A 288,358-nucleotide genomic window follows, 5' to 3' on the forward strand; every position below is an offset into this window, starting at 1 on the left:
CATAATCAGTGACAGACATGTTTCCTTGCTTCAGCTCAAGGAACTCAATTTCCTTCTTACCACGGACATCTTCCGGATAATACTTTCTCAGAAATTCCCTACGGAATACATCCCAAGTAATGTCTTCACCTGCCACGGTCAACCTCTCGTGAGTCTCTAGCCACCAGTCATCAGCTTCGACTGCTAGCATGTGAGTACCATACCGAACCTTCTGAGCTGGAGTGCAATCCATAACACGGAAGATTCTCTCAATCTCTTTCAACCATCCCAAGGCTGCATCTGGATCATGCTTCCCTTTAAACACCGGCGGATTCTCTCTCTGAAAAGTCGCCAAGCTACGTGATCCAGCATCTCCACCAGCGTTTGGCAAGTTCTGCACAGCTTGTGCCATCGCTTGCATTGCGGCAGCCATCGCAGCGTCATTCCTTCCAGCCATTTCAACTTATCAATACAACACAACTTAACGTTAGATTAATAACAATTACACAATTGTTAGACAGTAACGACACGACAACTGGCCGGACAGACCAACCTGCTCTGATACCACTAATGTAACACCCTTCTAAAATACCCCAAATATTTAATTAAAACAACAGCATATAAATCAATATCAGAGTAATCATGCACCAAGGGTGTCACATAATACTTCACATAATTCACCGTAAAAATCAGTCATGCTCATTATTTAATTCAACATAAACACTTCTTTAAAAATTCGCAGCGGATAGAAACATTCAACATCTGTAATATCTTAAAATTAACATTTATTCAACAAATAAAACATCCCGTCCCGATGTTACATCTATCAGAGCATGACCCACTAAAACCACTCTAGACTTCAAGCACTAGCTTCTACTCAACTCACTGCTCGTTACCTGAAAAATATAACTGTAAGGGTGAGTTTCTCAATCGATATAACAAATATTATAAATCATCATGTTATGTTAAGTAACTTTACACGTTAATCACCCACATCATATCATGCATTCGGTAGCAGCATATTCAACTCAACATCATATTCAAACACAACGTAAATGCAACTCAAATGAGACTCGACTCTTCATGCATGTGGTACCATTTGGAGTAAAACTCCCAACTTAAAATCATTGCCAGTTTAGTGGGCATCAAGGCATAAGCCTTCAACTTTCAACTTAGAATTTTTGCCAATCCAGGCCAACGTGGTGTGAGCAAAAGCCCCATAATTTTGCCAATCCAGGCCAACGTGGTGTGAGCAAAAGCCCCATAATTTTGCCAATCCAGGCCAACGTGGTGTGAGCAAAAGCCCCGACTTAATGCATATGAATGTATATGGCATGTACGACTTGAAAGTTCAACAACATAATAACAACGACAACATAACAGCTTTTTCAGCAACAACAACTTAAAAATCAACTTTGGCTCATCAGCCTACAACTCAGCATTTTCAACAAAACAACTTGTATTCAACTTTGGCTCATCAGCCTACAACTTAATATTTTCCACAAAAACAACTTATCAACATATTTGCATCAACATTTCACAACATAGACTCCACGAATTTATTTATCACAATTGGATACAATAGGCCAATCACCAATTACACTTACATCATAAAAATCAACCATTTTTACCTACTGCAACAGTGTTAACCGGTTAACGCTATAGGTTAACCGGTTAACGCAGGAAATTTACACTTCCAGGCAAAACGCAACAGTGTTAACCGGTTAACGCTATAGGTTAACCGGTTAACGCAGGCAAAACTCAACATTTTTCACACTTTATAACAGTGTTAACCGGTTAACACCCTGGGTTAACCGGTTAACGCAGGCGAAACAGCAGTTCCTGCGCTAACACAAGGCAGAATGCAGAGTTTCCGCATTTTCCGCCGTTGGAGGACTTCCGGACCTCCGATTCAACTTCCGTAAAAAGCTATACGCTCAGAAATTCACAATACACTCAAACACAAATTCAATTTCAGTTTTAATACAACTTATTCAACATAATTTCTCAGCATTCTAAATCCCAATTAGGGTCAATCGACGGCTTATCACTACCCATTACATGTTAATCGATAATACCCATTAAACGACGATAAACCCCCCTTACCTTAACAATCCGGCAACTCTTCGAGCTTCAAGCTTTTCCGTTCTCCAACCTTTGCTCTACAGCTCTTTGCCCTTTTCCTCTTCTCTGCAGCTTCTCAGTTTTCACGTAAAAACCTTTTCCAAAAAATGAAAACCTTTTCTCTTATTCCACTTATATATTTTCCAATAATAATTATTATTCCAAATTAATAATAATAATCCAACAATTCAATTTATTTAATTAAATTATTAAATATATTATTAACTTAATTAAATAATTCTTTTACTTTATTTGGGGTGTTACAACTACCCCTTTCATCATCAGATTCAGCCTAACGGACGGCTCATTCTGCTCAAATACGGTATAATGTACGACCCAGTTAGACCTTCAAGTCCTCAGATGCTACCTAGCGTACGGTACATTTCTGAAGTGTAGTCTAGCGTACGACTACCCCTTTCATCATCAGATTCAGCCTAACGGACGGCCCTTTCTGCTACTCAGATACGATCTAGCGTACGATCGGTCTGACCTTTACTTCTCCGGATGCAGCCCAATGGACAACCCATTCTGCTACTCAGATACGATCTAGTGTATGATCCATTTTGATCTTTCCTCCCCAGCGAAGTCATCCGCCTAATGAACACATCACTCTGCTATTCAGATATGGTCTAGCGTATGATCTATTCTGATCCTTTATCCCCAGCAGTGTATGACACACTCTGACTCCCCAGCGAAGTCGACAGCCTAATGGATGACTCACTATACGGTCTAGCGTATAACCCGGTATGACACCCATGTCTTCAGATATCGTCTAACGTACGACACAATCTGAAGCTCTCATCATCAAACTTCCTGGATGGCATCTTTAAGCCCATCTCCATCAAGACTAATTGACAAGTGCAAATTTTTGGGGCATTCTAGTGTTCAATAATCTTCCACCTCCAGACCACGAATGGCGTATACACCATTCTAACTCTTTCGATCCAAGAATATTGAACAGGGGCAGCTGTCATACCCCAAAATTTGCCCGACATTTTTAAGGCACTCCAACTCATTACTCAAGGCATTGACCTTAAAGGAACAAAGACCCAGCTCACAGAGGGCCAAATCTAGAAAATGGCCCAAACTGGCATGCTCGCTAGGCGAGCAAATCCTTCGCCTAGCGAACCCCTCGCTATGCCACTCGCCTAGCGAAGCTTGCGAATATCAGAAAATTCTGGGCTTCATTCTGAGCCCATTAGGTCACCACAATCACTATAAATACCGACACTTAAGTCACGGAAAACAGACGAAGACGGACAGAAACCCTGGCATAGAAACCCTGGAGACCAACTCAGAGAATTCGGAGTGAAGAAACCCTGAAGGCCGCTCATCCGCACCGAAGTTACCTCCGCCCAACTCCATCTGATACCAAGAGTGGTCAGTCCCTTCAACATCGCAGCTCAATTGCAAACAGGTTTGCGCATCACTACTGTTTTATGCTTTTAATCGGTAATCTCTACATACATAAGGCATCATGATTAAATTTTCGGATATGTAATTTGATTTCACATGTGAATTTAAGTATGCCTGAATATCCTGAATGTTTGTCCATGCTATTCCTGTAATTAAATGCCATAAAGTTCAGGGTTTCGGAGATCATGCTGCTATCAAACTCAAAACCCGTAGCCGCTCGCTAGCACATCGCTAAGCGAGCCTGTAGCGAGCACTCGCTAAGCCTTCGCTAGGCGAAGCAGGAGCGAACGGGACAGTGGCTGTTTTGTTTCTTTTCTGTTCTGCCTTATGTTTATCTAATCAAGATTTATTATAATTCTGCATTATTTGGCCTGACTTTATGACTGTTGTGTTTATTTTGTGGTGCAATTTTCAATTGTACTTTATCTCGATGTTCTAACCCGTGTGCTGAATTGTGTAAAGGCTTACACATTCCCGAAGAAACGGCCGGCTAAGTATTCCACTTTATTTGTGGGATACCCTTATGGAGATGGATTCTGAATTACTTAATTTTAATGTGGAGATACATCCTAAATTATCTAGCTGATTTTAATGTATTGATTTCATCGATTTTAATGTGGACCTAATTACTTAATCGATTACGGCTATCTAATTAATTGTAAAACTTTGCCTTTAAATATGCGATCTTGGACCTCTCTTTGTTATCCTACGATATTACGGTATTACGGTCATGTCCCGCGAATGTGGGGATACCCTTAGCCAAGACCCTTCGATTAAATCATCATGTCCCTCTAAAATAAATCATGGCCCCTCGGGTGTTGCCTTCGAATATATGATTTTGTCCCTCGATGACCCTTCGGTGTAGCCTACGGTTAAATGATGATAGTCCCTTCGAATGCTAAGGTATCCTTACAACCGTTGCTTTCAATGACCAATCGATGACCCTACGATGACCCTTTTACATCCAAAGGATAAAACTACTTATTTCTCAATAATAAGGACAGTTTTACCCTCATAAGGATAGGAAATGTCCATAAAGGCCTTGGGTAGGTATGACCCTTAATTGCTGATTCACAACCTAAAATATTTTTCACACCCCACACCTTTCACCACTTGGTATACATTCATACTAGAATCATTACCGAGTTATATTTTTCTAAACAACTTTCAAAACTAAACGAGATAACCACTTTGTATACATTCATACAAGAATCATTACAAAGTTAAATTCTCTTTTCAAAACATTTTCTAAACAATTCACAAACACTTTTTTTAGACAAACATAAGTGATCCAGCAATTAAGAGCCCATGGATAACCATGGATACAAAGGGTGCTAACACCTTCCCTTTGTATAATGTACCTCCCGAACCCAAAATCTAACTAAGGTCTTTCCTGTTCTTTTCCATCTTTCCTTATTGGATAAAAGAAAAGTCGGTGGCGACTCTTGCTAACCGCGACATTTGCTTTCCAAAGCAAAACACATAAAGTCAGTTCACCGTATGACATATGGGCATTAGAGGTATGCATGATTGACTCTAGTGCTAGTAGGAGATTGTTGGTGTAAGCCCTATAGGCCAATACTTTTGGCACTTGTATCGAATTATTTATTAATAATAAAAGGCTTTTTCTTTATTATGTTTGTTTAATAAAGTCCCTAGAATAGCTAGTCCGTTTAATGTATCAAGTGTGACTTAATCATGAGATCACATTAAACATAAGGATGTTATTCTTAAAGTATCTGTAGTCGAGCTTTATTGTGAAGTGAGATAACATCAAAGCATTAAGACTATTATGTATATAGACTGATGATCACATCTCATGGATCATGGATAAGGAGTTATCAAATCTTAAACATAGGTATGAATATTAAGAGTAATATTTATACTGGATTGACCCGCTATGAGAATACTATATAGAATGTTTTGCAAAGTGTCATAAGTTATTCTCATGGTGATAATGGTGTATACCACCCTTCGACCTGAAACCACTATGGACCCTAAATGTAGAGTCGAGTGTCTTATTGTTGATCAAACATTGTCCGTAACTGGATGACCATAAAGACAGTTGATGGGTACTCCATGAAGCATGTTGAGGGACATGAGTGACCTAGATGGAATTTGCTCGTCCTTCGTAATAGGATAAATGTCTATGGGCCTAATATTGAATTGGACAAGGATGACACAGTCTATGCCTTGTGTTCAATATAGACATAGGGGCAAAAGGGTAATTGTACACATAAGTATTGTCACAAAAGGATTTTTCAGATCACATGACATTTTCATGTCTTGGGTAGTAATGATGTGTTGCTAGATACCGCTCACTGTTTATTATGTTAAATACGTGATTTAATATAATTGTCAATGCCGCGAAAACCTACAAGGTCACACAGAAAAGGATGGATTGATGAGAGATAGATTAACTAAGGAACATAGTAAGGTACAGTATACATAAGTGAATTGTAGAACATCGTAAGGTACAACGTACTTAAGTAGAATACGAAATATGGTAAGGTACCACACGCTTAAGTGATTTTGGCATAATATAAGATATGGGCCACATACACTTAAGTGGGATTTTTAGCTTGCAGCCCACGCAAGTGGTTCTATAAATAGAACCCTTGTGCATAAGCATTTGTGCAATTGCAATTTTGTTTCTCTCTCTCTCTCTCTCTCTCTCTCTCTCTCTCTCTCTCTCTCATTCAAAGCCTTCATTCGTAGCAGCTAGCACTGAGATTGAAGGAATCCGTTCGTGTGGACTGAGTAAAGGCGTTGTCACCGTTCAACGTTCGTGATCGCTCCGTAGATCTTCATCAAAGGTTTCAATCGCCACTAGAGGTAACGATTCTATCACTGGTCATGCCCATTCGTAAGGATCACTAAAGGAGATTTTTTTTTATTTCGCTGTGTTTTGGATCGCCCTTCTCCTTCACAATGCAATATATGCATACACCCAATCAAACTACACATAATTATTTTTTGAATGGGTGCCATATAAATTAGGATTGAGAACATCCAATTAGGTTTATTATATCGATAATATTAGATTGAGATCTTTGTGGGATTCAAATCAGAAAATCAAGGTGGGTTTTTCCTTCAAGATCTTTAGGGTTTGAAGGTTTTGGACAAGATTGTGCAATTCGGATTCGATCGAGTAAAAGCCTTGGGACTAGGTGTGTCGTGCAAGGGAGTAGCATGAAACAGTGGATTGTGTTGACAAATCTTGGGTTCAACAAGTGCGCACTTGGGATTAAGTAGCAATAACAGGTGAATTGAAGTGGCATTGTTGGTGTCTTGATCAAGGTTTTTGGAGGTGTTAGAGTCAAGAGTAAACTTAGGGTTTATGGGATTTCATCTCTCATCTCTTGTATACTTACATTTGCAAAGTAAGATTTATTACAATAATATTTCAATTCAAATTCGAATTAAGGGCAGACGTACCCATAGCGAGGTCGATTGTGGAACTGCCTAAACAAATCCTTATGTACTCTCTCTTTTATTTTTTGATTCGCAAATTGTTGATTGCTTTGATTACTGGATCATCATAGTTTGGATCATAATATTGATTAAATTTTAAATCTTGTGTTTGTTGTATTGATCACTAACCATCTAGCTGTGATTGGATTTCTTAGAACAACAAACACCATATAAAATTCCAAACTTTATTTTTCGCACATCAAGTGTTCGACGAATTATTTGACTTAGTTTTTTGTGTGTAGATATCATTGGAGATAGACTTTTACTATTATAGAGTATTCAGTTAGTTATGCTTAATTATTGTTGATTGGCTTGTGATTATTATCATAACATTGACACCTTTACACATATCCGGGCTATTCAATAGTAGGTTCAGTTAAACGATTTTTGATCTGGGAAATATTTGAAACTTGCTTCTCTGCCATAAATTTTTAACTTGCGATCTACTCACCCCCCTCTAAATCTAGGCCTATTGTCTAACAAGTGGTATCACGAGCTCCGCTTGTTTCTGGTCTTTATATTTTCTTATTAGATAATGGCTACCGAACCTAAAGGGGTGTATGATATAACACGTACTCTTACCGACGAAAATTATGGCTATTAGAAAGCTCATATGTGTATCCACGTCAACTCCGTTGACAGAGGTATATGGGATGCAATCATTAATGGTCCAAATGAAATTACAGTTACCAATGATGAAGGTGTCACCATACCAAAACCGAAAAGTTAATGGAATGATAATGATAAGAGGGTATGGTCACATGATTGGAAAGCACAAAGTATTCTCATATCCGCTTTAGGTGTTGATGAGTATTATCGTGTTTCTCATTGTGGTACCGCCAAAGCTATGTGGGACGCATTAGAAGTTCCCCATGAGGGAACTAATGAGTTCAAACAAGCTAGAATAAATACATTAAACAAATAGTTTAAACTCTTTCGTATGAAGCATGGTGAAACCATTGCCGACATGTAAAAGAGATTACACATCTTATTAATAGATTGAATGCTCTTGGTAATCCTATCTCCAATGCTATTTCTACTAACAAGGTTTTAAGATGTCTTAATAGGGAATGGCAACCCAAGGTCACCGCGATTAAAGAGGCGAATGATCTTAAAGCACTTGATTTCACTACCTTGTTGGGTAAATTGGAAGAACATGAGTAAGAACTCACTTGCTTGGAGAAACATGAAAAAGAGTATGAAAATAAGATGAAGAAAGAGAAAGTTAAAAGACAAGGAAGAGGTGAAGAAGTCCATTGCTCTAAATACTTCTAGTTTCAAGTCCTCAAAGAATGAGCCTAGTGAGTGTGAAGAAAGGGATGGCAAGAACTCTGATGATGATGATGTTGGTCTATTTGTCAAGAGACACCAAAGGTATATTCAGAATAATAGACTCAAGCACTCCGAAGGAAACTTAGCCAAATTTAGAAGGGAGTCCAAATCCTCAAAAGATGGTGAAAATATAAAAGATAAATTTAGAAGCTTTTGGTATAATTGTGGTGAAATGGGTCACTATAGACCGGAATGTCCCATGATTAATAAATACAAAGAAAATTGCATCACAAGAAGTCTAGTAAATCTAGAAGAGCTTATGTAGCTTATGAGAGTGCAAGTGATTCCTCAAGTGATGAAATCTCCACTTCAAGTGTAGAATCGACCCAAATTTTTCTTATGGCCAGTGGAAGAAATAAGAAATAAGTAAGTCCTTCTAAACTTGAGCTTACTAGTGGTTTATCTTATTATAAATTACAAGATTCCTTTAATCTTCATAGAGAAGCATTAAATGCTTTTAAGAAATTAGCTTCACATGAAAAGATATTTTTGCAATTGGAGGCTAAGGTCTTAGAGTTTGAAAGAAAGTTGGAAGCAATTAAGCTATCCATGCTAGATGTTCAAAAGGACAAGACTGAGGATGAAAAGTCTTCTAGAATAGGTTGTGAATCTTATCATTATTGGAAAGAATAAATAAATGCTCTTCGAGTCAAATTAGACAATACCTTACAACCTAAGAGTGCATTTGCTATTGATCCTTCTAAGTATGAAAGGTCTTTGAATCATTCATACAAAAAGCATAAAATCTCAAAAAGGATTCGAATGGTAAAAGCATATCTCATATTAATCTATCTTGTCATTATTGTTGCAAAAAGGGTCATACCATTGAAAAGTGTAAATTTAGGAAGACGTTAGTTCCTAAAGGAGTCTTTCAATGGTTGCCTAAATACAACCTTGATTTCACTCACTTCCAAAGATCCAATGAAAATTGGGTACCTATTTCCTTGTTTAAATATACAAGTTGAATGTCTTAAATCTACTAAAAAGATGTGGTATCTTGATAGCGGATGTTCAAGGCATATCACCGTTGACATATTGCTTTTCATTGACTTTGTGCAAAGAAAAATAGGTTCATCACTTATGGATATAACAACAAATAAGTTATTCTCGGAAAAGGTAGTGTAGGTAATCCCTCATTTACTATTATCTATGATGTAATGCTTGTTGATTATCTTAAACACAACCTTCTTAGCATTAGCCAACTTTGTGACAAAAGGTTTTAAAGTAACTTTCACTAATAATTTTTGTTTATTTGAGCTAAATGAGAAGATGGATTGTTATTTTAAGGGATTGAGAGTCAATAATACTTATATGCTAAATTTAGATGATGTATCCTTAGTTGGTACTAAGTGCCTTACTACCATGAGTGAAAACTCTTGGTTGTGGCATAGGCGTTTAGTTCATATTTATTTTGACTTATTAAACAAAGTAATCTCAAAGGATATAGTAATTGGTCTTCCTAAAATGAAGTTCACAAAAGACCACCTATGTGAAGCATGTCAAATAGGGAAGCAAGTGAAGGTCTCTTTTAAATCGAAAAATGTAGTTTCAACATCTAAACCTCTTGAACTTCTTCACATGGACCTTTTTGGTCCTTCTCGAACCAAAATCTTAGGTGGAAACTATTATGGCTTTGTTATAGTTAATGATTATTCTATATTTTGTTGGGTTATGTTTTTGTCTAGTAAGAATGAAACCTACTCGGCTTTCAAACAATTTGCTAGATTGCTCCAAAATATAATGAACTTAAAAATCGTTTCCATCCGAAGTGATCACGGAGGAGAGTTTGAAAATATACTATTTGAAAAGTATTGTGAAAAATATGGTATTGAGCATAACTTCTCGGCTCCTAGAACTCCACAACAAAATGGGGTTGTGGAACGTAAAAATCGAGTTTTATAGGAGTTAGCAAGGACAATGCTTAATGAAGGTAATTTACCAAAGTACTTTTGGGCCGATGCTATTAGCACGACGTGTTATGTTTTGAATATGATTTTTATACGTCCCATTCTAAACAAAACCCCCTATGAATTACTTAGAGGTAGAAAACCCAATGTCTCTCACCTTCATGTCTTTGGATGTAAATGCTTTATTTTGAACAATGGAAAGGACAATCTAGGTAAATTCGATACTAAAGCCTATGAGGGTATCTTCCTCGGATACTCACAATCTAGTAAGGCATATATGGTATGTAATAAGAGGCTACTTATTATTGAGGAGTTCGTTCATGTATCTTTTGATGAGTCTTTTCCGAAAAATGTTGGGAAAGGTATGTCTTTTCATGATATAGGTGTGTCTTAGCATGGCATTCTCAAGGAAGTCAATAAAGGGATTGATCAACCTCAAATGGATGAAAATGAGAAAGTAGAAGATGATGATCAAGAAGAGGAAAATGAGGAGAGTCCGACTGCAGTGGATAACCTTCCTTTGACTTAGAGAACATCCAAAGATCACCCTATTGATAATATTCTTGGAGATATCAAAGGAGGCGTGACAACACTCTCTAAGATAAGTAACTTTTGTTATCACTTCACTTTTGTGTCACAGGTTGAGCCTGAAAATGCTAAAGATGCATTACTTGATGAGCATTGGATCATGGCAATGCAAGACGAGCTACATCAATTTAAAAGGAATGATGTTTGGGACCTTGTCCCGCGTCCAAAACATCATCAAGTAATAGGCACAAGATGGGTTTTTAGGAACAAGCTTGAAGAAGATGGAGTGATAACCCGAAATAAGTCCCGGTTAGTCGCTCATGGGTACAACCAAGAGGAGGGTATTGACTATGAGGAGACTTATACTCCGGTCGCTCGACTTAAGGTCATACGCCTTCTTCTTGCCATTGCTTGATCTAAGAATTTCGAATTATTTCAAATGGACATGAAAAGTGCGTTTATAAATGGTTACATTAATGAAGAGGTATATGTTGCTCAACCTCCCGGCTTTGAAAATCACGATTATTGCAATCATGTTTTCAAATTAAAACGTGCTTTATATGGTCTCAAACAAGCACCCCGGGCTTGGTATGAGCGACTAAGCAATTTTTTGATTAATCAAGGGTACTTAAGGGGAAAGGTTGACACTAATCTTTTTATTTAGCGCCATGGAAATGCTACTCTTCTTGTTCAAGTATATGTTGATGACATTATTTTTGGATCTACTAATATGAAACTTGTCAAAGAGTTTTCTAAGCTTATGCAGAGAGAGTTTGAAATGAGCCTCATGGAAGAGTTAAATTACTTCATAGGTCTTCAAATTAAACAACTTAATGAAGGCATATTTGTTTGTCAAACCAAGTATTGCAAGGACTTTCTAAAGAGATTTGACATCGTTGATGCAAAGTCAATTGACACTCCGATTGCTATAAACGGTAACTTGGAAAGAAATGAAAAATTGTAAGGATGTGAAAGTAAAGAAATATAGAGGTATGATCAGTTCTCTTATATATCTCGCTGCATCTAGGCAAGATATTATGTTTAGTGTTTGTGTGTCTGCCCGATATCAATTGTCTCCTATGGAATCCCATCTCAAAGCCTTCAAACGTATTTTTAGGTTTCTTCATGGTACTTTAAATTATGGGCTCTGGTATTCCAAAGGAAGTGATTGTAGATTAGTTGGTTACACCGATTCCAATTTTTCCAGTTGCAAATCGGATAAGAAAAGTACTAGTGGAACTTGTCACATATTTTCAAATTCCTTATTTAGTTGGCATAGAAATAAATAAGTTCCAGTTGCATTGTCAACTGCCAAGGCGGAATACGTAGCGACCGATAGTTTTTATGCTCAAATTTTGTGGCTTAAACAACAATTACTTGATTTTGATATAAAACTAAGTTGTATTCCAATTATGTGCAATAAAACTAGTGCCATTAACCTAACTAAGAACCCGATGCTACATTCTCGTACTAAGCATATTGAGATTCGTCATCATTTCCAACGTGATCATGTTGAGAAATGCGACGTCGTTTTTGAGCATGTTGATAGTAAAAATCAACTTGCTGATATTTTTACAAAACCACTTGCGACTGAACCCTTCTTTAATATTTGACGGGAATTAAGGATTCTTGACATCTCAACACTTGCCTAAATGTTATGTTAATTCACTTTGAATATACCTTGCCCATCTAACCTTCCTTAAAAGGCATACTTCATAAGAGTGCATTCCTCATCATTTCACAAGCAAAGTACTATCGTTTCATTTTCCATTTTTTATGTAAGATTTTCCTTTTGCATGTTGTTTATGGTCCATATAATTGTGTTCTTGACGTATTAGATAACTCATGTATGTTCACTTCCAAAAATGTTCAATTGATGTATGTCAATTTATATGCTTATAGTGACTTTAAACTATCTTTATTTTTCGTGAAATAAAGTGATTGGTGTGTCGGTTTGTTATCTATTTCTCTCATGAATTGTGCTTAAATATGTTACATCATTATCAATATTATTGATTGTGTGTCATTGTCATCTTTTCATCCCTGTTTTTGGTTCGTGTGGTGGTACTTTGCTTATCGCCTTGCTTGAGCACATGCGTGTGTAGAATTTCGGGAGCACCAAAGGCATATGTCATGTAATCATGTCACTTTTGTAGCATGTCAAGTATTTTGTGTTCACTTTGTATCCTTCATTATTCATGCTTGTGTTTTGTTTATTTTTAAGCACTTGATGTAGCAATTATATTCTATTCTTGCCTTCTTTGCTTTTATTTATGTTTAGGCATTCTTATTCAATATGAAAACCATTCTCTGTGAGTGCCATCATATTGTTTCTCTTATCTTTACATTTCTCCTCTATGTGTTTTATATTCGTTTTATGCATGCTTTAACATTTTGTTTGTTTCTTTTTTATGTTTTTAAAGGGGGAGAAGAAGCAAGATGAAGTTTAGAAATACATATATTTAGGGGGAGAAGCTATTCATTACTTACACGTTGTCTCAAGTTTTGCCATCATAAAAAAGGGGGAGTATGTGAGTGCATCTTCCGCTAAATTCCGTTATGAGTGTTTTATATGATGTCGAAACTAGGATTATTTAGCGTTTATGTACATTGGACGATATTCTCCTATTCTCTATGTTCATGTCAGTATTAGAAAGCATACAAGTCTTTGTAAACATCTTTGAAAAGGTCTCGTGCATTAAACATGCATGAAAAATCAAGTTTCATAAAAATATTACAGGACATGTCGACACATTCCAAAACAGATTGACCTATAGTGAAAGTTTTCAGACTATAGGTCGACACGTCTGTGCCATAGGTCGACACGTATACTAAAGTATTAAAGCCTGTAGCTTATGCTTCATGTGCTGACTCCATATGTCGACACATAGGAGGCACATGACATTGATAGGTCGACACATGACCTTCAACAGGTCAACTTATGCCTCGTACAGGTTGACACATGACTTCAACAGGTCAACCTATACGATGATTTTTTTTGCATATTTTCAAATTTTCTCAAAGTTCATTGCATTCCTTTTTGCTCTCTTTTTTGCTCTCATTCACCCATTCATATATATATATATATATATATATATATATATATATATATATATATATATATATATATATACTTCATACATGCATCATTCTCTAGAAAAGTTTCTAGAATGAGTAAAACCTACATGAATCCAGGATTTCAAAGCATCTCATCATCTTCAATTCAATTTATGCATACACATCATCAAACTACACATAATCATTTTTGATTGGGTTCCATCTAGATTAGGATTGATAACGTCCAATTAGGTTTGTTGTACCAAGAATATTTGGTTGAGATATTTGAGGGATTCAACTCAGAAAACTGAGGTGGGTTTTTCCTTCAAGATCTTTAGGGTTTGAAGGTTTTGGAAAATATTATGCAATTCGGACCCGATCGAGTGAAATCCTTGAGACTAAGTGTGTCGTGCAAGGGAGTAACGTGAAACGTTGGATCGTGTTGACAAATCTTGGGTTCAACAAGTGTGCGCTTAGGATTAATTCAGCCGAGTGAAAACCTTGAGACAAGGAGGTCATGCAAGGAAGTAGCAACAACAAGTGAATTGAAGCGGCATTGTTGGTGTCTTGATCAATATTTTTTCAAGGTTTTTGGAGATGTTAGAGTCAAGAACAAACTTAGGGTTTGTGGAATTTGATTTGTCATCTCTTGTATAGATACATTTGAAAAATAAGATTTATTATAATAATATCTCAATTTGAATTGGGGACAGACGACCCATAGCGAGGTTGATTAGGGAATTGCCTAAACAAATCCTTTTGTACTCTCTCTCTCTTTTATTTTTTGATTCATAAATTATCAATTGCTTTGATCATCGAATCAACATAGTTTGGATCATAATTTTGAATACATTTTGAATCTCGTGTATGTTGTATTGATCACTAACCATTTGGTTGTGATTGGATTTCATAGAACAACAAGCACCGTATAAAACTCAAAACTTTGTTTTTCGCACATCAAGTGTTCGACAAATTGTTTGACTTAGTTTTTTGTGTGAGGATATCATTGGAGATAGACTTTTACTATTGTAGAGTATTCAATTAGTTGTGCTTAATTGTTGTTGATTCACTTGTGGATTATCATCATAACATTGACACCTTTACGCATATCTAGACTATTCAATAGTAGGTTCAGTTAGATGATTTTTTATTCGGGAAATATTTGAAACTAGCTTTCATGCCATAAATTTTTCTAAGTCAAATTTTCGAATAAATTTTTAACTTGGGATCTATTCACACACCCCCCTCTCTAGATCTAGGTCTATCGTCTAACAAGGGGGAGAAAGGGCTTCACTATGGGTGTATTGCATGATGGGATAGAGAAGATAAGTCATTTCTCTCATTAAGGTTGTATAATTCTGTCTTGGATGTGTTGTTGTTGTGTTCAAATCTGAATTGGTGATTGATTTTGTTGATTAATTGATTTGTTGCGATTGAATTCATGTTTGATTCATCATGTTTATGCATATGTATTTTTCTGCCATTGGTGAAGGTATGCAGCTTTGAACATGAGTATAAATGTTGGTCAAGATGATGATTAAGTTGTATGAAAAATTTCATATTAATTGATGTATATGTTATGGTAATAGTAAATAATTAGTTTATAAAGTTAGATTCTCGAAATAAGTTGTTTAGGTGTGTTATGGCATGTTTCGGTGGGGGTTTAAAAGTGATTAAAACTGCTGAAACGTGAAGAAAAAAACTGAGTTTCTGGAAAAGAATTTCTTAGACCAATCAATTGACCCTAGGGAGGAATCGATTGGATCCTCTTGAAAACACACAAAAAATGAACAACAACTTTGGAATAATTGATTGGTCCCTTTGAAATTTTGTTAAAAATGTTAGCAGGAAGTTAGGGACAAATGATTGGTCCCCTGTGTCAATCGATTGGTCCCCAATGTTAATTGATTGGTTAACTCGTTGTTTAGCTATAAGTTGAGATACGTGACTCCAATATAGGCACGATTTGAAGTATTGGAAAGCTAATGTGTAGAGCCACGTCATAGTAGTGTTTGGTGAGATAATTGATTTGTAGTCGTGTGTCCAATGTAGGAATGTATGAGATGACATGTTTGATTATTAATGAATCATTGTGTTTATTTATTAGTGAGTTGATGTTATAATGAATTAACATGATTAAATGCTATGTGATTATGCATTTGATGAGTGTTGATGTTTGGTGTTTTTTGCTAATTGTCATAACATTGATTACTATATTGTGTGTTAAGAATGATGTTGTGCATAATGGTAAAAAAATGCATGGTGATAATTTTGGAGATTCTTTTGGTGATAATGCATGTTGTTGAGAGTCATGCATCATGGTGTACAGACTTTAGTCCAGTCTTGGTGTGCTCTAGTTCTGTGATGGGGATTCAAGAGCGAGTAACTGGTTCCAAATGGGAATTGGTGAAGTGTTACTTTTAGTGATAATAATGATTTGGTGTGCTCTTGTCCTATGATGGGAATTTAGAAGCGGGATGAACATATGTTATTCATAATGGTACCACATGCATAAGTGTCACGTTGTGTCGTGAGTCGTATTTTGTATGTATATGTGCATGTTGTTATGAATGGGTGTGAGACTAAGGTGTTGTTGATTGTGTATTGAATGTGTGTTAGGTTGTATGTTCTGTATCTTAGAATTCTTTACACTATTCATTTTGAATGTTGTTTCTCACCCCTTTGCTTCATGTTATCCACCATGGACATCTTGCAGATACTCAGGAGTGAGCATTGATGTTGTGTGTAACATCCCTTTTTCTACCCCAAAATACTTAACATATAATCAGAGTAAATAAGCACGCATATAAACAAAAGCGTGTCACATCGACGTTTTCAAAAACTAAAAGCTTTCAAAAACCAAACATCACTCGTCATCAATACACAATACACCTGGTCATTTAAAATAACACATTTCAATTATCATGAATATTCAAGAATATGCGTTCGCAGCGGAAAATAATGAATACTCATGCATTTCATAACATGATCCATGTCCCATACCATGATCATCTCTCAATAATTTCCTCAAGATAAAATAAAACCATATCTAGGATATTTGGCACTATGGCCTCTCCAACAACAATTTCAAATAAACATGTTCACAAGTAATAACGTAATACATGTCCAAATAAGATATGAGTTCAATACTACCAATCTATCCCGTGTTACATGACCAGAGCATTGACTCATTACCTAGTCTTCAAACTAAAATACAGAAACTCTCCGGCTAATCTCGAGTGAGCTACCTTCCACTTACTCCAGCAATACTACTCTGGAGTATCTGCACGATGCCCATGTAAAGGCAACATTCAAACAGAAAGGGTGAGAATTCAAATCATTATGAAAAAGTATAATAAGGCACAATGATTAAATCAACAATTAACGGAATTCATCACACCTCGTATAACCATGTCAATAATATTAACTAACATTTATTTCACATGTTTCAACATCCATCAAAACTCAAGGAGTATAATATTAAGATCCCATACTATATTTCCAATTATACACATAACTACAATTATCACATAATCACATACTTTGCCAAGTTATGTATCCAAACATCACCAAATTCAATTACCATATCTCATACACACATCACAATCACAACACTGCATACACTCAATTATCACATAACTCTAATGTGACTCAATGCAAGACATGTGACTCTATGCATGTGGTACCGCAATGTGAACCCAAAGTTTCACCGCTTTCCGATTCAATATCTAGAATCCAAGCCACGCTTCCGATCCGGACAAGATCAAAGCCACTACGTTTATTTCCAATTAAGGATCAACGTCTGCTACGCCTATTTCCATTCAAGGATCAACGTCTATGTGAACCCACAGTTTCACCGCTTTCCGATTCAATATCTAGAATCCAAGCCACTACGTCTGTTTCCAATTAAGGATCAACGTCTGCTACGCCTATTTCCAATTAAGGATCAACGTCTATGTGAACCCACAGTTTCACCGCTTTCCGATTCAATATCTAGAATCCAAGCTACTACGTCTATTTCCAATTAAGGATCAACGTCTGCTATGCCTATTTCCATTCAAGGATCTACGTCTATTACCATGTGAACCCACATTTTCACCGCTTCCACCATGAAGTCGACCATGCCATAAATGAATGTACAAATACCAACACATATGCAATTAAGATCATCTCTACCATCTTAACATTCCACATATCACCATAATTCAACTCTATGAATTATCCACCAATGGTACATATACACATTCATAACAAATACACCATTCACATAATACACAATTAAAATCATCTCTACCATCTTAACCATTCCACATATAACCATAATTCAACTCTATGAATTATCCACCAATGGTACATATACACATTCATAACAATATATCATCCACAAATATAGGCTAATTATCAAATATGCGCACTTAGATTTCATTTCAAAATGCATACAACTTTTAAAATCTCAATTTTTTATTTTTCAATAGTGTTAACCGGTTAACGCTTTTGGTTAATTGGTTAACGCGAAACAGAATGCACTTCCTGGCAGATTTCAACAGTGTTAACCGGTTAACGCTTTTGGTTAATCGGTTAACACAAAACAGAACACAATTTCTAACAGGTCTTCAACAGTGTTAACCGGTTAACGCTTTTGGTTAACCGGTTAACACAAAACAGAATGCAATTCCTGCGTTAACACAAAACAGAATGCAAATTTTTTTGCATTTTTCATCGTTGGAGGACTTTCGGACCTCCGATTTCGATTCCGTAAAAAGCCAAACGCTCAGAAGATTATAACTCATACAATACTCTAATTATATAAGGTTAATGTACAGTTTTAACACAATTAAACCACCACAAATCAAGAATACTCATCAAAACCTAACAATTCCAAAACCACGAAATTTAGGGATTTCAACGTAAACATATTTCTACCCATTGACCCAATCATACTAACCCATAATAATAAGGATTCCCCCCTTACCTCTTCAATTTTCTGGAAACCCTAGCTTGTCTCTTGTTCTTCCCCTCTTCTCCTTACTTTTCCTCTTTTCTTTCTCCGTTGCCGTCAAATGATCAAAATAATCCTACTCCTCACTCTCCTCACCTCTTATATCCTAGTATTATATTTGGGCTTAAAGAATGATACCTCTAATTTAATTATTAGGCCCAATAATACCTAGTATTATAATATCTCTATTTAATTCAAATAAATTAAACCAACTCAATATTCACACCAAGTTAATTAATTCAATTATTCATTATATCTCATATCAACTAAATAATTAATTAACACAATAAATCAATTAATATAATCAATTGTTATACTACCTAACAACCAATTAATTAATTAACACTCCAAATAAATAAAATATAATATAATAATAATAATATAAGAAATAAATACTAACAATTTGGGTTGTTACAACTCTCCTCCACTTAAAAAGATTTTTGGCCTCGAAAATACCTCAAACGAACAACTCCGGATACGATTCCTTCATCTTATCCTCGAGTTCCCAAGTAATAGTGCCATTGGCGACTCTGCCCCATATCACTTTCACCAAAGCAATCTCCTTACCACAAAGCTTCTTCACTTCTCGATCTTCAATTCGCATAGGTGATGTATCAACCGTCAAATTAGCCCGCACTTGCACATCATCTAATGGAACAACATGTGATGGATCCGCAATGTACCTCCACAATTGAGACACATGGAACACATCATGAAGATTAGAAAGTGACGGTGGCAATGTAATCCGATATGCCACTTCACCTACCCTCTCGGAAATCTGATAAGGACCAATGAAACGCGGCGTCAACTTACGCGACTTCAAAGCTCTACCAACACCCGTTATTGGCGTAAATCGAAGAAACACATGCTCATCTTTCTCAAACTCAAGAGCTTTCCTCCTCTTATCATGATAACTCTTTTGACGACTCTAAGAAGCCTTCATCTTCTCTTGAATCATCTTAATCTTATCCGCAGTCTCTTGAATCAACTCGGGTCCAACCACAACAATCTCTCCCGATTCGTACCAACACAAAGGAGTTCTACACCTTCTACCATAAAGAGACTCAAAAGGTGTCATTCCAATACTTGAATGGAAACTGTTGTTATACGTAAACTCGATCAAAGGTAAGAAACTATCCCAATTTCCTCCTTGTTCTAAAACACAAGACCTCAAAAGATCTTCAAGTGACTGAATAGTCCTCTCCGTTTGACCATCAATTTGCGGATGATATGCCAAACTCAAACGCAACTTCGTACCCAAAGCACCTTGCAAACCTTCCCAAAATCTCGAAGTGAACCTCGGATCTCTATCCGAAACAATGCTCGACGGAATACCATGCAAACACACAATCCTTTCGATGTACAACTTAGCAAGTCTCTCCATCGAATAATCCATCCTCATCGGAATAAAATGAGCACATTTCGTCAACCTGTCCACAACGACCCAAATCTCCTCACAATTACTCAATGTCCTCGGCAAGCCCGAAATAAAATCCATAGAGATACTATCCCACTTCCACTCGGGAATAGATAATGGTTGCATCAAACCAGACGGCTTTTGATGTTCAATCTTTGACTTTTGACAAGTCAAACTTGAATACATAAATTCCGCTACATCCTTCTTCATACCTTGCCACCAAAACATCTTCCTCAAGTCTTGATACATTTTAGTAGCACCAGGATGAATACTCAAACCACTTCTATGCCCTTCCTCAAGAATCCTCTTTCTCAAATCCGTAACATCCGGAACACAAACTCGATCACGACACCTCATGATACCATTCTCATCAATCCGAAATTCACCACCTTTGCCTTGATTAATCAATGTCATAACATCGACTAATTTCAAATCTGACTTCTGACCTTCTCTAATCTCGTCAATAATGCCACACGCAAGCTTCAACATACCAAGCTTAACACACGAAGACGTCGCTTCACAAACTAAACTCAAATCTCTAAATTGCTCCAACAATTCAAACTCTCGAATCATCAACATAGACATGTGCAATGACTTCCTACTCAATGCATCGGCTACAACATTCGCCTTTCCAGGATGATAATTCAAACCAAAATCATAATCTTTCAAGAATTCCAACCATCTCCTTTGCCTCATATTCAATTCTTTCTGATCGAACAAGTACTTCAAACTCTTGTGATCACTAAACACATCAAATCTTGATCCAAACAAATAATATCTCCAAAGCTTCAACACAAATACAACGACGGCCAACTCTAAATCATGCGTCGGATAATTCCTCTCATGAACTTTAAGTTGCCTTGAAGCATAAGCTACTACTTGCCCTTTTTGCATCAAAACACCTCCCAAACCCAACAAAGAAGCATCACAATACACAACGAAAGGTTCTAACGGATCCAGTAAAATCAAAATAGGAGCCGTAGTCAATCTTCTCTTAAGCTCTTGAAAATTCGCTTCACACTACGAAGTCCAAATGAAAGCTTGACCTTTCCTAGTCAACTGCGTCAATGGTAACGATAACTTAGAAAATCCTTCAATGAACTTCCTATAATAACCAGCCAAACCAAGGAAACTTCTAATCTCAGCAACAGACTTAAGAGCTTCCCATTGAGATACAGCTTCAATCTTCGTAGGATCCATAGAAATACCACCACTCGAAATCACATGTCCAAGAAAACTTACTTCACTCAACCAAAACTCACATTTGGAGAGTTTAGCAAACAACTTCCTCTCTTTCAACACCGATAACACAATCTTCAAATGTTCGGCATGATCCTCTTCGCTCTTAGAATAAATCAATATATCATCGATGAACACAACAACAAACTTATCCAGATAATCATGAAAAATTCTATTCATATACTCCATAAATACACCAAGTGCATTAGTCACACCAAAAGGCATCACGGAGTACTCGTAGTGACCATACCTTGTCCGAAAAGCAGTCTTTTAAATATCCTCAGCCTTTACACGAATCTGATGATACCCAGACCTCAAATCAATTTTGCTAAACACACAAGCTCCAACCAGCTGATCCATCAGATCGTCAATCCTCGGAAGTGGATACTTGTTCTTAATCGTCACTTTATTCAGTTGTCTATAATCAACACATAATCTCATAAAACTTTCTTTCTTCTTGACCAACAAAATAGGTGCACCCCACGACGACACACTAGGACGAATAAACCTCTTCTCAAGCAAGTCTTCAAGTTGACTCTTCAACTCTTTCAACTCAGAAGTAGACATTCTATAAGGAGCCATCAATACAAGACTAGTTCCAGGAACTAAATCAATCGAAAACTCAACCTCACGTTCCGACGGTAAATCACTTATATCTTCAGGAAATACCTCCGCAAACTCACAAACTATTGGCAATTCTTCAATCGTCCTCTTCTCACGAATATCCAAGGTTGCCAACAACATAAACAACTCGGCACCACCTTGCAACGATTCATCAACTTGCTTAGCAGACCCAAACCAATCTTCCTTAGCATCAACCTCAGGAAAAAATAACCGTCTTCTCAAACCAGGTTAACTAGCCAACACTGCACTCTCGCATGCAACAACATAATGTCCAAGCTCGATACAATTGGAACATCCAAGAGAAGCAGACGCTTCTCCCCCACTTATTTCATTCCCAACCTGCCAATGGAAAATAAAACAAGCATCGACAGTGTTCTCACACACATGTCGCATACTAGGGAACAACATAATTAAACAATCTGGCCGGACGGACCGACCTGCTCTGATACCACTAATGTAACACCCCTTTTTCTACCCCAAAATACTTAACATATAATCAGAGTAAATAAGCACGCATATAAACAAAAGGGCGTCACATCGACGTTTTCAAAAACTAAAAGCTTTCAAAAACCAAACATCATTCGTCATCAATATACAATACACCTGGTCATTTAAAATAACACATTTCAATTATCATGAATATTCAAGAATATGCGTTCGCAGTGGAAAATAATGAATACTCATGCATTTCATAAAATGATCCATGTCCCATACCATGATCATCTCTCAATAATCTCCTCAAGATAAAATAAAACCATATCTAGGATATTTGGCACTATGGCCTCTCCAACAGCAATTTCAAATAAACATGTTCACAAGTAATAACGTAATACATATCCAAATAAGATATGAGTTTAATACTACCAATCTATCCCGTGTTACATGACCAGAGCATTGACTCATTACCTAGTCTTCAAACTAAAATACAAAAACTCTCCGGCTAATCTCGAGTGAGCTACCTTCCACTTACTGCAGCAATACTACTCTGGAGTATCTGCACGATGCCCATGTAAAGGCAACATTCAAACAGAAAGGGTGAGAATTCAAATTATTATGAAAAAGTATAATAAGGCACAATGATTAAATCAACAATTAACGGAATTCATCACACCTCGTATAACCATGTCAATAATATTAACTAACATTTATTTCACATGTTTTAACATCCATCAAAACTCAAGGAGTATAATATTAAGATCCCATACTATATTTCCAATTATACACATAACTAAAATTATCACATAATCACATACTTTGCCAAGTTATGTATCCAAACATCACCAAATTCAATTACCACATCTCATACACACATCACAATCACAACACTGCATACACTTAATTATCACATAACTCTAATGTGACTCAATGCAAGACATGTGACTCTATGCATGTGGTACCGCAATGTGAACCCAACGTTTCACCGCTTTCCGATTCAATATCTAGAATCCAAGCCATGCTTCCGATCCAGACAAGATCAAAGCCACTACGTCTATTTCCAATTAAGGATCAACGTCTGTTACGCCTATTTCCATTCAAGGATCAACGTCTATGTGAACCCACAGTTTCACCGCTTTCCGATTCAATATCTAGAATCCAAGCCACTACGTCTGTTTCCAATTAAGGATCAACGTCTGCTACGCCTATTTCCAATTAAGGATCAACGTCTATGTGAACCCACAGTTTCACCGTTTTCCGATTCAATATCTAGAATCCAAGCCACTACGTCTATTTTCAATTAAGGATCAACATCTGCTACGCCTATTTCTATTCAAGGATCAACGTCTATTACCATGTGAACCCACAGTTTCACCGCTTCCACCATGAAGTCGACCATGCCATGAATGAATGTACAAATACCAACACATATGCAATTAAGATCATCTCTACCATCTTAACATTCCACATATCACCATAATTCAACTCTATGAATTATCCACCAATGATACATATACAGATTCATAACAAATATACCATTCACATAATACGCAATTAAAATCATCTCTACCATCTTAATCATTCCACATATAACCATAATTCAACTCTATGAATTATCCATCAATGGTACATATACACATCCATAACAATATATCATCCACAAATATAGGCTAATTATCAAATATGTGCACTTAGATTTCATTTCAAAATGCATACAACTTTTAAAATCTCAAATTTTCATTTTTCAACAGTGTTAACCGGTTAACGCTTTTGGTTAATCGGTTAACACGAAACAGAATGCACTTCTTGGCAGATTTCAACAGTGTTAACCGGTTAACGCTTTTGGTTAATCGGTTAACGCAAAACAGAACACAATTTCTAACAGGTTTTCAACAGTGTTAACCAGTTAACACTTTTGGTTAACCGGTTAACGCAAAATAGAATGCAATTCCTGCGTTAACACAAAACAGAATGCAGAATTTTCTGCGTTTTTCAATGTTGGAGGACTTTCGGACCTCCGATTTCGATTCCGTAAAAAGCCAAACGCTCAGAAAATTATAACTCATATAATACTCTAATTATATAAGGTTAATGTACAGTTTTAACACAATTAAACCACCACAAATCAAGAATACTCATCAAAACCTAACAATTCCAAAACCACGAAATTTAGGGATTTCAACGTAAACATATTTCTACCCATTGACCCAATCATACTAATCCATAATAATAAGGATTCCCCCCTTACCTCTTCAATTTTCTGGAAACCCTAGCTTGTCTCTTGTTCTTCCCCTCTTCTCCTTACTTTTCCTCTTTTCTTTCTCCGTTGCCGTCAAATGATCAAAATAATCCTACTCCTCACTCTCCTCACCTCTTATATCCTAGTATTATATTTGGGCTTAAAGAATGATACCTCTAAAAATTTGCACTTGAGAATCGACAGTTGGTCTTGATGGAGATGGGCTTAAAGATGCCATCCGGGAGGTTTGATGACGAAAGCCTCAGATCGCGCCGTATATTAGGCCAATTTGAAGACATGGGTGCCACACTGGGTCCTACGTTAGACCGTATAATGAGTCATCCATTAGGCTGCCGACTTCGCTGGGGAGTCGGAGTGTGTCATATGCTGTTGGGGATAAAGGATCAGAATGGACCATACGCTAGATCGTATCTGAGTTGCAGAATGAGCCGTACGTTAGGCTGAATCTGATGACGAAAGGGGTAGTCGTACGTTAGACTACACTTCAGAAATGTATCGTATGTTAGGTAGCATCTGAGGGGATGGACATCCGAACGGGTCGTACGTTAGACCGTCGCAGAATGAGTCGTCTGTTAGGCCGCATCTGATGATGAAAGCGGTAGTCGTACGCCAGACTACACTTCAGAAATGTACCGTACGTTAGGTAGCATCTGAGGGTTGTAAGATCCAAACGGGTCGTACGTTAGACCGCGTTGGGGTTGTTTGAAGTTCAGAATGGATCGTACGTTAGATCGTATCCGAGTTGTAGAATGAGCCGTCCGTTAGGCTGCATCTGAAAAAGAAAGTAGTCGTACGCTAGACTACACCCCTGAATGTACCGTACGCTAGGCAGCATCTGAGGATTTGAAGGTCCAAATGGGTCGTACGTTAGACCGCATTGGAGTTGCTGAAGAAGTCATATGTTGGGCTGAATCAGAATGAACCGTACGTTAGGCTGTATCTGATAACCTGTATATGTTGTACTTGCAATAAATGTCTGGGATGGGCTTAGAGATGCCATCGTTAGGAGGATATCGAAGTGTTGTCAGAATGAATGTTCCCATGAACTGTATTTGAAATATGTATCTGAATCTTGAATGTGATTGATAAAGGTGTCTGTCTGAATGAACCTTCTACTTTGACTATATCAGGAGGATAATTAACCTGCCAAGAAAAGTTAGCTTCATGCTATGTCATGATGCATGAGATGTTTCGTGTTATGCTAAAATAAATGTGAATGTTGTATGCATGCGTATGCTGTGAAAGGATGTAATGAATGAGCTATGCGTATGAGAAGTTCTGCTTGGGGACTCTACTGGGGAAAATAAATCCCCATCTACTGATTTGAGACATTTGTGTCGATGACCCTTTCTCGGCTGGGGATGCTTGATTTCTGTCTGATGGTGGAAATATTCAGCAGAGTCGGCTGAGGATGGATGAGATGATCAGCCTGTCTGGCGATGCCGACCTCTGTTGGGGAATAGCTGGCTGTGCCGGGGAATACTGCCAATTTCTTCTGGGAAAAATAGGCTTGCTGGGGAAGAGAATTGGTAGCAGATTCATTGGAAGCATGATTAGACCTTTTCCTTGATCCTGAAGTCGGGTAGTAATTGCTATTGCTATTCTATGCATGTATTTTTGGTAAACATCAGTCATATTCAAATGCATATATTAATTCAAATTAAATCAATGGACGTTTACGCAAACAAAACAGAAAAGTAAAAACAAAAGCATCTTTTTTTTGAAAGAGGGTTGTATTGATTTTGAAAGGAGGCCTATAAACAGGCAATTTGTGTACAAGGAGACAGAAATCCTAGTAAGAGGAAATTGTCGAAAACAAAGAGAAAGCTATGTGGAAGAAGTCCTATTGATTTTAAGCCTACTACTGTCATTATGTCTTCGAGCATCTCATCCCTTGCTGTCGGATAGAAGTGATTGGCTTGGTCAGTCCCTCGAACTTGGATGAAAGTTGACTGAGAACGGGACATAGTCATACGCTTTAATCCCTAATTTTTGCCTGGACCGCCTTTTCAGGTTTTCAGTCCACCAGGATACCCTTTTTTGCCCAAGCCGCCTTTTCAGGTTTTCGACTTGCCGGGTGTACATTTTTTTTTTATATATCCCTAATTTTTGCCCGAACCCTTTTGGTTCGCCGGGATGCCCTTACTTTTGCCTAGATACGTCGATCTAGCGGGTCTCTTTTATGCGTAGTATTTTTTAACTATGTCCGCGTTCACGGGATGTGGGAAGTCTTCACCATCCATTGTAGCGAGTATCATGGCTCCACCTGAGAATACCTTCTTAACTACAAATGGCCCTTCGTATGTGGGAGTCCATTTGCCTCTGGGGTCAGTTTGTGGTAGGATGATGCGTTTGATTACCAAGTCGCCAATTTGATACACTTGTCTCTTGACCTTTTTGTTGAATGCCCTGGTCATGCGCTTCTGATATATCTGCCCATGACATACAGCCGCAAGTCTCTTCTCATCCATCAAATTTATCTGATCGAGTCGAGTCTGAATCCATTCGTCCTCGTCTAAGCCCGCCTCTTTCATGATCCTTAGAGAGGGAATCTGAACTTCCACTGGTAAAACGGCTTCCATTCCGTAGACTAAAGAGAAAGGAGTTGCCCCTGTCGAAGTTCGCACGGAAGTACGATAACCATGAAGAGCAAATGGTAACATCTCATGCCAGTCTTTGTATGTTACCGTCATCTTTTGTATAATCTTCTTGATACTCTTATTAGCAGCCTCCACGGCGCCGTTCATCTTTGGCCGGTACGGAGAAGAGTTATGGTGTTTTATTTTGAACTGCGTGCAGAGTTCAGTAATCAGCTTGTTGTTCAAATTAGTACCATTGTCAGTGATAACTCTTTCAGGAGACAGCGGGTTTCTCAAATAGATATTTGATAGAATCCATCTTAGAAGTCAATAAGGTGGTATGATTCAACATATACTGTCTTAGTCGGCGAGCAGCCCAGGCCAAAGCACAGCAAGCTTTCTCGGGCTGTGAGTATCTTGTTTCACAGTCGGTACCTTTTGCTAAGGCAGTATATGACATGCTCTTTTCGACCAGACTCGTCATGTTGCCCCAACACACCTCATTGAATTTTCTAACACGGTCAAATACGTAATTAAAGGTCTTCCTTCAACTGGTGGCATCGGAACTGGAGGTTCTTGGCGATATTTCCTGATTTTGTCATAAGCTTCTTGGCATTCATCATTCCATACCATCTCTTGATTTTGTCTCAGTAATTTGAAGATGGGTTTGCAGGTAGCAGTCAAGTGTGGAATGAATCGGGCAATGTAATTCGAGTGCCCCAAGAAACCTCTGACTTCTTTCTTGTTTATTTCAGTACCCAGATTTACAATTTCAATTGATTCCTCATGCGGCTGTATAGTCTTTTCTTCTCGCAGTAGTCGGGCAAGTTCTCCAGGGACTTCACAATCTTCCTCGCTTCCATCCTCGGCTTGGTAGATCGGATTTTCAAAGTCATAATGAACAGTAGCAGAGTCATTACCAACAGGATCCAGAGTGGATATGGATCGGCAAATTGTTACGTGAGTGTGTGCAAGAAACATAGCTTGTTTGAAAAATGACAGGAAAGATAAAGAGCGCAATATTTGAATGCAAAAAGTCCATTGATCTATTGAATATGAATATGCTTATGAAAATGACAAACCCCTAACAAATTAGCCATTGTGCCTCGGGCATAGACACAATGCTTTAAGAAGTTTGATTGTAAAAGAAAATTAAAATTTGCAATTCTAGAATAAACAATAACAATTACTCCTGACTAAAGGAAATCGGGATAATGTCTTCAGTCTTCCAATTGTTGAGTCCGTCACCAATTGTTGGGAAAATCCAGCTATCTAAGTCGCAATCACTATCAGCATCTTCCATAACATTAATCTGATTTTTGACTATCTTTCCAGAGTTAAACCCCAGGCCAGCTTTATCAGACTTGTACGGTACATTGATCAGTTGACCCCAACCAGCACGATCACCATTTTCAATCGCGGCTTGAGCATCTTTCAGAGAGATCATGACAGGGGGAGCACGAACAACCTTGGGCACAAGGGGAGTTGGCTTAAGGACAGGACTGGGTGGAGGAACCACTTCAAATGACTGAGAAGGAGTCTCAAAGAATTCACCATCCATCTCGACGTATTTGAAGGCTTGCACACTACTGACAATATACTCTTCTTCTCCACATACAGTGACAACCATGCCTGCTATTGGATACTTCAGCTTTTGATGAAGCGACGAAGCTACCGCACCTGCCCCATGGATCCAAGGGCGCCCCAACAAGCAGGAGTAGGCGGGACGAATGTCCATCACGTGAAAGGTAGTGTTGAAGACTTGAGGTCCTATCTTGATAGGGAGAACCACTTCACCATAGACAACACTCTTCGCACCATCGTAAGCACGCACCACAACATCACTAGGTTTCAGTTCAATGCCTTTGTAGTCAAATTTATCGAGTACAGCTTTCGGGAGCACATTCAAGGAAGAGCCGTTGTCGATCAACACGTGAGCCAGGGTGATCCCCTCACACTCGATGGAGATATGCAGAGCTTTATTGTGATTCTTTCCTGCTGGCGTCAGGTCAGCATCGGAAAAGCCTAGGCCATTGTCAACAGTCAAATTAGCAACATAATGTTCGAATTGATCGACGGATGTTTCTTGAGGCACATGAGCGGTCTTCAAGAATTTCATCAATGCATTGGCATGGGATTCAGAGGATAATAACAAGGACAACATTGAGATTTTAGACGGAGTATGCCCCAATTGTTCCACTACATCAAAATCGCTCTTACGGATGATTTTCAGCATCTCTTCCATTTCCTGTTTGGCAACATCTTCAGAAGTAACTTCGACCGATGTCTCTGACTGAGGAGGATTGACTGGTCTTTTTCCTCGAATTTCGGGAGCGGGAGGTGAGATTTCTGGGGAGTAGATCCTTCCACTTCGAGTAACTTTACTAGTCCCCACAATATCATTAGGATTAGCAGAACTACCAACCTGTTTTATGCCATGGATGTAAACGTCGCCTCCATAGTTCCACGGAATAGCTTTGCTGGAGGAATATGGCACGGGGCCAGGTGCGGTAATAATCAGGGGAGCCACTTTGGGCTCAGCGGTAATCTTCACAGGCACTCTAGTAGCGGTAATCTTCACTGGAGCTTTGGACCTAGCAATCACAGATACCTCTTCAATAGAGTTGTCCACCTTAGGAACCCTTTCAAATAGAATTGTACGATCATCCATCAGCCGTTGAATGCCGTTCTTCAACTTCAAACAATCATTGGGTCGGAGTACACAGAGATCGCAACCTTCAGCACAACCTGGAAATAAACCAGCTTGCAATAAATTCTTCTTAACGATCAGGAGAGGAGATGCTAAATCAGCAACGTCAGTAACGTGAGAATTGTCGTCCACAACATTAACATTCTGGTCATGATTAGGCATAGGTGCTGTGATGACATTGGGGGTCGCCGGAGGATCAAATTCAATTTCTCCAGCGTCGATCATATCCTGAATCTTGTTCTTCAACAACCAGCAATCATTCGTATCATGCCCGGGGCTATCGGAGTGATAGGCACACCTGGCGTTGGGATTATAACGAGGAGAAGTAGTGTTGGGATTTGCAGGAGGGCCTCTGAGGGTAATCAAATTGGCCTTTAACATACTCTGCAGTGCTTGGGTTAAAGTCATATTGATCTTGGTAAACTGTCTTCTCGACCTGTCTTGTCTGTGTTGGAAGTTCTGAGATGGCGGTGCGGCAATTGTAACTGCCCCAACAGTATGGTCACGATTCTTCTTGTTATGCTTCCTCTCACTGTACACAGCATTTGATTCATTCTTTCCCTGATAGGACTTTTTGGTGCTTGCAGAAGTAGCTGCCTGTATCTTTCCACTTCGAATGCCGCTTTCAACCCGTTCACCTGTCAAGATAAGTTCAGTGAAACCTGACGAGGAACTTCCCAGTAGATGGCTGTAGAATGGGCCAGTCAGTGTACCCATGAACATGTCCACTAACTCTCGATCAGTCATAGGGGGTTTGACTCTGCCAGCCAAATCTCTCCACTTTTGAGCATATTCTTTGAAACTTTCTTTAGAGCCCATAGTCATATTTTGTAGCTGTAGCCGAGTAGGCGCTAACTCAGAATTATACTGGTAGTGCTTGTAGAAAGCTGTTGCTAAATCAGTCCATGTGCGGATGTTAGAGCTCTCAAGCTGATAATACCACTCTAACTGTGTGCCAGACAGACTCTCTTGGAAGAAATGGATCCACAGTTTCTTATCAGTAGTGTGCGGCTGAATCTTTCTCACATAAGCCCTTAGATGCATCTGAGGACAAGAGGCACCATCATACTTAGTGAAAGTGGGAACCTTGAATTTGCGGGGAATGACCACATCAGAGACCAGACCCAAGTTTTCGAAATCCAGACCGGGCACTTTCTGCCCCTCCATAGCTAGCATACGTTCTTCCAGCAACTTGTACTTATCATCCTTCGGAGAGTACTGTTCATGTTCAGAATCTTCATCGTCGTCCTCAGAATTGACGAGATTAGGATTCTCATCTTCCGAATCATTCTCGGTCTCTTCTTCTGAATCCTTCGGAATTCTAATCTTGACTCCTGTAACCTGTCCCTTAAGCCTTCTCCCCGGGTTGATGTAACCCACAGGTTTCTGGTCCTTCTTCTTCTCCATCAAAAGAGCTTTCAGTTCTTCCTGCCCCTTAGATAAGCTCAGCATCATTTCCTGGAATTGAGCATTCTGGGCCTGGAGATCTTTGACAGTTTGTTCGAGAGCCATTGTTCAATCTGTTTGAATCTGCTGGAATCTGTTGGAATCTGTTTGATAGGAAAATCGTGAGAACACTGATCCTTTAGAATACCTGTTATGCGATGCAATGCAATGTATGAAATGTTTTCAAGGACTTTCGGGATTTAACTTTGCATAAACTAACAAAAAGAGCTTTTTTTTTCTTTTCTCTTTTGTTTTTGCTTTTGTTTTTGTTTTTTTTTAGCAGAGTTAAATCCCTAAATCCTTGAAATGGTTAGTACAATGCCATGATGTTATGATGTTATGATGTTATGTTGTTAGATAAATAACAAGCACAAGCAAGTCACACAACAATCATTCCTAGGTTTTAAGGCTTGCGTGAGTTCCATAGGTAAATACCCTCCCCACTGAAGTTTGGTTGGTTCAACCTGTCTTAGAATAGTAACCGGGTTCTAGAAGGATCTCAAATCATTGACCTTTCCTTAAGTCCACTTCAGTGCAACACCAAGTGGTTGACCGAAGCTTCCCTAAAGTCCAATCTCAAAGAGTGTAGTATCGAGTCTCAACCAACTCCAGTCGGAACCGAAGCCAGTTATCTCACTACTTTCTAATGGCCAGGATGAGTCAATTAGGGTTCTAAAGGTCTGGTTAATGCTTTTATGACACCACGCGAATGCCAAATATTTCCTCAACTAACATGAGGAACATCAGGACATCCAAAGTGCCACATTAACCGTAGCCATCATTTTGACCATTCCAGTATACGCCGGACAGTCGCGATGATCTCTTGCTACTTACCTAAGGTACACTAGATCCGGGTGTAGGATCTTTCACTCAAGCATAACATACCCAAGCAATCCCTTAAAAATAAATCAGACAAATTGAATAAGTGATCTTGTTTTTAAGGTAACCTCTCTTTTTAAATATTTAGGCTCCCCAGCAGAGTCGCCAGTTCTGTCATACGGTGAACTGGACTTTTTTGTGGTTTTAATCGCAATGTCGCGGTTAGCAAGAGTCGCCACCGACTTTTCTTTTATCCAATAAGGAAAGGTGGAAAAGAACAGGAAAAACCTTAATTTAGATTTTGGGTTCGGGAGGTACATTATACAAAGGGAAGGTGTTAGCACCCTTTGTATCCATGGTTATCCATGGGCTCTTAATTGCTCGATCACTTATATTATTTTTGTCTAAAAAAAAGTGTTTGTGAATTGTTTAGAAAAATTGTTTTGAAAAGAGAATTTAACTTTGTAATGATTCTTGTATGAATGTATACAAAGTGATTATCTCGTTTAGTTTTGAAAATTGTTTAGAAAAATATAACTCGGTAATGATTCTAGTATGAATGTATACCAAGTGGTGATTTTCTGAAGGTATTTTGAAAGGTGTGAGGTGTGAAAAAATGTTTTAGGTTGTGAGCCAGCAATTAAGAGTTATACCGACCCAAGGTCTTTATGAGTATTTCCTATCCTTATGAGGGTAAAACTGTCCTTATTATTGAGAAATAAGTAGTTTTATCCTTTGGATGTAAAAGGGTCATCGTAGGGTCATCGATTGGTCATTGAAGGCAACAGTTATGAGGATACCTTAGCATTCGAAGGGACTATCATCATTTAACCGTAGGCAACATCGGAGGGTCATCGAGGGACAAAGTTGTATATTCGAAGGCAACATCCGAGGGACTATAATTTATTTTATGATGATTTAACCGAAGGGTCTTTGCTAAGGGTATCCCCACGTTCGCGGGACATGACCGTAATATCGTAATCGTAAGGCAACAAAGAGAGGTCCAAGATCACTTATTCAAAGGCAAAGTTTTACAATTAATTATATAATTAGGATGAAACTCCACATTAAAATTATTAAAAATAATATATTAAAAAAAATTAATACATTAGAAATTAATACATTAAAAATTAATTTAGGGTGAAACTCCACAAGGGTATCCCACAACTAAAGTGGAATACCTAGCCAATAACCTTTTCCTGGGATATGCGAACCTGTTTGCCAATTCAAGGTTGAAGGGATTGACCACTTGTAGTATCGGAATAAGTTAGGCAGCGGGAATTGGACGGCGATGGCTTCGGTGCAGATGGGCTGCCTTCAGGGTTTCTTTACTCTGAATTCTCCGGGTAGGCAGGGTTCCTATGCCAAAACTTCTATTCGTTCTTCTCTGTTCTTCTCCTCTTTTTTTTTTCAGTGAATCTCCCAGTGTAACTCCAAGTCTAACTCCAAGTCTAACTCCCCTACTGAAACTTCAGTATTTATAGACTAATTTCGTGGGTAATGGGCTTGGAATGAGGGAGACCCAAGTCCAAAATAATTTGTTATATTTTATTTATTTATTTATTTTAATTATTTAATTAATTAATTAATTAAATTTTTTTTTCTCTTTTTTTTTTTTTTCTTTTTTTTTTTCGTTTTTTTTTTTCGTTTTTTTTTTTTTTTTTTTTTTTTTTTTAGGAAAAATGATGGGTAATTTTTGGGGTATGACAGGTATCAATTATAAAATTTTACACACTTTCATGCTTCTAATTTTTAAATGAGGCAATGAAAAATAACGTTATAGCAAACGTTTCATAACCTGGATAACCTGTTATAATTAATTAGTTAGTTAGATTTAATTACTTTGCATTTTTTTATGAATATAAAAGACTTAACTATAATTTTGATTCTTCAGATTATCTCAATTACAAAATTAATTTTCTTATTTTAAACTAAAATAATTGTTATCCCCTTCTCACAATTTTATCTTGAAAATTCATGAGGTGTCAATTTTTAATTGCGTATAATTTATATATTTTATTTTGCGAATTTTGCAAAGGTTTTTTGGTTGCTTTTTCAATTTATTTATTTTAAAAATCGATGAAGTGTCCATTTTTCATGGTGTATAGTTTATATTTTTTATCTTTAAAGTTTTACAAAAGTTTTTATACAATGATTTGATATGATTCACAAGTAGTTAACTATTTAAAAACAAACATCAATTTTAAGAAAAAAATTATAAGAAAAAAAATCAAAATTGTTTAAATTTGAAATAGAGATATTAATTTCATAAATTAAATAAAATAGGGGTTTTGAAATTAAGTTAATATAAAAATAACAATACTTATGATATAACATTATAGTTTAATATAAAAATTATAGACAAAACAACTATTTTTCTCTAAAAAGTTGATTAAAATTATACACAAGAAAATATCTATTACAAAAGAATCACTTAAAAAGAAAACAATTATAATTCACTAATCATGATAATTTTTACTATAATTTTACACGGGACAGCAGTTTGTTATTAATTAATTCATTAAATGTAATTTGATATATATCTTTTAAATAAAAATAAAAAATAATTATAATATATTAATTATAATTTATCAAAAAATATGGTATGCGACAAATTCTTATCACCAAATATTTACTTAAAATGAGTGTTTTTTAAAACCTATGGCATAAAAATATAATGGTTATATTATTCAAATTTTAATTATTTAACACACTATTATTTTCACCTTGTTTCTGGAAAAATAAATCATTTAAAAATATAGTGAAAGTTTACCGTTTATATATAAAACAACACAATTGTTATCATTAATTAATTAAATTTTATATTTAATATATTCTAAATAAAATGAGAGTAATTATAATATAATATTTAATAATTTATTATAAAAATTAAGCACGATATAAAGATTTGTTAGCGAAAAAATTACCTAATTGTTCATGCTAAGAAGAAATGGAATCTCAATACTACTTCAACTAGATCCATATAATACATAGGTTCCTCAAGTAGAAATTGATATTTTAATAGTGAGGGTACCAGGCACATGGCTAGAGATAAGACAGTTCAAGGAAATCGAGCAAAGGAAAGAATCAATGGCACAAGGAAAATAGTCACTTCAGGTCCAGAAGATTAAAGGTGGAATATGAACTTCAACAAGTCCAAACATTGTGTCAAAGGTAAAGAAGTTCTTGTGCAGAAGAAGGAAGACATCAAGGGTGTGCAAGACCTCAGAATTGATAAAGTTGTTATGCTTATAGAAGAAAGGTCCGCCAAGATGTCCAAACATATAGTTAGTCACTTGTCTCAAGAGTCTGAAGTATCTCATGAGGATTATGTCACAGAAGGGAAGACTAGTGGTGAGGTTGGAGGTCCTCCCAACTTTGAACAACCTACTGTAGGTCAGCTAAGGAGTGGTTATGATAGAAGTCATTTTCATATATCTGAAAGTATGACTAATCAACAACATGTCATGGTGCTTGATGATTTGGAAGTTGGTCTGCTGGAGTATGTATCAGACAAGTCTGATCTAGATGTTGGGGGAATTATGAATATGGTTCCACTCAGAATTGGGTCTATGAAAATGCTTCATGATAAAGATTCCCAAAATTATGGTTTGAGAAATCTTGATGATGATAATGATGTGTCAGATATCCTGTTAAACATGTCGGCTGAATATCAAGTGCATAAGGAAGTTGATAGTCATAACCATGAAAATGTTGAGGACGATGATGGTATAATTGAGAACAATGATGATAACCATGTCCAGGCTTTAGAAGATATGCAGACTCTGAGTAATGGAGTGATATGTAAGAATGAAAACATTTTTCTCGATTGTGTTACAAATAGAAAAAAGCTGAGAGTGATCTGAAAGAACATACAATCTATGGATGATATGCCACCTTAGAATGATGAAGATCAATCCTTAATTGGATGTAATGATAAACAAGTTGTGTCCCTAGTATCTACTAAAAAAATAAGATCAGTTCTTGGAATGCTACTTATGATTGTGTCATCATAAGAGACTGTGAGGATCTGATGGTAAGTAGGACAAAGCAGTCTATTTATCAAGGGAGGATTAAAATTGAGCAAATGAAGGATTACTCAAGTGATTCCCAAGGAAGAAGTTGCACTCAACTTTGGTGGAGTGAACCAATGCTTAAGGATGACTTCAAAGTTGGTAAGGAAGATGTTATCCAAGATGTGGCAGACATGTTGAAGACTGAGTTACAAAGGAAGGATGTATAATCTGAAGAAATTAGAATGATCAAATCAGAATCTGACACTGAATCAAATGTCTTAGTCAATAGGTCTAACATCTAGAGAAAGCTGAATGATAAAGAGATTCTCTCCCTCAAAGCAATTTTCTTAGCTGTAGGAAGTCTGTTGAAGAGTATGTGGTTGCATCGCAAAAGGATATGTCTTGAAAAGAATATGTCAAAAGTAGTTTTAGCATTCAAGGACATGTTACAACTGTTGAAGGAAGCCTATGTGATAGACAAGGAACTCAGCATGATAAGTCACAAGTGTAACAAAAATAGTACATTTAATAGATGCTCTCTTATTACCAACAACATCATAGCTTGGGATATCAAGAAACGAATTAATGTTATTGTACCTTTTGATGAAGCTAAATTCTCTACTGATGGGTGCAGTGGTAAGCAATTACTCTGGGAAAATAGATTTTGAAGAAGTGTAATGTGAGACAAGATGTCATGACATTTATCTTTAACATTCTTAAGTCATTAGATGTAGTCAACTTTGAAAAAGGAGTTTTCATTTGTGATATTCAATAGAAATCAATTCTAGGGAGTTATGCCAAGAGATAAAAAGTGTTTCTCTCTTCTAAGACCACTTTGGCACAGAATCTAAGACAAATTACTTTGGTATCTCAAGTGTGGTATAACTTGGCTATCCTTGCAAGCAAGAGAGACAAACGCCTTGATTTACCCTACTATCAGAATACATCTCTCTCTCTCTCTCTTTATTTCAAGATGAATCAACATTCTGATGATTCTTCTGGTGGGAGCATCCCTGTTAAAGAAATTGAGGTTCCCAAGGATGTTGTGGATAAGTTTGAATCCTAGTTAAATAAGGCCAAGGAATCTGGAGTTGTTAGAAACAACATCATCATTGTTGAACCTTCTAGTGGAACATCCGACCCTAAGAAGACATTGCTTTCAAATATGCATCCTGAGAAACTAAGTAGGATAGAGGTTGCAATTGCATAGCTAATGGAATCAAGTGACTCAAGTGATTCTGAGTCAGATGAAAACAACCTAAATTGAATTTTGATCTAAGGAGATGGAGTTTGGAGATCTCTTCCTATAGATTTCATGGTTCTAACTTTGTTGATTCGACCCTCATTTCTGGGCATGTTATTGTGTTTGTATTTGTAAAGGCTCTTTAGCCTATTTTAGCTTATGTACTATTAAAAAAATCTAATTCTTGTGCATCCTTTGATATTGTTCTAGTTGTTTTCTCACGTGTTTGGCTGCATATGTGCTAACATACTAACCTTTACATGACTAACATCTGGTGTGCTAACCCTTTGCAAAATTATGGAAAAAAGAGGGAGTAGTGGTGTTGATTAGGCAATAGTTTGTTTGGTACTAACCATATCTAGGAAAGTACTAATGTTGTGCTCCATCATGGAGCATCGGGCAAGACATCTGGTCCTGACCCTTATATCTATGAAAACAAATATATTTGTGTTTGTAGTATTCATTTATCTTCTGATATCAACTACTAACGGATATCGTGTGCATGACTAAGTATGTGAAAGATTGCATACTTATATATGTTAGTTAGTAGGACTATATGCTACTAACTATGTGATACTATTTATATTCATGCATGACAAAGTCTTTGAATCATTGAATGATTGTCTGTTTGGATGGAGAAATTGAATGGATTATTTGTAAGCATCTGAATGTTGATGCTTTTGACTTCTAGTGGTGCTGATGCTTACCTCTGATATATGGAAGTTACTGTTGCTGAAATGCTCTGAAGATCCAATACACCTATTGGCTATCACTTGGAAGAAGTTCTATTTATCTTGAAGAGTTGTTTTGCCATAATTTTCCAAAGGGGGAGATTATTGTTCCTAGTGAATTGGTCCTTTGGATTGCCCGCGTTTTTATCAAAACAATAACTTGGATAAGTGTCCAAGTATTCAAGATTGGTCTAGCTTGTTAAAGCTGTATAATGCTGCAAAAAGGACACATGATGGGTGTGATGCTCTAGCATGTTGGTACGACATCTAAGTCTTGTGCAACAAACACCAAATTGTTGCGTTTTAGAGTATCTTCTGCTGAATATTTGTGAAATATTTTATTGTTATTAATTTAACAAAATGATTAGGTGATTTATTTGACAGCTAAATGAAGATTAATTCGGATTTAAGTGAAGATTTAAATTAAAACAAAACATATCTTGTTGGAGATATTCAAGGAGCAAATCAAATATCCAACATATTCTACATTACTTCTGGACGAAATTAAAGATATTATCCAAGAATAAAAGTTTGGAATCATTATGTTATATAATGAGCTCAAACCTACATTGGAAAGCAATCATTCCTATTGAAGATCTTAGAGTGTTAGATTTTATGATGTGTATTCCACGTTAATGCCCTAATAGGGTTAACATAGAATCTTTATGCACATATCTATGTTTCAGTAGATTGGCGTAAAAGGTTTGTCTACTTGAGATGTAAATTCAACATTGTTATGTACACCTTATGTTTCAGTAACTTGTCATAGAAGATTTTTCTAGTTGAGTTGTAATATTCGACATTCTTTCATCTTGTTAAGATTGAAGTTAAGCATTAGGGTTTAGTGGTTGTTTGCCCCTGTGACTGATTTTGTGACAGAGAAGAAAGTGAGTGGGTTCTCAGGTTTAAGGGGAGGCTCTAAATAGAAAGTCATTGGATAGTATTAGAAAAAGGCATTGGACAACATAATGTTTATTGTTGCTTGTAAGACTAATTGTACTAAACTACTAATAAGTGATTTCTTTTCTTGGATTATGGACTCAACCCCATATCGTAGGTGCAGTTTCACGGAACTGTGTAAACAGTTGACTATGTTGTTTATTTCTTTTCTCCATCATCTAGTAATTGTTATTGTAGTGGTTCTGGTTTATCTTGTCAAACATGTTGTCGGAGCATCATGTTCGATATTTGTTCCCTGAGGAACAAAACTTCACTCCCTTTCACGAGATCAAATATATCATATTCGGTTCAACATATTTGTCCACATATGGATGACCCAAAAGATGCACATATGAATGCTCTCGAACACATTCTATGATACATTAATGGCACTGTTAACTATGGTTTACATCTCTAAAAACCTCCATGGTCTCACCTCTTGTACACACGCTGATTAAGGTGGGTGCCTTGACACTTGACGTTCCACCTTCAGATACTATGTCTTTCTTGGAAACAACTTAATCTTTGGGTCATCTAAGCATCAACAAACTCAATCTCAGTTTAGTGTTGAAGCAAACTATAAAAGGGTTGCCAATGTTGTCTCTGAATCCTATTGGATCCGCAATCTCCTCATAGATTTACATGATCCCATCCATAAGACTACTCTAATTTACTATGATAATATTAGTGCAATATATATATATATATATATATATATATATATATATATATATATATATATATATATATATATATATATATATATATATATATATATATATATATATATATATATATATATATATATATATATATATATATATATATATATATATATATATATATATATATATATATATATATATATATATATATATATATATATATATATATGACAATCATGCTCAACACCATCACACTTAACATATTAAAATGAATATCCACTTTGTTCGCGAAAAGGTTGTACGCGGACAAATTCTAATCCTATATGTTCCCTAAATATCAAATAACAAATATCACAAACATTCCAAACATCCTCTTTAAAAATCTTTAAGAAAATATCAGCGTCCGACAATCTATCACTTTGATTACGGGAATGTATAAGTAGAAATATTCCCATCATCATTATTAAAAATATTCTCATCATTACTCCTATTACTCCCACGTTTACGACGTAAATTAATATTAGACTATTATCAATTTTATTTAAATAATGACTAGTTTTATTGTAACCTAATATATCTATTGTACTGTGTTCATCAATATTAACAAATCAATCCGTTGTTGTAATTTCTTTTGAGCTAGCAATAAATGATATAAGTAGAGAACTCTTGGGAAAAAAAACCATGCTCTTGATACCACTTTTAAGAACGAAAAGAACAATATACAAAATTAAAACACAAATTATCTTTTGTATATAAAACAAGTAATTAATAAATTTTATGAAAGAACGAGTTCGAACAAACACGACTTCAAATTTTATATTTTACTTGGTCCGAACTCTCCAAATTACAAGTATCTATTTTGTAAGAAATCTGAATATTATTAACACAATAAGAATAAAATTTGAAATATAATAAAAAGAAGTGACTTGGAAGCATGGGTTTGTTGCATTTCATAATTAAATGCGACTTGGAAGTAGCAGTGGAGGTGGTAAGGGCATGGACCCCATACCCCGAGCAACCCCTCTAAGCACATGTTTCTGAACTTTCCCCGTCGAAGTCTTCGGCAGCTCCTCCTTAAACACAACCGTTTTAGGAACCATAAAATGCGGCAATCTCTCCCTACAAAACTCCTTAACCTCTCTCTCCGACGGCATTTCGTTTTCCTTCAATTCATCCTTCAAACTCACAAAAGCACACGGTGTCTCCCCCCAAAACTCATCCGGTCTAGCCACCACCGCCGCCTCTCTCACCGCCGGATGCATATACAAAACCGCCTCAACCTCCACACTACTCATATTCTCTCCACCACTTATAATCACATCTTTGGTTCGATCTTTAATCTCCAAATAACCGTTTTCATGTATAACCCCAACATCTCCGGTATAAAACCAACCATTATTTCTCATACATTGCCACGTGGCGTCCTTGTCTTTTAAATAACCAAGCATCACACATGGGCCTTTTAAAACTATCTCACCAACTGTTACCCCGTCGCGCTTCACGCTTTCTCCGGTGGTTCCTACAATGTCAAGCTCCGTTACTCCGATCCTCTTCACTCCTTGTCTCGCCTTCATTCTCGCCTTCTCCGCCGTCGGAAACTTATCCCATTCTCTCTTCCAAGCGCACGATACAATCACCCCGCATGTCTCTGTCATTCCATATCCATGACTAACGTCAAAACCTAAAGCCTCGGCGCGAATGAGAATTGTCGCTGGTGGCGATGAACCTCCGGTGAGTACGTGAACCGGTTTATTCAGCGGTTTGGATTTGTTGAAATTTGAAAGAATGTTAAGCACAACTGGTGCAGCGCACATGTGTGTTACTCCGTGAGATTCGATCAAACGGTAGATCGTTTGCGCGTCGACTCTACGCGCGCAGATGTTTGTTCCTCCCACGGCTGCCATCCCCCACGGGTAGCTCCATCCGTTAGAGTGGAACATCGGTAGCGTCCAGAGGAAAACCGGTTGTATAGGTACTGACCAATCTATGAGAGAGTCCAATGAAACGATGAACGTTGCTCTGTGGCAATGCACTACACCTTTTGGAGACGACGTCGTTCCAGATGTGTAGTTTAATGTAATCGGATCCCACTCGGATTCGGGTCTGATCCATTTGAAATTCGGATCACCTTTGGTGATGAGAGCCTCGTAGGTGTTTATAATGTTTGCATTTTTTGGTGGTGCAGGAATCTGGTGTGGTGCGAGAGTATCGTCGGTGATGAGGACTAGTTTAGGTGGTTGAATGTTTGTTGGGAATAAATCAAGAGCATTGAGAGTTAGAGTTAGGGAGAGAATGTCTACAAAGACGAGTTTTGATTCGCTGTGGATGAGGAGCACGGAGAGGGATTTATGGTCGAGTCGGAAGTTGAGGTTGTTGAGAATTGCACCGGACATTGGGACGGCGAAGTGGAGTTCGTACATGGCGGGAGTGTTGGGGGAAAGAACGGAAACGACATGGCCTTTTTTGATGCCGAGAGAGGATAATGAAGATGCGAGTTGAAGGCATCGACGGTTGGTTTGGGACCACGTGAATGAAGTGTTGTTGTAGATAATGGAAGTGGAGTCACCGTAGACAATGGCAGCTCTGTCTAAGAAGGTGAGTGGGGTAAGAGGTGTGGAGTTTGCTTGGTTTTTGGTTAAATGCTCCATTTAATATGAAGAGGTTCTTGTTCGAACGAGTACTCTGTGCAGCACTGGAGTTACTCATCACTATTTAAATGAGTAAAGTTTTGGGTTTTGGATTTTGCTCAAGTCAATTCATGCATTCAATTCATGCTAACAACATAAAGAATACGCGTATATTGGGTTATGTAGTGCAAAAAATTAGTTAGGTTGAGAAAATAAATTATTTTGAGTAATTGACTTTTAGAAAATTATTTTTTGTTAAAAGTAAATTGAATGTGTAGTGATTTATATTAAGATAATCTTTTATAAAATTGAATTGAAAAAAATATTTTAGTGTAAAAATCATGTTAAAATTAAAAAACTATAAACATTCTAAGATTGAATGTAATAGAAAAAAAATACAAAAAACTGAACGGGCTAAACTGATTTATCTTAACTATTCAATTCAATTGATGACAAAATTGGCTATAAGAAAAAAAATGTAACAGACCCCTAAAATTTGAATAGATGTTAAGCATTCTAAGTTTGTGAATTAGAGATGTGAAAGGACCAAGACGTAGATTCTTGGTGAACAAGTCAAAAAATGGTTTTATGTGTTTATTAATTTAAGATGGATTTTTGTAATTTATCACTGATAAAATGACATTCCATCTCAATGTGCTTCGTTTATTCCTGAAAAATTGGATTTGAGGCAATGAGGATGACAGTCTTATTGTCACATGATATTGTAATAATTTTTGGGTGTGAGATGTTGAAGTCTTGTAGTAGGTATGAAAGTTAGTGTGCTTCGCAAGAATTGTTAGCCAATGCTTTGTATTTTGTTTCAGATAAAGACTTGAAAACCATTATCTACGTTTTGCTTTTCCAATTGATGAGATTAATGTCGAGAAAGAAGTTAAATCTTGTGGTTAATCTACTAGTATTTGGATAAGTTCCCTAGTCTAAGTCAATGAATCTTGTGAAAATAACATTGGAATTCTACTTGAAGTAGAGGCTCGTGGCTGATGTATTCTTGTAAGACCCCAATTTTGACCCTAAGATCCCTCATGGTATCTCATCACGTGCATTAGCATTGGGATCGTACCTTGGCATTCTCCTCCCCCCCCCACCACAAATTTCATTGGGTTTGCATTGGGAGATATTATCAAGCACTTTTGATTGTATCATACTTTGTTTTTCATTATTTACTAACCAAAATACCAAAAATGTGTCAATGTATAGTTTGTTACTTTTGTAGGTAGTGTGTGTGTTCACCCATGCTCTATCAAGCTTATATCTAGGGTTTGAGATCCCCAATGCAAGGAGTTCAATCAAGAAATGATTCACATTGGATATAAGCATCATATATTGATCCCTATTGTAGCGGTATATTCGTTACCATTGGAGATATTGACTAAATCCAAGGTAAATCATACAAAGTCGAGTCGCCACCGCACTTCTATTTATCCAAAGGAATGGTTAGAAAGCGAACAAAAACCTAAAAGTTTTACAAACAAAACTAGTAAAAGAAACAGAGATCTGGGTAAGGGGGTTGGTTATGCAATGGGAAGGTGTTAGGCACCCAAAACATCCTAGGTACTCCTAGGGAGCCCTTTTCACACTTGTTGCAAAGGTTATTGTTTTTGTGAAAATTATTTGTGCAAACATGATTGAAGGGATGAGAAAAGAATATACAAGTTTATTTACATTTTGTGTTTGGATGGATAAACCCATTGCCTACGTACCCTCTTATAAAAAGATTAGGATCAAAACCTCGTAGTTCGGGTAAAAAATTTCAAAACAAATTGGTGGATTGATTGGTCCAAAAGCCTTAAGGTCTTTTGTTATCAACGGGAGAAAACTCAACCTGAAAAACCACAAGTCCACCATGTGAGGATAGCTTCAACATGCTAGTGAGGGGTTAACCCTATAATAAGTGTAACAACCCAATTTTTAGGAATTAATTATTATATTATATTTATATTATATTTAATTATTTGGAGTGTTAAGTAATTAAGCGGTTGTGAGGTAGTATAATAATGGATTAATTAATTTAATTAGTGTGATAGTTAATTATTTAGTGATATGAGATATAATTAAATAATTATTAATTCACCTAGTGTGCATAGTGAGTGGTTAATTATTTGAATTTAAATAGAGGTATTTAAATATTAGGTATTATTGGACCTAGTGATTAAATTAGATGATTTAAGCCCAACTAGAATACCATTATAAATAGTAAGAGTGAAGGGAGTGAGAATCATAATTCACTTGAGCACTGAAGGCAATAGAGAAAGAGGAGAGGGAACGTAAAGAGGAGTTAAGGTTTCCATAAGAGTTACAAGGTAAGGGGGGAAATCCTTACTATTATGGGTTAGTATGATTGGGTCAATGGGTAGGAACATGTTTTAGGTTGAAATCCTTAATTGGCATGAATTGGAATTATTAGGTTTTGATAAATACCCTTGAATTGTGATGAATAAATTATGTTAAAACTGTGAATGAATCTATATTTGGGTGAGTCGTAATTTTCTGAACGTGTAACTTTTACGGAATCGAAATCGGAGGTCTGGAAGTCCTCCAACGGCGAAAAATGCGGGTAATTTTGCATTCTGTTCGTTGTTAGCGCAGAAACAACTTTCTATTTTGCGTTAACCGGTTAACCCAAGACGTTAACCGGTTAACACTGTTATGATAATTAAAAAAATTTAATTTTTGTCTTGCGTTAATAGGTTAACCAAATGCGTTAACAGGTTAACACTGTTGAAATACTGTTAGAATTACATTCTGTCTTGCGTTAACAGGTTAACCCAGGGCGTTAACCGGTTAACACTGTTGAAAAACTGTTAAATTTGTATTCTGTCTTGCGTTAACAGGTTAACCCAGGACGTTAACCGGTTAACACTGTTGAAATACTGTCAAATTTGTATTCTGTCTTGCGTTAACAGGTTAACCAAATGCGTTAACAGGTTAACACTGTTTGAAAAGTGAAAAATTGATATTTAAATATTGTGTACGTTTTGGAATGGAATTATGTGTACATATTTGATGATTGGCCTATATTGGTGAATAATATATTGCATGAATGTGTATCTATGCCATTATTGAATTGTGAATGATTTATGATTATGAATGTGTATATGTACCAATTGTGAGTTATGGTGATATGTGGATGTTAAGACGGTATAAGAGGTCTTAATTGCATATGTGTTGGTAGGTGTGCATTCATTCATAGCATGGTCGACTTCATTGTGGAAGTAGTGAAACTGTGGGTTCACATGAGCAGACGTTGATTCTTGAATTGGAATCAGGCGTAGTTGACTTCCTTGTGGAAGTAGTGAAACTGTGGGTTCACATGAGCAGACGTTGATTCTTGAATTGGAATCAGGCGTAGTTGACTTCCTTGTGGAAGTAGTGAAACTGTGGGTTCACATGAGCAGACGTTGATTCTTGAATTGGAATCAGGCGTAGTTGACTTCCTTGTGGAAGTAGTGAAACTGTGGGTTCACATGAGCAGACGTTGATTCTTGAATTGGAATCAGGCGTAGTTTAAGCGGTGATCCTTCATTGGAAACAGACGTAGGCTTTGGTCTTGTCCGGATCTGAAGCGTGGCTTGGATTCTAGATATTGAATCGGAAAGCGGTGAAACTTTGAGTTCACATTACGGTACCACATGCATAGAGTCACATTGTCTTGCATAGAGTCGTCTATAGTTATGTGATCATTGAATTGTTGTGAGTGTGATGTACATTGAAATATGTGGAATAATTGTCTGTTAATATTATTGATGTGATTGTACCAAGTGTGATGAATTCTAAAATTGTGTTTTGATTCATTGTGCCTTATTATGCTATTTCATAATGATTTGGAATTCTCACCCTTTCTGTTTGAATGTTACCTTTACATGGGTATCGTGCAGATACTACAGAGTAGTATTGCTGGAGTAGGTGGACGGTAGCTCGCTCAAGATTAGCTGAAGAGTTTCCGTATTTAGTTTGAATTGGTAATGAGTCAATGCTCTGGTCATGTAACACTGGGTAGATTAGCGATGTTGAACTCGTATCTTATTTTGATATGCTTTATGTCATAAATCGTTTTATTTAATTTGAAGTAGTGACCATGGTATGGGACATGGATCATTTTATGAAATGCATGAGTATTCTTTATTTTCCGCTGCGAACGCATATGTTTGAATATTCATGATGATTGGAATGTGTTACTTTAATTGGCCAGTTGTATTGTTGGTTTTTGAAAGGTTTTAAGTTTCGAAAACGTCGATGTGACGCCCTTTTCTTTATATGCGTAATTATTTACTCTGATTATATGCTAATAATTTGGGGTAGAAAAAGGGGTGTTACAATAAGCATGGAAGACTCATTGTCCATCACTAAGGACATAGGTGAGTATTATATCTACCACAAAGATAACTCAAACCTAATAGCTAAAGGTTATGGAATTTTTTTGATTAAGAAGTGGACATTGGAACCACAAAAAGAAACACATTTGAATGGGTTATATTTACCAATTAGAAGTATATACAAAATGGTCAAAGTTGACTTAAAGATTCAATTCAAAATGAGTGTTATGAAAAGAAAGTTTGAAAATCAAAAGCATAAGGCTTAGGTTTCTAATGTTGAAAACAAGTGAAATGTTTGCACAAAAGATTTTTGGTTTGGGTTAGGGTGGAGAGATGGAGAAAAACAACAAGGTGATGGTTAAGAAATGAAACCACACTAGGAGTTCCTCTCTTGAGATCATAGAGATGATCCAAGTAGATCCCATCCTTTGAAATAAGCAAGCACAAAGCATAAGAAATCACACAAGTCTCAATAAGGGATCCCCACTAAAAGGAAACAGAATGCCAATACATGGACTTATATCCGACTCCTAACAACAAAAAGGAAACAAAATGCCAATACATGGACTTATATCCGACTCCCAACAACAAAAAGGAAACAGAATGCCAATACATGGACTTATATCCGACTCCCAACCATAACAAACAAACATCAAAAGCAAATACATCAAAAGCAATTAAGCCAACAATCATCACACACTATATACATACAAGAGGCTCAAACAAATGGGTGGGCTTTAGTCAAGAGGGGTCATATCAACCTCGACAAACAAGCCAAACTGAAATGGGTAATCTGGAGCTCTTAACCACTAACATTGAGAGTTAGGGTGAAGCTGACCAAGTAGGTAATGAGGATGAGACCTCATGCTCTTAACCCAGGCCTGGGTGAGCTCATGACAAAGAAAGCGTGGGGATCCAGAAAGTGAGATCCTATTCCACTTGACAGACACTGGACAAAGATCTTGGGTACATGTTCAGAAGCATCAGCACGTAGTGCGAGCATAAAGAACGACTCACTGAATAACGGGAGATTGGATACTAATCCCTTTTATTCGTCAATTGCCTCAACTATTGGAGGTCTTATCAAGTATCACACGCCTCATCTTGGAGGTCTTTGGCACAATTGTAAACAAACACAAATAGAGCCTCTGAAGGAGGACTTGCCAGCAAAATGCCTGCCAAAAAGGTGACAGGACTTCCAGACTACATGAAGTAAGAAGGTAACTACCTAAGTGGTGTATCAACCACAATCCAAAGCTTAAGCAAAAGCAAAAGCAAGCAAGCAACTAAGGTACCTGTACAAAGGCTAACCAGTTAGTACTTCAGACATAAAAATCAGAAAATAAACAGTGAAACCATCCAACTGTACACAACTCAATGAACAATGCTCAAGCACTCAAATGAGCTCAAGCCTATCACTTAGAACCCTACAAAACAAACAAAAGTTAGAATTCAAATCATTTGCATCTCACAAAGTGAGACCAAACCAACCATCAATGCTAAATGTCCAAACCTGAAAGACAAGTCAAGGTTAGTTCATGTACAAAACACTAGTACAAAGACTAGGTCCAAAACCAAACCAAATTATCAAAACAGAAGTCAATCTTTTGCACAAAGCTTATTCAAACACTGCATTCAATGTCCTCAAAAGGACCAACATCAATTCACAAAGCAAATGCCTCAAATGGCTCATGTAATGCAATGACCAAGAATAAGCACAAAAATGGACTTCCAACTTAGAAAATCCAAATCAAATCTGAAATGTATGCAAAGGCTTTGATATTTTTTATGCAAGTTTCTCATGTCATGGATAATCATCATGCAAAAAATCAAATCCAGAAAAGTTCAAATGATATGTGAACAAAAATGTAACAATTCAATGTCAAAAATGTGACACAAATTGTCACATTATATTTTCATGTGTCAAAAACAATGATAGCTTATGAGAAAAAATCCAAACCAGTGACCAAAAATTCACATCATGTATGAATACCAAGCATGTAAAAAATGGGATTAATTGGCTCAAAGATGAAGATTTCACAAAGCATTGAACACAACATATCAAATTAGCACAATGTTCATTAAAAAATTCACAAATCACAAACCAGACATCAACAATTCACAAAACTAATACCATAAAACACTAGAGATCAAAGCAAAACTAGGAAAAAAAATTGGAGTCAATTTGGATCATTTTTCTATTTTTAATGATTTTTCAAAGATGAGCAAAATAAATGGAAAACCAAAGGAAAATGGAGGGAAAACAAATATTTGAATCAATTCAGAAATATTCATAGCCACACGATGAGGCGCGAAAAGCAAATCAGACGGCTCACATTTAAACATCAAAATGCACACCTTCATTAATACAATCAGCATGCCACTCAGCAACTCAAGGCAAGCGTGGCACGGTCAAACAAATGGTATCCAATCAAACGACTACGCTAGCGCACACATGGAAGCCACGCAAGCAAAATGAAACGATGCGTTTCATTTAATGTGTTGGCATGCTTAACCATCATTCAAAGCTCGCGTGGCAACAGTAAAAGGAAATACAACCAATCAAATGGACACACAGCAAACACATCAGCACGCAGTCATCAAAACTCTAAGATGAACCAGACGCCAAAGCTACAGTCTCCGGTCGTCTTCTCAGGCGAACCAGGCGGCGGCGCCACCGTGAAAAAATGCAGAAATGAACAAAATCTATATCAATCGAATCATCTTTCAACCAGGATAACAAATATCATATCATCTCTTCCTAATTCTCCCTAAATTGCACGGATCGAAGCAAAACATTTTCATAATCAAAACTTGAAGTTCATCATACAGCCTCAATTCTAAGCCAAATCAAAATCTAAACACATCTACATGCTCCACAAAGCAAGATCTACACATCTATGACATGAAATTGGCAAAAAGAGAGATCGAATTTCAACTCACTTGGAAATGCAGGTTGCTGAATTCGCGTGATCAAGCTCTCAAAAGTTCCAGATCCAATCCTATGCTCTTGCCTTGAAGCTTTGTGCACAAAGAATCACTTGAAACCATCTGGATCTAGCTCAATTTTCAACTTCCATCAACATGTGGATGCTCATGAATCTGCACGAAATCTTGCTCAATTGATCCAAACAGATGATGATTCTTGATCAGTGAATGATGATGATCAAGAATATGCAATAATTTTTGGTGTTTGTGTGAAGAAATTCAAGATTCGAAGAGAGAGAAAAATGGAGGGAACTTTGAAATTCTAGATCTGAAATGGTGTTGTTATGGTTATTAGGATTAGGGTTTGGCTTTTATACTCCTTGTTAATGACCATGCTAATCACACTTTGCATTGATTAATCAAGATTAAGGAGTTATAAGGCAATATGCAAAAATGAAAATGAAGCTCATGTAGCCATACTCCACGTGTACAGTACCATGCAAGGCTTGGAATTCACTTAAAATCAACCAAGGATCAACATGGAATTGGTATTTTGCTTGTATCATAAGCCAAATTTGAATTATGGAAATTCCCTCCAAAATGATCACATGAGAAATGATGAGCATACACACTTTTCCCATGCATGGCAAAGGCTATTTTGAGATGTCTTGATCAAGAGAAACATTTTGCAACAAGAATGGACCAATTTGGAGCTTTGTATCAAAAGTTATGCCATTTTGAATTTCCATGCACTCTTGTGATCAAATGACCATAACTTCTCAACCATTCATCATATGAACATGAATTAGGACTTTTTGAAAAGGGGAGACAAAGATATTCAACTTTCATGTTCACCAAAAATCCATTTGAAACTTCTTTGACATTGAAAAGTCAAGTTGAATATGGATCAAAAACTTGCCAAATTTGGAAACTTTGAATTACAGGTCACTTTCCATTTTTAGTAACTTTTGCCATGACCTTTGAATCTTCAAGATGGATGTTTAGAATGATGAATAGGCCTCTTTTGAACATGATTGAGGTGTCTCAACTCATTTCCCCACCTCATAGCCCTCAGTTGACTGCACAATTGACTATTGGTCCTCAGATGACCTTGACATGCTTTGATGAATTTGAGCCTCTACCACTTGGGGAAATTGCTTCAAAATGGAACCCTAGCTCATGTAAGCTCCATACAATAATCATGTGATCCTCATCTCAAGAAAATACCTCATCTCTTGCACAAAAGATCCTCTTGAAGCTCTTGACCTGGTGATTGCTTCAGCTACAAACAAAAAGGTTAATGACATATTTTTGTGCTTTTGGTTAGTAAACAAAATGAGAAAAGCAATGATATACAATTCAAGCATGCTTGGTGATCTCAAACCACTCACAAGAAATCCCTACCCAAAGGGAAAGGGAGCCAAGATGCTCAAATGATCCTTGAGGCTATGCAATGCAATGCTATGATGCCATGAGGGATCTTAGGGACAAAATTGGGGTCTTACAGATGCCCCTATTTAAGGTCATTCTAGCCGGAGAAGTGAAGGTTAAAATCTTCGTCTCGACGAGGTAGAATGGGCTTAAATAATAACAAAGAGACAAATTTTGGTCCCTAAGAGACCTCATAATGCAAATGTATGTATGCAAAATCAAAACTCTGTGGGGATATGTGTCCACAAAGAAGAAAAGACAACCGGAGAAATGGACAATCCATAGGAGTAATACACTCACTAGGGAGACAGAGACTCTGCCGGAGACTCTTATGGGGATAAGAAAGAAAAAAATGCGTGAGCAAGTCACGACTCAAAGCTTGGGAGTAAAAGACTGAAACTGCGCGAGCAGGTCACGACTCAAAACTAGGGAAAAGAGTCCAAAGAGAATAAATCCGATGGAAAGACACGAGCTGACTCAAAGATGCATGTATTAGGGAAAACGCCAACACATCAAAACTATCCGCAAAGGATACTTCGGATAAATATCCGGACTCAGGCTGGGGAAAGATTTGAACAAAATATCCTTGTCGGGGAAAATGCATGTATTGGAGAACACGCCAACACAGCACAACTATCCGCAAAGGATACTTCGGATAAAAAAAATCCGAACAAGAACAATCCACTAAGGGACTTCGCTGGGAATGTCTTAAAGAAGACTCTCCTGGAGAAGCAGCAGGATGAGGTGTTACCGGTTACTGGGTAACAAGCTCAGGCAGAATGAATATCTAAGACCGGTATAAGGGTGAGAGATATCAATCAACCAAATCATCTGAGGAAGACCTAAAAAGGTATATTTCAACTCAGGAAAATCTGAATCCACAGGGGACCAAAGTCATAATAGGGAGCAGAAGGAAGGAACACCAGGGATACCGGTTACTGGGCATATAATAGGTGACCAACCAAAGCGTGAATTGGGGAATATTCCCAAAACACTCACCATCCGAAAGGAGGACTGAAAAAGCAAACTCGACTTACAGGATGGACATTCGATTCCACAACAGGGATACGAATCTTACTCGACTGGGAGAAGAACCAAAAGGCTTCGACCAAAGAGCGCATGATATATATTATCTATTACCGTCAGAACGTAGATAATATACTCGCATGGAAGATTATCCACAACCGGTTACTGGGTTAATAAAGGATAAATCGACCGAAAAGAAAGGACATCGGGATACCAAAACTAGGTATATAATGATGACCAATCAAAGGGAGAAACAATCATTATCAACACAGGATAAATGAGAGATGACTCACTGGGGATACATTGACAAAGGCAACGATCCAGGAGACATATCACCGGTTACTGGGAGATATGCTCAAAAAAGAGGGGAGTAACAAACATCACCGGGGCAAACGATAAATGAAAGAGGACCCGCTAGGGATAAAATTGCTTACTCAGAGCAATTATCCAAAAGAAGGAGGGAATATCAATACCGAATACTGGATAATGATAACCGTCAAAGAGGGGATTACATCTACCGAATGCTGGGTAGAAAACCACGAAAGAGTAACCGTCATCAACTAGGATGAACAACAAGGATTAACTCTGCGAAGGGAAAAAAACTCATACTCAACTGGGGAAGACAAAAGGCTTCGACCAGAGAATGCATGAGATATACTATCTATTACCGTCAGAACGTAGATAGTAAACTCTCATGGAATATTATCCACAACCGGTTACTGGGTTAATAAAGGATAAATCGACCGAAAGAGAAACAATCGTTACCAACAACAACAGGGTAGACGAAAGATGACTCGCTGGGGACAAATTGCGAGCACAAGGCAATTATCCAGGCAAAAGGATGGAATATCAACATCGAATACTGGATGAAGATAACCATCAAGGAGGGGATTACATCTACCGAATACTGGGTAGAAAACCACAAACTCCGTTGGGGAGGGAAAATAGGATTTACAACTACCGGATACTAGGTAGAAAACCACAAAAGAGTAACCGTCATCAACTAGGATGAACAACAAGGGTTAACTCCGCTAGGGGATGAAAGTAGGATTTACAACTACCAGATACTGGGTAGAAGACCACAAACTCTGCTGAGGATAAGGTGAATAATCATTGATTACTGAACAATTATTCAATTACCACAGGGAAACACCAGAGACAGTCACAAAAAGCCAATTTAGGATCAAACCAAAAAGGCAAACTGAATCAATACTCATCATAATGAGGATATAACTCAATAGGGAAACTCATCCCAATATATGTGTTGGGAGGAAGCAGAAACAACCGTCGTCCACGAGGATATAACTCAGTGGGGAAATGGCAGGAAAGATAAACACTTTCTGCTTAAAGGGCTGACTTTATATTGAGGGATCAGACACCGACATCTACTTGGGGAGATACATACCACCAAAAGCAGGAGACAACAAACAATGGATATATGGCAAACAAAATGCAACATGAATATCTGAATATTATAATTATGCATGTATATGCGTGGTTTATGTATGATGAATGCTGACAAACAGACATTCTAACACAAACAAGTCCAGGAATTAACCACCCGGTACTACATCTCAAGAGAGAAAGCCAGGATCACCGGAGAATATCCAATCTGCTGGAGGTCCGAGATGCTAGGAAGCAAAGACCTTGCCGGGGAATCAGAGATACCAGGAAATCATAAAATCTATGGGGATGAATCATCAATCAATCCGGATGGAGAAAAACATTCATTGCACAGGCAGAAACTGCCATAAAAGCAACTCTTCTGGGGAATCCATAGATACCAGGAACAACAATATCTCTGCAAGGGATAACATCATTACAGATAAAATCCAACAACTCTACTGGGGATCTATCTGAGGAAGAAGGAATACTGGGGATCAACCACCAAGTACCAAACTCACCAAGGAGGTCACACCTGCTGAGGAGAAAAGATTGCTCTTCTGCTGAAGGGGAGAGTGGTGAACATCTGAACAAATATACTACTCGGGGATGAACCATAAGTCTCAGCTGGGGAGAAGAGCTTAATGCACAAATAGAATCTGCCACACAAGCCACTCTACTTGGGAATGAGCCATCACAGACATAATCCACCACACCAACAACTCCGCTGGGGATCTATCTGAGGAAATGAACATCATCATAGATAAGATCCAACACACCAACAACTCCGCTGGGGATCTATCTGAGGAAGCTGAGGGAATTCTAGGGATCAACCACCAAATACCGAACCTTCCAAAGAGGACACATCTGCTGAGGAGGGAAGACCACTGCTCTGCTGAAGGGAAAAGGAGGTGAATAACCTCAACAAACACTCTGCTCGGGAGAAAACCGCAAAAGGAACCGGAGGAAGAGGATACAAGCAATTCCAGGGATATGAACAAATGTCTTACCCTGTTGGAAATCATACCACCCTTGGGAGAGCACTGAGGACCTCCTAAGTATCCTTTTATCATTGTGAATGTTCACTTTGTTTAAAAAACAATTTATGAAAAATTTGTTTATTCAAAATAATGATATTTTATCAATTAAAACATGCAAAACATTTGTTGAATAGAAACAAATAAGAGTGCAAATAATTGGATAAAAGCTCAAATTCATTTGATGGAATGGTAGCCTGCAAATGGCAAGACTCCATAGATCTTTACAAATTTGAAATTGGTGATATATATTGGAAAAGGGCTACATTGAACATAATGACCATTTCTCCACCAATTCTGGATTCGATGTATTCGAAGCTTCAGTTGATGACGAATGAACAAGAATCTCTGATGGATGACAGTGGTAGAACACAGTCTTGTCAGGATGCAGTTACTTGCCAAATCCCTAATTTTTGCCTAGATTGCCCCAGGATGAGGTACTCAATCTAGCGGGATGCAAATATTCATTTTTTCATGTCTCTAACTTTTGCCTGGATCGCCCTTTCGGGTTTTCAATCCACCGAGACGCTCATTTTTGCCTAAGCCGCCCTTTCGGGTTTTCAACTTAGCGAGCTATTCTGTTTTCATTTTAGGCGAAGTATTTCTTGACTGCATCTGAATTCACAGGACGAGTGAAATCCTCCCCATCCATAGTTGTAAGTATCAAAGCACCGCTTGAAAAGGCTCTCTTAACAACATATGGACCTTCATAGTTTGGAGTCCACTTGCCCCTGGAATCGGGCGCGAAAGACAAGACTTTCTTGAGCACAAGGTCACCTTCTCGGAACACACGAGACTTGACCTTCTTATCAAAAGCTTTCTTCATTCTCTGCTGATATAACTGACCATGGCACATGGCCGTCAATCTCTTCTCTTCAATCAAATTCAACTGGTCATAACGAATTTGAACCCATTCAGCATCAGTCAACTTGGCCTCCATCAAGACTCTCATTGATGGGATCTCCACCTCTACTGGGAGTACAGCCTCCATGCCATAAACAAGAGAGAAAGGGGTTGCCCTTGTTGAAGTGCGGACAAATGTACGATATCCATGCAAAGCAAATGGCAGCATCTCATGCCAATCTTTGTACGTAACAACCATCTTCTGGATAATCTTCTTGATATTCTTATTAGCAGCTTCAACAACCCCATTCATCTTGGGTCTGTAAGGAGAAGAATTATGGTGTGTAATCTTGAACTCACTACACAACTCTTTCATCATCTTGTTATTCAGATTAGATCCATTATCAGTAATGATCTTATCTGGCACACCATAACGGCATATGAGTTGATTCTTGATAAACTTCACGACCACCTGCCTGGTCACATTTGCATATGACATTGCTTCAACCCACTTCGTGAAGTAATCAATTGCTACGAGAATAAACTTGTGTCCATTGGACGCTTTCGGCTCAATCATGCCAATCATGCCAATTCCCCACATAGAGAAAGGCCATGGTGATGAAATCACATTCAGAAGTGTCGGAGGAATATGAATCTTATCCGCATAAATCTGACACTTATGGCATTTTTTCACATATTTGCAGTAGTCGGACTCCATTGTCAGCCAATAGTAGCCTGCTCTCAACATCTTTCTAGACATGGCATGTCCATTGGAATGAGTACCAAATGAACCCTCATGGACCTCAGTCATCAACAGGTCTGCTTCGTGTCTATCCACGCATCTGAGCAGAACCATGTCAAAATTTCTCTTATAAAGCACTTCGCCATTGAGGTAGAAACTACCTGACAATATTCTCAAAGTTTTCCTATCTTTCACAGATGCCCAAGGTGGATAAACCTGGTTCAGGAGGAAACACTTGATATCATAATACCAAGGCTTATCATCTTTCACTTCTTCAACTGCAAACACATGAGCTGGTCTATCCAAGCGCATCATAGTGATGTTGGGAACTTCATTCCAATACTTAACCACAATCATCGAAGCAAGCGTAGCAAGAGCATCTGCCATTCGATTATCATCTCGAGGAATATGATGGAAGTCAACCTCAGTAAAGAACGTTGAAATCCTCCTCGCATAATCTCTATAGGGAATAAGACCAGGTTGATTCGTTTCCCATTCACCCTTGATCTGATTAACAACGAGGGCCGAATCACCGTACACATCAAGATGCTTGATCCTTAGATCAATACATTCTTCCAATCCCATAATACAGGCCTCATACTCAGCCATATTATTCGTGCATTTGAAAGTTGGCCTTGCTGTAAAAGGAATATGCATGCCCTGAGGAGTGATAATCACTGCCCCAATACCATTTCCAAACTGATTTACAGCGCCATCAAACACCATACTCCATCTGGAACCAGGCTCTGGCCCTTCATCGAGTGTAGGCTCATCACAATATTTCATCTTCAAATACATAATCTCCTCATCTGGGAAGTCATACTGAACTGACTGATGATCCTCAATCGGCTTATGTGCCAAATGGTCAGCCAAGATACTACCTTTGATAGCTTTCTGAGCTCGATACTTAATATCATACTCAGATAATAACATCTGCCAACGGGCAATCCTCCCGGTTAAAGCAGGCTTCTCAAAAATATACTTGATTGGATCCATTCTGGATATCAACTAAGTTGTATGATTTATCATATACTGGCGCAAACGCTTAGCGGACCAAGCCAAAACACATCATGTTTTCTCAAGCATTGAGTATCGAGACTCACAATCAGTGAACTTCTTACTCAGGTAGTAAATGACATACTCTTTCTTCCTGAATTCGTCTTGCTGACCAAGGACACAACCCATCGAGTCTTCAAGAACTGTCAGATACATAATCAAAGGTCTTCCTTCCACAGGCGGAGACAGAATCAGAGGTTCAGACAGATATTCCTTGATACTATCGAAAGCTTTCTGGCAATCCTCGGCCCAATCATGAGACTGATCTTTCCGGAGGAGCTTGAATATCGGCGCACATGTGGCAGTCATGTGGGATATAAATTTGGAAATATAATTCAAGCGGCCAAGAAAACCTCGGACTTGCTTCTCAGTTTTGGGCGCAGGCATCTCTTGTATTGCTTTGGCCTTTGCATGATCAACCTCAATACCTCTTTCGCTGACAATAAAGCCCAATAACTTGCCAGAACGGACTCCAAATGTACACTTGTTGGGATTCAGACGAAGCTTGTACTTCCTCAAACGCTGAAAAAGCTTCAACAAATGCTCTACATGCTCAACTTCCGTTCTTGACTTAGCAATCATATCATTAACATATACCTCAATCTCCTTGTGCATCATATCATGGAACAAGGTAGTCATAGCTCGTTGATACGTGGCTCCGGCGTTCTTCAAACCGAAGGGCATCACTCGATAACAGAATGTTCCCCAAGGTGTGATGAATGTTGTCTTCTCCATATCCTCGGGTGCCATCTTGATCTGATTATATCCGGAAAATCCGTCCATAAATGAGAAGATATTGAATTTAGTTGTATTGTCTACCAACATATCAATATGTGGTAGAGGAAAATGATCTTTCGGACTAGCTTTATTCAAATCTCTATAATCCACACACATCCGGACTTTTCCGTCTTTCTTAGGCACGGGCACAATATTGGCCACCCATTGAGGATACATAGAAGTCACCAGAAACCCCGCATCAATTTGCTTATGAACTTCCTCTTTGCTCTTCACTGCCATATCAGGATGAGTTCTTCTGAGCTTCTGCTTCACAGGCACACACTCAGGCTTCAAGGGCAGGAAATGTTGCACAATATCTGCATCTAGACCTGGCATGTCTTCATACGACCAAGCAAAGATATCAACATATTCTCGTAGCAATTCGATCAACCCCTTCGTAACAGACTCTTCCAGGAGTGCCCCGATCTTCACTTCTCGCACACAATCATCAGACCCCAAGTTGACTGTTTCCAGATTCTCAAGATGCGGTTGAATGATCCTCTCTTCATGCTCAAGTAGACGGGTAATCTCATCAGGAATCTCTTCAACATCATCTTCCTCTACCTTAAATACAGGGATTCAAAATTGGGAGATGGCGTTGGATCATTATGTTCAATGGGTTTAGAAATCAACCTGCATAATGATTTTGGATATGAAAAGCTTTTAGAATTCAAACAAGGCAAATCATTATGCAGATGAAAAGATTGATTTTATTCTTTTTTAGGGTTTTATGTGATCACCAATTTCATGCAAAAAGAAAAAAGGGAAAATAATTGGAAAAACAAACATTTAACAAGAATTTATTGAATGAAAATATCATTGTATTTATGTTGCCAATAATGTCATCACTTCTCCTTTTGGCATGGGAGAAGAGTTTTTCAAACAAAGTGATCATTACGCTGACTTATGGACAACTGTAGGAACATCCACAGCGACCCAATTGTTGCAGATCCCTCCAGGGATACAAAATTGTCAGAATCCTCTGCATCCTCTTCCAAAACAGCAGCAACTTCCTCGTCCTGACCTGTGTGGATGAAACCTCCACTCTTGAACAGCCCTTTCTCATTGAAGACCCCAGAAGAAAAGCCAATGCCAGCCCGGGACTTATTGTCTTCCAGCTCGATCATTTTTCCTAGACCAGCAACTGCACCACATTCAATGGCCAATTTCGCATCTCTATAGGAAGCAAATGAAGGAGTTCTCTTCTCAACAGGCTCAGCTATAGATAAAGCTCGGAAATGAGTTCCAACTTCATCCTCAGCATCTATGTATGAGAAGGAAGACAAGTGGCTAACCAGGAGAGCCTTTTCTCCCCCTACCACTACTAGTTTCTTATTTTTCACAAATTTCAGCTTCTGGTGTAGGGCTGATGTCGTGGCGCCAGCCTCGTGAATCCATGGTCTGCCTAGGAGACAGCTATACGATGGGTGAATATCCATAACCTAGAAGGTAATCTGGAAATCACTTGGTCCAATCTTGATTGGGAGATCAACTTCCCCAATCACAGTCTTACGCGACCCATCGAAAGCTTTCACAACAACTCCACTCTGCCTCATGGGAGACCCTTGATAAGACAATCTGGAAAGAGTGGATTTTGGAAATACATTCAAGGATGACCCAGTGTCCACCAGCACATTGGACATGACGTCGTCTTTACAATTCATGGAAATGTGTAAAGCCAAGTTGTGGTCTCTTCCCTCCTCAGGGAGATCAGAGTCACAGAAGCTCAAATTGTTACAAGCAGTAATGTTTGCAACAATGCTATCAAACTGTTCTATTGTGACATCGTGATCCACATATGCCACATCCAAGACTTTCTGCAGAGCCTCTCTATGCGGTTCTGAATTCAGAAGCAATGATAACACGGATATCTTGGATGGCGTTTGTAGAAGCTGGTCTACAACACTGTACTCACTCTTCTTGATGAGCTTCAGCATCTCATCACAGTCTTCTTTCAAATTGCCACTAGGGCCAACAGAAGTAGGAGTTTTCAGTACAGAGGAGGGTTTAACAACAGGTGTCGGATTCGGAGAATTCACTGCGTTCCCAATCGGGCGTTCAACAGTATCAGCATTAGCCTGAGGCTTCGGTGGTGCAGAAAACACACGACCGCTGCGGGTCAAACCGCTTACATCAGCAATATTCACCACAGAGGAGGATGGCAAAGTCACTTCCTTCCCATCTTCTACCGCAACGGCATTGTATCGGAAGGGAATTGCCTTTTCAGAAGAATACGGCACAGGACCGGCAGGCTTAATGATCAGGGAAGGAGAAACCTTCTGCTTGCTACCATCATGTTTAATGATAACAGGCTCGGGGATCCGGAACACCGAGGAAATCACATTGACCTCAGGTTCATCTTCGTCAACATTCCTATTCTGAAGGATCTCAATGACTCCTTCATCCAGCATTTCCTGAAGATCTTTGCGCACCTGACGACAACCCAAACGATTAACAGGACAGATTCGGCATTTATCATGATCGTGCTCATAGTGGCTATACTCACACAGCAAACGATGCAACTCGACCAACGACTATCGAATATGGATGACATATTTGACCTTGTACTTGCCAGGGCAACCCTGGACCATGTTGACAGATTTCCCATGCTCGGGCAATGGGTTCTTCTTCACATTAGGACCTACGTCCTCAAAGCACAAAATTCCGCACCTCACAAGGTCTTGAACCTTGGTCTTCAACGGAAAGCAATTCTCCACGTCGTGGCCGGGAGCACCAGAGTGGTAGACACAATGCAAATCCGGCTTATACCACCACTGAGGGTTAGCAGGTATAGCTGGCGGGTCTCTCGGAGTAATCAACTTCCTCTCTATCAAGGAGGGATACAGTTCTACGTATGTCATCGGAATCGGATCAAAAATGATCTTCTTCCTCTCATAACTCGTGCTGGCTTGATTACTGTTGCGAGGTTAGGCCTGCGGTTGCGGACGGTGTTGTTGCTGTTGATATTGCTGAGATGATTGCTGATTATTGCGATGCTGCTGATAATATTGGTTGTCTCTGAAAACAGGTGCTATATGAGCCACCTGGTGCTGATTACTGGCGGGACGCACAGTCTTCCTCCTCACAGAGGGTCTTCTAGGTTTCACATGGGAGGTCACAGCATGTGCCTCTCCATCTTTCTTCTTTGCAAACGCCCCATATCGTTTGGCAGAAGAGCCTTCTTCTTTGGTCAGACATCCTTCTCTAACCCCTTCTTCTAACCGCATCCCCATATTCACCATCTCGGTGAAGTCAGAAGGTGCGCTAGCAATCATCCGCTCATAATAGAATGAACTCAAGGTCTTCAGAAAGATCTTGGTCATTTCTTTCTCTTCCAGCGAAGGCACAATCTGAGCTGCCAACTCTCGCCACCTCTGGGCGTACTCTTTGAACGTTTCTTTATCCTTCTGGGACATGGCCCTTAGCTGATCCCGATCGGGAGCCATATCCATATTATATTTGTACTGCTTGACGAAGGCTTCGCCAAGGTCATTGAAGGATCGGATGTTCGCACTGTCCAAACCCATATACCAACGCAGAGCTCCACCGGACAGACTGTCCTGAAAGTAATGGATGAGCAACTGGTCATTATTAGTTTGAGTTGACATCTTCTTGACATACATGACCAGGTGGATGAGAGGGCAAGTGTTCCCCTTGTATTTCTCAAAGTTCGGGACCTTGAATTTCACAGGAATCTTCACATTGGGAACCAAACACAACTCGGCAGCAGACTTGCCAAAGAGATCCTTTCCTCTAAGAGTTTTCAATTCCTTGCGAAGCTCAAGAAATTGATCATTCATAGCATCCATCTTCTCATGAAGATCTGGGCCCTCAGACGGCTCAGAATGATAGATGGTGTCGTCTACCCTAGGCACTGGATGCACGACAGGAGGAGGAACAGCAAGGACCGGGCTAGATGCCGGCATAGAAGCAAATGTTGGAGCAGGACCCTCAGGCATAAAGTTGGGAGGCATCCCCCACGGAAACCCGGTTGGCATGGCTGTAGCAAAATGTGCACTGGCAGCAAGCACAGTTGAGGAAACAATCTCAGAGATGACTGTCCTCTGGGGAGGAGTTGAAGGCGTTGGAGAAGACTGGCTCTGGGCAGCCAAGAACGATTTCATCAAAGCACTCAGTCTGGCGACTTCCTCTTTGAGCTCACGGTTCTCTTGCTCTAGATGATCCATCAGTCTGGAAGAGTTGGCTCTAGTGTAGTACCGGTGAGTCAACTTGTCTTCAAAATAAATGAAGAGCACAGAGTTAGACCACAAGACCAGAAGTCAAGAACAACACCTACTTATGCACATGATGCATGCAATGCTTGTGCAAATGATTTTTTTTTATCTCAAAGGAACTTTTAGGGTTTTATTTGCAAATTTTGGAAATATTAAGCATTTTACCGCATATGGAAATATCTCATCAAATAACATCATGGAAAAGAAGTACAACATTGTCAATCATTTACAAGAGAAAAGGAAAATAATCATCCTATGGATCCCTAGAAACAATCATCTAATGCTCGGGACACAGGAAGATAAGCTGCACGAAGCCTCTTCACCTCCCTCTCATAGGCTGCCTCCATATCTGCCTTCTCTTTGGCGAGTCGGTCGTACCTCCTTTTCCAGAACTTGGAAGACTGAGGAAGTAGAAAAGTCCATGCATCATCAGGATCATCAATGACCTGATGCTCGAGGAACTCAATCAAAGCATCTTTCTCCTTAATCTGCTGAAGCAACTCTTCCCTTTCACGGATCCAGGCACGTGAACGGTCTTCGTCTCTCAACTCCTTTACTCCTTGGTTAGGGAGGGTTGAAGGCCCAGCCACAACCAAAGGTGTAGGTCTCGGATAATCGTAAGGCATGAGATACTCAGATGATCTCTTCCTTACCCAAGCAGTGCAAGGCTCCAAAGTGATGCAATTCTTAGGACCCAACTCCTTCCTTCTTTTCTTATGAACCTTGTGCCAAGCGCGAACCATTATGTCCTTTAAGCCTTGGGGATCTTTACCCTCCTGAAAGAACACACCCTCTAACAGAATGTTATTAGGTTTATCCTTTAGGGGGAACCCAAGCTGACGACGTGCCAAAATAAGGTTGTAGCTAATCCCACCACATGTACCAAGAAGAGGTACATTGGAAAATTCACCACAAGAGTTAATAATCTGCACACCATCATATACACGGTTATACCAAGAGATATCATCATTAGTGAGAGACATAAGTCTCGTGGACCACCGTAGACATCCCTTGTTCTCCTTGAAGGCGAGCGTCTGAGGTAAGTGAGAAATAAACCACTTATACAACAGAGGCAAACATCACACAATAGCGCCCCCACCCTTTGCATTCCTCATATGCAAAGAGAAATAAGTATCACCCAACAGAGTAGGAACAGGATTAAGAGCGGAGAAGATCCTAATAGCGTTCACATCCACAAATTTGTCGATGTTGGGGAACAATACCAACCCATAGATGAGAAGTACAAATATGGCTTCAAAGGCATCCTCACTCATGGCCTTCCCATAAACAGTAGCTTGAGCAACGAGGAACTCAAAAGGGAGACCTTGAATTCCACCTTTGGTAGTCATATGAGCACCAACCAGAGATTCATCTATGTGCAACAGGTCAGCTATCTCTTGAGAAGTAGGAATACTCTCCAAGCCACTGAACGACACCTGATCCAGAATAGGTATACCCACAAGATAGGCATACTCCTCAAGGGTAGGCAACAGCTGAAAATCCGGAAAAGAGAAGCAACGGTACAGCGGATCATAAAACTGCACTAATACACTCATCATCCCTTCATCCACCTGAGTAGTTAGAAGAGGAAGAAGCTTCCCAAAACGAGCCTTGAAACCCAAGGGATCTAATACATAGGATGTTAGATTCCTTAACTCTTTCAAATCTGGCTGTTTGAAGCTGTACTTCTTTGTATTCCTTCTTTGTCTTTCCATGTCTGAAAATTTTGCAAATAAACCCCTTAAGTTCCTTGAAAATTTTCTTTTTTATTGATGATATGGATGCAAATGAGTGCATGAATGCAACAATCACACTCAAGGATCAAGCAAAGCACACCACACAAAGGTCATGGGATGGATAATATTATCCTTAATATCAATCATCCATTTTGGTAGATTATGGTTTACACCTTATCAACACCCAAGTTCCATTGATATTAAGGATGTATGAATGGATCAACCATGAATCACGGGTTTGTTGCAGGTCACGAGCATGGAGTCTCGGTTAAGAACCACCCAAAGGGAGTGTACTAGGGTTTAAACCTGCCAGACATGTTCTACCAGAGGTTCCCATAGTCATCATCCCATCTTTCGGATATTATCGGAGAAACGACTACTCGTATTCCAAAAATATTCTCAAGAGAGACTCTTATGAGTGTAGTATCGCGTAACAATCGTATCAAATCTTACATTTGAACGACCTCCGCACTACGTCCTAAAAATAGTCCAAGATGGGCTTGGTAAACTAAGGTCCTTGGCTTCTAAGGTCTATATTGGAAAGAGTAATGTCTAACCACAACTTACTTGTGTGACATTATTGATCCCAACATGACCTCCACCAAGTGAATGGACTTGCAAGTCAACTTGCTAAGGAATAACTCCACACAAGTCGACAAGACTATGCCGTTCTCCTATCCTAAGTGCACTCGAGTTCGGGTATAGAACTCATCTCACAAAGATCACCAAGCAAACAAGCAATTGATATATCAAGCAATTCAATCATTACAAACAATACAGTAATCCCAAATTGCACAACAATATGTCACAAACAATATAATACAACAAAGGTGAAAGGTTGGCAAAACCCACCAGGGAGATTCTCCCCAGCAGAGTCGCCACTTTTCTGTAGCGGTATATTCATTACCATTGGAGATATTGACTAAATCCAAGGTAAATCATACAAAGTCGAGTCGCCACCGCACTTCTATTTATCCAAAGGAATGGTTAGAAAGCGAACAAAAACCTAAAAGTTTTACAAACAAAATTAGTAAAAGAAACAGAGATCTGGGTAAGGGGGTTGGTTATGCAATGGGAAGGTGTTAGGCACCCAAAGCATCCTAGGTACTCCTAGGGTGCCCTTTTCACACTTGTTGCAAAGGTTATTGTTTTTGTGAAAATTATTTGTGCAAACATGATTGAAGGGATGAGAAAAGAATATACAAGTTTATTTACATTTTGTGTTTGGATGGATAAACCCATTGCCTACGTACCCTCTTATAAAAAGATTAGGATCAAAACCTCGTAGTTCGGGTAAAAAATTTCAAAACAAATTGGTGGATTGATTGGTCCAAAAGCCTTAAGGTCTTTTGTTATCAAAGGGAGAAAACTCAACCTGAAAAACCACAAGTCCACCATGTGAGGATAGCTTCAACATGCTAGTGAGGGGTTAACCCTATAATAAGCATGGAAGACTCATTGTCCATCACTAAGGACATAGGTGAGTATTATATCTACCACAAAGATAACTCAAACCTAATAGCTAAAGGTTATGGAAAAAGTTTGATTAAGAAGTGGACATTGGAACCACAAAAAGAAACATATTTGAATGGTTTATATTTACCAATTAGAAGTATATACAAAATGGTCAAAGTTGACTTAAAGATTCAATTCAAAATGAGTGTTATGAAAAGAAAGTTTGAAAATCAAAAGCATAAGGCTTAGGTTTCTAATGTTGAAAACAAGTGAAATGTTTGCACAAAATATTTTTGGTTTAGGTTAGGGTGGAGAGATGGAGAAAAACAACAAGGTGAGGGTTAAGAAATGAAACCACACTAGGAGTTCCTCTCTTAAGATCATAGAGATGATCCAAGTAGATCCCATCCTTTGGAATAAGCAAGCACAAAGCATAAGCAATCACACAAGTCTCAATAAGGGATCCCCACTAAAAGGAAACAGAATGCCAATACATGGACTTATATCCGACTCCTAACAACAAAAAGGAAACAAAATGCCAATACATGGACTTATATTCGACTCCCAACAACAAAAAGGAAACAGAATGCCAATACATGGACTTATATCCGACTCCCAACCATAACAAACAAACATCAAAAGCAAATACATCAAAAGCAATTAAGCCAACAATCATCACACACTATATACATACAAGAGGCTCAAACAAATGGGTGGGCTTTAGTCAAGAGGGGTCATATCAACCTCGACAAACAAGCCAAACTGAAATGGGTAATCTGGAGCTCTTAACCACTAACATTGAGAGTTAGGGTGAAGCTGATCAAGTAGGTAATGAGGATGAGACCTCATGCTCTTAACCCTGGCCTGGGTGAGCTCATGACAAAGAAAGCGTGGGGATCCAGAAAGTGAGATCCTATTCCACTTGACAGACACTGGACAAAGATCTTGGGTACATGTTCAGAAGCATCAGCACGTAGTGCGAGCATAAAGAACGACTCACTGAATAACGGGGGATTGGCTACTAATCCCTTTTATCCGTCAATTGCCTCAACTATTGGAGGTCTTATCAAGTATCACACGCCTCATCTTGGAGGTCTTTGGCACAATTGTAAACAAACACAAATAGAGCCTCTGAAGGAGGACTTGCCAGCAAAATGCCTGCCAAAAAGGTGACAGGACTTCCAGACTACATGAAGTAAGAAGGTAACTACCTAAGTGGTGTATCAACCATAATCCAAAGCTTAAGCAAAAACAAAAGCAAGCAAGCAACTAAGGTACCTGTACAAAGGCTAACCAGTTAGTACTTCAGACATAAAAATCAGAAAACAAACAGTGAAACCATCCAACTGTACACAACTCAATGAACAATGCTCAAGCACTCAAATGAGCTCAAGCCTATCACTTACAACCCTACAAAACAAACAAAAGTTAGAATTCAAATCATTTTCATCTCACAAAGTGAGACCAAACCAACCATCAATGCTAAATGTCCAAACCTGAAACACAAGTCAAGGTTAGTTCATGTACAAAACACTAGTACAAAGACTAGGTCCAAAACCAAACCAAATGATCAAAACAGAAGTCAATCTTTTGCACAAAGCTCATTCAAACACTGCATTCAATGTCCTCAAAAGGACCAACATCAATTCACAAAGCAAATGCCTCAAATGGCTCATGTAATGCAATGACCAAGAATAAGCACAAAAATGGACTTCCAACTTAGAAAATCCAAATCAAATCAGAAATGTATGCAAAGGCTTTGATGTTTTTTATGCAAGTTTCTCATGTCATGGATAATCATCATGCAAAAAATCAAATCCAGAAAAGTTCAAATGATATGTGAACAAAAATGTAACAATTCAATGTCAAAAATGTGACACAAATTGTCACATTATATCTTCATGTGTCAAAAACAATGATAGCATATGAGAAAAAATCCAAACCAGTGACCAAAAATTCACATCATGTATGAATATCCAGCATGTAAAAAATGGGATCAATTGGCTCAAAGATGAAGATTTTACAAAGCATTGAACACAACATATCAAATTAGCACAATGTTCATTCAAAAATTCACAAATCACAAACCAGACATCAACAATTCCCAAAATTAATACCATAAAAAACTAGAGATCAAAGCAAAACTAGGAAAAGAAATTGGAGTCAATTTGGATAATTTTTCTATTTTTAATGATTTTTCAAATATGAGCAAAATAAATGGAAAACCAAAGGAAAATGGAGGGAAAACAAATATTTGAATCAATTCAGAAATATTCATAGCCACACGATGAGGCGCGAAAATCAAATCAGACAGCTCACATTTAAACATCAAAACGCACACCTTCATTAATACAATCAGCATGCCACTCAGCAAGTCAAGGCAAGCGTGGCACGGTCAAACAAATGGTATCCAATCAAACTGCTACGCTAGCGCACACATGGAAGCCACGCAAGCAAAATGAAATGATGCGTTTCATTTAATGTGTTGGCATGCTTAACCATCATTCAAAGCTCGCGTGGCAACAGTCAAAGGAAATACAACCAATCAAATGGACACGCAGCAAACACATCAGCAGACAGTCATCAAAACCCTAAGATGAACCAGACGCCAAAACTACAGTCTCCGGTCGTCTTCTCAGGCGAACCAGGCGGCGGCGCCACCGTGAAAAAATGCAGAAATGAACAAAATCTATATCAATCGAATCATCTTTCAACCAGGATTCCAAATATCATATCATCTCTTCCTAATTCTCCCTAAATTGCACGGATCGAAGCAAAACATTTTCATAATCAAAACTTGAAGTTCATCATACAACCTCAATTCTAAGCCAAATCAAAATCTAAACACATCTACATGCTCCACAAAGCAAGATCTACACATCTATGACATGAAATTGGCAAAAAGAGAGATCGAATTTCAACTCACTTGGAAATGCAGGTTGTTGAATTCGCATGATCAAGCTCTCAAAAGTTCCAGATCCAATCCTATGCTCTTGCCTTGAAGCTTTGTGCATAAAGAATCACTTGAAACCATCTGGATCTAGCTCAATTTTCAACTTCCATCAACATGTGGATGCTCATGAATCTGCACGAAATCTTGCTCAATTGATCCAAACAGATGATGATTCTTGATCAGTGAATGATGATGATCAATAATATGCAATAATTTTTGGTGTTTGTGTGAAGAAATTCAAGATTCGAAGAGAGAGAGAAAAATGGAGGGAACTTTGAAATTCTAGATCTGAAATGGTGTTGTTATGGTTGTTAGGATTATGGTTTGGCTTTTATACTCCTTGTTAATGACCATGCTAATCACACTTTGCATTGATTAATCAAGATTAAGGAGTTATAAGGCAATATGCAAAAATGCAAATGAAGCTCATATAGCCATACTCCACGTGTACAGTACCATGCAAGGCTTGGAATTCACTTAAAATCAACCAAGGATCTACATGGAATTGGTATTTTGCTTGTATCATAAGCCAAATTTGAATTATGGAAATTCCCTCCAAAATAATCACATGAGAAATGATGAGCATAAACACTTTTCCCATGCATGGCAAAGGCTATTTTGAGATGTATTGATCAAGAGAAACATTTTGCAACAAGAATGGACCAATTTGGAGCTTTGTATCAAAAGTTATGCCATTTTGAATTTCCATGCACACCTTGTGATCAAATGACCATAACTTCTCAACCATTCATCATATGGACATGAATTAGGACTTTTTGAAAAGGGGAGAAAACGATATTCAACTTTCATGTTCACCACAAATCCATTTGAAACTTCTTTGACATTGAAAAGTCAAGTTGAATGTGGAACAGAAACTTGCCAAATTTGGAAACTTTGAATTACAAGTCACTTTCCATTTTTAGTAACTTTTGCCATGACCTTTGAATCTTCAAGATGGATGTTTAGAATGATGAATAGGCATCTTTTGAACATGATTGAGGTGTCTCAACTCATTTCCCCACCTCATAGCCCTCAGTTGACTGCACAGTTGACTATTGGTCCTCAGATGACCTTGACATGCTTTGATGAATTTAAGCCTCTACCACTTGGGGAAATTGCTTCAAAATGGAACCCTAGCTCATGTAAGCTCCATACAATAATCATGTGATCCTCATCTCAAGAAAATACCTTATCTCTTGCACAAAAGATCCTCTTGAAGCTCTTGACCTGGTGATTGCTTCAGCTACAAACAAAAAGGTTAATGACATATTTTTGTGCTTTTTGTTAGTAAACAAAATGAGAAAAGCAATGATATATAATTCAAGCATGCTTGGTGATCTCAAACCACTCACAAGAAATCCCTACCCAAAGGGAAAGGGAGCCAAGATGCTCAAATGATCCTTGAGGCTATGCAATGCAATGCTATGATGCCATGAGGGATCTTAGGGACAAAATTGGGGTCTTATACCTATGTTCTTCACATATCATTTTGATCAAGAAATCATCAAGAGTTTGAAGTTTGTTTGCCTTGGAAGCCCTAATTCATCTGGGTATCTTGTGTGACTTCTTCAACAAGTTTCTTCAATAATTGATCAAATGTTTCAAGGGACATTTCATACTATATTATCTTAGGCATATATGATCCTCCATGAGTCCCAAAAGTCAAGAGAATATCAAGCTAGCAAGTTGGTTCATGGTGGTTGACCAGAGAAAGTCAACTGGTCAAAACCGGGGTTCTCTAGACCCTATCTCCTACAATTTTTGTCATATGAAAATGATTCCAAGAGAAACGTTACTCAAAACAACACTAAAAACAACTTTAATGTTGAAGTAAAGAGCTAGTTTTACATGTAAAGTCATTTTTATGATGAAAGATTATAGGTCATTTTGTCGGAACCCTAGTTTGGAGGTCAACTTCCCAAGACCATAACTTGCTCAATTTTTATGATATGAAAGCCATACAAACTCAATAATAATATTTAAGATGTCTAATTCAACATTTATGTTTGGAGGAATTTCAAATTCAACTTTCAAATGCATGTGCCAAGAGGAAACATTATAGGTCACTTTGGACCAATGCCATTGAACAAGTGATTTTCCTCAACTTCTAAAATGAATAACTCCTTCATGCCAAATCCAAATTAGGTCAAATTTATGAACAAATTGAATAGGTTTTAAAGATATACAAATTTGATGGAGAAACTTTTCTCATTTGAAGTCCATAGAAAAAGGTATTCAAGAGGGAAGAAGTGAACATTTGACTTGGGACTTAGAAAATTTTCAAATATGTTTGATTTCCCAAACGTCCACCTCAAAATTCATCATGATCTAAGCTTAAAATGGAAAAGTGTTAAACATGAAAGTTGTTCCTCTTGATCTCACCTTTCCAAAAAGTCAAAGATCATCTCAGTTGGATCAAAATTAAGGGACTTGCGCATGGCTCCATTTTGTGAAGTGTTTTGGCAAAATTTGGATTCAAATTATCATTCTTCTTTGCATGCTTCCACATGATGATGTAAGTACACTTTGCACACGAATTGGAGTTGGATTACATCAATCCTTAGGCCCAAATCATTGCCCATGCACCCTTGCAAGGAGTTTTCTAAATTTGGTCAAATTTCAAGTGGTGCAAAAATCAAATTCATTGCCTATTTAAACAAGCTCAAGGCTTCAGAATCATCACCAACACCCTGCCCAAGCTTTGCTCGACTGATCCAAACCCTCACTGCCATAGAATTTCTGAAGATTTCTCTTGAAATAGAGATTGAACTTCATCTTCTATTTGGAAATTCAAACTCCAAAAGTTCACTTCCCTTTTCATCTCAATTGGTTTCTGCAAGCAAGAGGAAGAGAAAGCAAGCAAATCCAGATCAAGATCAAGTGGAATTGGATCAACTCGAAGGTGATTTTTCAGAAACTTCATCTCTTCGATTCTCTCTCAATTTTTCACCATTATTTGTGATTTTTGGTTGTCTGAAGTCCTATCAATGTAGGCAAGAAGATTGAGTTGCTTTGAGGTCAACTCGAAGCAACTCAGTTCATGATCCTCAAAATTCAAATCCATGTATCTTTTTATATACTTGGAATTGGAGAAAATTGAGGCCAGATTCGAGCTCTTGTGCATTTTTTCTTTGAATCCATGTCCTTGTTTTTCATTTTGGTGATGGTTGATGGTGGACCAGTCCGGTGAGGTCCACCGGAGAAGAAGACTGGTGCCCTAGCTCCGGTGGTGTGTTGTCACACCTCTCAGCCATAGGATCCATCTAATTTATTTTAATCTCAAGTGTCCATTATGATTACCAAGCTTGCAGCACATTGACTAAAGATCATTGTGGAATGCGCGCGCCTGACCATCAGATATGTCACCTCAATTAATGAGGGAGATCTGATGGCCCTTGTTTTATTTTTATTTTTTAATTTTATGTTTAATCCATTTATTTTAATTAATTCATATCAATTTCATTTTAATCCAAAAAATATGGGACTTTCACCAAAAATCTATAAATATTTTCCTCTTCCATTTTCTGAATTAAAATTATTTTTTGGATTAATTTTGATATTTTTCATGAATTAATTGTTTTGTGCATATTTTTAATTGTTTAAAAATAGTTCTGACTTTTCAAAAATTATGAATTTTTTTGTCTAAGGTCCTTTGACCTTGTTTAACCTAGGATAAATCTCTTGGCTGTTTATTTGGTATTTTGAATAGATGTTTGGTTTTGACCAAATTAAATTGAATTTTAATGCATTTTTAATTTGATTTTTAATTGATTAATTGGATAGAAATTATGTTGAGCCAGTTTTATTGACTTGTGATGATTGACTATGTGTTTGGGCCTTGGTCAAGGTTGATTTGACTTTAGTTAAGTTAAAATCATTGGATTTAGGGAATTGATGAAATATACATTTCATCTCCCAAAACGAATGAATGATTTTAATTTGATAAAATTCCTCCAATGACCAATTTATGTTTCTCTCCTCTCCCCTTCCTCTTCATCTTCAATCCCATTCTCTCCCATCCTTTTTATTGACCAATGAATTCTCAATATCCTAAGGCTAATTGGTTCATCAATAACCTTGTGTTAGATGAACCAATACAAGTATGGATGAGATAGGTCCATCCTTTTGATCTTTTCTTTTAGTGTGTGGTATGTTTTAGAAGTTTGGTTCATCATACCAAATCTCTAACATGCATTAGCACCTAAATTTTTATTGCCCGACCTCAGATAGTTGTGACTTCTAGATAAGTCCAATTACAATTGCTTAATATAGAGCTAAATTTTGACCCTAAAGGCATAACATTCTAGTAAGTGAGATTGTAAGTATCCTCCATTTCATGGTATTATGTGGAAACTTAGCCTTTTTTCCTTCCTTTGGAAGATGTCTAGGTTCAAGGATCCATGCTTGTGAATAGAGGGTTGAGTGTTCTCCAAAGAATGACTTTATCAATTGAAAAGCAAAACCTCACTAACATCTAACCAACTAACCTTTGACTAAATTGTATTAATATTTCTTTTATTCTTCAAGTCATTTACTTTAAGCAATTCAAATTTAAGTCATTTACCATTTCATTTGTCATTTTACATGTCATTTAACTTGTTTATGTTTATGCCATTTTCACTTTGCTCATTTGAGCCATATATTGTGATTGTATATATATGCTTGTGTACTTTGTTTGTGTTTGTGGTCTTAGGACAAAATATTTAATAAACAACAAAAACCCTAAAAAATTTAATAAACAACAAAAACCCTAAAAAATATTTGTGTAGATTGTTGGATTTGATCTGAACTTTTGGACTTAGAATTAGGCAACATTCCATGAGCAAAAGGACTTGGCCAATGTCAACATTTCTAAGATTAATTTATTGTGATTTGAGCTTTCATTTGATGCAAGTATTGGGATACCCTTGAATTCATCTGCTACATGGTCTTGATGCAATTGTTATTTTGATCTTGTGTCTAATATCTTCTTCTGAGTTGATCAAAGAGTATTTCATCTGGTACATGAGAAGACAAAGAAGACTTCTAGCTATGGGATTTGCTTGCCTAGATGTGGCTATCTTTATTTGATGCCTTGATCTCCGTGATGCTTGATATTGCTAATTGCTTGCTGATTATTGCTTGATTCAAAGTCCAAAGGAAAAATGAGTTTTCTATATGACATTCTTGTTTGTTGGATTGCATCCCTTTGGTCAGATCTTTTCAACTCTTAACTTTTAATTTTATACTTAGGATTAGTCTCTTCATCTCCTCCCATTTCTTAAATTTCAAATCTCTTCCCCCTTTCAAAAACTTTTTTTGCCTGTGATTTTAAAACTTAGACTTTATTGCAAATTAGAAACTTTGGCCTTATGCCATTGCATTTTAAAACTCTTTTGTTAAACAAACTTGAAAATAAATCGAATCATATTGACTTAAAATTTCAAAAGACAAATAAAACTAACAACTTCATTCAATTTTTTTGGCCTCTTGTGCCTTTCTTATTAACCTTTTGATTAAAAGCAATCCACTCATTTTAAAATTGATACCACGAACTACGAGGTTTTGATCCCTCAGTTTTATGTAGGTACGTAGGCACAAGTCCGAAGGTCTTGTCAAACACAAAAATATAATCAATGAATTATTTTCTCATCCCCACATTCTATTTTTTCTCAAATAGATTTTATACAAAAAAACACATACACACATAAAAAAACTGCTCCCTAGGAGTACCTAGGACACTTTGGGTGCTAACACCTTCCCTCTGTGTAACCAACCCCCTTACCTATAATCTCTGGCATTTTATTAGTTTTGATTTGAAAACTTCTTATTAATTGGGTTTTGTTCGTACTTTTCCATTTTCCTTTGGAAACAATAAAAGCACGGTGGCAACTCTGGTTTTATTGACTTTAAGTTTATCCATGGCTTAATGGTCATTAATTTACTGATACAAAAATTAAGTGGTGACTCTGCTGGGGAGTAGTCCTTAGTGGGTTTAGCCTACTTTTCGTGCTTGGTGATCTCAGAGTGGTGAAATAAGTTCTAACCCAAACTTGAGTGCAATTAAGATAGGAGGATGGTATAGTCATGCTCAACTTGTGTGGAGTAGTCCTTAACAAGTTGGCTTGAGACCCATCTACTCAGTGGAGAACCTTTTGGAGTTACTAATGTCACACAAGTTCTTTGTGGTTAGACATTAATTTCTCTAATTTGGGGGCCGAGAAGATGAGGATCGTAGAACATTTAACCAAACTTGGCCTATTTAGGACGTAGTGCGGAGACTACTCAGGTGTAGACTTGATAACAGTTGTTACGCAATACTACACTCAGACAAGTTTCTCTTGAGAATATTATGGGTTGATGAGTCGGTCATCCTAACCTATAATATCCGATAGATGGAATTAAGACTCTAGGAACTCTTTAGAACATGATGTACGGGTTTTTTATCCTTAGTACACTCCTTCGGGATGATTCTTAACCTGACTCCATGCTCGTGACTCATAACAAACTCTTTGATTCTTGGTTGATCCAATCAAGTATTTCCAATATCAATGGAACTTGAGTGTTGATAAGGTGAAAACTGTAACACCCCGATAAAAATAAAATAATTATTTAATTTAAGTTAATATTATATTTATTAATTTAATTAAATAATTGGAATTATTGGATTATTATTATTATTGGAATAATATTATTGGATTTTTATTATTGGAGTATATAAGTTGGAATAAGGAAAAGAGTTCCATTTTTTGGTAAAAAGGGTTTTACGTGAAAGCAGAGAAGCGGCTGAAAAGGGAGGAAGGGCAAAGAGGAAGAGCAAGAGAGCAAAGGTTGGAGAAGAGAAGAGCTTGAAGCTAAAGGCTGCCGGATTAATTCAGGTAAGGGGGGTTTATCGTCGTTTAATGGGTATTATAGATTAACATGTAATGGGTAGTGATAAACCGTTGAATTGACCCTAATTGGGATGATGAGTGCTGAAAATTTGTGATGAATAAACTGTGTTTAAGCTGTGATTGAATCGGTAATTGTGTGAGTCGTGATTCCCCGAGCGTATCGCTTTTTACGGAATTGGAATCGGAGGTCCGGAAGTCCTCCAACGGCGGAAAATGCGGAGAATTCTGCATTCTGCTTCGTGTTAGCGCAGGAACAGCTTTCTGTCTTGCGTTAACCGGTTAACCCAGGGCGTTAACCGGTTAACACTGTTGTGAGTTGTGGAAATATTGCTGTTCTGTCTGCGTTAACCGGTTAACCCAGGGCGTTAACCGGTTAACACTGTTGAGTTTTGCCAGAAAGCGTGTTCTGTCTGCGTTAACCGGTTAACCCAGGGCGTTAACCGGTTAACACTGTGGGAAAAGAGAAAAAATTGATAATTGAATCTTGTGTACGTTTTGGAATGGAATTATATAGTACTTAGTTGATGTCAAAGTTGATTATAAGTTGATTATGTTGAAAACATTGTTGTGTTGCATTTATTATCCTGTTGTCGGAATTTAAAGTCGTGTATGTCAAAGTTGATTATAAGTTGATTATGTTGAAGACATTGTTGTGTTGCTATTGTTATCATGTTGTCGGAATTCATACGCATTAAGTCGGAGCTTTGCTCACACCACGTTGGCCTGGATTGGCAAAAGTTGAAAGTTGAAGGCTTAAGCCTTGATGCCTCGTTAAATTGGCAAATTTTAAGTTGGGAGTTTTACTCCAAAATGGTACCACATGCATGACGAGTCGAGTCTCATTAGAGTTGCATTTTGTTGGTTTGTTGTATGAGTATTTAATTTAATTGAGCAGTGGTGCTTGTGTGGATATTGAGTATGACGTTTGAGTTGATGTGCCGTTACTGAATGTGTGATGTGATTAGGGTGATTAATGTGTCAAATTACTTAACATGACATGATATTTTATAATGCTTATCATATCGATTGAGGAACTCACCCTTACAACTATTTTTCAGGTAACGAGCAGTGATTGAGTAGAAGCTAGTGCTTGGGGTCTAGTGTAGTCTCCTTAGTGGGTCATGCTCTGATAGATGTAACATCGGGACGGGATGTTTCACCTTGCTGAATAATTCTCATGTAATGTGTTACATGTGTTGAATGATCAATTTGATCTCTATCCGCTGCGTATTTTGCAATGCTTTATGTTTTGATATAATAAAAGAGCATGACAGTTATTATGATGAATGGTGTGAAATGATTGTGTGACACCCTTAATTGCGTATTACTCTGATTGATATATTGTTATTCTAATTAAATATTTGGGGAATTTTAGAAGGGTGTTACATTAGTGGTTTCAGAGCAGGTCGGTCTGTCCGGCCAGTTGTCGTGTCGTTACTGTCTAACAATTGTGTATTGTTACTAATCTAACTTTTAAGTTGTGTTGTGGTGATAAGTTGAAATGGCTGGAAGGAATGACGCTGCAATGGCTGCCGCAATGCAAGCGATGGCACAAGCTGTGCAGAACTTGCCAAATGCTGGTGGAGATGCTGGATCACGTAGCTTGGCGACTTTTCAAAGAGAGAATCCGCCGGTGTTTAAAGGGAAGCATGATCCAGATGCGGCCTTGGGATGGTTGAAAGAGATCGAGAGAATCTTCCGTGTTATGGATTGCACTCCAGCTCAGAAGGTTCGGTATGGTACTCACATGCTAGCAGTCGAAGCTGATGACTGGTGGCTAGAGACTCACGAGGGGTTGACCGTGGCAGGTGAAGTCATTACTTGGGATGTATTCCGTAGGGAATTCATGAGAAAGTATTATCCGGAGGATGTCCGTGGTAAGAAAGAAATTGAGTTCCTTGAGCTGAAGCAAGGAAACTTGTCTGTCACTGATTATGCTGCAAAATTTATGGAGTTGTCCAAATTTTATCCTCATTACACTGGTGTTGGTGCTGAATTTTCAAAGTGCATCAAGTTTGAGAACGGACTGCTCTCTGAAATTAAGAAGGCTGTTGGGTATCAGAAGATACGCATTTTTACTGAATTGGTGGATAGCTGCAGGATATTTGAAGAAGACAATAATGCTCATTACAAGATTGTCAGTGACCACAGGGGCAAGCAACATCAAAATCGTGGCAAGCCGTATGATGCTCCAGTGGAAAAAGGGAAACAAGGAGCTGCTCCGGCTCAGAGGACTAGTAGGGGAGGTGCTCCTGCTGGTATAGTTTGCTTCAAATGTGGTCAGGCTGGTCATAAGAGTAATGTATGCACTGCTGAAGTAAAGAGGTGTTTTCGCTGTGGTAAGACTGGCCATGCAATAGCTGATTGCAAGCACAAGGAAATGATTTGTTTTAATTGTGGCGAAGAAGGGCATATTGGAAGTCAGTGTCAGAAGCCAAAGAAATCTCAAACTGGAAAGGTGTTCGCATTGACCGGAACTCAAACCTCCAGTGAGGACAGACTTATCCGAGGTACATGTTTCATAAATGGTACTCCTTTAATTACTATTATTGATACCGGTGCTACACACTGTTTTATTTCTGCTAACTGTGCTCGAAGACTGGGTTTAAAATTGTCCGCTTTGGATGGTGAATTGATTGTTGAGACCCCAGCTAAGGGATCAATAACTACTTCCTTGGTGTGTTTAAATTGTCCTTTGTCGATCTTCGATAAAGATTTCTATGTTGATTTAGTATGTTTGCCGTTGAGTGGGATGGATGTAATTCTTGGTATGAACTGGTTGGAGTATAATTATGTTCATATAAATTGTCATCATAAGTCGGTGAGGTTTTCCACTCCTGAAGAGGAAGGAGTTGACTTATTACCTTTCAGAGAATTGCGAAAATTGATGAAAGAGGGAGCTCAGATGTTTTCTTTGATGGCGACGTTGTCGGTTGAGAGTAAAGCTAAGATAGAGGAACTGTTAGTGGTGAAAGAATTCCCTGAAGTTTTTCCTGATGAAATTCCTAGTGTGCCGCCAGAGAGGGAAGTTAAATTTACTATTGATCTGGTGCCTAGTACTAGGCCTGTTTCGATGGCACCGTATAGAATGTCGGCATCTGAATTGTGTGAATTAAAGAAGCAATTGGAAGACTTACTTGAGAAGAAGTTTATAAGACCAAGTGTGTCACCGTGGGGAGCTCCAGTGTTGCTAGTAAAGAAGAAGGATGGTAGTATGAGGCTTTGTATCGATTATAGACAATTGAATAAAGTAACGATCAAGAATAAGTATCCACTACCGAGAATAGATGATTTGATGGATCAATTAGTGGGTGCTTGTGTGTTCAGTAAAATTGATTTGAGATCGGGCTATCATCAGATCAAAGTGAAAGATGAAGACATCCAGAAGACAGCGTTCAGAACTCGGTATGGACATTATGAGTATTCTGTGATGCCTTTCGGTGTGACTAATGCGCCGGGAGTATTTATGGAATACATGAATCGTATTTTCCATACTTATCTGGATCATTTTGTGGTAGTATTTATTGATGATATTTTGATTTACTCTAAGTCCGAAGAAGAGCACAAGGAACATTTGAGATTAGTGTTGGATGTTTTGAAAGATAAGAAATTGTATGCGAAGCTGTCCAAGTGTGAATTTTGGTTAAGAGAAGTCAGTTTTCTCGGCCATGTAATTTCAGGAAAAGGTATTGCTGTAGATCCTTCCAAGGTAGAAGCTGTATTGCAATGGGAGACTCCTAAGTCGGTTACCGAGATTAGAAGCTTTTTGGGGTTAGCTGGATATTATAGAAGGTTTATTGAAGGATTTTCTAAGTTAGCACTTCCGTTGACTAAATTAACTTGTAAGGGTAAATCTTTCGTGTGGGATGTTCAGTGTGAAGAGAGTTTTAATGAATTAAAAAGGAGATTGACGTCGACGCCGGTTTTGACTTTGCCAAATCCGGAGGAACCGTTTACAATCTACTGTGATGCTTCATTGATGGGCTTGGGAGGTGTGCTCATGCAAAATAATAAAGTAATTGCTTATGCGTCGCGACAGTTAAGAATTCATGAAAAGAACTATCCTACGCATGATCTTGAACTTGCTGCTGTGGTGTTTGTGCTAAAAAATCTGGAGGCATTACCTTTATGGTTCCAGATTTGAAGTTTTCAGCGATCATAAAAGTTTAAAGTATCTATTTGATCAGAAAGAGCTGAACATGAGACAACGTAGGTGGTTAGAATTGCTTAAGGATTATGATTTCGGTTTGAATTATTATCCAGGAAAAGCAAATGTTGTGGCCGATGCTTTAAGTAGAAAGACCTTGCATGTGTCGGCAATGATGATTAAGGAGTTGGAATTAATTGAGCAATTTCGTGATATGAGTTTGGTTTGCGAAGTAACCCCGCAGAGCGTAATGCTAGGAATGCTAAAGATTAATAATGATTTTATGGATAGTATCCGAGAGGCACAGAAATTGGATGTGAAATTAGTAGATATCCTTAATCGTTGTGGTCAATCAGAGAAGAGTGACTTTAAGATTGATGCGAGAGGTGTGCTAAAATTAGGGGAAAGAATTTGTATTCCTGATGACGCGATTTTGAAAAGAAGCATTCTAGAAGAGGGTCATAGAAGCAGTTTGAGTATTCATCCAGGAGCTACTAAAATGTATCAGGATTTGAAGAAAATATTTTGGTGGCCCGGAATGAAAGAAGATGTGGCTCGTTTTGTGTATGCATGCTTAACTTGTCAGAAGTCGAAGATTGAGCATCAGAAGCCTGCTGGGTTGATGCAACCGTTGGAAGTTCCAGAATGGAAATGGGATAGCATTTCTATGGACTTTGTAACGGGGCTGCCTGCTACTTTAAGAGGGCATGATTCGATTTGGGTGATCGTTGATAGGCTCACAAAGTCGGCTCACTTCATACCTATTAACATCACTTACCCAATTGCGAAGTTGGCAGAGATTTACATCCGAGTAATTGTAAAGTTGCATGGTGTTCCTCTGTGTATTGTGTCGGACAGAGATCCGAGGTTTACATCGGGATTTTGGAAAAGTCTGCAAGATTCGTTGGGCTCTAAGTTGAGGTTGAGTTCGGCATATCATCCTCAAACTGATGGCCAAACAGAGAGAACTATTCAGTCATTGGAGGATTTACTGAGAGCTTGTGTTCTTGAACGAGGAGGTTCGTGGGACACTTATCTTCCATTGATCGAGTTCACATATAATAATAGTTACCATTCTAGTGTCGGAATGGCGCCTTTTGAAGCATTGTATGGTCGTAGATGTAGAACTCCGTTGTGTTGGCACGAATCTGGTGAGGGTGTAGTACTTGGACCAGAGTTAGTTCGAGAAACTACCGAGAAAGTGAAGTTTATCCGAGAGAAGATGAAAGCTTCTCAGAGTAGGCAGAAGAGTTACCATGACAAGCGGAAGAAGGAATTAGAATTTCAAGCTGGTGACCATGTGTTTTTGAGAGTCACGCCTGTGACCGGTGTTGGGAGGGCTTTGAAGTCTAAAAAGCTCACTCCTCGCTTCATTGGTCCGTATCAAATCTTAGAACGGGTTGGAAAAGTTGCTTATCGGATGGCATTACCACCTAATCTTTCGAATTTGCATGATGTATTCCATGTGTCGCAGCTTCGGAAGTATGTCTCAGATCCGTCTCATGTGGTTAGTATAGATGATGTGCAAGTGCGGGATAATTTAACAATGGAGACAAAGCCTGTACGAGTTGAAGATCGTGAAACAAAGACTCTTCGAGGAAAAGAGATTGTGTTGGTTAAAGTCGTTTGGTTGGGAGCTGCGGACGAAAGCATGACATGGGAACTTGAGAGTCAGATGAAGGAGTCTCATCCGGAGCTATTCGCTTGAGGTATGTTTTCGAGGACGAAAACTCTTTTAGTGGGGGAGAGTTGTAACACCCCGATAAAAATAAAATAATTATTTAATTTAAGTTAATATTATATTTATTAATTTAATTAAATAATTGGAATTATTGGATTATTATTATTATTGGAATAATATTATTGGATTTTTATTATTGGAGTATATAAGTTGGAATAAGGAAAAGAGTTCCATTTTTTGGTAAAAAGGGTTTTACGTGAAAGCAGAGAAGCGGCTGAAAAGGGAGGAAGGGCAAAGAGGAAGAGCAAGAGAGCAAAGGTTGGAGAAGAGAAGAGCTTGAAGCTAAAGGCTGCCGGATTAATTCAGGTAAGGGGGGTTTATCGTCGTTTAATGGGTATTATAGATTAACATGTAATGGGTAGTGATAAACCGTTGAATTGACCCTAATTGGGATGATGAGTGCTGAAAATTTGTGATGAATAAACTGTGTTTAAGCTGTGATTGAATCGGTAATTGTGTGAGTCGTGATTCCCCGAGCGTATCGCTTTTTACGGAATTGGAATCGGAGGTCCGGAAGTCCTCCAACGGCGGAAAATGCGAAGAATTCTGCATTCTGCTTCGTGTTAGCGCAGGAACAGCTTTCTGTCTTGCGTTAACCGGTTAACCCAGGGCGTTAACCGGTTAACACTGTTGTGAGTTGTGGAAATATTGCTGTTCTGTCTGCGTTAACTGGTTAACCCAGGGCGTTAACCGGTTAACACTGTTGAGTTTTGCCAGAAAGCGTGTTCTGTCTGCGTTAACCGGTTAACCCAGGGCGTTAACCGGTTAACACTGTGGGAAAAGAGAAAAAATTGATAATTGAATCTTGTGTACGTTTTGGAATGGAATTATATAGTACTTAGTTGATGTCAAAGTTGATTATAAGTTGATTATGTTGAAAACATTGTTGTGTTGCATTTATTATCCTGTTGTCGGAATTTAAAGTCGTGTATGTCAAAGTTGATTATAAGTTGATTATGTTGAAGACATTGTTGTGTTGCTATTGTTATCATGTTGTCGGAATTCATACGCATTAAGTCGGAGCTTTGCTCACACCATGTTGGCCTGGATTGGCAAAAGTTGAAAGTTGAAGGCTTAAGCCTTGATGCCTCGTTAAATTGGCAAATTTTAAGTTGGGAGTTTTACTCCAAAATGGTACCACATGCATGACGAGTCGAGTCTCATTAGAGTTGCATTTTGTTAGTTTGTTGTATGAGTATTTAATTTAATTGAGCAGTGGTGCTTGTGTGGATATTGAGTATGACGTTTGAGTTGATGTGCCGTTACTGAATGTGTGATGTGATTAGGGTGATTAATGTGTCAAATTACTTAACATGACATGATATTTTATAATGCTTATCATATCGATTGAGGAACTCACCCTTACAACTATTTTTCAGGTAACGAGCAGTGATTGAGTAGAAGCTAGTGCTTGGGGTCTAGTGTAGTCTCCTTAGTGGGTCATGCTCTGATAGATGTAACATCGGGACGGGATGTTTCACCTTGTTGAATAATTCTCATGTAATGTGTTACATGTGTTGAATGATCGATTTGATCTCTATCCGCTGCGTATTTTGCAATGCTTTATGTTTTGATATAATAAAAGAGCATGACAGTTATTATGATGAATGGTGTGAAATGATTGTGTGACACCCTTAATTGCGTATTACTCTGATTGATATATTGTTATTCTAATTAAATATTTGGGGAATTTTAGAAGGGTGTTACAAAAACCATAATCTACCAAAATGGATGATTGATCTTGATAATGACTTGATTCATCCTTTGACCTTTGTCTGTTTGCCTTGTGTGTGATCCCTTATTTGTGATTGTTGCATTCATGCATTCATGCGCATCATGACATTCATCACACGAAAAATAACTTCAAGGAACTAAGGATTTATTGGAAAATATTTCCATACCATGGATTATGGACGAAGGAACACTAGGAAGTACAGTTTCAGATGTCCTGATTTGAAAGAGCTAAGGAAGTTGTCATCCTTTGTATTAGATCCCTTGGACTTCAAGCAACATCATGGGAAGTTTTTTTCTGTGTTATCTACTGATGTGGTTGAAGGATTCTTGAGTGTGTTGGTTCAGTTTTATGATCCTCTCTACCGTTGCTTCACTTTTCCCGATTATCAGCTCATGCCTACGTTAGAGGAGTATGCCCATATCTTGGGAATACCTGTTTCTGACAAGGTGCTTTTTAGTGGATTGGAGGAGATTCCCGGATCTCATCTTATAGCTGAAGCTCTTCATCTGAAGAAGTCTAAGATTAAGGCTCATTGGGTGAAGAAAGGAGGACTTTTTGGGTTGACTTCTGAGTTTCTCAAAGGGAAAGCTACTGTCTTTTCTCAAGCCGGTAGTGTGGACGCTTTTGAAGCCATCTTTGTGTTACTCATCTAAGGTTTAGATTTGTTCCCTAACATTGACAAGTTTGTTGATGTTAACGCCATTAGAATCTTCTTGATTTGGAATCCTCTGCTTACTCTGTTGGGTGATATGTATTTCTCTTTGCATTTGAGGAATTCTAAAGGTGGTGGGAATATTGTGTGCCGTGTTCCTATTATGTACAAGTGGTTTATTTCGCACTTGCCTCAGACGCCTGCTTTCGTGGAGAACAAGAAATGTCTACGGTGGTCTCAGAGACTTATGAATCTTACCAATGATGACATTGTTTGATATGATTTTGAATTGAGTAGTGTCTACATTGTTGATAGTTATGGTGAATTCTCTAATGTTCCCCTCATTGGTACACAAGGAGGAATCAACTACAACCCTGCTTTGGCTCATCGTCAACTTGGGTTCCCCTTGAGAGACAAGCCTAATAACACTCAGTTAGAAGGTCTTTTCTATCAAGAGGGTAAAGATCCCCAACATTTAAAGAGAAATATGGTGCATGCTTGGCATAATGTGCTTAGGAAAGGAAGATCTGAGCTTGGTCCATGCAACTGTGTAGCTTTGGAAGCTTACACTACTTGGGTGAAGAAGAGAGCTTTGGAATTGAAGATGTCGTATGCATGTGAGAGACCTATGTCTTTGGTTGTGGCTGAGTCATTAACTCTCCATAACCAAGATGTAGAGGAGTTGGAAGGCGCACTCGCCAAGATGAAGAAAGAGAGAGATATGTGGGAAGAGCGGTACCATGCTTTGAGCCGAAAGCAGGAAGACTTGCAGCTTGAGTCAAAGGACAAAGATGTGCTTATTAAACTTCTTGAAGATCGAGCAGTGAAGAGACAGAGAAAGCCAGAGAATCCCTCTTCCTCTCGTATGCCTCATCCTTCTAGTGCTTGGAAGAAGATTGTTGATTAGTTAGTTCTTGAGATGGCTCAGATGCATACATCTTTTGAGATCGAGATCCGACGTACCCGAAGGAAGTACGCACCAACAGTCAGATCATCTGACACTGTTGCTAGGGGATCCTTAGGATGATTAGTTTCCTTTTCTCTTGTATTTGTACTTTGGTTTCTGAAATTGTACTCAGTGTAATCCTTCCAAATTATATGAATAAAATAGATTTTTATGGTCAATAAAATTATTACTATTGTTATTATGTAAATATTTGCAAATAGAACTTTATATGATCCTTGAAATAAAAAAAACATTGCATTTCATGCATCATTTGCATAACAGGTTTTCTTCAGCCAAATGTCTTATCAGTTATTCTTTTGTGCTTCAGCCAAGCTGACTCATCGATACGACAATCGTGTCACTTAACCCAGAATTATGGAACATTTGGAACAAGAGAACAAAGAGCTGAAGAATGAAATTTCCCGACTGACTGCCATGATGGAGTCTGTTCTTGCTGCGCATAATCAGTCTTCACCAACTCCCGCAACTCCTCCCTAGAGGACTGTTATTTTCGAGGTTGCTACCTCGACCATGCCTGTTGCTGCTACTCAATCCGGTCCAACTATGCCTGCTGGATTCCCATGGGGGATGCCACCAAATTTCACGCCTGAAGGGTTTGCACCCACATTTGCTTCTATGCCGGCATCTAGCTCGGTCATGTCAGTGCCACCTCCAGTTGTTCATACCTTGCCTCGTGTTGAGGACCTCGTCTACCATTCTGAGACGTCTGAGGGCCCAGATGTTTACGAGAAAATGGATTAAATGAAGGATCAATTCCTTGAGCTGCGAAAGGAATTGAAGACTCTGAGAGGAAAACACCTGTTTGGTAAAAGTGTTGCTGAACTTTGCTTAGTACCGAATGTGAAAATCCCGATGAAGTTCAAAGTCCCCGACTTTGAAAAGTATAAGGAAAATACTTGTCCACTAAGCCACCTTGTTATGTACGCCAAAAAGATGTCAACTCAAACTGATAATGATAAGTTATTGATTCACTACTTTCAAGACAGTTTGACTGATGCTGCTTTGAGATGGTATATGGGGCCAGACAATGCAAGTGTTCGCACATTTAACAATTTGGGTGAAGCTTTTGTGAAGCAATATAAGTATAATATGGATATGGCGCCTGATAGAGACCAGCTAAGGTCTATGTCTCAGAAGGATAAGGAGACGTTTAAAGAATACACTCAAAGATGGAGGGAACTTGCTACTCAGATTAATCCTCCATTGGATGAAAAGGAGATGACGAAGGTTTTTTTGAAGACCCTGAGTTTGTTTTATTACGAGCACATGATTTCAAGTGCCCTTAGTGACTCTACCGAGATGGTAAACATGGGGATGATGTTAGAGAAAAAAGTCTGTGAGGACATCTGTCTAAGGAAGAGGTGTCGTCCAACAAGAAGTATGGGAGTGGTTTTTCCAGAAAGAAGGAAGGGGAAACCAATGCAGTGTCCGTAGGGAGGCAGAGGAGGCCTCATGTCAGAAGAAACCCTCAACCACGTCAGCATCAACATCAAGTTTCATCAGTAATCCCAGTATTTTCAAACAATTCCAACAATCAATCAGTGCCAATACAACAACAACGTCCATAACAACCGCAACAAAGAACCAACTACAACAACAACAAAACTTCGAGAGGAAGAAGGTCTCTTTTGACCCTATTCCTATGTCATATTCCGAACTCTATCTATCTTTAGTTCTCAAGAACCTACTTCAACCAATAAATCCACCTCAAATTCCCGAGCCACTTCCATGGTGGTATAAGCCTGAACTCTGTTGTACCTTTCATCAAGGAGATCCCAACCATGATATTGAGAACTGTTAGCCGTTGAAGTACGAGGTACAAAAACTTGTGAAGAGTGGGATGGTGTCCTTGGAGGACCGTGTGCCTAATGTGGAAGCTAATTTGTTGCCCGCCCATGGTAACGCTTCTGTCAACATGGTAGATGGTTGTCCTGGAGAATATAAGGTTTATGATGTTCGCCATATCAGACAATCTTTGGTTGCAATTCATAGAGATAATGTTCGGTCAGTGTGAACATGACCATGATGGTTGTATGGTATGTAGCGTGAACCCTCGAGGATGTGTCATTGTCAAGAGGGACATTTAGAGATTGATGGATGAAGGGCTTATCCAAGTTTGTCAGTCAAGGGAAATAGCTGATGTCAATGTAATTGTGCCAGTGTTTAAGACCCCTGAGCGGGTAGTAATTCAATTTGATAGTAGCAGCAGCAACAATGTCAATAGATCGGTATCGTTGTTAGTAATATGGTTAGCGGGTCCCATCCCGTATGCATCCGATAAAGCCGTTCCTTATCAGTATAATGCCACCATGGTGGAGAATGGTTAAAAGGTTCCATTGCCTACGATAAATTCTGTTGTAAATAGAGTTAATATTGCAAAGGTGACCCGTAGTGGTCGTGTGTTTGGCTCAGTCATTTCAAAGGAAGTAGAGGATGTTTCAGCCAGTAAGAAGGTGGATGTACCTGTGGTGAATCCGGTTAGCGCTCCAGTTTATTAGTCTAGTGAATCCAACAAACTAAAGCCTAATGATGATGATGATGAGGTACTACGATTAATCAAGAGGAGTGAGTTTAATGTGGTGGAACAACTGCTCCAAACTCCGTCGAAGATTTCAGTGTTATCTCTGTTGATGAATTCTGAAGCGCACAAAGAAGCATTGCAAAAAGTGTTGGAGTAAGCTTATGTCGAGCATGACGTTACTGTGGATCAATTTGACCATATTGTGGCTAACATTACTTCTTGTAACAATATGAGTTTTTGTGATGAAGAGCTTTCTGAGGAAGGCATAAATCACAATCTGGAATTACACATTTCAATGAACTGTAAGGAGGATGTGTTTTCCAATGTGTTGGTCGATATCGGTTCTTCTTTGAATGTACTTCCAAAATAAACTCTATCGAGACTTTCCTATCAAGGCGCCCCGATGAGGTATAGTGGCGTGATTGTTAAAGCGTTTGATGGTTCTCACAAAAATGTCATTGGAGAAGTGAACCTCCCAGTCAAGATAGGTCCGAGTGATTTCCAAATTACTTTTTAGGTAGTGGATATCCACCCGGCCTATAGCTGCTTATTGGGGAGGCCATGGATTCATGAAGCTGGAGCTGTGACGTTTAATCTACACCAGAAATTGAAATTTATGAAGAACGACAATCTTGTCGTTGTTAGTGGAGAGAAATCGCTCTCGGTGAGCCATTTGTCATCTTTTACATATGTTGAAGCCGAGGATGAGGTTGGAAATCTGTTCTAAGCCTTGTCTATTACTGAGGTAAAGAAAACCAGGGCACACATGTCTTCTTTCAAAGATGCTCAGAAAGCTATTGAGGCATGCAGTACAAACCAATGGGGTCGTATGATAGAAGTTGCCAAGAACAAGAATAAAGCCGGATTGGGTTTTCAACAAGGGTCGTTCAATGTCAAAACTGGAGAAGTACAACCAAGTTTCCATAGTGGAGGGTTCATTAATGGTAATGAGCAACACTCAGCTGTTGTGATTGAGGATGATGAAGACGAAGATTGTGTCAACTTTATGACGCATGGCAAGACTTGCAACAATTGGGTTGCTGTTGACGTTCCTGTTATTGTCCATCGCTCTAAGTAATTTGTTTTTCGTGTTTTAAGAAAAATCCTTCTTATATGCCTAAGGGAGAAGTGAACATTGTTAGGCATTTCTCAATTATCATTAATAAAATACAATTCTATTCATCCACATCCATGATGTTTTATTTTACTTTTTGCCTTTCTGAAAATGGTAATCACAAAAAACATAAATAATAATTGTCCATCTGCATAATATTTGGTCACAATTCACTTCTCTAAAATCAAAATATCAAATCATTATGCAGGTTGGTTCTCAAACCCATTGAATACAATGATCCTACTCCCTCTCCAAACTTTGATTTCCCCGTGTTTGAGGCTGAGGAAGAGACTGATGAAGAAGTATCTGGTGAATTATCTCGTCTACTTGAACACGAAGAAAAAGCCATTCAGTCGTTCGAAGAGCAGATTGAGTTGGTAAATTTGGGTTCCGAAGATGATGTGAAGGAAGTCAAGATTGGGTCTCAACTATGTCCAGAGGCTAAGAAGGGGTTGATTGATATTCTTAGAGAGTACTCCAATGTGTTTGCTTGGTCCTATCAAGACATGCCTGGTTTGGATTCTGAGATTGTGGAACATAGATTGCCATTGAAGCCAGAGTGCCCGCCCGTCAAGCAGAAGTTGAGGAGAACTCATCATGATATGGTAGTGAAGATCAAAGACGAAGTGCAGAAACAAATTGATGCTGGTTTCCTTGTTACCGCTGAGTATCCGCAGTGGGTGGCCAATATTGTGCATGTTCCAAAGAAAGATGGAAAAGTCCGTATGTGTGTTGATTATAGAGATTTGAATAAAGCTAGTCCAAAAGATGATTTCCCTCTGCTACACATTGATATGTTGGTATACAATACAATTAAATTCAAAGTCTTTTCGTTTATGGACGAATTTTCCGGTTATAATCAGATCAAAATGGCCCCCAAAGATATGGAGAAGACCACATTCATTACGCCCTAGGGAACATTCTGTTATAGAGTGATGCCTTTCAGTTTAAAGAATGTTGGTGCAACGTACCAGAGAGCTATGACACTCTTTTTCATGATATGATGCATAAAAAGATTGAAGTCTATGTTGATGATATGATTGCCAAATTGAGTGATGAAGAAGAGCATGTTGAGCATCTGTTGAAGTTATTCCAACGTTTGAGGAAGTACAAACTCCGCTTGAATCCCAATAAGTATACTTTTGGTGTTCATTCTGGTAAGTTGTTCGGCTTCATCGTCAGTGATAAGGGTATTGAATTTGATCCTGCCAAGGTCAAAGCAAAACATGAGATGCCTGCGCCCAAAGCTGAGAAGCAAGTTAGAGGTTTTCTCGGCCGCTTGAACTATATGTCAAGATTTATATCGCATATGACCTTCACATGTGCACCTATATTCAAGCTTCTTTGGAAAGACTAGTCTTGTGATTGGACCTAAGATTTCCAGGAAGCTTTTGACAAGTATCAAGGAGTATCTGCTTGAGCCTTCGATTCTGTCTCCACATGTTGAAGGAAGACCTTTGATCATGTATTTGACTGTGCTTGATGAAAGTATGGATTGTGTTCTTGGTCAGCAAGACGAAACTAGAAAGAAAGAATATGCAATCTACTACCTCAATAAGAAATTCACCGATTGTGAGACTCGATATTCTATGCTTGAAAAGACTTGTTACGCTGTTGAATCATACTACTTGGTTGATACCCAAAATGGATCCAATCAAGTATATTTTTGAGAAGCCTTCTTTAACTGGGAGGATTGCCCGTTGGCAGATGTTATTATCTGAGTATGATATAGAATACTGATCACAAAAATCTATCAAAGGTAGTGTCTTCGCTGACCATTTGGCTCACCAACCGATTGAAGATTATCAGTCAGTGTAGTACGATTTTCTTGATGAAGAGATCTTGTACCTGAAAATGAAAGATTGTGATAAACCATTGCTTGAGGAAGGGCCAGAACCTGGTTCCTGTTGCGGCATGGTATTTGATGGAGCTGTTAATCAATATGGTAATGACATCAGGGCAGTGATTATTACTCCTCAAGGCACTCATTTTCCATTTACAGCTAGATTGAATTTCAAATGTACGAACAATATGACTGAGTATGAAGCTTGCATTATGGGGCTTGAAGAGGCCATTGATCTCATAATCAAGTATCTTGACGTCTATGGAGATTCAACTTGGGTTGTGAATCAGATCAAAGGTGAATGGGAGACAAATCAACCCGGTTTGATACCATATAAAGATTATGCGAGGAGAATTTCAAATTTCTTTACAAAGGTTGAGTTTCACCATATCCCTCGAGATGAAAACCGAATGGAAGATGCTCTTGCAACGTTGGCTTCAATGATTATGGTGAAGTTCTGGAATGAAGTCCATAATCTAACAGTGATGCGTCTTGATAGGCCAACTCATGTGTTTGCTATTGAAGAAGTTAAAGATGAGAAGCTATGTTACTTTGATATCAAGTGTTTCCTCCAAAGTCATATTTACCCACCTGGGTCATCTTTGAAAGATAAGAAGAATTTGAGAAGATTAGCTGCCAACTTCTACCTGAATGGTGACGTTCTTTACAAAAGAAACTTCAATATGGTTTTGCTCAGATGCGTGGATAGACACGAAGCAGACCAGTTGATGACTGAAGTCCATGAAGGTTCCTTCGGTACTCATTCTAACAGACATGCTATGGCTAAGAAGATGTTGAGAGCAGGTTACTATTGGATGACAATGGAATCTGATTGTTGCAAGTTTGTGAAGAAATGCCACAAGTGTCAAATATATGCAGATAAGATTCATGTTCCTCCGACACTGTTGAATGTCATTTCCTCTCCACAACCCTTCTCCATGTGGGGAACTGATATGGTTGGCATGATTGAGCCTAAAGCTTCGAATGAACATCTCTTCATTTTGATGGCTATTGACTACTTCACGAAGTGGGTTGAAGCGAAATCATATGCGAATGTAACCAAGCAAGTTGTTGTGAGGTTTATCAAGAATCCGATTATATGCCGTTATGGTGTGCCGAGTAAGATCATTACTGATAATGGATCGAACTTGAATAATAATATGGTGGAAGCTCTTTGCAAAGACTTCAAGATTACACATCATAATTCTTCTCCTTACCGACCTAAGATGAATGGGGTTGTTGAAGCTGCGAACAAGAACACTAAGAAGATCATTCAAAAATGGTGGTAAACTACAAAGATTGGCATGAGATGCTCCCATTTTCTTTGCATGGGTACCGTACATCCATTCACACTTAAATAGGGGCAACCCCTTTCTCTCTTGTTTATGGTATGTAAGTTGTACTCCTAGTAGAGGTTGAGATCCCATCACTACAAGTCTTAATGGAAGCCAAGTTGACAGAAGTTGAATGGTGTCAAACCAGATATGACCCGCTGAATTTGATTGAAGAGAAGAGGTTGACTTCCATGTGGCATGGTCAGTTGTACCATAAGAGAATGAAGAAAGTGTTTGATAAGAAGGTAAGGCCTCGTGTGTTTAGAGAAGGTGACCTTGTGCTCAAGAAGATTTTATCTTTCAAATCGGACGCTAGGGGAAAATGGACTTCTAACTATGAAGGCCCATATATTGTAAAGAGAGCCTTTTCAGGCGGTGCTTTGATTCTTACAACTATGGATGGTGAAGAGTTTACCCGTCCTGTGAATGCTGCTGCAGTCAAGAAATACTTATCCTAAAAAGAAAAGAACATCTTGCTAATTCGAAAACCCGAAAGGGCGGCTTAGGCAAAAATGGGCATCTCGGTGGATTGAAAACCTGAAAGGGCGATCCAGGAAAAAATTAAAGACATAAAACAAAAACGTTTATCCCGATAGATTGAGTACCCCACCTTGGGGAAATTTATGCAAAAATTAGGGATTATGGAAAGTAACTGCACTCTGTTGATCTCCGGTCTTGAGCAGGTCAGCCAACTTAGATTCATCATTCTCAACCGAAGCCAAGAGCACAGTGGGTATTAAAGTAGGTAGAAGGAATAATGATCATTGTGTTCAATGTAGTCCTTTTCCATGTAAATTATCATTTTTCAACTTTTGTAAAGATCTATGGAGTCTTGTCATTTACAGACTACCATTCTATTAAATAAAGTTGGGCTTTTTATCCAATTAATCCTACTCTTATTTATCTTTCAGCTAAATAGAATTGAATTTTTATGATGATAATTTTGAAATATTTAAGTCAATAAAAATAAAAATCATTTTTTCTTAAAATAATAAAAGCAATTACTTTTTAAAAGCAATCGATTTCAGTAAGGAATATCATCAGCAGTCTGAGAATAGGCATGTCTTGAAAGGGTGGAACATTATTGGTCTTCCCCAAGCAGTTGGTTTGGCCACTTTTTCCTCCCCAACAACAATTCAGTTTCTTCAGCCGAGTTTCATTATCGCCTCCCCAGCTGAGTTGTAGGCGTATATTCTCAACGGTTTACATAAATCCAACACCAAATTTTGTTCCCCTCAGGTCGCCAGCGAAGTTCACTCCTGATCCCTGCCAGCACTGATTCTTGAGCAATATTTTTGGTCCTTTGACCTAAAATTCTCTGCAGAGTTGATGAATCAGATCCTCAGCAAATCTTTTCTCCTTCCTCAGCAGGATTTGAGATGTTCAGAGATGGATGATTTATGTTCATCCTTAACCTTTTCTCCTGTTGATGCCTTAATCTTGTCGAGATTAGCCGAGTGTTGTAGCGATGATTCAGATCAGTGACATTTGTATCCTTTGTGATTGTTTTGTCAGCATAATCATCAATCACATATACATATACATATACATATACATATACATTCATACATCAGATATTTCATTATGCATTATTATCGAATTTTTTGATTCCTTATTTTTCTGATCCTCTGCCATGGTGACATCATTCTTCCCCATGCAGATTTGGTGTGTCTGTCCTCCCTCAATTGTAGAGTGTCAGCCTCTTAAGAAGAAAGAATTTCACCTTTCTCATTCCCCAATAAGTTATTTCCTCGTGGATGACTATTATTTCAGATTCCTCCCTAGTTGATTATCTGGATGGAACCACGCCCCCTGAGTTATATCCTCACCGGGTTGAGTCTTTATTTGACTGTTTCTTTCTAGTTCTTACCTAGATAAATGCTTTGATTCCTCGAAAGTATATTATCCAGTAACTGGTAATATTATTCTCGATTTGCGAGTACCTTACTCTTACCCAATACCTGATAAAAGTAATCTACTTCCTCATTTTTTCCCAACGGATTCGTTTTACGTTTTCGAGAGAGTTAATCCATGATATGTTCATCCTAACTAATGACGGATTTTCTCCTCTTTGTGGTTTTCTACCCAGTAAAAAGTTAGTTGTAATCCCTATTTCATTTCCCAGAGAGTTAATCCTTGATATGTTCAACCTAACCGATGACAGATCTTCTTCTCTTTGCGGTCTTCTGCCCAGTCACCGGTAATTGTAAATCCTACTTTCCCTTCTGAGTCTATCCTTGATATGTTCATCCTAACCGATGACGGATATTCTATTTTCGGTATTCTATCCAGTAACTAATAGATATAATTCCTAATTTTCCTTGGCAGTTTATCCTTGATATGTTCATCCTAACTGATGACAGATATTCTTCCCTTTGAGTCTATCCTTGATATGTTCACTTTAACTAGTGACGGATATTCCCTTTCTCTGGTCTTCTGCACAGTAACCGGTAGTTGTAAATCCTATTTGATATTTTCCCTAACACGTTGTTCTTACCCAGTAGCCGGTGACGAACATACCTTATTTCCTCAACGAGTCATCCTTGATATGTTTACCCTAACCGATAACGGATGTCTCCTGTCAGATTATGTTATCCTCCGACCTAGTGACTGATAATGGATAATATACTTCTAGTACTCCTCTGTTGAAGTTCGTTCTTCCCCAATTGAGTTTAAGTGCGCATTTCGTCAATGAAGTCACCAATCCCCTGTTTGGTTCGAGTATTTTAGTTTTGTTCTGATTTACCCGCTTCCCCTGCAAAATTTTCCCTTTATCCCCGGCTGAGTCTTTCCATTGATTTATTTTCATGGAATTACCCTCGTGTCCCCAGCAGTTTCGAAGTCTTAGCCTGTCCTACACACAACTTTTTCCCCAGTGTCTCTGTTTCCATAGTGAGTTTTTCCTTATGGAATGCGTTATAGTCCTGTGAACTTTAAGTCTCTCCGGATTCTTTTCCTTTGTGGAAATATTTTCCCCACAGAGATTATTTTTAACATTCATATCATATGCATCATGAGGTCTCTTAGGGATTAAAGTTTGTTTCTATATGTTGTTATTTAAGTCCATTCTACTAAGTCGATACGAAGATTGTAACCGTCATCTCCTCAGCTAGAATATCCTTAAATAGGGGCAGCTGTAAGACCCCAATTTTGACCCTAAGATCCCTCATGCTATCTCATCATGTGCACTAGCATTGGGATCACACCTTGGAATTCTCCTCCCCCCCCCCATTTCATTAGGTTTGCATTGGGAGAGATCACCAAGCACTTTTGGTTGTATCATACTTTGTTTTTTATTATTTACTAACCAAAATACCAAAAATGTGTCATTGTATAGTTTTCTACTTTTGTAGGTAGTGTGTGTGTTCACCCATGCTCTATCAAACTTATATTTAGGGTTTGAGATCCTCAGTGCAAGGAGTTCAATCAAGAAATGGTTCATATTGGCTCTAAGCATCATATATGGATCCCTATTTGTCGCAACTGGTGTGAAAAAAACAACCAGAGAGGAAAAAGAAAACAGAAGAGTCGCCACCGTTCGTTATTTATCCCAAATGAGGGAAAGGAAACGATCAAAGAAAACCTGAAGAAAAAAGGAAAAGACAAGGTCTCGCAACCAAATCTTGGGTTCGGGAGTCGATTATGCGAAGGGAAGGTATTAGCACACCTACGCATCTGTAGTACTCTACGGGATCCATTCTTGTTGTTCTAGTCTAAAGGGTGTAGGTTTATCTAATGTATTATTTACTAAAAGAGGGTCAAAAGAAAATGACTCACAAGGATGTTGCATCCACTGCCTACGTATCTCATCTGAGTATGAGAATCAGAGTCTTCATAGCTCGGCTACCTATGGGTTAAAGATAAGTGTGCTCGCTAAGACATCGCGTCTTATGCCTACGTATCTCATCTGGAATGAGAATCAGAGCAAAACATAGTTCAGCTAACTACAGGAACAAAGGTCTCGATTGCAACTAGGGCAAGAGAAAGGGAAGGTCTCGATCGCAACGAGGGCGAGAGAAAAGAATCGCAACAAGGGCGAAAGCAAGCAAGGATTAGTTGTTAGTCGTCAGTCAAAAACTCGGCAAGACATCGTGTCTCGTGCCTACGTATCTCATCTGAACATGAGAATCAGAGTTGACGTAGTTCGGCTAACTAGGGGTTAAGGATTGCCATCTGAACATGGACTTGCAAAAGAGGACACCAGCTGTGTCAAAGGAAAGTGGGCAATGTGTTCACGTCCTAGCAGTAGGTGTCGCAGCTCGCTGAATCGAGTCTTAGGCAGTTACCTCTTTGCAATAGAACGGACTGACATGTCACAAGATCGGAGACGCACTAAAGGTCTAAAAGTGGGGAAGCTCTGCCCTAGAGTTGTCATGCAATATGGACCTATGTGTTAGGATTTACAAAGGGGACATCTACCTAATGTTAGCATGCAAAGAATAAGGGAATTCTACCTATGTTATCATACAAAGGGTTCTACCTAATGGGTGCTACCTAAACGAAACAAGAGTCGACGGATGAAGCAAGGAGAGGAGTCACGGAAAAGGGTAGATGGCGATGCCTGAGGCAATCGACTTACAAGTAGATGGTGATTCCTGAAGCAACCGACTTACAAAAGGATGGATGAATGCGTGCTGGTTCTGTTAAGTTTTGAAAATGATTACTCGACGTTGGATCGAGCTTTTGATCTTGTTTTGAAATGATTATCAGATGTTCGTTTTAATTCTTGTATTAAAGAATGAAAGAATAAATATTATACACTTCATGGGAGAGGGGTACATTTGTTGTGAATGGGGATTTTTCATGGTGTAAGACCCCAATTTTGTCCCTAAGATCCCTCATAGCATCATATCATACCATATCATTGCCTCAAGGATCTTTGTGCACCTTTGCTTCCCTCCTAGTGGGTGGGTTATCTTGTGAGTGTGATTCTTGATCACCAAGCATGTTTTGCATTTGTATATCATTGCTTTTCATTTGTTTACTAACCAAAAGTACAAAAATATTGTCATCTAACCATGTTACTTGCCGATGAAGCAATCAACAATCAACCAGTCAAAAAACAGCCATTGAGCAATAGATGGTGACCATTCTTGAAGAATTTGGGCACCATGATCATTCATTAAGAGTTCATATGAGTTGTGATATCATTTTGAATCAAGATCTCAAGTGGTAGGGGCTTGGAATTCATCAGAATATGGTTCAGTCAACCAAAACCCTAGCAAAGTCAACGGTGGTCAACTATGCATTTAATCAGGGATTTGATGGTAGGAATTGGTTTGAGAGGTCTCATTCATGTCCATATAAGCCTCATATAAGATGTCAAACATCCACAGTGAAGGATTTGAGGTCAGACAAAAAGTTTCCAAAAATAGTAAGTTGACCTGTAATTGGAAATTGCCAAAAATGGAAAGTTCTTCTCCTCAAATTTACTTCATCATAAAAGCTTCAAATGAATTTTTGTCCAACATGAAAGTTGAAGATCTTGTTCTCCCATTTCCAAAAAGTCCAAGAACACTCATTTCCCATGTGTGGTTGGAAAGTTATGATCAAATCATTCTCAAGAAATTTTGAACTTCAAAGTGGCATAACTTTCAAACCATTTGGCCAAATTGAGTGAGGTTTCTTGCTACAAGTCACATTTGACATGCTCTATCCAAATCCTTCATCACATTTCACCAAAAATCATCCAATCAAAATGGCCTTTTTCAAGTGCATTGAATTAAAAAAGGGAGAGGTGAAAAATTGACTTTCAAATTAAGCCTTGCCTACACTTTCTACCAATTGCAAATGATCAAAAACCATATTTGGAATATGTTTAGGCCCATTTTCGCACTGTAGCATGCCATGCACATGCAACATGAGTGATTTTTACTAATTGGCCAAAGTTTAGGCATTGTTAATCAGGAGTATATATTGCATATTTCAGACTGAAAACCCTAGCCACAATTTACAAAAACTCAGATCCAAATTTTTTCTCTCAAAAACTCTCAATTCTTCACTTGGTTTTTTCTGAAAAAATTGCCAAAGAACTCGTGCTCTTGTGCATTGGTCCATCATCTACTATCATTTTGGAAGCTTTTGCAAGCATGAATCCACAACTGTAGAGCAAAAACTAGCACTATTACATTGAGCATCCTCACATGGCAGTCGGATTTTTGAGCACTACCAAGCGTTGCTGAGCTAGGATCTTCACTCATTCACCTCCTGGAGCATCATTGAGCTGCTGTTTCTACTTTCCAAGGCCAAATAACCACGAATCAACACTGTTATTCAAATCAGGTAAATTTTCGAACCTTGCCAATGATGAAATCATGATATGCTTGTTATAGATCTTTCCATGCTGGTTGTAATGAGCTTTGAATCGTGAAATTTCATCAAGTATTGTGAAAGTTATGTTGACATGAAGTTTCATATGTGAATGTTATGTTGCTTGTTTCTTCCATGTTAGCTCGAATTAGGGTTAATGAATGTTGGATTATTGATGAGCATTAGGAGATGAACACAATGGTATATTGTTTTTTGATTTTGGTTACAAAGTGTTCTTGCTGGAAAATCTGGAAAAAATGAGGAAGAACACGTTCAAAACCCTAAATATTTTGCTCAAAACCCGTGTTAGATCTTCAATCCCGTGTTCTGCATGAGTTTTCCCGTTCGTGGGCCATGTACCAATCAGCGCCTGCCACACCCTTAAGTGAAACGCGGCGTTTCACTTAAGTGGCCAATTAATTAAAAGAATGCCATTATCATATTTAATTCATTTATTTCAATTTCCATTTTCAAATTTTTATTTCATTTGGCATGATGATCTTAGAAAATTCATAACTCTTCCAATACTTGTCCAAATAATATGGGATTTTTTGTGAAATGCTCCTCATGATCTCTAGTTTTTTATGGTGTTTTTTCCAGAAATTATGCACGTGTAGATTTTAAAAATGCCTAGGGTTTGTTCATATGTGTCCAATTTGTGTATGCCATGCCATTTTGCTTGTGAAATGAAGATACTTAATCGAATGCCTCTCAAAGTTTTTGTGCTTAAACTAGACATGTTCATGGTTATTTTGGTGTAGAGTTTGTGATTTTATCATTTTTGGTTGATGAGATATGATTTTTTGAATAGAGGTGTGACAATTTGTGTCACACCATTCATGTCCAACTTCATGATTTTAATTGCCATGCTTATTGAACTCAAAATGGTCTGGATTTTTGCATGAATATACTTATAGATGTTGGGAATACATGTGAAGTTTTCTGGAATTATTGATGGCATTTCCTATTTGATTGGAATTTTCTCCCCTGTTTGGTCATTTGTTGATCTTTTGTGATACATGTTTGTATTTGGTTTGTGAAATTTTGATTATTAATTGGATGGATGTGAAATTTGGCATGAGTAATGTAGACATCTTGATGTTCATCATGGCTTTGGTCCCATTCATTTATCATGTTTTGTTTCTGTTTTATGATTAATTGAAGTTGGTGCATGTTTTGATGCTTTGTATGAGTTTGCTTGAACTTGCTTTGACTTTCTGATTTTCATTGACCTACTTCCCTTGACCCAAATGAGATGAAAGTTGGTATGCTTATCATGTTATGGATGATATTTGATCATGAATTATTTGAGGATTTATTGAAATGTTTGTGATTGGATTTGAGTGGAGTCTTTCTGTTGACTTCTTTGAGGTTCTATTTGACATGCTTTGACCTAATTTGTTTGTGAAATGATAATGATGAATGATATGAATGTGAAACCACTTGGGTTTGTTTCTTAATTGTTTGAACTTGATTTTGGATAGCTTTCACTTACTGTTTTGGATTTTTTATCTCCTTTTTACCCTAGGCTTGTCCTAGTGGTCTTGTTGCTCATGTTTGAGTTTGGTTTTTCAGGTTAAGAAGCAAATGCTTTAAGGAGATTAATGCAAGTTGATTGAGTTTGGTTGATTGTCATGAACTAACTTGTTTGTTTTGTAGGATGCTTAGCTCATATGCTTTGAGCTTTGTGCTTTGCACATGGGATTGATTATGTTGACTGTTGACCCTTATCTTATATTGGTTTTGAATTTGAGTTGCATACTGATTATGTTTGACTGGTTTCAGGTACCATTAGTTGCTAATAGTTCTTTGAGAACTTGCATTGCTTTGCTTGATAGCATTTGCATTGAGGTATAGCACCTTCTTCTTCATGTAGTCTGGAAGACCTGGCCTGTTACTTGGCCAGGCAACTGTCTGAAGTCCTCCTTAAGAGGCAATGTTTGTGATTGTTTAACTTTGTCCCCAAGCAGGTAAAGACCTCATGTGAGGCAATTGGTAGACAAAAGAGGTATGTAGCCTATCTCCTACTATTCTGTGAGTCACTCACCTTGCTCACACCACATGTGTTGATGCATAGTGAGTAAAAACCCAAGATCTATCGAGTTTAACTTGTGGAGAGAGTTCCATCTTTCTGAACTCCCACACCTTCTGATATTCAATGCTCTCCCTGACCAGGGATAAGAGTGATGAGGCACACCCCTCATATCCTTTCATCGGCTTCACCTTGGCTCTCAATGTCAAGGTTAAGAGCACCATTAACCCTATTCCAGTTGGCTTCAATGCCTAACCCTTTGTATGAGCCTAATTGTTTGGTTATAGAGTGTGCTAAATGCCTTTGGTTGATTGATTACTTAGTTCATTTGTATATGTCTGCTTGCATGCTTTGTGCATTTATCATCATTAATTGCTCATTAGTGCATGATCATTTCATTTGTATTTGTGACATATCTTTGTTGTTTGCCCATTGAGGACAATTGTAAGACCATTCATTGGCCATTGTTCCTATGATATGGAAGTGAGTATAAGACCATTTCATTGGCAATTCATCTTATCTTTGCCTGATGCATTTGTTTGTTGTATGTGAGGATGCAATTGTAAGTCCATGTAATTTGGCATTTGTTTTCCTATGATCATATGTTGGAGGTTAGAGTAAGCCCAGATAGATTGGCATTTGACATCCAAGTGTTTGCTTTGTTATTGTTGGAGATTGGTATAAGTCCAGATAGATTGGCATCCGGTATCCACTTTTTATTTCTTTGTTGAGGAGATTGGTATAAGTCCATAAAGTGGCCTCTGATATCCAGTTTTGCTTTAGGAGATTGGTATAAGTCCAGTGATTGGCATCCGGTATCCGCTTTTGTTGACTTTCTTCTTTTGCTTTGCTTGTTTATTATTGCTCATTGCCGATTCCAAATGACACATTTGAGTCATCTTCTATATGATTTCAAGAGGTGAACCTTCTAGGAAGTTTTACACTCCATCTTCATCCATTTATCCATTTTGTCCTAAACCTTTGCACACATTGCTTTCAAAACTTGAGATAAATATTGTGCAAACATCTTCATGCTTTCAAATTAGAAACCTGGACCCTAAGTCCTTGACTTTTCAAACTCCATTTCATAATACTTCTTTTGAATCAATCTTAATCATACTTTGACCCTCCTTTTGTAAATACTCATAATCAATTAACTTCACCCATTCAATTGTTTTGTGGCGTTGTCCATGCTTGTTAAGTTTTCATACATTAGCCATAGGTTTGATTTATCCTAGTTGGTTGATGTTAATCTCACCTATTTGTCCTTAGTTGATTGAATTGTAAGTCTTCCTTGCTTATTATAGGGTTAACCCCTCACTAGCAAGTTGAAGCTTTTCTCACATGGTGGACTCGTTGTTTCATAAGGTTGAGTTTTCTCCTGTGGATAACGTAAGACCTTAGGGCTTGTGTTTAAAATTGAATCCACTAACTTTTGGAAATCTTTTAGCCGAACTACGGCGTTTTGATCCTTACCTTTCATGGAAGGTACGTAGGCAACGGGTTCATCCGTTCAAACACAAAAATAACTAACTTGTACATTCTTTTCTCATCATCCCATTCATGTTTGCACAATATGTCAAAAAACAAATAAACATTTTTATACAACAAGTGTGAAAAGGGCTCCCTAGGAGTACCTAGGACGTGATGGGTGCCTAACACCTTCCCATTGCGTAATTTACCCCTTACCCAGACTCTCTGATCTTTTCATTAGTTTTCTATGTGTAAAACTTCTTAGGCTTTTGTTCGCTTTTTAGCCAATCCTTTGGATAAATAAAAGTGCGGTGGCGACTCGATTCATTGTATGCTTTGCTTTTGATTTAATCAATAAATCAGAAAGCGACGAATACACCGCTACAGAAAAGTGGCGACTCTGCTGGGGACAAACTGACACTGCAATCCTTGGTGGTATTGCCTACTTTTCACCCTTGTTGTGTGATATATTGTTATTTGTTATATGACATATTTTTGTACAATTTGGGATAACTGTATTGATTGTAATGTTTGAATTGCTTGATATACAATTGTTGTTTGCTTTGGTGATCTGTGAGATGAGTTCTATACCCGAACTCGAGTGCACTTTAGGATAGGAGAATGGCATAGTCTTGTTGACTGGTGTGGAGTATTCCTTAGCTAGTTGACTTGCGAGTCCATTCACTTGGTGGAGGTCATGTTGGATTAATAATGTCACACAAGTTATTTGTGGTTAGGCATTATTCTTTCAATCATGTGCCGCAGAAGCCAAGGACCGTAGTTTACCAAGCCCATCTTGGCCTTTTTCTTAGGACGTAGTGCGGAGGTCGTTCAGATGTAAGTTCTGATGCGATTGTTACGCGATACTACACTCATAAGAGTTTCTCTTGAGAATATTTTTGGAATACGAGTATTCGTTCCTCCGATAATATTCGAAAGATGGAACGATGATTATGGGAACCTCTGGTAGAACATGTCTGGCAGGTTTAAACCCTAGTACACTCCCTTTGGGTGGTTCTTAACCGAGACTCCATGCTCGTGACTCTCAGCAAACCCGTGATTCGTGGTTGAGTCGTTCAGACAACCTTAATATCAATGGAACCTGGGCGTTGATCAGGTATAAAACCTAAATCCCCCAAAACGGATGGTTGATATTAAGGAAGTTCGAGCCGGTTCATGTACCGTTAATATCAATGGAACTTGGGTGTCGATAAGGTGAAAACCTAAATCCACCAAAATGGATGATTGATATTAGGGATACAATGAGCTTTCCCATGACCTTTGTTTGGTGTGACTTGTTTGATCCTTGAGTGTGATTGTTGCATTCATGCATTCATGTCATCAGAAAAAGAAAATTTTCAAGGAACTTAAAAGGGTTTATTTGCAAAATTTTCAGACATGGAAAGACCAAAAAGGCATACAAAGAAGTACAACTTTAGACAGCCCGATGTAAAAGAGTTAAGGAATCTGACATCTTATGTATTAGATCCCTTGGGTTTCAAAGCTCGCTTTGGGAAGCTTCTACCTCTGCTGACTACTCAGGTTGATGAAGGGTTGATGAGTACTCTAGCCCAGTTTTATGATCCTCTGTATCACTGCTTCTCTTTCCCGGATTTCCAGTTGCTGCCTACTTTGGAGGAGTATTCACATCTCATTGGGATCCCGATTCTGGATCAAGTGTCGTTCAGTGGCCTAGAGAGTATTCCGACTGCTCGAGAGATTGCCAACTTGTTGCACATAGATGAAGATTTGATTAGAGCTAATCTGACTACCAAAGGCGGAATTCAGGGCTTTCCTTCCGAGTTCCTCATTGCTCAAGCTACCTTTTATGGGAAGGCCATGAGTGAGGATGCCTTTGAGGCTTTGTTTGTGCTGCTCATCTATGGATTGGTGTTGTTTCCCAACTTCGACAAGTTCGTGGACATGAACGCCATTAGGATCTTCTCTGTTCTTAATCCCGTTCCGACTTTGTTGGGCGATGCCTATGTCTCTTTGCATCTGAGGAATGCAAAGGGTGGAGGAGTTATTGTCTGCTGTCTACCCTTGCTGTACAAGTGGTTTATTTCGCACTTGCCGCAGACAGTTGCTTTCAAGGAGAACAAGGGATGTCTACGGTGGTCTCAGAGACTTATGTCTCTCACTAATGATGATATCACTTGGTATGATCGCGTGTATGATACCGTCCAGATTATTGACTATTGTGGTGAATTCCCTAATGTGCCTCTTCTTGGCACATGTGGTGGGATCAGCTACAATCCTATCTTAGCACGACGTCAGCTTGGGTTCCCCCTAAAGGATAATCCTCATAACATTATGTTAGAAGGTGTGTTCTTCTAGGAGGGTAAAGATCCCCAAGGCCTGAAAGCCAGATTTGTCCGTGCTTGGCGCAGTATTCACAAGAAGAGTAGGAACGAGTTGGGTCCAAAGAACTGCATTGCTTTGGAACCATACACCTCTTGGGTCAGACAGAGAGCTGCCGTGTACTTGATGCCATATGATCACCCGAGACCTACACCGTTGGATGTGGCTGGGCCTTCAACCCTCCCTACCCAACGTGTAGAGGAGTTGAGAGAAGAAGACCTTTCACGTGCTTGGATCAGTGAAAGAGAAGAATTGCTTCAGCAGCTTAAGGAGAAGGACGCTATGATTGAGTTCCTCGAGCATCGAGTGATCGACGACCCGAACGACACTTGGACCTCTCTGCTTCCCCAGTCTTCCAAATTCTGGAAGAGGAGGTATGATCGACTTGCAAAGGAGAAAGCAGACATGGAAGCGGCCTATGAGAGAGAGATCAAGAAGCTGTGTACTTCTCGTCTTCCAGCATCTCGAGCTTCTAGGGATCCATAGGATGTTTATTTCCCTTTTCTCTTTGTAATGATCAAAAATGCTGTACTTCTTTGTCTCGATATATTGCATGAGATATTTTCCGTGAGAAATTAAAATGCTTTAACTATTCAAAATATTGCAAATAATACCCTAAGGGTTCCTTGAAAATAAACAAAGCATCTGCACAAGCATTTCACGCATCATTTTTCATAAGCAGGTACCCTTTGTTTCTGGTCTTCTTGTCCTAACTCTGTGTTCTTCATTTATTTTGAAGACAAGCTGACTCACCGGTATTATACTCGAGTCAATTCTGCAAGAGTCATGGAGCAGCTAGAACAAGAGAACAGAGAACTGAGAGACGAGGTCGCCAGACTTGGCGCTTTGATGGAGCAACTCCTCGCTGCTCAAAATCAACCTGCTCAATCGCCTGCAACTCCTGCCCAGAGGACGGTCATCTCAGAGGTCGTCACTTCGACTGTGCCAGTCAGTGCTCATCATGTGCCCGATGCTATGCCAGCCGGGTTCCCTTGGGGAATGCCTCCAGGTTTTATGCCTGATCGGCCTGCTCCAACTTTTGCTCATATGCCGGCATCTAGCCCGGTCCCTGTTGCCGCTCCTCCTGTCGTGCATACCATGCCAAGGGTAGACGACACCATCTATCACTCCGAGCCATCTGAGGGCCCGGATGTTAATGAAAAGATGGACGCCATGAACGACGAATTCCTTGAGCTGAGAAAGGAATTGAGGACTCTTCGAGGTAAAGATTTGTTCGGCAAGTCTGCTGCCGAGTTGTGCCTTGTTCCCGGTGTGAAGATACCGATTAAATTCAAAGTACCCGACTTTGAAAAGTATAAAGGGAACACCTGTCCACTCGCCCACCTGGTCATGTACGCCAGGAAGATGTCTACCCAAACTGATAATGATCAGCTGTTGATTCATTATTTTCAAGACAACCTGTCCGGTGCTGCACTTAGATGGTACATGAATCTGGACAGTGTTAATATTCGATCCTTCAACAACCTTGGCGAAGCTTTCGTCAAGCAGTATAAGTATAACGTCGATATGGCGCCTGACCGAGATCAACTCAGGTCCATGTCGCAGAAGGACAAGGAAACTTTCAAGGAGTACGCCCAGAGGTGGCGAGAGCTGGCAGCTCAGATTACTCCACCGCTAGAGGAGAAAGAAATGACCAAGATCTTTTTGAAGACTCTTGGCTCATTCTATTATGAGCGGATGGTAGCAAGCGCTCCCTCTGATTTCACCGAGATGGTGAACATGGGGATGCGTCTTGAGGAAGGTGTCCGTGAAGGACGATTGGCGAAAGATGAGAGCTCTTCTTCTAAACGATATGGGGCGTTTAAGAGGAAGGATGGGGAAGCACATGCTGTGCAATCCCATCCCAAGCACAGAAGACCCTCTGCTCAGAGGAAGCCTGCACGTCGTGTCGGTCATCAGCACCAGGTGGCTCATATAGCACCTGTCTTTAAAGACAATGCTCAGCAACATCAGCAATATCAGCATCAGCAACAATATCAACAGCCTCAGTATCAGCAACAACATCGTCCACAGCAACAGGCTTACCAGCCTCGTGGAAGTACAACCAATCAAGCTAACTTGAGTTATGATAGGAAGAAGATCAGCTTCGATCCCATTCCTATGACATATGCAGAGCTTTATCCTTCCTTGTTGGAAAGGAAATTGGTTTCTCCCAGGGATCCTCCTGCCATTCCTGCAAATCCACAATGGTGGTATAAACCAGATCAGCATTGTGTTTACCATTCCGGTGCTCCGGGTCATAACATTGAGAATTGCTACCCACTCAAGACTAAGGTTCAAGACCTTATGAGATGCGGAATCTTGAGTTTTGAAGATTCAGGCCCGAATGTCACCAAGAACCCATTGCCTGCGCATGGGAAATCAGTTAATATGGTTCAGGAATGCCTTGGGAAGTACAAGGTCAGATATGTAAGCCACATTAGGCAGTCGTTGGTCGAATTACATCGTTTGCTGTGTCAGTACAGCCACTTAGAGCATAACCACGACAAGTGTCGCATCTGTTCTGTGAATCGCCTGGGTTGTAATCAGGTCCGCCGAGAGTTGCAAGAGTTGTTGGACGAAGGAACCATTGAGATTTTGCAGAATCGCAATGTCGACGAGGACGAACCGGAGGTTAATGTTATATCTCCAGTGTTCAAATTACCTGAGCCTGTTGTTATCCGCTATGATAGCAGTAAGCCGAAGGCTTCCCCTTCTTTGGTCATTAAACCTGCAGGCCCTGTGCCTTACTCTTCATACAAAGCCGTACCGTTCAGATATAACCCTGTTGCTGTGCAAGATGGGGTAGAAGTGCCTTTGCCTTCAACTTCCGTGACCAACGTCGCTGATGTAAGCGGGTTGACCCGAAGTGGTCGTGTGTTTTCTGCGCCTCCTAAGGTTGTTGCTTCTGATACTGTTGAGCGTCCTGTAGGGACAGCTGTGAATATTCAGAATCAGGCACGTGATGTTGCCAAACCATCCTCCTCCGTACAAAAAACTCCCGTTTCTTCAGTTGGCCCGAGTGGCATTGTAGATGAAGAATCTGATGAGATGCTGAGGCTCATCAGGAAGAGTGAGTACAACGTTGTAGACCAGCTTCTACAAACGCCATCCAAGATTTCCATTCTTTCTCTGCTGCTGAATTCAGAACCCCATAGGGAGGCTCTGCAGAAAGTCTTGGATCTGGCGTATGTTGATCACGACGTCACCATTGAGCAATTTGATAGTATTGTTGCAAACATTACCGCTTGCAACACTTTGAGCTTTTGTGACGCTGATCTCCCTGAGGAGGGAAGAGACCACAACATGGCTTTACATATCTCCATGAATTGCAAATCTGATGCAATGTCCAATGTGCTGGTGGACACTGGATCATCTCTAAATGTATTGCCAAAAACCACACTCTCCAGATTGTCATATCAAGGTCCTCCTATGAGGCAGAGTGGGGTTGTTGTGAAAGCATTCGATGGGTCGCGTAAGACCGTGATTGGGGAAGTTGATCTCCCTATCAAAATTGGACCAAGCGATTTCCAAGTTACCTTCCAGGTAATGGATATCCACCCATCTTATAGCTGTCTCTTAGGCAGACCATGGATTCACGAGGCTGGCGCCGTGACATCCACCCTACACCAGAAGTTGAAATTTGTCAAAAACAAGAAATTGGTTGTAGTAGGGGGAGAAAAGGCTCTCCTGGTTAGCCATCTGTCTTCTTTCTCATACATTGACGCTGAGGATGAAGTTGGAACGCCATTCCAAGCTTTATCTATTGATGAACCAATCGAGAAGAAGTCTCCTTCATTCACTTCCTACCGTGATGCAAAGCTGGCCATTGAGTGTGGTGCAGTTGCTGGTTTAGGGAAGGTGATCGAGCTTGAAGACAATAGATCCCAGGCTGGCATTGGCTACTGTTCTGGGGCATATAATGAGCAAGGTTTGTTCAAGAGTGGAGGATTCATCCATGATGATCAACCTGAGGAGGAAGCTGCTGCTATCTTGGAAGAGGATGCAGAGGACGTGAATAATTTCGTTATTCCTGGTGGTGTCTGCCACAATTGGGTCGCTGTAGATGTTCCTACGGTCATCCATAGATCAGAGTAATTGTTCACTTTGTTTGAAACCCTTCTCCCATGCCAAAAGGAGAAGTGATGACATTGTTGGCAAAGCATATATACAATGATGTTTTCATTCAATTAATGCATTGTTAAACATTTGTTTTTCCTTTGTTTTCACTTTTTGCTTTTGCATGAAATCAGTGATCACAAAAAACCCATAAAAACAAGAATAAAAGCAATCTTTTTCATCTGCATAATGGTTTGCTTGTTTAAATTCTGAAGTTTTTCATTAACCAAAATCATTATGCAGGTTGATCCTTAAACCCATTGAACATAATGATCCAACGCCATCTCCCAATTTTGAATTCCCTGTATTTGAGGCAGAGGAAGATGACGTTGAGGGGATTCCTGATGAGATTACCCGTCTCCTTGAGCACGAAGAGAAGATCATTCAGCCGCATCTCGAAGACTTGGAAACAGTCAACTTGGGGTCTGAGGATTGTGTTCGTCTGGTGAAGATTGGGGCACTTCTTGAAGGGTCTGTCAAGGAAGATTTGATCAGTTTGCTACGAGAATATTCAGATATCTTTGCATGGTCATATGAAGATATGTCGGGTTTGGATACAGATATTGTGCAACATGTCCTGCCTTTGAAGCCTGAGTGCGTGCCTGTGAAACAGAAGCTCAGAAGAACTCATCCAGATATGGCAGTGAAGATCAAAGAGGAAGTTCAGAAGCAAATTGATGCGGGGTTTCTGGTGACTTCTACATATCCTCAATGGGTGGCCAATATTGTGCCTGTTCCTAAGAAGGACGGAAAAGTCCGTATGTGCGTTGATTATAGAGATTTGAACAAAGCTAGTCCAAAAGATGATCTTCCTCTACCACACATTGACATGTTGATAGACAATACAGCTAAATTCAAAGTCTTTTCCTTTATGGACGGATTTTCCGGATATAATCAAATCAAAATGGCACCAGAGGATATGGAGAAGACAACATTCATCACACCTTGGGGAACATTCTGTTATCGAGTGATGCCCTTCGGTTTGAAGAACGCCGGAGCCACGTATCAACGAGCTATGACTACCTTGTTTCATGATATGATGCACAAGGAGATAGAGGTCTATGTTGATGATATGATTGCTAAGTCCCGAACGGAAGTTGAGCATATTGAGCATTTGTTGAAGCTTTTTCAGCGTTTGAGGAAGTTTAAACTTCGCCTGAATCCGAACAAAAGTACATTTGGAGTCCGTTCCGGCAAGTTGTTGGGTTTCGTTGTCAGCGAGAGAGGTATTGAAGTTGATCCTGCAAAGGTCAAAGCAATACAAGAGATGCGTGCACCCAAAACTGAGAAGCAAGTTCGAGGTTTTCTTGGCCGCTTGAATTACATTTCCAGGTTTATATCCCACATGACGGCCACATGTGCGCCGATATTCAAGCTTCTTCGGAAAGATCAGTCTCACGATTGGACCGAGGATTGCCAGAAAGCTTTTGACAGTATCAAAGAATATCTGTCTGAACCTCCGATATTGTCTCCGCCTGTGGAAGGAAGACCTCTAATCATGTATTTGACAGTTCTTGAAGACTCGATGGGTTGTGTACTCGGTCAACAAGATGAATCAGGGAAGAAGGGATTTGTTATATACTACCTCAGTAAGAAGTTTACTGATTGTGAGTCTCGGTACTCTATGTTTGAGAAGACGTGCTGTGCTTTGGCTTGGGCTGCTAAGCGTTTGCGCCAGTACATGATAAATCATACAACTTGGTTGATATCCAGAATGGATCCAATTAAGTATATCTTCGAGAATCCTGCTTTAACTGGGAGGATTGCCCGTTGGCAGATGTTGTTGTCTGAGTATGATATTGAGTATCGAGCTCAAAAAGCTATCAAAGGTAGTATCTTGGCTGACCATTTAGCGCACCAGCCGATCGAAGATCATCAGCCTGTTCAGTATGACTTCCCTGATGAGGAGATTCTGTATTTGAAGATGAAAGATTGTGATGAGCCTACACTCGATGAAGGTCCGGAACCTGGTTCCAGATGGACGATGGTGTTTGATGGCGCTGTTAATCAATATGGAAACGGAATTGGGGCAGTGATCATTACTCCTCAAGGTTCACACATTCCGTTTACAGCAAGGCTAAATTTCAAATGCACGAATAATATGGCGGAGTATGAAGCCTGTATTATGGGACTTGAAGAATGCATTGATTTGAGAATCAAGTATCTTGATGTGTATGGTGATTCGGCCCTGGTTGTTAATCAGATCAAGGGTGAATGGGAGACGAATCAACCAAGTCTCATCCCATATAGAGATTATGCAAGGAGGATTTCAACATTCTTCACAGAAGTTGAATTTTATCACATTCCTCGAGAGGATAATCGGATGGCAGATGCGCTTGCTACGCTTGCTTCCATGATTGTGGTCAGACGGTGGAATGATGTCCCTAATATTACTGTGATGCGCTTGGACAGACCAGCTCACATATTTGCAATTGAAGAAGTGAAAGATGACAAGCCTTGGTATTTTGATATCAAGAATTTCCTCCAGAACCAGGTCTACCCGCCTGGGGCATCTTTGAAAGATAGGAAAACTTTGAGAAGGTTGTCAGGCAGTTTCTACCTCAGTGGTGAAGTGCTGTATAAGAGAAATTTTGATATGGTTTTGCTCAGATGCGTGGATAGACACGAAGCAAACCTGTTGATGGCTGAGGTCCATGAGGGTTCATTTGGTACTCATTCCAATGGACATGCCATGGCTAAGAAGATGTTGAGAGCAGGCTACTATTGGCTGACAATGGAGTCTGATTGTTGCAAGTATGTGAAGAAATGTCACAAGTGTCAAATTTATGCGGATAAGATTCATATTCCTCCGACACTTCTGAATGTGATTTCGTCACCATGGCCTTTCTCTATGTGGGGAATTGACATGATCGGCATGATTGAGCCGAAAGCGTCCAACGGACACAGGTTTATTCTCGTAGCAATTGATTACTTCACCAAATGGGTTGAAGCCGCTTCGTACGCGAATGTAACCAGGCAGGTGGTTGTGAAGTTTATCAAAAACCAGCTGATTTGCCGTTATGGTGTGCCAGAGAGGATCATTACTGATAATGGATCTAATCTGAATAACAAGATGATGGATGAGTTGTGCGCTGAATTCAAGATTGCAAACCATAATTCCTCTCCCTACAGACCTAAGATGAATGGGGCTGTTGAAGCTGCTAATAAGAATATCAAGAAGATTATCCAGAAGATGACTGTCACGTACAAAGATTGGCATGAGATGCTGCCATTTGCTTTGCATGGATATCGTACGTCTGTACACACTTCAACAGGGGCAACCCCTTTCTCTCTTGTTTACGGCATGGAAGTTGTTCTCCCAGTAGAGGTGGAGATCCCATCAATGAGAGTCTTGATCGAAGCCAAGTTGACTGATGCTGAATGGATTCAGAGTCGTTATGACCAATTGAATTTGATTGAAGAGAAGCGGTTAACTGCCATGTGTCATGGTCAGTTATATCAGCAGAGAATGAAGAAAGCATTCGATAAGAAGGTCAAGCCTCGTGTGTTCCGAGAGGGTGACCTCGTGCTCAAGAAAGTTTTGTCTTTCGCGCCCGATTCCAGGGGCAAGTGGACTCCTAACTATGAGGGTCCATATGTTGTCAAGAGAGCCTTTTCAGGCGGTGCTTTGATGCTTACAACAATGGATGGGGAGGATTTCACTCGTTCTGTGAATTCAGATGCAGTCAAGAAATACTTTGCCTAGAAAAAAAAAGTATATGCAAATGAAAAACAGAATAGCTCGCTAAGTTGAAAACCCGAAAGGGCGGCTTAGGCAAAAATGAGCGTCTCGGTGGAGAACCCGCAAGGGTAATCCAGGCAAAAATTAGAGACTTGAAAAAAAGAATATTTGCATCCCGCTAGATTGAGTACCTCACCCTGGGGCAATCTAGGCAAAAATTAGGGATTTGGCAAGTAACTGCATCCTGACAAGACTTTCTGTTCCACAGCTGTCATTTCGTCAGAGGATTCTCGATTCGTCGTCAAACTGAAGCTTCGAATACATCGAGATTCAAATTGGTAGAGAAAGGATCATTATGTTCAATATAGCCCTCTTCCAATATATATCACTGATTTCAAATTTGTACAGATCTATGGAGTCTTGCCATTTGCAGGCTACCATTCCATCAAATGAATTTGAGCTTTTATCCAATTATTTGCACTCTTATTTGTTTCAATTCAACAAATGTTTTGCATGTTTTAATTGATAAAATATCATTGTTTTTAAACAAATCAAATTTTTCAAAATTTGCTGTTTTTAAACAAAGTGAATATCCATAAGGTTGAAAGGATACTCAAGAATATCTCAGTGCTCTCCCAAGGGTGGCATGATCTCCAACAGGTGAGACATTTGGTTCATAATCCTGGTTTGGTTGTATCTTCTTTCTCCAGATCTTGTGATGGGGTTGTTCCCCAGCATAGTTGCAAGCAAAGTGTTGTTGAAGACTCAGTTTTCTCCAGCAGCAATTTTCCCCAGTAGAGTTGCTTATGCAGTTGGATTCTACTTGGATGATGTTATTCTCCTTCAATGGGTTGTTCCCCGGAGTTGTTTGGAGTTACAAAGCTCTTTGTTTCTCAGTTGATGCTGAGATCCCCTGCGGATCTTCGAGATTTTCTCTTGTTCCCCAACAGATTCGTCTTGGTGGCTGTTTTGCCCGTTGTGACTTTTCTGTACCCTGGTTGGGTTATTTGCTGATCCAGCACTCAGAGATTTGGTGTTTCCTGATATCTCTGATCCTCTGCTTCCCCAGCAGTACCCGCAGATCTATGCTTTATAGCATGTAGATCTCCGCAGAGTGGCTTTCCAGTTGGTTCTCCCCTGGAAGTATAGTACCGGGCGTTTGATTCCTGGACCTGTTTGTGTTAGATATGTTTGTTTTGTCAGCATTCATCAAACATAAATCACGCATATTCATGCATATTTATAAACATTCAGATATTCATGTTGCATTTCTCGCCATATATCTCTTGTTGATTGTTCCTTGCTATGGTGATGCAGATCCCCAATAGATCTCCCCCAGCAGATGTCGGGTGTTAAATCTCTCCATATAGAGTCAGCCCCATAAGCAGAAAGTGTTGTCTTTCCTTCTGCAGTTCCCCACTGAGATATATCCTCGTGGATGACGGTTTCTTCCGTTTCCTCCCAACATATATATTGGGATGGATTTTCCTATTTGAGTTACATCCTCATTAGGACGTCTTTTGATTCAGTCTGTCTTTTCGGATTATTCCCGGATTGGCTATTTGTCAACTGTCTTGTGCTTCCCAGTGGGTTGTTCCCCAGCGGAGTTTTTCGGGCCTCTACCCTTATACCGGTAGTTGTAAGTCCTATTTTCTTTGCCTTTTCAGCGGAATTGGTGGTTATATACCTTTTATTCCTCGGCAAGTTTTTTGGTTTTCTACCCCTTATTCGGTAGATATAAACCCTAATTCATGGTTATCCCCACCAGAGTATGGCTATTACCTCGTATTCGGTAGTTGTAAGTCCTATCTCTTTTCCCCTAACAGGGTAACTTTTGTGGTTCGTCCTGGTTATAAGTGGATTCTTGTTGTTGTGGTTTTATCCCTAACAGAGTTGGTGCCTCCCTGTGGTGATTTCTATCCCCAGTTGAGTTTGTGGTCTTCTACCCCGTATTTGGTAGTTGTAAATCCCAGGTGTGATGTTTCTCCCCAGCGGAGTTTGTGCCTTGTGGTACAGTTGGATAATTGCCGGATGCTTGCAATTTATCCCCAGCGGGTCTCCTTTCATTTACCTTTGTGTTGGTAATGTTGTTGTTCCCTTTTATTGGTCATCATTATATACCTAGTTTGGTATCCCGATACCTTTCTTTTCGGTTGATTTATCCTTTATTAACCCAGTAACCGGTTGTGGATAATCTTCCATGCGAGTATGTTATTCACGGTCTGCCGGTAATGAATAATATATCTCATGCACTCTTCAGTCGAAGCCTTTTGTGTTTCCCTGGTCGAGTAAGATTCGCTATTTCCTTTTGCGGAATCGAATATTTTTTTTGTTGTGTTGGATAATTGCCGGATGCTTGCAATTTATCCCTTTGAGTTGTCTTTCGTTTACCCGGATGCTTGGTATCGATTGTCTCTCTTTTTGGTTAGTCACCTATTATATACTTCGGTATCTCTGGTGTCTTTTCCTTTCGAGTATATTATTCACGGTCTGCCGGTAATGAATATTATATCTCTTGCGCTCTTTGGTTGGAGTCCTTTGTTGATCTTCCCCAGTCGAGTAAGATTCATATTCTTTGTAGAATCGAATATCCATCCTTTAACCAGTTTGTGTTTCGGATGATGTGTGTTTTGGCATATATACCAATCCACGTTTTCGGTAGATCACCTATTATATACCTCGATATCTCTGGTGTTTCTTACCATGCGAGTTTATTATCTACGTTCTGACGGTAATAGATAATATATCTCATGCGAGTATTCTTATCCACGGTCTGCCGGTAATGGATATTATATCTCATGCACTCTTTGGGTTTGCGTCCCCAGTTGAGTAAGGTTCGTTTTCCCGTTGTGGATTCGGATGTCCATCCTGTAAGTCGATTTGCTTTTTTTCAAGCCCTCCTTGCGGATGATGAGTGTTTTGGCATATATACCAATTCGCGCTTTGGTCGGTCACCTATTATATACTTCGGTATCCCTGGTGTTCCTTCCCCTTCTGCTCCCTATTATGACCTTGGTCCCTTGTGAAGTCAGATTTTTCCTGAGTTTATGTACCTTTTCCAGGTCTTTCTCAGATGTTTGGTTGATTGATATCTCGCACCTTTATACCGGTCTTAGATATTCATTCTTCCTGAGTTTGTTGCCCTTATACCGGTAACACCTCATTCTTTGGTGCTTCCCCAATGGAGTCTCCTGTTGCTTCTCCCCAGGAGTCAGCTTGTGTCTTTCCGATGGATGTGTTCTCCTTTGGAATCTTCTTTTCCCCAGTGAGAGTCCTTCACTCCCCAGTGAGGTCTCCGGTTTGATTTCTGTTATTCCCCAATCAGAGTCGTGTCTTGTTCACGCTGTGTCAGTTTTGTTTTTCCCCAACTTGAAGTCGCGTCCTGCTCACGCATCCTTTTTCTTTTACTATCCCCAACAAGAGTCTTGTTAGAGTCTCTGTTCTTGGTGAGTGTATTACTCCGATGGATCGTTTTTCTTCTGTGTGAATCACATATCCCCACAGAGTTTGTGTCTTTTGCATACATACATTTGCATCATGAGGTCTCTTAGGGACCAAAATTTGTCTCATTACTGTTATTTAAGCCCATTCTACCGCGTCGAGATGAAGATTTCTAAACTTCACTTCTCCGGCTAGAATGACCTTAAATAGGGGCATCTGTAAGACCCCAATTTTGTCCCTAAGATCCCTCATAGCATCATATCATACCATATCATTGCCTCAAGGATCTTTGTGCACCTTTGCTTCCCTCCTAGTGGGTGGGTTATCTTGTGAGTGTGATTCTTGATCACCAAGCATGTTTTGCATTTGTATATCATTGCTTTTCATTTGTTTACTAACCAAAAGTACAAAAATATTGTCATCTAACCATGTTACTTGCAGATGAAGCAATCAACAGTCAACCAGTCAAAAAACAGCCATTGAGCAATAGATGGTGACCATTCTTGAAGAATTTGGGCACCATGATCATTCATTAAGAGTTCATATGAGTTGTGACATCATTTTGAATCAAGATCTCAAGTGGTAGGGGCTTGGAATTCATCAGAACATGGTTCAGTCAACCAAAACCCTAGCAAAGTCAACTGTGGTCAACTGTGCATTTAATCAGGGATTTGATGGTAGGAATTGGTTTGAGAGGTCTCATTCATGTCCATATAAGCCTCATATAAGATGTCAAACATCCACAGTGAAGGATTTGAGGTCAGACAAAAAGTTTCCAAAAATAGTAAGTTGACCTGTAATTGGAAATTGCCAAAAATGGAAAGTTCTTCTCCTCAAATTTACTTCATCATACAAGCTTCAAATGAATTTTTGTCCAACATGAAAGTTGAAGATCTTGTTCTCCCATTTCCAAAAAGTCCAAGAAAACTCATTTCCCATGTGTGGTTGGCAAGTTATGATCAAATCATTCTCAAGAAATTTTGAACTTCAAAGTGGCATAACTTTCAAACCATTTGGCCAAATTGAGTGAGGTTTCTTGCTACAAGTCACATTTGACATGCTCTATCCAAATCCTTCATCACATTTCACCAAAAATCATCCAATCAAAATGGCCTTTTTCAAGTGCATTGAATTAAAAAAGGGAGAGGTGAAAAATTGACTTTCAAATTAAGCCTTGCCTACACTTTCTACCAATTGCAAATGATCAAAAACCATATTTGGAATATGTTTAGGCCCATTTTCGCACTGTAGCATGCCATGCACATGCAACATGAGTGATTTTTACTAATTGGCCAAAACACCTCCATTGAGCTAATTTCATTTACCATCTTATTAACCAAGTTTAGGCATTGTTAATCAGGAGTATATATTGCATATTTCAGACTGAAAACCCTAGCCACAATTTACAAAAACTCAGATCCAAATTTTTTCTCTCAAAAACTCTCAATTCTTCACTTGGTTTTTTCTGAAAAAATTGCCAAAGAACTCGTGCTCTTGTGCATTGGTCCATCATCTACTATCATTTTGGAAGCTTTTGCAAGCATGAATCCACAACTGTAGAGCAAAAACTAGCACTGTTACATTGAGCATCCTCACATGGCAGTCGGATTTTTGAGCACTACCAAGCGTTGCTGAGCTAGGATCTTCACTCATTCACCTCCTGGAGCATCATTGAGCTGCTGTTTCTACTTTCCAAGGCCAAATAACCACGAATCAACACTGTTATTCAAATCAGGTAAATTTTCGAACCTTGCCAATGATGAAATCATGATATGCTTGTTATAGATCTTTCCATGCTGGTTGTAATGAGCTTTGAATCGTGAAATTTCATCAAGTATTGTGAAAGTTATGTTGACATGAAGTTTCATATGTGAATGTTATGTTGCTTGTTTCTTCCATGTTAGCTCGAATTAGGGTTAATGAATGTTGGATTATTGATGAGCATTAGGAGATGAACACAATGGTATATTGTTTTTTGATTTTGGTTACAAAGTGTTCTTGCTGGAAAATCTGGAAAAAATGAGGAAGAACACGTTCAAAACCCTAAATATTTTGCTCAAAACCCGTGTTAGATCTTCAATCCCGTGTTCTGCATGAGTTTTCCCGTTCGTGGGCCATGTACCAATCAGCGCCTGCCACGCCCTTAAGTGAAATGCGGCGTTTCACTTAAGTGGCCATTTAATTACCAGAATGCCATTATCATATTTAATTCATTTATTTCAATTTCCATTTTCAAATTTTTATTTCATTTGGCATGATGATCTTAGAAAATTCATAACTCTGCCAATACTTGTCCAAATAATATGGGATTTTTTGTGAAATGCTCCTCATGATCTCTAGTTTTTTTATGGTGTTTTTTCCAGAAATTATGCACGTGTAGATTTTAAAAATGCCTAGGGTTTGTTCATATGTGTCCAATTTGTGTATGCCATGCCATTTTGCTTGTGAAATGATGATACTTAATCCAATGCCTCTCAAAGTTTTTGTGCTTAAACTAGACATGTTCATGGTTATTTTGGTGTAGAGTTTGTGATTTTATCATTGCTGGTTGATGAGATATGATTTTTTGAATAGAGGTGTGACAATTTGTGTCACACCATTCATGTCCAACTTCATGATTTTAATTGCCATGCTTATTGAACTCAAAATGGTCTAGATTTTTGCATGAATATACTTATAGATGTTGGGAATACATGTGAAGTTTTCTGGAATTATTGATGGCATTTCCTATTTGATTGGAATTTTCTCCCCTGTTTGGTCATTTGTTGATCTTTTGTGCTACATGTTTGTATTTGGTTTGTGAAATTCTGATTATTAATTGGATGGATGTGAAATTTGGCATGATTAATGTAGACATCTTGAAGTTCATCATGGCTTTGGTCCCATTCATTTATCATGTTTTGTTTCTGTTTTATGATTAATTGAAGTTGGTGCATGTTTTGATGCTTTGTATGAGTTTGCTTGAACTTGCTTGAACTTTCTGATTTTCATTGACCTACTTCCCTTGACCCAAATGAGCTGAAATTTGGTATGCTTATCATGTTATGGATGATGTTTGATCATGAATTATTTGAGGATTTATTGAAATGTTTGTGATTGGATTTGAGTGGAGTCTTTCTGTTGACTTCTTTGAGGTTCTATTTGACATGCTTTGACCTAATTTGTTTGTGAAATGATAATGATGAATGATATGAATGTGAAACCACTTGGGTTTGTTTCTTAATTGTTTGAACTTGATTTTGGATAGCTTTCACTTTCTGTTTTGGATTTTTTATCTCCTTTTGACCCTAGGCTTGTCCTAGTGGTCTTGTTGCTCATGTTTGAGTTTGGTTTTTCAGGTTAAGAAGCAAATGCTTTAAGGAGATTAATGCAAGTTGATTGAGTTTGGTTGATTGTCATGAACTAACTTGTTTGTTTTGTAGGATGTTTAGCTCATATGCTTTGAGCTTTGTGCTTTGCACATGGGATTGATTATGTTGACTGTTGACCCTTATCTTATATTGGTTTTGAATTTGAGTTGCATACTGATTATGTTTGACTGGTTTCAGGTACCATTAGTTGCTAATAGTTCTTTGAGAACTTGCATTGCTTTGCTTGATAGCATATGCATTGAGGTATAGCACCTTCTTCTTCATGTAGTCTGGAAGACCTGGCCTGTTACTTGGCCAGGCAACTGTCTGAAGTCCTCCTTAAGAGGCAATGTTTGTGATTGTTTAACTTTGTCCCCAAGCAGGTAAAGACCTCATGTGAGGCAATTGGTAGACAAAAGAGGTATGTAGCCTATCTCCTACTATTCTGTGAGTCACTCACCTTGCTCACACCACATGTGTTGATGCATAGTGAGTAAAAACCCAAGATCTATCGAGTCTAACTTGTGGAGAGAGTTCCATCTTTCTGAACTCCCACACCTTCTGATATTCAATTCTCTCCCTGACCAGGGATAAGAGTGATGAGGCACACCCCTCATATCCTTTCATCTGCTTCACCTTGGCTCTCAATGTCAAGGTTAAGAGCACCATTAACCCTATTCCAGTTGGCTTCAATGCCTAACCCTTTGTATGAGCCTAATTGTTTGGTTATAGAGTGTGCTAAATGCCTTTGGTTGATTGATTACTTAGTTCATTTGTATATGTCTGCTTGCATGCTTTGTGCATTTATCATCATTAATTGCTCATTAGTGCATGATCATTTCATTTGTCTTTGTGACATATCTTTGTTGTTTGCCCATTGAGGACAATTGTAAGACCATTCATTGGCCATTGTTCCTATGATATGGAAGTGAGTATAAGACCATTTCATTGGCCACTCATCTTCTCTTTGCCTGATGCATTTGTTTGTTGTATGTGAGGATGCAATTGTAAGTCCATGTAATTTGGCATTTGTTTTCCTATGATCATATGTTGGAGGTTAGAGTAAGCCCAGATAGATTGGCATTTGACATCCAAGTGTTTGCTTTGTTATTGTTGGAGATTGGTATAAGTCCAGATAGATTGGCATCCGGTATCCACTTTTTATTTCTTTGTTGAGGAGATTGGTATAAGTCCATAGAGTGGCCTCTGATGTCCAGTTTTGCTTTAGGAGATTGGTATAAGTCCAGTGATTGGCATCCGGTATCCGCTTTTGTTGACTTTCTTCTTTTGCTTTGCTTGTTTATTATTGCTCATTGCCGATTCCAAAGGACACATTTGAGTCATCTTCTATATGATTTCAAGAGGTTAACCTTCTAGGAAGTTTTACACTCCATCTTCATCCATTTATCCATTTTGTCCTAAACCTTTGCACACATTGCTTTCAAAACTTGAGATAAATATTGTGTAAACATCTTCATGCTTTCAAATTAGAAACCTGGACCCTAAGTCCTTGACTTTTCAAACTCCATTTCATAATACTTCTTTTGAATCAATCTTAATCATACTTTGTCCCTCCTTTTGTAAATACTCATAATCAATTAACTTCACCCATTCAATTGTTTTGTGGCGTTGTCCATGCTTGTTAAGTTTTCATACATTAGCCATAGGTTTGATTTATCCTAGTTGGTTGATGTTAATCTCACCTATTTGTCCTTAGTTGATTGAATTGTAAGTCTTCCTTGCTTATTATAGGGTTAACCCCTCACTAGCAAGTTGAAGCTTTTCTCACATGGTGGACTCGTTGTTTCATAAGGTTGAGTTTTCTCCTGTGGATAACGTAAGACCTTAGGGCTTGTGTTTAAAATTGAATCCACTAACTTTTGGAAATCTTTTAGCCGAACTACGGCGTTTTGATCCTTACCTTTCATGGAAGGTACGTAGGCAACGGGTTCATCCGTTCAAACACAAAAATAACTAACTTGTACATTCTTTTCTCATCATCCCATTCATGTTTGCACAATATGTCAAAAAACAAATAAACATTTTTATACAACAAGTGTGAAAAGGGCTCCCTAGGAGTACCTAGGACGTGATGGGTGCCTAACACCTTCCCATTGCGTAATTTACCCCTTACCCAGACTCTCTGATCTTTTCATTAGTTTTCGATGTGTAAAACTTCTTAGGCTTTTGTTCGCTTTTTAGCCAATCCTTTGGATAAATAAAAGTGCGGTGGCGACTCGATTCATTGTATGCTTTGCTTTTGATTTAATCAATAAATCAGAAAGCGACGAATACACCGCTACACATGGCAATCAAACAATAAGAATATATGCCTCATACATCATACAAGTAGGCAACAGTTATTAATCAAATCAGATAAGCAAACAGGTATATGATCAAATCCAAGAATCAAAGAATGAAATAATGGAGCATTAAACAATGCATGGGAAGTATGAACATGTTAAACAATCAAACAATAGTAAGCATCGATGAAAGAAACAAGTATAAAAGATGATAGATGAATCAGACAGATGAAAAGAAATGCACAAAAGGGTCCACTGAATAATTTAATCAAGAAATGAGGCAAAGACCAAACAAAATCAAGGTGAAAGTACTCTAATACATGGCATATGAGATGAACAAGGGAGCATCAAAAGATCTCTTCAATTGCCATAAGCAATCCCTAAGTCAAACATCAATCACAAAGAAGTCAACTGAAAATTCAAGCCGGCTTAATAATTATCAAATAAATAGAAAATTACTCAAGAAAATTATGAAAAATTAAACTAAGTAAGGTGGGGTCAGGACATCATCATCCCCCAAAAAGATTTTAAAAATAATGAAAATTGGTGTATGAATTAATTGAAATAAAACAAAGGTAAAAACAAAAGTCAACCAATAAGACTAGGTTAAAAATAAATCCAAAATAAATTGAAAATGAGAAATAAAATTCCAAGAAAAGGTCAGGTTGACCACGGAACATTGGTCAACCTTCATCCCAAAAATCAAAATCTAAAAATAATTTTAAGCTATGGAAATAAAATAAAAAAAAAGTGTGTTAAAATGGACCATTCAGAATAAATAATTAAAATTAAAAAATTAATATTAAATAATTAGGAAAATAAAAATTAAATAAAATTAAATAAGGCATTAAGAAATATAAAAATATTTTTTGGTATTTTTATGAATAAAGAAAATATTTTAAAATAATTAAAAGCAAAACAGAAATTAAATGTGAATTAAAAAAGAAATATGAAAATGGAAGTGAATTGGTATTGATGGGCCCTGAAAGGGAGGTGTGAAGAGCGAATGGCAAAGCCCAATGGTCCAAACCAAGTTAAATTAGGGCGTGACAGGATCAAATAACATTTTAATTTAAAAAAAGCTTGTAACATGTATCAAATGGGCAAGGGTACTTTAAGTGACTAAAAGACAAAATAGTTATGCACGGCCAGGATTAAAACATGAATGATAGATCCAATGGTTCATGCAGCGCCACGTCATCGTATTCTTCCACAAACCAAAACCCTAATGCCATGCATGCATAAAACGTGAAAAACCAGTGGATTTTCTCAAACTTCCACTCAAGAATACGCATGCCATAGTGCACCAAATGACATGAAATAAAAACCAAAACTCAAGTATGAAATGTGTAAATTATCATGGTATCCTTGTTTGAGTAAAATAATGACTTAATCATGGAGCAATGTTGTCAACAAGGTGACAACATGGGCACGGGCTAGGGCAAAAAACTCAGCATGCATAAACCAACATCAAAAATTACAAGCCTATGGTTGGCATGATGATGATGATCATGATGATGAGCATGGATATATTAATACATGGCCATGGAAGATAGAGTAAGAGTTTACCTAGTGGAAGCTTGATGAAAACAGATCTCTAATGCTCCTGCCTTGCCTTGCTCGATAATTCACCAATGCCTCTTTCTAGGTTTAGGGTTTTCAGCCTTTAAATATGATGATCAAATGTTCTAATGGGCTTTGAAATCCATGTTTTGGTTTATGGGCAAAAAATGCAAAGTGAGGTGTAGAAAGAGGGCATGTGAAATGTTTCTTATTTGGCAAAGTTTAAATGAATGGACATATTGCTGCAAGGCCCAAAATGAGGTAGCAAAACCTGGGTTGGTTTGTGCAGCATGGCTTGGCAAGCAAGAAATTCATTTCCAAGGTGGTGACTTTATGGCCATGTAACTTGATGCTCAAGTCACCAATTGGAGAAATAATGCAAACAGTAGCAAGATATCATGGAGCTTAGCATCTTTCATGTTGAGCACAAGTTGAAATGATGAATGGAAGAAGGTGAAAAATGGGCCTCAAGTTCAGGTTTCACAATTGCAAAATGGTTTGGCCAGTTTGGCCTAAAATCTGCCTAGAAGATCAAGTCATGGTGCCCACTTTAGGTGGATGTATCTCTCAAATTATGGATCTAAATGAGATGATTCCAAAAGGATGTGAAAGAAGATATGGCAAGGTACAATTGTTGTGAAGAAAACATTTTCGAATGATGTCTTGAAATGCAAGAAAACTGGCCAAGAAGTCTTGAGAAACTTTGAAGATTTTTGGACTTAGAATTTTTTCTAAGTGTCCTAAAAATATGTCTCACTTGGACTAAGTATAACTTTCTCAATTTTGATCCAAATGGAACAAACTTTATATCTCTAGAAAGCTTGGAACAAGAGGAACAACTTTCATGTTGGAGAAATTTTCAAATGGAGCTTTTATCTTGATGGAAAATGGGCTTAAAGTGAGTGTAACAATCATGAAAACTTGCCCTAAATGGAAAGTCAACCATTTCCAAATTAAGTAACTTTTCCAATTCCTGATTAAATGATGAATCCATGATCCAACCTTGATCAAATATCACATGTAGGATCCCCTAGGCATGGATTTTGAGATTCCACTCTCAAAATGTCAGGAGTTAACTTTTCTGGCCCCACAGTTGACTTTTCCCAAACTATCTAATTCCCGATTCCAGTGATAAATTAAAGCACTTCTGGCTCAAATAAAAAGATGATTTTTTGTATGTAGACCCTTGTGGGCATATAGAGGGCCATGGAAAAGAGTTTCACCCAAGGAATCAGAAATAAACTGATTTTATACCAAACCCTAGTTTTAAGGCAAAATGATTAAGAACTGATTCCACTAATTACCAATGGATCTTTCTGAGATAATTGTGAGTCTTCCTAGGCCAAGATGCCTCTCTAATCATGATATGGATGAGCCCCTCTACTTCCTACCAAACATTGCCTGTTGCAGGTAGCCATGAAACCCTAATTTCTGATTAAATCCAGATGAACACTTTGACAGCTCAGAATCCTTCACTGATGAACTGAGGACCACAATGAGATACCGGGAGCCATCTGAGACCCTTGAGACTTGTATACTTAGAAAACGAAGTCCAATTCTCAACCTTTCTTTGTGCGGGCTCCTTCTGTTAAGGAGTGATCAATCAAAACTTGATTTCCCACTGACTAATGCAGTATGCAACGAGTATGACCTAGTATGATGCTAATGAAATGTAAAACATAATCCCATGCTTCCAGGGAAAAATGAAGGGTTAATTTTTGGATATTACAGCTGCCCCTATTCAATCAACTAGAAACCCGAAAGGAAGATAGCAACGACTTTCGCACTTTCGAGGTATCAAGGGATTGAATACGATAAAAGCCCGAAAATTTACACTGAAGTGAAGAATGAAGTGATAATGCCTGTCAGAATCGGCAAAGAGGTGGTCTTGAAAAAGAATTCGTCTGGTACGGTGAGAGTCGGTCTGAGCACCGAAAAAGAATGTTAGCCTGAATACCAAAATAAATGGTAACACAAGAATAACCATGGCCTGAATTCCGCTTGTCAATCTGAATACTGGAAATGACTTCGATCTGAGCATCAGAAGGTACTAGATTATCAAACATCGGTTTGAACACCGGGAAACTAGTCTGAGCGCCACTTCGGTCTGAATACCGGAAACTGGCCTGAATGCCACAAGTTGCATCGACCTGAACGTCGGAAACTTCTTCGATCTAAACATCGGAAAACTGGCCTGAGCGCCACTTCAGTCTGAATACCGGAAACTGGCCTGAATGCCACAAGTTGCATCGACCTGAACGTCGGAAACTTCTTCGATCTGAACATCGGAAAATTGGCCTGAGCGCCACTTCGGTCTGATTACCGGAAACTGGCCTGAATGCCACAAGTTGCATCGACCTGAACGTCGGAAACTTCTTCGATCTGAACATCGGAAAACTGGCCTGAATGCCACTTCGGCCTGAGTACCAGAAAACTGCATGCCTGTCAGTATCGGCAGAAATATGGAAAATGATAATTGAGGCGGCACGTGGGCCAACGACCTCTGCTGGGAATAATAAAGGATAAGTCATGAACGACCTTTAGTCTGAGTACTGGAACAAACTTCTGGCTTATCACTTGGGATACCGAGAATGTCTTATACTTTACATGCGTATGTTTGAATTTTTCAATGGCGTAATGCTCCATGAAAATGGAAATGCTACGCAATTTGGGAAGATGCAATGCAATATGATTCTACATGCAGGGATGCGAAATGATAAGTTAGAGAGAACGCCAAGCCGAGGTAAGGAATTCTGCTGGGGAAATGATCACAATCTTTTGGACTCGGGCAATGTTGTTGGAGATATACAGCATAATGAACTCTGTGTGGAAATGACCGGCTACGCGGTGTTCTGGCAATAACAATAATACCGAGACTCTGACTGGGGAGAGAATGGTACTGAAAGCTTGCTACTGAGGAAAGCGACAGCGGTTTTGGCAACCATAATCTGCGAGAGAGACGACTCAGCAGGGGAAGCAAACACCGATACGGTACCGAGATTCTGCTTCAAGGAAAGAGACCACGTATCTAGTGTCGAGATCATCAATCTGGCATCAAACTCTGAGGAGCAGTCACTTCTGCTGGGAAGATACAGTCTGACACTGTCGACTCCACTAGGGATATACAGTTTGACACTATCAACTCCGCTGGGGATACACAGTCTGACACTATCGACTCTACTTGGGAGTGTATAATCTGAAACAAATTCTTGGGGAGTATAGTAGTGAGAATCTGTTGGGGACTGAAGAATCCAACGCTTGAACCAACTTTGCAGGGATAAGATACCAAGTACCAACTGTTGAGGAAAAACATTCGCGATCATCTGCTGGGGACCTTAAGGAAATGCCCTGAGTGTACCTGTCCTGAATAGACGATCCAAAGCACTTAAAATTTACAGCAATTTTAAATGTTTATTAAGCACGTACCTGTAAAGCTCTTATGCTTCATGATGCAATGTTTATCAAAAATTCGGACGTCATTTTTGCAAACAAAACAGTAAAAATGAAAATGAACACAGAGATATACTGAATAACATGATTTTATTAACTGAATGGCCTCTGAATAGGCATTTACATCAGGAAGCAATCCCTAGAAAGAGGTAATTGCACAAAAGATAAAGGAAGAAATTAATCTAATGGCAATGTGAAATGGATTTCTATCGGGTTCCAATTCTGCTATGACTCGCTCGTCTTCAAGATCCTCCAGATGATCAACTTTCTGAAAAAGGTGATTGGACTGTTTCCTATCCTTCGAAAGTTTCCAGTTATCGACACGAGAGAAGATTCAGAACTACTCAGAACGCAGTCATTCGCTTAATCCCTAACTTTTTCCTGGATCGCCCTTTCGGGTTTTCAATCCACCGGGATACCCATTTTTGCCTAAGTTGCCTTTTTCAGGTTTTCAACTTACCGGGTGTACAATCTTTTCATTTTTAATCCCTAACTTTTGCCCGAATCATTTTCATTTTCTTGGTTCGCCGGGATGCCCATTTTTTGCCTGGACTGTTCTTTTTATTATCCAGCGGGTCTATTTTATGCGAAGTATTTTTTAACTGCGTCTGAGTTCACAGGGGAAGTGAAGTCTTCACCATCCATAGTTGCAAGCATTAAGGCTCAACCATCAAAAATCTTGGTGATAATATATGGTCCACCATAGTTAGGAGTCCATTTTCCCTTGTGATCTGTCTGGGGAGGAAGGATCCTTTTCAACACCAAATCTTCGACTTGGAAGCAACGAGGACGCACTTTCTGATCAAAGGCTCTCTTCATCTGACTTTGATACAACTGCCCATGACAAATGGCTTCCATTCGCTTCTCTTTGATAAGACTCAACTCATTGAACCTTGTCTGAATCCATTCAGCTTCATCTAACTTAACATCCAGAAGGACTCTTAGAGAAGGAATCTCCACTTCAACAGGTAGGACTGCTTCCATACCATACACAAGGGAGTAAGGGGTTTCCCCGGTCGATGTACGTACTGAAATGCGGTACCCATGCAAGGCGAAGGGTAGCATCTCATGCGAATCTCTGTACGTAACGACCATCTTCTGCACAATCTTCTTTATGTTCTTATTTGCTGCCTCAACAGCACCGTTCATCTTAGGACGATAAGGGGAAGAATCGTGATGTCGAATGTTGAAGTTCTTGCACAACTCCTTCATCATTTTGTTATTGAGATTAGAACCATTATCAGTAATGATTCTTTCGGGAATCCCATAACGACAAATGATTTCTCTCTCAATGAATCGGGTAACCACATGTCTGGTGACCTTCGCAAATGACGCAGCTTCGACCCACTTGGTGAAATAGTCGATGGTAACAAGGATGAAGCGATGCCCATTAGAAGCAGTCAGCTCAATCTTTCCAATCATATCAATGCCCCACATAGCAAATGGCCACGGCGAAGACATCACATTCAGAGGATTTGGTGGCACATGCACCGTATCAGCATAAATCTGGCATTTATGACACTTCCTAGCATATTTGAAACAATCAGATTCCATGGTCATCCTGTAATAACCCGCTCTCAATAATTTCTTAGCCATTGCATGTCCGCCGGCATGAGTACTGAAGGATCCTTCATGAACTTCCTGCATTAACATGTTCGCTTCGTGTCTATCCACGCATCTGAGCAAAACCATATCAAAGTTCCTCTTATACAGCACATCGTCAACCGGGAGCAACACCTGAGTTTACCAGGGCATGTGCCTGCCTGAAGGACGAATTAGAGGCACCTGCTTCAACCTCTTCCACTGGAGTTGCATCCTTGACTTGAACTGCCTCAAAGGCCTGACACAGGGTCTCATGAATCTCACCTTCTACCTCTACATACTTGAATGTAGACAGGTGACTGACCAAAATATCCTCCTCACTACAGACAGTGATAATTCTTTCGTTGACCGGGAACTTGATCTTCTGATGCAAGGTCGAGGAGACTGCCCCGACATTGTGGATCCAAGGACGACCCAACAGGCAGCTATACGAAGGACTGATATCCATCACATAGAATACGGTGTTAAAGGTTTGCGATCCAATCAGAATTGGCAATTCTACCTCTCCGAATACCGACCTCGTAGAACCATCGAAGGCTTTCACAACAAGATTGGAAGGCTCCAAGATCAAACCTTCTACATCTAACCTTGACAGGGCTCTCTTGGGTAGCACATTGAGAGAGGAACCTGTATCCACCAGAACATGGGATAGCACAGTGTCTTTACACTCCATCGAAATGTGTAAAGCCTTGTTATGATCGCGTCCAGCTGGCGTCAAGTCAGAATCAGTAAAACCCAACCCGTTGCTTGCATGAACATTTGCAACGATCCCTTCTAGTTGGTTCACTGAGATCTCCTGAGGCACATACGCAGCATTAAGGACCTTCAGGAGTGCCTCCCTGTGTGCCTCCGAACATAGCAGGAGTGAGAGAATGGATATCTTAGACGGCGTATGAATCAACTGATCGACTACCTTGTAGTCGCTTTTCCTTATGATTCTCAAGAGTTCATCCACATCTTTCGCGAAAGCAGGCTCAGAGCCAGCCTGTGGTGCAGAGGTATCCTCATTCGCAACTTGCTTGCCTTTGGCCTTCGCCGCGGCGTCAGCACTATCAGGTTGGATAACCGGTGGTGAGAACAGTCTACTACTTCTAGTGAATCGCCCGATTCCACCAACATTGTCCACTGCAGGATCTTTTATTTCAACTCCAGGTTCAGACCTCTGATCCTGCAGCTCTTCTACTTTTAGTGGCTGCCCCACTCTATGATCGTGTATGTACACACTCCCCCCGTAATGCCAAGGAATAGCCCTTTCGCTGGTGAAAGGTAAAGGACTAGGGGTCGTGATGGTCATAGTGGATTGATGCGGTCGTACTAGTGGTACCGGTTGCGCTACTGGCACACTGACCTGAGCGGCCGGGTAGAAAATTGTGATAGTGGCAACGTCACAGTCATACTTAGAAATCTTATTCATTGAAATGCAAACATCCGAAACATCGGAATTAAGTTCAACAAATACATCAGAATTAAGCACAATGTTTGGAATATCAACAACATCATCAGAAAAATTGATTACATCATTAGGAATTGTAAAATCAACAGGAACAACATTTGTAAATTCTTCAGCATCTTCAGGAAAGAGAGGATCAACATCTGCATTCTCAACAACCCCTTCAACAGACTTTTGGGCAGATAGGTCTTCAGCTTGAAAGACACCATCGTCGAGCAAGGCCTGGATACCCTGCTGCAGCTTCACACAACCCCCACTCTATGCAGCACAACCCAAACAACCGCTCCCACAGCCGGGGAAAACATCTGCCTTTAGCAAGTATTCTTTGATTTCCAACAGCGGAGTCTTTAGTTTCAACACATCCTTGACTAATCTGACTTCTCCTTCAACCATGTTAACATTTGCTCTACCATGCTGCAGCATAGGATTGTTGACAACATTAGGAGTCAGCGTAAAGTTAATGGCCTTTGAGTCAATAAGGCCCTGAACTAAGTGCTTAAAAGCTTTGCAGTTCTCAATAGTGTGGCAGGTGCCCCGGAATCAACTGGTGCGAAAAAAACAACTGGCGAGGAAAAAGAAAATAGAAGAGTCGCCACCGCTCGTTATTTATCCCAAAGGAGGGAAAGGAAACAATCGAAGAAAACCTGAAGAAAAAAGGAAAAGACAAGGTCTCGCAACCAAATCTTGGGTTCGGGAGTCGATTATGCGAAGGGAAGGTATTAGCACCCCTATGCATCCATAGTACTCTACGGGATCCACTCTTGTTGTTTTAGTCTAAAGGGTGTAGGTTTATCTAATGTATTATTTACTAAAAGAGGGTCAAAAGAAAATGACTCGCAAGGATGTTGCATCCACTGCCTACGTATCTCATCTAAGTATGAGAATCAGAGTCTTCGTAGCTCGGCTACCTATGGGTTAAAGAGAAGTATGCTCGCTAAGACATCGCATCTTATGTCTACGTATCTCATCTGGAATGAGAATCAGAGCAAAACGTAGTTCAACTAACTACGGGAACAAAGGTCTCAATTGCAACTAGGGCAAGAGAAAGGGAAGGTCTCGATCGCAACGAGGGCGAGAGAAAAGAATCACAACAAGGGTGAAAACAAGCAAGGATTAGTTGTTAGTCGTCAGTCAAAAACTCGACAAGACATCGCGTCTCATGCCTATATATCTCATATGAACATGAGAATCAGAGTTGTCGTAGTTCGGCTAACAAGGGGTTAAGGATTGCCATCTGAACATGGACTTACAAAAGAGGACACCAGCTGTGTCAAAGGAAAGTGGGTAATGTGTTCACGTCCTAGCAGTAGGTGTCGCAGCTCGCTAAATCGAGTCTTAGGCAGTTACCTCTTTGCAATAGAATGGACTGACATGCCACAAGATCGGAGACGCACAAAATGTCTAAAAGTGGGGAAGCTCTACCCTAGAGTTGTCATGCAATATGGACCTATGTGTTAGGATTTACAAAGGGGACATCTACCTAATGTTAGCATGCAAAGAATAAGGGAATTCTACCTATGTTATCATACAAAGGGTTCTACCTAATGGGTGCTACCTAAACGGAACGAGAGTCGACGGATGGAGCAAGGAGAGGAGTCACGGAAAAGGGTAGATGGCGATGCCTGAGGCAATCGACTTACAGGTAGATGGAGATGCCTGAAGCAACCGACTTACAAAAGGACGGATGAATGCGTTCTGGTTCTGTTAAGTTTTGAAAATGATTACTCGACGTTGGATCGAGCTTTTGATCTTGTTTTGAAATGATTATCGGATGTTCGTTTTAATTCTTGTATTAAAGAATGAAAGAGTAAATATTATACACTTCATGGGAGAGGGGTACATTTGTTGTGAATGGGGATTGTTCATGGCAATCAAACAATAAGAATATATGCCTCATACATCATACAAGTAGGCAACGGTTATTAATCAAATCAGATAAGCAAACAAGTATATGATCAAATCCAAGAATCAAAGAATGAAATAATGGAGCATTAAACAATGCATGGGAAGTATGAACATGTTAAACAATCAAACAATAGTAAGCATGGATGAAAGAAACAAGTATAAAAGATGATAGATGAATCAGACAGATGAAAAGAAATGCACAAAAGGGTCCACTGAATAATTTAATCAAGAAATGAGGCAAAGACCAAATAAAATCAAGGTGAAAGTCCTCTAATACATGGCATACGAGATGAACAAGGGAGGATCAAAAGATCTCTTCAATTGCCATAAGCAATCCCTAAGTCAAACATGAATCACAAAGAAGTCAACTGAAAATTCAAGCCGGCTTAATAATTATCAAATAAATAGCAAATTAATCAAGAAAGTTATGAAAAATTAAACTAAGTAAGGTGGGGTCAGGACATCATCATCCCCCAAAAATATTTTAAACATAATGAAAATTGGTGTATGAATTAATTGAAATAAAACAAAGGTCAAAACAAAAGTCAACCAATAAGACTAGGTTAAAAATAAATCCAAAATAAATTGAAAATGGGAAATAAAATTCCAAGAAAAGGTCAGGTTGACCATGGGACATTGGTCAACCTTCATCCCAAAAATCAAAAGCTAAAAATAATTTTAAGCTATGGAAATAAAATCAAGAAAAAAAGTGTGTTAAAATGGACCATTTAGAATAAATAATTAAAATAAAATATTAATATTAAATAAATACGAAAATAAAAATTAAATAAAATTTAATAAGGCATTAAGAAATATAGAAAATATTTTTTGGATTTTTTATGAATAAAGAAAATATTTTAAAATAATTAAAAGCAAAACAGAAATTAAATGTGAATTAAAAAAGAAATATGAAAATGGAAGTGAATTGGTATTGATGGGCCCTGAAAGGGAGGTGTGAAGAGCGAATGGCAAAGCCCAATGGTCCAAACCAAGTTAAATTAGGGCGTGACAGGATCAAATAACACTTTAATTTAAAAAAAGCATGTAACATGTATCAATTGGGCAAGGGTACTTTAAGTGACTAAAAGACAAAATAGTTATGAACAGCCAGGATTAAAACATGAATGATAGATCCAATGGTTCATGCAGCGCCACGTCATCGTATTCTTCCAAAAACCAAAACCCTAATGCCATGCATGCAGAAAACGTGAAAAACCAGTGGATTTTCTCAAACTTCCACACAAGAATACGCATGCCATAGTGCACTAAATGACATGAAATAAAAACCAAAACTCAAGTATGAAATGTGTAGATTATCATGGTATCCTTGTTTGAGTAAAATAATAACTTAATCATGGAGCAATGTTGTCAACAAGGTGACAACATGGGCACGGGCTAGGGCAAAAAACTCAGCATGCATAAACCAACATCAAGAATTACAAGCCTATGGTTGGCATGGTGATGATGATGAGCATGATGATGGCGTGAAGCAAGCATGGAAACATGGTGATGAGCATGGATATATTAATACATGACCATGGAAGCTTGATGAAAACAGATCTCTAATGCTCCTTCCTTGCCTTGCTCGAAAATTCACCAATGCCTCTTTCTAGGCTTAGGGTTTTCAGCCTTTAAATATGATGATCAAATGTTCTAATGGGCTTTGAAATCCATGTTTTGGTTTATCGGAAAAAATGCAAAGTGAGGTGAAGAAAGAGGGCATGCGAAATGTTTCTTATTTGGAAAAGTTTAAATGAATGGACATATTGCTGCAAGGCCCAAAATGAGGTAGCAAAACGTGGGCTGGTTTGTGCAGCATGGCTTGGCAAGCAAGAAATTCCTTTCCAAGGTAGTGACTTTATGTCCATGTAACTTGATGCTCAAGTCACCAATTGGAGAAATAATGCAAACAGTAGCAAGATATCATGGAGCTTAGCATCTTTCATGTTGAGCACAAGTTGAAATGATGAATGGAAGAAGGTGAAAAATGGGCCTCGAGTTCAGGTTTCACAACTGCAAAATGGTTGGGCCAGTTTGGCCTAAAATCGGCCTAAAAGATCAAGTCATGGTGCCCACTTTAGGTAGATGTATCTCTCAAATTATGGATCCAAATGAGATGATTCCAAAAGGATGTGAAAGATGACATGGCAAGGTACAATTTTTATGAAGAAAATATTTTCAAATGATGCCTTGAAATGCAAGAAAGCTGGCCAAGAAGTCTTGACAAACTTTGAAGATTTTTGGACTTAGAAATTTTTCTAAGTGTCCTAAAAATATATCTCACTTTGACTAAGCATAAGTTTATCAACTTTGATCCAAATGGAATAAAGGTTATATCTCTAGAAAGCTTGGAACAAGAGGAACAACTTTCATGTTGGAGAAATTTTCAATTGGAGCTTTTATCTTGATGTAAAATGGGCTTAAAGTGAGTGCAACAATCATGAAAACTTGCCCTAAATGGAAAGTCAACCATTTCCAAATTAAGTAACTTTTCCAATTCCTGATTAAATGATGAAACCAAGATCCAACCTTGATCAAATTTCACATGTAGGATCCCCTAGGCATGGATTTTAAGATTCCACTCTCAAAATGTCAGGAGTTGACTTTTCACAAACTGTCTGATTCCCGATTCCAGTGATAAATTGAAGCACTTTTGGCTCAAATAAAAAGATGATTTTTTGTATGTAGACCCTTGTGGGCATATGGAGGGACATGGAAAAGAGTTTCACCCAAGGAATAAAAAATAAACTGATTTTATACCAAACCCTAGTCTTAAGGCAAAATGATCAAGAACTGATTGCACTGATTACCAATGGATCTTTCTGAGATAATTGTGAGTCTTCCTAGGCCAAGATGCCTCTCTAATCATGATATCGATGAGCCCCTCTACTTCCAACCAAACATTGCCTATTGCAGGTGTCGCAACGCGAAAAACAACCGGCGGAAAAAACAATAAGTTTACAGAGCCGCCACCGATGCTATTCATCCTATGACGGAAAGGAAGCGCAGGACTAACCTAAGAAAGGGAAAAGGAACGGTCTTACGACCAGAGATTGCAAGGTACGGGAGTCGGTTACGCAAGAGGAAGGTATTAACACCCCTCACGTCCGTCGTACTCGACAGGATCCACGTTCAAAAGAATAGGAAAAGGTTGCTGATAAACTGCTCAAAGAAATGCACACACTGGAATAGGAAACAGGTGAAAGAAGATGGAGGAAGGGGACTCGGCAAGATGTCGCATCCTGGGCCTACGTAGTTTGTCAGAAACAAACATCAGAGTCAACGTAGTTCGGGGAAATGGGAAACATGCTCGTTAGGACATCGCATCCTATGCCTACGTATCTTCTCTATCCAGAGTAAGAATCATAGCACTCATAGCTCGGCTAACGCACGCCGAAACAAAACACAAAAAGGAGACGCTGAGACGTCAAAAGAAACACTCAACAGGAAACGGAATGCCAATCCATGGACTTACATCCAACTCCAGACAAACAACACACACAAAAGGAAACAGAATGCCAATGCATGGACTTACATCCGACTCCAAACAAACACAAAACAAGAAAACAGAATGGCAATCCATGGACTTACATCCGACTCCAAACAAATAGCACACGCTAACCAGCGAACACTAAGGAAAAGGGTTATCAGATTGACAAACTAATAGGGAGTCGGGAACTCGAGCCTAATAGTTGTCACACAAACACAAAGAGACGCTGAGACGTCAAAAGAAACAAAAAGGTTGAAAAAGAAAAAGGGTGCCCGGAGAGATCTCGCTCGATCTCCTGCTTACGTATCTCATCTGGTATGAGAATCAGGGCGACGTAGTTCCCCTTAACAGGGGAGAAACTCTCTCCTAACCAGAGACCAGGGAAACAACAAACTAAAAGGGAGTCTGACTCGAGCCTAATAGTTGTCATGCAATCCATAATCCCTAAGTTGAGATTTCTAATCAGAACCTAACTCACACAGGAAGCAAGTCAGCTCAAACAGCAAATAAACACCAATCACAAATGATCAAGCATCACACACTATATACATACAAGAGGCTCAGACAAACGGTTGGGCTTTAGTCAAGAGGGGTCATATCAACCTCGACAAACAAGCCAAAACTGTAGGGGTATGCTGAAGCTCTTAACCACTAACATTGAGAGTTAGGGTGAAGCTGATGAAATATGGTAATGAGGATGAGACCTCATGCTCTTAACCCTGGCCTGGGTGAGCTCAAATCAAAGAAAGCGTGGGGTTCCAGAAAGAGGGACCCTATTCCACTTGACTGACTTTATACAGAGATCTTGGGTACATGTTCTATAACAACAGCACGTAGTGCGAGCATAAAGAGTGACTCACTGAATAACAGGGGACTGATTGCTAATCCCTTCTATCTGTCAATTGCCTCATCTTGAGGTCTTATCAAGTAACATGCCTCACTCGGAGGTCTTTGGCACAAATGTAAACAAACACAATCAGAGCCTCTTAAGGAGGACTTCAGCCAAAATGCCTGCCAAAAAGGTGATAGGACTTCCAGACTACATGGAGTAAGAAGGCTAAACTACCTCAGTGGTGTATCAACCACTCTCCAAAGTCTAAGCCCAAAAGCAAAGCTAGCAAGCAACTAATGTACCTGTACAAAAGCCAAACAGTTAATATTGTATTCAGAAAACCAACAAACAACAACAGTGGAACTTTCCAATATCTACACAATGCAAGTCATTAGTGCAAGCACTCAAGTGAGTTCATCACATCAATGGACCTACAACACAACCAGAGTTAGTAATCAAAGCAACTTGCATCTCAAATAATGAGACCAAACCAATCATTAGTGCCAAATGCTCAAACTTGAGATGCAGTGTGTTGATTTCGTGTGTTCAAGCTTCCTCCAGCTCCAGATCTTCTTCCTTTATCCTCTAATGGAGCTTGGTGCAAGAATTAGCAATGGAAACAATTTGAATTCTCTTCAATTTCGGAAATTCATGTCCATGAAGATGTGCTCGATCTGCTTGATTCTTGATCAAATTCTTCAAACCAAACATGGATTCCTACTCAATGATCCATGATGAACAAGATTCTGCAAATAAACTCAAGGTTTGTGTGAAGAATTTTGAGTTTTGAAGAGAGAGAAATTTTGGAGGGAATGGAAATTTTTTATCCAAATTCTGTTGTTATGAGCAAAAACAGTTATGATTAGGCTTTTATATGATTCACTAATGATGCTGTAATCAAAATTAGACAATGGTTGATTAGGATTAGTGAGTTATGAAGTGAATTGCAAAAAATGAAAAGTGAGCTTGCATGGCTAATCCACACGTGAACAGTACATGCAATGTCTATGATTTCACTTAAAACCAGCTATAAACATCATAGAAGTGGTATTTTGTTTGTAGCATCAACCAAATTTGAATTATCCATTTTCCCTCCAAAATGCATATGTGTGAACAAGTGGGCCTATGAGCTTCTTCCATGCAAGGCAAGGCTTGATTTGAAAAGTATTGTTCATGAGGAGTATTTTGCAAAAAGAATGGACCAATTTGGAGTTTTGAATCAAAAGTTATGCCATGTTGAACTTCCATGTACACTTTGTGATCATTTAGCCATATCTTCTCAACCAATTATCAGATGATCATTAAATAGGACTTTTTGGAAAGGGGAAAGAAATATCTTCAACTTTCATGTTCACCAAAAATCCATTTGAAGCTTCTTTGATGTTGAAAAATCAAGTTGAATGTGGACCAAAAACTTGCCATTTCTGGAAACTTGAAATTACCGGTCACTTTCCATTTTTGGAAACTTTTGCCATGGCTTCAAAATCTTCAAGATAGATGTTTGGAATGACAAATGGACCTCTTTTGAACATGATTGAGGTGTTGAAACCCATTTCCCCACCTCACAGCTCTCAGTTGACTGCACAGTTGACTTTTGTGGTCCACAAATAACCTTGAAATGCCCTGATCAGCTTGAGCCTCTACCACTTGAGGAAATGGCTCAAAAATGAAACCCTAGCTCATGTAAGCTCAATATGATACTCATGTGATCTTCATCCCAATAAAAATACCTCATCTCCTTGAGAAACCCTAGTTGGAAGAAAGTCATTGATTATGGTTGACCAGAGGTCAAAACCCTAATCCTAAGGAACTTGAGCATGAACAATGAAACCCTGGATGATGATAGAGCCATGATGATAGTGATGTATCCTTGCAAACAAGATAATGCTCAACCTCTTTGAAGGATCAGGAAACCCTAACTGAAGCACAAACCCTCAGATGGTTGATGATCAATTCATAGAGACCCTCAGGCTTGAATCATGTAACCCCTCCATCTTCTGAAAAGACTTTGGAGGATGACCTTCTCAATTCTTATGAAATGCAAAATGCAATGCCTAATGCCCTAAAATAGGAAATGCAATGTGCCAAACTAGTCCCAAGAAGAGGAGGGCAAATTTTGAGGTGTTACAGCTGCTCCTATTCAATCCACTGTGAACCTGTCGATATGAACAACTTCGGCTTTCAGATGATCAGAGTGAAAAGTGATTGAATACCAAGAACAGACGAATAATTTGCGCTCCGCAGGGAATTATTATTTTTTTTGCTTTTCTTGAACCCCAAAACTTTTTGATTGATTTTTTTTTTTGGCTTTTCTTAGACCCCAAAACTTCTTTGATTTTCATTTCCATTCCGCCCGACAGAAATTCTTCCTCCAATATCACACTACTGGGGAATACCGTTGATCCAACGTCACGATGCTAAACTCCTCAGAGTAACATCTTCCAACTTCCATCTCGCACGACAGAAATTCTTCCTCCAATATCTGACTACTGGGGAATACCGTTGATCCAACGTCACGATGCTAAACTCCTCAGAGTAACATCTTCCAACTTCCATCTCGCACGACAGAAATTCTTCCTCCAATATCGCACTACTGGGGAATACCGTTGATCCAACGTCACGATGCTAAACTCTTTAGAGTAACATCTTCCAACTTCCATCTTGCACGACAGAAATTCTTCCTCCAATATCGCACTACTGGGGAATACCGTTGATCCAACGTCACGATGCTAAACTCCTCAGAGTAACATCTTCCAACTTCCATCTCGCACGACAGAAATTCTTCCTCCAATATCGCACTAGTGGGGAATACCGTTGATCCAACGTCACGATGCTAAACTCCTCAGAGTAACATCTTCAAACATCCATCTCGCACGACAAAAATTCTTCCTCCAATATCGCACTACAGGGGAATACCGTTGATCCAACATCACGATGCTAAACTCCTCACAGTAACATCTTCCAACTTCCATCTTGCACGACATAAATTCTTCCTCCAATATCGCACTACTGGGGAATACCGTTGATCCAATGTCACGATGCTAAACTCCTCAGAGTAACATCTTCCAACTTCCGTCTCGCACGACAGAAATTCTTCCTCCAGTATCGCATTACTGGGGAATACCGTTAATCCAACGTCACGATGCTAAACTCTTCAGAGTAACATCTTCCAACTTCCATCTCGCACGACAGAAATTCTTCCTCCAATATCGCACTACTGGAGAATACCGTTGATCCAACGTCACGATGCTAAACTCCTCAGAGTAACATCTTCCAACTTCCATCTTGCACGACAAAAATTCTTCCTCCAATATCGCACTACTGGGGAATACCGTTGATCCAACGTCACGATGCTAAACTCCTCAGAGTAACATCTTCCAACTTTCATCTCGCACGAGGGAAATTCTTCCTCCAATATCGCACTACTGGGGAATACCGTTGATCCAACGTCACGATGCTAAACTCCTCAAAGTAACATCTTCCAACTTCCATCTCGCACGACAAAAATTCTTCCTCCAATATCGCACTACTGGGGAATACCGTTGATCCAACGTCACGATGCTAAACTCCTCAGAGTAACATCTTCCAACTTCCATCTCGCACGACAGAAATTCTTCCTCCAATATCGCACTACTGGGGAATACCGTTGATCCAATGTCACGATGCTAAACTCCTTAGAGTAACATCTTCACCAATCAGCAAAACCAATTCTCAAACGGTAACCACGGCTTGAGACTAGTTTATGCTTGCAATGCTGATGCATGATTTTTTTACAGCGTAATGCTCCATAACCATGGAAATGCTACGCAATGAGTTATGCAATATGCTATGCTTTTCTAAATGATGAATGTATAAGAAATATCCCCCTTAGGGGACGTCACGAGCAACTCTGCTAAGGAACTCGATATCTCTCCGATCTCCACCCTGCTAGGGAATAACACTGCTGCTGGGGAAAGGAACCCTTACTAAGGATGACTTCCGCTGAACCCGATCCGCTTGGGGACTTTGCTGGGGGAACAGCTACCAACACGCACCTCCGCTGGGGAAACAACAATCTTCCGACTTGCCAGGGAAATAAGAATCTCAACCCTCCACTGGGGGAACGGCAAACTCCAGACCTGCTGGGGAAATAACAATCTCAACCCTGCTAGGGGAAACAACAACTTTCAGGCCTGGCTGCCAAAGAAATACCGATCTCAAACCTGCTGGGGAGATACGGAATGTTGGACACGGAACACCTGTTGACTCGTCGAACACTAGTATTCACCATCTAACCAAAATACCAACTTTCCACTTTCAGACTTTGAAGAGTCTTCTTGATTAACCCCCAAGGATCGTCACGATTCTTTCGCCGTCTTTACACCATCCTCAACTCCTTGTCCCTGATTGGACTCGAAGGAATCTTTCGTCAAAAAGCTTCACATCACATCCTGCAAATGAGTGAAAATATCTAACAGCACCTGCAAAAGAGATCGTCAAATAAAAACGTGCCCCAGGCGTGCCAAAATTTCAACACCTGGGTCACTCAACCTTCCGAATAAGATTTCAAGTTCTCAATCCTATAAACATGCATTGGAAGGGACCAGTATGTTCTCAAAATGTGAAGATTCTTATCAAAATAAACGAATGTTTTTGCAATCAAAGCGGTATTGAAAACAAAAACAAAATTATTTGACTGAATATGCATTTTATTGATTGAAAAAGGTGGCTCATAACTGAGCAATACACAGGAAGCAATTCCTGAAAAGAGGTAATTGCGCACAAAAGGAAAATCTATCCTAATGGCAATGTGAACCCGTGATCTCATCGAATTCCAATCCGGTTACAACCCATATGTCCTCAAGACTCTCTGTGCTTTCTGCCTTCTGAACAAGACGCTTCCGACCGATCTCTGCCGGGGATTATCTAGATGTCTTAACCAAAGTACAAACGATCATGCCGGACGCAGTTGTTCGTTTCATTCCCTCTTTTGCCTGGACCGCCCTTTCGGGTTTTCAGTCCACCGGGATACCCTTTTTTGCCCAAGTCGCCCTTGTGGGTGTAGCGGTGTATTCGTCGCTTTATGATTTATTGATTAAACCAAAAGCAAAGCATACAAAGAATCGAGTCGCCACCGAACTTTTATTTATCCAAAGGAATGGCTAAAAAGCGAACAAAAGCCGAAGAAGTTTTACACATAGAAAACTAATGAAAAGATCAGAGATCTGGGTAAGGGGTTAATTACGCAATGGGAAGGTGTTAGGCACCCAAAACGTCCTAGGTACTCCTAGGGAACCTCTTTTCACAACTTGTTGTACGAAAAGTTATTTGTTTATGAAATATTTATTGTGCAAACATGGATTGAGAGGATGAGAAAAGAATGTACAAGTTATTATTTTTTGTGTTTGGATGGATAACCATTGCCTACGTACCTTTACAGGATCAAAACCTCCTAGTTCGGCTAAAAGATTTCCAAAAATATGAGTGGGTTGATTTTAAAACAAAAGCCCTAAGGTCTTTCGTTATCCACGGGAGAAAACTCAACCTTATACAAACAACAAGTCCACCATGTGAGAAAAACTTCAACTTGTTAGTGAGGGGTTAACCCTATAATAAGCAAGGAAGTCTTACAATTCAATCACTAAGGACAAAAGGTGAGATTAACATCAACCAACTAGGATAAATCAAACCTATGGCTAATGTATGAAAACTTATCAAGAATGGACAAAGCCACAAAACAATTGAGTGAGTGAAATTAACCAATTAGAATTTATTCACAAAAGATGGTCAAAGTGTGATTCGAATTCAATTCAAAAGAAGTATTATGAAAATGAAGTTTGAAAATCAAAGGCCTAAAGCCTAGGTTTCTAATTTGAAAAGAAATGAAAATGTTTGCACAATAGTTTTCTTGTTTTGGATTAACATGCAAATGGAGGCTTAAAGAAACAAAAGGTGGGAGGGTGAGGAAGTAAAACTTCTTAGATATTCACCTCTTGAGATCATATGTAGATGATTCAAGTGATTCCTTTGGAATAGGCAACAATGATAATAACAGGATGGATAAAGCACATGGATACTGGATGCCAATCAATGGACTTATTTCAATCTCCTAAAACAAAAATGGATACTGGAAGCCAATCAATGGACTTATACCAATCTCCTAAAACAAAACATGGATACCAGATGCCAATCAATGGACTTACACCAATCTCCTAAAACAAAAAGAAACAATGATACCAGATGCCAATCAATGGACTTATACTAGTCTCACAAAACAAAGAAACAAGGATACCAGATGCCAATCAATGGACTTATACTAGTCTCACAAAGCAAAGAAACAAGGATACCAGAGGCCAATCAATGGACTTATACTAGTCTCCTACCATATCATGGGAAACAACTGCCAATCAATGGACTTATGCTTGCATCCTCCATGGACAAAACAAAATGCAAAAAAACAAGAAGGAAACAAGTTGCCCATAAATGGTCTTACACTCGACTCCTACCAGATCATAGGAAACAAATGCCAATAACTGGACTTACAATTGCCTCCTCAATGGACAAACAAAGGTGTCACAAAGCAATGAACAATGATTATGAAATGATATACAAGTAATGATGATAAATGCACAAAGGCACACACAAGCAAATATGCACAGATGAATCAAGTGAGCAGACAAACAAGTCAATTAACACACACTATATACAATCAATTAGGCTCAAGCAAGGTTAGACTTTACAGCCAACTGGAATGGGGTATTTTGAGCTCTTAACCCTAACATTGAGAGTTAGGGTGAAGCAGATGAAATGGAGATGAGGGGTGTGCCTCATAGCTCTTATCCCTGGTCAGGGAGAGCTTTGAACAATAGAAAGTGTGGGAGTTCAGAAAGTTGGAACTCTTCTCCACAAATGGACTCTATAAGATCTTGGGTTATTATTCACCATGCATCAACACATGGTGTGAGCAAGGTGAATGACACACTGAGTAGCAGGAGATGGATTACACATCTCTTTTATCTGCCAATTGCCTCATAAGCGTACTTTTCCTGCTTGGCACAAAAATTAAACAATCACAAGCGTTGCCTCTTAAGGAGGACTTCAGACAGGTGCCTACCAATAACAGTAGGTCTTCCAGACTACATGAAGATTAGGGATTATACCTAAGTGGTTAAGCAACCAAGCAAATCAAAGTTCACAATGAACTTAAAGCAACTTAAGTACCTGTGGAAACACTAAACAAATCAGTACAATACTCAAACAATTAGACAACAGTCAATAAGCAACAGACAATCCCAATGTACAAAATGTGTAAGCCAAAAGCAAAAACTCAAATGAGTTAGCATCAACCTACAAAACACACAAGTGTTAGTAATCAAAAGCAAACAATAATACTCAAATGATGGAGCATCATCAACTATGCAACTTGGATGTTCAACCTGAAATCAAAGCTCAAATGTAAGCAACAAACCACTAGGTCAAAGCCTAGGGTCAAAGATGGAGAAAAAATTTGAAACAGGAGCTGGAATTTAACATGAATCAACTTCAATCACACCTTGACACATTCCAAAAGGTCTCACATCAAAATCAATTACCAAAAGCATTTCATGATCAAGTGAAGTTCAAGGCAGTTTTAAAGCTCATATGTGATCCACAAGAATGAAAAATTCAAATCAAAATAGAAATGATTCAAATAAATCTGGAAAATTTCATGCAAATTCAAGACATCTAACATGATCAACATACAAAACATCAGAAGCATTGGACAACAATTGGTATGGAAATCACATGGCACAAGTTGAACAAGCAAAGGTGTGACACAAATTCTCACACCAAGTTAGCACAACCATAAACCAGAAATGGTAATTGATAAAAATGCCAAATCAAAACCAAAATGTCAAGCAATGTGTCTAGTTATAGCATGCAAAATTTCACATTCATTGGATAAGGAACAAGCATTTCACAACATGATAACCAAGGCAAGGTCAAATAAGGACACATGTTCAATCATTCTAGCACAAAACATTATCCAGACAAGCACAACTTGGGAAACTATGATCATAAAAAAGTAGACAAACCAAGGAGCATTATGCAAAAAATTGGAGTCAATTTGGATGAGTTTTCAATTTTATATGATTTTTCTAAGTTGAAGAAAATATTGAAATTCAAAAAATGGACATAGCATAAAAATGAGAGGGAAAGTGGATAAACATGTGAAGCATTTGAAATAATTGCCATCGCCTGGATTCGATCCATGTCCATTTTCAAAAGTGGCGCACGCTCAAAACGACATCGTATCAGCTCAAACCCTAGCGCGCCAAATATTTCGTAGTTATATTTGAAATTTCGTAGCTAAATGGTAGCAGTTTCGTGGCTGGTTCTGGAAACGAAGAACATTCAAGGTTGAAGATGAAGATCATCATGATCTTCATCTGGATTTTCCAGAAAACTCAAAACATGTCCAGAAATCAACCAAATCAACATCAAACGATTGGTTATGCAATGTATATTCAAGATCCATAATCATTTCATGCAAAAACATCAAAACACGCACGGATCGAAGAAAATAAATTCAACATGTCAAACATTCAATCATCCATAACTAACTCAAAACAGTACCAAATCGCACGATTCAAAGCTCAGCATAACCAGCACAAGGAGATCTACAACAACATGGCAAAGAAATTCAAAAATAAGAGATTTGAATTATGACCTCTTGAAGTGCAGAACTGGATTTGGCTTGATTCAAGGATTGTGATAGCTTCAATGTTCCTCTATGATGCTTGTATAGGTGATTGAAAGAGAGAACGAAGCTCAAACACACTTGCATTCGACAGAATTTGAAATCACCATGGATGCTTCCATCTTCGAGTATGCTTCAATGTGGCTCCAATTGCTTCAATTCCACGTGCAAACTTGTTCAACAGAGGTTCAGGATCATGAATCTAGCACTGGACAAGGCTTGGATGTGAAGAATTTGGAAGAAATTTTTGAGAGAAAAATTTGGAGATTTTGATCTAGATCTGAAAAATGAATGTCCATCCTCTGAAAACAGTTATGCTTATGCTTAAATACCTCATGCTAATCATTCTATCATCAAGCTTAAACTAAATGCTAATGAGATTAATCAAGTTTTGGAGTGTATGCACAAATTGGGTTTTCACCCCCATGCATGAAGTAGCACGTGAACAGTGCTCAAATCTGATCCCAATCCACTCAAATAAGGCCCATGCAAGCTTTTGAGATGGTTTTGTATGCATTCAATCATTAAAAATGGTTTTATGAAATTTCTCTTCAAAAACTTCATGAATGAGCACATGATAATGCAAATAGAATTCAAGCCATGTAATGAATGTTTTGGAAACTACAAGTCATGAGGAGAAAATTGCAAAAAGAACCACCCATTTTGGAGCTTTGGTTGAAAAGTTATGTCCATTTGAAGTTCCATGCATACTTTGCCATGTTTTGATCATATCTTCTTAACCACACATGAGAAATTCATGATCTTGGACATTTTGAAAATGGGAGAGAAATATCTACAACTTTCATGTTCAACAAAATTTCATTTGAAGCTTTCTTGATGATGTAATCTTGAGTTGAAGTTGGTCCAAAATCTTTCCATTTTTGGAAAGTTCAAATTATAGGTCACTTGCTATTTTTGGAAATTTTTGACTGGACCTCAAATTCTTCAATGTGAGTGTTTGAAATGTCAAATGAGACTTGTTTGAACATGAATGAAGTATTTCTAGTCACTTCCCACCTCCAAATCCACAGTTGACTTTGCAGTTGACTTTCTAGGCTTTTAGATGATTGAGAAATGTTCTGATGAAGTTCAAGCCTCTACCACTTGGGATTTTGCTTCAAAATAACATCATAGCTCATGTGAACTCTTGATAATGATCGTGGGGCCAAAATCTCAAGAATGACCACCATCAATTGCTCAATGAATGCCTTGAATTGCCTTGACTGTTGATTGCTTCATCTGCAAGACAAAGGTTAAATGACATATTTTTGTACTTTTGGTTAGTGATAGAAGGAAAAGAAATGATATACAAATGCAAGGAATGCTTGATGATCAAGAACCACTAAAAAAGATGACCCACCCACAGGGAAGGAAGCAAGGTGTCCAATGATCCTTGAGGCAATGCAATGTTATGATATGATGCCATGAGGGATCTTAGGGACAAAATTGGGGTCTTACAGATGCCCCTATTTAAGGTCATTCTAGCCGGAGAAGTGAAGGTTAAAATTTTCATCTCGACGCGGTAGAATGGGCTTAAATAACAGTAATGAGACAAATTTTGGTCCCTAAGAGACCTCATGATGCAAATGTATGCATGCAAAAGAAACAAAACTCTGTGGGGAATATGGGTCCACAAAGAATAAAAAACGATCCATCGGAGTAATATACTCACCAGGAACAGAGACTCTAACAGGACTCTCATGGGGATAGGAAAAAGAATGCGTGAGCAGGACACGATTCTGAATTAGGGGAAACTGACGCTGCGTGAATCAAGACACGACTGGAGACTTTACTGGGGAGTAAAGGACTCAAACTGGGGAAAAGAAGAATTCCAAAAGAAAACACATCCATTGGAAAGACTCAAGCTGACTCAAACTATCCACTAAGGATACTTCGGATGAAAATCCGGACTCGGACTGGGGAAAAAGATTCACACAGAACCTCCCTGCCCGGGAAAACTGCATATATTGGGAAAAACACCAATACAGCAAAAGGGCAAAAATCACAACAGAAACTCCACTGGGGAATGTCTAACAAAGAGACTCTCCTGGAGAAAAAACTGCAAGATGAGGCATTACCGGCTACTGGGTAACAAACTCAAAGAGACATGCAATCCAAACACCGGCTACTGGGTGAAAGAACAACAAGCTCAGGAAGAATGAATATCTAAGACCGGTATAAGGGTGAGAGATATCAATCAACCAAACATCTGAGAAAGACCTGAAAAAGGTACATCAACTCAGGAAAATCTGACTCCAGAGGGGACCGAGGTCATAATAGGGAGCAGAAAGGAAGGAACACCAGGGATACCGGTTACTGGGTATATAATAGGTGACCGACCGAAACGTGAATTGGTATATATGCCAAAACACTCATCATCCGAAAGGAGGGCTGAAAAAGCAGATCGACTTACAGGATGGACATTCAAATCCGCAACGGGAAAACGAATCTTACTCAGCTGGGGAAAAACCCAAAGAGCGCATGAGATGTAATATCCATTACCGTCAGAACGTGGATAGTATACTCGCATGAGATATATTATCTATTACCGTCAGAACGTAGATAATATACTCGCAAAAGGAAGAGACACCAGAGATACCGGTTACTGGGCATATAATAGGTGACCGACCGAAAACGTGAATTGGTTTTTACTGCCAAGACACTCATCATCCTGAAGAGAGCAAAACGCAAACTTATCAAAGGATGGATATTCGATTCTACAAAGAATACGAATCTTACTCCTCTGGGGAAAATCAACAAAGGATTCCAACCAAAGAGCGAATGAGATATATTATTCATTACCGTCAGAACGTGAATAATACACTCGAAAAGGAAGAGACACCAGAGATACCGGTTACTGGGTATATAATAGGTGACCAACCAAAAAGAGAAACAATCGTTACCAACAACAACAGGGTAAACGAAAGATAACTCACAGGGGATAAATTGCAAGCATTCGGCAATCATCCAAGAGACATATCAAATATTCGATTCCACAAAGAAGAACGAATCTTACTCGACCGGGGAAACACAACAGGCTTCGACTGAAGTGTGCATGAGATATATTATCCATTACCGTCAGAACGTGGATAACATACTCGCATGGAAGATCATCCATAACCGGCTACTGGGTTAATAAAGGATAAATCAACCGAAAAGAAAGGCATCGAGATACCAAAACTAGGTATATAAAGATGACCAATCAAAGGGAGCAACAATCATTACCAAGCCAAAGGGTAAATGAAAGGGGAATCACCAGGGATGCATTGATAAACATCAATGATCCGGGGAACAAATCACTGGCATACGGTGAAAGGACCCGCTGTGGATAAAATTGCTAGCATCCGGAAATTATCCACAAGGAAAGATCTGCTGGGATAAAATTGCTAGCATACGGCAATTACCCAGAAGAAAGGGGGGAATATCAACATCGAATACTGGATGAAGATAACCACAAAGAGTAACCATCAAGGTTATCTCTGCAAAAGGGAGAAATTAGGATTTACAACTACCGAATATGGGGTAGAAGACCAAAAGCTCTGGCTGAGGATAAAATTGCTAGCAAACGGCAATTATCCACAAGAAAGCGCAGACTCTGCTAGGGAGACAACAACAACACAGGATTTACAACTACCGAATACTGGGTAGAAGACCACAAAATCCACCATCAACCAGAATGAACCATAAAGGTTACCTCTGCTAGGGGATAAAAGTAGGATTTATAACTACCTGAAATATTGGTAGAAAACCAACAACTCTCTGCGTGGGAATGAAAGAATCACAACTCCGCACGGGGAAACAAAATAGGGTTTATAACAAACCACCAACTGCTGAGGAGCAAGAAAAAAAGGATTTACGACTACCGAATACGGAAAAGGAGGGAAAAGGAACATAGGACTTACAACTACCGGTTACTGGGTAGAGGCCCAAACTCCACTGGGGATAAAAAGAATTATTACCGGTTACTGGGTAATTCATTCATTTATTCCACAGGGAAGCACAAGAGACAGTTGAAAAATGCCAATTCAGGATCAAACCAAAAAGGCAAACTGAAACAAGACTCATCCTAATGAGGATATAACTCAATAGGAAGATCCATCCCAATATATGTGTTGGGAGGAAACGGAAACAACCGTCATCCACGAAGGTATATCTCAGTGGGGAATTGCAGAAGGAAAGATAGACACTTTCTGCTTATGGGGCTGACTCTATATTGAGAGATTAAACACCCGACATCTGCTTGGGAAGATCCACTGGAGAGATCTATATCACCATTAGCAGGAGACAACAAACAAAAGATATATGGCAAAAAATGCAATCATGAATATCTGAATGTTGAAAGTATGCATGAATTTATGTTTGATGAATGCTGGCAAAACAGACATATCTAACACAAACAGGTCCAGGAATCAAACGCCCTATACTACACTTCCAGAGGAAAAAATCCAAAGAAATCCAACTGGAAAGCCAATCTGCTGGAGATCTACATGCTAAAAAGCAAAGATCTGCGGGGAAGCAAGAGATCAGAGATATCAAAGAAATCACAAAATCTCTGAGTGATGGATCATCAATCAACCCAACTAGGGAACAGAAGTTCACAACAGGCAGAAACTGCCACAAAAAAACAAATCTGTTGGGGAAATGGAGAAATCCCAAGATTTCTGCAGGGGGATCCCCAGCATCAACTGGGAAACAAAAGTTCACTGCTGAAGAGAACAGAACACACAAGTAGAATCTAGTCGCACAAGCATTTCTACTGGGGATACTGTCAGCCACTCCATTGGGGATAAACATACTGAGGGAAAATAGATCACACAAGTAGATTCTGCCACAAGCCACTCTACTGGGGATCAAAAGCATCAGGAAATCAACCAAATCTAAGGATGATAGATCTCACCAACCAACCCAACTGGGGAACAGAAGTTTACAACAGGCAGAAACTGCCACAAAAGCAACTCTGTTGAGGATACCAACTCTGTTGGGGAAACTGCAGGGAAACATGAAACTTCTACAGGGAAATATCACAGACACAATCCACCGTACCACAAATCTACTGGCGAAATATCTGATGAAGAGAAGGAGAGCTGGGGATCAACCACCAAATGCTGAACCTTCTAAGAGGAAACCATCAACTGCCGAGGAGGAAAAAAAATCACTACTCTGCTGAAGGGAGAAGAGGTGAAAACCTCAACAAGCACTTTGATGGGGAGATATAGCATAGATGAATTACATCATACCAACCACTCCGCTGGCGACCATACTGAGGAAACAGCCAAAGTACCGGGATATCAATCCACCGACTACCGAATCTTCCAAACGGAAAGCACCCATGCTGGGGAAAGAATGTTGCAATAGAGGAAAACTGAAGTTTCCAGCAAGCACTCTGATCTGGGAACACAAAATCTCAACAGAAGCTCTGCTTAGGGAACAACCCTAACAATAATCTGGAGAAAGAGAATACAACCAATGCCAGGAATATGAACAAATGTCTTACCCTGTTGGAAATCATGCCACCCTTGGGAGAGCACTGAGAAATTCTTAGGTATCCTTTTATCATTGTGAATGTTCACTTTGTCTAAAACAACAATTTGAAAAGAAAAAAAATTACTTGTTTAAAACAATGAAATTTTATCAATTAAAACATGCAAAACATTTGTTGATTTGAAACAAATAAGAGTGCAAATAATTGGATAAAAGCTCAAATTGATTTGATGGAATGGTAGTCTGCGAATGGCAAGACTCCATAGATCTATACAAGTTTGAAATCAGTGATATATATTGGAAGAGGGCTACATTGAACATAATGATCCTTTCTCTACCAATTTGAATTTCGATGTATTCAAAGCTTCAGTTGACGACGAATCGAAAATCTCTGACGAACAGACGGCTGCGGAACAGAAAGTCTTGTTAGGATGCAGTTACTTGCCATATCCCTAATTTTTGCCTAGATTGCCCCAGGGTGAGGTACTCAATCTAGCGGGATGCAAATATTCTTTTTTTTATGTCTCTAACTTTTGCCTGGATCACCCTTTCGGGTTCTCCACCGAGACGCTCATATTTGCCTAAGCCGCCCTTTTGGGTTTTCAACTTAGCGAGCTATTCTGTTTTTATTTTATATACTTTTTTTAAGGCAAAGTATTTCTTGACTGCATCTGAATTCACAGGACGAGTGAAGTCCTCCCCATCCATTGTTGTAAGCATCAAAGCACCGCCTGAAAAGGCTCTCTTAACAACATATGGACCTTCATAATTCGGAGTCCACTTGCCCCTGGAATCGGGCGCGAAAGACAAGACTTTCTTGAGCACGAGGTCACCTTCTCGAAACACACGAGGCTTGACCTTCTTATCGAATGCTTTCTTCATTCTCTGCTGATATAACTGACCATGGTACATGGCAGTCAATCGCTTCTCTTCAATCAAATTCAGGTGGTCGTAACGACTCTGAACCCATTTAGCATCAGTCAACTTGGCTTTCATCAAGACTCTCATTGATGGGATCTCCACCTCTACTGGGAGAACAACCTCCATACCGTAAACAAGAGAAAAAGGGGTTGCCCCTGTTGAAGTGCGGACAGATGTACGATATCCATGCAAAGCAAATGGCAGCATCTCATGCCAACCTTTGTATGTAACAACCATCTTCTGGATAATTTTCTTGATATTCTTGTTAGCAGCTTCAACAACCCCATTCATCTTTGGTTTGTAGGGAGAGGAATTATGGTGTGCAATCTTGAACTCAGCGCACAACTCTTCCATCATCTTGTTATTCAGATTAGATCCATTATCAGTAATGATCTTATCTGGCACACCATAACGGCAAATCAACTGATTCTTGATAAACTTTACGACCACCTGCCTGGTCACATTCGCATACGAAGCGGCTTTAACCCATTTGGTGAAGTAATCAATTGCTACGAGAATAAACCTGTGTCCGTTGGACGCTTTCGGTTCAATCATGCCGATTATGTCGATTCCCCACATAGAGAAAGGCCATGGTGATGAAATCACATTCAGAAGTGTCGGAGGAATATGAATCTTATCCGCATAAATCTGACACTTGTGGCATTTCTTCACATATTTGCAGCAGTCAGACTCCATTGTCAGCCAATAGTAGCCTGCTCTCAACATCTTTCTAGCCATGGCATGTCCATTGGAATGAGTACCAAATGAACCCTCTTGGACCTCAGTCATCAACAGGTTTGCTTCGTGTCTATCCACGCATCTGAGCAAAACCATGTCAAAATTTCTCTTATAAAGCACTTCACCGTTGAGGTAGAAACTGCTTGACAACCTTCTCAGAGTTTTCCTATCTTTCACAGATGCCCCAGGCGGGTAAACCTGGTTCTGAAGGAAATTCTTGATATCAAAATACCAAGGCTTGTCGTCATTCACTTCTTCGACTGCAAACACGTGAGCTGGTCTATCCAAGCGCATCACGGTGATGTTGGGAACTTCATTCCAATACTTGACTACAATCATCGAAGCAAGCGTAGCAAGCGCATCTGCCATCCGATTATCTTCACGAGGAATATGATGAAAGTCAACTTCTGTAAAGAACGTTGAAATCCTCCTCGCATAACCTCTGTACGGAATGAGATTGGGCTGATTCGTCTCCCATTCTCCCTTTATCTGATTGACAACTAGGGCCGAATCACCATACACATCAAGATGCTTGATTCTCAAATCAATACATTCTTCCAATCCCATAATACAGGCTTCATACTCAGCCATATTATTCGTGCATTTGAAAGTTAGCCTTGCTGTAAAAGGAATATGTGTGCCATGAGGAGTGATGATTACTGCCCCAATTCCATTTCCATACTGATTCACAGCGCCATCAAACACCATCGTCCATCTGGAACCAGGTTCCGGACCTTCATCAAGTGTAGGCTCATCACAATCTTTCATTTTCAAATACAGAATCTCCTCATCTGGGAAGTCGTACTGAATAGACTGATGATCTTCAATCGGCTGATGTGCCAAATGGTCAGCCAAGATACTACCTTTGATAGCTTTCTGAGCTCGATACTCGATATCATACTCAGACAACAACATCTGCCAACGGGCAATCCTCCCGGTTAAAGCAGGCTTCTCGAAAATATACTTGATTGGATCCATTCGGGATATCAACCAAGTTGTATGATTTATCAGGTACTGGCGCAAACGCTTAGCAGCCCAAGCCAAAGCACAGCACGTCTTCTCAAGCATCGAATATCGAGACTCACAATCAGTAAACTTCTTACTGAGGTAGTAGATAGCAGATTCTTTCTTCCCTGATTCATCTTGCTGACCGAGTACACAACCCATCGAGTCTTCAAGAACAGTCAAATACATGATCAGAGGTCTTCCTTCTACAGGCGGAGACAAGATCGGAGGTTCAGACAGATACTCTTTGATATTGTCGAAAGCTTTCTGGCAATCCTTGGTCCAATCAAGAGACTGATCTTTCCGGAGGAGCTTGAATATCGGCGCACATGTGGCAGTCATGTGGGATATAAATCTGGAAATATAATTCAAGCGACCAAGAAAACCTCGGACTTGCTTCTCAGTTTTGGGCGCAGGCATCTCTTGTATTGCTTTGACCTTTGCAGGATCAACCTCAATACCTCTTTCGTTGACAACAAAACCCAACAACTTGCCGGAACGGACTCCAAATGTACATTTGTTCGGATTCAAACGAAGTTTGTACTTCCTCAAACGCTGAAAAAGCTTCAACAAATGTTCAACATGTTCAACTTCCGTTTGGGACTTAGCAATCATGTCATCAACATAGACCTCTATCTCCTTATGCATCATATCATGAAACAAGGTAGTCATAGCTCGTTGATACGTGGCTCCGGCGTTCTTCAAACCGAAGGGCATCACTCGATAACAGAATGTTCCCCAAGGTATGATGAATGTTGTCTTCTCCATATCCTCGGGTGCCATCTTGATTTCATTATATCTGGAAAATCCGTCCATAAAGGAAAAGACTTTGAATTTAGTTGTATTGTCTACCAACATATCAATGTGTCGTAGAGGGAAATCATCTTTTGGACTAGCTTTATTCAAATCTCTGTAATCAACACACATACGGACTTTTCCGTCTTTCTTAGGCACAGGCACAATGTTGGCCACCCATTGGGGATATGTAGAAGTCACCAGAAACCCCGCATCAATTTGCTTCTGAACCTCCTATTTGATCTTCACTGCCATATCTGGATGAGTTCTTCTGAGCTTCTACTTCACAGGCACGCACTCAGGCTTCAAAGGCAGGAAATGTTGCACAATATCTGTATCTAGACTTGGCATGTCTTCATATGACCAAGCAAAGATATCGGAATATTCTCGTAGCAAACTGATCAACCCCTTCTTCACAGATTCTTCAAGGAGTGCCCCAATCTTCACAATTCGAACACAATCTTCAGACCCCAAGTTGACTGTTTCCAGATCTTCGAGATGCGGTTGAATGATCTTCTTCTCGTGCTCAAGGAGACGGGTAATCTCGTCAGGAATCCCTTCAACATCATCTTCCTCTGCTTCAAATACAGAGAATTCAAAATTGGGAGATGGCATTGGATCATTATGTTCAATGGGTTTTAGAATCAACCTGTATAATGATTTTGGTTAATGAAAAACTTTAGAATTTAAACAAGCAAATCATTATGCAGATGAAAAGGTTGCTTTTATTCTTGTTTTTTAGGGTTTTTTGTGATCACCGATTTCATGCAAAAGCAAAAAGTGAAAACAAATGGAAAAACAAATGTTTAACAATGCATTAATTGAATGAAATATCATTGCATATATGATGCCAACAATGTCATCACTTCTCCTTTTGGCTTGGGAGAAGGGTTTTTGAACAAAGTGAACAAATTACGCTGACTTATGAATGACTGTAGGAACATCCACAGCGACCCAATTGTGGCAGACACCGCTAGGGATAACAAAGTTTCTCAAATCTGCCTTTGTATCCTCTTCCAAGATAGCAGCAGCTTCCTCAACTTGATCAGCATGGATGAAACCTCCACTCTTGAACAACCCTTTCTCATTGAATGCCCCAGAAGAATAGCCAATGCCAGCCCGGGACTTGTTGTCTTCAAGCTCAATCATTTTCCCTAAACCAGCAACTGCACCACATTCAATGGCCATTTTCGCATCACGATAGGAAGCAAATGAAGGAGACTTCTTCTCAATCGGCTCAGCAATAGATAAAGCTTGGAAAGGAGTTCCAACTTCATCCTCAGCATCAATATATGAGAAAGAAGACAAGTGGCTAACCAGGAGAGCCTTTTCTCCCCCTACCACAACCAGTTTCTTATTCTTGACGAATTTCAGCTTCTGGTGTAGGGTGGATGTCACGGCGCCAGCCTCGTGAATCCATGGTCTACCAAGGAGACAGCTATAAGATGGGTGGATATCCATAACCTGAAAGGTAACTTGGAAATCACTTGGTCCAATCTTGATTGGGAGATCAACTTCCCCAATCACAGTCTTACGCAACCCATCAAAAGCTTTCACAACAACACCACTCTGCCTCATAGGAGGCCCCTGATATGATAATCTCGAAAGAGTGGTCTTTGGTAATACATTCAAAGATGACCCAGTGTCCACCAGCACGTTGGACATAGCGTCAGTCTTTCAGTTCATAGAAATATGTAAAGCCATGTTGTGGTCTCTTCCCTCCTCAGGGAGATCAGCGTCACAGAAACTCAAAGTGTTGCAAGCAGTAATGTTTGCAACAATACTATCAAACTATTCGATTGTGACACCATGATCAACATAAGCCAGGTCCAATACTTTCTGCAGAGCCTCCCTATGAGGTTCTGAATTCAGAAGCAAAGATAGCACGGAGATCTTGGACGACGTTTGTAGAAGCTGGTCTACAACATTGTACTCACTCTTCTTGATGAGCCTCAGTATCTCATCACAGTCTTCATTCACAATGCCACTCGGGCCAACAGAAGAAGCAGGAGTCTTTTGTACAGAGGAGGGTTTGGCAACAGGTGCCGGATTCAGAACATTCACCGCAGTCCCAACCGGACGCTCAGCAGAATCAGAAACAACGTGAGGCTTCGGGGGTGCAGAAAACACACGACCACTACGGGTCAACCCGCTCACATCAGCAATATTTACCACAGAAGTTGAAGGAAAAGGCACTTCTTTCCCATCTCCAACAGCAACAGCACTGTAACGAAAGGGAATCGCTCTCTCAGAAGAATAAGGCACAGGGCCTGCAGGTTTGATCACCAAAGAAGGAGAGACCTTCGGCTTGCTACCATCATAATGGATGACAACAGGCTCAGGTAGCTTGAACACCGGGGAAATCATATTCACTTCGGGTTCATCTTCATCAACATTTCTGTTTTGAAGAATCTCAATGGTACCATCATCCAACAGCTCTTGAAGCTCTCTGCGCACTTGGCGACAACCCAGTCTATTAACGGAGCAGATACGGCATTTGTCATGGTCGTGCTCCATATGACTGTAATCACACAGCAGACGATGCAACTCAACCAATGACTGTCGAATATGGCTTACATATTTGACCTTATATTTGCCAGGGCAACCCTGGACCATGTTAACCGACTTCCCATGCTCGGGCAATGGGTTCTTCGTAACATTGGGGCCTGAGTCCTCAAAGCTCAGAATGCCGCATCTCATAAGGTCTTGCACCTTAGTCTTCAACGGATAGCAGTTTTTTATATTGTGACCGGGAGCACCGGAATGATAAACACAATGCTGGTCGGGCTTGTACCACCACTGCGGGTTAGCAGGTACAGTCGGAGGATCCCTCGGGGTAATCAGTTTCCGCTCTATTAAAGAGGGATATAGCTCAGCATATGACATAGGAATAGGATCGAAAGTGATCTTCTTCCTATCATAATTCAAATTAGCCTGATTACTGTTGTTGCGAGGCTGGTAAGCCTGTTGCTGTGGGCGATGTTGCTATTGATACTGAGGTTGTTGTTGATTATGCTGATGTTGCTGATGCTGATAATTGTCTCTGAAGACAGGTGCTACACTAGCCACCTGGTGCTGACTGCTGGCATGACGCACAGGCTTCCTCTTGGCAGAGGGTCTTCTGGGTTTAGCATGGGATTGCACAGCATGTGCCTCCCCATCTTTCTTCTTAAACGCCCCATATCGTTTAGAAGAGCCTTCATCTTTAGATAACCGTCCTTCCCGGACACCTTCCTCCAGTCGCATCCCCATGTTCACCATCTCGGTGAAATCAGAGGGAGCACTCGCAACCATCCGCTCATAATAAAATGAACTAAGAGTCTTCAAAAAGATCTTAGTCATCTCCTTCTCTTCCAGCGGAGGAGTAATCTGAGCTGCCAGCTCTCGCCACCTCTGGGCGTATTCCTTGAATGTCTCTTTATCCTTCTGAGACATGGCCCTGAGTTGATCACGGTCAGGAGCCATATCAACATTGTACTTGTACTGCTTGACGAAGGCCTCGCCAAGATCGTTGAAGGAACGGATGTTTGCACTATCAAGGCTCATATACCAACGAAGAGCTGCACCAGACAAACTATCCTGAAAATAATGAATCAGCAGCTGATCATTATCTGTCTGAGTAGACATTTTCCTGGCATACATAACCAGGTGACTGAGTGGGCAGGTGTTCCCCTTGTACTTCTCAAAGTCTAGGACTTTGAATTTGACAGGTATCTTAACACCGGGAACTAAACACATTTCAGCAGCAGACTTGCCGAACAAATCCTTCCCTCGAAGGGTCTTCAATTCCTTGCGGAGCTCAAAGAATTGGTCATTCATCGCATCCATCTTTTCATTAACATCTGGGCCCTCAGACGGCTCAGAATATACATGGTGTCGTCTACCGTGGAAATGGTATGCACGACAGGAGGAGGCATTGCAAGGACCGGGCTAGATGCCGGCATAGAAGCAAATGTAGGAGCTGGAATATCAGGCATGAAACCAGGAGGCATACCCCAAGGAAAACCGGCTGGCATGGCATTCGGCACAAAATGGGCACTAGCAGCTGGCACAGTTGAAGAAACCACTTTAGATATGACAGTCCTCTGGGGAGGAGTTGCAGGAGGTGGAGACGGTTGATTCTGGGCAGCCAAGAGTTGCTCCATCAGAGCGCTCAGTCTAGCAACCTCTTCTTTCAGCTCACGGTTCTCTTGTTCTAACTGATCCATCACTCTTGCAGAATTAGCTCGGGTGTAGTACCGATGAGTCAACTTGTCTTCAAAATAAATGAAGAGCACAGAGTTAGGCCACAGACAAGAAGACCAGAACAACACCTGCTTATGCAAAATGATGCATGCAATGCTCGTGCACATGCTTTGTTTTTATTTCAAGGAACTTTTAGGGTTCTATTTGCAAATTTTGAATATTTAAAGCATTTAATCGCATATGGAAAATATCTCATCAAATATATATTCGAGACAAAGAAGTACAACATTGTTGATTATTACAAGGGAAAAGGAAAATAAACATCCTATGGATCCCTAGAAGCTCGAGATGCTGGAAGACGAGATACACAAAGCTTCTTGATCTCTCTCTCATATGCTGCTTCCACATCCGCTTTCTCCTTAGCAAGTCGATCATACTTCCTCTTCCAGAACTTGGAAGACTGAGAAAGCAGAGAAGTCCAGGTATCATTCGGATCGTCTATCACCTGATGCTCGAGGAATTCAATCAGAGCGTCCTTCTCTTTGATTTGCTGAAGCAACTCTTCTCTTTCACGGATCCAGGCACGTGAAAGGTCTTCGTCTCTCAACTCCTCTACGCCTTGGTTAGGGAGGGTTGAAGGCCCAGCCACAACCAACGGTGTAGGTCTCGGATAATCATATGGCATAAGATACCCAGAAGCTCTCTGTCTGACCCAAGAAGTATACGGCTCCAAAGTTACGCAGTTCTTCGGACCCAATTCATTTCTACCCTTCTTGTGAATCTTGCGCCAAGTGCGGACCATCCTGGCTTTCAGGCCTTGGGGATCTTTACCCTCCTGAAAGAACACACCTTCTAACAAAATGTTATGAGGTTTATCCTTTAGGGGGAACCCAAGCTGACGACGTGCTAAGATAGGATTGTAGTTGATCCCACCACATGTACCAAGAAGAGGCACATTAGGGAATTCACCACAATAATCAATGATCTGAACTGTATCATACACGCGATCATACCAAGAGATATCGTCATTAGTGAGAGACATAAGTCTCGTAGACCACCGTAGACATCCCTTGTTCTCCTTGAAAGCGACCGTCTGCGGTAAGTGAGAAATAAACCACTTATACAACAGAGGCAAACAACACACAATAACTCCTCCACCCTTTGCATTCCTCAGGTGCAAAGAGAAATAGGCATCACCCAACAGAGTAGGAACGGGATTAAGAACAGAAAAGATCCTAATGGCGTTCACATCCACAAATTTGTCGATGTTGGGGAACAATACCAAACCATAGATGAGCAGCACGAATATGGCCTCAAAGGCATCCTCACTCATGGCCTTCCCATAAATGGTAGCTTGAGCGACGAGGAAATCAGAAGGAAGACCCTGAATTCCACCTTTGGTAGTCATATGCGCCTCAATAAGGGATTCATCTATGTGCAACAAGTCTGCAATCTCTCGAGAAGTCGGAATACTCTCTAAGCCACTGAACGGCACCTGATCCAGAATAGGAATACCCACAAGATGAGCATACTCCTCAAGCGTCGACAACAACTGAAAGTCCGGGAAGGAGAAGCAGTGATACAGAGGATCATAGAACTGAGCCAAAGTACTCATCAACCCTTCATCAACCTGAGTAGTCAACAAAGGCAGAAGCTTCCCATAACGAGCTTTGAAACCCAAGGGATCTAATACATAAGATGTCAGATTCCTTAACTCTTTCACATCGGGCTGTCTAAAGCTGTACTTCTTTGTATGCCTTTTTGGTCTTTCCATGTCTGAAAATTTTGCAAATAAACCCTTTAAGTTCCTTGAATTTTTTTTGATTTTTTGATGACATGAATGCAGATGAATGCATGAATGCATGAATTCAGCAATCACACTCAAGGATCAAGCAAAGCACACCAGACAAAGGTCATGGGAAAGCTCATAGTATCCTTAATATCAATCATCCATTTTAGTGGATTATGGTTTTCACCTTATCGACACCCAAGTTCCATTGATATTAACAATACATGAACCGGCTCAATCATCCTTAATATCAATCATCCATTTTGGTGGATTATGGTTTACACCTTATCAACACCCAAGTTCCATTGATATTAAGGATGTCTGAACGACTCAACCACGAATCACAGGTTTGTTGAGAGTCACGAGCATGGAGTCTCGGTTAAGAACCACCCAAAGGGAGTGTGCTAAGGGTTTAAAGCTGCCAAACATGTTCTACCAGAGGTTCCCATAGTCATCATCCCATCTTTCGAATATTATCGGAGGAACGAATACTCGTATTCCAAAAATATTCTCAAGAGAGACTCTTATGAGTGTAGTATCGCGTAACAATCGCATCAGATCTTACATCTGAACGACCTCCGCACTACGTCCTAAAAATAGGCCAAGATGGGCTTGGTAAACTAAGGTCCTTGGCTTCTAAGGCACATGATTGAAAGAATAATGCCTAACCACAAATAACTTGTGTGACATTATTAATCCAACATGACCTCCACCAAGTGAATGGACTCGCAAGTCAACTTGTTAAGGAATACTCCACACAAGTCGACAAGACTATGCCATTCTCCTATCCTAAGGTGCACTCGTGTTCGGGTATAGAACTCATCTCACAGAGATCACCAAGCAAACAACAATTGTATATCAAGCAATTCAATCATTACAATCAATACAGTAATCCCAAATTGTACAAAAATATGTCATATAACAAATAAACAATATCATACAACAAGGGTGAAAAGTAGGCAAAACCACCAAGATAAGTCCCCAGCAGAGTCGCCACTTTTCTGTAGCGGTGTATTCGTCGCTTTATGATTTATTGATTAAACCAAAAGCAAAGCATACAAAGAATCGAGTCACCACCGCACTTTTATTTATCCAAAGGAATGGCTAAAAAGCGAACAAAAGCCTAAGAAGTTTTACACATAGAAAACTAATGAAAAGATCAGAGATCTGGGTAAGGGGTTAATTACGCAATGGGAAGGTGTTAGGCACCCAAAACGTCCTAGGTACTCCTAGGGAACCTCTTTTCACAACTTGTTGTACGAAAAGTTATTTGTTTATGAAATATTTATTGTGCAAACATGGATTGAGAGGATGAGAAAAGAATGTACAAGTTATTATTTTTTGTGTTTGGATGGATAACCATTGCCTACGTACCTTTACAGGATCAAAACCTCGTAGTTCGGCTAAAAGATTTCCAAAAATATGAGTGGGTTGATTTTAAAACAAAAGCCCTAAGGTCTTTCGTTATCCATGGGAGAAAACTCAACCTTATACAAATAACAAGTCCACCATGTGAGAAAAGCTTCAACTTGCTAGTGAGGGGTTAACCCTATAATAAGCAAGGAAGTCTTAAAATTCAATCACTAAGGACAAAAGGTGAGATTAACATCAACCAACTAGGATAAATCAAACCTATGGCTAATGTATGAAAACTTATCAAGAATGGACAAAGCCACAAAACAATTGAGAGAGTGAAATTAACCAATTAGAATTTATTCACAAAAGATGGTCAAAGTGTGATTAGAATTCAATTCAAAAGAAGTATTATGAAAATGAAGTTTGAAAATCAAAGGCCTAAAGCCTAGGTTTCTAATTTGAAAAGAAATGAAAATGTTTGCACAATAGTTTTCTTGTTTTGGATTAACATGCAAATGGAGGCTTAAAGAAACAAAAGGTGGGAGGGTGAGGAAGTAAAACTTCTTAGATATTCACCTCTTGATTCCTTTGGAATGGGCAACAATGCAAATAACAGGATGGATAAAGCACATGGATACTGGATGCCGATCAATGGACTTATTCCAATCTCCTAAAACAAAAATGGATACCGGAAGCCAATCAATGGACTTATACCAATCTCCTAAAACAAAACATGGATACCAGATGCCAATCAATGGACTTACACCAATCTCCTAAAACAAAAAGAAACAATGATACCAGATGCCAATCAATGGACTTATACTAGTCTCACAAAACAAAGAAACAAGGATACCAGATGCCAATCAATGGACTTATACTAGTCTCACAAAGAAAAGAAACAAGGATACCAGAGGCCAGTCAATGGACTTATACTAGTCTCCTACCATATCATGGGAAACAACTGCCAATCAATGGACTTATGCTTGCATCCTCCATGGACAAAACAAAATGCAAAAAAACAAGAAGGAAACAAGTTGCCAATAAATGGTCTTACACTCGACTCCTACCAGATCATAGGAAACAAATGCCAATAACTGGACTTACAATTGCCTCCTCAATGGACAAACAAAGGTGTCACAAAGCAATGAACAATGATTATGAAATGATATACAAGTAATGATGATAAATGCACAAAGGCACACTCAAGCAAATATGCACAGATGAATCAAGTGAGCAGACAAACAAGTCAATTAGCACACACTATATACAATCAATTAGGCTCAAGCAAGGTTAGACTTTACAGCCAACTGGAATGGGGTATTTTGAGCTCTTAACCCTAACATTGAGAGTTAGGGTGTAGCAGATGAAATGGAGATGAGGGGTGTGCCTCATAGCTCTTATCCCTGGTCAGGGAGAGCTTTGAACAATAGAAAGTGTGGGAGTTCAGAAAGTTGGAACTCTTCTCCACAAATGGACTCTATAAGATCTTGGGTTATTATTCACCATGCATCAACACATGGTGTGAGCAAGGTGAATGACACACTGAGTAGTAGGAGATGGATTACACATCTCTTTTATCTTCCAATTGCCTCATAAGAGGACTTTTCCTGCTTGGCACAAAAATTAAACAATCACAAGCATTGCCTCTTAAGGAGGACTTCAGACAGGTGCCTACCAATAACAGTAGGTCTTCCAGACTACATGAAGATTAGGGATTATACCTATGTGGTTAAGCAACCAAGCAAAGCAAAGTTCACAATGAACTTAAAGCAACTTAAGTACCTGTGGAAACACTAAATAAATCAGTACAATACTCAAACAATTAGACAACAGTCAATAAGCAACAGACAATCCCAATGTACAAAATGTGTAAGCCAAAAGCAAAAACTCAAATGAGTTAGCATCAACCTATAAAACACACAAGTGTTAGTAATCAAAAGCAAACAACAATACTCAAATGATGGAGCATCATCAACTATGCAACTTGGATGTTCAACCTGAAATCAAAGCTCAAATGTAAGCAACAAACCACTAGGTCAAAGCCTAGGGTCAAAGATGGAGAAAAAATTTGAAACAGGAGCTGGAATTTAACATGAATCAACTTCAATCACATCTTGACACATTCCAAAAGGTCTCACATCAAAATCAATTACCAAAAGCATTTCATGATCAAGTGAAGTTCAAGGCAATTTTAAAGCTCATATGTGATCCACAAGAATGAAAAATTCAAATCAAAACAGAAATGATTCAAATAAATCTAGAAAAATTCATGCACATTCAAGACATCTAAAGTAATCAACATACAAAAAATCAGAAGCATTGGACAACAATTGGTATGGAAATCACATGGCACAAGTTGAACAAGCAAAGGTGTGACACAAATTGTCACACCAAGTTAGCAAAATCATAAAACAGAAATGGTAATTGATAAAAATTCCAAATCAAAACCAAAATGTCAAGCAATGTGTCTAGTTATCGCATACAAAATTTCACATTCATTGGATAAGGAACAAGCATTTCACAACATGATAACCAAGGCAAGGTCAAATAAGGACACATGTTCAATCATTCTAGCACAAAACATTATCCAGCCAAGCACAACTTGGGAAACTATGATCATAAAAAAGTAGACAAACCAAGAAGCATTATGCAAAAAATTGGAGTCAATTTGGATGAGTTTTCAATTTTATATGATTTTTCTAAGTTGAAGAAAATATTGAAATTCATAAAATGGACATAGCATAAAAATGAGAGGGAAAGTGGATAAACATGTGAAGCATTTGAAATAATTGCCATCGCCTGGATTCGATCCATGTCCATTTTCAAAAGTGGCGCGCGCTCAAAACGACATCGTATCAGCTCAAACCCTAGCGCGCCAAACATTTCGTAGCTAAATTTGAAATTTCGTAGCTAAATGGTAGCAGTTTCGTGGCTGGTTCTAGAAACGAAGAACATTCAAGGTTGAAGATGAAGATCATCATGATCTTCATCTGGATTTTCCAGAAAACTCAAAACATGTCCAAAAATCAACCAAATCAACATCAAACGATTGGTTATGCAATGTATATTCAAGATCCATAATTATTTCATGCAAAAACATCAAAACACGCACGGATCGAAGAAAATAAATTCAACATGTCAAACATTCAATCATCCATAACTAACTCAAAACAGCACCAAATCGCACGATTCAAAGCTCAGCATAACCAGCACAAAGAGATCTACAACAACATGGCAAAGAAATTCAAAAATAAGAGATTCGAATTATGACCTCTTGAAGTGCAGAACTGGATTTGGCTTGATTCAAGGCTTGTGATAGCTTCAATGTTCCTCTATGATGCTTGTATAGGTGATTGAAAGAGAGAATGAAGCTCAAACACACTTGCATTCGACAGAATTTGAAATCACCATGGATGCTTCCATCTTCGAGTATGCTTCAATGTGGCTCCAATTGCTTCAATTCCACGTGCAAACTTGTTCAACAGAGGTTCAGGATCATGAATCTAGCACTAGACAAGGCTTGGATGTGAAGAATTTGGAAGAAATTTTTGAGAGAAAAATTTGGAGATTTTGATCTAGATCTGAAAAATGAATGTCCATCCTCTGAAAACAGTTATGCTTATGCTTAAATACCTCATGCTAATCATTCTGTCATCAAGCTTAAACCAAATGCTAATGAGATTAATCAAGTTTTGGAGTGTATGCACAAATTGGGTTTTCACCCCCATGCATGAAGTAGCACGTGAACAGTGCTCAAATCTGATCCCAATCCACTCAAATAAGGCCCATGCAAGCTTTTGAGATGGTTTTGTATGCATTCAATCATTAAAAATGGTTTTATGAAATTTCTCTTCAAAAACTTCATGAATGAGCACATGATAATGCAAATAGAATTCAAGCCATGTAATGAATGTTTTGGAAACTACAAGTCATGAGGAGAAAATTGCAAAAAGAACCACCCATTTTGGAGTTTTCGTTGAAAAGTTATGTCCATTTGAAGTTCCATGCATACTTTGCCATGTTTTGATCATATCTTCTTAACCACACATGCGAAATTCATGATCTTGGACATTTTGAAAATGGGAGAGAAAGATCTACAACTTTCATGTTCAACAAAATTTTATTTGAAGCTTTCTTGATGACGTAATCTTGAGTTGAAGTTGGTCTAAAATCTTTCCATTTTTGGAAAGTTCAAATTATAGGTCACTTGCTATTTTTGGAAATTTTTGACTGGACCTCAAATTCTTCAATGTGAGTGTTTGAAATGTCAAATGAGACTTGTTTGAACATGAATGAAGTATTTCTAGTCACTTCCCACCTCCAAATCCACAGTTGACTTTGCAGTTGACTTTCTAGGCTTTCAGATGATTGGGAAATGTTCTGATGAAGTTCAAGCCTCTACCACTTGGGATTTTGCTTCAAAATAACATCATAGCTCATATGAACTCTTGATAATGATTGTGGGGCCCAAATATCAAGAATGACCACCATCAATTGCTCAATGAATGCCTTGAATTGCCTTGACTATTGATTGCTTCATCTGCAAGACAAAGGTTAAATGACATATTTTTGTATTTTTGGTTAGTGATAGAAGGAAAAGAAATGATATACAAATGCAAGGAATGCTTGGTGATCAAGAACCACTAAAAAAGATGACCCACCCACAGGGAAGGAAGCAAGGTGTCCAATGATCCTTGAGGCAATGCAATGTTATGATATGATGCCATGAGGGATCTTAGGGACAAAATTGGGGTGTTACAGTGGGGTTTTCGACTTGCCGGGTGTACAGTTTTTTCTTTTCTTTTTATCCCTAATTTTTGCCCGAACCTTTTCTCATCATTTTTTTTGGTTCGCTGGGATGCCCATTTTTGTCTGGACTATTTTATTCTTTTCGTCCAGCGGGTCTCTTATACGAAGTATTTTTTAACTGCGTCCGCATTCACAGGGGATGGAAAATCTTCGCCATCCATGGTTGTCAACAACAAGGCTCCGCCAGAGAAAACCTTCTTGACCACGAATGGACCTTCATAATTGGGTGTCCACTTGCCCCGACGATCGTTCTGAGGAGGAAGGATCCTTTTCAACACCATATCTCCCACATGGTACACACGAGGTCGCACCTTTCGGTCAAAAGCACGCTTCATCCGCTGCTGGTACAACTGCCCATGACAAATGGCCGCCAGCCTCTTTTCCTCAATCAGGCTCAACTCTTCATACCGAGTCCTTACCCATTCAGCCTCTTCTAATTTCACATCCATCAGGACTCTCAACGACGGAATCTGAACCTCAACCGGTAACACGGCTTCCATCCCATACACCAGCGAGAAAGGCGTTGCCCCAGTAGATGTACGCACCGAGGTTCGATACCCATGCAATGCAAACGGCAACATCTCGTGCCAATCCTTATAGGTCACGACCATTTTCTGCACAATCTTCTTGATATTCTTATTAGCTGCCTCGACCGCCCCATTCATCTTCGAACGATAAGGAGAAGAATTGTGATGCTCGATCTTGAACTCCCGACACAGTTCTGCCATCATCTTGTTGTTAAGATTAGAACCATTATCAGTAATGATTCTTTCGGGAACCCCATATCTGCAAATGATGTCTCTCTTGAGGAAACTGGCCACGACCTGCTTCGTCACATTTGCATAAGATGCCGCTTCCACCCACTTGGTGAAATAATCAATAGCCACTAATATGAACCGGTGCCCATTCGAAGCCGTAGGCTCAATCTTTCCGATCATATCAATACCCCACATAGCAAACGGCCACGGAGATGACATCAAACTCAACGAATTTGGAGGCACGTGCACCTTATCAGCACAAATCTGGCATTTCCGCACGAAGTTGAAACATTGGGCCTCCATCGTCATCCAATAATATCCAGCCCTTAGCAACTTTTTCACCATCGCATTCCCACTGGCTTGGGTACCAAACGACCCCTCGTGCACTTCTTTCATCAATTGGCTTGCTTCTTTGTCGTCGACACATCTAAGAAAAACCCAATCAAAATTTCGCTTGTACAACACCCCATCCTTGTTAAGATAGAACACCATGGCCAACCTCCTCAGAGTCTTTCGGTCCTTCTTAGACGCTCCCTCGGGATACTCTTGGGTCTCCAAATAGCATTTGATGTCATAATACCACGGCTTTTCATCATCAGGTGATGCCTCAACAGCAAACACATAAGTCGGTCTATCCAGACGTCCCACCTCAACGCTAGGGAACTGATTCCACCACTGCACCTTAATCAAGGCAGCCAGAGTAGCCAAAGCATCTGCCAAAGGATTCTCTTCCCTCGGCATATGGTGTAATTCCACCTTGGTGAAAAACGTCAACAATCTCCTCGTATAGTCCCGGTATGGAATTAAATGAGATTGATGCGTATACCATTTCCTGTTAACCTGATTTACAACCAAAGCTGAATCTCCATAGACAACAAGGTTTTTGATCCACAAATCAATCGCCTCCTCAATACCCAAGATACAAGCTTCGTATTCAGCCACATTGTTGGTGCACTCAAATGTTAGCCGGGCAACAAAAGGAATGCGGGATCCCCTCGGCGTAACCAAAACAACATCAACTCCACTACCATTCACGTTAACGGCCCCATCAAACATAAAAAATCATTCGGATTCAGGGTCAGGCCCCTCCTCCGGGATTGGTTCCTCACAATCTTTCGATTTGAGAAACATGATGTCCTCATCAGGGAACTCAAACATGATGTCCTCATCAGGGAACTCAATGGGTTGTTGAGCGAGGTAATCAGACAATACACTCCCCTTGATTGCTTTCTGAGAGGTATACTGAATATCATATTCAGTCAAAATCATTTTCCATCTCGCAACCCGTCCGGTCAATGCTGGCTTCTCAAATATATACTTGATCGGATCCATCTTGGAAATCAACAAAGTGGTATGAACCAGCATATACTGTCTCAGTCGGCGAGCAGCCCATACCAAAGCACAACAAGTTTTCTCGAGCAGTGAATATCTTATTTCACAGTCGGTAAACTTTTTGCTAAGGTAGTAAATTACATGCTCTTTTCGACCAGACTCGTCATGCTGTCCCAGTACACACCCCATAGACCCCTCGAGGACTTTCAAGTATAGAATTAATGGTCGTCCCTCCATAGGAGGCATCAGAATCGGAGGCTCCTGCAAATATTCTTTTATCTTTTCAAATGCCGCTTGGCAATCATTATTCCACCTGACCGTTTGATCTTTTCTCAACAACTTGAATATGGGTTCACACGTGGCTGTTAGGTGAGATATGAACCGTGAAATGTAGTTCAATCTACCTAAGAAACCACGAACCTCCTTCTCTGTTCTCGGTTCAGGCATTTCTTGTATTGCTTTTACTTTAGCAGGATCAACCTCAATTCCTCTTTCACTTACAATAAACCCCAGCAACTTACCGGACCGCACTCCGAAAGTGCACTTATTCGGATTCAACCTCAATCTGAATTGTCTCAACCGGTCAAACAACTTGGCCAGATCTACCAAATGCCCCTCTTCTGTTTGGGACTTTGCTATCATGTCATCAACATAGCACTCGATTTCATGATGAATCATATCATGAAACAAAGTCACCATGGCTCTTTGATACGTGGCACCAGCGTTCTTGAGACCGAATGGCATCACCTTATAGCAAAAAGTGCCCCATGGTGTGATGAACGTTGTTTTCTCCATATCATATGGCGACATTTTGATTTGATTATAGCCAGAAAAGCCATCCATGAAGGAAAACACCGAGAATTGAGCTGTATTATCTACCAACACATCGATGTGAGGTAATGGGAAATCATCTTTCGGGCTAGCTCTGTTCAAATCCCGGTAGTCCACACACATTCTCACCTTTCCATCCTTCTTCGGCACCGGCACAATGTTCGCGACCCAAGGCGGATAAATAGTGACAGCTAGGAAACCAGCATCCAACTGTTTTTGCACCTCCTCTTTAATTTTCATGGCCATCTCAGGTCGAGTTCTGCGCAACTTCTGCTTCACTGGAGGACAGTCTGCTCTCAATGGCAACCTGTGCACAACGATATCGGTATCCAACCCCGACATATCCTGATAAGACCAGGCGAAGATATCAACATACTCTTTCAACATGCTACCATTTTGCTCTTGACATTCACCTCCAAAGCAGCCCCGACTTTCACTTCCTTTCTGACCTCCTCGGTACCCAGATTCACAATCTTGACTTGCTCCTCGTGCGGTTGAATCACCTTCTCTTCTTGTTTCAACAACCTGGCTAATTCCTCCGGCAGTTCACAATCTTCTTCGCCTTCTTCTTCGGCATGATAGATCGGATTGTCGAAATCATATGAGGGCGTAACAGGATTGTTATCAATGAGATCCGGAGAATGATCGCATCTGCATGAATGTTGATTCATGCATTGCTTTAGAGTCGGGACACGAAAAATAAAGGAAGAAAAATGAAAATAAACATTGTTATTTTTATTATTTTTTAAACTGCAAAAATAAATGAAAAACAGGGAACACCGCTTTTAATGCGAAAAACATCCTTTTATTAATGATGCAAATATTGCAAAATGAAACACATGAGGTGGCCCTTACAATGAACCATTACGTTTCGGGCAAAACGTAAGGTTTTCATGCAGACATAATTGACAAACAGAAATATTACTCTTCACGTAGAGTGACAGTGATGATCTTTTCGGCCTTCCAGTTCTGTATCTTCATCCCTGGTACGCACGGTTTTATCCATGAGTCGAGCTTGCAGTCACTGTCAATCTCTTCACCCACCGCACAGATGTGATCTGGATCTAGCATTCCAGCACTGGTGAACGTGAACGGTTAACGAAGGCCTCTATTATGTCCAGACGAACCTCGGCCCGACTGATAACCAACCCCAAACCTATCCTCTTTCACCGCAATATCCACCATTCTTCCCCAACCTGGGGCTTCTCCATTCTTCACCACCTCAGCGGCCTGTTTGTACGAAGAAATGGACGGTTTCTTCTCTTCCTTAGCAAAAATGGCATTCTCCACCTTGACGGTTTCAAACGCCTGACTTGGTGTTTCAAATATTTCACCGTCCATTTCCACATATTTGAATGACGAGTGTTGGGTGACAAAGATGTCCTCCTCCCCCCAATCAACTTTCTCAAATCGGAGACGTCCCCCATCCATCATTCTCTGAACCGTCTCCCTCAACATTACGCACCCATTCGTAGTGACGGTGCAAGCAGCACAACAATTATCACAACCAGGGAAAACTCCACTCTTCATCAGATGTCTCTTAACCACAGACATTGGAGTCCTCAACTGATCCACATCCGTCACCTCTATTTTTCTCTTATCCTCTGACATCACGTTCACTCCCATAGGACCATGCATCGGCATGGGGTTAGCATTAACATTCGGCGTCGGTGCAAAGTTGATGGCTTTAGAATCCACCAAATCTTGAACGACATGCTTAAAAGCTTTACAACCCTCAATGTTATGCCCGGGTGCACCAGAATGGAACTCGCACTTGACGTTCCCATCATAACCTGCAAGCCTTTGATCTGGTCCTACCGGAGCCAATGTCCTCAGCTGAACCAACCCAAGATCCTTCAACCTCTTAAACAGAAAGGTATACGCCACGGGTGGCCTATCAAACCGACGATCTGTCATCCTTCTCCTCACTTGGCACCCAGCTCTCTGTGTTCTCGGTTTAGGTGACTGTTGTTGTTGTTGTATCGATTGATTACCAGCAGGAATCGTTACTGTAGCAGCATACGGGTGGTAACGATCCCTACCGTGTCCCCTTTGGGCATATACATCACTCGATTCTCCCTCTTTCCTGCGCTGACCATTACCAAAGGGCTTCTTTACTTCAGACGTCGGAGCATTTCCCTGTATTTTCCCCATTCTCAGCCATCTTTCAATCCTTTCCACCTTCTCGGCGATTGCTTTCTGCCCCAAAGCGAACCCTTGCATGAAGTTGATCAACTCATTCATTTTCTCTTTCAGCTCGAGAATGTCAACGTTGGGTGGATCCATCAGTTTGGGTTTGTTGCGTCTGGTAGGGCATCTGTGTGGACGAGCTACGTGCAAGGGAATGATTCGGCGTGCGTGAGCAACAATTCCTAAGTCAATCAAACACGTTAGAAACTGACACCTGCAAAACAGAAGACAGGTTATTATGACTCACGCATGAATGCAATGTCTATCCGTATGAGGAACATTCTGTCCTTTGACCCTGGTGTCGCATTACGCGAAAAACCGGCGGGAAAACGAAACAACAGAGCCGCCACCGTGCGTTATTTATCCCAAAAGGGGGAAAGGAAACGCTCGAAGTAAACCTGGAAAAAGCATGGTCTCGCGACCAAAGAGAATGGGATCGGGAGTCGGTTATGCGAAGGGAAGGTATTAGCACCCCTACGCATCCGTCGTACTCGACGGGATCCACGCACAATAGGAAAGAAAAATGGTTGCTAAAACACTGCTCAAATAAACATCTATACTGGCTGAAAGAGACACAAGAAACAAACAAGACTGAAACTGACTCGGCAGGATATCGCATCCTGGGCCTACTTAGTCTATCAAGCATAGACATCAGAGTCAAAGTAGTTCGGACTGGGGAAACGACACATGCTCGCTAGGATGTCGCATCTTATGCATACGTATCTCCTTTGGACGAAGGAGAATCAGAGCATCCGTAGCTCGGCTAACGCGCACACAAACAAACGCAGGCAAAGGCAAACGTAGAGCCTGAATGCCAATCACTGGGCTTACATCAGCATCCGAACCAAAACACACACAAGAAGGCTAACATGGAGCCTGAATGCCAATCACTGGGCTTACATCAGCATCCGAACCAAAACACACGCACACTGGAACCCGAATGCCACTCGATGGACTTACATCAGCTTCCAAGCACACAACAAGAAGAAGGGTCTCGATTGCAACCAAGGCAAGAGAAAGGGAAGGTCTCAATCGCAACGAGGGCGAGAGAAAAGAATTAGTGTTAGTTGTTAGTCAAACTCGACAAGACATCGCATCTCGTGCCTACGTATCCCATCTGGACATGAGAATCAGAGTTGCCGTAGTTCGGCTAAACTATTCCTGTTGGTTTGTGTTTTTTAGGTGGACAACGTCACTACGCAATCTACCGGATGCTCGACCTTTGGAGACTTACTCACCTGTAGTAGAAGGAGTTGACGTATCCTTAAGAGGGGATAATGTTCGTTTGTGTTTTAGGAAAGCTCAAGCAAGAAAGGAAGTCCTATACGAAGGAATCGTGCTACCTTAATTGACATGCAAACGAGACTACGCGGAGTCTAGCAAACCTAGGGGATACAATCACACCACACAAACATATACAACATGAAATAGACACACCAACAAGGGGCTCAAACATCAGGGCTAGGCTTTAGTCGAGGGGTCATATCAACCTCAACAAACAAGCCTCTGTATCGGGGTAAGGTTAGCTCTTAACCTTGCCATTGAGGGGCTAAGGTGAAGCTGATGAAAGGTGAGTGAAGATGAGACTTCACAGCTCTTATCCCTGGCCAGGGAGAGCTTCAGACAAAGGAGCGTGGGTCCAGAATGGAGGGACCCTTCTACGCTCAAAGACTCTGACTCGATTGTGCAACAGCACAAGATCTTGGGTTTGTGTCCCAATGCGTCAACACACAGCCGTGTGAGCAGAGGGACGACTCACAGAATAGTGGGGGATAGATTGCATATCCCTTTGATCCACCAATTGCCTCATAGAGGTCTTCACCTGCTTGGCACAAATGTAAACAACCACAAACATCGCCTCTTAAGGAGGACTTCAGACAGTTGCCTGGCCAAGTAACAGGCCAGGTCTTCCAGACTACATGAAGATTGGAAGTCCTACCTCAAGTGGTTTAAAAACCAAGCAGCAGCAAGCAAGTTCTTAATGAACTGTAAGCGACTAAATGTACCTGAAATCAATCAAGTATCATCAGTACTCAGACAGACAAACAGTAAACAGCAAATGTTAATCTATACAGACAACACAAGTCAATGCACACAAATGCAAGCTATAAGCTCAAGCTCAAGCTTCCAATCCTACAACACAAAGTCAAGTTAGTTTATAAACATCAACCAAACTCAATTCAAATTGCCTTGAAGCAATCTCCTTAAGCATTGTGCATTTCATCCTGAAAATCCAAACCAAATGTGAGAAACTAGACCACTAGGCCAAGCCTAGGGTCCAAAAGGGAGAAAAAATTCTAAACAGCAAGGTATTCTCAACCAAAATCAAATTCTCACAAATAGAAAGCAAATTCAATTGATCCCATACTCATATCATTCACCAATATCATTTCATGACCAAAACAAGTCAAACTAGGTCAAATGCAACATCAAAAGTCCAAACAGAATAACTTCAATCAAAAGCATACCAAAACAATTCCAAAAATCCTCAAATAATTCACATCTAAACAGGACATATTCAAGGTATAGCATGTCAATTTTCAGCTCAATTGGACAAAAGGAACTAGGTCAATGAAAATCAAGAAGTCCAGACACAATTATTCAAGCCAATTCATAGCATCAACACAAGCATTCACTTCAAAAATTCATAAATCAATGAAATCAATTAAGAAATGAATGGGACCAAAACAGGGATGTCCTACAATGTGTCTATAACCAGCATACCAAATTTCACATTCATCCAAAACCATATGAGAATTTCACACAAGATTAACAAACATGTGTCACACAAGGTTGCATAATGAACCAACAGAGAAGAAAAATATCAATCAAATTGAAAATGCCATAGAAAAATCCAGAAAAATTCACATAACATCTCAACATATCAATGATCATCCATGCAAAATTTCAATCCAATCCAACAATCATAGGTCATACAAATAAATTCATGAAGCTGACCTAGCTAGGTGTGACACAAATTGTCACACCTAGGTTCAAAAAATCATATCTCAAACATCAGGTATCTGAAAATCACAAAATTTACATGGAAATCACCATCACCATGTCCAGAATGAGCACAAAAAATTTCAACCATTTCTTTAAATGTATGAGCATTTCATGATGAATGGCAAAACATGTAAAAAATACACACAAGTCAAAGATCCCTAGGCCAGGTCAACATTTGTCCATGCACAACTTTTGTAACCATGCCTATAAAAAACTAGAGGGAATTTGGGATCCATCAAAAAAATCCTCACTATTTTTGGACTTGTAAATATTTTTTTATGAATTTTCTAAGATCAAATGAATTATGTAATATTTATTTAGGTGTTTTATTAATTAAATGAAATCAATGGCACAATGGTAATATCCGCGTTCCAGACCAAAACACATGCGTTTCATTAACTCGGTGGCGTAACGTGAGTGGTGGGATTTTGGCGCTAAACACGTTTCAAAATAAGGCCAGGCGCTCAATGGATCAAACAATGCCAATTTCCAGAAATTCATCATCTTCATCATCGTTTTTTTCCAGAAATGTGCATGAACACAAGAACATCGAAACTCCACAAAAATTTACAAACGAATAACCGTTGGAACCGTCTCAACATGTACATGATGAATACCTAACTATTTTAACCTAATTCCTAACATACAAACGGGATCGAGCAAAAAACAAAATGCACATCAAACTTTAAATCGCGATTTCTTCCTCTATAGTTCACTAAATCAAAAACTACCTACATCATGGCATTCTACATTGAAAGCACTTCAAAACGCACATAATAATTAAAGGAATGGTAAGATTCGAAAACTTACCAATTGATGAAGGCAGTGGTGATTCTTTGAGCCTTGGCGCGCAACAATCCAAAACAGATGAAGGAGATGCTTCAGGAAGGTAACTGGAGAAGATAGATCAGCTCAAGAATGCTCCAATTGTGAGAAATTGCAAAATGCCATTGTTGAGCTCCTTTGCAACAGTCGTGATTCAGCAAGGTTCTTGCTTCAATTCACCAAAACAGTCCAAGCCAAGGCTTTGTGGAAGATGATGCAAAAGAGATTTCGCACTTTGGTGAAGAATTGAGGAAGTTTTGATCAATGGAAGTTTTGTGGAGTTCTTGAGATTTTTCAATTTGGAGGGAAAAGTTGTTATGAATTCTTGTGATTTGTGATTCTGATTAGCATTTCAGTTATAATTAGAGCTTTATACTCTTGCTTAATCACTTTGTTAATTTCCAATTAACCAAAATGAAACAATTAGCTTAATGTGCAATTTTAGTGAAAGCTCAAAAATGCCTTTGCCAAATATCACCATATGACAGCTCATGACAGCTCATACATCCTCTAAATGCCATTTGGAATGTGTTGGAATTTGTCTCATATCCATTGGCCTTGTAATTTGCATTTTCACTATGCTATGCTAAATTGTACATTTTCAAATGAAGTTCCAAAATGACTTGGTCAAATATTGCACCTCAACATGTTATGACAATTCAAACCATTTCCAATTTGCATTTGTGAGGTGTTGCAAAAATCCCCATGCCAAAATTCTCATTATTTCTCAACTTGGACCATTTTGCCCTTGGATTTTTAACTGTACACTTGAAAATTGACTTTTTGTATTGACCACTTTTGATGAATTCCAATTATGCACCATGGAAGTACATGTCAAATGGAGTTTGCACATAAAAAGATCACTCAATTTGGACACTCCATGTGGAAGTTATGCCACTTTGATTATGGGTCATTTTTGAAATTGAATGGACCATATCTTGCTAACCACACATGGGAATTTCAAGTTCTTGGACTTTTTGGAATGGTGAGATCAAGATCTTCAACTTTCATGTTGGACAAAATTCCATTTGAAGCTTGTATGATGAAGTAATTTTGAGGAGAAAAAGTTTCCATTTTGGGCAGCTGAAATTACAGGTCACCTGCCATTTTAGGAAACTTCTTGTCTGACCTCCAATTCTTCAACCTTGGTCTTTGATATGTCAAATGAGACTTGTATGGACATGAATGAGGCCTTTCAAACCATCTCACACCTTCCAATCCATAAAATCAGGCACAGTTGACCACAGTTGACCATAGTTGACTTTCTAGGGTTTCTGAAGAAATTCAGCTTGACTGTTGAGCTTTGATCATCCAATCTTTGGCCAAATCACTTCAAAATGATCCTTAGACCATATGAGCTTGAAAAATCAACCCTAGGGCTTTGTCTCAATGAAAATGGCACTTGCTTGCTTGATGGACTGATCTCCTGATCAGTTTGACCTGATTCATCAACTGGCTTGCACTTGGGCAAATGGACAATGCAATGTTATGCAGTGGACATTGTTAATGCTATGACCTAATATGAAATGAATGTACAAAATGATGGGTGCAAATTTGAGGTGCTACAGCTGCCCCTATTCAATCAACTGGGAACCCGAATGGATGAGAGCAACGGCTGTCAGACTTTCAGGGTAAACAGGGATTGAATACCAAGAACCGTAGAAATTTGCACACTGCTGGGAATTTTTTTTGTTTTCTTCTTTCAAAAGCACAACCACATCCAGACATCGACACACGATGAATGGGAACAGAAATCATCTCAACTAGATGCCAACGGACAACTAGGAAAAACTCAACGTTTACCAAGACCAACGGAGAGGTAACTCAACTCTACTGGGGATAACCAGGTACAACTAGACGTCATAGGACGAATAGGGAAAAACTCAGCGTTTACCAAGACCAACGGAGAGGTAACCAATCATTAATGAATGACTGGAAGGATAGTGATACAACCATACGTCAGCGGACGAAATAGGAAAAACTCAACGTTTACCAAAACCAACGGAGAGGTAGAAAACTCAACCAGACGTCATAGGACGAAAGGGAGACTCAACGTTTATCGACACCAACGGAGAAGGAGAAAACTCAGCCAGACGTCATAGGACGAAAGGGAGACTCAACGTTTATCGACACCAACGGAGAAGGAGAAAACTCAGCCAGACGTCATAGGACGAAAGGGAGACTCAACGTTTATCGACACCAACGGAGAAGGAGAAAACTCAGCCAGACGTCATAGGACGAAAGGGAGACCACAACCAGACACCAAATAGGACGTCTACTGGGGATTCTGGCTGGGAAATCAACCAGACATTAATGAATGACTGGGACTAGGGTATACAATCAGACGTCATCGGACGAATGAGAAAAACACAACGTTTATCGAAACCAACGGGGAGGTAAATCCACTTGGGGAAGGGTACAACTAGACGTCATAGGACGAATAGGAAAAACTCGACGTTTATCGACACCAACGGAGAGGAGAAACTCTGAGGGGAATCATATGGCATTACCAAATGATCTGCGGGGAATAAGCAACTAGACGTCATCGGACGCATAGGAAAAACTCGACGTTTATCGACACCAACGGAGAGGAGGTTCAACTCGGGAAGACCCTGTGGGGAAAGATACCAACTATACGCCAACGGACGCATAGGAAAAACTCGACGTTTATCGACACCAACGGAGAGGAGGAAACTTCTAGGGAGAGCGAACACAACCAAATCATCAATGGATGATGGGGAAAAACTCGACGTTTATCGACACCAACGGAGAGGAGTAATGCTTCACTAGGGAAGGGTACAACTAGACGTCGTCGGACGAATAGGAAAAACTCGACGTTTATCGACACCAACGGAGAGGAGTAAACTTCACTAGGGAAGGGACGACGTTACGCACATCGAAGGATGATGTTTATCGACACCAAAGAAGACCAGACACTACGCATGACTGGGAAAGCACCGAAAGATGGTGTTTACCGACACCAAAGAAGCAACACACGCGGGTGCTGACAGGATACTGACATCTACATGTGTCAAGGCAAGGCCATACACTTGCAGGGGATCTCACTGGGGATCAAGGTCACGACAGCGAGCACACAGGAAGGAACATCAAGGATACCGGGTTGTAGGTATGAAACGGGTGACCGACCAAAGCGTGAATTGGTTTGTGTTCCAAAACACTCAACATCCTGAAGAGGGCTTAGAAAAGCAGTCTTATTAAAGGATGGACATTCGATTCCACAAGGAATACGAATCTTACTCTGCTGGAGAAAGCAATCAAAAGACTGACCAGAGAGTGCATGAGATATATCATCTATAGCCGTCGAAACGTAGATAACATACTCGCATGGAAGATTATCCATAACCGGATTGGAGGTTGTTAGATGGATAGATCGACCGACATCATCCTGAAGAGAGCAAAGGAAAACTTGTTAAAGGATGGACATTCGATTCCGAACAAAGGAATACGAATCTTACTCAACTGGGGAGGACGACTTCGACCCAAGAGCGCATGAGACGTATTATCTATAGCCGTCAAAACGTAGATAATACACTCGCATGGAAGATTATCCATAACCGGGTTGAGGTTGTTAAATGGATAGATCGACCGACAAGAAAGGCATCAGGGTACCAGGAATAGGAATGCAAAGATGACCAATCAAAAGGGGATGAAGTTGCTTACTCGGAGCAAATATCCGAAATGAAGGGGGAAAACCCACTGGGGACAATACTGCTTGATCAAGGCAAGTATCCAGATGGGACAAGACTATCAATACCGCAAACCGGGCATTGATAACTGCAAAGAGGGGATTACATCTACCGGTTAGTAGGTAGAAAACCACGGGAAAGTAACCAGTCATCGATAAGATGAGCACACAGGGTTAACTCCACCAAGGGGATGAAAGTGGGATTTTACAACTACCGATTAGTAGGTAGAAAACCACAAAGATAGGACTTACAACTACCGGTTTGTAGGTAGAGGCCCATAAATTCCGCTGAGGATAAGACGAATGAGTGCCGATTAGTGAGCAACTATTCATTTATGCCCCAGGGAAAAACATGAGACAGCCACAAGGAAGCCAATTCAGGATCAATCCAAAAAGGCAAACTGAACCAAGACATCCTAATGAGGAAAGAACTCACTAGGGAAAACCCATCCCATTATGTGTGGGGGGGAACGGAAACAACCGTCATCCACGAGGATCTAACTCAGTGGGGAGCGCAGAAGGAAATGATCGACACTTTCTGCCTAAGGGGTCGACTCTATATGGAGAGATCAGACACACCCACATCTGCTGGGGGAATGGATCCAAGCATGCCAAATGTTACCAATTGGGGAGGAACAATGCTGGGGATACCCACTCGACTAAAGAGTCACTTGTTGGGGAAACACTTCTCTCGACCCTGCTGGGGAACCCAACTCTGAAGCCGATCCAATGGCTCGATGCTAAACTCTTTCCAACAACCCAATCTCAGATGGTCACCACGGCCTGGGGTTAATGGACATGTTTGCAATGTTGATGGATGAGTTTTTTGTTTTTTTTGTTTTACACAATGCCCCATGATCGCAGAAATGCTATGCACTAATGATGCAATATGCTATGCTTGTCTAAATGATGGATGCATAAAAATACGTCCCCTCCAGAGACAACACCGGGGAACTCCAGGAACTGTGCTGAGGATCTCCTTGCCACGTCAATTTCCACCCTGCTGGGGAAAGACAATCCTCGCTGGGGATGAACTCCATCGAACCCGAACTGCTTGGAGATTACCCTGCTAGGGGAGGCAACCCATGCTTATCTCTATTGGGGATGATTTCACCGGACTCGATCCGCTTGGGGACCTTGCTGGGGGAGAACCATCAACACAAACTCTGCTGGGAAGACAGCTTCAGACTTGGAAAACAATCACAACTCCACTGGGGATACGGTAACCTTCAGGCTTGCTGGGGAGACACCGATCTCGAATCTGCTAGGGAGATGACACTCTCAAACCCATTGGAGAAATACGGCCTGTCGGACACGGGCCGTCCTTCGATTTGTCGAACACTGGTGTTCACCATCCTACCACAGTGTTGACTTTCCACTTTTGAGGACTCCCAGACTCATCTGGACTTTTCTGATTCATCCCACGAAGATCAAATTCCTGGGATTCATACAAACTTTCCAGTCCTTAGACTTTGAAGAGTCTTCTTGGTTAACTTTCCAGGATCGTCGTCGTAATCCTTCACCGTCCTTTCATTGTTCGTCTATCCCTTGCCCCTGGTTGGACTCTGTGGGGATCTTTTGTCAAAAGGCTTCATATCACTACTTGCCAGCGAATGAAGATATCTAACGGCACCTGCACAAGAGATTGTTAGATAAAAGCGTGCCCCAGGCGTGCCAACACTTCAACATCTTGGTCACTCAAACTTCCGAATAAGATTTCCAGATTTCAATCTTATAAGCATGAATCGGAAGGGACCTCTATGTTTCAAAATGCAAATATTCTTATCAAAACAAACGGATGTTTTCGTAATCAAAGCGGTAATGAAAACAAAAACAAAACTATTTGACTGAACACGCATTTATTGACTGAAACAAAAAAGTGGCTCAGAACCGAGCAACACACAGGAAGCAATCCCTAGAAAGAGGTGATTGCGCACAAAAGGAAAAATCTATCCTAATGGCAATGTGAAACTGTGATCTCATCGGGTTCCAACTCGGTTACACCCCATATGTCCTCAAGACTTTCCTCACTCTCGGCCTTCTGAACCAGACGCTTCCGATCGATCTCTGTCGGAGATTAGCCGAGTCATCTAAAGCTCAAACGATCATGCTAGACGCAGTTGTTCGTTTCAATCCCTCTTTTGCCTGGACCGCCCTTTCGGGTTTCAGTCCACCGGGATACCCTTTTTTGCCCAAGTCGCCCTTGTGGGGTTTTCGACTTGCCGGGTGTACAGTTTTTTCCTTTTATTATCCCTAACTTTTGCCCGAACCTTTTCTCTTTTTTTCCTTGGTTCGCCGGGATGCCCTTTTTTGCCTGGACTCTTTATTCTTTTTGTCCAGCGGGTCTCTTTCACGAAGTATTTTCTAACTGCGCCCGCATTCACAGGGAATGGGAAATCTTCATCATTCGTGGTCATCAATAACAAAGCTCTGTCAGAGGAGACTTTTTTGACCACGAACGAACCTTCATAATTGCTTATCCATTTGCCCCACGATCGTCTTGAGGAGGAAGGATCCTTTTCAACACCACATCTCTTTCATGCTACCCACGAGGTCGCACTTCTCGGTTAACAACACTCTTCATTTATTGGGTACAACTGCCCCATGACAAGTAACTGTCGAACTCTTTTCTCAATCAGGCTCAACGCGTCATACCGAGTCCTCATCCACTCGCCCTTTTTCAAGTTCTCAACCATCAGGACTCTCCACAATGAGATCTAGCATCCAGCAGGCAATATCACTTCCATCCCATACTGAATGAGGAAGGCGTTGCCCCAGTAGATGTACGTATCGAAGTACGACACTCAGGATACCAACTTCGTACTCAGCCACCATCGTTGGTGCGTTCAAATGTTACCGGGGAAGCACTAGCTCACTCAATTTAAACCCTCCCCATCAGACATCAGAACCCGTTCGGATTCAGGGTCAGGCCCCTCCTCCGGGATCGGTCACTCTCAATCTTTCGATTTGAGTACCTCGAGATGTCCTCATCAGGGACTTCAAACTTCCTTGGTTGAGAATCATCAATGGGTTGTTGGGCGAGATAACCATACAATACCCTCTTCTTGATTGCTTTCTGGTAGGTATACCGAATATCGTATTCAGTCGACACCATTTGCCCTCTCGCAACCCGTCCGTTCAACGCTATCTCCTCAAGCACATACTTGATCCGTTCCATTTTGGACATCCACAAGGTGGTATGAACCAGCATACTGTCTCAGTCGGCGAGCAGCCTATGCCAAAGTACATCAAGTTTTCTCGAACAGTGAGTGTATTGTTTCACAGTCGATAAACTTTTTGCTTAGGTAAATTGCATGCTCTTTTCGATGAGGCTAGTCATGCTGACCCAATACACCTCATAGACCCCTTGAGGGCTGTCAAGTACCAGATTAACAATCGTTTCTTCCAAGAAAGGTATCAGAGTCAGAGGTTCCTGCTACTCATTTTTTCTTTCCATGCCCCTTGGCAGTCGTCATTCCACCCGACCATTTGATTTCTTTTTTTTTTCGGCTCAGGCGTTTCTTGTATTGTTTTTTTCTCTGTTTTTTTTTTTTTTTTGCAGGATCGACCTCGATTCCTCTTTCGTTCACGATAAGCCTCGGCAACTTACCGGACAACACTCCACAAGTGCACTGGTTCGGACTCAACCTCAGTCTGAGTAGTTTCGATCCGGTCAAACAATTTGCCCCAGATCCACCGGATGCCCCTCTTTCGCTTGGGACTTTGTCATCATGTCATCAACATGGCATTCGCTTTCACGATGAGTCATATCATGAAACAAAGTCACCGTAGCCCTTTGATTCGTGGCACCGGCCTTCTTCTTCACTAGAGGATAGTCTTCTCTCGATGGTAGCTCGTGCCCCACAACATGGGTATTCCACCCTGGTGTATCTGGATGCAACCAGGTGAAGATATCAACCTGTTCTTTCAACAGGGCTACCATTATGTTCTCGACTTGCCTCTGAAGCGGCCTCAACTTCCATTTCCCCTCTGACCTCGGCGGTACTTGGGATTACAGTCTTGACTTGCTCCTCGTGTGGTTGAATCACCTTCTCCTCTTGTTTTAACAACTTGGTTAATCTTTCAACAGATCATAATCTTCTTCGCCTTTTTCTTCGGCATGATAGCTCGGATTGTCGAAGTCATATAGAGGCGTAACCAAATTGTTATCGATGAGATCAGGAGGGTAATCACTTTTGTGGTTGGAACAAGACAAGTTCAAAAGAAAAACGAAAAACATTGCCATTTTTATTTTTTAAAACTGCAAAAAATGAAAAACAGGGAACACCGCTTTTGATCACAAAAACATCCATTTATTACTGATGCAAAATGTTGCACAATGAAACACATGAGATGGCCCTTACAATGGACCATTACGTTTCGGGCAAAACGTACGGCTTTCATGCAAACAAAATTAAAACAGAAAAACTACTCTTCCGGATGAGCGACAGTGATGCTTTTGGAGGCCTTCCAATTGCCTGGTACGCACGATTTTATCCACAGCTCTAGCTCGCGGTCGCGGTCGATCTCTTCACTCACTGAACAAGCATGATCAGAATTCAGCATTCCTGCACCGACGAAGATGTACGGTGGACGACGTCCTCTGTTTGGTCTAGACGACTCTTGATCTGGATAACCGATCCCAAACATGTCTGCCTTTACCGGTGTTGAGTGGATCCATCAGTTTGGATTTGTTGCCCCTAGCAGGATATCTGAGCAAACGAGCTATGTGCACCGGTTGAATACTGAAACCTACAAAACAGTAAACAGGTTAATATGACTCACACATGCAGTGTCTACCCGTACCAGGAACATATGTCCTTTGATTCTAGCGTCACTGAGACAGATAATTTTTCATTAATAACAATCTGACGTCTGGATGTCTCTCAACCAGAATTTCAATTAAAAATAATGGCCCCTGAGTACGGATAGACATGGGTTGAATGCAGATGAATGCGATGCAAATGCATGAATGCAAGTTACTGTGACACCAATTCCTCTGAAGACCCATCACTTCTCTAAACCAGTCCCATCTGTGGGACCAAGTCACCATAAATCCGACCTGGGGAGTTCCGAAATAAACGGAACTGGAGATTACATCACTATCATCACAGGAACATCCACTGAACGAATGACAATCGGATCCTCTGAACAAGTACTCTCAACTCAACCCGGGGATCCGAAATAAACGGAACCCGCTGATAAACCACGGACAGAACTCTGGCGTCCCAGAAATAAGTGTCCATAATTCACAGTCATCATCAGTACCAAGAGTCACCAACCAGTCACCAACAAATCAGCAACAGTACCTGTAATAATCAACCCCTCCCACTCACAGGTGTCATCTAGGCCAGGGTAAGGTCAAGAGAAACGCAGGATAAACAACCCTTTCAAGAATATCATCCTGTGCACACCAGATGTATGCACCGATGATACCCTATCAGAATCTGAACTGCTCGTGATGTCAATGTTCCGCTAAGTGGCGTACACCACCCGCTTCCCATGAATCACTCTATTCCTAGGTTTCCTAGATTGCACTCATAGCCTGGGTATTGGGCCTTTTACCTCATAGAACTCCCACCCCAAACAGAGAAACACAGCACAGCCAACAAATGAATATGAATGAATGCAAACATTAATGCAAACAATAAATGCAAACAGTAAATGCACATATATACAAATGAATGCAATAAATAAAGCAGCGAACAGCAACCAAAGCCCTAACCTAGAGAGCGCTAGGAGAGACTCGCTTAGGGAAGATGGACCAGCACAGGTCAACTTCACTTTATCCCCAGCAGAGTCGCCAGCTGTCGCATTACGCGAAAAACCGGCGGGAAAACGAAACAACAGAGCCGCCACCGTGCGTTATTTATCCCAAAAGGGGGAAAGGAAACGCTCGAAGTAAACCTGGAAAAAGCATGGTCTCGCGACCAAAGAGAATGGGATCGGGAGTCGGTTATGCGAAGGGAAGGTATTAGCACCCCTATGCATCCGTCGTACTCGACGGGATCCACGCACAATAGGAAAGAAAAATGGTTGCTAAAACACTGCTCAAATAAACATCTATACTGGCTGAAAGAGACACAAGAAACAAACAAGACTGAAACTGACTCGGCAGGATATCGCATCCTGGGCCTACTTAGTCTATCAAGCATAGACATCAGAGTCAAAGTAGTTCGGACTGGGGAAACGACACATGCTCGTTAGGATGTCGCATCTTATGCATACGTATCTCCTTTGGACGAAGGAGAATCAGAGCATCCGTAGCTCGGCTAACGCGCACACAAATAAACGCAGGCAAAGGCAAACGTGGAGCCTGAATGCCAATCACTGGGCTTACATCAGCATCCGAACCAAAACACACACAAGAAGGCTAACATGGAGCCTGAATGCCAATCACTGGGCTTAAATCAGCATCCGAACCAAAACACACGCACACTGGAACCCGAATGCCACTCGATGGACTTACATCAGCTTCCAAGCACACAACAAGAAGAAGGGTCTCGATTGCAACCAAGGCAAGAGAAAGGGAAGGTCTCAATCGCAACGAGGGCGAGAGAAAAGAATTAGTGTTAGTTGTTAGTCAAACTCGACAAGACATCGCATCTCGTGCCTACGTATCCCATCTGGACATGAGAATCAGAGTTGCCGTAGTTCGGCTAAACTATTCCTGTTGGTTTGTGTTTTTTAGGTGGACAACGTCACTATGCAATCTACCGGATGCTCGACCTTTGGAGACTTACTCACCTGTAGTAGAAGGAGTTGACGTATCCTTAAGAGGGGATAATGTTCGTTTGTGTTTTAGGAAAGCTCAAGCAAGAAAGGAAGTCCTATACGAAGGAACCGTGCTACCTTAATTGACATGCAAACGAGACTACGCGAAGTCTAGCAAACCTAGGGGATACAATCACACCACACAAACATATACAGCATGAAATAGACACACCAACAAGGGGCTCAAACATCAGGGCTAGGCTTTAGTCGAGGGGTCATATCAACCTCAACAAACAAGCCTCTGTATCGGAGTAAGGTTAGCTCTTAACCTTGCCATTGAGGGGCTAAGGTGAAGCTGATGAAAGGTGAGTGAAGATGAGACTTCACAGCTCTTATCCCTGGCCAGGGAGAGCTTCAGACAAAGGAGCGTGGGTCCAGAATGGAGGGACCCTTCTACGCTCAAAGACTCTGACTCGATTGTGCAACAGCACAAGATCTTGGGTTTGTGTCCCAATGCGTCAACAAACAGCCGTGTGAGCAGAGGGACGACTCACAGAATAGTGGGGGATAGATTGCATATCCCTTTGATCCACCAATTGCCTCATAGAGGTCTTCACCTGCTTGGCACAAATGTAAACAACCACAAACATCGTCTCTTAAGGAGGACTTCAGACAGTTGCCTGGCCAAGTAACAGGCCAGGTCTTCCAGACTACATGAAGATTAGAAGTCCTACCTCAAGTGGTTTAAAAACCAAGCAGCAGCAAGCAAGTTCTTAAAGAACTGTAAGCGACTAAATGTACCTGAAATCAATCAAGTATCATCAGTACTCAGACACACAAACAGTAAACAGCAAATGTTAATCTATACAGACAACACAAGTCAATGCACACAAATGCAAGCTATAAGCTCAAGCTCAAGCTTCCAATCCTACAACACAAAGTCAAGTTAGTTTATAAACATCAACCAAACTCAATTCAAATTGCCTTGAAGCAATCTCCTTAAGCATTGTGCATTTCATCCTGAAAATCCAAACCAAATGTGAGAAACTAGACCACTAGGCCAAGCCTAGGGTCCAAAAGGGAGAAAAAATTCTAAACAGCAAGGTATTCTCAACCAAAATCAAATTCTCACAAATAGAAAGCAAATGCAATTGATCCCATACTCATATCATTCACCAATATCATTTCATGACCAAAACAAGTCAAACTAGGTCAAATGCAACATCAAAAGTCCAAACAGAATAACTTCAATCAAAAGCATACCAAAACAATTCCAAAAATCCTCAAATAATTCACACCTAAACAGGATATATTCAAGGTATAGCATGTCAATTTTCAGCTCAATTGGACAAAAGGAACTAGGTCAATGAAAATCAAGAAGTCCAGACACAATTATTCAAGCCAATTCATAGCATCAACACAAGCATTCACTTCAAAAATTCATACATCAATGAAATCAATTAAGAAATGAATGGGACCAAAACAGGGATGTCCTACAATGTGTCTATAACCAGCATACCAAATTTCACATTCATCCAAAACCATATGAGAATTTCACACAAGATTAACAAACATGTGTCAGACAAGGTTGCATAATGAACCAACAGAGAAGAAAAATATCAATCAAATTGAAAATGCCATAGAAAAATCCAGAAAAATTCACATAACATCTCAACATATCAATGATCATCCATGCAAAATTTCAATCCAATCCAACAATCATAGGTCATACAAATAAATTCATGAAGCTGACCTAGCTAGGTGTGACACAAATTGTCACACCTAGGTTCAAAAAATCATATCTCAAACATCAGGTATCTGAAAATCACAAAATTTACATGGAAATCACCATCAACATGTCCAGAATGAGCACAAAAAATTTCAACCATTTCTTTAAATGTATGAGCATTTCATGATGAATGGCAAAACATGTAAAAAATACACACAAGTCAAAGATCCCTAGGCCAGGTCAACATTTGTCCATGCACAACTTTTGTAACCATGCCTATAAAAAACTAGAGGGAATTTGGGATCCATCAAAAAAATCCTCACTATTTTTGGACTTGTAAATATTTTTTTATGAATTTTCTAAGATCAAATGAATTATGTAATATTTATTTAGGTGTTTTATTAATTAAATGAAATCAGTGGCACAATGGTAATATCCGCGTTCCAGACCAAAACACATGCGTTTCATTAACTCGGTGGCGTAACGTGAGTGGTGGGATTTTGGCGCTAAACACGTTTCAAAATAAGGCCAGGCGCTCAATGGATCAAACAATGCCAATTTCCAGAAATTCATCATCTTCATCATCGTTTTTCCAGAAATGTGCATGAACACAAGAACATCGAAACTCCACAAAAATTTACAAACGAATAACCGTTGGAACCGTCTCAACATGTACATGATGAATACCTAACTATTTTAACCTAATTCCTAACATACAAACGGGATCGAGCAAAAAACAAAATGCACATCAAACTTTAAATCGCGATTTCTTCCTCTATAGTTCACTAAATCAAAAACTACCTACATCATGGCATTCTACATTGAAAGCACTTCAAAACGCACATAATAATTAAAGGAATGGTAAGATTCGAAAACTTACCAATTGATGAAGGCAGTGGTGATTCTTTGAGCCTTGGCGCGCAACAATCCAAAACAGATGAAGGAGATGCTTCAGGAAGGTAACTGGAGAAGATAGATCAGCTCAAGAATGCTCCAATTGTGAGAAATTGCAAAATGCCATTGTTGAGCTCCTTTGCAACAGTCGTGATTCAGCAAGGTTCTTGCTTCAATTCACCAAAACAGTCCAAGCCAAGGCTTTGTGGAAGATGATGCAAAAGAGATTTCGCACTTTGGTGAAGAATTGAGGAAGTTTTGATCAATGGAAGTTTTGTGGAGTTCTTGAGATTTTTCAATTTGGAGGGAAAAGTTGTTATGAATTCTTGTGATTTGTGATTCTGATTAGCATTTCAGTTATAATTAGAGCTTTATACTCTTGCTTAATCACTTTGTTAATTTCCAATTAACCAAAATGAAACAATTAGCTTAATGTGCAATTTTAGTGAAAGTTCAAAAATGCCTTTGCCAAATATCACCATATGACAGCTCATGACAGCTCATACATCCTCTAAATGCCATTTGGAATGTGTTGGAATTTGTCTCATATCCATTGGCCTTGTAATTTGCATTTTCACTATGCTATGCTAAATTGTACATTTTCAAATGAAGTTCCAAAATGACTTGGTCAAATATTGCACCTCAACATGTTATGACAATTCAAACCATTTTCAATTTGCATTTGTGAGGTGTTGCAAAAATCCCCATGCCAAAATTCTCATTATTTCTCAACTTGGACCATTTTGCCCTTGGATTTTTAACTGTACACTTGAAAATTGACTTTTTGTATTGACCACTTTTGATGAATTCCAATTATGCACCATGGAAGTACATGTCAAATGGAGTTTGCACATAAAAAGATCACTCAATTTGGACACTCCATGTGGAAGTTATGCCACTTTGATTATGGGTCATTTTTGAAATTGAATGGACCATATCTTGCTAACCACACATGGGAATTTCAAGTTCTTGGACTTTTTGGAATGGTGAGATCAAGATCTTCAACTTTCATGTTGGACAAAATTCCATTTGAAGCTTGTATGATGAAGTAATTTTGAGGAGAAAAAGTTTCCATTTTGGGCAGCTGAAATTACAGGTCACCTGCCATTTTAGGAAACTTCTTGTCTGACCTCCAATTCTTCAACCTTGGTCTTTGATATGTCAAATGAGACTTGTATGGACATGAATGAGGCCTTTCAAACCATCTCACACCTTCCAATCCATAAAATCAGGCACAGTTGACCACAGTTGACCATAGTTGACTTTCTAGGGTTTCTGAAGAAATTCAGCTTGACTGTTGAGCTTTGATCATCCAATCTTTGGCCAAATCACTTCAAAATGATCCTTAGACCATATGAGCTTGAAAAATCAACCCTAGGGCTTTGTCTCAATGAAAATGGCACTTGCTTGCTTGATGGACTGATCTCCTGATCAGTTTGACCTGATTCATCAACTGGCTTGCACTTGGGCAAATGGACAATGCAATGTTATGCAGTGGACATTGTTAATGCTATGACCTAATATGAAATGAATGTACAAAATGATGGGTGCAAATTTGAGGTGCTACACCTGGCTTCATCGAGACGGATAATAATTTGACAATAACATTCTGACATCAGGATGTCTCTCAACTAGAATCTCAATCGAGAATGTACCCTGAGTATGGATAGACATGAGTTTGATGCGGATGAATGAAAAATGGGAATGAGGCAGATGCATGAATGCAAGTCACAGTGCCATCCTCCAAGTCATCTGAACATCAACTGTACGGACATTCCGGTCTCTGGACTGATCACAACCATCTGAGGGACTGAGTAACCATAAATCCAACTCGGGGTTTCGAAATTAAAGGAACCTGAGGATATATCACCATCATCCCTGGAAAACCATTGAATGGATAACGACAAGATCCTCTGAACAAATAACTTCAAATCCAACCCGGGGATCCAAAATAACTGGAACCCGCTGATAAATACCGCGGACAGAACTCCGGCGTGTCAGAAATAAATATCCACAAATCCAACTGAACCAAAGTCACCATCAAATGCATTTGTAGGAATCAAACCCTCCCCTCACAGGTGAAGTCTAACAAGGTCATCCTAAGGCGGATAATGGTCTCGACAATCGGACAAGATACTCAACGGGTTTTCCCTTTCGGGTGTGCCATTGCAGCTCTCATAAGATCATCTAAACCAAAGATCCGGGAAAGAACGGTCACCGAAGTCAACAGCTCAAAAGAGGTAACCCAACCATAGTGGATACTCCACGAGGAGGGGCTCTCTCAGAAGAAACTCGTCCGACTGTGGTATGTCACATTGCAACAACATGCTGACCTAACATATGAGGAGACGTGAGACCACGCTAATCCTAGGTGTATACTCGGGCCTGGGTTTTAGCCCCACTCAGAACACCCACCCCAAATCAAAGGAACCAAACCTGTCCAGAATCCAACACAGTAATAATATGATGCATGCAAACATATATGCAAATATATACAATCACAGTATAATAATCATAAATGCAATAAATAGAGCAATAAAAGCAACCAAAACTACCCTAAGGAGCGCTAGGATTGACTCGCTTAGGGAAAACGGACCAGCAAGAGGTCAACTTATGTCCCCAGCAGAGTCGCCAGCTGTCGCAACGCGAAAAACAACCGGCGGAAAAAATAACAAGTTTACAGAGCCGCCACCGACGCTATTCATCCTATGACGGAAAGGAAGCGCGGGACTAACCTAAGAAAGGGAAAAGGAACGGTCTTACGACCAGAGATTGCAAGGTACGAGAGTCGGTTACGCAAGGGGAAGGTATTAGCACCCCTCACGTCCGTCGTACTCGACAGGATCCACGCTCAAAAGAATAGGAAAAGGTTGCTGATAAACTGCTCAAAGAAATGCACACACTGGTATAGGAAACAGGTGAAAGAAGATGGAGGAAGGGGACTCGGCAAGATGTTGCATCCTGGGCCTACGTAGTTTGTCAGAAACAAACATCAGAGTCAACGTAGTTCGGGGAAATGGGAAACATGCTCGCTAGGACATCGCATCCTATGCCTACGTATCTTCTCTATCCAGAGTAAGAATCGGAGCACTCGCAGCTCGGCTAACGCACGCCGAAACAAAACACAAAAAGGAGACGCTGAGACGTCAAAAGAAACACTCAACAGGAAACGGAATGCCAATCCATGGACTTACATCCAACTCCTGACAAACAACACACACAAAAGGAAACAGAATGCCAATGCATGGACTTACATCCGACTCCAAACAAACACAAAACAAGGAAACAGAATGCCAATCCATGGACTTACATCCGACTCCAAACAAATAGCACACACTAACCAGCGAACACCAAGGAAAAGGGTTATCAGATTGATAAACTAATAGGGAGTCGGGAACTCGAGCCTAATAGTTGTCACACAAACACAAAGAGACGCTGAGACGTCAAAAGAAATAAAAAGGTTGAAAAAGAAAAAGGGTGCCCGGAGAGATCTCGCTCGATCTCCTGCCTACCTATCTCATCTGGTATGAGAATCAGGGCGACGTAGTTCCCCTTAACAGGGGAGAAACTCTCTCCTAACCAGAGACCAGGGAAACAACAAACTAAAAGGGAGACTGACTCAAGCCTAATAGTTGTCATGCAATCCACAATCCCTAAGTTGAGATTTCTAATCAGAACCTAACTCACACAGGAAGCAAGTCAGCTCAAACAACAAATAAACACCAATCACAAATGATCAAGCATCACACACTATATACATACAAGAGGCTCAGACAAACGGTTGGGCTTTAGTCAAGAGGGGTCATATCAACCTCGACAAACAAGCCAAAACTGTAGGGGTATGCTGAAGCTCTTAACCACTAACATTGAGAGTTAGGGTGAAGCTGATGAAATGTGGTAATGAGGATGAGACCTCATGCTCTTAACCCTGGCCTGGGTGAGCTCAAATCAAAGAAAGCGTGGGGATCCAAAAAGAGGGACCCTATTCCACTTGACTGACTTTATACAGAGATCTTGGGTACATGTTCTAGAGCATCAGCACGTAGTGCGAGCATAAAGAACGACTCACTGAATAACAGGGGACTGATTGCTAATCCCTTCTATCTGTCAATTGCCTCATCTTGAGGTCTTATCAAGTAACATGCCTCACTCGGAGGTCTTTGGCACAAATGTAAACAAACACAATCAGAGCCTCTTAAGGAGGACTTCAGCCAAAATGCCTGCCAAAAAGGTGACAGGACTTCCATACTACATGGAGTAAGAAGGCTAAACTACCTCAGTGGTGTATCAACCACTCTCCAAAGTCTAAACCCAAAAGCAAAGCTAGCAAGCAACTAATGTACCTGTCAAAAGCCAAACAGTTAATATTGTATTCAGAAAACCAATAAACAACAACAGTGGAACTTTCCAATATCTACACAATGCAAGTCATTAGTGCAAGCACTCAAGTGAGTTCATCACATCAATGGACCTACAACACAACCAGAGTTAGTAATCAAAGCAACTTGCATCTCAAATAATGAGACCAAACTAATCATTAGTGCCAAATGCTCAAACTTGAGATGCAGTGTGTTGATTTCGTGTGTTCAAGCTTCCTCCAGCTCTAGATCTTCTTCCTTATTCCTCTAATGGAGCTTGGTGTAAGAATTAGCAATGGAAACAGTTTGAATTCTCTTCAATTTCAGAAATTCATGTCCATGAAGATGTGCTCAATCTGCTTGATTCTTGATCAAATTCTTCAAACCAAACGTGGATTCCTACTCAATGATCCATGATGAACAAGATTCTGCAAAGAAACTCAAGGTTTGTGTGAAGAATTTTGAGTTTTGAAGAGAGAGAAATTTTGGAGGGAATGGAAATTTTTTATCCAAATTCTGTTGTTATGAGCAAAAACAGTTATGATTAGGCTTTTATATGATTCACTAATGATGCTGTAATCAAAATTAGACAATGGTTGATTAGGATTAGTGAGTTATGAAGTGAATTGCAAAAAATGAAAAGTGAGCTTGCATGGCTAATCCACACGTGAACAGTACATGCAATGGCTATGATTTCACTTAAAACCAACTAATAAACATCATAGAAGTGGTAATTTGTTTGTAGCATCAACCAAATTTGAATTATCCATTTTCCCTCCAAAATGCATATGTGTGAACAAGTTGGCCTATGAGCTTCTTCCATGCAAGGTAAGGCTTGATTTGAAAAGTATTGGTCATGAGGAGTATTTTGCAAAAAGAATGGACCAATTTGGAGTTTTTGAATCAAAAGTTATGCCATGTTGAACTTCCATGTACACTTTGTGATCATTTGGCCATATCTTCTCAACCAATTATCAGATGATCATGAAATAGGACTTTTTGAAAAGGGGAAAGAAAGATCTTCAACTTTCATGTTCACCAAAAATCTATTTCAAGCTTATTTGATGTTTAAAAATCAAGTTGAATGTGGACCAAAAACTTGCCATTTCTGGAAACTTGAAATTACATGTCACTTTCCATTTTTGGAAACTTTTGCCATGGCTTCAAAATCTTCAAGATAGATGTTTGGAATGACAAATGGACCTCTTTTGAACATGATTGAGGTGTTGAAACTCATTTCCCCACCTCACAGCCCTCAGTTGACTGCACAGTTGACTTTTGTGGTCCACAGATAACCTTGAAATGCCCTTATCAGCTTGAGCCTCTACCACTTGAGGAAATGGCTCAAAAATGAAACCCTAGCTCATGTAAGCTCAATATGATACTCATGTGATCTTCATCCCAATAAAAATACCTCATCTCCTTGAGAAACCTTAGCTGGAAGAAAGTCATTGATTAGGGTTGACCAGAGGTCAAAACCCTAATCCAAAGGAACTTGAGCATGAACAATGAAACCCTGGATGATGATAGAGCCATGATGATAGTGATGTATCCTTGCAAACTAGATAATTCTCAACCTCTTTGAAGGATCAGGAAACCCTAACTGAAGCACAAACCCTCAGATGGTTAATGATCAATTCATAGAGACCCTCAGGCTTGAATCATGTAACCCCTCCATCTTCTGAAAAGACTTTGGAGGGTGACCTTCTCAATTCTTATGAAATGCAAAATGCAATTCCTAATGCCCTAAAATATGAAATGCAATGTGCCAAACTAGTCCCAAGAAGAGGAGGGCAAATTTTGAGGTGTTACAGTAGGTAGCCATGAAACCCTAATTTCTAATTAAATCCAGATGAACACTTTGATAGCTCAGAATCCTTCACTGATGAACTGAGGACCACAATGAGATACCGGGAGCCATATAATACCCTTGATACTTTTATACTTAGAAAATGAAGTCCAATTCTCAACCTTGCTTTGTGCGGGCTCCTTCTGTTAAGGAGTGATCAATCAAAACCTGATTTCCCAGTCACTAATGCAGTATGCAACGAGTATGACCTAGTATGATGCTAATGAAATGTAAAACATAATCCCATGCTTCCAGGTAAAAATGAAGGGTAAATTTTTGGGTATTACACTATTTTCTTCACATATCATTTTGATCAAGAAATCATCAAGAGTTTGAAGTTTGTTTGCCTTGGAAACCCTAATTCATCTAGGTATCTTGTGTGACTTCTTCAAAACGTTTCTTCAACAATTCATCAAATATTTCAAGGGATATTTAATAATACATTATATTATACATGTATGATCCTCCATGAGTCCCAAAAGTCAAGATAATATCAAGCTAACAAGTTGGTTCATGGTGGTTGACCAGAGAAAGTCAACTAGTCAAAACTGGGATTCTCTAGACCCTATCTCCTACAAGTCTTATCATATGAAAATGATTACAAGAGACAATTTACTCACAATGACATTCCAAACAACTTTCATGTTGAAGTCAAGAGCTAGTTTTGCTTGGAAAGACATTTTTTATGGTGAAAGGTTATATGTCATTTTGTCTGAACCCTAGTTTGGAGGTTAACTTCCCAAGACCATAACTTGCTCAATTTTTATGATATGAAAGCCATCCGAATTCCATTATCAAATTCAAGATGTCTACTTAAACATTTATGTTTGTAGGAAGTTCAAATTCAACTTTAAAATTCATGTGCCAAGAGGAAACATTATAGGTCACTTTGGACCAATGCCATTGAACAAGTGAATTTCCACAACTTCTAAAATGAATAACTCCTTCATCCCAAATCCAAATGAGGTCAAATTTGTGACCAAATTGAATAGTTTTGAAAAATATACAACTTTTATGAAGAAACGTTTCTCATTTAAAGTCCATAAAAAAAGTTATTCAAGGTGGAAGAAGTGAACATTTGACTTGGGACTTAGAAAAGTTTGAAATATGTTTGATTTCCCAAACTTCCACCTCAAAATTCATTATGATCCAAGCTTCAAATGGAAAGGTGTTAAACATGAAAGTTATTCCCCTTGATCTCACCTTTCCAAAATGTTCAAGATCATCTCATTTGGATCAAAGTTGAGGGACTTGCGCATGGATCCATTATGGGAAGTGTTTTGGAAAAATTTGGATTCAAATGATCATTCTTCTTTGCATGCTTCCACATGATGATTTTAGTACACTTTGCACACGAATTGGAGTTGGATTACATCAGTTCTTAGGCCCAAATCATTGCCCATGCACCCATTCAAGGAGGTTTCTAAATTTGGCCAAATTTCAAGTGGTGTAAAAATCAAATTCATTGCCTATTTAAATAAGCTCAAGGCTCCAAAATCATCATCAACACCCTACCCAAGCTTTGCTAGACTGATCCAAACCCTCACTGCCATAGAATTTCCGAAGATTTCTCTTGAAATCAAGCTTAAACTTCATCTTCTATTTGGAAGTTCAAACTCCATAAATTCACTTCCCTTTTCATCTCAATTGGTTTCTGCAAGCAAGAGGAAGAGAAAGCAAGAAAATCTAGATCAAGATCAAGTGGAATTGGATCAACTCGAAGGTGATTTTTTAGAAACTTCATCTCTTTGATTCTCTCTCAATTCTTCACAATTATTTGTGATTTTTGGTTGTCTGAAGTCCTATCAATGTAGGCAAGAAGATTGAGTTACTTTGAGGTCAAATCGAAGCAACTCAGTTCATGATCCTCAAAATTCAAATCCCTGTATCTTTTTATATACTTGGAATTGGACAAAATTGAGGCCAGATTCGAGCTCCTAAGCATTTTTTCTTTGAATCCATGTCCTTCTTTTTCATTTTGGTGATGGTTGATGGTGGACCAGTCCGATGAGGTCCACCGGAAAAGAAGACCGGAGCCCTAGCCGGTGGTGTGTTGTCACACCTCTCAGCCATAAGATCCATCTAATTTGTTTTAATCTCAAGCGTCCATTGTGATTACCAAGCCTGCAGTGCATTGACTCAAGAGCATTATGGAATGAGCGCGCTTGGCCATCCGATCTGCCACCTCGACTAATGTGGGAGATCTGATGACCCTTGTTTTTTTTTTGTTTTTTTTAATGTTTAATCCATTTATTTTAATTAATTCATATCAATTTCATTTTTAATCTAAAAAATATGGGACTTTCACCAAAAATCTTTAAATATTTTACTCTTTCATTTTTTGAATTAAAATGATTTTTTGGATTAATTTTGTCATTTTTCATGAATTAATTTTTTTTGCATATTTTTAATTGTTTAAAAATACTTCTGACTTTTCAAAAATTATTTTTTTTTTGTCTAAGGTCCTTTGACCTTGTTTCGCCTAGGATAAATCTCTTGGCCATTTATTTGGTGTTTTGAAGAGATTTTAGGTTTTGACCAAATTAAATTTAATTTTAATGCATTTTTAATTTGATTTTTAATTGATTAATTGTATAGAAATTATGTTGAGCCATTTTTATTGACTTGTGATGATAGACTATATGTTTGGTCCTTGGTCAAGGTTGATTTGACTTTTGTTAAGTTAAAATCATTGAATTTAGGGGATTGATGAAATGTACATTTCATCTCCCAAAATGAATGAATGATTTTAATTTGATAAAATTCCTCCCATGACCAATTTGTGTTTCTCTCATCTCCCCACCCTCTTCATCTTCAATCTCATTCTCTCCCATCCTTTTTATTGACCAAAAAATTCTCAATATCCTAAGGCTAATTGATTCATCAATAACCTTGTGTTAGATGAACCAATACATGTATGAATGAGATATGTTCAACCTTTTGATCTTTTCTTTTAGTGTGTGGTATGTTTTAGGATTTTGATTCATCATACCAAATCTCTAACATGCATTAGCACCTAAATTTTGATTGCCCGACCTCAGATAGTTGTAACTTCTACATAGGTCCAATTACTATTGCTTAACATAGAGCTAAATTTTGACCCTAAAGGCATAACATTCTAGTAAATGAGATTGTAAGTCTCCCCCCTTTCATGGTATTATGTGGAAACTTGACCTTTTTTCCTTCCTTTGAAAGATGTCTTGGTTCAAGGATCCATGCTTGTGAATAGAGGGTTGAGTGTTCTCCAAAGAATGACTTAATCAATTGAAAATCAAAACATCACTAACATCTAGCCAACTAACCTTTGACTAACTTGTATTAATATTGATTTTATTCTTCAAGTCATTTACTTTATGCAATTTAAATTCAAGTCATTTACCATTTCATTTGTCATTTTACATATCATTTAACTTATTTATGTTTATGCCATTTTCACTTTGCTCGTTTGATCTATATATTGTGATTGTATATATATGCTTGTGTATTTTGTTTGTATTTGTAGTCTTAGGGTCTTAAAATCTTTAATAAACAACAAAAACCCTAAAAAATGTTTGTGTGGACTGTTGGATTTGATCTGAACTTTTGGACTTAGAATTAGGCAACATTCAATGAGCAAAAGGACTTGGCCAATGATAACATTGCTAAGAATAAGTTATTGTGATTTGAGCTTTCATATGATGCAAGTATTGGGATCCCCTTGAATTCATCTGCTACATGGTCTTGATGCAACTGTTATTTTGATCTTGTGTCCAATATCTTCTTCTGAGTTGATCAAAGAGTATTTCATCTCGTACATGAGAAGACAAAGATGACTTCTAGCTATGGGATTTGCTAGCCTGAATGTGGCTATCTTTATTTGATTCCTTGATCTTCGTGATGCTTGATATTGCTAATTGCTTGCTAATTATTGCTTTATTCAAAGTCCAAAGGGAAAGTGGGTTTTCTATATGACATTCTTGTTTTAATGGATTGCATCCCATTGGTCAGATCTTCTCAACTCTTAACTTTTAATTTTATGCTTCAGATTAGTCTCTTATTCTCCTCTGATTTCTTAAATTTCAAATCTCTTCCCCTTTCAAAAACTTTCTTTGCCTGTGATTTTAAAACTTAGACTTTATTGCAAATTAGAAACTTTGACCTTATTCCATTGCATTTTAAAACTATTTTCTTAAACAAACTTGAAAATAAATCTAATCATATTGACTTAAAATTTCAAAAGACAAAAAGAACTAACAACTTCATTCAAATTTTTTGGCCTCTTGTGCCTTTCTTATTAACCTTTTATTTAAAAGTCATCCACTCATTTTGAAATTGATACCATGAACTACAAGGTTTTGATCCCTCATTTTTATGTTGGTACGTAGGCACAAGTCCGAAGGTCTTGTCAAACACAAAAATATAATCAATGAATTCTTTCCTCATCCCCACATTCTATTTTTTCTCAAAAATCTTTTTTACAAAAAACACATACACATATAAAAAAAGGGCTCCATAGGAGTACCTAGGACACTTTGGGTGCTAACACCTTCCCTCTGTGTAACCAACCCCCTTACCTATAATCTCTGGCATTTTATTAGTTTTGATTTGAAAACTTCTTATCTTTGGATTTTGTTTGGACTTTTCCCTTTTCCTTTAGAAACAATAAAAGCGCGGTGGCGACTCTGGTTTTTTTGATGTTAAGTTTATCCATAGCTTAATGGTCATGAATTTACCGCTACAATTCTTGACATAACGGGTGATTCTAATGGGTGCATGAATGTGAGTGTTTCTTGGTTTGAATAAGTGTTAACTTAACCTACACCAAGAAAAAGGTAATATCAGGTCGAGAATGTGAGAGATATAATAATTTACCTATAGTGCTTTAGAATTATGTAGGGTCGTGTAATGGAGGCTCATCAAGAAGGTTAAGTTTGTGTCTTCGATCCATAGGCATGGATACATGTTTTTCTTTAAGGTGATCAACACTCTCAAGCGAATCAAGACTATATGTATATAGGCATAATGTTATGCCCTTGGAAAACCTAGAAATCTCAAATCCTAAAAAATATATGAGTTGGCCTACGTCTTTGATGTTGAATTTTATTTCCATGATAAACTTGATTTTTAAAATTTCCATAAGGTTGTTCCCTGCAAGAATTAAAACATCATCGTATACTAATATGTAAGTGGAAGAACTAGCACATTTTTTAGTGAATAAAGAATAGTCAGACTTTGATTGAGTAAAATGGAAGTAAAGTTTTGGTTCCATTAACAAATGTCTTGATTTAAGCCATAAATTGATTTATTAAGTTTACAAACCATGTTTTGAGAAACTTTTAATCCAGGAAGACATTTCATATAAATTTCCTCCTCTAAATCTCCTTGAAGAAAGATAATGTTAATGTCTAACTAATGGAGGTGCCAATAAAAGAGAAAGTAATATATATTAACAATTTAATTGTTGTCATTTAGATGAATGTACTAAGAGTCTCTAAATAATCTAAACCCCCTGTGTGATTAAACCTCTTAGAGACGATCCATGTCTTCTCTCTCTCTCTCTCTCTCTCTCTCTCTCTCAATTTTACTATTGGTCAATTAGTTTGAAAATACATTAGCAATCAATGAGAACTTTATTTGAGGGAAGGATCGTAAGATCCCAAAGTACGAGTATTAGTGAGATATTTAAGTTCTTGTTGAAATAGCTTGTTGCCAATGAGGGTTAGTAATAGCTTAGGAGTAATATGTTGGTTATTTTATAGTTGAAATGTGTAAGTTAAAAATTATATGTTTATGTGATAAATTTGCATAAGAGATAAAATGAGATAAAGGGTAAGGGATGTTACCTGAAGTGTTTGGAGGCGAAGTTGAATAAGTACCTTGTATTAATGTACAATGATAGTCTTTTAGGTGTGTTGGAGGTTTTTTATTCTAAAATATTTTCTTACTATCTTGGGATTTCATGTTTGAGGATTAGTGTGAGCTATTTTGAGTATCACTCGTGATGTTAGTGAGAGGCAAGTTGAGATAGAATTATTGAAACGTTGTTGGGAGGGTCTGGCAGATGTGTAGTCTAGAGAAAAATCAAGGACATGGTGATGTATATGTTAAGGGGTGATTTGACAGGGAGATTGCTTATTTCTAAAATTTAATAAGTGTTCAAAGAAAATGGTAACTCTAGAGATGAATAGGTTTCTATTATAAAGGTCATACAAAATATGACATTTGACATCATTCTTGATGCCTAAGTAAATACATTTGTGATACCTAGAGACTAATTTGGTTCTATTATGTTTGGTACTACAAGAAAAAACTAAACAACCAAAAGTTATCATTAAAGAGTAATCAGGTGTGACATGATAAGTTAAAGTAAACAAACACTTGTATTGTAATAATCTAGAAGGTAAATGATTAATGATATAAAAAACATAGGATAAAGCCCGCGACCAAAAAAATCAGGGAGTTTATATTTGAAAATAATGGCATGGGTCACCTCTAAAAGGTGTTGGTGATTTCTTTCAACCAAACCATTTTGTTGAGGTGTATCAACATAAGAGGTTCGATGATGGATCCCACGAGTTAAGTATAAATCTTTTCAAAGAAACTCAAGGTCATTATCAGACCTAATGGTTTTGATAATAACTTTAAATAGGGGTTGAGTGAAATAAATGAAATATTTAATTATTTTAGATGTTTTAGATTTGAACTTCATGAGAAAAATCCAAGAATATCGACTATAATCATTAATAACAAACAAGAAATATTTATGCCCTATCATAGATGAGGTGGAAAAAGGCTTAAGATATCCATGTGAATGATATCAAAGCATTTAAAAGAAATAGTTTTGTTGTCATGGAAAGTCGTCTTTTTTGTTTACCATAAAAATAAGTATCATAGGGATTCAGAGCTTTAGAAAAGTTAGTTAAGGGGGACTTTTTTATTGAGATGGATCAAAATATCATTTGAAGGGTGGCCTAACCCATTTCTTCATAGAGTAAAAGTATTAATCAAATGTTTATTAGGAATAGAGCTACTTGAAAACAAGTATTTAGTATGGTAGTTAAGGTAAGGGTGTATAATCATTGGTGTAGCTTAGCTACACCAATCTTCACCAGAGTATGATTCTCCTATATGATACAGTTAGATAAGGTGGCAATTAAATTTCAATGGAGATAATGGATGAGTTTAGAAACATAAATTAGGTTTGTGTAGAATTCGAGAATGCATAGAATCTCATTAATGTAAAAGTTATCATTAAAGTGAATTGTGCCAGAAAAATAGTTGTGATGATGGCTCCATTTGGAAGCCTAAATTTAATAGGTTTGATTTTATTAATATTGGTGAAAAATTGTCTGGGATAGTACAAATGATTTCTGAACCCAATATCTAAAATCCAGCCATTGGTATTAAAATTGTTGAGAATATTGAAAGAATGATATATACTTGATGGGGGTGTTGAAAGACAAATTGAGGTGGTGAATGTTAGCAGAAGGTGCAGTTAGGCTTCGTTGAAGTAGAGTTAGGAATTTCTAATGTTAGTTTGGAGTGAACCCTGTGCAGTCTGTATCATCTTCATAGTGATTTATGAATGAAGGTTCTTGAGAATTGTCATTAGATAAAAGGTGAGAAATTTTTGGCTTTTGCGGGTAGGGGATTGATCAGAAAAATAACAAGTGTACTATTTTGCCTTTATAGTGATAATGAGGAAAGTTCCTCGAATGTCGATCTCAAGGTCTACTCGTAAATATTGAGTTCTAATTGTTGTTCAATTAAACAAAAACTTGTGTTGGGGGTTTTAGATTCAATTGTATAAAAATAATTGTAAATAAAATAAATAATGTTGAAAAGGGGTTTCAAGATAGAGTAATATGCTAGAGAAGGTGTGTGATTTGTCCCTGTAACAACTCTGAGTCACTATTGCATCAACAAATATCAATTAGTTACTACCAGTTTCTCAAGGGTATTTTCTCCCAAGGTCTTGGTGAGAAAACCTTTAATCATTCAATCCTAACCTCTATGTCCATAGAAAATTACCGATGAAATTATGCCTTAATATATTGAGAACAATTTGGTTCCTATGGGGTATCCCTAGTCCTAGGTAATATCTACTATAGAATAATCTTATATAAACATTATCAATGGCGGTCCAACCTAATTGATAATTATACAACAATCTCAATTGTTCCAAAAGAGAAAGAATTAAGCACATCAAAATATTAAGGTAATTCTGAAAAAAATATTGTCATTGCAAATGTAAAGTCAAAGTCATTACAAATTCAAATCAGAGACACCCCCTAGCATTGCGGGGTTTAGCTACTCATAATATTCAAGCAAATCAAAATATAAAATGGAGACATTACAAGTATTCCGATGAACTTTGATCTTCAATTGCTTCCGCTCATGAAAAATCTCGTTCCTCCCAAAATCTTGATTTCTCTAATTCTAAATCGTGTGAATTCTTGCTCTCTAACCAATCGTCCCCTTTTTCTCTGCAAACTTGCCCTCTTATAGAAAAGTATTTTCTTTCTTCAAACAAATCCACAAAATTCCATCACATCCTCTTCACAATTAACCAAAATTCCCCTCACTAAGGAATGACAACATAAAAGTCAAAATTGGACTTTTTTCATGTATGTCTGCTACGACCCGTAGCCGATGCTACGTGTGGCTGTAGTAGGCCACTATTTTAGTGGTCTTGGTCTAGGTCTCCTGCTACATCCTGTAGCATGTGTTATGGGTCGCCGTAGCAGACCTCTATTTTGATGCATGTTTTCTTCTGTGCCAGACCCCCATACTACGGCCCGTAACCGGTGTTACGGGTGGCCGTAGTAGGTCCCTGTATGGATTGTGTTCTCTGTGTCTTCAGGGCTTCCTGCTACGGCCAGTAGAAGGTGCTACGGGTGGCTATAGCAGGCCTACTGGACCGTGAAATCCTCTTTTCGATTCTGTTTGCTTCTCCTTGGTTTTTACATTTGATCCTGCTTGAGTACCTGCTTGAACCTGAAATGCAGAAAATGCACACACCCAAAGCGTAAAATACGACCAAAAATAGAAATGACACTAATAATGATGAAACATGAAAATAAACTATTGGAGAAAGAAATAGACTCAATAAAGCATTAATTAAAACAAAGTAATATAAGTTACCTGGATTTTCTCCGAATAAGTGACAAAATAAATAACATAAATGGTGACTGATCACAATCCCAAACTTATCTCATTGTTTGCCCTCAAGCAATTTTCAAGACAACGTTTTTCACCTCAAGTCACCCCTAAAAATAGTTGAAGATTCAACTTTTACCATAATACTGTTAGGATCTTTCATAACTTGTTCATTCTTCTTCTTTCAGGGTCCCCTGCTTTCCACAATTATTTGTTCCGCCACACTTCCACATAGGAGTACTACTTCACTTGTCATATTGTTTCACACACTCTCCTAGACTCTCGGTGCTATAGTGTTTGCACTCATGATTTCATAGTATGCAATACCGACTCGTAAGCTTGAATGAAATCTCCTTTCATCTCACCTGCATAATACACACACTTTCGAGGTCTTTCAGGTTATGACGGGGTTTGGGTTAAGGTGGGATATGAAAGGGATCGAACTGATTTTTGGGTGCAGAGTTAATGTTATTATTCTTTTCATTGTGTTTGTTCTAACATACCATTGACATTTCTTTTTCTTTTTCAGCTCAGTTACTCAATTCTTTTTGTTTTTGGTTTTGTACCCAACTGAGTGTTTTTCATTTGGTGAGTGCTTTTCTTTGTTCCATCAATTTTCTCATTTCTTTTGTTTCTTTTTTTTGTTGCGATGGTTGTTTTTCGTATTTTCTCCGCACTTACCTTACTTTCAGTTTATTATGGGGCTACCCCAAACTTAGAATTAAACACAGCTTAAAGAACATAACACTTTCTCTGAACAGTGTAAGGAAATGTTTGGGAAGTGGGTTACATTAATATGGTGATATAGAAAAACAAAGGGATACAGCCTCAAATTGGGTGAACAAAGGGTAATAATTAATAAGGTTGACTTGAAAGGCTTAGGATTAACAAAAAAAACTAGCCTCAGTGTGTATACTAATACAGTGAAATTCGAATAGAACTTTCGCAAACTATGAGTGATAGAGACATACATGAATTATCTCTCATGATGAATCTTGTGTTTGGCTTTTAATTTTCACCATATTTGGTAAAGCTAACAAAATCCGTAATACCTCTAGTGTGATGCATCTTCCCTCTTAAGTTGGGATGTACAGGGTTCCTTTGTTGGCCGAGCTCAAGAAATTTGCGTCCGATCATCTTCATCACTTATTCAAACACTAAAATCATCTATTATTACTAACCTTCATCACTTATTCAAACACTGAAATCCAACAACTGTATTACTTGAAAACACTTAATCAAAATAAACAATAAAAAAGTAATAAAAACAATAAGACAAAAAACAATAATAAAAAGAAACTAGTAAACCTCCCTCAAACCTGAACTCAACATTGGTCTTAATGTTTTAGAATAAGAAAGAGAGAGGGGTGACTTACAGTGCTCTTATTGAGGAGGTAGAGGAAAATGAAACATCAACTATTAAATCATGGATTGCATTTACTCTAGCATGGCTCCTTGCCGAACCTGCTCAACTCCTTACCGGGTTTGCTCGGCTCTTAAGTCTCTGAGCTCCGCTTGCATCCATATCCATTAGTCCTGATTCATAGAGAATGATGCAGGACCTTGTTGGGTTGGCTCTTGAGTTGGAGGTAAAACTATGGCTGGTAGGTGGTATCTTCCTCCATTGTGTCACCTGCAACAAAATTGTCCATATTGTGGCCGTTCTCCTCATCGGGGGCGGAACTCGCATATAACCAGTTAGAACAATCAATAATACTTACCATGTTAGGGGCGGGTAATTCCAAGACAAGATGGCCTTGACTCATCAGTGAGTAACGGTTATGAGTAAAAACAATCATCCATTGGTGAATGAGGGATTCCATGTCAATCTTTGATTTATCTGCAACAGGGGTGTTAGAGGAAAAATTGAGGGCATATACGAGATGCTCTGCAATTTGGGTAATCATACCCCCCATGAAAATGCCTCTGGTGGGTGCACGAGCAACTCTGCCCAAATAATTAGCTACAAAGGCAGCAACATTAATAATCTCACTATTAGCCATAGCGTGCAGAAAAATAACTCCCTCTGGGTGGCCACCCCGATACTATCACTCCGACCAAAAAAAATGTAGGTGAGGCCCTTTTAGGCGTACCGGAAGTAGGGGTTCTGAATCATCGATGCCTTGGCGGTTGCGGAACTATACTCAGGACTACCTGTAATTTCAGACCAAAAATGCTTCACTGGAAAATCATTCGGCACATCGCCTGGCCTGTAGATGGGAAACTTAAGGTTATTTCCGAGTTCCTCAACAGTTAATTCATGATTTTCATTAAAAAGTTGAAATTTGGAGGTACCAAAGTAGTACCTAAGATTTCCAAGCCATTTTCTCTGCAGCTGAAAATCAGGTGTACTCAGAAATTCAAGAGTTATACGCTTAAAAGTCAGCGCTTCAAAAAGCATGAACTCTAATAATCCAATTACATGAAACATGCTATCTACCTTAGATTTCAACCCTAAATCAGTAAGAGTTTGTTCACACATTTACCTGGAGGGCGTAACTTTACATCGTGTGAGCACCGAATACCTTTTTGGGTTGCTCATCATCCTCGAAAACAATGTTGTGAGGGTTGAATTGTGAGCACTGTGCTTTCTTGTTCTGCATGATTCTGTGACATTGGATCTTTTTGGAGGCATCTCTGAAAAATTGTCGATTGAAAAATTGAGTCTTGGAGAAATTCTTACCCAGAATAATAATGAGGAGGGGATTTGATGAAGGTTTGATGAAGGGAGTTTGAACTTTTTAGTGGTTTTGTGGAGAAAGTTGAGAGCTATATGTGATGGCAACAATGGGGATTTTTGAGAGAAGTTGGAGAGAGAAGTGATGAAGATGAAAGGTTTTGAATGAGAAATAAAATACGAAGGTAATGATTTTGGGTAATGATGAGATATAATTGGTGGTTAAAGGGATATAATGAGATATGATGGAAGTTGATTGGGTAATGAGTGGTGGGTGGGCCCAAGGTGAGAGAAGGTGGAGGGTTGGAATCAAAACTCCCACAATTTCAAAAATTCTGCATTTGTACCCGCAAACCTGCTACGGGCCATAAACACTACTAGGGGCGCCCGTAGTAGGCTTCTATCCTGGCACCTCATTCCACTGTTCAGCCTTCTACGAGCCGTAGCCGCTGCTACGGGCGCCCGTAGTAGGACTTTGTTTCAAACTAGATTTTGGAGGGTTGCCTGTTATGGGCCGTAACATCTGCTACGGGTACCCGTAGTAGGCCTTTGTTTCCCAATATTCTGATCCACTTCCGGGTACCTTTCTCTGTATTGATTCTTCTTTAATTGCATGTATCTTCTTCTGCCTCCCCGTGTTGAGGGATTTTATATCACCCGGCTACGAAAATAAATAAATAATAGAAATGAAAAAATCATCAGTAAGTAAAAGCATGGGTTTCCTCCCACAAAGCGCTTTGTTTAACATCGCATGGCTCGACGGTTCACCACAATATCCATGTAGATGAAAATTATTCACTAGGCCAATTCCTCGTCCTTGTGGATAAAGCCTCTCCTTCTTTCTCTTTTCTTTTGGATTGGAAACAAGAATTTGTTTTCATTCGGAGTTGCTAATGAAGGTGGTAGTAGTTGAGAAGGCCTTGCGTCTTTTTCTGATTTTGGCATGTTACTTTTCCTTTTCACATCTCTCCTGATCATGCCTACTTGGTAGTGATTTTATTTTTCTACCTCTAGCTTCCTGTTTTCAATAACATTCAAGGTTATTTCATCATCATAAACTTTTAAAGTTAATGTTCCTTGGTCCATGTCGAAATTACATCGACTTGTCCGCATGAAGGGTCGACCAAGAATGATAGGTGTCTCTTCATTTTCAGGTATGTCTATGATCACAAAATCAACAAGAAAACTAAATTCCTCTATTGTCACCAGCACGTCTTCTACTATCCCATATGCATTCTTTATCGAGTGATCTGCAAACTTCAGATTTGTCCTTGTATCACTGACATTTCCAATACTAAGCATGTGGTAGATTGAGAATGGCATCAAACTCACACTAGCTCCAGAATTAATTAGTACCTTTTTGAAAGTTCTTTCTTTTATAGTGCATGGGACTGTGACCGCTCTAGGATCCTGCTGCTTGTATAGGATTCTCTTACCTAGTGATATTGCACTACACTTTTCCTTCAAGGCTACCGATCCCTCTCTTATTGGTCTCTTTTTGGAGATTACCTCTTTCATGAATTTTGTGTACATATGCATTCGCTCGAGTGCTTCAAAAAAGGCATATGAATCTCTATCTTTTTGAACATTGTTATGAATTTCTCAAAGTCTGTCTCTCTAGGTTCCTTCTTTGTTGCTCTCAAAGAATATGGTAACTTAATCACATGTTTAGCCTCCTTTTTATTTTTATCTTCAATTGGCTTTAGGGGTGGTATAACTTCTTCATCTTTAGCAGCTTTCTCACTTATTGTCGTGACAACATTAACATTCTCATGATTTCTTGGATTTTGTATTGTTTCACTTGGTAAAGAACCTTGTATTCGAGAACCTGCTATTTGTTGTGCTATCTGACCCATCTGAACTTCAAGATTTTTAATAGACGCAGTCGTATTCCTTTGATTATTTCTTGTTTCTTATTGGAATTGGAAATTTTGAGCTGCCATCTTTTCAAATGCAAGTTCCCAATCGGCCTTTTTGGGTGCTTCTTGCTGATATTGTTGATGTTGGTGTGGGTACTGTTGTTGCTGTTGGTATTGTTATGGTTGGTTCTGATATGGAATGAGACCTTGCTTTAGAATATTCCCTTGCTGATCTTTCCAGGAAAAGTTTGGATGTGTAGCGGTAAATTCATGACCATCAAGCTATGGATAAGCTAGACGTCAATTAAACCAGAGTCGCCACCACACTTTTATTATTTCCAAGGGAAAAGGGAAAAGTACGAACAAAACCCAAAAATAAGAAGTTTTCAAATCAAAACTAATAAAATACCAGAGATTACAGGTAAGGGGGTTGGTTACATAGAGGGAAGGTGTTAGCACCCAAAGTGTCCTAGGTACTCCTAGGAAGCCCTTTTCTGTGTGCACATGTGTTTGGTATAAAATGATGTTTGCAATAAATAGAGTGGATGGATGAGGAAAGAATTCATTAATTATATTTTTGTGTTTGACAAGACCTTCGGACTTATGCCTACTTACCAACATAAAATGAGGGATCAAAACCTCATAGTTCATGGTATAAATTTTAGAGTGAATGAGTTCCTTTTAATAAAATTTTGAGTTTAACAAAGGCACAAAAGGCCTAAAAAGGTTTGAACGAGTGTTAGTTCTTTTTGTCTTTTTAAATTTTAAGTCAAGTATAGTTAAGTTCATTTACAAGTTTGATTAAGAAAATAAGTTTGGAAATGCAATGGGATAATGCCAAAGTTCCTAATTTGCAATAAAGTTTGTGTTTAGAAAATATAAGCAAAGAAGAATTTAAAAGGAGGGAGAGATTTTGAAATTAAAGAAATGGGGAAGAGATGAAGAGACTAATCCTAAGCAAAAATTTAAAAGTTAAGAGTTGAAAAGATCTGACCAATGGGCTGCAATCCAATAGACAAGAATGTCATATAGAAACCCAAATTTCCCTTGGACTTTATAATCAAGCAAGATCAATACACAAATAGTAAGATGAAGAGCAATGCATCAAATAAAGATAGCCACATCCAAGCTTAGCAACTCCATGATCTTCTTCATAATTCCTCATGTATCAGATGACTTCAAAGATATGCATTAGGCATAGGTTCAAAATAACAAATTCAATATGTTGCAAATGAACTAAAATGGATCTTCAATACTTGTATTAGATGAACAATTTACTTCACAAGAACTTGGTTTCATGAAAGTTGGCATTGGCCAAGTCCTTTGCATAGAGAGTGTTGCTTAATTCTAAGTCCAATGTCTCAGAGCAAACCAACCGTCCATACAAAATGTCTTTTAGGTTTTTTGTTCTTATTATGTAAATTAAGGTAAAAAGACCATAAACACAAACAAGTATATACAAACACAATATAATCACAAGATATGGCTCAAATGAGCAAAGTGAAAATGACATTAAAGTAAACAAGTTAAATGGTATGAATAAAGGCTTAAAATTAAAGTGCATAAAAGTAAATGGATTGAAATTAAATGTTAGTTGTCAATTGATTAGAAGTTAGTATTGCTTTTGCTTTTTTTTGTTTAAATCATTCTTTGGAGAACACTCAACCCACTTGTCACAAGCATGAATCCTTGAACCAAGACATCTTCCAAAGGAAGGAAAAAAGACCAAGTTTCCACACAATACCATGAAAGAGGGGAGACTTACAATCTCACCTACTAGAATGCTATGCGTTTTTGGGTCACAAATTTACCCTATGTTAAGCAATCGTAATTGGACTTATGTAGAAGTCACAACTATTTGAGGTCGGGCAATAGAGATTTTGGTGTTAATGCATGTTAGAGATATAGTATAATGGACTATGCTCCTAAAACATACCACACACAAAAAAATATGCAAAAGGGTGGACCTAATCTCATCCATACTCATGTTGATTTTGCAATAAACTAGCCTTAGGATCTATAGATATCATAGGTCCATGACATGAATGAATAGAGAAGGGGGAATGAGATGAAGAGGGAGGGGAAATGGAATCAACACAAATTGGTCAAAGGAGGACTTTTATCAAATTAAAATCATTCATTCATTTTGGGAGATGAAATGTACATTTCATCAATTCCCTAAATCCAATGATTTCCAAGAGGAGGTGCCAATGCATCTAGCGCCTGTGTGTTGCTTGTGAAAAAAAAATCTTATTTTGATATAAGAATTGAACACACAACCTTTTGATAAGGAGTTAAGCACATAGCCACTGCACCACAAACCATTCATGTTAATTTGTTTCATCATATATTTAATATACCGTGTATAATTACAGTAGATTAATAAATTACTAAACCTTAGTTGAATTTTTTTTCACTTAGTTTTAAAATAATGTATAATTACAATAGATTAATTTTTTTCATCTCTATATATTTGTCTTAATTATTTTCACTTAGAACTTTTATACCTATTTTAAAATTTTAAATTAACTAAATATATATTTAATTTTATTTTATCATTGTTTTAAAATATATAAGTTAAGAATATTATTTAATATTTGCATTTTAATTTCTTAAGAGTACAATCGCAATTTTATATTATAACATTAAATATAAAATATAGATAATATCCATTCGACATATTAAATATGAACGTAGATAGTTAAAATATTTATGTTTATTTAAAATTCATTATAATAAAATTAAATAAAATATATATTTTTTATTTTATAAAAAGAATTGTTTAATAAAAAAGAGTATTGTATAAAAGAATATTTTAATTTTATAAAAATAAACATTAAATAAAATAATGGATGAAACATAGTGTAAAATAAAATTAAATATTTTAACTAATTATGTTTCATCCATTATTTTATTTAATGTTTATGTTTCATAATTAAATATTTATTTTGAAGAGAATGATTAGTTAATTAGTGTAAAATAAAATTAAATATTTTAACTAATTATGTTTCATCCATTATTTTATTTTAACTAATAAACTAATCATTCTCTTCAAAATAAATATTTAATTATGAAACATAAACATTAAGACAAATATATAGAGATGAAAAAGATTAATCTATTGTAATTATACATTATTTTAAAACTAAGTGAAAAAAAATTCAACTAAGGTTTAGTAATTTATTAATCTACTGTAATTATACACGGTATATTAAATATATGATAAAACAAATTAACATGAACGATTTGTGGTGTAGTGGTAACGTGCTTGACTCTTAATCTAAAGGTTGTGTGTTCAAATCTTGTTGGTTGCAAAATTAAATTTTCTTTTCACAAGCAACACACAGGCGCCAGTGCATGTGCGCCAATGTATCTGGCGACTCCTCTAACTTTTTGGGGCCCCGGCGCATCCTCTTCCAAAGTTGGTTATTTTGGAATTTTTTTTTAAAAGATGGTTATTTTTGTATTTTTTTTGAAAAACCTGGTTATTTTAAAAAAAAAATCTGAGATTTATCATAGGTCAAATAAGGTCAAAGGACCTTGGATAAAAAATTTCATAATTTTTGGAAAGTTAAAATTATTTTTTAAACAATTAAAAATATTCACAAAATCAATTAAATCATGAAAAATATTAATAATGATCCAAAAAATAATTTTAATTCAGAAAATGAAAGAGGAATTTATTTAAATTTTTTGGTGAAACTCTCATATTTTTCGGATCAATATTAAAATTAATATGAATTAATGAAAATAAACCAAATAAAATGAAAATCAGAAAATAAGAAAAACATGGACTACTTGATCTCCCTCATTAATTGAGGTGGCAGATCAAGTGGCTCTCAGTGCGGTTTCCACCACGATCTTGAGTCAACGTGCCACACAAGTGGTAATTCAAACCAACGCGTGAGATTAAAACATTTGAAATGGATCCTGTGGTTCTGATGACAACCAATTCACCGCCGGAGCCAAAGCTCCGGTCTCCTTCTCCGGTGAGCCTCACCAGACTGGTTCAGTCACAACCATCACCAAATCTAAAAAGAAAGACATGATCTTAAAGTAAAAATGGCACTGAGCTCGAATCTGGCCTCAATTTATCCTAACTCCAAGTATATTAAGAGATACAAGGAGTTTAAATTTGAGATGCACGATCTGAGTTGCTTCGATTTGACCTCAAAGCAACTCAATCTTGTTGCCTACATTGGTAGGACTTCAGACAACCAAAGATCCAAGAGAATTATGGAGAATTGAGTGAGAATCGAAGAGATGAAAATTTCTGGAAAATACCTTCAATGTAGGTCTGAATTCGATTATTCTTTCTCTTGCTTGTGCTTGATCTTGCTCAGGATGATTGAAGGAGTATAATAGAATGATCAAAAGGCTTTGGATCCTTGGAGATTTGAATCTCAAAACAATGAGATTCAAACTCAAGTTCCAAATGGAAATTCTCAAGATTATCCTTTGGAATAGGAGGGTTTAAATGCTTCAGATGAAAGCTGACGCGCATGGTCCTTATTTCTGAGCATAAAGGGCTCTATTTATAGCCAATTGGTTTGATATTTGCACACTTGAAATGGAATTCCAAAAATAACAATGAGTGATGCATGGGTGCATGGGCGTGTACAGGCCCATGAAATCATATCATCTGGTCCATAATTGAGTACAAGCCTTGCTGAGATCATTTTGGAATGTCATGCATTGGTGTGTGGGAGTTTGAAGTTCAATCTTGCCAAATGATGATGCAATGTTCAAGCCATTTGCAGCCTATTCAAATCTTGTTCAAAATGGATTAAATTGGACTTTTTGGAAAGGTTAGATCAATAGGAACAACTTTCATTTGAACACTTTTTTCATTTGAAGCTTGTATCATGATGAATTTTGAGGTGGAAGTTGGGAAAATCAAACATGTTAAAAAAATTTCTAAGTGTCAAGCCATATGTTCACTTATTCCACCTTGGCTAACTTTTTATGTGAGCTTCAAATGAGAAATGTTCATTGATCAAAATTGTAGCTCTCTCAAATTCCTTTAAAATGGTCACAAACTTGACCTCATTTGGATTTATTATGAAGGAGGTATGCATTTTTGAACTTGAGAAAAATCACTTATTCAATGGCATTGGTCCAAAATGACCTATAATGTATCCTCATATCACATGCACACAAAAGTTGAATTAGCTCATCCTCCAAACATTAAAGTTGAAGTAGACATCTTGAATTTTATTGTGAAACTTGGAAATATTTTATCTCATAAAAATTGAGCAAGTTATGGCCTTGGGAAGTTGACCTCCAAATTAGGGTTTAGACAAAATGACCTATAATCTTTGACCATAAAAAATGACTTTACAAGAAAAACTAGCTCTTGACCTCAACATGAAATTTGTTTGTAATGTCATTTTGAGTAACGTTTCTCTTGTAATAATTTTCATATGATGAAAATTGTAGGAGATAGGGTCTAGGGAACCCCAGTTTTGATCAGATGAATTCCTCTGGTCAACCACCATTACCCCAATTGCTAACTTGAAATTATCTTGACTTTTGGGACCCATGGAGGATCATATATGCATAATATGATGAAATTTGAAGTATCCCTTGAAATATTTGATCAATTGTTGAAGAAGCTTGTTAGAGAAGTTACACAAGATACCCAGATGAACTAGGGTTTCCAAGGCAAACCAATTCCAAACTCTTGATGATTTCTTGATCAAAATAACATGTGGAGATCATGGGGATCCATATATGATACCTATAGCTATTGTAGATCATTCTTGATTGAGCTTTTTACAATGAGGGTCTTAAACCCTAGATATAAACTTGATAGATCAAAGGTGAGCATGTGCACTACCTACAAAAGAGTTAGACAAAATGCTAAGACATATTTTTGGTATTTTGGTTAGTAAAATGATAGAATAAAAAGTATGATACAATCCAATGGTGCTTGATGATCTCTCCCAATGCAAACCCAATGAATGAAGGGTAAGGAGGATGCCAAGGTGTGATCCCAATGCTAATGCATATGATGAGATAGCATGAGGGATCTTAGGGTCAAAATTTGGGGTCTTACAGGATGATTCTTCCACCCTGGATTATAAGTGTTAGAATAAGGGTTGTTTTGCTTCAGAAATTTTATTTCTTCGATTTGTTGTGCGGTTGCAACATAATATACAATCAAATGAGGTCCTGCACAAATTTTACAATTTACATTCTAGACTGGCTGAATTTGAGCTACCTACTGGGTACCAAGATTCATAACCTTTAGTTTCTTCTCCACTTCTGCAACAACTGTGTCTTCGATTCTTATTTTATTTGTTTTAAGCTTCAGATCAATATTTCCTTTAAATTTTCTTGAACATCTATCATATAACTCCAAGTGCTCATTCAGAGCTATTGCCTCAATGATATTTTTAATATCTATGGCTATTGAAAAGTTTGATGAGCCACCAACTACTGTATCAATCAATTGTTTTATTTTCATTTGAAGACCATTGACAAACATCTGTATTTGCTCTGTCTGATCCAAGTTGTGTGTAGGATAAGCAACAAGTATCCTCTAGAATCATTTGTATGAATAACCAAGTGATTCACCTTCTTTTTGTTTGAAGTTCATGATGTCGTATCTTTTCCTGAAGAAAAATGAAGCTGGAAAATACTCATTCAAAAAATAAGTTTCCATTTGTTCCTAGGTGGTAATTCTCTCAGCAGGTAATGAGGAGAACCATTCTTCTGCATCTTCAGATAGGGTGAACGAGAACATTCGTAGCTTCTTTTCCTCTTCCGTGTGCCTCTCTATCTTGATATTGGTGCTCATAGTTAGAAACCTTTGTAAATGCTTGTTGGCATCTTCATTGATTTTTCCCGAAAAAGGTTTCCTCTCAAGTTGATTAATAATGTTGGGATGCAACTGAAAGTTTGGCACATTCATCGGTTGTTTCACAATAGTTAGCCTACCGCCTGGTGCATTTGTCATCCCATAGTCACCTAAGAGTCTTTCGGGTGGTGATGGATTTTTACCCATCGTTTCAGCCTCTCTTTCAGCCTCTCGTTCTGGTTCTTTTTCCAACTCTGAATTTGGATTTAAATTGATTGTTCTTTGTCTAATTCCAATTTTGCTAATCTAGCTTGTCTAAGTCTTGCATGCAAAGTTCGTTCGATTTCTGCATTAAAAGGAAATTCAGCTGAGGTCTTACCTCGCATAAAATATCAGAGACAAATTAGTTGATAAAGGTCGAAATAAATTAAATGACAGAACTAAAATTTTAGTTGTAGAGCAACAAAATTTTAATTAAACTAAATTTAAACTCTATATTTTGGCAGTCCCCGACAATGACGCCAAAATCTTGATTGGAAAAATAACAAGTGTACTATTTTGCCTTTATAGTGATAATGAGGAAAGTTCCACGAATGTCGATCTCAAGGACTACTCGTAAATATTGGGTTTTAATAATTGTTCAATTAAACAAAAACTTGTGTTGGGGGTTTTAGATTCAATTGTATAAAAGTAATTTCAAATAAAATAAATAATGCTGAAAAGGGTTTTCAAGATAGAGTAATATGCTAGGGAAGATGTGCGATTTGTCCCTGTAACAACTCTGAGTCACTAATGCATCAACTGAAGGAGAAGAGCGATCCAAAACGCATAGGAATTTAAAAATTTCTCCTTTAGTGATCCTTACGAATGGGCATGATCAGTGATAGAATCGTTACCTATTGTGGCGATTGTAACCTTTTATGCAGATCTACGGAGCGATCACGAACGTTGATTGATGACAACGCCTCTACTCAGTTCAAACGAACAGATTCCTTCAATCTCAGTGCTAGCTGCTACGAATGAAGGCTTTGAGTGAGAGAGAGAGAGAGAGAGAAATGAATTGCAACTGCACGAATGCTTCTACACAAGGGTTCTATTTATAGAACCACTTGTGTGGGCTGCAAGCTAAAAAGCCCATTCAAGTGTATGTGGCCCATATCTTATAATATGCCAAAATCATCTAAGTGCGTGGTACCTTACCATATTTCGTATTCTACTTAAGTACACCGTACCTTACGATGTTCTACAATTCACTTAAGGGCACCAGATATTCCTTAGTTACTCCATCTCTCATCAATCCGTCCTTTTCTGTGTGACCCTGTAGGTTTTCGCGGCATTGACAATTATATTAAATCACGTATTTAACATAATAAACAGTGAGCGGTATCTAGAAACACATCATTGCTACCCAAGAAACAAAAATGTCATGTGATCTAACAAATCCTTTTGTGATAATACTTATGTGTACAATTACCCTTTTGCCCTTATGTCTATATTGAACACAAGGCATAGACCGTGTCATCCTTGTCCAGTTCAATATTGGGCCCATAGACATTTATCCTGTTACGCAGGATGGGAAAATTCCATCTAGGTCACTCATGTCCCTTAGCATGCTTCGTGGAGTACCCATCAACTGTCTTTATGGTCATCCAGTTACGAACAATGTTTGATCAGCAATAAGGCACTCGACTCTACATCTAGGGTCCATAGTGGTTTCAGGTCGAAGGGTGGTATACACCATTATCACCATGAGAATAACTTATGACACTTTCCATAACATTCTATATAGTATTCTCATAGCGGTTCAATCCAGTGTAAATATTACTCTTAATATTCATACCTATGTTTAAGACTTGATATCTCCTTATCCATGATCCATGAGATGTGATCATCAGTCTATATACATGATAGTCTTAATGCTTTAATGTTATCCCACTTCACAATAAAGCTCGACTATGGATACTTTAAGAATAATGTCCTTATGTTTAATGTGATCTCATGATTAAGTCACACTTGATACATTAAACGGACTATCTATTCTAGGGACTTTATTAGACAAACATAATAAAGAAAAAGCCTTTTATTATTAATAAATAATTCGATACAAGTACCAAAAGTATTGGCCTCTAGGGCTTACACCAACATCAACAAATATCAATTAATAACTACCAATTCTCAAGGGTATTTTCTTTCAAGGCCTTGGTGGTAAAACCTTTAATCATTCAGCCCTAATCTCTATGTCCATATAAAATTACCGATGAAGTTAAGCCTTAGTATATCGAGAACAATTTGGTTCCTACATAGTATCCCTAGTCCTAGGTAATATCTATAGTAGAATAATCTTATGAAAGCATTATCAACGGTGGTCCAGCCTAATTGATAATCATACAACAATCTCAATTGTTCCAAAAGAGAAATCATTAAGCACATCAAAATATTAAGGTGATTATGAAAAACAATATTGTCATTGCAAATGTAAACTCAAATACATTACAAATGCAAATCAGGGAAACCCCATAGCATTAGCGGATTTAGATGCTCATAATATTCAAGCAAATCAAAATATAAAATGGAGATACTACAAGTATTCAGATGAAATTTGATCTTCAATTGCTTCCGCTCATGAAAAATCCTGTTCCTCCCAAAACCTTGATTTCTCTAATTCCGAAGCATGTGAATTCTCGCTCTCTAACCAATCGTCCCCTTTTTCTCTGCAAACTTACCCTCTTATAAAAAAATTATTTTCTTTCTTCAAACAGATCCACAAAATTCAATCACATCCGCCTCACAATTAACCAAAATTCCCCTCACTTAGGAATGACAACAGAAAAGTCAAAATTGGGTTTTTTTCACGCATGCTTGCTACGGACCATAGTCGGTGCTACGGGTGACCGTAGCAGGCCACTGTTTGACTGGTCTTGGTCTAGGTCTCCGGATACGGCCCATAGCAGGTGCTATGGGTGGCCGTAACAGACCTCTATTTTGATGCATGTCTTCTTCTATTCTTGACCCCCTACTACGGCCGCAACCGGTGCAACGAGTGACCGTAGTAGGTCCCTGTTTGGATTGTGTTCTCTGTGTATTCAGGGCTTCCTGCTATGGCTAGTAGCAGGTGCTACGGGTGGCCTTAGCATACCTACTGTACCGTGAAATCCTCTTTCTAATTTTGTTCGCTTCTCCTTGGTTTTTACATTCGATCCTGCTTGAACTTGAAACGCAGAAAATGCATACACCGAAAGCATAAAATGCAACAAAAAATAGAAATGACACTAATAATGATGGAACAGTAAAATAATATATTGGAAAAATAAATATACTCAATAAAACATTAATTAAAATAAAGTAATACAAGTTACCAGGATTTTCGCTGAATAAGTGACAAAATACATAACATAAATGGTGACTGATCAGGGGTTTCGTAATTCTTGAAACACATATGACCTAGTTTTTTTGATATAGGTACAAGTATTTAGACTTCTTCCTTTGTTCATAAATTAGGGCTTTCGACTAGTATCATTTTGATATCATCTCTTGTAGGGAATGTTGAGGTGACCAATAATTTTGTCTTTCTCTAGTGGTACAATTTGCTGCATTTCTTGTTTAATGAGCAATGACAAAAAATTATTGATAAGAAGGAGATGATTCATGAGCATGATCTGAGCATGAACCGAAACATGTTTCTCATTAATACCCTTAAAAATATATAATGTAGTCACTTTCTTTGTAGTTCTTAATGGTGGGGATGATTTGACATTTGCATGTAGGATTCTACGTACTAGTCAGAATGGGACGGATATTTTCAATTTATTGTCAAAGCTTATTGAGAGTGCCAAAGTATTGGGTAATCTTTTGATTTTCTTGTTTGTCAATATATATTTCTTCTTGGAGGTTAGATACTCGAAAAACGTCACCCTGATAATAACAATCTTGGAGCTCATCCCAAATTGATTTGGTGATGTCCATATGATAAATGATTTTTATTAGTCATTTGTCCTTCATATTTTACTGTTTTCATTTGCTTTTATTTCATTTTACCATGTTTGACGCATTGGTATCATGTTTCCTTTGTTTTCAGGTCATAATATGCTTATCAAGCGAAAGAGGGATGAAAAATGGACAAAACACGGAAAAAGGTGAAGAATCAGAAAGTCTCCATGCAAAAACCAGAGGCCTGTTATAGGCACCCATAATGGCTATTACGGGCCGTAACAGGCCTGCTCCTCGACCCCTACTTTGAGGTGCCCTAGTACTAAAACTAGAGGCCTGTTACGGGCACCCATTTGGCTATTACGGCCCGTAATAGGAAGGCGAGCTTTCTCCCGATTTGTTTCCTTTTCCGACCTAATTCCTTCCACTTTAAGGCTTTTGATTGCTTGGATATGATCTTCATTGTGTGTAATTGGTTTAAAAATATTTTGCCGCATTTTAAAATTCTGAAAATTCTATTATATGTTTCTTAATTTATTTCCAAACATCCATAATTTTCATGGCCATTTATTTGATGTTTTGAAGGACTTTGTGGATTTTCCATTTTATTTCTATTTTAAAAATAAATTTGATGCATTTTTATTTCATTTAATTGCATTTTATATTTGTGTGACCTTGTGGACTTCTGTTGGCCTTGGATCATCATGGTTTGGACTTCAAGTCTCATCAAACTCAATGGATCTTGGGTGTTGATGGGGTAAAAACCCTAATCCACAAAAATGGATGATTGATTTTGATGATGACTTGATCAAACTTTTGATCCAATTTGGGTGTGACTTCTCTTGATTCTTTCTTCTCCATCTCTTTATTTTCCCTTTGATCAATTGGATGGCTTGTGCCCATTTTGTTCATGATGTGAGTATTGGTACTTGATGAACTTTCATCATTTCAAATCTACCTTCTAAGTGATCATGGATCATTCAAGGTACTTTGTATTGATGCATTAGTTTTTCCTAAGTGTCATGAAGTGTGGATTGAAGTAATGGACCACCCTCATAGCTTTTATGCTTGATCATCCCTTTTCTTTCTATTTTTGTGTGGCATCAGTTTAGGAGAATCATTTACATATCATTTCTCTAGCATGTATTAACACAAACATTATTATTGACTGACCTCAAATAGTTGTGACTTTTAGATAAGTCCAATTAAAATTTCTTAACACAATGCTAAATTTGTCCAAAAGGCAATGACATTTTTATAAGTGAGATTGTAAGTCTCCTATTCCTCATGGTATTGTATGAAAATGTTGCTCCTTTTCCATTTGTGAGAGCTAGTGGCATACTTGATTTTATCTAAGTTGGAGACCTTCTCATAAATGATGCATAGGTTCATATTTTCATACTTGTGAGTGGATAGTTAAGTGTTCTCCAAACAATGATCAAAACATCTTTTCATCATCACTAACATTCTTTACTAACTCTTCACTTGTATTAACTTCTATTTCAAAGTCATTTAATGTATGCTCCTTTATTTTATGTCATTTACTTTATATTCTATGTTTAGCATTTCATATCATATTATTTGTAATTATGTCATTTTGTTCTTTGTGCATTTGGACCTTTCTTTTATACCATTGTAAAAAAGATAATAATAAAAAAGAAAACTTGTTACTCCTAACTCATGGACTTGTGGTTATTATACTTGGCATCATTGTGAAGTTATGGACTTAGAATTAGGATCTTGACCCTTGCTTTGAGGCTTGTGATTTGAGACCTCTGGAATTCATCCGATACCTATGACTTTGGACTTTCTCTGTGAGGACTTAGCTTGGTTACCTTGGATTCATCTGATACATGGATTATGATTTGCTTATCTTAGCTTGTTTGAGACTTAATCCAAATGAGAGAATTCTAGCTTGACTTATGTCATAAAGCTTGCTATTTTTTTGGTTATATGTTTCCTCCCTAGCTTTTACTTTATGCTCTAGGATAGTCTCTTCTTCTCCTCTCTCTCTTTAATTTTCAAAATCTTCTATCTTGTTCAAAACCTTCTTGATTTCTAACTTGAACCATCTTTCTCAATAAACCTTGACTCTTGTCAAGTTATTTTCAAAACCTTTTTCTTAATAAATGCCAATCCATCTTAAGCATGTTTAGACCAATTTCAAAAGACTAAAAAATGCCTAACTCATTCAAACCATTTTGTGCCCTTGTGCATTTTTTTCCTTTTAAGACTTTTCTCAAGGATTTAGACATGAGTCATTTCCATAGTTGAGATATAATTATCATATCGCCATAGTATTGATGATAATCGTTTTCCATTTATGAGAGCTAGTGGCATACTTGTTGATCCTTATCCAAGTTGGAGCCCTTCTCATGATGATGCAAAGATCTCATGGTTGTGGGTGACTAGTTGAGTATTCTCCTTAAAATGACAAAATGTTTTTTCCATGAAAATGAATCAAAACAAACTCCTTTTTCTATTTTTACCATGAACTATGAGGTTTTAATCCTCGATTGCACTTTGTTGGTACGTAGGCATGAGATTTCAAAAGTCTTTGCAAAAATAAAAATAAGGAAAATTTACTTCTTTTCTCATCTCTCCAATCTTTTAACAAACAAAACCTTTTCCAAACCAAAATGTATATACTTTTAAAGAGGTTCCTATGGAGTACCATGGATGTTTAGGGTGTTAATACCTTCCCTTTGCATAATTGACCCTCAGACCCTTATTATCTTTTTATTAGTTTTATTTTAAAACTTCTTTAGGTTTTGTTCGTATTTTTTTCCTTTTCCTTTGGAAATAATAAAAGCGCGGTGGCAACTCTTGCTTTGCGAGTTAAGTTAATCAATATCTTAATCTCAATTTTTTTACCGCTACAAGGATTCAGGCTCGGGTCCTTCCTCGGGGCCAGGGATGTTGCAATCCCTAATCAACATAATAACCTCATCGTGAAATTCGAAACGCATAGACTGATAGTCTTCTAAGGGATGGTGTGCAAGATCGTCGGACAATACGCTCCCTTTGATGGCCTTCTGAGTGACATGTTGGATGTCATAGTCAATTAAAGCCATTTGCCATCGGGCTACTTTACTGGTTATAACAGGCTTCTCAGAGATGTATTTGACATGGTCTATCTTAGAGATTAACAGTATTGTATGAGGGAGCATATAATGCCTTAAGCGTTTGGCAACCCAGGCTAGTGCACAACAGGTCTTTTCAAGCACCGAATACCTACTCTCGCAATCAGTGAAATTCTTGCTCAAGTAGTATATTGAGTGTTCTTTTCTACCAGTCTCGTCATGTTGGTCAAGGACGCATCCCATGGATACTTCGAGGAAGGTTAGGTACATGATCAAAGTTCTACCAGGTGCATGAGGCATCAACACAGGAGGTTCTTGCATGTACTCCTTTTATCTTCTCAAATGCGTTTTGGAAGTCTTCGTTCCAAATGATGGATTGATCCTTTCGGAGTAGTTTGAAGATTGGCTCACAAGTGGCTGTTAGGTGAGATATGAATCTAGCTATGTAGTTCAATCTACCTAGGAATCCTTGTACTTCCTTTTCAGTTTTGGGTGCAGGCATAACTTGTATAGCCTTCACTTTCTCAGGATCTATTTCAATGCCATGTTGGTTGATGATAAAACCTAGAAATTTGCTAGATCTTACTCCATACGTGCACTTGTTGGGATTAAGCCTCAATTTGAACTTCCTTGTACTTTCAAATAGCTTTTCCAGATTAACAAGATGCTCCTCTTCAGTTTGAGATTTGGCGATCAGGTCATCAACGTAGACCTCGATCTCTCTATGGATCATATCGTGAAAGAGAGTGACCATTGCTTGTTGGTATGTTGCGCCAACGTTTTTCAATCCAAAAGGCATGACCTTGTATAAAAAGGTGCCCTATGGTGTTATGAAAGTGGTTTTCTCCATATCCCCTTGAGCCATCGGATCTGGTTATATCCAGAGAAACCATCCATAAAGGAGAAAATAGAGTACTGAGCAGTGTTGTCCACTAGTACGTCAATATGGGGTAGTGGAAAGTCATCTTTGGTACTCACCCTATTCATATCTCTATAATATATGCACATACACACCTTTCCGTTCTTCTTGGGCACTGGTACAATATTGGCAATCCATTGCGGGTAATCGGAGACCGCTAGGAAATCGGTGTTGATATATTTTTGTACTTCCTCCTTGATCTTCATAGCCATGTCAGTGAGAGTCCTTCGCAGCTTTTGCTTCACAAGAGGGCATTCTTCTCTAAGAGGCAGATGGTGGACCACGATGTCTGTATCGAGGTCTGGCATGTCTTGGCATGACCATGCGAACACATCCATGTATTTCTTCAAGAGCTTGATCAACTTCGTCTTCACCTCATCTTGCAGAGCTGAGCCTATTCAGACTTCCTGGGCTTTCTCACTTGTTCAAAGGTTGACCATTTCAACAGATTCTTCATGCGTCTGGATGACCTTTTCCTCTTGCTCGACTAGTCTTTCCAATTCTTCTGAGAGCTCTGTATCTTCATCACAAACCTCGTCGGCTTGATTAATCGGGTTATCAAAGTCATATGAGACTATAAAAAAATTATCATTGGTAGATGTCAAGGGTGATCTGCACGATTTAGGGTTCATGCTTTTATTGATATTAAAGAAAAATGATTTGAAAAGAAATTTTAAGGAAAAAGGGAAATTGCCATTTTGAAAGGGGAAATAACAAATGAAAGACAAGGATCACAAAATTGAATGTGAAACATGAATTTTTCATTAATGATTAAAAAAAGAAATTCATTGAGGCCCTACAAATGATACCCCCATGCCTTGGGCTTGACATTATTTTTTTGATTAAAAGGGAAAACCAACAAGGAAAATTACATCTTAATCATGGTTACTTCAGGCACTTCCATCATGGTCCATTTGGTGGAACCCCTTCCTTCGGTATTTGAGAAGATCAATCCAACATCTTCTTCCTCTTATCCCTCCAAATCATAGACATGGTCGTCAACAAGGTGACCGAGACTAGAGAAGTATTCAAATAGTGGGAGCACTGATCCCTTAGTAGCTATCGGCGCATGCTTCTTCAAATTCTGGGTATTATATCCCAATCCAAAGCAGTCCTTATTGTTTGAGAGCTCAATAATTCTTCCTCATCCCAGGGGGTGTCCATTCTTTATGATTGTTAAAGCATCTCGGAGAGAGACTATTGGAAGTTCGGCATTCTTGGGTTCATCCCTCATAGGGATAACCATTTATACGTTGATAACTTCGAACGATTGAAACATGATTTCTTTCATTTCCCATTCCCCTTCAACATAACGGAAATATGCAAGATGGCTTACCATAATATCCTCATCTCCCTCTACGATAACCATTTTATCATTGACCAAAAATTTCAACCTTTGGTGGATTGTGAATCTAAGGCCTTCCAAGCAGACAACTATAAGCGGGGTGGATGTCCATGACAAAGAAAGTGATAGAGAAAGTGTGAGGACCAATCTTCACAGGAAGGTCTATTTCACCAACTACTTTTCTCCTTGACCCATCAAATTCTCTCACCATAAGTCATTCGATTTCATTATGAGTCCTTCAGTGGTTAGCTTAGCAAGGGAACCCTTAGGCATCACATTGAGGGAAGATATAGTGTCTACCAAAACTCTTGATAATACTGTGTCTACCCACTCAATAGAAATATGGAGAGCCTTGTTATGATTCCTCCCCTCGGTGGGGAGCTCCTCGTCATTAAAACCCAAGCTTAAGCTAGTAGCGATATTGTTAACTACCCCTTCAAACTGACATACTGAAATTTCATGTGGTCCATGATTTATTATCAAGAATTTCACCAAGGCATCTCTATGAGCTTCTGAGCACATCAACAAAGACAACATCAAGATTTTTGAGGTTGTTTGGTTGAGTTGATCAACCACTCGATAATCGCTCTTCTTGATAATGCGTAAGAACTCTTCTACCTCATTAGAAGGTGCACGGTATTGACTTTACTGAGTATCGTCAATTTGCATGCCCTTGTCTAAGGTTGAAGGATTGCTAGGACCGACCGCAGGAGATGCGGGTGCAAAGATCCTTTCACTTTTGGTAACTCCGCCGATTCCAGCTGTAGCGGTATTTTTTTATAAATTAAGCTATCAATTGACTTAACTCGCAAAGCAAGAGTAGCTACCACACTTTTATTATTTCCAAAGCAAAAGGGAAAAAGTACAAACAAAACCCGAAGAAGTTTTAAAAAAAAACTAATAAAAAGAGAACAAGGGTCCGGGTGTTAGTTATGCAAAGGGAAGCCATTAGAACCCTAAACATCCATAGTACTCCATGGGAACCTCTTTGAAAATGTGCCTTTTGGTTTAAAAAAAGTGTTGTTTGTAAAAATGATTGGAGAGATGGGAAAAGAAATATTTTTTTATGATTTTTGTGTTGGCCAAGACTTTTGAAGCTCATGCCTACGTACCAACAAAGTGCAATGGAGGATCAAAACCTCGTAGTTCGTGGTAAAAATGAAAAAAAGGAGTTTGTTTTGATTCATTGTTTAGGGGAAAAGATATTTTGTCATTTTAAGGAGAATACTGAACTAGTCACCCACAAGTATGAGTACTTTGCATCATCAGGAGAAGGTCTCCAACTTGGATAAGGATTAACAAGTATGTCACTAGCTCTCACAAATTGAATAAAATTATCATTAATACTATGGGGATATGAGAATTATCTCAACTATGGAAATGACTAATATTTAATTCCTTAATAAAAGTTTTGAAAGAAAAAAGTGCACAAGGGCACAAAATGATTTAAATGAGTTAGGCGTTTTTTTAAGTCTTTTGAAATTGGTCTGAATATGCTTAAGATGGATTAACATTTAATAATAAAAAAGATTTTGAAAATCACTTGATAAAAGTCAAGGTTTATCGAGGAAAAATGATTCAAGTTAAAAAATAAGAAGGTTTTAAAAAAAGAGAGAAGATTTTTAAAATTAAAGAAAGGGGAAAGAGAAGAAGAGAATATCCTAAAGCATAAAGTAAAAGCTAGGGAGGAAATATTTAACCAATAAATAGCAACCTTTATGACATAAGTCAAGCAAGAATTATCTCCTTTGGATTAAGCCTAAAGTAAGCCAGAATAAGCAAATAGTAATCCATGCATCAGATGAAACCAAATTAACTCAACCAAGTCTCCAGAGGAAGTCCAAAGTCAAAAGTATCAGATGAATCCTAAGATCTCAAGTCACAAGTCTAAAGCAAAGGTCAAGGTCCTAATTCAAAGTTCATAACTCCACAATGATGTCAACGATAGTAACCACAAGTCCATGAATCTTGATAACCAAGTTTCTTTTTTAGGTTTTTTCTTTATTAACGTTTTCTTTACAAATATATGAAATTAAAGTCCAAAGAATAAATGACATAATTACTAATAATATGATGTGAAATTCTAAACATAAAGTATATAGTAAATGACATAAACAAAAGAGCATAAAGTAAATGATTTTGAAGAAAAAGGTTAATACAAGTAAAGTGTTAGTAAAGGATGTTAGTACAAGATGAAAAGATGTTTTGGTCTCTTTTTGGAGAACACTCAACTATCCATACACAAGCATGAAAATATAAACCTATACACCATTCATGAGAAGGGCTCCAACTTGGATAAAATCAACAAGTATGCCACTATCTCTTTCAAATGGAAAAAGAGCAACATTTTTACACAATCCCATGAGGAATAAGAGACTTACAATCTCACTTATAAAAACTCCTTTCTTTTCTTTGGGACAAATTTAATGCTATTTTAAGAAATCTGAATTGGACATATATAGAAATCACAACTATCTGAGGTTGGTTAATAATACTGTTTGTGTTAATACATGCTAGAGAAATGATATGTAAATTATTCTCCTAAAGTCATGCCACTCAAAAAGTAAATAAAGGGAATGATCAGGCACAAAGGCTAGGAGGATGGTCCGTTACTTCAATCCATACTTCATGACACTTAGGATAAACTTATGCATCAATCCAAAGTACCTTAAATGATCTATGATCAATTAGGAGGTAGATTTCAAATGATGAAAGTTTATCAAGTACCAATCCGTACATCATGAACAAGATGGACACAAGTCATCCAATTGATCAAAGGGATAAGAAGGAGATGAAGAATAGAGAAATAAAAGAAGTCACACCCAAATTGGACCAAGAGTTTGATCAAGTCATCATCAAAATCAATCATCCATTTTGGTGGATTAGGATTTTCATCCCATCAAAATCCAAAATCCATTGAGTTGGATGAGACTTGAAGCTATCATGATCCAAGACCAATAAAAGTTCACAAGAGTCACACAAATAAAAATGCAATTAAATGAAATAAAAATGCATTAAAGGTATTTTTAAATGAATTTTAAAATGGAAATAAAATGGAAAATCCATAAAGTCCTTCAAAACACCAAATAATTGGCCGAGAAAATTATGGAAGGTTGGAATTAAAATAAGAAGTATATAATAAAATTTTCAGAACTTTAAAATACAGAAAAGTATTGTTTAAACCAGTTAAACCAAAGGAGAAAAGAGAAAATTCAATAAAAATAGAAAATCAGTGAAATAAAATATGGAAAAATAAAAATCAGATGAAGAAATATAAAATAGAATTTTCAAAATTATTTTGGGATCATTACTATGAATTTTTAAAGAAAAAGGAGTTAAAAATAATAAAAGAAAAATCATTAAAATCAGAAATAACACGAAGCGTTGGATCACGCCTCATTAATTGATGTGGCAGATCCAACACCTCTAATGTTAGAGAACACGATGGAACGTGTTGCAAGCCAAACACAGAATCCTATTTAAATCCAACCAATCAAAACATTTCATTCTGCTAATGTGTATGATCAAACTCAGAAAACATGATAAAGCTATGGTCGTCTTCTCCAGTGAGCTCTCACCGGAATTTCATCGTTTGGTAAATTCAAGACACGAGACCACCACCATTATGATCCTCTTCTCATCCCGAATTTGACCTTATGCTCCAAACTCATTTATGTGAACTAAGCAAAGGGAATTTCAGAGAAGTTTAAGAAACAAGCAAGCCACAAAAAATAAAATTAAATGATGAACACGATCAATCAATACCAGATAAGTTAGGGGAAAGCATCAGAGAGTGAATGACTACATTGTGGTAACTTGTTTGAGGTCAAATGATGCTCAGAACTATGTAGTCCAGATGGTGACCAGAAGTTGATAAAGCTCGATCTGGTTAGAGAAATCTAGAAGGTCTCGGAGCTTGGGAATTGTTGCAACATTTTCAGAGGATGCCGAAGGTTCTAATGGAATCAAGAAATTGATTAAAACAAGCTGAAACTCAAAACACGATAATTGAATTTTCTAGAAAAAATTCAAGTTGCAGCAGGGATTTCTTGGCTCTCAATAGATTGGAAATGAATTCAGTAGCTTCCTCTATTTATAGGGAATGTGATTGGATCCAAATATGTGTGAAATGATGCATAATTCGTGCAAAATGAATTTGATCCGAGTGTGTGAAAAGCGTGACTTGAAACTCATCAAAACTCAGCCAAATGATGCGTTTTAAAAGTCAGTTAACTTCTGGAGACTTGGTTAAACATGTTTAGGTCCAAAAGACATGCTAATTTTGCTTGGAGTTTAGATTAGTGAAGTTCAAAACTTGGGCAATGGCAATTTCTTCAATTACAAGTCACCATGTTCAACCCAATGGGGCACCCTACTCAAGAGGCTTTTTGATCCCATTCTTTTTGCAATGTGTTAAGATCATGGCCAAGATTACAATTTGCCAATAAAGGTTGCATTTGGATGCCTGAGTACGAAGTTATGTCATGTTGAAGTTGGCATGAAAAACTGATCATATAACTTTTAAAATTTTGAGTGCTTCATGGCTGAAAATGACATGTAATGTTTCAACGAATTCCATGGCCTTCCAGGTATAATTTGAGTTTGGTCCTTGAAGAAAACTTGTAAAGGGCACCACAAATGAGATTGTGGAAAACTAATCAGCCTCATATGTTGAAAATTGAAGAAGTTATTAATCTTGAAAGTTGGGGAAAAGTCACTTGAAAATAGGTCAAATTTCCCTAAGTGACCTATAATGTCTCCAAAGTTTTGATGATCCTCCAAGCATAATTGACTCTTGTCATGTTAAGAGAACTTGTAGAGGAGGTTAAGAAGAGTCATATTAAAATAGAAGCATTAAAAATGTTGAGAATTGAAGGAGTTGTGATCCTTGGTACTTTGACTTCAAAATGTTGACTTTTGGTCAAACCTCTTGGAACAAGCTTGTGTACTTGGACTTTACTTGCATTTCATAGCACATGGGTGATCATATGAACTCAAAATAAGGTGTCCTTAATTGCCTCTTGATTAAATTTCTCAAAGCTTGAAGTTGCTTGTTGAAGAAGGCATGGAAATAAACACATGAACCTTTGAATATTTTGAGAAGTAAGCCACAAAAATTTGATATGATTTTGATTGAAAATACCTTACCCTGCATAATAAACTTAAGGAAAATAACACATGTCTTTGATATTTTAATTAGTTAGTTAGATAAGCAATTAATCATATGAACATAAAGGTAAAAACAACAACAAAGAGGTGCTTGGTGATCCCTGCAAGAAGCAAACCCAAAGATGGATAGGGGGAAGGACTAAGATATGACCTTGTTTGTGTTCAATGATGCAAATGATATGTGGAATCTTAGGGTTAAAAATTAGGGTATGAAAGATGCCCCTATTTAAGTTTATTCAATTTGGAGATATGAAGGTTTAAGTCTTTGTCTCAACAGACTGAAGAGACTTAAATATCAAACACCCAATTTTTAGCCCTAAGATACCACAAAATGCTTATGATATGATATGAATTCAAACCAAGTTATCTGTGGGGAATAATAACTTCCATAGGGAGAATCGATTGGGTACGAACAAAGTTTCGCAGGGGAAAAAGAAAAGACTCGAGAATAACCAATACACAGTTATAAAACAAATGAGCTAAAGATACAACGGGGAAGACTCATCAAAGCAAGACCTCATCGGGGAAAAGAAATCACCATAAAAGGGGAAAACCCCAACTCCAATAGGAGAGAAATATTACCTAACTATCAATCAAGTGATAGCTTAACAAAGGTAACCAACCAAAGGTGAAAAGGAATATTACCTATTATCAGCCAAGTGATAGCTTAACAAAGGTAATAAGCCAAAAGGAATGATTACCAACTACCAGTCGAGTGATAGCTTAACAAAGGTAACCAACCAAAGGTTAAAAGGAATATTACCTATTATCAGCCATGTGATAGCTTAACAAAGGTAATAAGCCAAAAGGAATGATTACCAACTACCAACCGAGTGAAAGCTTAACAAAGGTAACCAACCAAAGGTTAAAAGGAATATTACCTACTATCAGCCAAGTGATAGCTTAAAAAAGGTAATCAACCAAAGGTTAAGAGGAATATTACCTACTATCAGCAAAGTGATAACTTAACAAAGGTGATAAGCCAAAAGGAATGATTACCAACTACCATCCGAGTGATAGCTTAAAAAAGGTAACCAACCAAAGGTTAAGAGGCATATTACCTACTATCAGCCAAGTGATAACTTAACAAAGATAATAAGTCAAAAGGAATGATTACCAACTACCAGCCGTGTGATAACTTAGCAAAGGTAACCAACCAAAGGGGACCAAAGTTCAACCCAAGAATGAACTGGAGAGAAACTGTCAAAGAGAAATCAATCCAATGAGGACATGAACTCAATTGGAGACTGATTCCATCCAGATCATGAACTGGAAGGGAAAAGTGACACAAAAACCTTCCATGAGGATCAGACTCAGTGGGGAATTAGAAAGGATAAATTCTTTTTGCTCATGGTCGACACTCTATTGGAGAAAGGACACACACACTCGATGGGGAGAAAAGGTCCAAAGAGCAGGGGGAAGCATTGAGAAATGCAAAATGAACAAATAAATATCATGATGCTATACACATGCATATGCTTATTATGAAGAAGAAAAGCACAAAGAGTATGAGACTGATAACACAGTACAACCAGATACTCGACTAATCTCAACAAGATGGAGATGCTGGCAGAGATTCGCTAGGGATTCTACCATTCTTGCAATTTGATGCTGGGGAGACTGTTATACATGAATACATGCAATAAAGGGAAATCCTGTATGGGGAAGTCACTGAATTCCATTCTTTAGGATCTTACCATCCTTGAGATTGCTATTAACATTCCTCTTTTGTATTCACAAGTCGAGAAGAATACAGATCCTTTTTTGTAAATTTTCAAAAATATTATTGCTTAGATATTTTTTGTTTTAAAAAACCATCATAAAAAATAAATGAAATTTCATATACTGAAACAAAATAAGGATGGTGAACAAATGGACAAAAGGCTCAAATTTTATTAATAGAATGATAGTCCGTAAACGGTGTGACTCCATGGATCATTACAAAGTTGGAAAATGGTAAATACATGGAAAGGGCTACATTGAAATATAAGGACCACTATTCTTCCTAACAACTTTGAATTCCACTTATGCTCAGGACTTTGGTCGAGAATGAATGAATAGGAACCCTTAATAGGCACTGTTTCTTAAAACGATCAAGTCTGGCTTGGTGCAGTTACTTGCCATAATCCCTAACTTTTTTCCTAGATTTCCTTTTCGGGGTCAATCTACCGGGATGATTACTTTCTGTTTATGTCTCTAATTTTATCCTGGACCTCCCTTTCGGGTTTTATATCCACCGAGACGCTCATTTTTGCCTAAGCCTTCCTTTCGGGTTTTCAACTTAGCGAGTTGTTCTTTTATTTTTCTAGGCGAAGTATTTCTTGACTACATCAGCAATAACAAGACGAGAGAGCTCCTCACCATCCATAGTTGTAAGAATCAATTCACCACCGAAGAAATCTCTCTTAACAACATATGTGCCTTCATAATTAGATGTCCACTTGCCCCTAGAATCAGTGTTGAAAGACAAGATCTTCTTGAGTACAAGGTCACCTTCTTTGACTACACGAGGTCGAACCTTCTTGTCAACTGCTTTCTTCATTCTCTTTTGATATAATTGGCCATGACATAAGGCCGTCATTCTTTTTTCTTCAATCAAATTCAGCTGATCATATCTGCTTTGTCAACATTCAACCTTAAACAATTTGGCTTCTACCAAGACTCGTATTGATGGGATCTCAACCTCTATAAGGGGCATTTCTTCCATGCCTAACACAAGAGAGAAATGGGTTGCCCCTATTGAAGTGAAGACAGATGTACAATATCCATGTAAAGGAAACAAGAGCATCTCATGCCAATCCCTATACGTCACAACCATCTTCTGGATAATCTTCTTGATTTTCTTATTCATAGCTTCAACAACCCCATTCATCTTAGGTCTATAAGGAGAAGAGTTATTATGTTCAATCTTGAAATCTTCATAAAGCTCTTTCATCATCTTATTATTCAAGTTCGGCCCATTATCAGTAATGGTCTTACTTTAAACACCATATCGACAAATAATTTGATTCTTGATAAATCAGATCATTACCTGCTTTGTCACATTAGCAAAAGATGCTGCTTCAACCCACTTGGTGAAGTAATCAATAGCTACTAGGATTAAACGATGTCCATTTGAAGCTTTGGGTTCAATCATAGCAATCATATCAATTTCCCACATAGAGAAAGGCCATGAAGATGAGATAAAATTGAGAAGTGTCGGTGTAAGACCCCAATTTTGACCCTAATATCCCTCATGCAATTTCATCATAAGCATTAGCATTGGGATCATACCTTGGCATCCTTCTTACCCCTCTTTCATTGGGTTTGTTTTGGGAGAGATCACCAAGCACAATATGATTGTATCATACTTGTATATTATCATTTTACTAACCAAAATACCAAAAATATATCTTTGTATTTTCCTAACTCTTTTGTAGGTAGGTCATGATCACCATTGATCTATCAAGTTCATATCTAGGGTTTGATACCCTCATGACAAAGAGCACAACCATGAATTGATCCAAGAATGGTTATGAGCATCATATATGAGTTCCATTGATTCCTACATGTTATATTGATCAAGTTTTCTTCAAGAGTTTGGAGGTGATTTGCCTTGGAAACCCTAGTTTGATTGGGTATCTTGAGTAACTTCTCCAACAAGCTATCTCACCAATTGATCAAATTTCTCAAGGGACACTTCAAAATTCATCATCTGATGCATATATGATCAACCATGAACCAAGAAAGTCCAAAGAATTGAAGGTTAGCAAGTTGGTTGATGGTGGTTGGGCAGATGAATTCATCTAATCAAAACTGGGTCTCCCTAGACCCTATCTCCTACAATTTTCACCACATGAAAATGATTCCAAGAGAAAGGTTACTCTAAATTATATTACAAACAACTTTCATGTTTATACTTAGAGCTATATTTGCTTGTAAAATCATTTTTTATGTTGAAACATTATAGGTCATTTTGTCTAAACCCTAATTTGAAAGTCAACATCTCAAGGCCATAACTTGCTCAATTTTTATGAGATGAAAGATTTCAAAGTTGAACAATAAAATACAAGGTGTCTACTTAAACTTTTATGTTTGGAGTAAAAGCAAATTCAACTTTTATGAGCATGTGATATGAGGATATATTATAGGTCATTTTTTACCTATACCATTGAACAAGTGATCTTTCTCAACTTAAAAAATGAATAACTCTATCATTATAAATCTAAATGACATGAAATTGGTGACCATTTTGAAGGTCTTTGAAATAGATACAACTTTGATGAATACACTTTTCTCATTTGAAGCTCACATAAAAAGTTGAGCAAGGTGGAATATTGAGATATATGGCTTGACACTTAGAAATTTTTTTCAACATGTTGAAATTTCCAAACTTCCACCTCAAAATTCTCCATGTTCCAAGCTCCAAATGAAAAAGTGTTCAACATAAAACTTGTTCCCCGCGATCCAAGCTTTCCAAAAAAACCCAAGTTCGTGCATTTTAGACAAAGATTCCTAGGTCTGCGCATGGCTTTAATAGGGATGCATCATTGGAAAGAATCAATTGTACAAACTTCAGTTCACAATGCCTTGCCATTCAAGCATCATTCAGACTTCAATTTGAATCATATTTGGACCTTAATGCATTGCATCATGGGCCTGTACATGCCCATGGACTCGTGCCATCCACATTGCCAATTTTGGACAGATTTTGAATTGTGCAAATATCACTCCCTTTGGCTATAAATAGACAGCTTATGAGCTCATTTGAATCACACTTTGCATGCCAGCTTTTCCCCCCATTGAAACCCTCTCATTCTAAAGGAAAACCTGAGAAATTTCAATTTGAAATTTGAGTTTGAATCTCAACTGTTGGAGATTCAAAAACTCCAGGATCCATAGCCTTGCAACCTCTCCAATCACTTCCAATTAGCTTCTAAAGTGTGACCAGATCGTGTTTGAAGCAAGCAACATCAAGAACTGCATAGTATTGAAGGTAATTTTCAGAAAACTTCATCTCTTCGATTCTCACTCAATTCTACTCTATTCTCTTGGATCTTTGGTTGTCTGAAGTCCTACCAATGTAGGCAAGAAGATTGAGTTGCTTAGAGGTTAAATCGAAGCAACTCTGTTGACACACCTCAAAATTCAACTCCTAATATCTTTCTATATATGTGGAGTTAGTTAAAATTGGGGTTGGATTCGTGCTCCACGCCATTTTTTCTTTCAGATCATGTCCTCCTTTTTTATTTTGGTGATGATTGAGGGTGGACCAGTTCGGTGAGGCCCACCGGAGAAGAAGACCGGAGCTACAGCTCCGGCCGTGTGTTGGCACGTCTCAAACCATATGATACTTGCAAAACATTTTAATCTCGTGCGTTGGTTTAAATACCATCCCTGCAGCGCATTGACTAGTGTCCATTGTGGAACGCGCGCTGAGGACCACTTGATCTTCCACCTCAATTAATGAGGGAGATCAAGTGGTCCACGTTTTTTTCTATTTTCTTATTTTTATTTTAATCCTTTTATTTTCATTAATTCATATTAATTTTAATATTGATCCAAAAAATATGAGAGTTTCACACAAAAATTCAAATAATTTCCTCTTTCATATTTTGAATTAAAATTATTTTTGGATCATTATAAATATTTTTCATGATTTAATTGATTTTGTATTTGTTTTTAATTGTTTAAAAATACTTTTAAGTCTTTAAGAATTCTGAATTTTTTTCTCCAAGGTCCTTTGACCTTGTTTGACCTATGATAAATCTCATGGCCATTTCTTTGGTGTTTTGATGAGGTTCTAGGAATTTGACAAACCATATTTAATTTAAATGTATTATTTTAGTCTTTCTAATTTTAATAAATGCTAATTAATTGTGTTGACCAATTGCGGTGATTTCTTTGAGTTTGACTCTTGTTGTTGGGCCTTGGTCAAGGTTGATTTGACTTTGTCAAGTTAATATCATTGGATTTAGGGGATTGATGGAATGTACGTTCCATCTCCCAAAATGAATGGATGATATTAATTTGGTAAAATTCCTCATTTGACCAATTTGAGTTTTGATCCATTCCCTTCCCTCTTCATCTCATTCCCATTCTTTATGCATTCATCTCATTTGGCCTATGATATCTCAAAATCCTAAGGCTAGTTGATTGAAAAAATCAACATAAGTATGGATGAGATTAGGCCACCTCTTTTGCATATTCTTTTTGTGTGTGGTATGTTTCATGAGAATAGTCCATTATACTATGTCTCTAACATGCATTAACACCAAAATTCTATTACCCAACCTCAAATAATTGTGACTTCTTCATAAGTCCAATTACGATTGCTTAACATAGCTCTAAATTTGTGACACAAAAGGCATATCATTCTAGTTAGTGAGATTGTAAGTCTCCCCTCTTTCATGGTATTGTGTGGAAACTTGGCCTTTTTCCCTTCCTTTGGAAGATGTTTTGGCTCAAGGATCCATGCTTGTGATAAGTGGGTTGAGTGTTCTCAAAAGAATGACTTAAAAATGAAAAGTAAAAGCAAAATAATACTAACTTATAACTCATTAACAACTAACTTTTAATTTCAAGCCATTTACTTTAATGTCATTTAATTTTAGTCTTTATTCATTTGCCATTATTCATACCATTCTAATTGTTTATGTTAATGCAATTTTCACTTTGTCCATTTGGACCATATTGTGTGATATATTCCACTTTGTGTATACATTGTTTGTTTGTGTGGTCTTTGACCATTAATGTACATAATAACAATAAAAATCCTAAAAAAACTTTTGTGTGGACTGTTGGCTTGATCTTGGGCAAATGGACTTAGAACTTAGGCAACATTCCTATGCTAAAGGACTTGGCCAATGCCAACTTTTGTGAAACCAAGTGATTGCAATTTGAAACTTCATCTGATACATCATTCAATATCCCTTTGAATTCATCTGCAACATGATCATTTTGAAGCTTTTATTTTGAACTTGGGACTTGTGGAGTTCATCTGTTACATGGGCTAATTTGAAGAAGATCATGAAGTGGATAAGCTTGGATGTGGCTATCTTTATTTGATGCCTTGCTCTTCAAGATTGATATAATTGTGAATTTTCATGTTGCTTGATTCTAAATGTCCAAGGGAATATGGGTTTCTATTGACAATCTTGTCTATTGGATTACTACCCATTGGTCAGATCTTTTCAACCCTTAACTTTTAATTTTTTGCATAGGATTAGTCTCTTCATCTTCTCACCATTTCTTAAATTTCAAAATCTCTCCCTCCTTTTAAAATTTTCTTTGTTTGAACTTATTTTGTTCTAAACTTTGACCACTTTGCAAAAAGATAGAAACTTTGGCCTTATGCCATTGCATTTTCAAACTTCTTTCCTTAAATCAAATTTGTAAATAAATTTAACTATACTTGACTTAAACTTTCAAAAAAGGCCAAAAAGAACCAACTCATTCAAACCATTTTTAGGCCTTTGTGCCTTTCAAACTTAATTTTTGTTAAAAATAATTCACTCACTTTGAAATTTGTATCACGAACTACGAGGTTTTGATCCCTCATTTTTATGTTGGTACGTAGGCACAAGTCCAAAGGTCTTGTCAAACACAAAAAATATAATTAATGAATTCTTTTCTCATCCCCCCATTCTATTTGTTTGTAAACATCATTTTGTACCAAATACATATGCACACAAAAAGGGCTCCCTAGGAGTACCTATGACACTTTGGGTGCTAACACCTTCCCTCTGTGTAACCAACCCCCTTACCTGTAATCTTTGACAATTTATTAGTTTTGATTTGAAAACTTCTTACTTTTGGGTTTGTTCGTACTTTTTCCCTTTTCCTTTGGAAGCAATAAAAGCGCGGTGGCGACTCTGGTTTTATTGATGTCTAGCTTATCCATAGCTTGGTGATCATGAATTTACCGCTACAGAAATTAAGTGGCGACTCTGGTGGGGAGTAGTCTCTAGTGGGTTTAGCCTACTTTTTTGTGTGTATATAATTGTATATATATGATGTTTGTATATATGTATGTGTGATATAATTTGCTTGGTGTGCTTGGTGATCTCTGAGTGGTGAGATAAGTTCTAACCCAAACTTGAGTGTAATTAAGATAGGATGATGGTATAGCCATGTTCGACTTGGGTGGAGTAGTCCTTAATAAGTTGGCTTGAGATCCATTTGCTCAGTGGATACCTTTTTGGATTTGGAAATGTCACACAAGTATTTGTGGTTAGGCATTACTATCTCTAATTTGGGTCCGAGAAGCTGAGGACCGTAGAACATTTACCCCTCTTGGCCTATTTAGGATGTAGTGTGGAGACTGTTCAAGTGTAGACTTGATAACAGTTGTTACGCGATACTACACTCAGACGAGTTTCTCTTGAGAATATTATGGGTCGATGAGTCAGTCATCTTAACCTGTAATATCCGATAGATAGAATTAAGACTTTGGGAACTTTTTAGAACATGATCTACAGGTTTTTATCCTTAGTTCACTCCTTTGGGATAGTTCTTACACAGACTCCATGCTCGTGATTTACAATAAACCCTTGATTCTTGGTTGATCCAATCAAGTCTTGTCAATATCAATGGAACTTGGGTGTTGATAAGGTGTAAACCATAATCCACCAAAATGGATGATTGATCTTGACAATGACTTGATTCATCCCTTGACCTTTGTTTGTTTGCCTTGTGCGTGACCCCTTATATGTGATTGTTGCATTCATGCATTCATGCGCATCATAACATTCATCACACGAAAATTTTAAGGAACTGAGGTATTATTCGCAAATATTTTCAGACCATGGATTGTGGACGAAGGAACACTAAGAAGTATAGTTTCAGATGTCCCGAATTGAAAGAGTTAAGGAAACTAGCATCTTTTGTATTAGATCCTTTGTACTTCAAACAACGTCATGGGAAGCTTCTGTCCATCTTGTCTACTGATGTGGTTGAAGGACTTCTGAGTGTGCTAGTGAAGTTCTATGAACCTCCCTACCGTTGTTTCACTTTCCCAAACTTTTAGCTTGTGCCTACCTTGGAGGAGTATTCGCATCTCTTGGGGATACCTGTTTCTAGTAGGGTGCCTTTTAGTGGATTAGAGGAGATTCCCCGATCTAGTCTTATTGCTGAAGCTCTTCACTTGAAGAAGTCTGAGATAAAGGCTCATTGGGTGAATAAAAGGAGGATTATTTGGGTTGTCATCTGATTTTCTCATCAAGGAAGCTACTGCTTTTTCTCAAGCCAGTAGTGTGGATGCTTTTGAAGCTATCTTTGTGTTGCTCATCTATGGATTAGCTTTGTTCCCTAACATTGACGGTTTTGTTGATGTTAACGCCATTAAAATTTTCTTGATTGGGAATCTTGTGCCTACTCTGTTGGGTGATATGTATTTCTCTTTGCATCTAAGGAATTCTAAGGGTGGTGGAACTATTGTCTGTTGCATTCCTCTTTTGTACAAGTGGTTTATTTCGCACTTGCCTCAGACACCTGCTTTTGTGGAGAACAAACAATGTCTACGGTGGTCTCAGAGACTTATGTCTCTCACTAATGATGATATAGTTTGGTATGATCCCTCTTTGAGCAGTTTGGACATTATTGATAGTTGTGGTGAATTCTCTAATGTGACTCTCATTGGTACACAAGGTGGAATTAACTACAACCCTGCTTTGGCTCGTCGTCAACTTGGGTTCCCCTTGAGAGACAAACCTAATAACACTTAGAAGGTCTTTTCTATCAAGAGGGTAAAGATCCCCAACATTTGAAGCAGAAGATTGTGCATGCTTGGCATAATGTGCATAGGAAAGGAAGATCCGAGCTTGGCCCGCGCAATTGTGTAGCTTTGGAAGCCTACACTCTTTGGGTGAAGAAGAGAGCTTTGGAGTTGAAGATTCCTCATCCTTGTGAAAGACCTATATCTATGGTTATGGTTGATCCATTAACTCTCCCTAACCAAGATGTAGAGGAGTTGGAAGACGCGCTCGCCAAGATGAAGCAAGAGAAATATATGTGGGAAGAGCGTTTTCGTGCTTTGAGCAAGAAGCATGAAGAGTTGCAGTTGGAGTCTAAGGACAAAGATGCACTTATTGAGCTACTTGAAGACCGAGTGACAAAGAGACAGAGAGGGCCGGAGGTTTCATCTTCTAGCATGCCTCAGCCTTCCGTTGCTTGGAAGAAGATTGTTGATCAGCTTGTCCTCGAGAAGACTCAGATGAAAACTTCTTTTGAGACCGAGATCCGTCGCATTCGAAGGAAGTACGCGCCTTCAGCTAGGTATTCTGACATTGTTGTTAGGGATCCTTAGGATGACTAGTCTCCTTTTCTCTTGTATTTTTCATTTGGTTTCTGAAATTATACTCAGTGTAATCCTTCCAATTATAAATGAAAAGAGATTTTTGGTCATATAAAAATTATTGCAATTGTTGATATATATATGTATTTGTAAATGATATAGTAAGTTCCTTGAAAATAAAAAAATAAATAAACAAGCATTGCGCTTCATGCATCATTTGCATAAGCATGTTTCTCTTTCTCCAGATGTATCATTGGTGTTTCTTCTGTGCTTTAGCCAAGCTGACTCATCGGTACAATACCCGAGCCAATAATCTGAAAAATATGGTGCATCTAGAGCAAGAGAAAAGAGAGTTGAAGGACGAGATCGCCCGCCTGACTGCCATGATGGAGTCAGTTCTTGCTGCTCAGAGCCAAGCTTCTCCAACGCCTGCAACTCCTCCTCCTTAGAGGACATTTATTTTAGAGGTGGCTACCTCTACCATGCCTGCTGCTACCGCTCATTTTTCACCCACTATGCCTGCCGGATTCCCGTGGGGAATTCCGCCGAACTTTATGCCTGAAGGCTTTTGACCTACATTTGCTTCCATGCCGGCATCTAGCCCGGTCATGTCGGTACCACCTCCCATTGTGCACACCTTACCTCGTGTAGAGGACACCATTTATCACTCCGAGCCGTCAAAGGGTCCGGATGTTTACGAGAAAATGGACGAAATGAAAGATCAGTTTCTTGAGCTGCGCAAGGAATTGAAGGCGCTAAGAGGTAAGGACTTGTTTGGAAAGAGTGATGCTGAGTTGTGTTCAGTGCCCAACGTCAAGATCCCGGTGAAGTTCAAAGTGCCTGACTTTAGAAATTATAAAGGGAACACATGTACACTCAGTCATCTAGTGATGTATGCTCGCAATATGTCTACTCAGACTGACGATGATCAACTACTGATTCACTACTTCCAAGACAGTCTGACCGGTGTTGCGCTCAGATGGTATATGGGATTAGACAGTGCAAGCATTCGCACCTTCAATGACTTGGGAGAGGCTTTTGTCAATAAATATAAGTACAACATGGACATGGCGCCTGATAGAGACCAGCTGAGGTCTATGTCTCAGAAGGATAAGGAGACATTTAAAGAGTATGTATAGAGATGGAGGGAATTGGCTGCACAGATCACTCCTCCCTTGGAGGAAAAAGAGATGACAAAGATCTTTCTGAAAACCCTGAGTTTATTTTATTATAAACGTATGATTGCTAGTTCCCCCAGTGACTTTACTGAAATGGTAAACACGGGGATGAGGCTTGAGGAAGGAGTCCGAGAAGGACGTTTGTCGAAAGAAGAAGGATCGTCAAGTAAGAGGTATGACAACAATTTTGGGAAGAAAAAGGACAATGAAGCGAATGCAATAAGCAGTGGGAGGCAGAGGAGGCCTCAGATCAGAAGGAATCAACCATCCCGTCAACATCACCATCAAGTATCTTCAGTCATTCTAGTTTTATCTAATAATCCATCAACACCAGTTCAACAACAACAACAACAACGTCAATAACAACAACCGCAACAACGAGCAAATACCTACAACAACAACAATACCAACAATAATCATCATCAACAAAACTTCGATAGGAAAAAGGTCTCTTTCGACCCGATTTCTATGTCATATACAGAACTGTACCCATCTTTGGTTCTCAAGAACCTAATCCAACCAAGAAACCCGCCGCAAATTCTAGAACCACTTCCATGGTGGTATAAGCTTGAGCTCCGTTGTGCTTTTCATTAAGGAGCACCCAGACATGATATAGAGAACTGTTATCCGCTCAAGTATAAGATTCAGAAGCTGATGAAGATTGGAATGTTGTCCTTCAAGGACTGTGCGCCGAATGTGAAAGCAAATCCATTGCCCGCTCATGGGAACTCTTCTGTGAATATGGTGGATGGTTATCCTAGCGAGTCTAAGGTTTTTGATGTGCATTTTATCCGAAGATCCTTGGTGCAGATGCATAAGGACATTTGTATGGTGAGTGACCGTGAGCATGACCACAATGGTTATGCTGTTTGCAGTATTAATTGAAGGGGTTGCGAAGTTGTGAAAAGGGACATCCAGCGACTGATGGATGAAGGCATGATTCAAATTGTTCAATCCCGTCATGTAGATGATGATGTAAATGTCATAGTGCCCATTTTCAAGCAGCCAGAGAGATTGGTAATTCAGTACGACAACAACAATAGTAATAATGTCAGCAATAGATCTATATCGTCGTTGGTTATACGGTTAGCGGGCCCAGTCCCGTATTCATCTGATAAAGGTGTGCCGTATCAGTATAATGCTAAAATGATAGAAGGTGGTCAAGAGGTCCCATTACCTACGACTAGCTCTGTGGTGAGCATTGTTGATGTTACCAAGGTGACCCGCAGTGGTCGTGTGTTTGGGCCGGTGTTCCCAAAGGATAAGGAAGAATCAGTTGTTGGAAAGAAGGTGGAAGTGCCTATTGTATATCCAGTTAGTGCTTCAAAGGGTAAGTCTTGTGAATCCAGCGACTTGAAGGATAACAATGATGATGAAGTGCTTCGGTTAATCAAAAGGAGTGAGTTTAATGTGGTGGAGCAGCTGCTCCAAACCCCCTCAAAAATCTCAGTGTTGTCTCTGCTCATGAATTCTGAAGTGTACAGAGAAGCACTACAGAGAGTTTTGGAACAAGCGTTTATAGAACATGATGTTACAGTGGATCAATTCGATCATATCGTGGCTAACATCACTTCTTGCAATAATCTTAGCTTCTGTGATGAAGAACTCCCTGAGGAAGGTAGAAATCATAATCTGGCTTTGCACATTTCTATGAATTGCAAAGAAGATGCTTTGTCAAATCTGCTTGTTGACACCGGGTCGTCACTGAATGTGCTACCGAAGTCAACTATGTCCAAGCTATCATACCAAGGAGCGCCTATGAGGTATAGCTTCTGTAGCGGAGGGTTCATTCATGGAAATGAACAACACTTAGCTGTTGTGCTAGAAGATGACGAAGAGGAAGACTGCACCAATTTTGTGATGCATGGAAAGGCTTGCAACAATTGGACTGCTGTTGATATTCCTGTTATTTTGCATCAATCTAAGTAATTGCTTTTATATGTTTTCAAAATCCTTCTCCTATGCCTAAGGGAGAAGTGAACATTATTTGGGCATTTTCAAAATTGATCATCAATAAAATTAATTTTATTCATCCACATCTATGATGTTTTGTTTTACTTTTTTCTTTATTATGAAAATGGTAATCACGAAAAAACATAAATAAACAATATAATTATCCATCTGCATAATATTTGGTCACAAATCCACTTCTCTAAAATCAAAATATCAAATCATTATGCAGGTTGGTTCCTAACCCCATTGAATACAATGATCCTTCTCCTTCTCCAAATTTTGAATTTCCTGTGTTTGAGGCGAAGGAGGAAAGTGACGAAGAAGTGAGTGATGAATTATCTCGTCTTCTTGAGAAAGATGAAAAGATCATTCAGCAGTTTGAAAAGCAGATTGAGCTAGTCAACTTGGGTTCCGAGGATGGTGTGAAGGAAGTCAAGATTGGGTCTCGCATGTGTTTAGATGTCAAGGGGTTGATTGATCTTCTTCGAGAGTATTCATATGTGTTTGCTTGGTCCTATCAAGACATGCCTGGTTTGGATTCTGAGATTGTGGAGCATAAATTGCCGTCAAAACCAGAATGCCCGTCAGTGAAGCAGAAGTTGAGAAGAACGCATCCTGATATGGTTGTGAAGATCAAAAAGGAAGTGCAGAAGCAGATTGATGTCGGTTTCCTTGTAACCGCTGAATATCCGCAATGGGTGGCCAATATTGTGCATGTGACGAAGAAAGATGGAAAAGTCCGCATGTGTGTCGACTATAGAGATTTGAATAAAGCCAGTCCGAAAGATGATTTCCCTCTGCCACACATTGATATGTTGGTAGACAATACTGCTAAATTTAAAGTCTTTTCGTTTATGGATGGATTTTCCAGATATAATCAGATCAAGATGGCACCCGAAGATATGGAGAAGACTACATTCATTACACCTTGGGGAACATGCTGTTACAGAGTGATGCCTTTCAGTTTAAAGAATGCTGGTGCAACTTACCAAAGAGCAATGACTACTCTTTTTCATGATATGATGCATAAAGAGATTGAAGTTTATGTCGATGACATGATTGCTAAATCAATTGATAAAGAGGAACATGTTGAGCATTTGTTGAAGCTATTCCAGCGTTTGAGGAAATATAAACTCCGCTTGAATCCCAATAAGTGTACTTTTGGTGTTTGTTCTGGTAAGTTGTTGGGCTTTATTATCAGCGAGAAGGGTATTGAAGTTGATCCTGCCAAGGTCAAAGAAATAAAAGAGATAAATGCGCCCAAAACTGAGAAGCAAGTCAGAGGTTTTCTCGGCCGCTTGAATTATATTTCCAGATTCATTTCCCACATGACTGCCATATGTGCGCCTATATTCAAGCTTCTTCGGAAAAATCAGTCTTGTGATTGGACCGAAGATTGTCAAAAAGCTTTCGATAGTATTAAAGAGTATTTGCTTGAACCTCCGATTTTGTCTCCGCCTGTTGAAGGAAGACTGTTGATCATGTATTTGATTGTGCTCGAAGATAGTATGGGTTGTGTTCTTGGTAAGCAAAATGAGACTGGAAAGAAAGAATTTGCAATTTACTACCTCAGTAAGAAGTTCACCGACTGTGAGACTCGGTATTCTATGCTTGAGAAGACTTGTTGTGCATTGGCTTGGGCTGCTAAGCGTCTGCGTCAGTATATGTTGAATCATACCACTTGGTTGATATCCAAAATGGATCCTATCAAGTATATATTTGAGAAGCCTGCTTTAACTGGGAGAATTGCCCGTTGGCAGATGTTGTTATCAGAGTATGATATCGAATACCGATCTCAGAAAGCAATTAAAGGTAGTATCTTGGCTGACCATTTAGCTCACCAACCCCTTGAAGATTATCAGCCAGTGCAGTACGACTTTCCCGATTAAGAGATTTTGTACTTGAAAATGAAAGATTGTAATGAACCATTGCTTGAAGAAGGGCCAGAACCTGGTTCCCGTTGGGGCATGGTATTTGATGGAGCTGTTAATCAATATGGAAATGGCATTGGAGCAGTGATTATTACTCCTCAAGGCACGCATTTTCCATTTACAGCTAGATTGACTTTCAAGTGTACAAACAACATGGCAGAATATGAGGCTTGCATTATGGGGCTTTGTAAGACCCTGATTTTTACCCTAAGATCCCTCATGGCATCATAACATTGCATTTGCATAGCGTCAAGGATCATAAGCATCTTGGTTCCCTTTGCCTTTGGGTGAGGCCTCTTGTGAGTGGTTTGAGATCACCAAGCATGCTTGAATTGTATATTATTGATTTTCTCATTTTACTTACTAACCAAAAGCACAAAAATATTTCACTAACATCTCTTGTTTGTAGCTTGAGCAGTCACAGTCTAAAGCTTTCAAGAGATCCTTTGTGCAATGATATGGTCAAGAGAAGATGAAGCCAAAATGGCAATGGTTCCCAAATATCTCATCCATCAAATATGCCTCCCAAGTATCTCAATTCATCAGTTTGATCAAAGTAAATCAAAGGGCTTGAGGATTGTTTCCCAAGGAAACCCTAATTCATCTGTTCATCAACTGTGCCTTGCCCATGAAGCAACCTCAATCCATGGTCAAAATTAATCAAGGGAAGTTCTTTAATTCATCATCTCATGCATATTTGAACTTATTTGAGTTTCCTCAATCATCAATTCATCAAGATATGAGTTTTGGACTTGAGAAGTTGATCAATCAATTCATCTGACTATTCTGAAATACACTGAGACCTAACATTTTATATGTTTGGAAAATGGAGATGACCCCAAGAGAAACAATGTTCTTAAGGACAATATGAACAACTGTCATGTTCATCAAAAATTGATTTGAAGCTTGGAAGGTCATCATCCATTCCAAGACATTATAGGTCATTTTGACTGAAACCCTAATTTTGGGTCAACTTCCCAAGAACATAACTCATTCATTTTTCATGGTTTTGATGTGAGACTTAATGCATTGGAAATATTATTGTGTCAAATTCAAATGTTATGTTGAGAAAAATTACAAAATCTCAACATAAATACATGTAATAATGCAAAACATTATAGGTCACTTTGGACCAAATGCATTGAAAGGTGAAAAAGTCCAACTTCAAGTGCCCATAACTTCTTCATCAAAAATCCAAATGATGCAAAATTTAAGTCCAAATTGATTGCCTTGAAAAGATCTAAAATTTTCATGTTGAGATTTTGTCATTTGGAGCTTGCATCATTGAAACAGAAGGGCTTGAACATTGGCCAAATTTGGAAATTCCACATATGCATGTTTTGCACCCTACACTTCAAGTTCAATTTTCACTAATTTCCAAGGCCCAAATGGAGTTTTGATCAACACGACATTTGTTCCTTATGCAACAAGCTTTCCAACCATTACTTATAAGGTTACATTTTAAGTTTGGACATGGTATTTTCGAAGGCTTGAACATTATGGCACATTTTGGAAAATCATTTAAATTTGCATTGCATGACCCATTAATACACAATCTGCACGTCCAATTTGTACATGATGATGATCAACTGCCAAAACCAAGTGGAATTGGGCCCTCCATGCGCCTGTACAGGCCCATGCATGAAGGCCCTTTCCATCCATGCAATTCTTTGTTCATGCCTCTACCTTGCCAATTGCTATATATAGGAGTGCTTGGCCTCTCATTTCTTCAACCTAAAGGCACCCTACATGCTGTGTAACTGAAATCCCACCCTCACACCAAAGGAACTATCTCACTTTTCTCTCAAATTTCAGATCTGAATTTTGATTTCCTCGATTGAAATTTCAGATCTAAAAGTTCCTAGACCTCTTCACCTTCATCCATAGAGTGAACTGCAAGCTCTAGCACCAAGGAATTGTGAATCCAAGCTCTACAAATCAGAGGTTTACTTATGATTTTAAATTCTTCGAATCAACTCATATGTTGATTGTTTCTTGTTGTTGCTGTGTTGTCTGAAGTCCTCTTCATAGAGGCAATCATTTCATGCTTTGAATTTTCAAAATCCAACAAGTTTCAGTTGAACTCCATGAAATTCAACCTCTGATTTCTCTCTCAATAGGAAACTAGAGTGAATTTGGTTGGTACAGGAGTGATGTACATCACTCCATCTTTCGTTTGGTACCTGGATCGCGCATTTTGGTTAACATTTATTTCTCTGTAAATTTGGACCTTTGCCGGAGCTAGCCAGAGAAGACGGTGGCGCTGGCCACCGTCCGTTTTCCAGTTTTGATCCAGGCCGTTGATGATGATTCCCAGATTGAATTAGGGCTCTTGGATCTTATGACTTTTTTTAAATGTTTGTGTTATTCAGTTGACTGAGGATCATGATGCGCGCGCATGCCACAATCGTCTGATGCTCCAGCTCAATTAATGAGCTTGGATCCAACGCGTGTGGATTTTCCATAATTTCTAATTTCTGATTTTATTTCCTTTTATTTCTTTTAATTCCATTTTATTTCTAAAATTCATATCTCTCTCATTATTGGTCCAAAAATTATGGGACCAATTGCATTATTTCTCTTTTAATTTCTAGTTTCTAAGAATGATTTTTAATATTTTTTATTTTATCATTTGCTATTTTTTTAGTAATTTTCTCTTTTTTGGTCATTTTTAATTCATTTTAAATAGTTCTTGATATTCAAAAAATACAAAAATATTTTTCTAACCTCTTTGAATGATGATAGATCTATGAAAAATATTCTCTTCAATTTATTAATTGATTTGAGATTTATTTGAGATTTTAGTTCAATTAGGTTATTTTTATGCATTTTTAATTGATTTAAAATAGTTTCTGACTTTTAAAAATGCTAAAAAAATTTGTCAAACTTTGTTTGACCTTGTTAAACTTGGGATAATTCACTTGGACTTTTCAAAGATGATTTGAAATGAGTTTGAAGTTTGACCTTTCTTTTATTATTTTAATTCAAGTTTTATTTTAAATATTAAAATGCCAAAAATATTTCATTTGTTTCTTGACTTCTAATTCTCATTTTGCTTCTGTTTTCTATTATTTGACCTTGATCTTCTCTATCTTTGGTCATAGCTTGTTGATTATCTCATTCCATTTCATTTAATGCACTTTAATTCTTCATCTCTTTCTTCTTCTTCTTCTTCTTCTTTTCCTTTTGATCAATGAGTTAAAGATTGGTGGTTAGCATTGATACATGGAGGTTTAATCTTCCTTGATTCAAATCTAATTCATCTTGGTCATGGATGAAGTGAATGGCTTTGCATTAAGGATAGATTGCTTTCTAAATCATGCAAAGGACCTAAATCAATACAAGATCATTTATCATCTTCTTTTTGGCATGGCAAGTTATTGGAGTTTGATTCACTAATCAAGACCTCTAACTTGTGTTGTTGCCTACATTATTATTGACCGGCCTCAGATAGTTGTGACTTCTACATAAGTCCAACTACGATTACTTAACATAGCGCTAAATTTGCCTTATGGCACACTAATTACTAACACAAACCATTAACTATTAACATTTAATTCTTGCTCTTTACATTTATGCAATTTACTATTCTTGTACATATTATTCATTTGCTTTTCCCCCTTTGCTCATTTGAGCACATGTTTATGTTATTGCAATTTGCCTTTTGCTCACTTGAGCACATAATTGTGTATATATTATTGTGCTTGTGTTTAGTTTTGATTGTTGTGGACCAAATGCAAAGAAATGGACAAAAAGGACTTAGATTCTAGGACATTCCCTATGCAAAATGGAGCAAAAACGCCTTAATGTTGAAGATGGATTAGAATGACCAAATCTCTAAACTCACTCTTGTCCATTCTTGATTTGCTTCATGGAAACTTTTGATGTGTATTCTTTTGTGCTAGGGGGTTCCTATTTGAGACAAATTGAAGAACCATTGCCATGTCCATCCAAGTGAAAGATACAAGAGACATTGGGGATCTTCTAGAAGCTTGTTTGATTATGTTGATTGCTTGAGCTTACACTTATTTTGCTTGCATATTCCAAAGGATGGGAACTACTTGGATCATCCATATGATCTCAAGAGAGGAACTCCATTTGTGGTCTTGTTTCTTATCCCTCATCTCTTGTATGATTAGGACTTTAGCCATTCTTCTTCTTCCCTCCACTCTAACCCAAGCCAAAACTTTTGTGCAAACATTTAACACTTGTTTTCAAACATTAGAAACCTAAGCCTTAGGCTTTTGATTTTCAAACTCTCTTTTCATAACACTGATTTTGAATTGAACCTTTAAATCAACTTTGACCATATTTTGTAAATACCTTTTATTGGTAAATATAACCCATGCAAATACTCTTTTTGTGGTTTCAATGGCCACTTTCTTAATCAAAATTTTTCACAACCTTTAGCTATTAGGATTGAGTTATCCTTGAGGTAGATATAATACTCACCTATATCCTTAGTGATGGACAATGAGTCTTCCATGCTTATTATAGGGTTAACCCCTCACTAGCATGTTGAAGCTATCCTCACATGGTGGATTTGTGGTTTTAGGTTGAGTTTTCTCCCTTGGATAACAAAAGACCTTAAGGCTTTTGGACAAATCAATTCACCCACTCATTTTGAGATTTTTATCCCGAACTACGAGGTTTTGATCCTAATCTTTTTTAAGATGGTACGTAGGCAATGGGTTTATCCATCCAAACACAAAATGTAAATAACTTGTATATTCTCTTCTCATCTCTTCAATCATGTTTGCACAAGCAATTTTCACAAAATACCAACCTTACAACAAATGTGAAAAGGGCTCCCTAGAAGTACCTAGGATGTTTTGGGTGCTTAAAACCTTCCCATTGCATAACCAACCCCCTTACCCCGATCTCTGACATTTTTACTAGTTTTTGATTCGATAAAACTTTTAGGTTTTTGTTCGCTTTCTAACCATTCCTTTTTATAAATAGAAGTGCGGTGGCGACTCGATTTGTATGGTTTACCTTAGATTTAGTCAATATCTATAATGGTAACGAATACCCCGCTACAGGCTTGAAGAGGCCATGAATCTCAGAATCAAGTATTTAGATGTCTTCGGAGATTCCGCTTTGGTTGTGAATCAGATCAAAGGTGATTGAGCGATAAATCAACCCAGTTTGGTAACGTATATAGATTATGCAAGGAGGATTTCAATTTTCTTTATAAAAGTTGAGTTTCATCATATTCCTCGAGATGAGAACCGGATGGCAGATGCTCTGGCAAAGTTGGCGTCAATGATTGTGGTGAATTATTGGAATGAGGTTCCCAATTTGTCGGTGATGCGTCTTGATAGACCAGCTCATGTGTTCGTTGTTGAAGAAGTCAGAGATGATAAGCCATGGTATTATGACATCAAATGTTTCCTCCAAAGTCAGATTTACCCGTCTGGGGCATCTTTTAAAGATAAGAAGACTTTGAGAAGATTAGCCGACAATTTCTACTTGAATGGTGATATACTGTATAAGAGAAATTTCTACTTGTTGATGACTGAAGTGCATGAAGGTTCCTTTGGTACTCATTCCAATGGACATGCAATGGCAAAGAAGATGTTGCGAGCAGGTTACTATTGGCTGACAATGGAATCTGACTGTTGCAAATTTGTGAAGAAATGCCACAAGTGTCAAATTTATGTTGATAAGATTCATGTTCCTCCGACACTATTGAATATTATTTCTTCCCCATGGCCCTTCTCCATATGGGGAATTAATATGATTGGGATGATTGAGCCCAAAGCTTTGAATGGACATCGTTTCATTTTGGTGGCAATCGACTACTTTACAAAATGGGTTGAAGCGACATCGTATGCAAATGTAACCAAGCAAGTTGTTGTAAGGTTTATCAAGAATCAAATCATATGCCTTTATGGTGTTCCAAGTAAGATCATTACTGATAATTGATCGAACTTGAATAACAATATGGTGGAAGCTCTTTGCAAAGACTTTAAAATTTCCCATCATAATTCTTCTCATTACAGACCCAAGATGAATGGGGCTGTTGAAGCTGCGAATAAGAACATCAAGAAGATTATTCAGAAGATGGTTGTCACGTATAAGGATTGGCATGAGATGCTCCCATTTGCTTTGCACGGGTATTGTACATCCATCCGCACTTCAACAGGGGCAACCCCTTTTTCTCTTGTATATGGTATGGAAGAAGTACTCCCCGTAGAGGTTGAGATTCCTTCGTTACGTGTGCTAATGGAAGCCAAGTTGACTGAGGCTGAATGGTGTCAGACCAGGTATGATCAGCTGAATTTAATTGAAGAGAAAAGACTAACTGCCATGTGTCATGATCAACTGAATTTAATTGAAGAAAGCTTTTGATAAGAAGGTCAAACCTCGGGTATTCGGAGAAGGTGACCTTGTGCTCAAGAAGATCTTGTCGTTCAAATCAGATTCTAGGGGAAAATGGACTCCTAATTATGAAGGCCCAAATGTTCTTAAGAGAGCCTTTTCAGGCGGTGCTTTGATTCTTACAACTATGGATGGTGAAGAGTTCACTCATCCTGTGAACGCAGATGCAGTCAAGAAATACTTCGCCTAAAAAAAAGAACAACTCGCTAAGTTGAAAACCCGAAAGGGCGGCTTAGGCAAAAAAAGAGTGTCTCGTTGGATTGAAAACCCGAAAGGGCGATCCAGGGAAAAATTAGAGACATAAAAACAGAAAGAATTTCCCGATAAGTTGAGTACCTCACCTTGGGGAAACTTATGCAAAAATTAGGGATCATGGCAAGTAACTGCAGTCTGCTGATCGACTAGTATCAGAAAGACCTTAGTTGAGCACAAAGGTTGACATCGATTCATCATCCCAGTAGCGGTCAAGAGCACAGTTGATATCAAGGGTTGGTATAAGGATTAAGGATCATTTGTATTCAATGTAACCCTTTTCCACGTAAATTACCATTTTCAACTTTGTAAAAATCTATGGAGTCTTGTCATTTGCAGACTACCATCTCATTAAATAAAGTTGAGCTTTTGTCCATTTGTTTCTACTCTTATTTACTTCAGCCAATAGTTTAAATTTTATTATGATCATTTTGGAAATTTAATTTTTTTTAATCAAAATCATTTTTTTCTTAAAACATATAAAGACAAGAATTTTTCAAAGCAATTAAAAGGAAGTATCAACAACACTTCAAAGAGCAGCCAGTCCTTAAGTGCTAAGCATCAGAGGTTCCCCAAGCAGTTAACCCTTCGGGTATCCCTAGTGGTTTGTGTTGATCCAGTTCCCCTACCAAATGTTTGTTCCTTAGCAGAGTTCCGATTCTTTTCCCCAGCTGAGTTGGTTGATTCAGTACCTTGCGGCGTGTTTTTTCCCCCGATAGAGTTTATGTGTTCCCCAATGGAGTTTGTGTTTCCTCGGCAAGGTTGATCTTCAACAGAGTAAGATGTTTTCCCCAGTAGATTGTGTTGGTTCCCCCCACCAGTTGCCATCCAACTCGCTCCCAGTCAGAGTTTCCTCCTGGTTTCTGAGCAGCTATTTGTGTTTATCTTCTGTATGGTTGTCTCCCATTTGATATGGTGTTGACCTAAAATTCCCTGCAGACTCGATAACATTTCCTCTCCTCAGTAGATCTCCTCTTCCCTCGGCTAGATTTGAGCCTTTGGGTTGTTGATCTCTTTGTTCTCCAGCAGTTGTCTCCCTCTTTTTGCGGATTGACCGAGGATTGTACTCATGATTCAAATTCTCTTGCGACACCTTTGTATCCTTTGTGATCGTTTTTTCAGCATAATCATCATATATATACATATACATATACATTCATATAATTTCATAATTGTATATTTGCATCATCATATCCGGTTAACTTGTTGATTTGAGATTCTCATTCTATGTTATGGCGGTACTTTATCCCCATACGAACCTCGGTGTCTGTCCTCCCTCAATTGTGGAGCGTCAGCCCCTTAGGCAGAAAGACTTTAACCTTTCTCCTCCTCCCATTGATTTATATCCTCATTGGGTTGAGTCTTGATTGACTGTTTCTTTCTAGATAATGCCTAGATAGATGGTTTGAGTCTCCTAAGAGCTTATTACCCAGTAACTGGTAATATTCTTTTTAGTTTGCAGTTTGTTACTTCTTGCCCAATACCAGACATAAGTACCCCTGTTTTCCCAACAGTGGAGTTCCCAGTGGATTCATTTGTTTCTGATTCCCCAGGAAGTATATCCTTGATATGTTCATTCTAACCGGTGATGGATATTTTTCTTTCCCCTGCCTGAGTCTATCCTTGATATGTTCATCTTAATCGATGACAGATATTCTCATCCTTGGTATTCTACCCAATAAAAAGGTAGTTATAATCCCTATTGTGTTCCCCAGAGAGTTAATCCTTGATATGTTCATCCTACCCGATGACGGGTTTCCTTCTCTTTGTGGTATTCTACCCAGTAACCGATAGTTGTAAACCCTACGTTTTCCCACAAAGTCTATCCTTGATATGTTCACTTTAACCAGTGACGGATACTCTCCTATGGTATTCTATCTAGTAACTGATAGATGTAATTCCTATTTTCTCCCCTCACAGAGTCTATCCTTGATATGTTCATCCTAACCGGTGATAGATTTTCTCTTTGATGGTCTTCTATCCAGCATTCGATAGATGTAATTCTTACCTTGTTGTTCAGTTGATATATCCTTGATATGAACCGATGACGGGTATCCTCCTTGGCAGTCCCAGGCAAGTTTATCCTTGATATGTTCATCTTAACCAATGACGGATCTTCTTCCCTGTTGAGTCTATCCTTGATATGTTCATTCTAACCGATGACAGATATTCTCACCTTTGGTCTTCTGCCTAGTAACCGGTAGTTATAAATCCTATTTTCTGCAGTTTTCCCCAGCAAGGCTATTCTTACCCAGTAACCGGTAATGAATACTCCCTCTTGGAAATTTCATCATAAGCATTGGCATTGGGATCATACCTTGGCATCCTCCTTACCTCTCTTTCATTGGGTTTGTTTTGGGAGAGATTACCAAGAACTATGTGATTGTATCATACTTGTATATTATCATTTTACTAACCAAAATACCAAAAACATATCTTTGTATTTGTCCAACTCTTTTGTAGGTAGGGCATGATCACCATTATACTATCAAGTTCATATCCAGGGTTTGAGACCCTCATGACAAAAAGAAAAACCCTGAATTTAACAAAGAAAGGTTATGAACATCATATATGAGTTCAATTGATTCCTACATGTTATATTGATCAAGTTTTCTTCAAGAGGTTGGAGGTGATTTGCCTTGGAAACCCTAGTTTGACTGGGTATCTTGAGTAACTTCTCCAACAAGCTATCTCACCAATTGATCAAATTTCTCAAGGGACACTTCAAAATTCACCATCTGATGCGTATATGATCTACCACAAACCAAGAAAGTCCAAAGAATTGAAGGTTAGCAAGTTGGTTGATGGTGGTTGGCCAGATGAATTCATCTAATCAAAACTGGGTCTCCCTAGACCCCATCTCCTAGAATTTTCACCATATAAAATGATTATAAGAGAAACGTTACTCTAAATGATATTCCAAACAACATTCATGTTGAGACTTAGAGCTATATTGCCTTGGAAAATCATTTTCTATGTTGGAACATTATAGGTCATTTTGTCTAAACCCTAACTTGAAAGTCAACTTCTCAAGGCCATAACTTTCTCAATTTTTATGAGATGAAATATTTCCAAGTTGCACAATAAAATTCAAGATGTCTACTTCGACTTTGATGTTTGTAGTAAAAGAAAATTTAACTTTTATGAGCATGTTATATGAGGATACATTATAGGTCATTTTTGACCTATACCATTGAACAAGTGATTTTTCTCAACTTTAAAAATGCATAACTCTATCATTCTAAATGAAAATGACATGAAATTAGTGACCATTTTGAATTTCTTTGAAAGAGCTACAACTTTGATGAAGACACATTTCTCATTTGAAGCTCACATAAAAAGTTGAGCAAGGTGGAATATTGAGATATATGGCTTGACACTTAGAAAAATTTTCAACATGTTGAAATTTCCAAACTTCCACCTTAAAATTCTCTATGTTCCAAGCTACAAATGAAAAAGTTTTCAACATAAAACTTGTTCCCCTTGATCCAAGCTTTCCAAAGAACCCAAGTTCCTGCATTTTGGACAAAATTTGCTAGGTCTACGCATAGCTTTAACAGGGCTGCATCGTTGGAAATAATCAATTGTACAAACTTCAGTTCACAATGTTTTTCCATTCAAGCTTCATTCAAACTTCAATTTGAATCATTTTTGGACCTTAATGCATTGCATCATGGGCCTGTACATGCCCATGCACTCGTGCCATCCACATTGCCAATTTTGGACAGGAGTGTGCAAATATCATTCCCTTTGGCTATAAATAGAAGGCTTATGACCTCATTTGAATCACACTTTGCGGGCCAGCTTTGCCCCATTGAAACCCTCTCATTCTAAAGGAAAACCTAAGAAATTTCAATTTGAAATTTGAGTTTGAATCTCAAATGTTGGAGATTCAAGAATTCCAGGATCCACAGCCTTGCAACCCCTCCAATCACTTCCAATTAGCTTCTGAAGTATGATCAGATCGTGTTTGAAGCAAGTAACATCAAGACTGCATAGTTTTGAAGGTAATTTTCAGAAAACCTCATCTCTTTGAATCTCACTCAATTCTACTCAATTCTCTTGGTTCTTTGGTTGTCTGAAGTCCTACTAATGTAGGCAAGAAGATTGAGTTGCTTAGAGGTCAAATCGAAGCAACTCAGTTGACACACCTCAAAATTCAACTCCTCATATCTTTCTACATATGTGGAGTTAGTTAAAATTGAGGTTAGATTCGTGCTTTACGCCATTTTTTCTTTCAGATCATGTCCTCCTTTTTTATTTTGGTGATGGTTGAGGGTGGACCAGTCCGGTGAGGTCCACCAGAGAAGAAGACCGGAGCTATAGCTCCGGCCGAGTGTTGGCACATCTCAAACCATAGGATCCTTGCAAAACATTTTAATCTCGTGCATTGGTTTTAAATACCATCTCTGCAACGCATTGACTAGTGTCCATTATGGAACGCACGCTGAGGACCACTTGATCTGCCACCTCAATTAATGAGGGAGATCAAGTGGTCCATGTTTTTTTCTATTTTCTGATTCTCATTTTAATCTTTTTATTTTCATTAATTCATATTAATTTTAATATTGATCCAAAAAATATGAGAGTTTCACCAAAAAATTTCAAATAATTTCCTCTTTCATATTTTGAATTTAAAAATTTTCTTGGATCATTATTAATGTTTTTCATGATTTAATTGATTTCATATTTGTTTTTAATTGTTTAAAAATACTTTTAAGTCTTTAAAAATTCTGAAATTTTTCTCCAAGGTCCTTTGACCTTGTTTGACCTATGATAAATCTCATGGCCATTTCTTTAGTGTTTGGACGAGGTTTTAGGAATTTGACAAACCATATTTAATTTAAATGTATTATTTTAGTCTTTTTAATTTGAATAAATGCGAATTAATTGTGTTGACCAATTGTGATAATTTGTTTGAGTTTGACTCTTGTTGTTGGGCTTGATCAAGGTTGATTTAACTTTGTCAAGTTAATATCATTGGATTTAGGGGATTGATGGAATGTACATTCCATCTCCCAAAATGAATGGATGATATTAATTTGGTAAAAGTCCTCTTTTGACCAATTTGAGTTTTGATCCATTCCCCTCCCTCTTCATCTCATTCCCATTCTTTATGCATTTATCTCATTTGGCCTATGATATCTCAAAATCCTAAGGCAAGTTGATTGAAAAAATCAACATAAGTATGGATGAGATTAGGCCACCTCTTTTGCATATTCTTTTTGTGTGTGGTATGCTTCATGAGCATAGTCCATTATACTATGTCTCTAACATGCATTAACACCAAAATTCTATTGCCTGACCTCAAATAGTTGTGAATTCTACATAAGTCCAATTACGATTGTTTAACATAGCGCTAAATTTGTGACACAAAAGGCATAGTATTCTAGTTAGTGAGATTGTAAGTCTCCCCTCTTTCATGGTATTGTGTGGAAACTTGGCCTTTTTTCCTTCCTTTGGAAGATGTCTTGGCTCAAGGATCCATGCTTGTGATAAGTGGGTTGAGTGTTCTCCAAAGAATGACTTAAAAATGAAAAGCTAAAGCAAAACAATACTAACTTCTAACTCATTAACAACTAACTTTTAATTTCAAGCCATTTAATTTAATGTCATTTAATTTTAGTCTTTATTCATTTGTCATTATTCATACCATTCTAATTGTTTATGTTAATGCAATTTTCACTTTGTCCACTTGGACCATATTGTGTGATATATTCCATTTTGTGTATACTTTGTTTGTTTGTGTGGTCTTTGACCATTAATGTACATAATAACAACAAAAATCCTAAAAAAACTTTTGTGTGGACTGTTGCCTTGATCTCGGACAAATGGACTTAGAACTTAGGCAACATTCCTATGCTAAAGGACTTGGCCAATACCAACTTTTGTGAAACCAAGTGATTGCAATTTGAAACTTCCTCTGATACATCATTCAAGATCCCTTTGAGTTCATCTGCAACATGATCATTGTGAAACTGTTATTTTGAACCTGTGACTTATGGAATTCATCTGTTACATGGGCTAATTTGAAGAAGATCATGGAGTGGCTAAGATTGGATGTGGCTATCTTTATTTGATGCCTTGCTCTTCAATATTGATATAATTATGCATTTGCGTGTTGCTTGATTCTAAATGTCCAAGGGAATTTGGGTTTCTATTGAAATTCTTGTCTATTGGATTGCTACCCATTGGTCATATCTTTTCAACCCTTATCTTTTAATTTTGTGCATAGGATTAGTCTCTTCATCTTCTCACCATTTCTTAAATTTCAAAATCTCTCCCTCCTTTTAAAATCTTCTTTGTTTGAACTTATTTTGTTCTAAACTTTGACCACTTTGCAAAAAGCTAGAAACTTTGGCCTTATGCCATTGCATTTTCAAACTTCTTTTATTAAATCAAATTTATAAATAAACTTAACTATACTTGACTTAAAATTTCAAAAAAGGTCAAAAAGAACTAACTTATTCAAACCATTTTTATGCCTTTGTGCCTTTCAAACTTAATTTTTGTTAAAAACAATTCACTCACTTTGAAATTTGTATCACGAACTACGAGGTTTTGATCCCTCATTTTTATGTTGGTACGTAGGCACGAGTCCAAAGGTCTTGTCAAACACAAAAATATAATTAATGAATTCTTTTCTCATCCCCCCATTCTATTTGTTTGTACCAAATACATATGCACACAAAAAGGGCTCCCTAGGAGTACCTAGGACACTTTGGGTGCTAACACCTTCCCTCTGTGTAACCAACCCCCTTACCTGTAATATCTAACATTTTATTAGTTTTGATTTGAAAACTTCTTAATTTTGGGTTTTGTTCGTACTTTTTCCCTTTTCCCTTGGAAACAATAAAAGCGCGGTGGCGACTCTAGTTTTATTGATGTCTAGCTTATCCATAACTTGATGATCATGAATTTACCGCTACAGTCGGAGGCACATGAATCTTATTAGCATAAATCTGACATTTATGATACTTTTTCACATATTTACAACAATCAGATTCCATTGCCAGCCAATAGTAAGCTCCCCTTCACATATTTTTAGCCATTGCATGTGCATTAGCATGAGTACCAAAGGGCCCTTCATGAACTTCTTGCATTAACATGTCTTCTTCATGTCTATCCATACATCTGAGCAAAACCATGTCAAGGTTTCTCTTGTACAATACATCTTAATTCAGGAAGAAATTTCCAGTCAGTCTTCTCAAAGTCTTTTTATCTTTGCTAGATGCCCCAAGCGGGTATTCCTGACTTTGGAGAAAACATTTAATATCATAATACCAAGGCTTGTCATCTGTAATTTCTTCTGCTACAAACACATGACCAGATTGTAAGACCCTAATTTTGACCCTAAGATCCCTCATGGCATCATATCATTGCTCATTGCATTGCCTCAAGAATCATAACATGTGTGGCTCCTTAACCCTTGGGTTGAGACTTGTGTGAGTTAGTTGGAGACCAACAAGTATGCTTGAATTGTATGTATTGCTTTTCTTATTTTGTTTACTAACCAAAAGCACAAAAATATGTCACTAACCTCTTTTGTTTTGAAGCTCAAGTGAACATGTGTGCCCATGCTCCTAGGAGACTCCTATGCTCAATGAAGTGGCTAGATGAAGATGAAAACAAGCATGGCAGTGGTCCACAAAGTTCTCAATCATCATATATGTCTCGCAAGTATCTCAATTTCCCAATTTGATCAAGATAAACCAAAGGGCTTGAGGTTTGTTTCCCAAGGAAACCCTAATTCAACTGTGCATTGATTGTGCCTTGCTCATGAAGAAACCTCAACCTATGATCAAATCCAATAAAGGGAAGTTATTTAATTCATTTTATGCATATATGAGCCTATGTGAGTATCCTCAATCATTCATTCATCAAGATTTGAAGTTTGGCTTTGAGAAGTTGACCAGTCAAGTCATCTGACTAAACTAAAGATCCCTGAGACCTAAATTTTGATGTGTTTGTCAAATGAAGATGACCCTAAGAGAAAAAATGTTCTTAAGAACCATATGAAAAACTTTCATGTTCATCCAAAATCCATTTTAAACTTGTAAGGTCATCATTCATTTCAAAACATTATAGGTCATTTTGACTGAAACCCTAATTTTGGGTCAACTTCCCAAGGACCTAACTTCCTTATTGTTTATGATTTTGAGGTGAGACCAAATGCATTGGTAAGCTTAATATGTCTAATTAAAATGTTATGTTGTACAAAATTTCATAATACTAAAAGAGACACATGTGATAATACAAAACATTATAGGTCACTTTGGACCAAAACCATTGAATCTTGAAAAAGTCCAACTTCAAGTGCCCATAACTTTCTCATCAAAAATCCAAATGATGCAAAATTTAAGTCCAAATTGATCATATTTAAATAGATATACAACTTTGAAGTTGGAGGTATTTCCATTCAAGGCTTGCATCTCTAGCTTCAAGGGCTTGAAGTTGGTCACTTTTGGGAAAAAATTTCAAAGGAAACCTATACATTTTTTGTATCTCTAGCTTCAAGGCCAATTTTCATAAATTTCCAAACTCCAAATGGATTTTTGCCCAACATAGCTTTTGTTCCTTATGTCAATACCTTTCCAACCATTTCTCACATGACCATGTTTGGATTTTCTATGTGTGATTTTCGAAGAGGTGAATGTCTATGACCAAATATGCAATTCACTTTGTAACTTGATGCATAAGCTAACAACTTGCCTTTTGCACGTCCAAATCATCTTCAAATGATATCATCATGCTATTCCACTCAATTTTGGGCCTCACATGCGCCTGTACAGACCCATGCATGGAGGACCCAAAGCTTCATGCACACGAGTATTGCCTTGCATTACTTCAAGCTCAGCTATAAATTCATGCTCCTCCTCATTCAAAATGGAACCTTATGGTGATCTAAAGCTCTGCTGAAATCAAAACCTAACCTCACTCAAAGGAATTCCAATTTTTGTTTCTCAAATTCAAACTTGAATTTCAACACAATCAGTTGATCTTCAAGTCTTATTCCTTAGCCTTGCATTCATATCACATCTCAAGATCAATTTGGAAGAAAAAGTTTGAAGGAATCGTGCTATTCAAAGTTGCTCTTCAAAGGTATAACATTCAACTATTTTGATTTGAATCTCATCATACAATGTGAATTTCTTGTGTTTAAACTATTTTCTGAAGTCCTCGAGCAAGAGGCAGGCCAGTGGTGGTCTTGATTTCATGATTCGAAGCATTTCAGTTTGCATACCTGGAATTTCAAGCTCAGATTTCTCACTTAATAGAAACATTGAGCACAACCCAAGGTTACAGGGGTGATGTACATCACCCCAGCTTCATTTTGGTACCACATTTTTTTATTTTATTTGAAGTTTCAAAACCTGCGCGTGGTGGCCGGAAGTTGTTTGCTGGCCGGAGAAGATGGTGGTTTCCACCACCATCCCCACGTGGATCCTCCTGAGCCTTTGGATCTCACTTAAATGATCTAATCGTGGTCGTGTGTTTGGATGACTTATTTTAATTCATTTTGTTTCGCGCTTGACTCATGACCATGGTACTCCAGCGCCTCTAACCCATTGGATAACGCCACGTCATTTAATGAAATTGATCCAAGGGGCGCGCATTTTTGCTATTTTATTATTTATGTTTTAATTTCTTTTAATTTCTTTTAATTTCTTTTATTTTCAAAAATTCATAACTATTTTATTTGAAGTCACAAAAATATGAGACCAATGGCAAAAAATTTCTTGAAAAATCTAGTTTCATAATCTGATTTTTAATTATTTTTGTGACTTCATTTAGTATTTTTTGTGAATTATTTTGTTTTTAATAGTTTTTAATTCATTTTAAATACTTTTTGATATCCAAAAATTCCAAAAATATTTTCTTAACACATATGGATCATGATAAGTCTATGAAAAATAGTCTCATCAATTTCTTAATTGATTTGAGATTTATTTGAGATTTTAGTTCATTTGTGTTTTTTTTCTTTGTTTTTAATTGTTTTAAAATAGTTTCTGTTTTCAAAAAATGTTGAGAAAATTTGTCAAACCTTGTTGGACCATGTTAGACCTATGATGATTCAATTGGACTTGTTGAAGTTGATTTGAATTGAATTTGAGGTTTGACCATATTTTAACCATTTTAAGTTTGCATTTATTTTAATTCCAAACATACCAAAAAAATATATTTGACTTGTTGACTTCTAATCTTCATTTCTCTTCTGTTTACCATTGGTTGATGATGATTTGATCCATATTTTGATCACTGTGTTTTGATATTTCATTTTGAATTCTCCTTTTATCCATTCCATTTTCATCTTCATCTCTCTTCTTCTTTTTATTTTGGCCAATGAGTTAATGATTTGTGGTTGGTCTTGACATATGAGAGGCTTAACCTTCTTTGATCCAAATCAAACTCAACTTGATCAAAGATCAAATGAGTTGCTTTGTGTCCAAGATAGGTTGCTTCTTGGTCAAGCAAAAAACCTAAAATCCATACATGGCCTTTCTTCTTTTCTTTTGGCATGGCAAGTTGTAAGAGCTTGGCTTACTAGTCATGATCTCTAACTTGTGTTTGTTTGCCTATAGTTTTATTGACCGGGCTCAGATAGGTGTGACTACTACATTAGTCCACTTACGATTGCTTAACATAGCGCTAAATTTCCTTATGACACACTAACATTGACTACTAACTACTAACTTTAATTCAAGCATTTGATTTCTTGCAATTTACTTTAATGCAATTTACTTTCTTGCTCATTTATTCATTTTGCTTTTTCCCTTTGCTCACTTGAGCTCATTTTTATGTTTATGCCATTTTTTTTTGCTCAATTGAGCCCATTATTGTATATAAATATATTATTGCTTTGTGTTTGTTTTGTCTTTGTTTGTGTGAATCCAATGCAAAAAGGAGAAAGGACTTAGAATTAGGACCTTACCTATGCTTAAAGGAGTTCAAGAGCAACTAGGCCTCATGCCTTTAGAATGCTAAACTTGTTGAAGAGCAACTAGCCTCATGCCTTTAGAATGCTAAATCTTAAAGTTAACTCCAAAGGACCCCTAATCCAAACTCATTCTTTGTCCATTCCTCTTATTGTGCTGTGAACTTTTTTGATGTTTGTTCTTGTGTGATATGGATTCCATCTTGAGATAGTAAGAAGGATCATTGTCATGAATAGCCAAGTTAAGAGAGACAAGCCAAATGGAGATCCTAGGAGCTTGAATATGAATATTTGTTTGATTGCTTGAGTGATTGATAAGTCCAAAGGAAAGGAGCATCTTGAATCATCTTTATGATCTCAAGAAAATGAACTCCAAGGGTTTTATCTCTTCTCTTATCTTTGCATGTTTAGGACTAGCCCTTCTCTTCTTCTCTCCACTCTAACCCAAGCCAAACTCATTTATGTGCAAACTTTGACTTTGTTTCAAATTAGAAACCTAGGCCTTATGCCTTTGATTTTTCAAACTCTTTTCATTAATACTCATTGTGAATAAACCTTACGTCAACTTTGACCCCATTTTGTGAATACTTCTAACTTGTAAATACAACTCACTTCACATGATTTTTGTGGTTCCAATGGCTACCTTTGTTAAAACTTTTTCATAAATATTAGCCATAGGTTTGAGTTATCATAGTGGTTGATGTAAACCTCACCTTATCCTTAGTGATTGGACTATAAGTCTTCCATACTTATTATAGGGTGGATCCCTCACTAGTATGTTGAAGCTCTCCTCACGTGGTGGATTGTTAGTTTAGGTTGAGTTTTCTCCCTTTGATAACAAAAGACCTTAAGGCTTTTGATCAAATCAATTCACCAATATTTTGAGATTTTTACCCCGAACTACGAGGTTTTGATCCTACCTTTGTGATGGTACGTAGGCAATGGGTTCATCCATTCAAACAACAAATTGTAAATATAATGTATATTCTCTTCTCATCCACCCAATCTTGTTTGCACATATTTTTCACAAATACCAACCTATAATACATTTTGCAAAAAGGGATCCCTTAGAGTACTAAGGATGTTTTGGGTGCTTAAAACCTTCCCATTTCATAACTGTAAGACCCTAATTTTGGCCCTAAGATCCCTCATGGTGTCATAACATGGCATTTGCATAGCCTCAAGGATCATAAGCATCTTGGTTCCCTCTGCCTTTGGGTTGGGACTTCTTGTGAGTGGTTTGAGATCACTAAGAATACTTGAATTGTATATCATTGCTTTTCTCATTTTTCATTTGCCAACCAAAAGCACAAAAATATGTCACTAACATCTTTTGTTTGTAGCTTTAGCAATCACAAGGTCCAAAGCTTCTAGGAGATCATGGGTGCAAAGATATGGCCAAGAGAAGATGAAGGCAAGCATGGAAATGGTTCCCAAAGCTCTCATCCATCAAATATTCCTCCCTAGCATCTCAATCCATCATTTTGATCAAAGCAAGTCAAAGGGTTTGAGGTTTGTCCCTCAAAGAAACCCTAATTCATCTGATCACCCACAATGCCTTGCTAATGAAGCAACCTCAGCCCATGGTCAAATACAATCAAGGGAAGTTCTTTAATTCATCATTTCATTCATATTTGAACTTATTTGAGTGTCTTAAATCATCAATTCATCAAGATATGAGTTTTGGACTTGAGAAGTTGATCAGTCAATTCATCTGACTATTTTGAAATGCACTGAGACCTAACTTTTTATGTGTTGGTCAAATGGAGATGATCCCAACATAAAAAATGTTCTTAAGGACCATATGAACAACCTTCTTGTTCATCAAAAATTTATTTGAAGCTTGGAAGGTCATCTCCTATTCCAAGACATTATAGGTCATTTTGACTGAAACCCTAATTTTGGGTCAACTTCCTAAGAACATAACTCATTCATTTTTCATGATTTTGAGGTGGGATCAAATGAATTGGAACGCTTAAGATGTCTAATTCAAATGTTATGTTGAAAAAAATTTCAAAATCTCAAAAGAAATACATGTGATAATGCAAAACATTATAGGTCACTTTGGACCAAATGCATTGAAAGGCAAAAAAGTCCAACTTCAAGTGCCCATAACTTCTTCATAAAAAATCCAAATGATGCAAACTTTAAGTCCATTTTGATTGTCTTGAAAAGATATACAACTTAGATGTTGGAGGTTTTTCCATTAAGGCTTGCATCATCAAAACATAAGGGCTTGAACATTGGCCAAATTTGGAAACCTCACTTTTGCATGTTTTGCACCTTACACTTTAAACTCAAAATCTACTAATTCCAAGGCCCAATTAAAATTTTGATCAACATATCATTTTTTCCTTATGCAATAAGCTTTCTAACCATTACTCATGAGGTGGCATTTGGAGTTTGGAAGCATCATTTTCGAAGGCATGAAGGTTTAGTGCATTTTGTGAAATTCAATTCCAATTGCCATACATGAGTTGTGTACACTTCTTGTACACGTCCATTTGCAATTTGCATGAGTTCAGCAAGTCATTCCAAGCTTCATTGGGCCTTCCACATGATCATACAAGCCCATGCAAGGAAAATCCATTTGCCATGCACACGAGTAAAATCACTTGTTCAGCCAATTCCAGCTATAAATACATGTGCTATGCTTCATTATGAACTAACCTAAAGGCGCCTGAAATGCTGCAAGAGTGAACTCCCAACCATATTAAAGGAACTAAGTTCATATTTCTTCAAAATTTCAGATCTGAAATTCAATTGAATTTGGTTGAATCTTCAGATCTAAAGTTCCTAAACCTTCATCATCTGATGCATTGAGGTTCTGTTTTGCAAAAGGAGCTAAGGAAAGGGACTCAAAGCTTCACAAATCAAAGGTGTGCATCAACTGGTTTTTTCTTCGAAACTCCTTATTCTTTGATCTGTTGGCCTTGATATTGTGTTGTCTGAAGTCCTCTCTATAGAGGCATCATTGCTATATGCTCAATTTTTGAAATCCATGAAGTTCAACATGAACACCATATTTTTCTCCTTCTGATTTCTCTCACTATGGGGATCTAGAAGAGAAACTAATGGTACAGGGGTGATGTACATCACCCCAGCTTTAATTTGGTATATGGATCGTGAGTTTTGGTTAACTTTTGCAAACCTGCAACTCTGGCCGGAGCTGGTGTGCTCGCCGGAGAAGACGGTGGTGTACACCACCGTCCACCATGCCAGATTGAATCTGGACCATTGGATGTGTTTCCCACGATCTAATCCTGGCCCTTGTTATGTTTGACTCCATTTAATGCATGGTACCACGCGCTTGACTCATGTACATGTTAAGCACGCACTTGAGAGCCTTCTGATCAGCCACGTCAATTAATGAGGCTTGATCAGACGCTCGTGGTTTTTCCTGATTTTTATAATTTCCATTTTATTTCTTTTATTTCATTTAACTTCAAAAATTCATAACTCTCTCATTTTTAATCCAAAAAATATGGGACCAATTGCGTTATTTCTCTCTTTAATTCTAGTTTCTAAAAATGATTTTTAACGTTTTTTATTTCATCATTTGATATTTTTTGTGAATTTTCTCTTTTCTGGTTATTTTTAATTCATTTTAAATAGTTTTTGATATTCAAAAAATACAAAAATATTTTCTCAACCTATTTGAATGATGATGGATCTATGAAAAATATTCTCATCAATTTATAAATTGATTTGAGATTTATTTGAGATTTTAGTTCAATTAGGTTATTTTTATTCATTTTTAATTGATTAAAAATAGTTTCTGACTTTTAAAAATGCTAAAAAAACTTGTCAAACTTTGTTTGACCATGTTGAACTTGGGATAATTCACTTGGACTTTTTAAAGTTGATTTGAAGTGAATTTGAAGTTTGACCTTTCTTTAATACTTTAATTCAAGTTTATTTTAAATATTAAAAAAAATGTAAAAAATATTCTGTTCATTACTTGACCTCCAATCTTCATCTCACTTCTGTTTTTGATAGTTTGACCATGATCCTCAATGTCATTGGTCAACACTTGTTGATTGGTACATTCTATTTCATTTAGTGACCTTTATTCTTTTCATTTCCGTTTCCATTATTCATCTCCTTCTTCTTCTTCTTTTCTTTTTGACCAATGAGTTAAAGGTTGATAAGTTAGCATTGATTAAGGAGGTTTAATCTTCCTTGATTCAAATCTAATTCATCTTGATCAACTGATCAAATGAATGGCTTTGTATTAAGGATAGGTTGCTTCCTAAATCATGCAAAGGACTTAAACCAATACAAGATCAATTCTCTTCTTCTTTTTGGCATGGCAAGTTGTTGGAACTTGGTTCACTAATCAAGACTTCTAACTTGTGTTGTTGCCTACATTATTATTCACCGACCTCAGATAGTTGTGACTTCTACATAAGTCCAATTACGATTGCTTAACATAGCGCTAAATTTGCCTTATGGCACACTAACTACTAACACTAACCATTAACTATTAACATTTACTTTTGCTCATTTACTTTTTGCACTTTACATTTATGCAATTTACTATTCTTGTACATATTATTCATTTGCTTTTCCCTTTTGCTCATTGGAGCACATGTTTATGTTAATGCAATTTCCCTTTTGCTCATTGGAGCACATGTTTATGTTAATGCAATTTGCCTTTTGCTCACTTGAGCATATGATTTTGTATATACTTTTGTGCTTGTGTTTTGTTTGATTGTTGTTGACCAAATGCAAAGAAATGGACAAATGCACTTAGACTTTAGGACTTTCCCTATGCAAATTTGGAGTCAAAGAGCAACTAGGCATTGGGCCTTTAGAGTGCTATTAAAAGTCAAAGAGCAACTAGGCATTGGGCCTTTAGAATGCTTAATGTTGAAGATGACTTTGAAAGGACCAACTTCTAAACTCTTCTTGTCCATTCCTTGTTTGTTTGCTAGAATCTTTTAATGTGTGTGTTCTTGTGCTAGGGATTCCACCTTGATTCAAATTGAGGAACCATTGCCATGAGATTCTAAGAGAGAGAGATCCAAGATACATTTGGGAGCTTTCCAAGAGTTCATTTGATTGTTGGTTGCTTGAGTTTATGCTTATGTGATTGCTTATTCCAAAGGATGGGAGCTACTTGGATCATCATAATGATCTCAAGAGAGGAACTCCATTTGTGGTCTTGTTCTCTTATCCCTTACCCCTTGTATGATAGGACTTTAGCCATTCTTCTTCTTCTCTCCACTCTAACCCAAGCCAAAACTTTTGTGCAAACATTTAACACTTGATTTCAACATTAGAAACCTAAGCCTTATGCTTTTGATTTTCAAACTTTTCTTTTCATAACACTTATTTTGAATTGAACTTCTAAGTCAACTTTGACCATTTTTGTACATACTTTTCATTGGTAAATATAACCCATTCAGATGTCTTTTGTGGTTTCAATGGCCACTTTCTTAGTCAAAACCTTTCATAACCTTTAGCTATTAGGTTTGAGTTATTCTTGAGGGAGATGTAATGCTCACCTATATCCTTAGTGATGGACAATGAGTCTTCCATGCTTATTATAGGGTTAACCCCTCACTAGCATGTTGAAGCTATCCTCACATGGTGGATTTGTGGTTTTAGGTTGAGTTTTTTCCCTTGGATAACAAAAGACCTTAAGGCCTTTGGACCAATCAATCCACCAACTCATTTTGAGATTTTTACCCCGAACTACGAGGTTTTGATCCTAATCTTTTTTTTAAGATGGTACGTAGGCAATGGGTTTATCCATCCAAACACAAATGTAAATAATTTGTATATTCTCTTCTCATCTCTTCAATCATGTTTGCACAAATAAATTTTCACAAAATACCAACCTTGTAAAAAGTATGAAAAGGGATCCCTAGGAGTACCTAGGATGTTTTGGGTGCTTAAAACCTTCCCATTGCATAACCAACCCCCTTACCCAGATCTCTAACATTTTTACTAGTTTTTGATTCGATAAAACTTTTAGGTTTTTGTTCGCTTTCTAACCATTCCTTTGGATAAATAGACGTGCGGTGGCGACTCGACTTGTATGATTTACCTTGGATTTAGTCAATATTTCTAATGGTAACGAATACCCCGCTACAATAACCAACCCCCTTACCCAGATATCTGACATTTTTATTAGTTTTTGATTTGATAAAACTTTTTGGCTTTTGTTCGCTTTTTAGCCTTTCCTCTGGACAAATAAAAGTGCGGTGGCGACTCGAATTGTATGATTTAATTTTGGTTTAGTCAATAATCCATAAGGTAACGAATACCCCGTTACATAGATCTATCAAGGTGCATAATTATGATATTGGGCGTGTCATTCCAACAATTTACTTTGTACATAGAAGACAACAACCTCCTTGCATAATATTTGTAAGGAATTAAGCCTGGATGACGAGTATCCCATTCTCCTTTAATCTGATTAACCACCAAAGTTGAATCTCCATACACATCAAGGATTTTAATTCTCAAATCGATGGCCTCTTCAAGACCGATGATACAAGATTCATATTCTTCCATGTTGTTCGTACAATCAAACATCAATCTTGCAGTGAAAGGGATATGAGAATCCTTAGGAGTAATAATGATTTCCCCAATTCCATTAACATAAGCATTAATAGTTCCATCAAACACTAAACCCCATTGGGATCCTGGCTCTGGTCATTCTTCAGGAAACGGTTCATCATAATCTTTAGCTTTTAAGTACATGAAATCTTCATAAGGGAACTCAAACCTGATGGATTGATAATCATATATTGGTTGGTGAGCTAAATGATCTGCAAGAATACTTCCTTTAATTGCTTTATGAGTATAGTACTCAATATCATCTTCAGACAATAGTTGTCGCGGCTGGAAAAATTACAGAGTCGCTACCATCCTTTATTCGTTCCTGAGGAACAAGGAAATAATGTAAAAACCTAATAGTTAAGGGGGAGAGACTAGGTTCGGGAGTCGGTTAAGTAAGGGGAAGGTGTTAGGCACCCCTTACCTCCATTGTGTTCAATGAGATCCTCCTACAATTCTAGGGCTAATGTGCGTTTCTAATGTAATTTCTTGGTTACTGATGGATTATAAATTATTTATATGTTTATAACAGGTATTATATTTAGATGGACGAGAGATCCAATAAGTTTTTTTGATAATTGTACTCGCTAGAGTTTACAACTCTATGCCTACGTACCTCCGCATTAGGCGATGGATCAGAGTACCGTAGTTCTTCTTGACAATGTTGGTTGGTTGGTTGTTTTTATCCCTTGAAAACTCCCATGCATCGGGGGTGGAAAAATGATTTTAGAAAATGTCGCAATACCCTAGAGTAGAGGTCTTACGGTTTGAAGTGAATTTGAATTGATTTTATCCCTTTATCCCTCGCAAAAAATATTATTTTAATTTATTTAAGAAAATAAATTAGGAGTCAAGGTTATGTGATAACCCATTACCCCGATTTTAATCCTGATTTAACCCTTGATAATCCCTTGGTTTTATCCCAAATAATATTGCATGCCTTTATCCCCTTTTAACTTGAAAATGTCATTTAATTTTTAAATAATAATAAAATATTAAATATGATATAATAATATAATAAAAAATCACTCACATTAAGTAATTTAATTAGGTGTCACAAGATATATTCCTTATCCCTATTTTGTCCCATTTTTATATCCCTTAAACCCTAGTAATTAGCCCCGATTCTATTCCTAAATTCCTGATTTAATTAACCCTAATATAAATAATATAGATCTCTAATCAATTAAAATATTACTATCATAATTAATTAATTAGATAAATGTGTCACAAATACAAAATAAAATAACAAACATTTAATTTGGTTTTTATTTGAATTAATCCTAAATATTTAAAAAGAGAAATCATAATTAGTAATTAATTAAGTAATTAATTAATTAAAAATTAATAAAAAAAAGAAGGGGGTGTATTTTACACTAGGTTAGTAATGGGCTTAAAAAAAGGGGGGTGATTAGCAAGGGATGGAAAGCCAATTGCATTATGAAGCCCATAATTTAGGCCAATCCACAGAGAGAGTCAACGATTGAATCTCGTCCTGGACCGTAGGATCGATCTAACGCGATGCACACATGTTTCTCCGGGAATGTTGGATTCTGATACCTGGTCAATGAAATTGAAATAGAGGGATCAAATGGGAAGTCAAGAGGTGTACACGATGTTCGCGCGTGTAGAGAAGCATCAGTTGACTGAGACAGTCAAATAATCTAAAGGATTCCGAGAACGCCATTTGGCTGGCATCGAAGAGGTCGCGGTGAGGGTATATAACCCTTTCCCCCTTCAGCACCTTCTCATTCTTCACTCTTGTTTCTCTCCCTTCTCTCTAATCTCCCTTATGTTCTCTGACTTCTCTCTAAACCTAACCCTCTCTGGCCTCCCTTCTCCTCCGTGGTCCACCAACCGGACCACCACCTTCATCATGTTCAACATGAACATGATGAACAACCACCCAAAAATACAATCCCAACCCAGAAACCACCACCTTCATCCTGAGACCGCCGTGAGCCCCAAATCTCCAGTTGAAGCTCAACCGGGATCTTCAATCGATGTTCATCTGGGTGATGAACATCAACCTAGAAACCCTTCGATCTTAAGAATCCTAGCCCCAAACATATGAACCCTAACCTGGGTTCGTGTTGAACCATAATCCTACCTGGGAAACCAATAACCCTATGGTTCATATAATGAACCCTAACCCTAACCCTAATTTTCCAGAATTTTCAACCTGTCCCCAGATCGAACCTCAATTAACCCCAAACATGTTTAACCCAATCCAAACACAACTCAAACACAAAGCAAGCCGCAAATCCACACATCAAATTCAAACAGAATTAAACATAAATTCAAGCGTGGATGCAAAGTACGCAGGGAATTCAAATACGATCAATTAAAGAGGAGTAAATAACAAACCTACGGAGAAGAGAGGTTCTCTGGCCACAACAAAGGTAACTGCTTTTTGATTTTCTTATTTTAATTTGTCTGTCCCGATCCTTTCTCCTACTCCCTCTGACTTCCTTTTTTATTTGTTTGATGCGAGGTTCTGGATTTGTGGCCAAGCTCAAGTGGATTGGGGTTTCAATGTGAAACCCTAATCACTTCGAAATCAGAGCTCTTAGTAATTTTGGTGGTTTGCAGAGACAAGTGCTATAAGGATTCTTTTTTTGGCGCCCCCTCTTTTGTTTAATGCTTAGGTTTATATAGATTAGACTTAGGTTATGATATTTTAATTATATTGATTTAATTAGGAAATTCATGATATGAATGTAATTAGATTGATTTAGGTTTGGAAATAGAAATTAGGGTTTTGCAATTGTAACAGATTTGTAATGTATTTAGTCTCATATTTGGTTTGTAATTCATGATTTTATGTAAATGGAAATTTTGGATGGATTTGAAGATTGCAATTTTTTTTATTTGCTTATATTTTCACTGTTGCATGCCCTAGGGTTTGGAGGTCGAAGATGATGGACTCGGATGTGAGTCATTATCCTGACCCGGTTGGGGGTGGATTTGGGCCACACCTAACCCAATTAGAGTGGGTCACACTTGACCCACATGGAAAGGGAATGGTTTGGGCTAGCCCAATGATAATGACCCAAGCTACCAAAATAAAAACCTGTAATTCTAATACTCATTAATTAATAAACAATAATATTCTAATAATGAGAAATAATAATAAATAAAAATATCGATAGTAATATTAATAATGTTAATATTCATTAATTACTAATGTTAAAATTTTAATAATAATAAATAATAATATTGATAATAATGTTAATATATAATAATTTTAATAATAGTAATAATAATGAATAATGATGTTGATAGTAATAATAATAATGTTAATAAATAATAATTTTAACCCTTGAAAATACAACTATTCAATTTGAATAATTAACCAAAAATTAATTAATTTTTAAAGGATCCAATCAACCCAAGCCCACCTAATACAACTTAATATTCTAAATGAAATTGCTTAAAAATAAATTCATTTAATATTTAAACATTTATCAATAACCGAAGTCCATCCTAGCCCTAATGTTATCCTTAAAACCTGATTCAAACCTAAATGAATAAATATAAAACTAAATATTCTCATAAAAAAAAAGTCAAAAAGGCCCCCCTTTGACTTTTTGTTATTGGGGTTGGCCTAGTGAAAATAGAAAGATTAAGTTGTCAAAATTTGGGTTACGACAGTTGCCCCTATTTAATCAGCTCCAGACTAAGATGATGATGATGATGATGATGAGCCTTCATCTTCTCCAGGAGGCGATGGTTAAATATAGAAAGGAAGCCCCAATTTTGACCGTGAATTAGTAGATCTTGGTGATGACCAAGGATTGGCCGATCCATGATACTCGGTTGGCCTCTGAGCCATCTCATGATATAAGCCCTTATGACAAAAACCCTTATGAAACCCCGTGGTAAAACCCTTTATAAAATTCTGATGAAACCCCTTTGATCAAGTTCTGATTGAACACCTTGATAAAATTCCAAGAGAACCCTTTGATCGGCTTATGGTAGAATGCCCTTGATAGAGTTCTTTAATGAAACCCCTTGGTGCAATCCTTTGATATAATCCCTTGTGCTGGTGACGAAAAGGTTGATGTAATCCCAGTGAAATTCTTTTGAAAAAACCCCTCGCTAAAAAAACTGTATAGAACCCCATGATACCCTTGATGGACCCTTATGTAAATTCCCCTGATGCAAACCCTTGATATAATGTCTGGTGTTCTTGATGGAATGTATCTCATATGTGTGATAGGTTGATAAGCTAGGGATGTAAGAGGTGAAATTTTGTTCACTAGCTTACAACGACCATTTGGGGATGATCGCCAACTGGATAGACTCTAAAAGACTCACGGTGGATGAGCTTGCTAGGGAAGTTCTTTATTGAAAAGGTGTTTACGGGAGTGTTACTTACTGGAGAAGGCCAATAAGTGTTCCCACTCGGGGAAATGTATTGGTATAGCTGGGGATTGAACCTCTAAGAGTGGTCGCAAATCCTATTCCTTGTATTATGTATGCATGTTTATATGTATGCATATTTTGAATGGGTGCATGATGCGGTGTTTGGGCTAACGCCTCTTTTATGATATGTGTATATGATGCATCACTTTATGGGAACTAGTGTTTTCATGACATTTTGACTCCCTGACCTCGTCATATTTTGATATGGTACTTGTTGTGATGTTCATGATATCCGAGAATATGCAATATGCCCTTTTTTGAAGAGGAAGAAACTTTTGTACTGGTTAGATCGTGACTGTTGATTTATGAACCCCGTGTTTCGCTTGAGAAGCAATGTTGGAAGAATATGATCCTTTTGACATTTTCAAAATTGAAGTAAGATTTGTTTTCTCTTGGAAGCTTTTTATTATGCCCAACGTTTCAACGCATTATTCACAAATAATTGGCATTTTGTAATCAAGCGGAAAAATTGAAAAGCAAAGGAAGAGATTTGAAAAATAAATTTTATAAATTGAGGTTTGGCCCGTAAATGGGAAATATTACATAAGGAAGTAATTCCTATAAGGAGAGATTACCAAAAATATAAGAAGACATAAAAAATGGCAATGAGAAACAAATTTATTCTTTTCCCTATTGATCCCAACACATGCTATTATCCCGATGTCCTCGAGGTCACAATACTTTGCGTCCGATGATGATGATTGAGTTGATTACTCCTATCTAAATTCCTATTGTAAGATTGTAACAAGTGATGCGGTCATATGCCTTTTGGATATCCCTAATTTTTGTCTGGACCTCTCTTTTCGAGTCTTAGTCCACCAGGATGACATGCCCTCTTTGACCTAAGTCGCCCTTTTGGATATTTGAATTATCAGGTTTTATTTTTATACAATTCCTTAATTTTTTCCTAGATTGCTCTTTCAAGTTTTCAATCCACCGGGACGCCCTAATTTTTGCCTAAGTCGCCCTTTAGGGTTTTCGACTTAGCAAGCTTTTTATCCTCTTTTTCTAGGCATAATATTTCTTGACTGCATCTGATTTTATGGATCATGGTAACTCCGCTCCATCCATGGTTATGAGAATCAAGACTCTGCCAGAGAAGGCCTTTTTCACGACGTGTGGTCCTTCGTAATTCAGGGTCCATCCATTGTTTAAATGGATAAACCCATTGCCTACGTACCATCACAAAGGTAGGATCGAAACCTCGTAGTTCGGGGTAAAAATCTCAAAAGAAGTTGGTGAATTGATTGGTCAAAAGCCTTAAGGTCTTTTGTTATCAACGGGAGAAAACTCAACCTAAACCACAATCCACCATGTGAGGAGAGCTTCAACATACTAGTGAGGGATCCACCCTATAATAAGTATGGAAGACTTATAGTCCAATCACTAAGGATAAGGTGAGGTTTACATCAACCACTATGATAACTCAAACCTAGTAGCTAATGTTTATGAAAAGCTTTGGCAAAGATGGCCATTGGAACCACAAAACAATTTGAGTGAGTTGGATTTACCAATTAGAAGTATTCACAAAAGGGAGTCAAAGTTGACTTAAGATTCAATTCAAAATAAGTATTAAGAAAAGAGTTTGAAAAATCAAAGGCATAGTGCCTAGGTTTCTAATTTTGAAAACAATGTCAATGTTTGCACAAAGAGTTTGGCTTGGGTTAGAGTGGAGGGAAGAAGAGAAGGGCTAAGTCCTAAACATGCAAAGATGAGGGAAGAGAAATAAAACTCTTGGAGTTCGTTTCTTGAGATCATAAAGATGATCCAAGTTGCTCCTTTCCTTTGGACTTAGAAAGCAATAAGCAATTAACTCAAGCAATCAAGCAAATATTCAATCAAGCTCCTAGGATCTTCCAATTTGGATTTTGTCTCTCTTAATCTTGGATGCTCATGACAATGGTCCTTCTAATAACTCAAGTTTTGGTATCCCTATCACACAAGAACACACAAATCAAAATGTTCCATAATGCAATAATAAGAATGTGTAACACCTCAAAATTTGCCCTCCTCTCTTGGGACTAGCTTAGCATATTGCATCTCATGTTGTAGGACATTAGGCATTACATTTTTTTGCATATCATGTGAAGTAAGCAAGTCATCCTCCTAGGTCTTTCTCAGAAGATAGAGAGGTTAAAAGATTCAAGCTTGAGGTTCTCATGAATTGATCACTAATCATCTGAGATTTGTGCTTCAATTAGGGTTTATTGGTTCCTCAAGGAGGTTGGGTATTATCTTGGTTGAAATGGTACATCACCGTCATCATGGTCTTATCATCACCAAGAGGTTCATTGTGCCTGATCATGTGCCTTGGGATTAGGGTTTTGACCTCTGGTCAACCCTAATCAGTTGCATTATACCAATCATGGTTTTTCAAGGAGATAAGGTTTTTATTGAGGTGGGGATCATCATATGATTTTGTTGAGCTTGTATAAGCTAGGGTTTCATTTTGGTGCCATTTCATCAAGTGGTTGAGGCTCAAATCATCTGTGCATGGCCAAGTCATCTGTCAACTACAAAAGTCAACTGCAAGTGAACTGTTGGATTTGGAGGTGGGAAGTGATTAGAAGTACTTCATTCATGTTCAAACAAGTCTCATCCGACATTTCAAACATCAACATTGAAGAATTTAAAGTCAGGACAAAACTTTCCAAAAATAGAAAGTGACTTGTAATTTGAACTTGCTAAAAATGGAATGGTTTTCAACTCAAGATTACATCATCAAGGAAGCTTCAAATGAAATCTTGTTGAACATGAAAGTTGTAGATCTTTCAATCCCATTTCCAAAAAGTCCAAGATCATCAACTTCTCATATGTGGTTAAGGAGATATGATCAAAACATGGCAAAGTGTACTTGAAGATTCAAATGGGCATAACTTCTCAACCAAAACTCCAATTCAAGTGGTTCTTTTTGCTAAATTCTCCTCTTAACCTCTAGTTTCCAAAACATACATTGCATTACACCAATTGTCATCACATAATCATTTGAATTTCACTTGATTTTTGGAGGGAAAATTGAAGTTTAAATTTGGTGCATTGTTTGAACATTCCACCACTTCCATTGGCTCTAAAATGAAATTTTAAGTGAAATCAAATGCATTTTCGTGTACTGTTCACCATGCATTTTCATGCATAGGGTGAAAATCCCAATTTTGCATTTACACTCCATTTTGCTAATTACCATTACCATTGCCTAAACATGATTAAGAGAGTGATTAGTAGGAGGTATATAACACAAACCCTAACTGTTTTTCACTAAGAACAATCACAATTTTCAGATCTAGAAAATTCATCAAACTTTTTCTCTCAAATTTTCTTTGAAATTCTTCAAACACAATCCACTTCTCTTGATCAATTCATCATCTGGAAGCATCATGGAGCAAGATTGAAGGAAGAACCAAGAGAATTTGTGCATGTTTGAAGCATATGCAAGCTTGGAAGCAACAATGGTGATGTCAAATTCTGTTGGATTCAAGAGCAATTAAGCTTCGATCTCTCTTCCAAACACTTGTACAAGCATTGTAGAAGAACCGTTGAGCATCACAAGGCATTGGATCCATCGAATTCCAAAGCTACTCTTCAAGAGGTCCTTGAATCGAATCTCTAATTTCTCAAAATTGTTATGATATATTTGTAGATTTCTTTATGCTGGTTACTCTGAGCTTTAAACCATGAAAATCCATGCATTATTGAGTGAACTAGGTCGATTTAAAGTTTTATGCATGAATGTTGTTGGCTTCGATTCTCTCATGATAATTGGAATTAGGTTTAGCCATGCATGTATTCGTGACCTAGGATGAATATGCTACATGTCGATGGCTTCAATTTTGGAATCTGGAGAATTTGTTCTTGGTGTGTTTGAATGTGTCACTGTTCATGCTAAGCGCGCGTTTGAAGATGATGATGTTCATCTTTTGGCCACGATTTTTGGATCCTTTCTGCAACATTAATCCATGGCTATAGGTGTTTTAGGGCTTAAACGCGATTGGTGCATCGTTTGGCCATGCTGGTTCCTGATTGGACCACGCCACTTAAGTGAAACGCATCGTTTCACTTGGCGCGCCTGGCATTTGAATTTTGCCCCGGTTCGATTCTCAGCCACGCTAGATTTTCAAATGCTTCACATATTTTCTCATTTCCCTCCATGCATTGCCATACTTGTTTCACATGCATTTTTTTATTTTTTCATCATCTTCCAAAATTCATATATAATTGAAAATTGCTCCAAAAATTATGTGGTTTTTTGCATTATGTTTCATTTCCTGTCTATTATTCTTTGATTATTTTTCCATAAATTGTGCTTGGCTGGTTTATTTTTTGTGCTAGGGTTTGTGAACATGTATGCCTCTTGTACCTTGCCTTGCCATATCATTTGTGAAATGCTGAGTTTTTATCCAATGAATGTGAAATTTGGCACACTATTTCTAGACATGTTTAGTGTTGTTTTGGCTTTGGTTTGAGGTTTTTACCAATTACCATTTCTGTTTTATGCCTATGCTAATTTGGTGTGACAATTTGTGTCACATATGGGCTTGTTGTGCTTGTCTTGACTTATGCTATGTGATTGCCATGCCTAATGATGTCCAATGCCTCTAATTTTTTGTGTGATGATCATGTTATATGTTCTGTTTACTCATGAATTTTGCCAAGATTATTTGAATCATTTTTGATTTAATGTGCATTTGTTCATTCTGATGTCACAATATGGTCACAATGTGCATACCTTGCCATATTTGGTTCATGAAATGGATTTGGTAATTGATATTGAGATGAGACCTTTTGGATTGTCTTCTTGATTGAATGAAGTTGATCCATGTTAAATTTCATGTTCTATTTTAAATTTTTTCTCCATCTTTGACCCTAGGCTTTGACCTAGTGGTTAGTTGCTTATGTTTGAGTTTTGATTTCAGGTTGAGCAGTCAAGTTCCATAGTTGTCGAGGCCCTATCACTTGAGCATTTGATGTTTAATTTTGACTACTAACCTTGTGTGTTTTGTAGGGTTGTTAACTCATTTGAGTTTAACTTGTGGCTTATGCATTTGCTCATTGGGTTTGACTGTTTGATATTCATGATTGTCTATTTGTCTGTATAGTTGAACTGATTTGTGTGATGATTCAACAGGTACATAAGTTGCTTAAGTTCACTTTGAACTTGCTTTTGCTTGGTTGCTTAACCACTTAGGTATAATATCTCTAACTTTATGTAGTCTGGAAGACCTGTCCTGTTACATGGGCAGGCACCTGTCTGAAGCCCTCCTTAAGAGGCAATGCATGTGAATGTTTATTTTTGTGCCAAGCAGGAAAAGTCCTCTTAAGAGGCAATTGGCAGATAAAAGTGATGTGTAATCCATCTCCTGCTATTCAGTGTGTCATCCACTTTGCTCACACCTTGTGTTGATGCATTGTGGATATTAACCCAAGATCTTTGTTGTGTCAGTCATATGTGGAGAAGAGTTCCAACTTTCTGAACTCCCACTTTCATTTGTTTGAAGCTCTCCCAGGCCAGGGATAAGAGTTGTGAGGTCTTACCCTCACTTCCCATTTCATCTGCTTCACCCTAACTCTCAATGTTAGGGTTAAGAGCTAACTACACCCGATTCCAGTTGGCTTGTGTTTCACAGCCTAACCTTGTATGAGCCCATTTGTTTGCATATAGTGTGTGTGCTTGCTTTTTGTGCTTGTATGTGTTTGCTTGTGCTGTTTAGGATAACTTGCTACCTGTGCAAGTTAGATAGAAACCTCAACCTAGGACCATTGTGGATTGCATGATAACTATTAGGCTCGAGTCAGTCTCCCTTTTAGTTTGTCATTTCCCAGTCTCTGGTTAGGAGAGAGTTTCTCCCCTGTTAAGGGGAACTACGTTTCCCTGATCCTCATACCAGATGAGGTACGTAGGAAGGAGATCGTACGAGATCTCTCCGGGCACCCTTTTTATTTTTGTGTGTGTTTGCTTGACAACTAGCAGGCTCGAGTACCAGACTCCCTGTTAGCTTGTTTGTTCAACTTTTTTGTTGCTTTTGACGACTCAGCGTTCGGTTAACCTCTTGTTTTCTTGGAGTCTGACGTAAGCCCAGCGATTGGCAGTCGGTTTCCTGTGTGTGGTTTGTTTGCGTGGAGTCTGACGTAAGTCCAGCGATTGGCAGTCGGTTTCCTGAGTGTGTTTGTTGGTTTGGAGTCTGATGTAAGTCCAGTGATTGGCATTCGGTTTCCAGTTTGTGTTTGTATGTTTGTTCTGACGTCTCAGCGTCTGTGCGTGTGTTTTGTTTCGGCGTGCGTGAGCCGAACTACGGTAGCTCTGATTCTCATTCCAGATGAGATACGTAGGCATAGGATGTGATATCCTAGCGAGCCCGTTCCCCTTTTCTTCCACCTGTGTCTTATTCCAGTGTGTGCGTGCATTCTCTTGAGCAGTGTTTAACAACCTTTCTTCTATCCTTTTGAGCGTGGATCTCGTCGAGTACGACGAATGCGTAGGGGTGCTAATACCTTCCCTTCGCATAACCGACTCCCGATCCCATCTCTCTTTGGTCCCGAGACCATGTCTTTTCCAGGTTTACTTCGAGCGTTTCCTTTCCCTCTTTTGGGATAAATAACGCACGGTGGCGGCTCTGTTTGTTTTGTTTTTCCCGCCGGTTGTTTTTCGCGGATGCGACAGCTGGCGACTCTGCTGGGGACCTCTGAGAAGTTGACCTCCTGCTGGTCCATCTTCCCTAAGCGAGTCTCTCCTAGCGTTCTCTAGGGTAGTTTAGGTTGCTTGTGCTGTTCTATTTATTGCATTTATGATTATTGTACTGTGATTATTTGCATAAATGTTTGCATGCATCATACTATCATTGTGTTGTCTTCTGTACAGGTGGTTACTCTGATTTGGGGTGGGTGTTCTGTGTGGGGCTAAAACCCAGGCCCGAGTATACACCTAGGATTAGTGTGGTCTCACGTCCTCACATGTTGGTTGGGCATGTTGTTGCGACGTGACATACCACAAGCCGGACGAGGTTCATCTGAGAGAGCTCTTCCATTGTGGAGTATTCCACTCTGGTTGGGTTACCTCTTTTGAGCTATTGACTTCGGTGACCGTTCTTTCCCGGATCTTTGGTTTAGGCGATCTTATGAGAGCTGCAACGGCACACTCGAAAGGGCAAACCCGTTGAGTATCTTTGCTCGATTGTCGAGACCATTATCCGCCTTAGGATGACCTGATTAGAATTCACCTGTGAGGGGAGGGTTTGATTCTTACAGATGCATGTTCTGATGGTGATTCTTTGTTGGTGACTGCAGAGTTCTGTTTATAAGTCGGATTTATGGATTTATTTCCGAGACGCCGGAGTTCCGTCCGTAGTATTTATCAGTGGGGATCTGTTTATTTCAGGATTCCCTGGGCTGGTTCAGAGGATCTTGTGGTTATCTGTTCAGAGGACTTTCTGGTGATGATGGTGATGTATTCTCCGGTTCCGTTTATTGCGGAATTCCTGAGTTGGATTTATGGTTGCTCAGTACCTCAGATGGTTGAGATCAATTCAGAAACCGGAATCCAGCATAAGGGTTGTTCAGATGACTTGGAGGATGGCACAGTGCATTGCATTCATGCATCAGCATCATTCACATTTTGCATTTATCTGCATCTAACTCATGTTTATCCATACGTAGGGGACATTCTTGATCGAGATCCCGGTTGAGAGACTTCCTTGTTCCAGACATGAGGCCCGGCTTGAAAGATGACGTCGTCTACAGTTTCTTCGATCCAGAGATTGATGTGTTGAAGGAGATGATAGCATTGATTACACCTGACCATGTGGGGATGTTCCGTGAGACGTATGGGGGTATTCTGAAGATGGTTTTCAGGCTCACTGACAGGGATAGGAGCGCCATCCATACTCTTCTCCAGTTTTATGACCCTGGTTTGAGGTGTTTCGTCTTCCCAGATTACCTGTTGGGGCCTTTGATGGAGGACTATGCTGGTATCTTGGGCATTCAGATCAGAAATCAGGTTCCTTTCTATGCTACTAAGGAAGAACCTGATATTAGTAGGATCTCCCGTGCTCTTTATTTGAGTCCAGAGGTGACCAAAGGAGGTCTGAAGGAGAAGGGAAAGTTGCCTGGTGTCGCAACCTGAAAAATACAGTGCGCAAAAAAAAACAACTGGCGAAAGAAAAAGACAGAAGAGTCGCCACCGTGCGTTATTCATCCCAAAGGAGGGAAAGGAAACGCTCGAAGTAAACCTGAAAAAGGAAAGGACAAGACGGGGTCTCGCAACCAAATCTTGGGTTCGGGAGTCGGTTATGCGAAGGGAAGGTATTAGCACCCCTACGCATCCGTAGTACTCTACGGGATCCACTTTTGTGGTTTTTGTCTAAAGGGTGTGGGTTTACCTAATGTGTTTATTTACTAAAAAAAAAGGGTTAAATGAAAATGACTCGCGCGGATGTCGCATCCACTGCATACGTATCTCATCTGAATATGAGAATCAGAGTCTTCGTAGCTCGGCTGACCTATGGGTTGGGAGATATGTGCTCGCTAAGACATCGTGTCTTATGCCTACGTATCTCATCTGGAATGAGAATCAGAGCAAGCCGTAGTTCGGCTAACTACGGGGTTGTGGATTGGGTTTTGGACGAACGACGTCACTACGCAATCTACCGGATGCTCGACCTTTGGAGACTTACTCACATGTAGTAGAAGGAGTAAACATGTGTTATGGAGAAGAAAAATCAATGAAGGGTTTGTTTGCATTGTAGGAACGCGCATGCAAAAGGGTAATGAGGATAAGACCTCATAGCTCTTAGCCCTGGACAAAGGAACCTGCATAAAGTAAACACAAAAACATTGCCTCCTATCGAGGTCTTCCAGCTAGGAAAGCAGTAAAATGCGGGAAAAATGTAAAAGTACCACGCGGATAAAGATCCGAAGTAACAGCAATTAGAGGAATGGGAAACCCTAAGATCCTTCCAAGCTAACATCATCAAAGAAAGTGGGTCAGTACAGGTAATCGGAATGAACCTCCAAGGGTTATCCCACAAATAAAGTGGGAAACCACGCAAGTTATCTCTGCAAAAGTCATGTGAGCCCTCACAAAAACTCAACAAAAGGGTTAGTGAAACACCATAAGCATTTTTTTCATGGATAACAATATGGTTTCAGAAACCTCAAACCCTGTGGCATACACTTCAGAAATCATGTGATTAAACATTCAAGGCATAGGTTTCACCCATTCATAATACATCACACATTTAGAACATTCAAATTGAAGGCGTAAAATAATGGGAATAGGGCAAACCTGATTGGAGAGCTTGATTGAAATTGAGTTGCACCCGTGAGGCCCTTCAGGTTTGGAGGCTGCTCTGAATTCTCTGTCAGGTTTCTCTTCAGGTTTTGTCCAGGGTTTTGTTCCAAGGAAACCTCAGAGTATTTTGCTTCTCTTCCTTTTTCTCAAGTGAAGCCTTGGTATTTATAGACTGAATTTCATGGTTTTGTGGGCTCAAATGAGAGAGACCCAAGTCCAAAATTTTTTATTATATTTTATTTATTTTTTTATTATTATTTTTATTTATTTATTTTTTTTGTAAAAAATTATTATTTTATTTTATTATTTTTTTTTTTTCGGATCTAATTCTGATTGACATGATGAAATGCAATATGAAATGCTAAATGAATGCATGAATGAGGAGGGCAAATTTTGGGGTGTTACAGCTGCCCCTATTCAATCATCAGCTAAACCGAGTAGGATGAAAGCGAACAGCTTATCAGACAAACGGGGTGAGCTGTGATTGAATACCAAAGACAGACCGAAAATTTGCGCTCCAAGAACACCACAAAAACACGGAAATACACCGTGCTGTTTATTTTCTTCCGATCCTCTAACTGGATCTGAATCAGTCTTCTGGCTTAATCTGGAGTTTCGATCCTCTGGATGAACCTATACTCAATTTAGTCCTCTGGTTGGATATTAATTTTGATCCTCGGGCTGGATACGATTTTGATCTTCTTGCTAGATCTTTTTCGATCTTCTGGCTAGATCTCCTCTGTTTCGATTCTCTGGCTGAATCTACTTCGATCTTCTGGCTAGATCTGAATTGTTGCGATTTTCAATCTTCTGGCTAGATCTTCTTTGTTTCGATTCTCTGGCTGAATCTACTTCGATCTTCTGGCTAGATCTGGATTGTTTTGATGATAAATTCCCATCATTAGGATCCCGCATCTGAGGCATGCGCTGGTTGACCCTCTTTTGAAATCTACACCCAACCTTCATATTAGATATGCAGCTTCGAGAATATTCCACTTTTGGGCTTCATACATATTCTTCGGTCTAGAACATGTTGTAACGACTCCTCAATTAGACTTGGGCTTGCTGGGGAAATAAAGCTTGTAGGCGACTTCACTGGGGAATCTTCAAATTGAGCCTTAGGCTGGCTTACTGGAACACGATTCTCAGGCTGAATCTTCGAAATGACCCTCAGGCTGGATCACTGGAACACGATTCTCAGGCTGAATCTTTGAAATGACCCTCAGGCTGGATCACTGGAACACGATTCTCAGGCTGAATCTTCGAAATGGACCCTCAGGCTGGATCACTGGAACACGATTCTCAGGCTGAATCTTCAAAATGAACCTCAGGCTGGATCACTGGAAAACGATTCTCAGGCTGAATCTTTAAAATGATCCTCAGGCTGGATCACTGGAAAACGATTCTCAGGCTGAATCTTCAAAACGACCCTCAGGCTGGATCACTCACGCTTGATCCTCTGGCTGGATCTCATGACCTTGGTTGTAAAGTAATTCTTCAGTCTGCTTGGAAGAACCTGTTTATCAGCTTATGCGTATGCTTGATATGATATGCATACAAATGCCAATGTTATGCATGGTGTAAAAAGAAATCTGCTTGGGGAAGCAAACTCCGGTAGGGAACATATCGCTGTATTAATCCTTGAATGCTCTGTGGGGAATGATCCGTCTGCCGGGACCAATGAGCCACCAAAAATAAATTGGCTGCTTGAAAAGTTGACCTTGCGGGGGGAGTATCAACTATGGAAACTTTGTTCGGCGAGGCTCTGTGAGGAGAGTCTGTGGGGAAAACACTTCCTGGGGAAATGTCGTAGGAAACAACCTTTGTTGGGGATATGAACTTGCTAATCGCCCTCAAGCTGGGGATTAACAAATTTGTTAAAAATAATCTGCTGGGGAATGAGATGAACACTGGGAACGCCACCCTCTCATCTGTTGGTTATGCAACCACTCCGCTGTTGCTAGGAAGATACAGTCTGACACTGTCAACTCCACTGGGGATATATAGTCTGGATACTGTCAACTCTACTGAGGATAGACAATCTGGATACTGTCAACTCTGTTGGGGAACATGCTCTGTTGAGGAGAGACTTTGTCAACCGCTTGGGGATGAGGATTCATGACTTGGCATCCGGTTCCTGTGACCTCCAACCAAAAATACACGTATGCCTCGGGGGAATTACTCGGTTTGAATTCACCGTTCGGGATTAAGCACATTCAAAGCAATTTTAAATGTTTTCCTGTGCAAATCATCTGCAAAAGCCACCATTATGTTCATATGCAATATGTTTTATCAAAATTTCGGACATTTTTGCAAACAAACTGATAAATGAAAAATAAAGAGGCTCTTTAACTGAATTATTCGACTCTTAATGGGGAGAAAATTTGTGCCAGGAATGGGCGAGGGTGTCAGAAAGCTGATCCCTGAAAAGAGGTGATCGCTATAAAAAGAGAACTATCCTAATGACAACGGGGATACGGGGTCCCACTGAGTTTCGACTCTGCTATGACTCGTATGTCCTCAAGACACTCTGCTCATCTTGCTTTCTGAAGTGGATGATTAGTCGATCTTTAACCTTCGAAGATTGCCGGATTGAATGAAACGGTGATATAACACTGATGAACTCAGATCACAGTCATTCGCTTATTCCCTAACTTTTGCCTGGATCGCCCCCTTTTTCGGGTTTTCAATCCACCGGGATACCCATTTTTGCCTGAGCCGCCCTTTTGGGTTTTCGACTCACCGGGTGTACTCTTTTTTTATATCCCTAATTTTTGCCCGAACCTCTTTATTCTTTTATTTTTTTTGGTTCGTCGGGATGCCCTTTTTTTTGCCTGGACTATTCTTTTTATCGTCCAGCGGGTCTATTTTATGCGAAGTATTTTTTTTTAACTGCGTCTGAGTTAATAGGGGACGGTAATCCTTCGCCATCCATGGTTGTTAGCATCAAAGCTCCGCCATAGAAAATCCTTTTAACCACGTACGGACCCTCATAGTTCGGTGTCCATTTGCCCCTGTGATCTGTGTTGGGAGGAAGAAATCTTTTGAGTACCAATTCACCGACTTGATACCCCCAAGGGCACACTTTCTGACCAAATGCTTTCTTCATTCGTCTCTGACCGAGATACGTCAATTCTGGGTACGTAGTTCCAGCATAGCACCTTAATCATTAAAGACAAGGTAAACAAAGCATCAGCAAATTGGTTTTCTTCAAAAGAAAGTCAACAATCTTCTCATGTAGTCTCTGTAAGGAGCCAGATGAGGCTGAGGTGTATACCATTTCCCGTTGGTTTGATTGATGACCAAAGCTGAATCCCTGTATACATCCGGGGTTTTAATCTGTATATTGACGGCTTCCTCAAGTCTTAGGATACAAGCTTCGTATTCGGCTTCATTGTTGGTGCAGGGAAAAGTTATTCTGGCACCAAATGGCATATGAACCCCCTTCCGGTGTGATCAATACTACACCAACTCCGCGACCATTGACGTGGACCGCCCCATCAAACATCATAACCCATTTGGATTCAGGGTCAGGCCCCTCCTCCGGGAGTGGTTCCTCTCAATCTTTCGATTTGAGAAACATGATGTCCTCATCAGGAAAGTCAAACCTCATAGGTTGGTAATCATCAATCGGTTGCTCTGCAAGATAGTTTGACAAGACACTTCCCTTGATGGCTTTTTGTGAAGTGTATTGGATGTCATACTCTGTCAGTATCATTTGTCACCTAGTAACCTTTCCGGTAAGTGTTGGCTTTTCAAAAATATACTTGACTGGATCCATTTTTTATATCAATAGAGTCGTGTGAGTCAACATATACTATCTTAGTCGGCGAGCAGCCCATGCCAAAGCGCGGCAAGTTTTCTCGAGCAATGAGTATCTTTGTTCACAGTCGGTAAACTTTTGCTAAGGTAGTATATTGCATGCTCTTTTTGACCTGACTCGTCATGCTGACCGAGCACACAACCCATTGACCTTTCTAACACAGTCAAGTACATGATCAACGGTCTTTCCTCTCGGTCTGTAGACTGGCCCCGATCTTGATCTCTTTCTTGTCGTCTTCGGTACCAACGTTGATGGTCTCAATCACCTCCTGATAAGGTGTAATAGCTCGGTCCTTCTGTTTCAACAATCTGGCTAACCCTTCAGGCAATTCACAATCTTCCTTAGCCCCTTCTTCGGCTTGATAGATAGCATTGTCGAAGTCATACTTGGCCATAGCAGTGTCGTTAGCAGTGAGATCCGAGTGGTCGGTTCTGCATGATGGAGGATCATGCTTTACCTTAGAATGAGAGATTTTTTTTTGAAAGAAAGGAAAAACGAAAAAAGAAACATTGCCATTTTTTTTGTAAAAAGTAAAAAAACTGAAAGAAAGAGAACACAAAATTGTTTGCAAAAGCCGTCCTTTATTGATGATAAAAATAATTGCGAAACGTAACTAAATGGATGGCCCTACAAATGAGCCGTTACACCTTGGGCAAAGTGTAAGACTTTATTATGCATGTAATAAAGGAAAACAATAAAAATCACTCTTTCAACAGAGTAACCCGGACGATTTTTTCAGACGACCAATTGTCGAGCTTTTCTCCTGGGACACACGGGCGAATCCAGCTATCTAAGTCACAGTCGCTGTCAGCCTTGTCTTCATCTGCAGCATTGACGATGTGGGGGGAAACCAAACCCCCGCTGGAGAGAGTACCGGTTTCATTCTTCTGAGATCCCGGAGCATACCCCAATCCAAACTTGTCTTCTTTGATGACTGGCTCAACAAATTTGCCCCAGCCTTGGGCATTACCAGCTTTAACCACTTCGACAGCTTGCTTGTATGAAGAGATAGAAGTCCCGACCTTCTCAAACTCAGGTGAAAAGACAACTTCGGGCGCGACCTCATTGATGTTTATGGCTTCGAAGCCCTGACATGGCATCTCATGCATCTCGCCATCCATCTCTACATACTTAAATGTAGACAGGTGGCTAACAAAAATATCCTCTTCACCACATACAGTGACGATCTGACCTTCTAGTTCATATTTGAGCTTCTGGTGGAGGGTAGAAGTAACAGCACCGGCATCATGAATCCAAGGCCGACCTAGCAGACAGCTATAGGCAGGTTGGATATCCATCACATAAAAGGTGCTCTTGAACACCTGCGGTCTAATCTTAACTGGCAACTCAACTTCACCAAAAACAGCTCTCTTAGAGCCATCAAAAGCCCTCACAACTAAGTTACTTGGCCTCAGGATGACGCCATCGCAATCCAACTTCATTAAGGCTTTCTTTGGAAGAACATTCAGAGAAGAGCCTGTATCAACCAAAACATGGGAAAGCACCACCCCTTTGCACTCATTGTGATATGCAAGGCTTTGTTGTGATTCCTGCCAGCAGGTGTCAGGTCATTATCGGTGAAACCTAGCCCCCGGCTAGCGTTTACATTGGAAACTACCGACTCCAGCTGGTTAACAGTTATCTCCGGTGGAACATAGGCCATATTCAGTACTTTCAACAAGGCTGCTCTGTGCGCCTCAGAGCACAGCAATAGTGAGAGAATGGAGATCTTTGAGGGTGTCTGATTTAGCTGGTCGACTACCTTGTAGTCACTTTTCTTGATAATCCTCATAAACTCATCCACTTCCTTCTCGAATGCGGTCTTAGGAGGATCTTCCTCAGTAGTAACCTCTTCGGTGGATACCTGTTTCCCTTTAGCCTTGGCAGCTGCCTCGGCTTCAGTATTCGCGCGTAATGTTGATGGTGCAAATAGGCGTCCACTGCGAGTGAAGCCACCAACCCCTCCAACATTGTCTACAGCGGAGCTACCAATGTCAATGTCTTCTTCGTTAACTTTCTGCCCCTGGCAGTAGATATCAGCCCCATAGTGCCACGGGATAGCACTGTCTTTCTCATACGGAACAGGTCCTGGTACCGTGATGGTGATTGGACGAACCAAAGTCGGTTGAGGGCTGTCAAAGTAAATTGCGACTGGTGCTGAACTTTCGATGTTCACCGCTGCTGGTTCTGTACTTTCTGGGAAATATATTATTGTCGGAGCGAGTCTCTCGGGAACATATATTTCTTCAGGAGTGAAATAAAATGTCACCGTCGATACATCATTCTTCACCGGACGGGCCTGATCGAACTGAAGACAACCTTCATCTATCAGCTGCTGAATACCCCTTCTCAAACTGTCACATCCGTTTTCGGCAGCTTGACAATTTCTGCATTCTTCCCCACAGCCCGGGAAAATCTGTCCTTTCAGAAGTCGGTCTTTAACCACCGATAGCGAAGTCTTCACCTTAGTCACATCAGAAACCAAATTCAAAGTTTCCCCACTATCAACAACATTATTCCTCTGCCCGCCGTGAGCCGGCATCGGGTTCTGGATAACATTAGGCACCGGAGCGAAATTGATAGCCTGAGCATCTCTCAAATCTTGTACCTTTAACTGGAGAGCCTTGCAATTATCTGTAGTATGGCCAGGTGCGTTGGAGTGAAAAGCGCATCTGGCGTTGACATCATAACCTCTAGGCAAATTATTGGGATCGATTGGTGGGGCCAGAGTTCTCAATGTAACCAGATTCATGTCAATCAGCTTGGGAAGTAATACTGAATAAGGCATTGGGATTGGCTCGATGACCCGGTCCGTCTGCCTTGGACGTTGTCGATAGTGTCTCTGCTGACCCGGATTACCTCCTTGTTGTTGATTGTTGTACCTGGGTTGTTGTTGCGGATGATATTGCGGTTGAGTAACAGGTGTTGGAATAAGGACTGCGGCCACTTGATCTTGATAATAATTAGGGCGTCCTTTACTCCTGCCTCTGTCGGCATACACAACGCTTGCCTCGCCTTCTTTTCTTCGGTGACCGTTACCAGCAAACGGTCTCTTGGGACTTGATGGGTTGGAAACACTATTGTCTTGAATTCGGCCCATCTTCAACAGAGTCTCGATTCTTTCTCCAGCAATTACTATCTCTGCAAAGCTGATTGACGGGCAAGCAGCCAATCTCTCAATATAATTGCCTTGAAGAGTGTTCATGAACATGTCCGCCATCTCCCTTTCAGACATAGGGGGTTGGACGGACACAGCAATCTGTCTCCAACGCTGAGCATATTCTCTAAAGGTCTCCTTGGCAGTCTGGGACATACCTTGCAACAAGGTCCGATTTGGAGCCATGTCCAAGTTATATTGATATTGCTTGACAAAAGCCTCTGCCAAGTCTTTCCAGCTCTTGATGGTAGTACGAGACAAATGAGAATACCATTCACGAGAAGCTCCAGTTAGACTGTCTTCAAAATAGTACATCCACAGCTTTTCATCTTCCGTGTGAGCTCCCAACCTTCCCAAATAAGATTGGAGATGAGTGCGTGGACAAGAAGCCCCATTGTATTTCTCAAAAGTAGGGGGTTTGAACTTGTGAGGAATCCTTACTCCCTGAACCAGACCAAGATTTGTGACATCAAAGCCTAAGGAATTTTGAGACT

At 38.7% G+C, this 288,358-nt stretch overlaps 2 protein-coding genes across 2 annotated transcripts; one reads left to right on the top strand and one right to left on the bottom strand.

The window, feature by feature from the left end:
• Positions 1–40,729: 40,729 nt before the first annotated feature.
• Positions 40,730–42,636, bottom strand: LOC127118407 (2-methylpropanoate--CoA ligase CCL4). Its single transcript, XM_051048598.1, has one exon. It carries the CDS (start codon positions 42,585–42,587, stop codon positions 40,896–40,898), a length of 1,692 nt encoding a protein of 563 aa, XP_050904555.1. The 5' UTR covers positions 42,588–42,636; the 3' UTR covers positions 40,730–40,895.
• Positions 42,637–76,875: 34,239 nt separating this feature from the next.
• On the top strand, positions 76,876–78,390 carry LOC127121219 (uncharacterized; the record flags this gene model as incomplete). The annotated part of the gene is made up of 2 exons (XM_051051789.1): positions 76,876–77,397; positions 77,485–78,390. Coding segments are annotated over exons 1-2 (1,428 nt in total), but the record flags the coding sequence as incomplete, so codon positions are not given.
• Positions 78,391–288,358: the final 209,968 nt, after the last annotated feature.

The sequence above is a fragment of the Lathyrus oleraceus genome, chromosome 2 (genome assembly GCF_024323335.1).
Source record: "Lathyrus oleraceus cultivar Zhongwan6 chromosome 2, CAAS_Psat_ZW6_1.0, whole genome shotgun sequence".
Taxonomy (NCBI): Eukaryota; Viridiplantae; Streptophyta; class Magnoliopsida; order Fabales; family Fabaceae; genus Lathyrus; species Lathyrus oleraceus.

Bases quoted from the DNA above. Each gene is read 5' to 3' on its own strand.
- LOC127118407 (XM_051048598.1), bottom strand. From the start codon at position 42,587: ATGGAGCATTTAACCAAAAACCAAGCAAACTCCACACCTCTTACCCCA.